This window comes from Chionomys nivalis, chromosome 16 (assembly GCF_950005125.1).
Source record: "Chionomys nivalis chromosome 16, mChiNiv1.1, whole genome shotgun sequence".
In the NCBI taxonomy this organism is placed as follows: domain Eukaryota; kingdom Metazoa; phylum Chordata; class Mammalia; order Rodentia; family Cricetidae; genus Chionomys; species Chionomys nivalis.
In genome coordinates, this window is record NC_080101.1 from 3,221,010 (window position 1) to 3,473,856 (window position 252,847).

Below are 252,847 nucleotides of genomic sequence, written 5' to 3' on the forward strand. Positions count from 1 at the left end.
GAGAGACTCCGCCTCAGGAAGCATGTCCTGGAGGGAATCTCTGGGGGCAGGGAATGACCCTGGCCTCTTCTTCCTCTCACTGTGCTTCTTGGCTGTCAGGAGGCAATTCTTCCACTCACAGAACTGCCACAGTGCCCTCTGCAGCCAGAGGCAACGGGAACAACTGAGCAGGGAACCGGATCTCTGAACCTGTGAGCCAACAGATTTTCTCTGTATTTGCTCACAGTGACAGAAAAGTAACCCAAATGGCATCTGGGTCTGTCTTCAAAACCTCTGTTCTTTTATTTAATTCTGGCGCTTTGGGGGCTACTTTTATTGTATAACTATCTTCATCTACAAATAAGTATCATTTTAAACATGATTTATTCCTGCCACAGAAAATTATAAGCTTGAAGATTTCAAACAGCACATATAGTTATTGAGGTTTTATGTAGGCACATAAAATTTTCTTTAGGATTACTGACAATATTTAATGATATGAATTTTATTGAGATATTGACAAGGCCTAGGAATTTTAAGAATCATACACAGGAAGTTGCAAAGTGGGTTCCTAGGTCTGGCAAGACTTTGTGGGAAGACTGATGTGTGAGCTGTAGACGTGAGGATGATGATGCAAACCCTGAGTGGATACAGAGAGGGAGGGAGTGATTAGACACACAGGTGAACGGATGCAGGGAGAAGAGCCAGAGAGGGAGAGGACAGGAATGATGTGCGGGGCCCCTACTAACTGACCTGGAAGATAGACAAAGGTCTGGCTCTGTAGGTAATGGTGGGCATGTCTACAGATGTGCTTCAGCTTGCTGGGATGGCTATAGATGTGCTTCAGCTTGTCGGCCATGCCTATAGATGTGTCTCAGCTTGTTGGGCATCTACAGATGTGACTCAGCTTGTTTGGTTTGCCTACAGATGTGCTTCAGCTTGTTGGGCATGTCTACAGATGTGCCTCAGCTTGTTGGGCATCTACAGATGTGACTCAGCTTGTGTACATACCTACAGATGTGCTTCAGCTTGTCAGGCATGTTTACAGATGTGCCTCAGCTTGTTGGGCATGTCTACAGATGTGTCTCAGCTGTTGAGCATGTCTACAGATGTGACTCAGCTTCTTGGGCATGTCTACAGATGTGCCTCAGCTTGTTGGGCATGTCTACAGATGTGCCTCAGCTTGTTGGGCATGTCTACAGATGTGCCTGCTCTTCCATGGGGTTGCCCTGACTCCACTTGATGTTTGGCTGTGGGTCTCTGTATCAGTTGCTAGTTGCTGGTGACACTTCTCTGATGGCATTTGGGCTAGGCACAGATCTATGAGTATAGCAAAATATAATTATTTCCAAGTTTTGTTAGGTTCTATTATGGGTCTCTGGGCTGTCCAGCCTCTGGTTCCTTGACAATCAGGAAGTGTCAAGTGTGCTCTCTCTCAGGATGTTGGACCTCAAGTTGGACCAATCATTGGTTGGCCACTCCCACAAGTTCTGTGCTTCCTTTACCCCGGCACATCTTGGAGGCAAGACAGGTTGCAGGTTAAAGGTTTTGTGGCTGGATTGGTGTCCCAGCCCCACTGCTAGAAGTCTTGCTTGGTTATAGAAGACGACCAGTTTAGGCTCCGTATTCCTGATTACTAGAAGTCTTTGCTAAGGACACTCTCAAAGATTCTAGGGAGTTTTCCTGCACCAGGTTTCCATATTGATCCCCAAATGCTCCCCAATTCCAGTCTTCTCTCCCAGTAGTTTCTCCCTCCACCATCACCCCTGCCTGATTCCTCCTGTTCTAATCCCCACCTACCCAAATATTGTCATCCTTCCCAATTTGTCCAAAGGAGAAAGCCAGGACTCATTTTAGACTTTTTCCTCTACCCTTCCTCTGCTCCATTTTACCCGTAATCAGTTCCAAGCATTTTCTTTGGAATCCACCTTCTCCTTTCTACCCAATATTTGGGCCCCTCCTTACTCCTCCTGTGTGCACTCCTAGCTTCCTTTGAGTATATCAGACAACTCTACGGTTCATTCCAGCTAGCTTAGTGTGGACTCTGCCCTAGGCACCAAGGCCCGACGCCATTGGCAGTCTTTGAGTGGCAACACAAATAAATCTCCTTCAACAGGAAAATGATGCTATTTTCAAATGTTCTCAACTCAAAATGTCTAAGAAATATTCACGAGAAGATATGAAGCAGCCAGATAAAAATAAAAATCTACAGTCATCAGCCTATGGACCCATAGAAATTGTAGCATTAGATAATGCCACATATGGATAATATTAGCATATGGGGAAAGAGTGATAATGAGAGGTGAACCAGGGTCATCATTCAGAGAACGGCATTTAGAAGGCAAGAATAACTAGAGAATTCCATGAAGAAGGCTGAGAAAAACAGAATTGTAATTTAAAAACACAGGCCAGCTCAGAGTTCAAGAACGAGGGAGCAACCAGTAGTGTTTAGAATAATAAACAACGCTGTCACACTAGTGGTGACCACTACTGCTTCCTCACCCCAGTGTGCAAGCACTGCGCTGCTAATTTCGTGTGAAGATTCATCGTCCTTTCAAGGTCATTGGTGCTGGCAATGATGGTCTTTGTGGAGCACATTCCTCTTGTCTGAACCTTGTATACATAATACCTCATTACCACTTTTACAAACAAGGAAGCTTGCCCATTCTATTGCTGCCTCCTCACCCCTGTAACAAAACACCTCCCAGCATAACACAGGGAAAGGTTTGTTTTAATTTCAGAAGTTTCACTGTGTGGCAGTTCTGTGGCATGGCAGAGCAACTCGGTCCATGCCGGACCAAGTGGATGGCAGCAGATGCCCACATGGTGGTGAAAACCAGGGGAGCAGGCTAGAATCAGGGACAGTTTAACAGTCAAAGTATGCTTCTGGTGACCTACTCCTTCCTAAAGGTTCCAAGACCACCAGGATAGCCCCACCAGCTGGGGACTGACCATTCAGAGCAACAAGACTTGACTATGGGAGGCATTTCAGCCTCAAACTGCAATACTCATAGATGAGTAGAATGAAGACAGAGTGATCTAAACTTGCAACATAGAGTCAATGCTTAGGGTCCCATGAATGTTATTAAAGTAGAAGCCCATACGTAATAAACCAATAAAATGTGAGCTTAATTTATGCACAAAGTGGCAGAAAAAGAAAAATTGTATCCCCAACAAGAAATGGCTTATAACAAAGTAGCCACCAGTGGTTAATGGTTTAAAAGCCCCAGGCACTTGCAACTCCCTAGTCCTGCTCCTGCTGTTTGGGCGTGGATGTCTGCATAGATCTGCGGTGGGGGGAAGTGCCTTTTCTGCTCCTCTCTCTGCCCTTCCCACAGCCCTCCAGCAGTACTCCTGTATAGTGCATTGCAACTGTCTACTCAAAGGGGTCTCTCTAACTTGTGGGCTTTGATAAGGATCGTTTTTCCACCATTCTTCATCCATAGCTGTCAGCTGCCTGGAAGGAAATGAGCATCAATGTGTATTCAGAGAGAACTTGTTTCCCAGAGCATTTTCCCCCCAATTTGTAGTGTAAGCTGTGGTTCACTTTAGCAGGAAAAATTGAAACAGAGTTTATTATGCAGAGTTTAAAAGCAAAAATACTAAATGATCAATTAAATATCCCCAAAGCATGTATGAAAATATCACAATGAAACTTCTAATTATATCCATCCATTTTGTGTACATGTACATGTTCACATAGGGGTGTGCATGTGTCTATATGTGTAAAGACCAGAGGTTAATTTTATGTGTCTTCCTTATTCACTCTCTGCCTTGGTTTTGTTTGAGGCAGATTCTCTCACTGAACCTGGAGTTCATGCATTTGGCTAAGCTGGTTAGCAGCCAGGGAACTCCAGGGATCGCCTATCTCTGTTCCTCCTTGAAGCTGGAATCACAGACATGCTGCTGTGCGGAGCTTCATTACGTGAATTCTGGGGACCTGAGCAAGGTCCTCCTGCTTGTGTAACAGCCCCTTACTGAGTCATCTCTGTAGCCCAGAAATCTTTCATTTTGCAGAATTAATGTGCTCCAGTAAAAAGGTTGCAAAAAGAACACCTGAGGGGTTGGAGAGAGGCCTCGGAGTTTAAGAGCATGAACTGCTTTTTGCAGAGGAGTAAAATATGGTTTCCAACATCCATGTCAGGAGACTCCCAGTCTCCTGTAACTCCAGATCCAGGGAGTCAGCACCTTCCATGGTCTCCACAGGCACTATGCTCGTGTGTACCCTACATACATGCAACTGAATTCATTTTTCTTTACATTTTTTATTGATATTTATTGAGCTCTACATTTTTCTCTGCTTCCCTCCCTGCCTCTCCCGTTCCCCTTTAACCCTCCCCCAAGGTTCCCCTGCTCCCAATTTACTCAAGAGATCTTGTCTTTTTATATTTTCTACTTCCCATGTAGATTATATCTATGTATGCCTTTCTTAGTGTCCTCATTGTTGTCTAAGTTCTCTGGGATTGTGGTTTGTAGGCTGACTTTCTTTGCTTTATGTTTAAAACCCACCTCTGAGTGAGTACATGTGATAATTGTCTTTCTGTGTCTGGGTTACCTCACTCAAAATTATGTTTTCTAGCTCCATCCATTTTCCTGCAAAATTTAAGCTGTCGTTATTTTTTTAAAAACTAAGGGACAAAAGTCAAATGAAAAGAAAGTTTAGGAAAGAGCTTAGGTTTGTCAGGAAGGCTGTGGGAAGGACTGCTTAGAGAACGGGCTGCTGACTTCGTCTTTCCTATTCTCTCTTTATAACTTACATGAACAACTTCTCTGAATTATTTTTTAAGTTAGAACATAAAGCATTGGGCTTCACCATGCATTTTCTTGCATATGCATCATTATCCTTTGTTGTAATTTGTACTCCTCTCCCTTGCAGTCCTCCAGCTGCTCTGCCTTTCTGTTGGAGTTCCTTCTTCTCTGTACGTGGTGTTCCTCTCGTGTACATGGTCCTCCTCCCCTGTACGTGGTGCTCCTCCCGTGTATGTGATGCTCCTCTCCTGTACATGGTCCTCGCCCCTGTATCTGGAGGAGGTCCTCCTCCCCTGTATGTGGTGCTTCTCCCCTATACATGATGCTCCTCTCCTGTACATTGTCCTCCCCCCTACATGGTGCTCCTCCCCTGTACGTGGTGCTTCTCCCCTGTACATGGTGCTGTTCCCCTGTGCATGGTGCTTCTCCTCTGTACATGGTGCTCCTCCCCTGTAGGTGGTCCTCCTCCCCTCTACGTGGTGCTTCTCCCCTGTATGTGGTCCTCCTCTCCCCTGCACATGGTGCTCCTTTCCTGTACTTGGTCCTCCCCCCTGTACATGGTGCTCCTCCCCTGTATATGGTCGTCTTTCCTGTATGTGGTCCTCCTGCCCTGTACGTGGTCCTCCTGCCCTGTATGTGGTCCTCCTCCCCTGTATGTGGTCCTCCTCCCCTGTACATGGTCCTCCTCCCCTGTATGTGGTCCTTCTCCCCTGTATGTGGTCCTCTTTCCTGTATGTGGTCCTCCTGCCCTGTATGTGGTCCTCCTGCCCTGTATGTGGTCCTCCTCCCCTGTACGTGGTCTTCCTCCCCTGTATGTGGTCCTCTTTCCTGTATGTGGTCCTCCTGCCCTGTATGTGGTCCTCCTGCCCTGTATGTGGTCCTCCTCCCCTGTACGTGATCCTGCTCCCCTGTATGTGATCCTCCGCCCCTGTATATGGTGCTCCTCTTCTGTACATGGTGCTCCTCCCCTGTATGTGATGATCCTCCCATGTATGTAGTCCTCCTCCCCTGTATGTGTTCCTCCGCCCCTGTACGTGGTCCTCTTTTCTCCATCCATGCCACATATAGTCTATTACTCTGTTTTCCTCTTCCCATCTCCCTTAATAGAACTCTGCTTTCCCTCTCATATTCCTGACAATATTCACATTCATGTGCGTGCACCCACACCACATACACTCACACACCACACATATCACATACCACACACACCACACCCATACACACACTCACACATCACACACAATCACACACCACACACACACGCATTCACACACCACATACACACATTCACACACCACACACGCACACACATGAATCCAGACTTGTAGAGAGAAAGGATGTAGCATTAGCCTTTCAGAGTCTGCTTTATTTTGCTCCACATATGATCTCGAGTTACATCCATTCTGCTGCAAGTATCAAGATTCAATTTTTCTTCACAGTTGAATTAAATTCCATTGCGTATTTATATGCACCACATTTTCTTTATCTTATTATTGATTGATAAAAATCCTGTTTCTTAGTTATTTGAATAGTGCATCAATAAACTTGACTTGTATCTCCCTGACATGTTGGCTCCGATTTTTTTAGATACATACTAAAGACTATGCTCACATTGCAATTCTCTTGTTTAGCCTTTTGGAAACCATCATAGCTGTTTCAACATTGGTTGCATGAGTTTGTATTCTCTACAGCAGTGAATAGGTTCATTCCCCCACACCCTCACAAGCACCCCTTATCTCTTGTCTTTGCCATACATGCTCTATTGGGGTGAGGTAGGATCTTACAGTAGTTTTAATTTATTTCTCTGTTGATTAAGGCAGTTGAACACTTTTAAAAAACATTTCTTTGCCATTTGTATAGACAGAGGCTGTTTGTTCATTTCCTGGCCATCAAGATTTGAAATAGTCACACAGAAATTGTATAAATTACAATACTACTTGCCCAATAGCTTAGACTTCTTATGAACTAACTCTTACATCTTACATTAACCTATTTCTATTTTCTATGTATCACCATGAGGCTAGTGCTTTACCAGTAAGGTTCTGGGGTGTCTGTCTCCTTTGGCAGCTACATGACGTCTCCCTCACTCTGCCTTCTTTTCTCCTCTATCTCTGCTTGGAATTCCCACCTTGCTCTATTCTGTGCTGCCATAGGCCTGAAGCAGCTTCTTTACTAATCAATGGTAATAAAACATATTCACAGGATACAGAGGGGAATCCCACATCTCTTTTGCATCTCTCTCCTTGATAACCATCTCTTAAGCTCATCAGTATGTTCACTGGCTGCATGGTTTATTCTGGTATTTAATTTTTCAGTAGTTACAATCAAGATATTAATCCCCTGTTTGCTGTACAGCTGTGAAAGATTTTTACCCACTCTGAAGGCTGCCTCTTCACTCTCATGACTGCTTCCTTTCTTGTGCAGAAGATGTTTAATTTTATGTTGGTGGATACTAAATCAGCGCAGTAAGATCTATGGGTTTTCTAAATACCGGTAATTCAGTTTCCAGGAAATAAATCAGGGGAAAAATCTCATCCATGAAATTCCTTCTTTAAATTGATTGTCTATAGGGTTCTTCCAGCATTATGGCCCCTCCACACTCACATCTGTGTACCCATTGCAATCAACAAATGTCTCTCCCTATATTATATAAGGATTAAGCCAAGCCTACATTTCAATCTCTTCTCTAGATTCTATCAGTGGAATCATCTTCCATTAAGCAGAAGATATGAGCCCTGCCTGTTTTCGGAACCCACACCCTGGGCTCAGGTCTCCAGATAAAATGTGGGTTTAGATCTGAGGTTGCCAAAGCAACAGAATGTCCATTAACCAGACTGGAAGAATCCTGAGCCATTGCTCTGAAGGATCGCATTTAACATATAAATAAAATAGATCCCTGGCATTCTAAAATGGTTTAGATAATAGTTCCTCCGTAAGGCAGAGATGGATTGGAATTCAATACTCTTCCACGTGGCCATCAGCTGCTGAGATGCTCCAAATACCTCCATGTCAGTCTTGCAGCAAGTCTGAGCGCTAGCATCTAAAATTACATTCCTTTCCCCTTTGCTTTCTTTCTTCCTGGCCTTCACCACGGATTAGTTGGGAGGAAGATACATCTCCCTCCCTCCCTTCAGCTGTCTGCAACCTGACACTACGCACAGAGGCACAGAGCCTGTGTTGCAGGAATATGATGTGGGAAACAGTTTTCAAAATGCTCGCTGTCTAGATAAAAAGAAAACTAATAATGTATTTGGTTACTACTTTGTAAAGCCTATTGGATTTGGCTGTGAATGAGAACCTAATTGTCATCCATTTCTAGTGGAGCCTTCCTTGAATATTACACCATCATGAAAATAAGTCATCGATAGCATAATATAATTCATGTGGAAATCATTAAAAGAAACACAGACCAGCAGCTTGTTTAATAATTTACATATCTTCTTTTAAAATTATGTGTGTACAAGAGTGGGTGTGCTTGTGTGCGTGCGTATGTGTGTGTGCGTGTGTGTGTGCATGTCCACGTGTGCATGTGTGTGTGCGTGTGTGGTTTATGTTCAGTCACATGTGCTGTGAACATTCTGTAGATATCAGAGACCAATTGTGGAATCCATTCTTTCCTCCACCTTAACATGGGTTTTGGGAATAAATTCAGCCAGGATTTCATGAAGTCCCTTTACTGGATGAACCCCATCACCAGCCCTACACTTCCTATATGTTTCATTTATTGTTATTTTGTGTGTATGAGTGTTCTGTCTGAACGCATGCATGTGCAACATGTAGGGGACTGGAGTTATGTGCAGTTGTGAGTCAGCTTGTGGATGCTGGGAACTGAACCCAGGTCCTCTCAAGAGCAGTCAGGGCTCTTAGCCACTCAGTCATCACTCCAGCCTGCCTGTGTTCCTTCTTGATTGCCCCTTAGATGAAATAAGGAGAGCCACTGGTACCTAAAATGTCATGTCTTGATAGTAAAGGGGCAGGGATGCTTTTACTCAAGTGGTACAGATAGTTCTCTAATTTCCAACAATAGTGTTGGATTACTTTTTTGTTTTTCATTTATAATGTAAAGAAATTCTTTATCACCCATACTTGGATTAGCATAAGCCTATTATACTCACAGGGCTGAATATAACGGCAGAGAGACCCACATGGGAGAGCCCAGTCTTAGGCTGTACTTACTGACAAAAGAATATATTCCTCCATCAATATGGAGCACAAATAGGACAATTTTTCTGTAAACTCAGTAATATTCATCTCCAGCACATCGCTTGCTGCTGTGTGATTTCAAAGACCAGGATTTCTTTGAAGGGTTGGCTAAAGTTTCTAATGATTTTCAATATCTTTTTGATATGCAACTGCCAAAGGAAAGAATCTATTCCAGTTGTTCAAATAAGGAAATTCACAGTTCATAAGGTATAAATACAGAAAGATGCCATATTAACAGTCCGCAAAGCACAGCTCCAATCAATACCTCCCCTAATCAAGTCTCTCGTGCTTCTGGCCTTAGAATTAATGAAGTTCAGGACTCAATCCCTGGACTTCACAGGTCTGAGTTCACTGCATCTGCCTGGTTACTACAGCTCTTCTTTTTTAGGTCCTTATTAATCTGGAGCTCATCGGGATTGCATGAGAGGCTTCAAATCTCTCTCTCTCTCTCTCTCTTTCTCTCTCTCTCTCTCTCTCTCTCTCTCTCTCTCTCTGTGACTCTTCGGGATTACATGAGAGGCTTCAAATCTCTCTCTCTCTCTCTCTCTCTCTCTCTCTGTGACTCTTCGGGATTACATGAGAGGCTTCAAATCTCTCTCTCTCTCTCTCTCTCTCTCTCTCTCTCTCTCTCTCTCTGTGACTCTTCGGGATTACATGAGAGGCTTTAAATCTCTCTCTCTCTCTCTCTCTCTCTCTCTCTCTCTCTGTGACTCTTTGGGATTGCATGAGAGGCTTTAAATCTCTCTCTCTTTGTCTCTCTTTTTCTCTACACACACACACACTATACACACACACACACACACACAACCACATGCTAGCTGAACTCGAGTCTGAACGTGAAGTATAGGCCTTAATATACATTTTAATTGTGTGTTTGTGTTATTTGGGTTACCTGCTCCAGACTGATTCCAAAACTTATTTGCAAAATGTAGTAACCAGTTTATTGTGCTTTCAAGTTCTGTGGAGAACAGCACATACTGTCTCAGAATTCTTCTGAATATCTGTGATATCTGGGATTTGAGCTGAGACTGCTAGGGGTGTCTCAAGGAACTGAGGGCTGGAGTCATCTGGTGGAGTTCTTCCTGACCATTCTGATATTAATAATTAGATTGGGTTGATGTCAGGGCCCTGCTCAATTGGACCTCAGTCAGACACCTCTTTACTCATCCCTTTCGGTATAACTTGGGTTTTCTTAGAGGATGGTAGCCCAAGATCACCAAGCTTCCTCTGTAGAAGTTTCTAACTCCGGAACAAATAAACACCGTTGGAAAGGCGCCGCTGTAAGACCTTTTCTGCACCGTGCCTAAGGAAGCACAATCTTTGAGGTCCAGGAATAAAGAGAACCTGAAAGAAAAATGACAGTTCACCTGTGGTGACATTTTGAAGTTGACATATACTGACATATACAACCTACAGCCAGAGCTGAGACCAGCCAAACTCATTCTTAGTAACCACTAGAAATAGAGCAGGACTGGAGTTGGGCTATCTCCCTACATTTTGTCTGGGATGTTTCTGGCTTGCCTCACCGTACATCTGATAGTGCCACCGTGTGTAAGCACCAGAACTATGAGCTAAGTACCACCAAGAGGATCATTTTACCGTTTAGGAAAACTGATGTTTAAAGGCTTAGCCACTCACTAGGTCACAAGATAACAAAGTAACTAAGCAGTCTTGGGCAGATCGCCAAACCCAGCGCTTTCAATCCAAACTGAACTATTAATCCCTTCCTATGTGGAATCCAGGAACTGGGGTGGCGGGTGGGGATTGGGGGGTGTTCAAGCAGAATTCTGCTTTCACCACTTAAGGTTCTTTCTTTCTACTTGTGCTCCCCGCCCCAGCTTCTGACCTCGCCCCTTGCCTGTACAGGACAAAGCCTTGACCGGTCTGTCCTGTAAGGTGTCTTGTGGTGGCCATGGTCCCTTTGGCATGAGGCTAAGGGCGTGCCAGAGCCAGGAAATGCTCCCAGGCAAGGGGAGCTGCATCGTTGCTAAGCTAAGTGCAGGGATGAGTCGGATCCCCAGTGAGGCGCAGTCAGCCCGTGGGAAGGGGGCGGCGAGAGCCAGTGTGCTGAAGCCGAGGGGCGGGAGAGGGAGGGGAGTCCGCGCTGAGCAGAGGGCGGTGCGCGCGGAGCGAACACCCACTCGCGTCCGTCCGAGCGCGGGGAGGCAGCAGCTGAGACAGCGCCAGGTCGGAGCCGCTGCATCCCGCCCAGTCGGTCTCTGCCAGTCCACTTCGGGGCTTCAGAGGATGGAGGATTCCCGGGAGACCTCGCCGTCCTCCAACAACTCCTCCGAAGAGCTCAGTTCTGCCCTGCAGCTGTCCAAGGGCATGTCCATCTTTCTCGACGTAAGTATAGATGAAGCAGTTAGGTGGGCGCCTTGGGCATCACCCCTGGGAGAGAGGGAGGGTCGGGAGCAGCCGCTGGCAGCTGGTGTTGTGCGCTCAGACCTCCACACAACTATCTCCTGTCCGTTGTCCCCCAGGGGACCCTAGGCTAATGTCAGAGAAAAGACTGACGCCCAACTTGCAAAAAGAGCTGTCCCAGGCTTGCGGCTTTGATTACAAGCCTTCAGGAGACCAAAAAGTTCAATGTCCCAGCCGCCTGGGCTTCTGCCAGGGATGGAGTGGGAACAGGAATCTCCATTGGTCGGTATAGGACTTGATTCCTGGCTCATTCTGGTTTGCTAATAGGCACCTCCGTTTGTGCTAGCAAGCGCTGATGGAAGCCTTAGAAATTGTGTTGTACTCACCCCCCTCCCGCCCCCCCCCGCCTCTCCCAGCTGCTTCCAAAAACAAATTCATTGAACATATTTGTTTTTCATTTTACAACGGTAGCCAAGGTCTCTTTTATGTGATGATTGTTTTCCTTTTGGTGCCCCCTCCCTTCCCCATCATTCTCTTCCCCTGAGTCTAAATTGTAATGGTTCTCAATGCCTTCTCTTCTGGCTTTGGACTGTTTCCCCTTTGGTCCCACTTGCTTGGGAATTGACTTCCGTCTTCCGAGTCTCTAACAAGACCATATTTTTCTTTCTGTGCTGTTTTTCTACCCTCACGCTGTGATTTCTCTCTCTATGGCAGTTTTAGATCTTATTTGCTCCTGGATTCTGCTCCGATGTGTCCTTTGCTGGTTCAGTTCTCTGTGTTTCTAACCCCGCTGCCTTGTTAGCTTCCCTGGCTCTCCTATCCCCGGGGGGTCACACGCCTTCTGGGCTCTGGCTCTCACCACCCGAGCCGCTCACTTGTCAGATTCACTCTATTCCAGCAGGTAGTAGTGTCAGGCTCAGTGGGGGCAGATCCAGACGCAGCTGGTGAGCATGCTGGGAAATGGGCATAGCTCGCCGCCCAGGAGCCCTGTTGGTCCCTGCCCGTCCCCTCTCCAAACCATCATTTCTTATTGCAGTCCAAGCAAGTAAGAGGTGGGCCAGAAGCCAAATGCACTTGATTGTGAAAAAATGAAAATATGAGGAAATCCAATACTAGTGTCATGATGGCCAGGCAGAGATTTTGACGATAATGGGGAGGGGGCGGGGAAGCAAGGAGTCCTCACTTTGTCTTGAATGATCTAGAAATGCATAACAGTAATTAAATCTTGTATAAGACACTTGATTGAAGCTTCAGTCCCAGTTCCTGGAAACCTCTCTTCATCACCATGCAGTTCCAACGGCAAGATTTGGGGTATGGGGGCCAGACATTTTCTTCCCTCGAAGACACAAATCTGATTTCTACTTTTGGCAGCACCAAATTGTTATAGTTTATTTTTCTTGGGGGGGGGGGATAAAACGGTCTTTACACGGGTTCAGTCGATGCTTTCATTAGATAGTATTGTTTCTTCATGCCCTGCCATTTAGGACATAGCCCTTGAGGAACTAAGCAGGGTGAGTGTGTAAAGAGAAGACATGGGAAGCCAATCACCGCCCCTCCCCATTCCACCCCTCCTTAACCTCCGGACCAGGAGGAAGTCAGGGCCTTGCTCATCCAGAGCTGCAAGGAAGGAAACTTATGTAAGGTATGCATTCTGAGAGCAAGTGCGACGCCCATCAGTCTGGGACTGACTTCTGCTCCGCCCTCCAAGGATATGGAGGGCTACCTTGTGATTTTTATCCTATGCATCTAACAAGTCCTGGTGACACTCTGCTCTGGTGAGGGACATATGGAAACTATGTAAGGAGAGAGGCAGGCAGACAGACCAGACCATCCTCAGCTGAAGTTAACTTCAGTTTTCTAAAAATAAGTAAATAAATAAATAAATAAATAAATGAATAATCTCATCTATTAAATATGCACGGTTGCTCCCCAGTTCTACGAATGGTGCAAGGGCATCTTCGGACAGAGCTCCCCTGGCTTCTTAAGTCCGTTTCTAGAATCGAAGAAAAAGAGAAAAAGCCCCACCTGATTCCACAGGAGACGTGTGAACAAGCTTGTTTTTCAGTGAAATGTAGTCTCAAAAAAAAAAAAAGTTTAACTGCAGCTGAATCTTTTTTTCTTGGATAGAAAAATGTTGTTTACACATTTCTGAGTTATTTTGTGAAAAAATCTAACACTCTGGTGACTGGTGTGACATGAAAAAGGATTGGTTATTTAGGGATCTCTGAATTATTCATCTCTGGATCGTGTTGCTTTTAGCAAAAACAAAATGTGAAACATAAATACATCATTTGATTTGATTAGATTCAGTATATTCTAGTAGCATTGCCAGGAATGGTTGCTGTCTGCTACGATCACAAGGAAAATGTGGTGGACATTACCTGTGCTAGGGCAGCAAAGGATGAAGCCGCCGAGGGACTTTTGCACCTCACAGACTAATTTCCAAGTCTGGGAAGAACCAAATCCTAGCATTTACACTCAAGTGTCAGTAAAACAATCAGTCTTTAGACTTCCTCGAGAAGTTATTTTCATGTCATTTGAGGATCCTGTTGATGACATGATTGGACTCGGCCAGCTGGTTAGAACCAACAGATAAATGGTTGACGTGAGCATGAAAATCAGATTTCATAAGTCATTGCCTTTCATTGAATTTTCTTATTTCATACACAGAAGTAGTCATGAGTCTGACACTTACTACCTAAGATTGTTGTCATTATGGGGTGTGGTCTAGAAAACAAAGGGGTAAAGAGAACACATACAACACACATTTGAAGTATTGTGATATGTCAAGGTTTCATGTTAAATTCATAAACAGCTATAGCTAAATTCACAAACTAATACAGGAACTGCATAAGTATAACCCACATTGTTTCCCCCAGTGTGGCAGAATCACAGATCACTTTATTGTAACTACTGTGAATACCCACCGAGGGTGAATTAGAAGTGCCAGCACCCAGACAGGCTGGCGCACTACGGCTGGGCACATTGACACAGTGCGCGCCTGCCAGTCGTGGGACAGAACCAGAACTGACCCCAGTATATGCAAACACAGGAGAATCAGAAGGCTGACAATTACTTTTCTTTTCTACTGCTGTACCGTACGTCCCCACGTTTCCTCATTCCAGATAACGGGGAATAAAGTCCCACTTAAGATGTGAGTCCCTGAAGCAGTGAGGTGTTCTTTTGGTTAATCCACTCTGCTTCTGTGCAGTGGGAGAACCTCCAGTTCTGCTCCTGACACAGGAGAAATTCCAAAGGAAATGAGCTGCATCTCCACTCATCCAGTGGTGTTGTCCTCTTCAAATAGATGGGTTCCCCTTGATTCTTCTTTCTTTCAGAGCTGGGCATCCGACCCAGGGCCTTGTGTGTGCTAGGCAGGTGTTCTACCTCTGAAGCACAGCTCCAGCCTTTCCTTACTTTTAATTGAGAAGTAAGGGGGCCTTCTCCATTTTACTGGCGAAGTGGGATTGAAGCTGAAAAGAGTTATGGCTCTCCATTGTTTCCCCTCCATCTTGATGTATAAATTCATGCAAGGGACATGGCCTGGAAGGTCAGAACTTGGTGAAAAATTAGCACCAGCTTCCCCTTCTAAACACTGTTTTATCTGATGCTTGGCAAGTACTTGTTTGTGTGAGAGGTGAGATGGGGGGGGGGGGTGTCAGAGCAGTCAAGGTTTTCCGACACCACGATTCTAGGACTGAATTCTGCTATAGCTACACATCTCCTGTCTTTCCCTGTCACCCGTACACACCGGATTACTTGAATGAGATTGTCCATTTTGGAAAATGCTGAAAGTGAAAGACTAGACAATACCGGCTTTTGCTATATTTTTTTCCACAGAGGATTTACCCTGGCAAAGCTGAGAAGAATGGAGTAGGATGTAATAATTGTATTTTAGACCTGATTTCCATGGTCAACTTCCCTGCAGCCTGAGGGCAACCAGTGGTGTGGTACTGAACACCTACTGAGTGCCCAGGCCTGTGCATTGTTACTCATCCTCTAGCTCTTCCCTGTGCATCAGTCTATGCTCTGCATGAGTGCTAGTCTCCTGCTGAACATCCCAGTTTCCCTGGATGCTGCCCAGGGACTGAGAGCCCATCTTATCTTGAATCTTAACGTGCATCCAGGTCTGAGGCACTTGTTAGTTCAGTAAATGGTGACTTCTTTGTGCTTGCAAGATAATATTATGTTTAAAAGTCTGGCCCCAATAACTTAAAGTGAGAAATAAGGAATTCCAGGTATAGCCAAAGAGTATCTTTGAAGGTTAAATAAAAAGAAGACTCTGTACAGTAATCCTTAAGTAGCAAAGTCCAGTATCCCTTGTATTTAAGCTTGTATTTAAGCCTGTATTTATCCCTTGTATTCAAGCCTGAGCATATTTAAATTTATTTACCATGCCTCTAGTGCGGGCAGCTGTTAAGAGTAGCTGACTGAACTCCGTTCTCATTGGCAGAGCATTTTTTACTTATTACTTTGTGAGCTCTGAGGCAAAATTTGCAGAAGAGGCGGTTCTATCCATACTTAATTACAAGAATTTAATACCATGAGCTACTGTCTTAATTTCATCTCACCTAAGTGCCGCCTCTGGTTGTTGTTTATGCAATGAAATGATGGGATTCCCGAGTCCAACTCCTTGGCGTGCAGTTGATTCTATTCCCAACATTTCCCATTCTTGTGGACACAATAAGATTCAAAAGTCAAACCATAGAGCCAATCAAAGTTAAGAGACGGGATGTGCTTGGCTGTAGCTTTTCAATTTTGGAAGACAGGAAGACGCTGTCCACTGGAAGAGTTGATCATTAAAGTCTCCACCAGTAACTACTCCAAGCAATAAAAAGAATATGCACCGGTCGGTCTTACTTTTTATCATGAAGTCATCCTCCTTTACTTGTGAAGTTTATTAAATGGAGGAGCAGTTTATGTCTGACAGGTAGAGTGGCATCTGACCATCTGTTGCTGGGAAAGTTTCATGAGAGAGGTTCGTGAGAAGTAACGTTGGCATTTTATAGTAGAAACCATCTTAGTGAAGATTAGGTTTAGCCATACCTCACATCTGTGCGGTGGGAAGAGTGAAGGGAGGATGCTTTTCCTACAATAGGATGAGGGCAAGTTTAAAAGTGGAGACACAGCTGTAGTAAACAGGAGCTTGTGTTCTTAAACTGCTTGCTAAGAAGTGCCCATCTAAAACTAAGGGTCGCTCCAGTCATTTAACAATAATTTAAACTTACTTGGGAAAAACAAGATTCTCAAGGGCTCTTTCCATATAATTAAACTTTGCATTTGCAATACCGTAGATGGTCATTTTCTGCAGCTGTGTATGAAATAAATTATGTCTTCCAGTTGGTTTTCTGCAGGTACCTACCTCACATGGGGCTCATTTAATTGCTCCTAATAGAGGGAAACAACACCTGTTTAGGGTTTTAGTGTTTATAGTGTATTGATCTCTTACAATGTAGCTGGGGTTGTCTCCTTAGGATCTAGCCAGGGGTACAGAGAGTGCCACTGTTTTTTTTTTTTTTTTTTTGAACCTCACAACACAACTTTCTGGAGTGTTGATTCATTTCAAGTTATAAATTATATTCATTTCAAAAGGGGGCCATAGCAACTCCCACAGATGGGGTGGCTCGCACGTAAGAACTCCTAAGACCTCAGGGTTGTGAGGCCCAGTAGGGTATAGAGAAGTGCCGTAGGAAATGGCTCCTCCCCAGGCTGCAGAGTATAGATCTTCTGTGCCACTCTGTTAGCTTTTCGTGGCAGCTGTGGGCTCCCATCATCTAGAATCCAGGACCTCACTGTCATGAGCCCTCTTCCCCATCTGTGTCTCTGAATCTCTGTCTCTTTATAAGGTCATCCATCAGGGCCCATACCTCATGAAGGACCCAATTCCAAATAAGGTCACATTCACAGGCACGAAGAAGCTAGAACTTCAAAGCCTGTTTTCAGGGGAAGACAGTTCAACCCACAGCATATTTGATAACATTGTCCAAGGGCAGCACCTTGCCTATATCTTTCCAGGTTTAAATCCAAAAGCAATTAAAGAGTGTCTTTCTCCTAACTGCCCATTCATGGACTATTGTTTAGCCCTAAGGTGCGCCACACCCATCAAATGGCATTGGCAGAGAGATATTTAGGCCTGCACATTCTACCCAGCCCTTAAACATAGAAACCAAGAGTAGAGGAAAGACTAGTTTCTCAGGGAATAATTAGAAATCTTTACCACTGAGTATTGGATGCCAGATGGCCAAACAATTGCAGTGCATCCAAACACTTTAGAGAGGGTATAAGATAACACTATCACTATATCCAAGTAAGACACAGTATAGATATGTGGGACTCCTATTTGACAACCATTTGTTACTTTTCTGGTTTTATTTCCCATTTTATTGAGATAACAATTAACTGACATTAATGTATATAATTTAAGATATAAATGTGTTGAGCTTTAACAAATGAAATGTGAATCCCTGTGAGTCCCTGTGAGCATCACGGTTGGCAGCAAAATATTCTGCAGAGAGGCAAGAATGAAAACTTGGTTCAGCATGACTTAGCCAAGCTGGTTTGAACTTCCAGAGCTCATCAGGGCAGTTTATTTTAGACATATTTAAGTGCAGTACAATTTTGGATAAACATTTCCTGGTAACAATATTCCAATCCTACTTACACAATAAAGCTTAAGACGTGACTACATCAAAACTCTTTTGCAAAGCACTTGTGACCTCCCACATGAAGACCTGTAGCCTAAGGGCTTAGGATCTGGTGTGGTCTCCGACAGACATAGCATTAGTGGTGAGCAGCCTGTGAAGAACAGATGATATCTCCTCTAACTATGGGTTCCCTTGACTGAGAAACTAAGCCAAATATACAGGTCTAGAGAGGGAGAGCCTGGGATAAACAGTCTGGGGATTTGGGTGAGGTCTGGCTCTACAGACAGCAAAGATCACCAGGTCATTCATTAACGACATCCACTCCCAACCTTCTGGGTGGAAAACAGGTAGACCTTTCCTTCATTGAGGAAACAACCTGATTAACATTCCTGGTTTCTCTAGTGCTTATCTGTGAGCACTCCTGCTCTCTACAATGAAACAATCACATTTGAGATAATTTAATATTTGTATCCTCAATGGTTTTCTTACATACTTTCATAATCCATAGCTCTCGGCCTTGACTACTGTTAGACAGCTTTTGATCTACTTTATGTTGCTAAGTAATATCATTCATTTAAAAATTGGACTTATACCCAGGCATTATTTTGTGTCTCGGTTTTCTATTCAACATAATTACTTTGAGATTCATCCACATTTTTACATGCAAGATATTTTTGTTAGTGGATTCTTTTTAAATTGCCCACTAGCTCTTTTTTGTACTGACCATACATTTTGGTTCATCAGTTTACCTACAGATGGACGTTTGAGCTGCCTCCAGGTAGGGGAATATTTAAAAATGAAGATCTCAGTTGGAAAATATTCATTAACATTAGAGTTTCATTTGCTTAGTGATAGATTAATTGTGTGTGAATATAGCATGCATTGCAATATTTAGGAACCAAAGATGTTCTTTCTTCCCCCTGCCAATCCTGGGGATTGAATCTAGGTCCTCATATATGCTAGGCAAGTACTTTACCACTGAGTTAGAGTCCCAGCATAAGGGAAAAAAAGATAATAAATGTTTTCTTCTTTTCTTTCCAGATACTGAGGAGAGCAGACAAAAATGGTAAGACCAAATTTATACAATTTCTATTTAATTAATTCATTATATTTCAGACTATCTTATAAAGAAGAAAGATATTGAGAGTCCTTGAAATTGACCTATAAAATATAATTCATCAATAGTTATCATTTTCATCAAGTTATGGCTCCAGATACTCATGAGAAGAGGCAGGTGAATTCAAATTTGACAGCAAGATGGAATTTATGCTTTTGAAGTAAGGAGTCCTGTCATTTATGGGCTGTGATTTTTCCCCTGTAATGCTTGGAAAAAAATAGAGCAATAATATCTTCGATCGACTGAGCGCATTGAGCTGTGTGTTTGTCTATTGTGTCTTAAGAGTTCTAAGCTGGAAAGTGCCTTGGACATAAGTCTGTTTGGTACCAGCATCAAGGCGCACTAATCTCACGGTGGCCTAAGGCGTACCAAGGGCACTGTGGGATGGCTGCCTGGAAACAGTATATAAAAGTCTGCCCTGAAAATCTAGAGGCGGCTCTGCAAGTCCAACTATGAGCTCATAGGTAGATTTTACTCCTTGATTTCACTAGAAGTCTCCTTCCACAGAAGCAGAGCTTGTTAAGTTTGTTCTAGGGAAGTACTTCACTGGAGTTACATTACTGCTAAGAGTGGCTTGATAGTTTTAGGGTACAAAGGCTTCTTTCGCTTTCTGGGAATTTCACTTCTTATCTCGAGGAAAAGAGTGCTGACAGACCTGACTATGAAAACATGTGATCTAGATATCCCTTAAGCATCCAGACCCAGAAGAGCTTTTCTGACACTGTGCACCTTAGTCCTCAGCACCTAATGGTCCATCCAGGGAGCTCTGGGGAAGCACCCTGAGTCTGAGAGCATAAATCACTTTATTCAAGCTATATTGCAGCGATTGTTATGTTCAGGGCATCTTTATTCATTTGTGCGGTCTTATTACTCTTGAACATGGAAATGGGGAGGCTTTCATATCTGACATTTAACCCTCTGCTTAGTACCCAGACCCAGGGGTACCGGGGTCGGGTAGCACACTTGCCTACGTGGCTGCTGTATATTTCAGCACCGGCCTGCTGTTCTGACAGATAGACCTGACCCCTCTCACCGAAGCCCCTTCTTCTTTCATGTTGTGCCTTTGTTTTCTTAGATCTCAAGATTCTGGTAAGGCCTGATAAATATACCTTTGTATCCATCATCCTGCTCTCTATCAAAACTATCATACTCCACAATCATGGTAAAAACCCAGTTACCACAACCCGTATTCATGACATAAACCGTCCGACAAATCAATTCACATGAATGAATTTAGAGGCTGATAGTGCCCCCATATTTTATGGTACACAGAGAAGTCACCTGTTCCACCCGCCCCTCCCCCTAACATGATTCCTTTCTGTTCCCTACTCCTTTCTCATGTTTGCTTTCACCACGTGACCAAACCCCGTTCTCCCTGCTCTTATCTCTCACAGTCTTTGCCTGTGTTTATCCTGCATTCCTCTGAAATATACAGTTTCCTGAGTGTTTCTCCTTACTCCCACCTCCATGACAGGCCTGAGTAATCATGATTATTATGACTTTCCACTCTGGGGACCTTGAGAATGTCCACGTCTTGTATAAGGTCTTGCACAAAAGGCCTCCTATCTAACTCTTCCCTAAACTGCAGGGACCCCACCCTCTCTCTGAGTTCCTAACTCTTCCCTATGCTGCAGGGACCCACTTTCTCTCTGAGTTTCTAACTCTTCCCAATACTTCAGGACCCCACCCTCTCTCTGAGTTCCTAGTTTTTCACTATGCTGCAGGGACCCCACCCTCTCTCTGAGTTCCTAACTTTTCACTATGCTGCAGGGACCCCACCCTCTCTCTGAGTTCCTAACTCTTTCCTATGCTGCAGGGACCCCACCCTCTCTCTGAGTTCCTAACTTTTCACTATGCTGCAGGGACCCCACCCTCTCTCTGAGTTCCTAACTCTTTCCTATGCTGCAGGGACCCCACCCTCTCTCTGAGTTCCTAACTCTTCTGCATATATAGATCATTGTAGTGGAGGGCTAAATTTGATCGAGATTCTAGTTTGCTTAGCCAAACTTGCTTCTCTAGTGCAAAACTCTATCTTCTGCATCAACACCATGCCTAGCACGCACCTTTCCACTAGTTGGTATTTGTTTAATAAGTTACTAGTGAAGATAGTCTGCCAGGATACACTGCTTTGATCCGTCCACTCCTCTCTGCTTTCTCTCTGCCTTATTCTTCACCCTGACTCTTGGTATAAAGTTCTGGGCCTAAATCACAGTTATCCTACTTCATGACTCCATGTATGCCAGGCATCGCTGTCAATAGCACAGGAGACGACGTAAAACCTCTGGGGTGGTGTCTCATACACAGTAGCAACTCAGTTTCCAAGTTGTGAGCTCTGTTGTGTCGCGATGCTTTGGCAGTATGGAGCAACTGGTGACACTGCAGTATTGTCTCCTGTAGCAGGACTTGGTGGGGAGGAAACATAAGGCTCTTTACCAGTCATGCTGAACTGAAAAAGAAAAGTAAATTGGGGGTGGTCTGGTGTAAATAAGAAGATTAAAAAGTAGCCATCTTTTTGTATCATCTCTCGTTGGAAATCAGCAGCTATTCTGAGTATCTACTCTCTTGGTAACAGACTCTCATGTGATGGAGACCCTTGTGGACAGCTTAATTGGTGCTGAGATAATGAAAGGAATGAGAAGCAATAAGCAGAATGAGTCAGCTGCCAGAGGACAGAATTAGCATTTGGACGCCTTCTGACATAAAAGAGAAGTTGCTGGGTAAATGGGAGAAAGTACATGATTAGGGATTAGCTGTAATGATGGTGTCTTGGAGAGAGAGTTTTTGGTCTGGTTGTTTCGAAATCACAGGCTAGGATCCTAAGCAGAGAGATAAACTTGAAAGCAGTGTTGCTTAGGGGAGACACCAGGGCTTTGATCGCTTAAGCCCAAAATTAAACTCGGAAATGCGAAACTCTGGAGGAGCTTCCTCACCCACGGCCTGAATGAAAATGGAAACAGCACACTGACATTTTTCAATCTTGTAAAGAATATTTTACATCTAATTTTTACTTAAGGATATTTAATTAACAAAATAGTCGATTGTGTGTATTAATGGTATATAACATGATGTTGGGCTGTATGCATTCATTGTGCAATAGTTACCACAAATTGATTAACACATTCATCACACAGCAGGTCCCCAGAACTTGCTGGTTTTATGACGGGAAGTTTGTATCCTTCTAAGAACATCACCCCATTTCTCCTACACCCAGCATCTGGCAACTGCCACTCTACTCTCTGTTTTTATGGGTTTGACATTTTTCAGATTCTACATATAACTAAGATCATACGGTGTTTACTGCTCTGTGTCTGGGCCAAGAGATTTTCTTTAGCTTAGTAAAAGGCAAAGCGAAAAGGCTCCTAGTGGTGAGGGGTGACATCCAGTTCCTCTTGTGTAGACACGCACTTGCTCGGATCCATGACTGTGCCCGTCAGCTAATAGGGTAGATAAATAGCATTTGTGACCCCGGTGTGATGCTTGCCTCCGACTGAACAGCCCTGTAGTTCTCTGACTTTTAATTATTCTAGTCTGTGAGGGCAGAGGTGTCTGAGGTCCGAGAGTCTGAGCCAAGTGCCTGCTGTGATATAGGTGCTCAGTAAACTTATAAATATGTGTGAGAAGGGTGTCATCAACAATTTGACCTTGAAGCCTGAATAAGAAATGGAATCCTATGGGTTTATTTAATCAAGATTCACCCTACTTATAGCTATTTTTACCAATTATTAATAGTGGCTAAGATGTATGGTCGACTATTACGGCCTAGGACCAGCCCTAAGTTCTTCATATACATTGTCTTAAACCAGTGTGAAAGTCCACCATAGACTGTTTAAAGTCATAGGAAAACGAGAATTTGAGAAATAGAGATTCAGTGCCTTGCCTCCTACTCTAGCCGCACAATATTGAACAAGGCACTCACGTTCCCTGTGTTTCCTCGTCTGTGAAATGGGTGAATGATAGTATTCTGTCACCAAGCTGCCTTGAGAATTAAATGAGATTATACTTTTGAAGCATTTTACTTTTATCATTACACATTATGTATACACGGTAATGGATTGCATTATATTTCATAATGAATTTCGTATTCACACACACACAACCTTGCCTCCCTCGCTCACCCTTCCTCTCCCTCTTCCCAATCTCCCCTCTTCTTCTTTTGCACCTTTTTCTTTACCTTTGGTGACATAATGAGTTTCATTAGGATTGCTCACAGGAGCATTCATGAAGAAAATGTTTTTCCTCCATCAATTGTTAACTGCCTACACATTCTCAAGGAAATGCAATGCCCCGCCTTCCCAGTTCCACAGCAAGGTATTGGCAGGTCCAATCTTGTGCAGATCTTTTGGGTATCGCCACACCAGCTGCGAGGTCAGGAGTAGACTAGACGTGCAACTCTCAAAAGTCAGAGTTCAGTGTTCCCCCTCCCCCATCTTCCTCTAATTCTTTTCATTCTTTGTTCTTTCCATTTTCTCACTAATGTTCCCTGAGCCTTGGGGAGGAGCAAAGTGGAGGAGGAGCATAATATAAATGTCTCACTTAGGAGTGGGCTTCAAAAGTCATTTATTCTCCGTACTTTGACCTCTTCAGTCACTGCTGACAAAATCAAAGATGCTTTCTCGACCACAGTTGATGGCAGAACTCTTCTATGTGTCTGACATTGTTATTTAGAAGGTAATTTGATAGACATACCTTGTCTCTTCAGCAAACCAGCAGCAGTAGCTTCCTTACTAAGGCCTGTGACTGCCTGTCCCAGCCATGGGCTACCAATCATATCTATAGTACCGTGTGTCAAACCCGATCAGAAAGTGGTAGGTGACCTCCGTGATAGACTTGCCACTGTTTGACCAGTCAGCTAGCAAATCTCCAGAAAATAGCATTAGCTAAGAAAATCCTGGGCAACATTTCACATACTATTTGTATATTCTGATGATTGCATTGGGTTATAGTCAGTGAATATGAAATTGTTTGAGAATTGATTAAAAAATAGCCTTTCAAGTTTATCCTCCAAAGCTTGGTTCATTTGATCCTCTCATGAAAATAAGCTAGGTAGAGACTAAAACAAGGGTTCAGTAGGTGGGGCTTCTTTACAGAGAGGTGAGCTGTTCGCGTACCGCCCTCAGAACCCGAGAGCGGTCTATGTCTTCGGAAAGGTGTGATCTTCCCTGACAGTTATCCTTCAACCCTAAGGAGCCTGCAAACCCTTCCCACTTGTAATCAAGGATGTGGCCCCAAATAAAATGGAGAGATTAAGATGTATGCCCAGAAATTGATATAATTGGTATAAGGTTGATATTTATTTCATAATTTCTTACTCGTTTCTTAAAATGGACATGAAGCAGAGTAAGACAGTTTGGAGGACTCTCAAGTAGCCCTGTGCCACCCTGGAAGCCAAAGCCAGATCTATCAGCAATGAGCCAGTCGGTCTGTGCCCGAAGAAGGACCCTGTTGGGAGCGGCTCGCGCCCAGAGAGTGCGAGAAGAACTCTGGTACAGTTCTGACTCTAATGACTTACTTTTAGCCAAACAAGGGAAAACACATTTTCTATTTCTTTAGTACTTTCTTTCTGATATGCAAAGCAGTTTCACACTCACAAATGTGTTACTTTTCTTGCAGAAGTAGAAAATCATGAAGATTCTGGTTTTTACATAGCAGGGCTTAATGGGTATCACAGAAGGAAATCCAGATTCAAACTTCCGAACCCAATAAATGGCCACTAACTGCTCAGCAGTCAGGCCTGGCTATGACATCAGTACTCCGGGCATAGCATTTACCCCCAAACCTGAACCCAACCTTATATGCATGTGAAATTCACGTTAGCTATTGGCTCTCTTCCTTCTAGAGCCCAGAAGAAGGCGGCATGGTGTTAAGCCCATGACCTGCAGTCAAATGAACTGAATTCCAATCTTTGTTCCACTGTCTTATGTGACCTGGATAGCTTGCTTAGGTTCTTTATCCATAAAATGGAGCAAAGGTTGTGGCTCTGCGCCATGCTCGTGAGAGACAGAGATAACGCACGGAAGCTTGTCAGGATGGTGGCTGACCCTCGGGAAGTCCTTAGTAAATATTGTCAAATGTTAATCTTCATCCTAATCCCTACTCTTAGTCGTGAGCCTGTCCCTCTCAACACCTTACCCCCTCCATCTGATGGGGGCAGTTACCGGCACAGCACCCAGAAGGTCTGTCCAAATGACAGACCCTAGTTTACGTTCTGCATGCTTGGCACCGGTGCTTCACACATAAAAAAGCAGTCTTTCAGATTTCGTGTTACTGTTGCTGTTCCATGTTGAAAACTGAAGAAACTGAATTGACCTTTATTTGTAGCTTTTGAAAGAATCAAGGAATATGGGATGTGTCATATGTGTAGGACTTTTCATTAAAAATTTATGCCATGCAAATTTTATTTTATTTTTTGCTTTTTGAGACAGGGTTTCTCTCTGTAACAGCCCTGGCTGTCCTGGAACTTGCTCTGTAGACCAGGCTGCCTCTGCCTCGCAAGTGCTGGGGTTAAAGGCGTGTATCACCACCAGGTTGCCGTGCAATTTCTTAAATGATACCAAGGTGTGCTGTGATCAATATACTTCTTTAAATATAATGATGCCATCCCACAATATGGTTCTACACAGCCCATATGCAGATCTTTTAAAAACGGTTATTGAGGCTGATGAGAACTATGTGTAGCTAGGGTCCCAGAGTGGAGGTTTTAAGCGCTCGTCTCAGACATCCATCTCTTCTTCCTGTTTACAGGCCTTTATTTATTTATTATTTATTTATTCATTCATTCATTCATCTGCTACTGTGCATTGATCTTGTGTCCCTCCCTATAAAAGGCGCTAAATTCAAGTCAATCTCTCTCTCTCTCTCTCTCTCTCTCTCTCTCTCTCTCTCTCACACACACACACACACACACACACACAGACAGAGACAGAGACAGAGAGAGATACCAGGGAACAGAGCAGAATTTAGTTAAAATAAAAGATTTTTGTTTTGTTCTATTTCATTTTGTTTTATGTTTTGCCAGTAAAGAAAGAATTTATTAAGGCTGAGGAGACACACACATACAGCAGGTAAACAGAAAGAAAGGAAATAAAAGACTTTCTGCAAAACAGAAACAGGGTGGGGGACATTTGGGGAGCTATGTTCAACTTCTCCTTCAGGTCTGGAGCTTTTAAAGTCTCTGAGGGGAGGTTCTTCCCTAATTTAGGGTTGGTCACGTTTGGAGAAAGAAAGGATGGCTCCCAACTGTTATGTAAACATGCCCATTGAAACAGAATCTAGCATTGAACTTGCTGAGCCAGTCCTCAGGCAGGGAGGGGGCTTCATCTCCTGCCCTTTGCTTTAAATCCTTGATTCTTGTCTCAGCTTAGAAGGTTGGGGAAGAAGTCAGCCATCCTGTAAATTCACTGCCTTTATTACTTAGTTGTGTCCACTCTCCTTGTCTGTCTGCCTATCAGAAAATCTAACTCCTGGTCCCTCACCCCCATGCGGCCCAGAAGTCACCCTAACTGCTGCTAGTGAGTTGGGACACAGACCACCCTAACTGCTTTCAAGCTGGCCAAGAGTTGAGGTAGAAAGGGTAGCAATTTGAGCAACTCAGAGGAGGGTCTACGTAAGAGACCATGATAACATTTAGCAGATGGCAAAGATACAGAACATTAAGATGGCCATTTGGTGACTGTGCATCCTCGGAGAATGCTATTCCAGTGAGGTACCCACTTGTCAAACTCTCAGGTTTGGGGAAATTATTCACCAAGTGGTGCTCATGAGACATTGCTAGACAATCCTAGAAAAAACAAACAAAAAACCTGGTGGGATTGTACATATTTCTCCTTTACATTGTTAATTAGATCTTTATATTTTATCATGGTTTCAGCAAATAGACTCTGAATTTTACTCAGGCTTGGCCCATAGTGTCCACTCTCGTTGGACATTACACCTGACCCATGGGCAGAGGCATCTGTTGCTGGAAAGGCGTGGCCAATAAGACAACATCTTCAATTTACTTCTCCAGTCATTTGATCCCTATCAGGGGCTCTGGGGTGACAGACAGCTGATTGCACAGTTAAGGTTCATGTTTTTGAGTTGGAAGTAAATTTGAGTTAGATATGAATTATACATTGTAAAGAATGCCATGATAGAAGTCTTTACTGGGGGCTATCCTGGAGTAATCTTCCTGCTTGTGTGTTGTTCAAAATCCTATGTTTGCTATGTGTTGTCATCAAGATAAAGCACAGGCTCTTTCACAGGGCATTACCTACCTACTACCTCCATTTGTGTCTGTAGGACACTCAGCTCCAGATCACCCATCTCTCTGTATATGAATAAGCAGAGCTCTGTCTGCTTGAAACAACTTTCAAGCCATGGGTTTCCAGTAAAGTTGGTCCCTTCCATTCAGTCATCTCTGAATTCTATTTGGGAGAATATGCTGACTAATTTTACGTCAACTTGACACAAGCTAGGATCATGTGAAAGGAGAGAATGTCCACTGAAAAAAATGCCTCCATAAGATCCAGCTGGAGGGCATTTTCTTAATTAGTGGTTGATGGGGGAGGCCCAGCCCATTATGGGTAGTGCCATCCCTCGGCAGGTGGTCCTGGGTTCTGTAACAAAGCAGGCTGAGCAAGCCATGGGAACAAGCCAGTAAGCAGCTCCTCTACATCAGTTCCTGCCTCCAAATTCCAGTCCTGCTTGAGTTCGTGGCCTGACTTCTGCGAAAGCCTAGCAAAAAGCAAAAAAAAAAAAAAAAAAAAAAAAAAACTAGCAAAAGCCTCATAGTAAGAACTTCATTCTTTGCAATGTTTATATCACTTTTATTTATTGCTACAAACATCTGTGATGTTTCCATGTTTCTTATGACATTCTACATCACATGTGAATGGTTTTATAAACCTCTGAAATATGATAATCTGAAAATTACCAAGTTTTATATAATCTTGAGGATATTAGTTTATGCATGAAATGAAACTGTCATGTTGACAGAGGTTTCTGTCCCACAGACATTCAGTCCCAAAGAAATACACAGAGGTCTATATTAATTATAAACTGGTTGGCCTGTTAGCTCAGGCTTTCTCATTAACTAATTATTACATCTTATATTAGTCCATAATTCTTGTCTGTGTTAGCCACTTGGCTTGGTACTTTTATCAGCAAGGCATTTTCATCTTGAGTCCTCTGTGTCTGGGTGATGATGGCAGACTGAGTCTTTCCTCTTCCTAGAATTTTCTTGCCTGGTTGCCCCCACCTATACTTCCTGCCTGGCTGCTTTTATTAAAGCAATACAAATGACAAATCTGTACAGGGTACAAGACCATTGTCCCACAATATTGTTGTACCTAATAGAACTAACTAACTTAGTAAAACATTTCTTCCTACCACATGCTAGACGGTCTTCCTGAGATTCCACAGACAGGATGGCATCTTTGTTCCATCCACTGTACTTATCCTCGAGTTACCTAAGACAAAACTCAAGAGCACAGAGGTTGTAACTAGAGTGTGTATCTAGAGTCCCTTATAACTAAGGGGCTCAGCACCTAACTAGGGCACCTCGTTTGGTACCGCTCGGCAGAGTGTTGCTCTGCTCAGAGTTTCTACTCATCTTTCTTTCTATTGATCTTCTATAATAAAAAAAAAAACAATACTGACATAGTCAAAGCCATTTGAGAACAAAAGACAGGAAATGTGGAATTATTCTATGATCATGTTTGAAGATGCACAGTATGATGGAGATCTGGAGGCACAGAGGTCAAACGCCAGCCTTGGGTTTTCTAGTTTTTTTTCATTTTCATATAACACCAGATATTTTGATCCATTCTTTGCATGCCAGAGAGCATCCTAGTATTTGAGGATACAAAGAGGAAAGGATATTTTAGGATTCATTTATGAGGCTGTGATGTTGTTGGAGAATTAATCTCCCTGAGCTAATTTCCCTGCTTTTAAGTAAGGATAGAAAATTTGCGGTAATTGGGAAGAATAAGAAAGGTAAATCCCAATGAATGGTGCTTAATATTTTGAATAATCAAAATATGTCAGTTTCCTTCATTAATTCCCTGTAGTTAGGTTCTAAAGATACAATTCTTCAGCTATAGATTCACCACGAAAGGTGGGTTGTACAAACACGGAACTCCTGCCAGACTTCATATTCATAGGGCACACTATGTATCTGTGTGGTGCAATGGATTCCTCTTTAATTTTCTGCATGGATTTGAGAAAACGGAGCTAATCAATAATAAACCTTTAATGATGTGAGAAGGGCTGACTGAGGGTTGATGTGCCCTGTGGGAACTCAGTGTCTCATCGGTGAGTGAGTCATAAGCCTGCAGAAGACTGAAGAACTTTGTCTCCAATAATGCAAAGACATCCAGAACCAAGTGACTAATAAGCCTTTGGTTGTAGAAACCATCAGAGAAGAAAGGTCCCCAGGCACAGAGTGGCCTAAGAAGGCTTATGTAATAATTGTTCTGCATTAATTCTCCGAAGAAGGGTAGAGGTTAGGAAAACAAGAATAGATCTTCAGTTAGGACCAATTCAGTTAAAAAAAATAGTTTAAAAGTTTAAAATTGGGAAATTGCCAGTTTTTAACATGGAAATACCCAGGAGCTGGTATGACCTCAGGCTCAGCCATATCCAAATCTTCAGAAACTATTATGTATCTTTATCTCTGTTTCACAGTTGTGGTTTTCCTCTGGCTGGTCTTCTGGTAGGCAGGCTTTCTTACCAGCAGTGGCAAGCTAGTTCCTGAACCATGTGCCACCAGCTCAGTAGGACAAAAAGGAGAGGACTTTCCCCCGGGATGATTCTGTAAAAATCTGGAAGTTTTCTCTGATTGACCAGCTAGTCACATGACTACATGTGCCACCACCAGCACTGGAGACACACACACACACACACACACACACACACACACAGAGAGAGAGAGAGAGAGAGAGAGAGAGAGAGAGAGAGAGAGGAGAGAGACAGAGACAGAGACAGAGAGAGACAGACAGACAGAGAGAGAGAGACAGAGAGAGAGAGAGAGAGAGAGAGAGAGAGAGAGAGGGAGGGAGGGAGGATGGAGTGGGATGTATAAAGCTACATTCTAGTGAGAGAAGGACTATTGATCTCCCAGGAGAAAACGGACAGCTTTACTTCTCTTGGAGAAAAAGCAGAGACGATCAACTAGGGATGCCGGTGAGGAGGAAGGGAAAGAGAAGCAAGCCAACTGGGGGTTGAATTCTTCTTTCTTATGGCTGTATGAAATTTATTTTTCACTTGTGAAATCTGTAGATAAATAGAGTATGCTTTATGCTGTTAATTTTGAATCTATGTCATCTACGAATGATTAAACGTTCCTCTAACAAATGCTTTTTCTGTCATTATCTGAAAGCCTCAGGAACTGGGGGTGTATCTGGTTTCTTTAACTTCTAATCCCACATAAAATGTTATTGTTAGTTCTCAACAGAAGTAACATTAAAAGTCTTCTTATTTTTTCAGTAATATGCACTCATTCTCTGTTTTTTTTTAATATTCTCAGCACAATCCCAGCATAATAAAAAAAATTCTTATATAACAGATTCATTTCCTGGTAAGTGTCTAAATATTTGGTAGCTTTCCTAATTTGATTTCTGTTACTATGATAAAAAACCAAAAGAAACTTGGGAAGGAAAGAGTTTATTTTATCTCACACTTTCCAGGTTATAATCTATCTTTGAGGAAAGCCAGATAGGAACTCAAGCAGGAACAGAGACAAGAACCATGGCAGAATATGTCTGACTAGCTCACTTCCTTTCTTGGTCTCTGCTACCTTCTCATATAGCCCAGGCCTACCTGCTTAGGGATGGTGCCACCCACAGTGGACTGGTCCTTCCCACATCAGTCATCCATCAAGATAATTCCCACAGACACACCCACAGGCTAATCTGATGGAAGCAATTTCTCAGTTGAGGTTCCCTCAGCTCAGAGGACACACAAGTAGTCAATAAAAACCAGTCAGTATATTGGCCATTCAGGGAAGAAGCAGGGTCTGTCTACAGAGGTGCATGGGCCCTCTGACTTCGCAGCTTTAATGACTTGCCTCCAGGAGTATCCCAGATGTGTCCTGACCTCATGTCAGCCATTTTACCTCCTTATGTTTTCTGGGTTCTTTTTCTTCTTCCTGAAAAGAATATGAAGGAATAACTATTCTATGGACGTATTATAATGAATACAGTCAATAAAGTATGACAAAAAAGAACAAGAATAAAAATTCTTGAAGGCTAGGAGATAGCTCTGCTGATAGAGCTATCAACAAGTTGAGAACCATTACTTTAGTCTGTGCCAAGCTGACATAAAACTAACCAGGAAAGAGATTGTCACAGAAAGCTACACTGGTCAAGTAGCAGAGAATAGGAGATTTCAGAATGTTTTTCTCTAAATGGGATGTCTGTATCGCATTCCCTCGGGCCAACACTCACAGATGATTGTAACGATTGTACAGGACCAGCAGAAAGACTGTGGAGCTAGAGGTGGCAGATGCCTGCAGTAGAGCAGGGTTTCCCCAAACAGCAGGGCAGTTGCATCCACAAGATCTGCACAAGTTCAAGCCAGACAGAAATCTCAGGTGATGAGGAGAGATGGGCATGAATCCCACTCCTAGACAAAAAGCTACAGACAACCAAAAGCTAATAGGACAGGGAGAGTCCATTTAAAAAAAAAATGGTTCCTGTGTGGTTCCTGGTAAGTTGACCATGCTCCCATGGAAAGCCAAAAGTCCAAGAATACATGGGAAGCACAAAACAGAAAAGATGGACTAAAAGGAGAAAAAAATTAGACAAATGTGAACAGGGAAGGGGGATGGATCAGGGAGGAGTTGAGGGAGGTGGTGAAACTGACAACAATACATTGTATGAACTTATCAAAGAACAATTTAAAAAATAAAACAGGAAACAAAAGAACACTCTCAATGAAAAAAAAAAAACCTGTGATGTGAATGGTGATCTAGATGTGGTGTGGCAAAACTCTAATGCCGGATTCAAAGGGTTCAGGCAATGGAAGACAAGGCCAACATTAGCTACACAGGAAGGTGGAGGCCAACCTGAGCTGGAGAGCCAGACACAGCCCCAAGAGTTCAAAAATAAACAGAAACACATATTGCAAACTTACATGAGTAAATACTATAAAATATTTATAGTCTCAATAAAATTGTGAGAAAAAGAATACAGCATAAGAGAGTTGTTAAAGGAAGAAATTAAATAGAAATCTACAAAATTATACAAAATACTGATTAAGACTACAAAATGCATCAAAGGTGAGAAAGAACAACAAAAAATATAGCACAAAGGAGCTAATGAATAAAATAGAGTAACTTAAATGACAATGAAATAAATTGAGTGTCTTTGTATTATAATTTACAGCATATAGTAACATCTTGAAATGACATGATGGTACTGTACCGCGTGGTCCTCTTACCCCAAACAAACACTCCTCATCCAGTCATGGGAGAACATCAGACTAACCCCAATGGAGGGCTTTCTCCAAAGTAGCAGACATGGTGTTCCCTAACTGTTAGGATTACCAATGTGGAGTGGGAGGAGAGGACACAGGGGGAATGGGAATTGGCATGTAATAAATGGAATGAAAAAGATTGTCAGTATCAAGGAAAGTATGATACATTTCCAGCTAAGTGAAGCTTAAGGATATCAGAATGGAATAGTCTACCTTGGGTGGAACCCTGGGGTAGGAAGAAAGCATTAAAAAGAAACTAAAGAAGTCAGAATGAATTACAGCCTTTAGCTAAAAATAATGTATTAATGCTGGTTCATTAATTGAAACAAACATATCATGGTAATGTAAGATAGTAATAGTATCAGAAGTGGGGTGTTGGGTACATGGGAACTTTCTACATAGTATTGGTACCTTGAAATTTTAAATGCATTTAACTGGCTCTGATATAAAGAATCTTGTGGAGGGGAGGAGGGTCCACACGTGTTGGGCGGCAAAGACTGTAGCTATCAGACCCGATGGGTGGCTCCAGAAGCAGGCTGCATGTGTGAGCTCACAGCACTGTGGTAGCACACACAAGAAAGGCACGGACATGAGTCAGATGGGGTCAAGGGGGAAGTAGACGTAGGGTCCTTCCCCTAACCAAGAAGCTATTTGCAAATGATATCGACTGACAGAGGCAAAATGAGTTTTCTCCAATGCAGTATCGCTGAGATGGTCCCCAACAGTTGGTCAACACACACACAAAACAACAACAACAACAACACCCAACAAACAACAACAATGAAAACCTCTACATTTTTGTGAACTTTTTGTTATTGTTTGGCTTTTTTGTTTGTTTTTAATTTTCACTTTTTTCTGGGTTTTTGAGAGAGAGAGCGAAGTCATGTGGGTAGGTAGGGGTAGGGAAGATTGAGAGGAGTTGGGGGAGGAGAAAGTATGATCAAAATAGATTGTATGAGACATGTTAATAAATAAGGAAAGCCCATGTCTTAGAAGTTCATAGATCATATGAAGGAAAGTACTACTGACAGCTAAATAGACAAAGTGTCAATGTGCCTTCAAAATGTCTATTTATACTCCCAGACTAAGGCTACTCACAAGTCTAATAAGAGAAGCTTTTATATGCAGGGAATGGCAGTGAATGCATAGACTTCGTGGCTGCCCAAGATGCTGAAAATAGAAATAGGGCTTGGCCCTAAGCATGCCATTTATCCTAATTCATGCAAGGCTCCTGGAACAGGGCAGAAGAGGGGATGAAAAGAACATAACATAAGAGGCAAAAAGATAGCAGGAGGGCAGCAAAGTCCCATCCTCTAGGCACAGCGCTCACAGTGCGGTCCTAACTCCCAGCAGTTGAGATCACCTGCTCTGGGCCTGCACAAGGCAATTCTCAGCTGTCAGTCACCTACTGGGGAGGGGCTTCCGGGGCCCCGTACTCCTCACTGCTGAATTGTGGGCCACTGATAGCCACTGTCTTCCATTGTGTGACCACGGTGTATTCACCAGACTCCATTGGATAGTTCCAATCCCAAAGTTACACAGATGGCCCTGGCAAAACCCAGAGGGACACGAACAAAATGAGAAGACATAAATGTCAGAAAGAAAGTACCCAGGAAGAGGTAGGGAAGAGGAAAGATGGAAGACAGTAGGAATGAGAAAAATCAGAATTCATTATATGCATGTGGGAAGATGCCAAAGAACAAATTCAATTAAAAATTAAATGAAGCCGAGAAGGTCAAAATGTTCAGGACAAGCTGAGATGAAGAACATAATTCTAAAAGCAAAGTTGAGAAGCCTGTGTGCCCCGATGGTAAAAGTGAAGCCTTGTCGCTGGAGGAAGGTGGCCTCTGAAGGCATGCCTATTTCGTGAGCCAAGCTAATTGGAGCCAAGTTCTTACTGTTTTGCTCCACTTCAAAAGAAGATTTCAGCAGGAATGCTAAAGTTTAAATAAAATATATTAATACAATATAATTGCCTTATTAATACTGAATCACACGGGATTTTTCACCCTTTCTATTAAGCTTTTGTTTAAAGTTTTAGTACTAGTCTAGAACTACTTGAAAGGGATTCTTTGCAGTTGCCTGTTTGACAGTGTGGCAGCCTGTCATGAAGACTTTCAAGAATCCTGCATATGAGAAAAACAGCTTTCAACACATACTTCCACTCTTCACGCCAGGACTGCGATTTAATGCTTACATTCTCTTATTCTTATTCTATATGGTTTTTTGCCAACAGGAGATCTTTCTCTCTCTCTCTCTCTCTCTCTCTCTCTCTCTCTCTCTCTCTCTCTCGCTTTCTTTCTATCAGGACACTTGCTAGACAAAGCGTTTATTTTATAGAAGGTGCATCACTGCTTGAAATCTTTTCCCCGAGTTCTAAAGCATACCTCAGAGGCCGGCCTCACCCATGGGAAGCACAGGAAACCCCAGTTCTAATTGAACTGCTGCACCTGACTCAACCTGCCCGAGAACTATTAAAGGGTCACCATAGGAAATATCCCACAGTCAGTTTACAAGGTCATATTTCTGCACAGCACAGCAACAACAGAGAACATGGCATGTTCACTCTAGTGTTTCTTATCTTCTTGTCTAATTAGTTTGTTTGCTTATAGGCAAGGCCTTACTTTGTAGCATTGGGATCTAGGTTTTTCTGCTTTAACCTCCTGAGTGCTAGCATTTCAGGTGTGAACTTCCGCAGCTGGCTCTAGATCTAGTTTATAAACAGTTTCTCCTTCTACTGGCTTATTTCTTTGTCAAAATAAAAAGATGCACATGCAGTTATACAATAGGCTGTATGGGGCTAAATTCCCATAACTCACTTAGAAATAAGCATGGGTTGGACAACAGGGAAGCCAGTGGGCTGAGCTACTCTGGGGCTGCATGGGGCTGACTGGCCCAGGAGGTCACTCAGGTCAAGGATGCTTTGTAAGCTTGACCCAGACACAGATTCTTATCACCGGGATGACCACATCTGCTCTGCTCTTAGCAAGAGTGAAGCAGAAGCTTTGTATGTTGTGCCTGTTAAATGAGAAAGCAAAATGAAATTAAAATATCTCAAGGATCTGTGTCTCCCAAACCAGGATCTTAAAAATACCCCAGCTGATAGGTCTTTACTGAAGAATTAAGTAATTCCGGCCTGCTGTTTTCTTTAGAATAATACCTCCTCAGAGTGATGCAAGGAGAAGCTGTCCAGGCTGTTACAAACTATCCATCTTGCTGACCTACACTCTGAGCTCTTTGGGAGATTCTGATGCTTGAACAGCATCCAGGAACCAGCATTTAAATAGTACTTCAGGCAGTCTGGGGCCATCTGTTGGGAAAGTGCTCCAAATAATCTTGATGGTGTGGTCCTGTGAAATCATACTTTTTATTTAACGATAGGACTCTATTTTGTTCATTGCAGTATTGTTGGTTTGTCTCAGTGAGGAGTTTTGTGATTCTGGGCAACTTGTTTCTCTGGTCTGAGTTCCTGTTACAAATGCAAAGGCTTATTCCATTGCTTAGAGTCGTTTGGCAGCCTCTCTGAAAAATCTGAGAAATGACCACATAGGGAGGATGCTCCCCCTCCCTTGGGCACCCTTCATTCCTTCAGCTGCTTCTGTGCCCTGCACAGATATTTTACATGTTGATAATGTGGGGTTTTGCATCTATGCTTGTCCAGAGATTTTATTCTAAGTCAGGTGTAAATGGTACTAACCCTGCCCCCTCATTCTTAGAAGTGAAAGGCACCCATCACCCAAATCCCCATATATTTAAAGTGTGTCTGTCTCTTATTGAATTTACTGTTTCCAGCTGTGCAGAAATACTTATGCTTAGGTCTGTACATTTTATCTTCCATTAGACTCTGATTGTGTTTTGTTGTTGTGTCCCAAATAAGAAATATGTGTTTGGCTTTAAAAGAACTCACTAGTTTAATGAACAGAGTTTGTTAAATTGTAGTAACTCATATCTTTTGTAAATGTTCAATCATTTACTTGTTAAGCATCTGGCACCTAACCTGTGGTCTGCTATAGTCTGTGTAGGCTTGGTGTCATGAAAGTAAAATGTCTGCTTGGCCCTTCATGCTGTTGTGTGGATATCATTATCTATGGTGAGGTAAATGTCTTCTTAAAGGTTAAATGTTTGTGATGGCAATAAACCAACCAAGAAGACTCAAAACAGGAAAGACATACATCAATGCATTCATCGGTGTGCTTTGCCCAGTGAAGAGATGTTCAATATTTTTCCTTTTAACACTTCAAGATCTTTTTCCTTCCTCCCTTTCTTCCTTCCTTCCTTCTTTCCTTCCTTCTTTTCATTCCTTCCTTCCTGGGTGTGCATAAATGTTTGTGTGTATATATGTATGTGTGTGTGCATTATGTGTGCCATACATAGATAAACAAGAATGGACACTTGGACTAAATTTGAAACCAGCACATGAGGTTGAAGTGATTTGCTTCTTTTCTGTGTGTTCTTATTTCAGATGACGGAAAGCTGTCCTTTGAGGAATTTAAAGCATATTTTGCAGATGGAGTTCTCAGTGGAGAAGAACTACATGATCTCTTCCACACCATCGACACACACAACACCAAGTAAGGAATATTTCCTATCGGCGGACTCCGTAAATGAGGTGGAGAGGGTGTGGATGAGTCACTCAGAGACACGTCGAGGGTACATTCTGTAGTGTTCAACTCTGAAATAGCCTTTCCTAAAAATGCAAATGCTCTAAAACCCTTCAGAACCTTTCAAATAGTTCTTCTGTATTAATTTTAGATTGCATCCTCTTTATAGAATACAAAACAAAGAGAGCATGATAAATATAGTCCATCACTAATAGAAAAGTGAAATCCATCTGTCCATCTTTGGTATAATCTAAACTTCCTTTGTTTGAAAACTGTCTTCTGGGCATTATACTGGCATGCTGAGATGGAACAACTGCTCCTTGGGAGCTACAGGTAATGTCAGGCACAGGATAGCTCTGGAGAGTTGGTGCATCGGGGGGGGGCATGTGGACCCTTCTTTTGGAGTAGAAAAATTCTATTTGTGTCCCCTCCAGGCTGAAAACATGAGATAATGGGGACTTTAGGAATATAGAAGCAGAGATGTACTGCTTGTTTAAGATTACTGAGCCAAATCATATTATTTTTCACAGTAACAATTAAACAAATCTAAGAGGAAAGAGCATGGACTCAAACGTGCCTGGAGACGCGCCACGTTGCCTACTGCCTGAACGATCTCATTTTGCTGTAGGCAAAGCCCTGACTTGGTTCCAGGCAGTAAGCCAGTCTGCTGAGACAATGCTCCGGAGTCTTTACCTATGAACAGACATTTTTCTTGAGGCAAACGATTAATTAAAAATTAAATTCCCTTTATTCAAGTGGTTGAATATTTTTTAAAGAATAAATATCTAGAATCCAATGAGATTTTAATTTAAATTGGCAATGCCTTAAGTCTTTCATTGTCAGAAATAGGATTAGATTTAGGAACTGATAATTTTAGTATACTATCGAAACTGCTGCGATTGATGTCTTCGCAGGACACTTGGGAATCCCAAAGAAGGGATAGGTCAGTGTGGCTCAGAAACTGAGATAAGAAAAAGTAGAAACTACATAGGCATAGAAGTAGAGGAAAGTGGGGAGAACATTTCAGTAAAGAGAAGGCACGATCCAATGAGCACACGGGAAATACATAATGGGCTTGGTGTGGTTTTCTTGGTCAGGGGAAGGGAGGGCACAAGAGTTGATGGAGTGGGCCTGGGAGGACTGGGAAGCTGTTGAGTTTGGGATGAAATTCCCAAATAATCAATAAAAATACAAAAAAAAAACCCACAGGTAATTCCATTGTGTGAAATTCTAAATAACAAATAAAAATAATATGTTAGAAATAAAATAGATGTTCACAAAATAAAAAAAAGGGACATGGAGAAAGTTCTGGGTGCATGAGATGAGGAAGAGTTAGTTCTGATTCTTAGAGTGTCATTTATATATCTAAAAGGAAGGGAAGGAACAGAGTAAAGAATGGGTTGGATGAGAAATAATGTATATCCTGAGTTTTTAAAAGTACTTCAACTTTATGCAAGGCAAAGGTGAACTAGTCAAGAACTCTAGCAACGTCTTATAGGTCACTGTGATTCCAGTGAGGACCCAGCTAAAGTGATCGGGATGGAGGAAGACAATAGCTCTTAAGTAAACCTTAGATGGATTCTGAGGAAATAGAACATTCGTGCATGGAAGGAAGCCATCGGGAGGAAGGGATTCAGAGGAGGCAGAGGCTCCGTTTGTGTCTTAGGAATCCGTATCCTGTTGGAAGTTGGTACGCTCACACTCCATCAGGATGCTGGTGGGTTCCTCCTTAATATGTCAAGTTTTAAAAGTATCTGGATTTGGAACATTGAGGTTTCTGGCTTTAGAATTTGGTGTCACAAATATCTTTCAATTGCATATTTACTCAAGTTAAGGAGAAAGTTTTCACTTGGTTTTGTTTGTTTGATTTTGCCTTTTATTTACGTTTTTAATAGTTTGTATTACTTTACATACATTTAAGATTACTGAGTACCAAAAACTGAGATGAGTAATGATTTATACAAACCTAAAGAAGTGTATATTTTTATTCCTTGTTCTTACATGCGTTAGCAACAACCATGTTTTCTGGCATAATTTTAATCAATTTAAAATTAAAAATATTAGTTGGGGACCTCTGAATTATATTCATGAAATTCATCCTTAGAAGGGGGGTTGTCAGTGTCAAGCTTTGATCTCTTACAAAGATTAATTCAGTCTTCAGCATAGAAATCCCAGAGCTTTATTTTAAGCAAAAAAAAAAAAAAAAAAAAAACAAAAAACAACTTTCATCTTGCATGAGCCAAGTTTGTGCTCTATATGCCAATTATTTCTCTTTTTCTACTCACTTTCTCAGGACATATGTTATCCTCCCAAATGCTGATGCTACCCGACAACCAAACTGCTCTAATGTAGCCATGTGCACAGCCTGGCCCACCAGAAGCCAATTAACATTGGTGAGGTGGAACCACGCCAATTAACTCTCTTTTCACTTTTCGCAACTCCCTGGTCCTTGTCCCTCCCAATGTCTGCTGGTTGAAATTTTCTTGGCTATAAAACCAGTCTTTTAGAGAAGTTTAATTATGGCGTGTATCTACAATGCAGTAAAATTAATGCACATTAAGTATCAAAGCTAGGCAAATTATTTCTTACAAAATGGGATGCCCTGGTTGAGATAACTTTTTCATTCATTTCCAAGCCAACCTATGAACACTGCCCCTTGTTTTTAAGAAAAATGTCTCACATTCACCGTCCATGATGCAGCAGGAACTTGAGCTCAGTGCTCAGAAAAATCTCTCCCTAAGGTGAATCCCCGCAGCATCTGTTGTTTGATGCTGTGTTAGTCTTTGAGTGTGGTGAATGGTTTTTCAGAAGTTGCATTCCCCACACATCTAACCCCAACATTTTGCTCAACGCAGAGTTTTTAAAAATAAAAAGACCCCTCAGGGGAAGGAGAGAAATTTGAAGGCATCATTTGTTCAACTCTCTATTATTTTTTAAATTAATATTTTAATTGATAGGGGTTTTATTCATTAGGCATGAGCACTCAGAAACTTTTTCTGTAACAATATGATACTTGAATTAGATGGTCTAATGAAGACAAGATTGTAAAATTAGAGACATTGTTCACAAAGAATGGCATTATTAAAGACTAACTTAAATTTAGTAACTGTGAACAAGCTAATATTTCAAAATAAATTGAAAATTTCCCCTTCATCTTATTAATACTTTATAGCTTCAATATCCATATTAATTGTCTTCTTTCTAGGGAAACATGCCTAATCTTTCTTTTTTATGAAGAGAAAAACATGTTAACCTCCCAACGATTTCAGTTAGCCTTCTTTATTGCAATCCTCCCAGCCACAGAGTATGTTTCCTAGACATACATTTGTCTTCCCAACAAAGAAAAGAAAACTTATTCAGAAAAGAATACTCACAATGCTATGAATATTTAAGTTTGGGAAAATAATACTAGGAAAAAAACCCTAAATTTATAGCTAGGTGTTCATAAATGAGGGCCACCACCCTGGAAAAAGTCAAAAATAGACATAAAATTGTTAGGTCAGGGAGAAACTTTCACAGCACACAGAAAGTACTTTCTCTCCCTAGAAAGCCAGCATAGCTACATTTTGCAATCAATTAGATGAAAATAAGAAAATTTAGCAAAAATCCTTATGGTATTAGTCATAGCAGAAGCAGGGGAAAATCTCCCTAGAGACCTAAAGCAATTCTGCCTGTGAGCTGCACTTAGGAGCTCCAGATTGTCAGGCTAGACCAAATGGTAGACCAGATGGAAGTTTTGCTCATGATGCAGAAAGTGAGCATAAAGAAAAGTATCCCAAGACTCTCAGAGAGGGGCTCATGACTAGAGACTCATACGTTCAAATAGAAGATTCTTTGTTCCAGACTAAAATAGTTTTTTTTTTTTTTTTTTTTTTTTTTTTTTTTTGGATACTGAGCACTGATATTTCAACCCTGTGCTTGTCGACTCACTGACGCTCACCAGAGTGACAGAAATATCACCGACTACTAAAACGAGTTAGTTCTGGAATTGAAAATATTCTTTCTTATACTAAACTGATTCTCTCTCTCTCTCTCTCTCTCTCTCTCTCTCTCTCATTTCTACTTAGTCTGCTCCTTGGGGTCATCCAGAATATGAATATTTTATTTCATGTCTCTCCGACATTTAAAAGCAGTTTTTATGCACAAATGATGAGATTAGAATCCCATAATAATTAGAGAGTAATTATATCAAAGGGTTTGTTTCAAATGGCTGAGATATGCTTCATCTGAAATAGAAAAAGGGTTTTAGCCTACATTTATGCATGACCGTTAATTCCTAAAGTATGATAAGTTGGTTGATAATGCTACTGCCTTCCTTGAGTTATTCATCACACTGCTTAAGGGGAGACATAAACGCTGGGGCTCTCTGAGAGGATGTGTGGTAGAGTTGTGCATGGCATTGTGATTAGAAAGCTCATTGCCATTCTAACATTGAGTGAGACAGATCTCCTTCCACTGGCACTGAGGATGTGGGAAGTAAAACCACAAATTTAGTACCTGGAAAAGTAGAGTAGTCCATAATCCCAGTTGTCGGTTACAAATATGGAGTGGGAAGTGATAGAGCTATAGGGCAAAGGAATAATTGACCAGAAAAGTTTATAACAGAGTGGTCAGCCTGGGCAAGCCAGGGTTGAGTTTTAATAGTTAAGGTGAGGAGCCCTGGCAGAAAGGTACTTGCAACTCAAACTGGCCAACAGAAGTCAGCACCAAACACGGTCTGTTTCGACGCATGACTAAAGTTTACATGTAGAAACTAGATAAAGGGTTTGTTGATCCTTTGTCCAACCCCAAAGGCTCCAGTTTTGAGACAGCCGCATATGGAAACTGCTTGTAAGAGACATGGTATTTAGTATGATTTGGATGAAGGATGGAATCAAAGGATTCTCAATACTGCAGAGCTAGGAAAAATCAGTTTTTGAACAGATATTCCTCATTCTCTCCCTGGCTCAACTTGGTAAAAGGTCACAATAAGGAAAATGATACTATAAAAAGAAGGACTTCTTTGTGAGTGGCATAAGCCTAAATTAAGGACAACTTAAAGAAATTATAACCTTGATCACGTGCTAGATGAACCCAGAGGTGACTTTTAAGTGTGTGTGCACACGAGGCACTGGAATGCTGGTCCTCAGACTCCTCCCTGTTTTTGTTTACCTGTTCCTGCAGCTCTATCAGTTCTTATCTCAGAGGGACTGAGAGGTCAGGATGGCTGGAAGACAGCCCGGAAAACTATCAGAGAGACTGCTGTTCCTTAGTACCGCTAAAGCAAATGCCTGGCTTTGAATCATTATCCTACTTTGGTATTATGAGCACACATGAACAATTTATCCCTTTTCCAGGGGAAGGAAAGTTCGAACTGAAACCAGGATGCTGCATCTGAATGAGAAGTATAGGTTCTGGGCAGACACAACTTGAATTTCTCACAGTTTAAAGGATTTCTTACTCTGCCTCAAAAATCTTTATCATCTCATAATTTAAAGAAATATAACCATTTCCTTTTGAAGAACAAAAGAGACTCAGAGAAGCTAAAATTCTAATAATAGGTTCAGCAGAAAAACCTGAAGCTACTTATAGTGAGAAATCCTGAAGTCAGGAAATCTCTGTGCTCTAACAGGCATCCTGGTCTTGCTAAGGTATCACGGTCCTCCCCTTCCCAGTAGCCCCTTTGCCCTTGATTTACCCATCTATTTGTCTGACCATCCCATCCTCCCTACAGTCTTCTAGAACCATACTCATCACACCACTCCTTTGAGCCGTGGGGTCCATCCTGTCCTTTGTGTATTTAGGATGATTGCCAACATTTGGATGTAGTAACATCTGGTATTTATTCACTTACTCCTTCACAATTCCACCTCCTATAGATATTGAACTGTTGATTTCATATCAGTTTAACTCCTTGAGAATTTAGAGAATAGAAAGACTTGTGTCAGCTGGGCGGTGGTGGTGTACGCCTTTAATGCCAGCACTCAGGAGCCGGAGCAGGAAGACCTCTGTGAGTTTGGGGTTAGCTTGGTCTACAGAGCGAGTTCCAGGAAAGACACTAAAGCTACACAGAGAAACCCTGTCTCAAAAAAAGAAAGAAAAGAAGGAAGGGAGGGAGGGAGGGAGGGAGGGAGGGAGGGAGGGAGGGAGGGAGGGAGGGAAAAGAAAGAAAGAAAGAAAGAAAGAAAGAAAGAAAGAAAGAAAGAAAGAAAGAAAGAAAGAAAGATTCATGAAAGAAATACTTCATCATCACATCCTTCATCCTTTGCAGGTATAGTTTTGCCCACAGAAGATGAAAAGCCCTGACTCACTTTAATTTGCTAGCAAATCTCCAGTTATTTGTTCTATTTGTCCTAGAGCTAACCCAGGACCACAGATTTTTTATTATTCATCTATTTTAAGATGTGTTTTCACTTCAGTAATTAGATAAGCCTAATTACTTACTTGGAATATCATTTTCTCTAACAAAGAAGTGAAGAAAAATAAATATATGCATTTTTGAGTATTGGTTTGAAACTCTGTTCTTTCTCATGAAGGAATTTTGTCAACAGCATCTTGATTTCTCCCTAAATCAAGTCACTCCACAACCTCTAGTGTGGGTGGGAACAGAGGTATCCTCAACCCACATGGAAGAGTAGAAAATTAATAAGCCAAATTCAACTTTACAATAAAAAAAAATATCATACCTAAGGAGATACAGAGATAATTGTACAACAGAGATAATTCTAAGGAAATTTTATGGGAAAATGATTTATCCTTAGTTATAATTTAAGAAATAAATAGGTTCTAATTTTCTCTGATAAAGATAGCAGTGAAGCAAAAATTTTACATCACATAAATTTTTCCAAAAGAATAATTTCTAAGGGAAATGTGCAATTAATAACTGAATAGGGAGACTCAGTGATTAGACAGCTACAGTCTGGGCGTTTATTTGTACCACTTTGTGTAATCTTCACAGAGACTTTGTAAGAATGCGCTACAGATTCACAGCCTGCAGTTCATCACTGCCAGTCCACCGCTGTGCTCCATAGCTTGTGCAGAGGCCTAGGATTTCCCAAGGTCTAGTTAAAAACAACATCTAAACTCCCTTCATTTTCGTGCCATCTCAAGAACGTTTCATATTTTTAGCTGTTTTATATACCAAAAATCAAAATATTTCAGGGCCTTTCTTAAAAGCCACATTCAAGTGTCTTATTCTGATGAAAAGATGGCTAGCTCCCCAGCCATAGGATATATTTGAATGTACAGTAGAGAGGCAATTATTTTAATTGCTGCCTTTATCTCCTCTCTTTTTATGTCTATTGTGTTGGGTTCTTAAAGTGGGAGTTGCTACATTGTAGAAAAGTTATTCTTTTTTTCTGTGGACATTAATTCCGTTCTTCTCCCATTTTCCTCCTTCATACCTGGAAGGCAGCTTCTACTTTTAGCCCTCTCACCGCCACCTTTGCTCACTTTGCTTTATTTTCTCACTGTTCTTTGGAAGCCTCCGAGCTTCACTGTTTTCTTAAATCATCTATATTAGAAGCTGCAGTTCAAACGTTTTCGGTCTGATGCTACCTTTGGGTTGCGATCCATTCGTCCCCATGAAGAATGTGAACTTTCCCTTAGCCTTAAGTGAACTCCCTCACTGAAAGCATGAGAAGCCATGGGCATTGCTAAAGGTCTACACTTTATTTTTATTTGAGTAGCAATAAACTGCTACTCAAAATAAAATTTCATAGGGTAAATTATTTATCCATAAGCATCGTCTTCTTTCTAACTTTACTATTATTGACCAAATGAACAAAATAAATCAGTAAAAGTGGAACAGCCATCTCTCTAAAGCACACAATACTCACCTCTCAGACTGTTTCTTCCCACACACCCAACAAACCAGCAAAAATTTGCTCTTAGGAAATTACCATCACAACCATCTCAGTACAAAGTTTCTATTTTTAAAATCACATTATTCTTTTAAAAAAGTTATTAAGGCAGGAGTTATTTCAAAAACCTGATATCATTATTTTTAAAGTAAAGGATTTTCAAAAACAACTTCTCTGAAAATGTTTCCCCAGCTGTCTGTGTCTCCCAGCATTTAAATCTCCCAGGCAATGTCTTGAGGCCGTGAGGGCCTGGAGAGGTGGTTCAGTTGGGATGAGGATGTTTATAGAACACACCCTTGGGAGCTTGTTACCCCTTTCAACCCACTGGCATATTGATCTTGACCATCAAAGCCTCAAGAACTAGGATAATAAATTTTCTGTCATTTATTAATTACTCAGCCCAAAATATTCTTTTAGATCACTCAGAGAGATTAAGTCACCCATGAATAAGAGAATAAAAATAGCATGGTTGTTGTAAAATGAACTGAAATAATACAGAAAGTCCCAGGTCAGAGCATAGAACACCTGGATCCCTGTCACTTTGACATAATCACAGGAGTGTCTGCTTAAAATGGCTTCTAATTATATATTCTAGTTTGATCATGGAAAACTGTTTTCTTTTGTCTTTCTTTTCTTCTACTATTTACCCTTATTCTACCCTGTAGCCAATCTTTACCACCTGAAAAATTGCTTCATGTGTATTGCTCAACAAAGTATGTTATGTGTTTTATTACATACACCTGTTTCTAAGTTTCGCTATTAGATTGCATTTTCTGCATTTTCATGGGAACATAAACTTTTCTCTATAGTAACTATATCAATTGCAATTGTAGATCTGTTGTACTCATTGTTTAAAGCTCTCCTCCCCAAGTCTGAACTTCATGCAGGCAGACATCCTGACTACTTTATTTTTCATTGATTTTTTTCTTCCATTATATCCAGCATATATCATGAGCTTAATAAATATTTGAGAAGGAAAACACATTCCTCCTCTTTTGTATCTCCTGCTGTGCTCTTTGCTTGAATACCCTTGCTTCTGTGTGTGGTAAAGTTGCCAGTCATGAAAGTTTATCAAACTCACTATGCAGCAATGCCGCAATGTATGTGTAAGACTCACAAATTCGGCAGCCTCAGGCTTGAATCCCTTCATAGTCTAGTGTTGGAACATTGAGATTATTCTCTGCATTGAATCTTCATTTCTTTGCTAAAAGAAGGAAGCCAATATAATAAGCCATTTTTACAAAACTTACCAACAGTATATAAATAGCTGCCCCAAACAAGAACAAAACAAAGATGATTAAGATGTATTCATTAACCTTTCCAGCTTCTCTTGATCATCTTTCTTTTAGGTTTTGTAATTATAATCCATGCCTTCTTAAAGCACCATCTAATTATATAATGTCGTTTTAAATAGTTGTTTTATTATCTTGTTAATCTTGTCTCCAGATCTAATTATAATTTCTGAAACAAGAACCGTTGTTTACTTGCGATCACTGTACTAAACTTTAAATAGTTAACTGATTGGTTGACACATAGACATGTATATTGATTAGATGTAAGGTATTTTTGCAGAGGTATATTTATAACAACTTAAGACCCTATAGGTTGCAGAGAAAAAGTAACGCCACTGACAGGATCTATCATATAAATTCTTTAATTGGCTCTTTAATTTGGAACCCAGTAGATGCTTAATTTGGCTTAAGACTGAATGCAAATTAGTATCAAAGGATATTTCTCTTAATATAATACTTTAATCTTGTGAACCAAAACCTGTAAAATGTAATTTAAAGTATAAATGTGAATTAATTCCCTATTTTAACAGACACAGATAGGTACAAATGAGTAATTTATTTTTCCCAATATTAATAGTTCTTCATTTATATGTAAAATGGTTTCTATTGCTTAGGAATAAGTGCTAACTACATAGAATATTATGCTCTTCTCTGACCTTAAAAGGTTTCTCAGTAAGAAGAAGATAGACTAAATAACAAAAGCATTTAGCACTTATCCCAAAATCTAATAGGGTGAGGCTGAGCACCAGCCTCGAGAGAACATTGGTGTTCTTGTCTCATTCACTAACGGCTTTAGGGGTTTCATTTTGTTTTTATGATTTTCAAGGATTCTATCTTTAATCAACTTCAGATTAAGCATAGTGATTCAGCATGATTAGAAACCTACCTCTATTGGACCATGGGCTGAGGATTTGCACAACTGATTTTCTCTATCCTTCCATCCTGGTTGCATGGGGCTGAAAAGCAGAAAGACTCACTTGAAACCACAATGAAGAATTTCTTTCTGCTGAGGTTTTTTTTTTTCTTTTCACTGTGAAAATCCAGACAGTCAATTTTGATAGTGATTATTCTGGCTGAGATCGCAGATCCCATGAAATCAGTCATTTATTCCCTACATATTCGGTTATTTCTCCGTTAATTGCCCATTCGTCACCTGTAACAGATGGAGCACATGCCGTCTCTTAGATATGAATAGTTACTTCATATTCAAGAAAAGCTGACATATTCATGGATGGGAAATTGTTTTCCAAATAACTTATAGAAACAAACTTTTGTTCCAATATACGTGATGTCTTCTATTCCCCATGACTGAGAAGTAAGGCAAGACCCTCACCTCTTGATATTCCCATCCATATTTGACTGTAACCCACAATCTTCACAGTGTTTAATTTTGATGATAAAATATAATTTATCATGGCTGCGAATTACTTTATTATAAATAATTGCTGTGTTCAAATAAACTATCCTTTAAACAACTTTATGTCTGGAAGTTATTTGCAGGCAGCTAACTGTTAAGGCAGCCAGAGGTGCTTGTATAATGCATTGATCTCAGGGAGATCTCCTGCCTTACTGTGTCCAAAGGTCATTGTTGAAGAAAAGACTAGGGACAGGGAAATAGAATACCATTGCTTGAAAAGTATCAAACTCTTTTCTATGGATTAGGAAATAAACAGAGAGAATTACTACTTATTATCATTTTATATTTTTTTCAGAACCATAAATAATAATCTTTAAACTGTGTCTGGTATATTTAATTATCTTTTGTAACACATCCAACCTTTTCCAACTTCATGGCAAGAAATTATATGTGTACTGGATTTGTTTAAGTGAGAAAAGCTGAAAAGCAGTATCCAAAATCAAATTTGTTGCTTGTTATCTTATCTAGTTACTATGCTTTCCCACCTGTATTCTGCATTCTCCATAATTGGATTTTAGGCCAATATATTTTAAGTTTCATTGTTTTCTATTATCCATTAATTGTATTGATACCTTGGATGATTCGTGAAAATGCATAGAAATAATGTATTTTAAAAGATATCTTCAGAGATATATATTCCAATGAAAAAAACTAGGGTATGCCGCCCCACCTTCCCTGAACAATCATGAGCTCACTCATCATTGCCCATGCTTGTAGGGATGCAGGACTGTCTACTGGAGCGTGGATAGAGTCTCAGGAAAGAAACTGAGCTTCCCTCTCCTGTGAGTTATTAATTTTCTCTAGCTTTGGGACTTTGAGCTCGTTTCTCTCCTCTAGCGTTTTGTCTGGCTTGATCTTTCCCTGGTCTTGTGCTGCCACAGCCTTTGAGAACTCACATGTGCAGACACCGCGTTGCCTTGGAAACCTGTGCCACTACAGCAGTTTCTGGGCCTCAGGAGGAGCTGTGACTCAGATAGCAGGTTATGCTTTTAATTTATTTTTTCTGGAATTCATCTTCATTGAATTGTAACTTTTTTTCCTGTGAAGTGAAAAGGGCTATCTTAATTTTAAAGTTTGTGACAGGAATATCTTTTCCACAGGAACAGACCACACAGGAAATGTTTGCCTAATTTATGATTTTTACATCATTAAGACAAATAAAATAAACAAAAATTTAACCTGAGCGACATTGATCCTTGAAATCTAAGATAAAATATAATAAATGTTGCAGTTTTCATTTGACGGGAGCTGAAAAAAGAATGGTTAAATTGCTGTATGAGACACAATCATGAACTCGGTTCTGTCTTGCCCATCCAAACGTCGTTCAGCAAGGAGTTACTGAGCATTTATTAAGTGCTGGGTATTTTGTTTAGTCCTGGGGGTGTAGCTGTGAACTAGAATTTTATCCTTTAGTAGAGAAAGCAGGCATACAGTGTGGTTTCTCCAAGCATGGAGAAGGGACAGTGGACACAAAGTACCATTGCTAACCTAGAAACTATTTGTAATTGATTCCTGCTGGGAAAGAAAAAAACTCAGTTTAGTTTATCAACCACACTTCAGGGAAAGCCCTGTGCCAAGGAACAGTTGGCCAACACAAAGTGGACTCCATGGTTGTTTTTTTTGTTTTGTTTTGTTTTGTTTTGTTTTTCCTGCATTGCTTGTTTTGGTTTGATTTAGTATTCTTGTCTTATTAGCTTTTGTTGGTTTTATTTTCGTTTTTGTTTGAGAAAGAGAGAGGGAGGGAGAACTTGAAGTTGGGTGAATAGAAAGGTAGGGGTGTGTGGGAAGAGTTGGAGAGGGCAAAGAATATGACCAGAATATATTGTATGAAAATATTTTTATTAAAACAAAGCAAAAAAAAATGGTTTCTTATACCAAGGAAATGCAGTGTTTTAGAGGGAGTTGGCACACTGACCTGGTCTAAAGAGCTCCTCAAAATCTCAGGCTGATGGTTGAGTTTTCATGGTATATTAACAAAGAAAGGCAAAGAAATGGATATGGTAGGAAAGGAAAATAGGAGAGGAGGGGAGGGGGAGGGGAGGAGAGGGGAGGAGAGGAGAGGAGAAGGGATGAGGGGAGGGGAGGGGGGAGGGGAGGAGAGGAGAGGAGGGGTAGGAGAGGAGAGAGGAGGGGAGGACAGGGGAGGGGAGGGGAGGAGAGGAGAGGACGGGGAGGAGAGGAGAGGAGGGGGAGGAGAGAGGAGAGAGGAGGAGAGGAGAGGAGAGGAGAGGAGAGGAGAGGAGAGGAGAGGAGAGGAGAGGAGAGGAGAGGAGAGGAGAGGAGAGGAGAGGAGAGGAGGGGGTAGGAGAGGAGAGGGGAGGGGAAGAGAGGAGAGGAGAGGAGAGGGGAGGAGAGGAGGGGGGAGGAGGGGGGAGGAGGGGGAGGAGAGGAGAGGAGGGGGGAGGAGAGGAGAGCTCAATCAGATAGAAGGCATGTGTGAACACCCTTAGGTGAGAGAACACAGCATGTTGGAGTCAGACCTGCCGCATGCCGGAAGCCTCTAGCTGAAACTAAGAGGAGATGCTTGCCAGGCGAGCCTTAGCGTGGACGAGCTTAGAAACCAGCGGGGCATTCAGAGTTCTCCCCTTTGTTCAGGGCAGATACAGGCGAGAGTAGCAAGCGCAGTGCTGACTGGAGTGAAGAGCAGATACACAAACTGAAGAGAACTGACAACAGGTGACAAGTCTAGGGGTAGCGTGCCAATTACGAGGTTCCTACAGCTGTTCTTGACCAAATGCCGTACATAGCACCCTCTTGTAGGTCTGTACCCTTGTCTTCCTGAGTCAGTTAAAACATTTCTGATCTAGAAAGATCTTGATAATTACCCCGGGGTGTAGAAAACTACTAATGGTCAGCATTCATGAACTGTTTACTATGTTCGGGTCTAAGCATACTTTAGTCGTTAATTTGTTTAACCTTGAGAGTCAGGTATGGTGTGATTCAGTCACACCTTTAATCTCAGCACGTGGGGGGCAGAGGTAGGCAGATCTCTGTGAGTTCAAGGCCAGTCTGCTCTACACATGGACCTTCAGGCCAGCAAGAGAAACATGGCGAGAACCTGTGTCAAAAATATTTTACTTCCCCGGGCGGTGGTGGCGCACGCCTTTAATCCCAGCACTCGGGAGGCAGAGGCAGGCGGATCTCTGTGAGTTCGAGACCAGCCTGGTCTACAAGAGCTAGTTCCAAGACAGGCTCCAAAACCACAGAGAAATCCTGTCTCAAAAAACCAAAAAAACAAAAAACAAAAAAAAAAAAAAAAAACTTCATTCTTTAAAGCACACTCCAGGTAGATTCCACTTTGCACATGAGGAAACTGAGTCACAATGAAGTGGAAAACTGTCCCAAAGTCGCATCATATCCTGCCCCACTGCTCAGCGATTTTGCCGTGTTGTCTGGAAGAGCAATCTTCATTCTGTTTTTGGCCAAGAAGACTTTGAGATGCTTTACTCTCTGTGAATATTAAGTGGGGCTAATGATATGTGCTGGAAGGGAGATTGTGAAAGCTCAGAAACAATGTTAAGCAGTTTGTTCTAGCAGCTGAGAAGGTGCTACATAAATAGATGGAGTTTAACTAGAGTCAGTAGTACTTGTGAATACAGAGCCATGCGATACGAGGATTAATTAATTGCTTGGTGCTGCCTCCTGGGTTCGGCAGGGGAAAGTGTGGCGGCTGTGAAGTCAAGCCCTTGACTGACTTCTGCACGCTAGCTCCCCGTTTGCGAATATGCATGATATTTGGGAGTTCACAGCTATGCCCAATCAACAGAAATCTTTTGTTTCAAGAGGTGTTATAAAGGACAACAAAAAGAGACCAATAGCCTAGTTTAGGCAGAGTCCCGTAGGATTAATCTCTTCTTTTCTAAAGACCTTTACAAATGAGAAGCAGATGACAGAAATTGACTCCACCACCACCCCCATTATGTCTTCTAGATGCAACAACACCTTGTAAAATGAGCTTTCTTCCAGGATGTAGATTTGCACAGTAGAGAGGGAGAAGACTGAGACTATGTCACAGAACTCCTCTGGTAGGGGAGCTAAGAGCTGGTTTTCCTGTTTGAGATCCCCTGTCCACTCCTGGTGTTGGGGCAGCGGCGACAACAGCCTGAGACTTATCTCCAAGGACATCAAGGAAGGTAGGAGCTGGGCAGGCAGCTGTCGGACTGTGCAGCCAGCAGTGCCCGTGGCTTCCCTAGAGCTACACTGGGAGTTCTACAAGCTGATTCCAACCCACTAAGAGGTTTATTTAGCTCCAACTTCAAAGGACAACTTTGTCCTGAGCCTTGAAGTTGTATCTAGAACAAAATCTATACGTGTAACAAATAAATGTGATGATGGTTCTTTCTGAACATTTCCTTCTCATGCCTAAGAGGCAAGTGTAGGGCAGAAGGGTGGATTGCTTTAGCTACACCTTAACATCACGGAAATAGAGGAAAACGCTCAGCAGGCCTCAAGGGACCGTGTGGGAGGGCTTATTGGTGCCTGTTCCCTGTTTGTTCTCTGGGGGCTGGAACAGCTTGTCCTTTACAGCTTTTTGCTCATCAAGTAAGTTCTGAGCTTTCTCTTCTCTGTGGACTGTCGCTACTTTTTAACCATAGCTAGAGGCTTTTCTGAAACAGGGCATTTTCCATAACACCAAACAGCGCAAAGACAAGGCTATCATTTAGATGGCCAGAGGACTTTTCATTGTCTGTCTTGATAGATCTTGGGACATTATCTATTTTTTTAATGAAGTGTTTCCTGTGTGAGTTTTATTAAAGTTGATATAGATGGCAGATACAGAAAAGTAGCCTTGGCTGTGGGGAACAGGGGTCAGCACTCACGGAGAGTGTGCCCTGATGATCAGGGTCCCTCCTGTAGCATTTCTTTGATAGATGGGATTATTAATCGCTTTCCTTTTGATATGCAACAGGATTGTGGGCAAATGCTTTCCTTAGCAAAGAGGGGGTCTCTTCATACTTTCTCCTTCTGTCCTCTTTAAGTCCCCAAACAACTCTGATGAGCAAGACCACAAACAAGAGATTTTCAATATTGCTTAGCACGTGGCATAGAAACCTGTTGGATGAGTTCTCACAGGCTCAGTTGTATGTGTTAGAAAACGGGTTGCTTCATGCATCCACACTATGCTGGGGCATGGGGAGATGGTCCGGCCACAGGGACAATGTCCACACTGGAACTGGCTTCATTTCACTTCAGCAATTATCTGTTTAACCCTGGCATCAGCTTTGAGCTAGGAAGGACCAGATGTCCATCACAGCATCAGAGAAGCGGAGCAGGACACTGACAGAGGTCACTAAGGAAAGAGCCCTGCTTGGGAAGGGGATTTCCGTTCCAGCTCTTCTCCGCTATATTAAATAAGCCGAGTTTGAAGGGGTTAGGTGATTTCTGACAATCATGATTGACCGAGCGTTGGCAAGAAACTGTGTCTTCTGACTCTGCCGTGGCTGCTCCTGTACACTGTACTGCTTTACAACAGAGTGTAGAGCAGATCACAGCGCTTGGGTGTAAATGGAACATTTTCCTTCTACAACTTAGCTTGTTTTCTGTTTTGAGCTTTCATTCTACCAGGGAGTGCAAATTTATTACCAGTCAATTCAGGGTCACTCTCATTCTCCCTTGGGGATTTTGTATAAATCTGGGATATATAAATCATAAACTACTTCCTATATACAGTGCAGTTGTGTGTGTGTGTGTGTTCTCAAGAAGGCATTGGTTCATGTTCCACAGATTGCATTATTCTGTACAATTAGACCACACATTCTTTTAATTGAAAAGGTTGATTTTTAGACCAGAAGACACAGCACTACATATCTAAGTCAAAGCCATATAGCCCGAAAGGAGCATTTGACACTTAGTTTTATTTCCTGTTCTCTGTAGTAGAAAACCCTGAAAAGCCACTTGGGAAGAGAAACAGTTTTTTTTCAGATCACAGTTCCAGGTGATAGTCTATTGTGTTAGGAAAGTCGCCGTAGCAGAACCGTGGACGAACTGGTCACAGGATATGGCCGTCAAGAGTAGAGGGCAGGGAATTAACAAATTTATGCTTTATACAGTGAGGATTCTCTGCCCAGGAAATAATGCCACCCAGGGAGTCTTCCCTCTCCAGTCAATGTGATCAAGAGAATCCCCAGCATACAAACCCACAGGTCCGTCTGATCTAGACAATCGTTCATTGTGGTTCTTCATAGGTGATTCTAGATTGCTTCTAGTCGGCAATTAAAGCTAAACGCCACGTGTCAAGAAGACATTGGTCACCAAGTAATCATACCATAGCTATATTCAGAGAATTGGATTTTCAAAAAATTGCCTTTTTTAAAGACTATAATATAATTACATAATTTGTCTATTCTCTTCATTCCCTCCAAGTCTCAAAATATACCTCACCAGCTCTCTCTCAAATCCAGGACCTCTCTTTTTATTAATGGTTCTTACAAATATTAAAAACATTTTTTCTTAAAATTTTTGCCTTTGTACAAAAGTAACAGCTCCTTAATCCGGTGAAAAGTTTCGTAAGTGAGCAATAGGATTTCTCTGAACAGCTGGATGTTTCTGTTTCCTAAGTATCATCTGTTTTCTTAATTTTTGAAGTGGGTTTTTCTTTAAGTAGTTTTTGCAAGCAAGCAAAGCAACGCTTGCATCTTTCTTTGAGTTGCTGCAATACCACGGGGCTTTCCAGAACGGAATGCCACCTGGTCCATCCTAAATTCTGTGAAGCAGAGAGCAAGCTGGGCTAAGTGAATAAAGTGGCATTTCCTTAATTACCACAGAATGGAGCCTAATTGCTTTCCTGCCAGCTTTACCATACCACGGACCAGGGAGATGGCGTTTGATGTTCAAGTGCGTTACATAAGCCAACCTCTCAGGGCTGGGATGACAGACTGCCCCAACGTTGTCAGCCTGCGTTCTGATGGAGATCTTTCGGGCTCATGGGCTCCCAGTGTAGCTGTGTGTGTTTTGACTGCTGGCATGTAGTGTCTTCCCTGGCCTGATGTTCCAATACAGCTGCTCTTAATATTGCAATGGCAGGAGCCACCGTTCCCCAGAGACTGCCCTTAAACTCAATCCTCCAGGAGGAGACAAAAGGTACCAGACTCGGCAATGTCATCAAAATGGAAAGTGAAGCACTTATGTCATAATAGTTTCAATCTGTGAACTCAACTTGATCTCTAGTTTTATTAAAATTCAATAGTTCTACCGGCCTGGAAAACTGCCTCAATAGAGATTTTGAAATTCATTCTTTGTCAAGAAAGGGAGGTTAGCTTCAAATGATTTAGAAATAGGCCTGCACCATGGGAAAGAAACAAGTCATAGGGGTTTTGTTTTATTTTGTTAGTTTTTGCTGTTTTTATTCAATTTTCTCTAAGATGCCAGACTGTAGAGAAAATGACAGACCAAGAGTGAAGATATAGCACTGTTTAAATTATGTCTGTAATTTAGCATTGAAATAGTAGAAGATTGGGACTGAATAAGCATGGGTTGAAACTGGACTCTCTGAACATGGCGGACAATGAAGGCTGATGAGAAGCCAAGGACAATGGCACTAGATTTCGATCCTACTTCATGAACTGGCTTTGTGGGAGCTTAGCCTGTTTGGATGCTCACCTTCCTGGACCTAGATAGAAGTGGGAGGACCTTGATCTTCCCGCAGGGCAGGGAATTTGGACTGCTCTTCAGTATCGAGGGGGAGGGGGAATGGAGTGGGGGGAGGAGAAGAGGAGTGGGGATAGGGGGAGGGGAGTGGGGGGAGGAGAAGAGGAGTGGGGACAGGGGGAGGGGAGTGGGGGGGAGGGGGCAATATGTGGGAGGAGGGGGAGGGAAATGGGAAACGGGGAGCAGGTGGAAATTTTAATTGAAAAAGAATTAAAAATATATTTAAAAAAAGAAAAAAAGAAATAGTAGAAGATTTTAAAACACATATACTTTTATCTTGAAAATTTCCAGAATTACTTCTAGCAGAATCACTAATGAAATCACTATGGTTGATGATTATGTTGAGTTATCTTTTCTGTTTCTATACTACATGAATTTGCTTTTGTACCTGGACTCTCCAAGTTAGAAAGGGAAGGACTATGGAACAGCATTAACTTAATGTGCCAAAATTATCAGAGGCAAGAATAACTAAATATTACCTGTCAGAATGGTAGAATGGTTGCCAATTAACTTTTGAAAACACTTAAACCTCTAGTTCTCTTCATGAAGCAGAGGGAAGAAAATAAAGATAGAGATTTGGTGAATGAAATTAGGTAGAGTCTGTCTCTCTCTCCTTCTCCCTCTCTCTCTCTGTCTCTCTCTGTCTCTCTCTCCTTCTCTGTCTTTGTCTCTGTCTCTGTCTCTCTCTCTCGTGTGTCTGTGTGTTCACTGGAAAAGACAATGGTTTGATTTTAATGTATTATCTCTTGAATATCAAGTAATTCAATAGGATCAGTGAAGTTGCTCTACATGAAGGGAAAAATTGCCTTCTTGGTAGGAATTTCCCTTAGTGTCCAATCCCACAGCTTAGAAATGGCCATAGGCACTGTATTTTTTCACTGGCATTTTGTATAAAGAAACAGTAAAATTAGTGGTGAACAGAAAGATTTTGGCATAGAAGAGCTATCACATAATAGAAAGAGACCCGAGAAACAAACAATCTAAAACAGATAACAAAGCCTGGGGAGAAGCAGGCAAATCCCAGAAGCTGCTTCCATCTCTGTAGAACCTGCTAGAGATGAGAAGCATCATCCAGGGAAAACACAGAAAACACGCTCTTCTGACAGCTGGAAGGGAAAGACTGCACTGGGAAGAGGAAGGGGGAAACTTGGCCTCTTTCTAATTAGTGGGTTCAGATCTCCTCTCTGTGTGTCCACTGAACTCATGTGATATTGTAGAAAAACAAGAAATCCGTATGTGTTCATCATCTGTGGTTCCTGTCCCAGAGCTCCTAAATGTCCTGAGAGGTAGTCTCCAGACTCCTGTCTTCTGTTATTCATAATAAGCCCCTTTCAACCATACTAATAATTATGCAAAAGAATAATTCTTAGTAAACGGGGACCAGAAAGCAAAAGAACCACCCTGTGATGAGATTAGAACTTTTAATTCTGAGACTCTTCATCCAGGTAGGAGAAAGGATTGGATGCTGGATTAATAACTAGTGATCAATGACATCATCTGTCATGTGGATTAGAAACATTAGGCAGAAAAAACAGAGACACCAAAGAAAAGACAGAGACACAGGATAGAGTTTGGAGGGCAACCCAGTGAATTCTGAATCCACTCATGTTTACTTCTCCTAAGTTTTAAATACCCCAGTCCAAAGAGGAGGGGGAAGACATCAAGTAACCACACCCTAGATCAAAACATCCTGTTAGTAGCCACACCCTGGGTCAAACCTCCTGTCAATAACCCTGAAGGAACAAGAATAGGCCTGAATTCTCTGACCTTTAGTCAAGGTCTGTGGCTCCAACACATGCTTAAAGATGACCACCCCCAAAAAAAAATATGAAGAGAACTTCCACGTGGGGATAAAGGCAGACACTACTTATAATTGGTTCCTGAAGTAAAGACATTCATTGGCATTGTGTCCTTATTTCATAGATTCACCCTAGCGTCTCATGGAGTCATAGCTGAGCTGCGGAAATCCAGGTGTATCCAGACTGGAGAATTACTGTGTGGGGCAAAAGTTCCTGGGAATCAGTGCAGAGGAGAGAGGGCCAGAGTAGAGTAGGAGCTAAGTTTTGGGGGTAAAAAGAAGCCCACTAGTATTAAAGAAAAACATTTGCCCTTTAGATTCTCAGGGAGGTTGTCTTGTTATTTTAAGGGTTTCACATAGCCTACTCCAGCCTCAAACTTATGCTGTAGCCGGAATGGGTTCAAACTCTTGATGACTGACTTTCCCGCGGCCCTCCCCAAATGCAGGGAATATCGGTAGGCACCATAGAGCTGGCTTCCTGGAAAACACTCTTTCACTGGCCATCAGAGGGAAATGGTTTTTCCGTCCCAGTCTCAGACTAACTATACATTGCTTTTATAAGCCAGTAAGTGGCATGTTTGGTATTCTTAGAAAGTGTCACTCGTCCATCTGAAGGTTTTTCTCTAGATTCCTTTAGTTTGGTTTAAGTTATAACATTTAATAACAGTCAGATTTCATTTTTATCTTCTTCCTAGATTTGGGGGATATAAAGTTTTAGTCAGAGCTGTTTCTGAAGTCAGAAACACTCACCATGAAGAGCTTAGCTAGTCTAGGGAGGGAAAGCACGGCAAAGTCGCTCCACTGGGATGCTCTGTAAGCAGCAACCCCCGGCCCTTTAGGTAAGCAGCCTTGTGCACACAGTGAGATACAACTCCATCTTCTGCTTGAGCTCCCTGGAAAGGGGAAGGCTTGGAGAATTTTTGCGAGGCAGGATAAAGATATAATGACTATAATCAGCTCATACTTTTATCGTCTTTCCTGTCATATGTATAAATTATCAGTTAGAAATAGAATGGCATAGGCCCTGCCATACCAGCCCCTCCTGATGAGAGGTAGCTGTTCCATAGGGTTAAGAGTAAAGACAAGGCTGCCACATGACAGTTGACTGAGAAGCCTCACCTTCTATGACGGTTAAGGTATAATTTTCTATGTAACCTTTGGAAAACAGCTACCACCCAGAATAGAGAAAGTGGAGAAGCTTGCTTTCCACTGAAGGTGACTTCGTTCCGTGGATATCATGCCCTGCACACCTACTATCTGTTCTGACAGTCGGGCCAACGGCACGATGAACAGAGACAGAAATGGCAATAGAGACCAGAAACTTTAAGTAATAGTCTTAGAAATCTCAGTAACGTAGGACATTTTGAGGGCAAACCAGTGAGTCAGATCCCTCATAAGTTAATAGTGCATAGGTTGTTGAAGGAACATATTGTTTAACATATGTATACAGACATAATTACTTCTGATTTTCTTTGAGGAAGAACTTTTAATATAAAATTACAATCCAAAGCATCTTAAGCAGATAAATTAATTGGTAAAGTAAAATTCTATTTAGAATTATAAAGATAAACATAAAGTCTCAATGTGGAATTTTCTTCAGCCCTTCTCTCTCATCCCACGTACAAAACCCAGTTATCTGAAAATTTGCTAATTAACCCATGAGAAGACAGAAGCAACATATCTTGGTTCCCCGTGATAACTTCCCTCCCATTAATTTATAAATGACATTTTGTGCTTTTTAGCTTAACTTTGTGTTTCAAATTGGTCACTTTGACCTTTCCTAATAACATCAAAGTTTATATAAAATTTCAACCCCTTTGTGTCTTTATCAAAATCTTGAATGAAATTTGATACAAACTTGTTACCAGTTTTATGAAAGATTGAAATGGGAAATTCATTTCTTACTCTTATCCTGTCTTTCTCAGTCATGCTGAACAGTTTTTTTTTTTTCTGGAACATTTCTACTTGACCTTCTTGTACTGTCTGCCTGATGACAAAGACTGCATAATCAAAAGGAAACTGGCATTTTGCGATAAGCCCAGAAATTAGATTTTTGAACTATTAGGAACATTAAAAAAATCAAGCATTTTATGAGGTATTCCAGGCTCAGAATTATGTAGTTCTTTTTATTTTTTGAAAAGCTTTGAACATTCCCAGTGACAGCAAATGAGGACAATTTTCTCAAGCTTTGTGTATATTCACAGAGCTGTGTGTGAGTTTCCTGACATTTAATTCTTAGGCTCACCCATTTTGTTGAACCTTCTTATTAGTGCAACATTTCATGACATCAATACTGATGATACTGTGCAATAATTTATGAATGGTAACAAGGAATGAATATTATTAATACGATAAATACTTTCCTGATTGTTTCTTTGGTCTTTAAGACCTAGAGTTATATACTTTTCACTTTTTTTGTTAAAATTGGACATCTTAAGTATTTATTTAGTTTAGGAAATTAAGCAGGGGAGACGCGACTTATTCATGACAGTCCCCCAAACAGGAACAGGTTTTTATACCACAGTGTGCTAATACAAACCACTTTCTTAAACATAATTTAGAGCAGTATTAAAATCCAGCTGAACTGCTGCAGCTCCTCATATGGGTGCCACCCAAGGCAGAAGCCATGGGCTGATGCCAATTCGCTGACCGTTATTTGTCCACAAGCAGACAGTCTAAGAGTTCTGAGGGCGTCTTGTAGCAGTTTGTCACTCTCATGTCCAAATGCATGATCCAGTTGTTTATTTGTATAGTTTCCTACAAAGATGTCAGTCTGGTGGGAACCGGAAACGTGAGCCTCCCACACCTCACCAGAGAGCATGGGCAGCTCTCCTCTGGTGCTGTGTGTGGCTGCTGAAGACTCCAGGGTGGGAGGATGGTAGTAGATACTCTGGTGAAGAAAGAGAGAAAGGAGACAGACAGAACTTAGACACCAAGCCACAGATAAAGCTAAACTAACAGAAGACCCCAAACTCACATTCCTAGGAAATATTAACTTACCTTCTTGTTGTCTCTAGTGGTTAAGAATTTTCTGTTTAGTCTTCTTTTAGATACAGATGACAGAAGCCCAACTCAGAATAGCTTGGCTAGGACAGAGAGGTATGCGTGAGGGATGGTGGGAAATGACTCCCTGGACTCAACGCTTTTAATGTGAAGCTAATCATAGAGTCAATGAACTTGGAGTTGCCTTGTCACCTTTCTTATGTATCCACTTATACTGGGCCCCTCCTTATCTCAGCTCTCACATGGCTTAGGATCGGTCTACTCACCCACAAAGAGGGCTGTACCATGTGGGGCAGAGGGAGCTTGGCTTTATTCAGTGTGCAGTTAATAACCTACTTTAACTACTTTAATGATTCTCCTCTGACAGTCATACATAATAAAAGCCTAAAGGAGTAGTCAGTAGTAGGAGCAGTCTGGGACCATTTATCACGCCCAGTAGGGATGCTGGGAACATATCCTGAGTTTTTAACACACAGCCTATACTCTTCTTCACTCTCTGCTTCCTGGCTGTAGATGAACAATGACCAGTCAACCCCTCACTTTCATTCCCGTGCTTTTCTACCTACCTCCATGTCTTGATGCTGGGATGGACTGTATCCTTCCGCACCATATTTATGACTGGGTAGATTGTATCCTTCCACACTGTACTGATGCAATAATGGACTGTATCCTTCTGCACTGTATTGATGCAGTGATGGACTGTATCCTTCTTACGATATTGATGCAGTAATGGACTGTATCCTTCCACACTGTACTGATGCAGTAATGGTCTGTATCCTTCCACACTGTATTGATGCAGTAATGGACTGTATCCTTCACACTGCATTGATGCAGTGATGGACTGTATCCTTCCACACTGTATTGATGCAGTAATGGACTGTATCCTTCTGTACGATATTGATGCAGTGATGGACTGTATCCTTCCACACTGTATTGATGGCAGAGTAGACTGTATCCTTCCACACTGTATTGATGCAGTGATGGACTGTATCCTTTCACACTGTATTGATGCAGTGATAGACTGTATCCTTCACACTGTATTGATGCAGTAATAGACTGTATGCTTCTGCACCATATTGATGACAGGGTAGACTGTATCCTTCCACACTGTACTGATGTAGTGATAGACTGTATCCTTCCGCACTGTAAGACAAAGTAAGCCTTTCATCCTTTAAGTTACTTATTGCCAGGTATTTTCTTATTTTTCAACAAGCAAAGTGACTAAGACACACTCTATCCCACAGTGATGGGTGGAAATCTCTAAGCAACACAAATCATCCCTTTTTTTTTCTTCTTTTAATTTTATTTTTAAAAGAATCTTATTTTCTAGTTCCCCATCCCTCCCATCCTTCCATCTCCTCTATCTTATTCCCACCCAATCCCCCATCCACTCCTCAGAGAGGGTAAGGCCTCCCATGGGGAGTCAACAGTCTGTCACATCACTGAGGCAGGACCAAGATCCTCCACCTGTTCTAGGCTGAGCGAGGTATCCCTCCTTAGGAAATAGGATCCAAAAAGCCAGGTCATACACTAGGGATAAATGCTGGTTCCATTGCTAGTGTCCCCACAAAATGCTCAAGCCACACAACTATCACCCACATTCAGAGGGCCTAGTTTGATCTCATGCCGGTTCCTCAGCTGTCAGTCCCAATAGCTCGGGTCAGCTGTTTCTGTGTGTTTCCCCATCGTGGTTTTGGCCCCTTTACTATTAATATCGCTCCTCTCTCTCTATGAGAAGATTGATGACTACCTTAATTGTCATCATAGAACCTTCATCCAGTATCTGAATGAAGCAGATGCAGAGATTCACAGCTAAGCACTGGGCAGAACTTCTGGAGTCCAGCCATAGAGAGGGAGGAGTATTATTACAAGCAAAGGGGTCAAGATATTCCCTTTTTTCAAGTTGCTTATATCAGACATCCTGTCTGTCACAGTAGCAAAAAAGTTAACTAAGGCAGGGTACTAAGACCAGCAGCCCCTTCAGGAATATACAGAGGAGTGCAAGTCCCCCCCACAACGAAGAGGGGGAAGTGTGTTTCAGAATAAATGGGGGAAAGGAGAAGTAGTAAGAGATGTTTGCTGCAGCCTACAGATGGATCTTCCCCACTGAAAACAATGACGTATTGGAAGTGGCAGGAGGTAGAAGAGATAATAAAAGAGACAGTCAGGAAATGGAAAGTCAGAAAGCGGGGCTGAGGTCCCCGGAGAGTCTGGAAGCTGATGCAGCGTGGATGTGGGAGGCGGTGAGCGCCGTCGAAAAAGCAGCGAAACAAAACAGAAGAGAAGTGGAGAGTGGGTGGGGAGCTGCGTGTCTGTCTGCTCTGAAGACATCAGCCAGGGACAGCTTTGTCAGCCTGGAAGGCAATAACTGTCAATCAGCCAATTAGAGCTCAAGCCTCTTCAACCGTTAAGAGTCCAGTGGTGAGCCTTAGCTTGTCAGTTAGTGTATGTTTTGGCATTTGGACAGCACATTTTAGTAAAACTAATGCCTGGCAAATTTTTTCTTGTCTCTTTCCCTCGCTTTCCTCTCCATTTTTGTTAACTTATTGGACAACTGTAAATTCAGACTGTTTTCCATATGACTTTCTGATTGTGGGCTAATATTCCAGGCCCATTATACCATACCCATCCACAACTTTTAAATGACAGTAGAGATGCAGCTTTTAACATTGTGCCTAGGAGGCTGTTCATAGTCTTAAAGAAAAGAGTCTTGAGTTCTTTTCTGATGTTTTAGAGGTAGAGTCTAAAGTCGATCTGTTTGTGAATAATTAAATAAGTTGAAAATACTTGCTCATATGCTGAGAATAAGTTAGTGACACGGAGACCATGCAGTCTGAGAGGTGGCAGTTGTGGTTCAGAGTGCCTGACTCTTTAGAGCATCCCACTTGAACCAGGGGAAGGAGATGCTGAGCTCAAACACACCTATTGACATCAATCACTGCTCCTTAAATTGTGACCCCAGGATCAGCCGCACGATTGTGGGAAGCTTGAGATCAACTTCCCCGTGGGGAAGTTCTGGGCATCGGGCTCAGGGGTTTATATTAACAAGCTCTTCGAGTGACAAGCATTCACTGAAGGTTGAGAAGCAGCGGTATGTGTTGCAGTAGAATATTCAAGTGGAAAGGCCCAGAAGGTGGCTGGCTACACAAACAAAGCCAGAGTCTGAGTGAGAAAACAGAATCCCAGGCCAAGGAAGTAACTTATTACTAACAATGACACCTGAGGAAATGAAGATAATAAGAGCCCTACGCAAAAAAAAAAAAAAAAAAAAAAAAAGATGTGGAGTGAGGGACCTTAACGTCCTCAGTCCTCTAATATCCAGGAAAGCCAGGTTTCTCTGTTAGGCACAGAGATCAGTTTAAGAGACAGCAATGCCAAATGGCCTGTTGACACTTAGGGCGACATTTTAAACAAGCAGGTCTCGCACCCTGCTGGACATAATTGAGTTCTCTATGGCTCCAAACAAAGAGTGACAGACTGTATTGCTGTGTCTATAATTATTGGACTTAGATTAACAGAGTATATAATTATAATAAACTTAAGCCCTGCTTGCAGAGCAAGGAATTGAAGAAGGATGCTTAAAAGAAATCACATACTAGCTCAGAATTGATAATAATAGAAGGTTATTTATTTAGGGGTAGACTCACAAATCAGAATTCTCTGCTAGAATGGGAGAGCAACCGAATCCCGCAGCCAGAAAAGAGGGCCTGGGTGCGGGCTTTTCATCGGCATAAATAGTATAAGAGGCCATGCCCAAGTGGGCCAGTAACTTAAAGGCTACCTGCTGTAGTATTTTCTACAGCAAGGAGTATTCTTTGCAGATTATGTTCAAAGGTTGGCAAATGCTTCATTTACCTTGGGAGAGTTTTGAGAGGTGAAGGCTGGTGCTGAAACGTTACTTTGACAGGCTGCATACCTGTGCATAAGTCCCGGAAGCCCATTGTCTGGGGGCCTGGTCTGGAAATCTGTATTTCTGAAAATTCCTCAGGCAGTTCCTCAGTTCAATCAGATTGAGACTGGAGCCTAAACCAATTAGATATCTGCCCTAAGAAAAACAAAGTCAGAAAGAAAAATGCCTCCCACTCTCCCAAACCAGATCTCCGCCTCTGCTCCTCGCATTCTTTGATCTCTGCTGTGGCCTCTCCTCTCTGCTTGCCTCATTTTTCCAGGTTATAATTCCAGGCTTTCGCAAATATAACTCCTGTCTTTCCTATGCTCCTCCTCCCCCCAGTCTCCTTCCAAAGGCAGGCACCTTTCAGGTCAAACTTTATTAGAGTAACTGCGAAGTACCCTCCTCCTTATTTTCAGATTAACTTTATGTTGCAAGCTGAGTACACCCGGAAACATGCCTGTCCAGGATGTGGGTACACCCAGAAACATGCCTGTCCAGGATGTGGATCTTTGCAAGATGAATTCCATGAATAGTCATGAGCTAATTGTGCCTAGTATCTCTCTATTTAAAATGATGACTTTAAAGTGAACAATCGCAAACTATACTACATGAGTGAGTATAGCATCCCTGAAAAACGAGAGAAGCCTGGGGAGCACATCTTTCTCCACTCCACTCTTTTGTGTTATGTGCCTGTTTGGGCTCTGTGCTCATCTGGACACACAGACACTGTGTTCATTGGTAACGCTCTCATGCCTCATTTCTCAGGGTTTTCGTTATTTCTAAGGCTCCAGATTTAAGAAAAGGATTAAAACTTTTGTTCTGACCATTGCCCAAAGTCCTAAATGTGAATTGAGAACTGGCCCTCTCCATATCTTCCTGTACTTTCTCTTTTGTGTCAGAGTTTAGTGACTCTCCACTCCTTGTTTTCTGAACCATTGGTTCCTCCTGGCTGTTCTTCCAACCATCCTGTTTTTTGCAATCCCTCTCCCTCCATTTGTGTCTGAAATGATGGATTCCACCCAGAAACCATCGTTTAGATCTCTGTAGAGTTACAGAGCAACAAGAGTCTCTGCATAGTGAAAGTTACTCTGTTCAGTATTTGTATATTCAGTGAATGGTGCCTAGTCCTTGCTGTGGAGTAGCATAGAGTCCCACAAGGAAGATAAAAGTGGAGGACTCTCCAGCCTCTCCTTGGGAAGTCTGAAGACTGCTACATTGGCATGAAGCATCTCAGTGCATATTCTCAAAGAGCTCCTGGGATCCTCACCTTTCCTTCCTGTAGCTGAGTACTCTATATGCAGCTGACTCTATCGTGGAGTCTACATTCCTGCATGAGAAGACAAGACTCTCGAGTTAGATGTGCCTGGGTTTGAAGCTGGGCCCCACCCCTAACTAATGAATACGATGGGTATTTGTACAGTGAGAAAGTGATAGGTAAGTCGTAGAGTCCTTACATGGAGTGGAATGCTTCGGGAGATGCTCAGTGGGTGTCCAGCTCATGTCCAACACTCCCTGCAGGTTAGCAGTGGTTAGCCAGCTCTATCTGTTTACAGTTTTCATCATAATGCAGTGTGGTAACTCCTGATTTTGAAGCTAGCTCTTGAGTTCAGAGAGTGCTCAAAGGACCGTGAAGTGACAGAGAGACCAAACCATGATGCTATTTGGTGTGCATGCCTACTTGAGCCTCACACAGGATGTTAGAGCAGGTTTAACCATTTCGAAAAACTACTCTGGAAAATGTCATAAACCGAGTGGCTAAAAGCAACAGGAATTTAGTCTCTCACAGTTCTGAAGACTGGAAGTCCAGTATACAGGCTCAGCAAGACCTTACTCTCTCGAGTCTTAAGTGGGGAAACTTTCTTCATTTCCTTCAGCTTCCCATGGTAGCTGGCAAATTCTATGATTTCGTGGATTGTGGAAGAAGAGTTCCAGTTTCTGCCTATGCTTACCTAGTCTTCCGTCTGTGTCTCAATACTCAAAATTTCCTTCCTTTTCTCATCTGAAGAGGAAATCATTTAGCATACACACTAATGCAACATTACCTCCATTTTAATTTCCTTATATCTACAAAGACATTATTTCTCATGCAGAGTCTAAGACATCAATATTTTGAGTACACAAAGCAGCTCACTGCAAGGCCCAGAGGAAATAATTAGGATATCATGGCTGAGTAAATCAATAACTTGTAGCTGATCTCCCATATATGAAACGTGTTTATGTGTGAAAAACAATCTAATTTTAATTTGCCTCAATATTAGGAGAGTTCAGATTCTTGCATGAACCTGGGGTTTAATGATTGCAACAAAGATACCTAGGATGTGGAAGTTGTAGTTTTGGAAAGGAGGTGAAATGAATATAAACAGAAGCAGCAAAGGAGGAGTTTAGAACAGTGGTCTTTCCATGAGAAAGGCACAATCCTTTGTTAGTATTTTTGAGCTGAAATGCAGGTAAATCTGTAGGAAAATACCTAAGAGAGATAAGAGGTTGAATATAGAATTGTTCTGAGGTGCAAGCTAAGCTGGCAGTTGGGGATCTTGAGTTCCCAGACCACAGAGCTCTGGCGTTCTCTCTTGGGCTGAACAGCAAACATACTTCTCAAGACAGAAACTTGATTTCCTCAGAGTTTAGGGAGCCCAACACAACACAGTAGAATACAACTTCTAGTACCTTCATGGTTGGATGTGAATGCTGTTAAATATTGCTTACTACTTCCCTCTTTCTTATACACAGAATGTCAAATGGTGGAGTTTGCAAACTGGAGTGTCAGGTTCAAATGGACAGACTGAATGCAATCTCTACTAAACATTCTCACGGGCCGTTGCACAGTATATGCAGATAAACCACGAGCCTCTCCTGATTCCTTGATTTTACTGATTTCTGTCAGTCCAACTACAAAATTCATTATTTCCATTCAAGGGGCAATGTAATGATCATAGACAGAGGTGTCTTTGAAAGGAAGAAGCAAACCTTCCTGACATCCTGACACCCAGAAGCCATGTGGGCTCACTAGTGCCATATTCATTCACTGCCTCCAAACCCTTGACCAATACAAATGTACATAGCCAATCCACCTCTGGTTTGACATTTGTGTAATTTTTGAATATGCATTTCTTCCATGATAATGAGAACTCTTCAGGTACATTCAGTGGTCCATGATAGCACGCAGTTCACACAGCAACCCGTCTACTTCATGTTTGTCTTCTTCATCTTTATTTCCATTATTACCAGTCAGGTGGCTATGAATAGCTTTGTGTTTGGTTTCTACCCCTTTCTGGCAGCAAGATGAGAAGGGGTTCTTCTATTAACACCCCTCTCATCTGTTTTTGTAGGAATGTGAGCTGTTTAACCAGCATTCATTCTCTTCACTTGGATTTTTCTCCCTTCCCCTTTATTTTCCTCATTTTAATATGCTGCTATTGGTAAAATACTATTGGGCTTTTTGCTATAAACATGGGGAAAATCACAAAAATCGTACATTATCAGATACACTCTCTTCTGTAATTTATGTGTCCTGTAAAATCTTGCACTGCTACAGGACGTGAAAGATCACAGCATGAAGTGAGTCCTACTGTAACTTATCCAGGGAAGCCTTCTGTAAAGAAAACTATGGCTTCCTGCCCACTACCAACAGCATGGCACAAAAACAACCGAGAACAGGAGCCACAAACACTGCAGCTCTTGACAGGCATCATGTGTAGTGGTGAACAAGCAGGGCTCCTGTGTTCGTCATTCCTAACTGTTCTACTTAATTTCACTTTCAATAGCAGACTGGAGCTATTTATTCTTTTGGAAATTCAAAATAAGTCTCATTATGAACTGTGAACCATTGCAGAAAATAAGTACATAACCTATGCCCTTTAATGGCCTTTTCAAGTCTGAAGTTCTATAAAATCAGTAAGACTCAGAAAAAAAAAAATCTTACATCTTACAGTGGTACAACAAAATGCCTGAGCTAGCTAACCCTGAATCCTATATGTTTAAAAACATTCTGTTGGGCCGGGCGGTGGTGGCACACGCCTTTAATCCCAGCACTTGGGAGGCAGAGGCAGGCGGATCTCTGTGAGTTCGAGACCAGCCTGGTCTACAGAGCTAGTTCCAGGACAGGCTCCAAAGCTACAGAGAAAACCTGTCTCAAAAAACCAAAAAAAAAAAAAAAAAAAAAAAAAAAAAAAAAAAAAAAACATTCTGTTGGTTTCTCCTCAAAACTTTCCACAAGTCAGTTTCTTCCTGCCCATCTCCTCCTCTCTGTCTCTCACTAGCGGACTGAATGCTGCTGACCACACTTACTTATTAATATAGGGAAAGTGGAGGACTGGAGAGTGGAGAGATGTGTCTTAAAGAATACTGTACTGCTAGATTATAAACTAAACGTAGATTTATAGAATATTTGTTTATATGTTAAACAAGTATATACAAAGTAAAGGTTGGTATTAAATGTAAAAACAAGGCTATCCTCTTCCCCACCCCATGGAGACCACATACCCACTGGGTTGTGTGCTCTACCCAGATCCGCGAGCCCCAGCTACTTCAGTAGCCTGGAAATGAAGATCTGTGCCTCGCTTTCCTTCCGCCACTGTCAATCTAATCGAGTCAAGCTACTTACCTTCAGATTTTTTCTGTGATTCCAAACTGACAAGAGAACAAGGAGGAACTTCCTACCATGTTGGGTTGGTTTCTTCAGCCCCATTTCCTCACTGATGACGCACATTCCAGTCAAAGGAATAGCCTTGTTTCCTGAAATTGAATGAATTCCTAGTCTCACTTTTAATTTTTATTTCAAAAATTATTTTTAATAGCATATCCATTGTTCATCTACTTTTTCTATTTGTATTTAACCTTTGGACTTTAGCTTAGCTGTATTACCCTGAGATACACTCTTTGACACCTCAGAAAAGCTCACCAGTTTTCCTACATCAACTGGTTTATTGTCATTTATTGGCTATATGAGTCTTTGTCTGTATGTTTGGGACAAGGTATCACTGTGTAGCCCTGAATGTCCTGGAACTCTTTTAGAGCAGGCTGACCTTGAATGCACAGAGATCTGCCTACCTGTGCCTCCTGAGCGTTGGAGTTAAAGGTATGTGCCACCATGTCTGGCCTCTGAGTCTACTTTTGAACTAAGTTCCAAGAGACTAGAAATCTAATATTCATTTTGATATCTATTGCAGCCTCAGGTATCCATGGCAGTTATAATCATGTCTGATATGTAGCAATACATGTATGTGGAATAAACAGATGAATACTGAGGAGCACATGCCATAACAAAACTATGCATCGAAGTATCAAAATATTCAGATACAAGATAGAATATCCAGTGTTATATAATGACATCTTGAGTTTGATTGCATAACAGAGAATGCCAGGGTTGGTGATGGAAGGCTACAGCAGTGTCTCTCCTGTGACTAAAGGAAGACTCATCTAGGAAGGTGTCATTGAACTCTGGCATGTGACAAGTGCATATTCTAAGATTTTTCAAACTCATATTCCTGGCAGATCCTCATATACTTTAAGTCTTTAGGAGGTATGTTTCTAGTCCTTGTATCTTAATTTTGAAAAGTAGGAATTATAATTGAAATTACTGTTAAATTCTTATTTACCTTTGCTAATATTTTATGCTTCTTCTTTCCGTCATAATGTGGTTAGTTATAATGATTTATTGACTAGAACTGAAGTCTATTTTCATTCCCATACCATACCCTTCTGGCCCCATGCCATGGCATTATTCTTCTGAAAAAAAAATATACTTATTAGCATTTCACCCCAGTATTTTGAATTTATCTTCACAATTGTAATGATTTTCTATTGCTTACCCCTGAATTTTGAGCCATGTCACAATAACATCTTGGAGATCACTTGAAATAAACATCGAATCAAATTTGTCTCACAGGTATGTCAGCTCCAGTTCTGCTAGGTCAGCAGTCACGATGCTTTATTAAATGACTACTTTGTGGTAGTGACCCGAAGTTCTCTGTGCCCAGCCACTCACTTAACACTGAAACAGTACTGAGACAGAGCCACTAAGACCCAGTGAGGTGAAGTATCCAAGATCACAGAGACAATAAATTGTGGAGTTAAGAGTTGGACTCAGCATTCTGGCCCCAGAGCTCATACCCTTTGCTACTGTGTGTTATTTTTCTAGAAGGTTGAAAGGAAAAATACCAATGGGGAATTATTTGTTCATGATGGACTCTAATACAATTACAGTAATGGTTGCTGATGTGCAAGCACTCAACAATGTAGAATGGCTGAAGAACTATCCTAACCACATACATTTATTAAACAGTTATGTGGATTGGAGAGTAACTGGATTTAAATGTTTAGAAACTTAAATGAAGGGCTAAGGATGTAACCGTGGAAGAGCATTTGCATAATGTGTGAGGTTAATTGACTAATACTGAAGTATCTTTTCATTTCTGTACCACAGGGTCCTTGGCATTATTCTTTTAACAGTAATGTATTATATTTATTAACATTTTATCCCAGTATTTTAAATTTACCAGTTCTCAGCCCTGGAAGAATAAAAGATAAACAAATAAACAAACAAAACATTACCAAGGAAATAACATCTTTCTTTCTCTCTTTCAGCAATCTTGACACAGAAGAACTGTGTGGTGAGTATCATTCAAGACCAACCAAACTGCCGCTACTTTGATTCAGAAAAGGGAGACCGTTAGGTGATAAACTTCTCACACGTTGGGGTTAAAAGTCTAGAAGGAAAGCAACGATTGGGCAGAATGGTCTGGGGTTTTCTTGTCTTGGAATTTGTCCCCAGTGTGCATGTTACTTAAACACTTGGGCCTAGTTTGTTTGCTCGAGACAAGAGAACTGGGCTGTGCAGCAGTTTCAGGGAAACAAATTCTGTGTGTGCCGGATGCAGCCTCTGTTTGCCTCCTAGTCACCGTACAGCCTCTCCAACGCTGTGCCCTTGACATGTAAAAATAGTTTAGGTCCATATCTCTACAGCTTTTCTAGAAACTTAAATGTCTTTATGAAGAATATACAAATGGGGAGAGAGAAGTATTTTCAAATGCATAGTCTACCAGCTTTATTTCTGTTGTCTTTGTGGCTGGGAACTGAGGTCATAGATTAAAAATGGGAAAAGTAAAGAATCTGAAAATTATTCTTTGTTATGAAAATGGAACATTATGAAATGACCAGACTTGAAACAGATATATATGTCTCTGCATGCGGGAATGTTTTATATTTTTCATTTTAAGACAAAGGTGTCAAATAATGCTTTTGCTCAAGTATGGTTTTACTGTCTAGGCAGCCTGAAACATTTAAGTAGCTAGAAGAAAGGTTTTAGAAACTTCTCATTGAAATCACAAATATTTCCTAGATACTGTAGTCATTTTACAATTTTAGCGCTCACCACAATCATCCAAGTGGACATTTTCTGTCATTAAAGATTAGTAACCATTCAAAAATCTGACATATCATCACTGAGAGGCTTCACCAGGATAATGTGTCACAGTGCAGTTTCAAGACAGCAACTGAACCAAACAAATGATAACCACTGGCCAGAGCTTTCAGATATTTCAGTGGCCGTTGGACTCTAGGCCTCCTGCATAACACCTGCACAATTTCCCTCCCGGTTCAGGGACAAGAATCCAGCTGAAGAAACAAGATCTGGTGCAGAAGCCAGGCGTTCTGGTAGCACAGGGAGCTAGGTTTTTAGAGTTATGGGGAAACCCTACACAGTCATGGTAGCTTCAGCTACACGTGAGAATTGCTGTGCTGAACAGACAAAGGTGTTCACCCAACCATGACACCAAGATGCATGATGAGCAGCAAAGCCCATGAAGGTTATGTTGTCGTCCATTCTCATGGATATACAACCCCCACCAGAGAGGGGGGAGAAAGGAAGGAGTGAGACATTGGAGACCCGCTTCTCTCCGATGTCTAGGTTCGGCAGGCCAACCGACGATTCTCTCCAATTGTTCACAAAATTCCTTTTATGTTAAACCAACTTGTCTGGGTAAGAAAAGCTCATTGAAAAATGAAATTATTAACATCTTTAAGACTGAAAACACTTAGTGGCTATTGTCTGTCTGCTCTGTTGTCTGTCTGTCCTTAAGGAGTATCTCGCAAATCTGTCTTCTCCTAAAACTACTACATGTTAAAGCATAACTGTGATTCTCCACTCAATCACCCACAAGGAATTTTGTTTGCCTTTCCTTATACTAATGAAACTTGATTAATCATCTACTCTGTATATGCTGGAGGATTTGAATGCTTCCCCCTCCCCCATAGTTTCAGTAAGAAAACTGATTGGACTTTAATTCAACAGAATTTCTTCCTATTTTTGAAATCCAGTGATTATATTCACAATCTTCTTAGAATCCTTTTCTCTGCTGCAGAATACACACTTTATTTCTAGATTGCAGCTTCATTTCACATTACTTTTTGAATTTAAAATAAATATTTAAGTTGAATTTTAATCAGAGCCAGGGTTTCAGTGCCAGCAAGAGAATTATGAGGAGTCACATCTCATACAAATTCCCTGTGGGCGTTAGAGGGGTGGGGTTTGATTGACATAGAACAGAGGTTTCGTGCACTCTCTCCTAGAAACCAATTGCAGATTCTAAGCATCTAGATCTTAGCTTCATTAAACGTTTGCTTAATTCATGAGTTAATTCAATTATGGACCTAAACTCAAAATCTATTAAAATATTACTTTAAAATATTTTTGCAATCTAACTCATGAGAGTAACATATAAATAATATTTTAGTTAATAACATTTTATCATCTGAGGATATAAACTGGAGCAAGATTGGAGAATGTGGGTAGTACCACCAAGATGGACAAGGAAATTTTGATTATGTAAGGTTCTTCATGGTGTATTTTTCCTGTTAAGGTTTTTCTGGGCTGATCACCCACACTTACCAACCCCCTTAGAATAATCTCTACCAGAAATTTCTATCCTACTATGTTGTTCAGACTACAGAGGATAAAGCTCTGTCTTTCATTTCACTTATTTTTTTTTCTGTCTTGTTTACATGCTGAGGAAGTCATTTAGATTTATGAGCCTACTTCCTGGGATTAATTCCTATCTGGCTGTGGGTTCCTTTGTTCTGACTTGGTCTTCTTAAACTAGACCTGAAAGTTCAACTTGGAAGATTGACTTGCAGAATAAAATATCAAGTCCAACACTACTAATTCTGCGCAGTGGGGAAGAGAGAAACCAGCCCCTTGTTGGCATTGTATTAGTGAAGGTGTTGTAAATGAGCACAGGAAGACACGGTGCCTCCTGGAAGCATGGTGCGTGTCATTGTGACTACTGGGATTAAGGGTGTGTGTCATTGTGGCTACTGGGATTAAAGGTGTGTTTCCATAACCTGGTCTGTAGGGATGAGCAGTGGGACTGTTTTGCTCTCAGATATTCAGACAGTCTTTATTTATTTAAATACAATTGAAATATCATGACACTGGACCATAACCCCCAAATTTTGTTTTAGCAGATGAGGCTTTAATAATAATCTGAACTTGTAGCAAATTCCCTAGATTAAGGCTTCCCAAACTCAAATGTGCCCATAAATCATCTGGTGTCCTATTTAAAACTTATTTGTGAATTGACAGTCCCATGGGTCTGAGATGATCTGTTCTAACAAGTTCCAGCTGCTGGTCCAGCGAGAAGCAAAACCAGTGAGGCTCTAGCAGACTCAGACACAGTCAGGTACACTAACCTAAACTTCAGAATGGAAGGCAGAACACTACGTGAGGGATGCTTACGGTTTGCCCAGCTTCCTCTCTCACCAATGGTCATAGGACACTGAACTTCACCACCTCACTTAGCTCAAGCTGTTCTTCAGGGACTGTGTTATAGTTCCCTCCATTCTCAGAACTGGTCAACAACAGAGTGGTTGTTCCCTCTCTAACTATGTGGGGAGCTGAGATGAACAAATGCGTAAATGAGGAAAATGCATAACCAAGACTTAAAATAGCATTTCCTCCTTTGTTATTTCACTGATCCTTCCCTAAAGGGATTTCTATAGAGGATGTGTCCCAGTGTGTTAGAGATGGGGGAATCAATAAGTTTGCTTTTAGGAAAAATATTTGATTTGTTTATCTATGTATGTATAGGCTGCATTTTGGCAAGAATCAAGAATGTTTATAGTTCATTGTTTTTTTTTAATTCTCAGAAAAACTTATACATTGGGTATGAAATCAGTCAACTGTCCAGTATTTTTGAACAAAGTCACATGTATTCCAGGCATGACTTGGACTTCCTATGTACCTTGAGATGACCTTGACTATCTAATCCTACTGTTTCCAACTCCTGAGTGCTGGGATTACAGACATGCACCACGACACATGGCTTATGTGGTACTGTGAATGAAACCCAGGGCTTTGTGCATTTTGAACAAGTGTACTAGCAAACTGATTAACATCTCCAGCCTCCACTTTTGTTAATACCAATGTCAGCTAATGTTCTATCTGTAGAATTAAATAGATTAACAAATCAGTTTTTATCAAACATATTACAATATAGCAAAGAATTAGGTCTGCATGTGAGTTTATAGCATTTTACTGTAATTCTTAAATATGATACATTACAGAAATAAAGTAATAAATAGTAGTATTTATACTACTGTATAAATCATATCTGTATTACATTTCAACTGATTTGAAATTATTTTCTGTTTCATGTTTTCAGTTTAATCATGGTTTTTGAGGCATTACTTATTCCTAGCAATGGAAAAATATGATAAACATTGCTCCACTGAAATAAATGGCTGAAATTATCAAAAACCCCTCCTGACAGAAGCGTATCCATGAGTAGAGCCACAGCAGACCTCCCTGTGGTTGGCAGAACCAAGTGTTTAGGGAAAGCTGTTCTTCAGAAATGTTTCCTAGACGGAGCAATAACGTTTTTACATTTTTTTCTCAAATTGCTGTCCTATTGTGATTGAGAATAGCGTTTTACTGAATCAACCTTGTCATCACGCCCAGATTCATGTTTTCCTGAGGGTTTTTTATGTGAGAAAGAACACTTTTGTGGATAATTATGACCAGCTAGGCTATTTTTCATTTTCTGTTTTACCTTTCTAATGAAATTAGTATGCTGCTACCATAATCTCGTCTGAAAGATTTCTGTTTTTCATTTATAGCCAACATTTTGCTTGCTGAATTTATGAAGTAGATTATCAACTGAGACTTTTGTCTTATGATTATCTAGACTCCAACATAAATTGATTTTAATGCTTTTACTTTACAGAATATTTTTCTCAGCATCTGGGGGAATACGAGAATGTACTGGCTGCACTTGAAGACCTGAATCTCTCCATCCTGAAGGCAATGGGCAAAACCAAGAAAGTAAGGACATGTCAATGATTGCTCTCCAGAACAATATCTTCCTTGAAAAATATTTTTAAATCATATGCATTTCTCAGTGTATATTGAAAATACAGATAGCTTTTATCAGTGATGATTTTTTTATATTGACTGTATTATTAGCTCACAGGACAATTGCAAGCATCCACTAGGAACCAGAGACTATTTTGTACTGAGGATACAAAGATACCCTAAGCTATTCCAGCAATTCTTTTTCTTTTTTTTTTTTTTTTAATTTTTCGAGACAGGGCTTCTCCGTAGCTTTTGGTTCCTGTCCTGGAACTAGCTCTTGTAGACCAGGCTAGCCTCGAACTCACAAAGATCCGCCTGCCTCTGCCTCCCGAGTGCTGGGATTAAAGGCGTGAACCACCACCGCCAAGCTCCAGCAATTCTTAATATGGTGGGAGTACAAGCTGTGTAAACAAATGCATTGTTATGTAACACAGAGGACCCCAAGGTGGAATACTTAATTCTCACAGAAGAAAGTAACACCTGAACATATAGCAATTAAGATAATAGTCATTAGACAAAGAAGAGGAAACAACAGTACAGAAATTCTGTATCAGGAAGGACCCAGGGCACTCGAGGACATAGAAATGAATAGCAAGACTAAGGTTCGGGAACAGGAGGGATTGACACAATATGAGATGAAGCCGAATTAGGGAAGGGCTGCATCTTTCGGGATTGCCATCAAAGCTAAGAACGTAAGCCGACACACGAAATACAAGTAAACAGTATTTCAAGTAGAGATAGGCAATCTTTCAGGAAGAGCATGTGAGAAAGCGAGGCCATGGTTGAGGTAAGCACAGAAGAGAATAGAATCAGGAAGATGGATAAGGAGGCTAGTTAACCAGTTCTGGTGAGAGGCAATGGTATGAGGAGAACCAATTGGTGAGGACTCTGAAGAAAAGAAAATGAAGTGCACTTGGGTTTGGCACAGTGACTGTGGAATTTGGAGAAGTGTGAATCCATGGGGTGAAGTGAGGGTGTATTCGGGATAAATTGAATCATTGGCTTGGATACCTGGGTAGTGACTTCACCTAGACAAAATGTTAAAGAGGACCAGGTGTGAGGATGTAAGAATATAAGCTTTTATTGACTCTAAACTACTTTAGTAGTGTCTAGAAGGAGACAATTGAGCACTGGAGAAAGAAATCTATTTCTCATAAATGCCATCTAGAGCTGGGTTTGCAATAAGGAACCTGAGCGATGTCATCGAGACAGAGGAGAAAACTAAAGTGAGGTGAGAATCCAGCACTCTTCAGTCAGACATTACAGCTCCTGATGGTGTTAGGAGGAGAAGGACCCAGGATTGGGGACTGTGCTCACAAGTTAAAAAGTATTTGAAGGTGTGGAGAGAAGTTCAATGTTGATTGCTATGTAGAAGTTAAGAGGCTAGAATTAAATTTTTCATTCAGTGAATCAAGTGGTACCTTAACATTTAAGATGCTTGACAGGTAAAATGTTTTTGAAGCACATATGGAATTCCTGGGTAAAGACAACAAATTCAAACCAAATCTATACCAGCAAATCTATAGCAAATCCTGATGTCACATGAACAACACTGAAATGAGATCCTTTAAAATGGCAATGTTTACAGCAACACAATTTGGAAACAGCAAAGTAGATGGACATGAGGACAAGGTGCTGGCAGGACAGACACTGCTCTACTTGACCCGCTGTGAAAGGCAGCCTTAGGTTTACGTAGGTAAAGAGAGACTAAAGGATCTGCTGCAGTAGTTGCCACCACAGCGGGGAGGGTGATTCGTGGCAGGGCTGAGGCAGCCACCTGTAGGGAATTCATATAAGAAGCACTTGGTTCTCAGATCACATCCTCTGCACAGCAATGACTTCTTGTCTACAGAGACTGAAAACTGTAGCTATTTCAAGGTTCAGATGCTATCTCTGGTCTGAGGCAGTATTAGACGTAAGTGGGGGATTAAGCAAATGTTTGCATCGTAAGTGAAAGGCATCCAGTTTTCTTCTCACTAAACTCGGGGAGTTTTGGCAATATACCCTCAAGGGCAGACAGGGAGACTCTTCTTTTGAAAATCCCGACAGTACAAAATGTCAAAACTGAAGACTCATGAGAAGGTATAGTCTGGAAAGACCCCCTCTTCTCTAAAGTGGTCAACATGTCCCTAACCTACTAGATACTAAATGTGCAATTTGTCAAGTAGAATCACTAGGCTTCTTATCGAGAGGGCAGAGATACACATAGGAGAGATAGAAAAGAAGAGCACTTGGAGACAGAAAAGAGTTAACATGGGAATTAAACATAAAAATGAAATTTCAAAAACATTATCTTTAACCTCCTTATAAAAAGAGGAGACAATTCTACACTTATGAAGAAATAACAGACAACCCAAAGCAAGAAAGTGAATCAAGAGAACAGAAATAATACTACCAGATTTTTTTTTAGAAAAAGTTTAGAAAGTCTCCCCAAATGCAAAGCAAAGTAGAAATTTGAAGTATCACCCAATGATGTTTTTACCTATAACAAACGGTACAGAAGGCCAACAGCACAAAGAGGACAGAGGTGGAAGCTAAAGCATTTTAACTTGCCTTCCTTGAGAGACTGAGAGCTGCAACCAACTTTAGCTCTTGGTAATTTCTCTCCAGAAGTGGTCATTTAAAAAGCTATGCCGAGCACGTAGTGTGGGCTACTTAAAAGGTAGTAACAAGCAGTTGGCAAGATTGGTTGCCTGGGGTACACACTATACCCACTTGAGCAACATAGCAAGACTCTGTCTCATGAAAACTAAAACAAAAAAGAATAAAAAGGCAACAGTTAGGGTATATCTCTAGAGCACTTCCTTAGTATTCAAGTTCAGTTCCCAGTATTACCGTTAAACGAATAAAAATCTGCTTGGTGAGTTGATTTTGATGTGAAATGTACCCTACAGAGTTATGTGTTTTAACATGTGATTCGCAGCTGGCTTCCCTGCTTTGGGAAGTTGTTGAACTTTTAGGAGGTAAAGCCTCCCTGGAGATGTTGGTTACCAGGTGAACACCTTGAGGTTTTATAGCCCTGTTCCTCTTCCTACCTGCTCTTTATGTCCTGTTCTGCCAAGAGCCAAGGGTCCCTCAGCCCACTTCTGTCACCAAGACATCAAGCACCACTGTGCCTTTTCCTGCATGGCAGACAGTGTCACTTCAAACTGTGAGCCAAGACAGCTCCATCCCTTCTTACATTGCTCCATGTTAGGTAGGTGGAAACAGCAATGAGAAAATCAGCTAGCACAACATGGCTCTCCTCTTCATTCTGTAGGTCTTATCTTTAGTGGCCTCGCACAGAGCTTGTCCTGCTGCTCTGTCTACAAAGTCTCAACTGTTACAAAATCACTTGTTTGTTGCTATTGACAAACTCAGTGAGTAGTTACGAGAAACTATGTAATGACAAAATGTTTCTGTAGGAAATAAAAGCAATGCACTTATTTTATTTATTTTACCTATCACACTTACCCTAAGCCCTGAACAGATCCTTATGATTTAAATTTTATTGCTGTATTAAATAAATGTTTTGGTTAAATGAGCATTTGTACACTACAAAAGAAAAAAATTTAATTCCTTTGAGGAAAAAAAATCTTCTAAATTCTAGAAGCTTTCAAGTTTCGTTGACTAGGAAGGTAAACCAGATACATAATCTTTTGTATGTTCATACAAATACACACTAGAATCCTGTTTTTCCCCTGTGCCAATACAATGAAACTTTGTGACATTTAAACCATGACCAGTTTCAACCCAATGAAGGCTGATGAGAAGCCAAGGACAATGGCACTAGGTTTCGATCCTAATACATGAACTGGCTTTGTGGGAGCTTAGCCTGTTTGGATGCTCACCTTCCTGGGCCTGGATGGAAGTGGGAGGACCTTGGTCTTCCTGTAGGGCAGGGAATTTGGACTGCTCTTCAGTATCGAGAGGGAGGGGGAATGGACTGGGGGGAGGAGAAGAGGAGTGGGGATGGGGGAGGGGAGTGGGGGAGGGGGCAATGTGTGGGAGGAGGGGGAGGAAAATGGGAAACGGGGAGCAGTTGGAAATTTTAATTAAAAAAGAATAAAAAAAAAAACCATGACCAATCTTTTATTTTTATTAAGTTGCATTTTTTTCTTGGCATTGACCCTTAGAATGTGTTTGATTTATGTAATACAGATTAATCTATGAAAGCTTTTTTATAAAATAAAAAGTGAAACAGAAAATAAATTTAGAAGCTATATCTTAGTATGGCAGCTTAAAGACAGATGAAATTCAGGGTCCCAACACCTTTTAAGCCGCTGGTGACCTGTTATCCTCTGTGTGCTGCCAGTATGAGGAAGCCTACTGACAGGCAGCCAGCATTTCTCTTTGAGAAACTTGGTATATTTTTATCCAGATGAAAAGTGCTGTCTCAGTCGGAAGGGCTGACATTCCAGGCTATGTGTGATATCTTGACTGGCAGCGTATCTGTTTCCCATATCAGAGCGAGATAAAGTGGATTCTACCTGTTTAACTCAGACCCCAGGAAGTGACTCTGGACAGTTACAGTGTAGCGTGGAGAGTGCCCTTTTTCTCTCCTTCCCCTGTCTTCACATGGGTCGTTGGGGGCCACATTAATTGACTGAGCTTCCTTATCTGGGACAGAACAAAGAAGCTGAAACCCTACACGGTCATTGACAGGTGTCAAGGTAGGGAAAACTAGAACCCTCATCCAATCTTGACAAACTTTGTCAATTCATTTTTCTTCTTTTCATAGAGCAAGTGATAAGCTACCTTGTAACATCAATTTGTAGTGTGAGTGTAACTCTAAAACGAAAATGTAGAATTCTTATGCAGCCAAAGCTTATTAGCTGTTGTTATGCAAATATGTGATATTCCTGCTTGCTGATTATTAAAGCTTAGAAGATTATCATAAACTAAAATGAAGAATAGTGTTTTTGAAATGATATTTGGGATGTGGCAGTTATCATATTGAATGTTTCTATGGGAATTCCCAAATTTAAAATATGCTTCTATAATATTTAATCTAGAATTCAACTTTAAGCAAGAACATCTTGTGTACGTCTTCAGTGTTTAGGAAAAATGGTCGTTTTCTAGAGCTGTTGGATGTCTGTCGTTCTTAGTTCTACCTGCCTTTGGGGTCCCTGCTGCCTTTTTCTCTGGCAACTCTAGACCCCTTCGTCTCAAACTTTCTGTATCTCAGTATCTCCATTTTCCTAATACTTAGTATCTAAACTTCTGAGGCCTGTATTTCTTGCACTATTTTAATAATACAGTGGTTTCTAAGATTTATTATTAATACAAAATGAATAAATATTCATGATTCTTTTTTCAGTGTGAGGAATATATGATAATTATTACAATGGTGCTAGGATTTCTCATGAAAAAAAATACCTCTCTTTCACTCAAAGTGTGAGCAGTCAAGTGATGTGTCAGATACTGAAGTGCCCGTTTAGGCTCACGGAAGACAGGCATTTCCATCCTTCTTGTTTCATAATTACCCTTTACATGTTCTCTAAAATAAAATGGAAATCAACTCTTGATAAAAATATTTTCCAAACAGCTTATCTACTATTCCATTTGTTCCATGGCACTTGTAAGTGGGTGTGTGTATTGAGTAGGCCACAGATAGCACAGGCCTGGGAAATGTGTGTAGTGAGGGGATACAGATAGCACACACATGGGAAGCACGAGTTTGTATAGTGAGGCTATGGACAACACAGACATGGTGTGTGTGTGTGTGTGTGTGTGTGTGTGTGTGTGTGTAATGAGGAGGCCACTGTTAACACAGACATGGTAAATGGCATACCAGGATCTTGAGGCCACAGACGTAGGTCAGCAGGAGAGAAATTCTGACCCATGTCCTAGCTTTAGAACCTTCTATGCAGACTTCTGTCCAGTACTTGACAAAGGGAAACACGAGGCTCCTAGAGAGATCACTGAATTAAAGCAGAGCACAGTCCTCTCATTGAAGGCCCTTGCAAAGAACTCCACATAATGCTGACTCAGAAGCTAAGCCATCCTAGGCAGAAGACCCCACCACCTCTGCCTGGGCAAAGAGGGACTGAACCCAGGAGAGCAACCAATGAATGTGACTTTTAAGGTGATGTAAAGGTGAGAAGAGTGTTGGGTTTACTGATATTATTCATGAGGTGATGTGGGTATTAATTCATGCAAGGATCATCAGCAAGGTGCTGGCTGAAGGGATCGAGAGCAGACCTCACTGTAAAGGCTAGGCTGACTCAGGACTTGGATTGCTTCTCCCTTGACAACCCTGGCTCCAGGGCTTTCTTGCCATTGCCAAAGCCCACCCTACTCCTGGTAGTTGCTGTGACTTCCTACACCAAGTTACCAGATGAAGGCCACGTGCTCTTCTTTGCTGCCAGCACAGTGCTTGAGAACCTGCGAGAAAATGGAGATGAGGGTGCTGGAGAGATGACTCCAAGGCTAAGAGTACTCGCTACTCTTGCCAAGGACCCAGGTTCAGCTCCCAGCACCCAAGTGAGGCAGCTCACAAATGCTGTCACTCCAGTTCCCAGGGTCCCAGCATCTTCTTCTAGTATCCACAAACAACTGTACAGAGGCAGTGTACAAACAAGCAGTTGCACGTGCACACACTTAAATACACTTAGAAACTAAGATAAGGAATAAAGTCTAGAAAAAACGAAGTTTAGGAATAGTGGTCTATACCAGTGAGCATTTACATAAGTATTAGGAGTTTTTAGTATTCTTTAATGTGCATTAATTTGTTTTCTCTTCTTTATAATTAATATTTTGTTAGCATAAAAGTGATGGAGGAAGGTCCTACGACATAAAAGTAATGATTTTCATATATGTATTGTATTATACTCTATCTTTCATTCATTGGTCCCTGCCTTCCTCATCATTCCTGTTCTAGTCTTGATCTCCATCCTCACCACAAGTAAATGGAGACTGCACGTTTGTTTCCCTGCCACCCAGACCTGAATAATCACACAGAAATTATAATAATTACAACACTGTTTGGCCAATGGCTTAGGTGTATTTCAAGCTAGCTCTTACATATTAAATTATCCCATTTCTATTAATCTTTCTCTATTAATCTATGTATCGTCATGAGTCTCTGATTTATCGGTAATGTTCAGGTATCTTTCTCCTTTGGTGGCTACATAGTTTCTTCTTTCTCCTTGCATTCAGTTTAGTTTTCAGGCCTACCTATATTCTGCCCTGCCATAGGTCAAAGCAGCTTCTTTACTAACCAATGGTAATAAAAAAAAATCATACCTTACAGAGGGAAATCTCACATCATCTCCCATTTTCTGTCTAAATAAAAAGGAAGGCTTTAACTTTAACATTGCATAATTACATACAACAAAACAGGCATCAAACAAGAATTACTATATCACAATTAATAAAAACCCAGAAACCGATATTGGGGTTCAATTTGAAGGTCAGAAAAGCAAAACTGCCAGCCACTAGCTCTTATCTCTACCTCTGTCTGAAATGGTGATCCTGCCTCCAGGAATCCCGGAATGAGACTGTACTTGAGAGCTGTCTCCTCCCACCTAATATTCCTTTCTAGGCCTGTGTTTAAAGTTGTACACCACTCCCACCCAGTTTCTATGACAAACTAGTGTGACTCCTGGGATTAAAGGTGTGTGTCACCACTGCCTGGTCTGTGACCAGTGGGGCTGTTTTACTCTCTGATCTTCAGGCAAGCTTTATTTATTAAAATACAAATGATATACAACTACAAATCACAGTTACAATATTTAGTCTATTTGTGTCTGGCAAAATTAAAGAAAAGTATCATCTATTTTATCTTTTTGAGTCTTAAATTTTATATCTATCTTTTATTATAACCATGGAAAACTGTAACTATCTATCTTTAACTTCATCAAAGACCCCAGAAGGATATAATATTACCTAAAAAAACAGGAAATACATTGTAAGAAACTTCCAAAACCCTAGAATTGATAAAGACATCTTGCTGCCTGAACAGTCACCCTGAGTTCTTCTGTAATGTTGGAGCATCCTTCTTCAGCCTACAGGCCCATAGTAGCTGGCAGACTTTTTCATGAAGCAGGAAATTTGAAAGACTATTTCAACTATATTGGCAGTTTGTCAGTCATTTTCTTCTTTGTCCTGCAGAATGTCTGGCAGACTCTTTGATGAAGCAGGAACCCTGAAGGACTGTCTCATCTTCTTTAAGCAAATTTAGCAGCCATTTTTCTGTGGGTCCTGCATGTACAATTCATACATATTACCATCAAGCAGTACAGGCAAAAGCAGTTTCTTGCCCAAATGGCTAACCTTGTAACATTGAAGGCAAATTGCATAACGAGATTCTTTAGTACCTATTAACCTCTCTGAAGTAATTGGTGCTGCCAGCAGCAGTTATGTCTCACTGTTAAGAAAAATCTAAGTTTTTAAAATTCTTTAAATGCCATATTTTGTAGGTCTTTGAAGTGTTGTAGAGTATCTCTGTAACTGAAATATATCTCTGTATATCTAGAATAGCTAACAGGACTATAAGTTTGACTATTATAAATATATATCTGTTAATCTGTAATTTTAATTTTACATTACATTTCTAAATAAACTGTATAAAATAATACCTTAAACAAGAATAGAAATATACGTAAAACAAAATTGACCTTAAATTTGTATCAATAGACCAAGATCCATACCAATGTAAAATATTCATTTCTATATCATATTTCTCCCCTTATTTAGAAAGAGATTGACTGTAACCATCAACCACTTAAAATCAACCCCTTTTAAATGAAAATAAACATTTATAAACAGTCATTTTAGGAATTTTGATGTTGTTTCTCCAAACCGTGTCCTGCTGTTTATTGGGCAAAGATTTTTAGGGTTCACAGAGACTGTTTGCAAGGTCAAGTTCCATTAGATCACATTAGCCTGGAAGGAATCCGCAGGTTCTCATCTTCTGTGGAAACAAAAGCAGATCTTTTCCAAAGCAACATATCCTTAAAATATGTTGGTTTTTGCTTAGCAGCCCCCAGAATCAAGTGTTTTTCAGCAGATAACTCATTCACAGTGAAAAATTCAAAGAAAACACAATAGTATATATAATCTAGACGCTACATGTATATTCCATCTTTATGTGACTTATTTTTTCAGTCTATTACTTTTTAATATTTATTTTATTATCTTACTCCTTTAATCTATGACTGTTTTGCTTTGGGTGCCAGAATGTAACATAATTAAAGGAGATCCACAAGTAATATGGACTTAGAGTCCTTTACTTGTATACCAAGAGTGGTTATAGACTTGGTCATGTGGTATTTCTATCTTTAGCTTTCTTAGAAACCTCCACAAGGATTTCTATAGTGTCTGTACAAGTTTACATTGCCACCAGCAATGAATAAATGGTTCCTCTTCCCCCACATCCTTGCCAACATTTGTTATCATTCATGTCATTCAATGTCTTGATGTAAGGCCTTCCAAATTGGATAAGACAGGATCTCAAGGCCATTTTAATTTACATTTTCCTGATGGTTAAGGATAATAAATATCTTTTCAAATATTTATTGGTCATTTGCAAATCTTCTTTTAAAAGATGCCTAGGTAGTTCCTTAGCATATTCTTTGATTGGATAATTTACTGACTATTGAGATTCTTTATGTAGTTTACATAGTAATATGTCTGATATACAGTTAGTTAGGAGGATTATTTTCCATTCTTTAGATTGTTTCTTTGCTATGACGAATGTTTCTTTTGTGGTACAGAAGATTCTAATGTCACAGGATCCTATTTGTCAATTCTCATGTTGTTTCCTAAGCTTCTGCAGTCCTTTCCAAAAAGACTGTGGTTATACATATGTCTTGAAGTATTTTTCCAGTTTCAAGGTCTCAGGTCTTATATTAAAGTCATTGACCTATTTTGAATTGATTTTTGTGCAGGGTGATCTGAGAAGATACAACAAGTGTTTTAATGCTTTTGTAGAACATTAATCTACCTCTATGGTCAAGAATATGGCATAGTTTAAAAATCTTCCAGGGGATTCTGAGTTTGTTGGATAGAAAATTCTCTAGAACCTTCCAGTACTAAGAAATGTCAAAAACAAAATTAGATATATGTAAAATGAATAAAACATAAAAATAAGAGCATCTGTTAAATGAATGATCACAAATAAAGTCAATACTATGAAAAACGTGACCAAAAATTTATAAACTGAAAACACATGGGATGGAAAAAAATAGAAGAGAAGAAAGATTACACAATAGTTGGAAAGGCATAAGAAAAATTAGATGTATATACAAGGAGGGGTGAAATATTAAAACAAAAGTTTATGTGGTTAAATTTTAATAGGGTAAAATGCTACTTTTATGCAGCAAAGAAAGAACAAGAGCAGAAGCCTGGGTGGCGGGTGGGGCTGGAAACAGAGAAAGAGGTTGTCAGGTCAGATGGGGACAGGACAGCCTGATGGCGGTCGCTTATCTTTTCCTGTGGTTTATGCTGATATTAAGCCTGGATTGGACACCTCTCCACTGCCTGCCTGAGCTCTCTCTACTTCAGTGATTACCTCCTATGCAAACCAAGGGCCTTGCTGTCTACACTTAGTTTGAAGCCTGTGATTTCTCTACCTTCCTGTAACTCCAGATTGTACCCCCATTGAGTGACTGATATTCTCTCTGGGAAGTGTCTTCCAAGTGCATTGGAAGTAGGAAAAAACAAGCACTACAAACTATACAGGTGAAAGAATTAGTTTTTACTTCTGTGTCTGCTAACTGTTGGTCTTCCTAGTGGAGGGATGCAGCGGTGAGTGTCCAGTTCTCCACTGGAGCCGCAAACGTTTCAGACTACAGTAGTGAGGGACAGTTGGCCCAGGAGCCTATCACTCCACTGACAGCAAATTTAGGCCTATCAAACCCAGAGTTAGTCTCCATTGTTGAGGTCTGAATTCAAGAAAGAATTCCCCTTGCTGCCTCAGTCTAGCTTCCTACCACAGGTGCTTTCAACTGTCTCCTCGACTTCTGCCTCATCCTGGGACTGCAGCAGGGAAAGGTCATACTCTGGAAGGCAAGATCCTTCCACATTGCCGGTCCCCTCCCGAGCAGTTTTCAACAACAGATTCTTTCTCAGCATAGCATGCAGCCACTACCCTGCAAGCCCACAGAGAGATCCTCTCCACTGCTCATTGTTTTCTCTCCATCGTCTGCAGCTTTGCATGTGGTTCCTACTCCATCTTCTCCACTGGGCAACCACGGGCCTAGAGCCGTGTTTGGATTGGTTGTCTTCCTTCAGTGGGTCACTGTAGATGGAGGCTGCTTGTTTTTTCCCAACCACCCAGACCTGAAATAATCACACAAATAATTAACTGTATTAATTACAACACCACTTGGTCTATTAGCTTATGCCTATTTCTAGCTTGCTCTTACATCTTAAACTAATGCATTTGTATTAATCTGTGTATCACCACGTGGCTGTGATCTACCACTAAGTTTCTGTCCAGCATATCTATCTCCTGTGACAGATACATGGTGACTCTCTTACTCCACCTTATTTCTTCCAGCATTCAGTTTAGTTTTCCCGTCTAACTCTATTCTATCCTGTTATAGGCCCAAGCAGCTTCTTTATTCATTTACCAATAAAAGCAAAACATATACAAAAGGACCTCCCATATTGGGTCACCTAGCTTGTCCTCTCTCAACACTTTTCACTGCCTTTGTGGGTTTCTGGAGACTTTCTCGTGGAAATGAGGTCCTTCCTCTTTTACTGACTCTCTTTAACCCAATCACTTGGAGATAACTTCTATTCCCCCACCTTCCTCACAAGTTTTAGTTATTCTTGATTCTATCTTAGTGAGGCACACTACACAAGTGGTAATATTCCCATTTCAGGAATGCGGAAACAGTCATGTATTTTTGTTTGTTTTTATTGTCTTTATTGAGCTATGTATTTTTCTCTACTCTCCTGCCTTCCCTCTCCCATGATCTCCATGCTCCCAATTACTCAGAAGATATTGTCTTTTTCTACTTCCCATGGAGATTAGATCCATGCATGTCTCTCTTAGGGTCCTCATTGTTGTCCAGGTTGGTGGGGTTGTGGACTGTATGTTTGTTTTTCTTTGCTTTATGTTTAAAAGCCATTTATGGATGAGTACATATTATATTTGTCTTTCCTGTCTGAGTTACCTCACTCAATATGTTGTTTTCTAGATCCATCCATTTGCCTGCAAATTTTAAAATGTCATTATTTTTCTGCTGTGTAGTACTCCATTGTGTAAATGTATCACATTTTCTTTATCCATTTTTGGGTTGAGAGGCATTTAGGCTGTTACCAGGTTCTGGCTATTATAAATAATGCTTCTATGAATATAGTCGAGCAAGTGTCTTTGTGGTATGATTGAGTATCCTTTGGATAGATACCCAAATGTGGTATTGATGGGTCTTGAGGAAGGTTGTTTACTAATTTTCAGAGAAATCACCATACTGGTTTCCAAAGTGACGTACAAGTTTGCACTCTACCAGCAGTGGAGGAGAGTTCTCTTTATCCCACATTCTCTCCAACATAAGCTGTCATCAGTGTTTTTGATCTTGGCCTTTCTTACAGGTGTAAGATGGAATCTGAGTTGTTTTGATTTCCATTTCTCTGATGGTTGAGGATGTTGAGCATTTCCTTAAGTGCCTTTCAGCCATTTTAGATTCGTCTGTTGAGAGTTCTCTGTTTAGGTCTGTACCCCATTTTTATTAGATTATTCGTTCTTTTGATGACCAATTTCTTGAGTTCTTTGTATATTTTGGAGATGAGCCCTCTATCCAAGGTGGATAGGCTGCAATTTTGTCTTGTTGACTGTCTCCTTTGCTTTACAGAAGCTTCTTAGTTTCAGGAGGTCCCATTTACTAATCATTGCTCTCAGTGTCTGTGCTACTGGGGTTATATTTAGGAAGTAGTCTTCTGTGCCAATGCGTTTAAGTGTGTGAAACATCACCCTTCACAATAGCCACAAATAACATAAAATGTCTTGGAGTAACGCTAGCCAAACAAGTGGAAGACCTGTATGACAAGAACTTTAAATCTTTGAAGAAAGAAATTGAAAAAAGACACCAGAAAATGGAAAGATCTCCCATAACTTTGGGATAGGTCGAATTAACATAGTAAAAATGGAAATCTTACCAAAAGCAATCTACAAATACAATGCAATGCCCAGCAAAATTCTTCACAAACCTTGAAAGAACTATACTCAGCTTCATATGGAAAGGCAAAAAACTCAGGATAGCCAAAACGATCCTGTATTATAAATACATATAAATACTATAAATAAATATAAAATAGAGGAACTTCTGGAGGCATCACAAACCCTGACTTCAAACTCTACTACAGAGCTACAGTACTGAAAACAGCCTGGTATTGACATAAAAACAGATAGGAGGACCAATGGAACCAAATCAAAAACCCAAATATCAATCCACACTCCTATGAACACCTGATTTTTGACAAAGAAGCAAAAAATATAAAATGACAAAAAAGCATCTTCAACAAATGTTGCTGACATAACTAAATACCAACATGTAGAAGAATGAAAACAGATCCCTATCTATTGCCATGTACAAAACTCAAGTCCAAATGGAACAAAGACCTCAATATAAAACCAACCACACTGAACCTCATAGAAGTCACTTGATTTTTAATAGGTTTATTGAGCCCAAAGGGGTACATTTATCCCAGGAAATTTTCATTTACTTTTTAATATACATTTTTTACATTTGTTTGTTTGTGTGAATATTTTTGTTTTGGGGTGTGGGCACATACATGTGGTGGTGCATGTGTGTGGATCAGTGGACATTTGTACTCCACTGGCTTTCTGTCAGAAGTGACAGTCTTGTTCCCTGACAAACCTGGATCTCCTAAAATTACAGAACAGTATTCTCACTTCCAGATACGTAGCACATTCTGAAATGTAGACTGAGGACCCCCCGTTGATTTTCTATTCCTAAGATTTTCCCCTCTGTTATGCCATTTTTATATAAATTTTCCAGGTTTTTTTTTTACTCTCTACAAATACTTTTCATTAACGTTGTTACATTTTTATTAAATTTTGAGAGAACTATGTAGAGTTTATTCCCCTTGTCTTTAAGGTACATGCATTATTTTTTTATTTAGTCAATCTTCCTTTTATTTCTTAGTAAATTTTTTATAATACTTAATATAGATTCAGACATTTTCTCTTCAATCAACCCAGTGATTTTATGTTTTGGTCTCTGTTATAAATGGTGTTTTTCTCCATCTTTACAGCTTAGCACTGCTGTGATATTGGGAAGTGACTGATTGCAACAGATGTGCCTAGTTCCACCAGCTACTCTGTGGAGTAGCTAGTGATGTGGGCTTTAGCCCTGACATCTGTTGCCACTATAAATCTTGTGCATCTTTCAGGAAAACTGACAAATCTTCCACAAATTATGGTCTTCACTTCTTCTCACGTCTTTTCCCGTGTTTCTAATCAGAAACTTGCAAGTTTACATCATTGTTATTCTATAAGGTGTCAATCCTACTTCAGTGCCAGAAGGCAATCTCTCTCTCTCTCTCTCTCTCTCTCTCTCTCTCTCTCTCTCTCTCTCTCTCTCTCAATGTTGTACAAGCCAGGTATAGTTTTAAGTTACAAAATATTACATATCCACACGTTTAAAACTTCAGTGGGTCCTTTATATACTTTAATTCAAAAGATACAAAATAAGAAAACATAAACAAAATAAAAACATGCATTAAACTAATTAGTAATCATCTATGCAAATAATAAATATAGTTGCTGTTAAATAAAGGGCACCTTTAACAGAGGCGCCTGAGTGGTCATGAATAAGTCTGGCATGAGAACCTAAGAAGGTGTAGAATTTTAATCAAGAAAGGATAGAAGAGCCAGTCAGTGATGACATTTCTTTGACCTTTTGAAGAGACACTTCTCAAGGTTGGTTCTGCTAGAAGCACTCTCTCATGAACAGAAAAGTTGTCACTTTGAGTGGATGGAATCAAAGCACACAAAGGTGCAATTTACCAAGTTCGGTTCTATTTACTGTTTCTTCAATGAGTATATAACAGGCGAGTGGTGAGCTTGCAAGTCATCTTGAGTTGAAATGATTTAGAATAATTCAAGAGTCCTCGCAGTACAGCTCAGCGGTGAGCTTTCTAGCATTCAAAATTTGATCCCTAGCCTGTAAAGACAAAGAGAAACAAATGGCTAACCAATTGCTAGAACTGCGAGAGAAGCCCCACTGGTCTCCCCCAAAGCAGGGGACCCCATTAATTATGTTTTGTGATTGCATTCTATTTGTCGATAGTCTCCCCAGATTTCCCAACCCTTTGCTTCCTCCCTCCACCTCAGTCAGTAACAAGAAACTAAAGAAAATTTTTATTTTATATCATGTACTTATAGTTTTTGAATAACGATTTCCTTTATGTGGATTTTTTAAAACTGTAGCTATCTTAAACCACTAACTAGAACACTTGCTATTGATAGACAGTGAGTGAATTTGTTGCTCAGTAAGTTGATGTGTGCAAAGATGTGGTTTTAATATACAATCTGGGTAATTTTGCCTAAGGCTATAGTTCGGACCTACAGTTACTGGAGTGAATTCCTTTGTCTACAGAACTGATCTTTGAATAAAACGTGAACAGAACCGTCATGGGCCACACAATAAAACATATCATTCCTCTGTCACAATGGTCACAGTTAATGTGACTCGTTTATTTTGCCTGAAGAGGAAAAGTATGGAGGGAGATTCAACATTGCTCAGCGCTGTATTTCTCAGACTTGACAGGCATCAATTATTATTACAAGAAAGATATGCTTTATTAATTTTAGAAAACTGTATTTATTTACTCAGTGTGTGTGTGTACATAAGTAGGTACATTTCTGCTCCTCTCACAGGTCCATATTTGTTTCCTGTCATATCTAAAAGTGAGGGTGTTGACATCAGCCGTAATCCCTTTCTTCTCAGGAAGACTTATTAGCATGATATAGCATATTCTTATGTTTATGGATGTGTTAGTCTAGGTGTTCCTATGAATGCTAGAGAGGTTTGTAGAAAAACTTTAATGAAAACTCTTACTCTTGATATGATTTATTTCAGGTTATTAGAACCCTGAGTCAATCAAGAAGTGTGAAGCCAAGGCTGCAAGACTGTTTCCCTCTTAGAGTGTGTTCTCACATGATCCAGGCTCAGCGTGTAGATAAAACCCAAGAACGCTTGCAGTAAACAAACAGATGGAATTTCATTACATGCTTAGAGAATGTTTGTGGAAAGACCTTTCTTTGTTTATTCAGGAACATCAGCTAAAATATTTTCCCTATCCTTTTCCTCATGTCATCATGTGCTCTTCTGTATTATTTTGGCTGCTGATACTTCAACTACAGGGAATTTAGCTGGGAGGGAGGGTTATGCACATGTGTTTTCTCTGTTGTTTTAGAGAAACATGCTGCCTTCTGCTGTGATTTGACTCTGAAATATTCCTAAGGGCTCATAGCCCTAGCTGGTGTTGCTATGTTGACAAATTCTAGAATCTTTGGATATAGAATCTAGAGGGAGAAGGTCAGTGGGTCTTTGGTGGTATCTATTCATTCTTGTGACATTCTTTAAGCTTCCATCCTGGTCTGGCAGTGATGTGAACTGCTCTGCTTGGCCACGCCATTCCCACCATGATATACAGAAGCTCATGAGCTCTTTTCTCCCATGGAGTTCTATGGTGTGTATTTTTACCAGAGCGGTGCACAAGCTAACTAATATACAGAATTAGCAGCAGAGAAGTGAAGTCATTGCTGTGACTAAACCTGCCTGTGTGATTCTTAGGACTTTAGAATTGGGTTATGGAGGAAACCTGAGGGAGTTTGGAGATGTAAGTCAAAGAAGTCCTAGAATTCTGTACGCCCAGCTTAATAGATGATTTTGATGGGTGCTCCAAAGACTGGAATACTGATAGTGACGCATGTTTGAGGTTTCTGATGGGAATAAATACTGTGTTTAAAATAGGTTATGGGTCCTTCCTTCATCTTACATTCTGTCAAACAGACTATTTGCCTCTTGCCCACTGCCTGAGAATTTAAATGAGGTTGAATTAGAAAGCACTGGGCTAATTCAGAAGGTCCACTGTGTTTCAAGGCAGCATAGCATTCGGGCTGTGTGTGGTGATTGCTGATGGCCTTTATCTAGGGTTGCAGTGAACGCTGCAGGGAGCAAGGTTCAGAGGAGAAAGGCATGAAAAATATGCAGTGGGTGAAAGTTAAGGTAAAAGAGCCTGTGGTTTTTAAATAAACAAACTCTGTGAAAAAAATCCTAGCACTTTGCACTGAAATAATAGGGAAGCTGCCTTTGAGGAGGCTGTCCAGACCCTCCCCTTACAGGCTTTTCAGGGTGAAAAGCATTTTCAATACTTTTTAAATCCTTTAAATATATTTAAAAATATTGTAAATGTTCTAAATATATTTTAAAATATAGAATATTTTAAAGAGCTCTTGAGAAAAGAATGCTTCTTGGGTATCTTGAAACTGTCTGGGCTTTTTTTGGTTGGGGGGCTTTTGATGACTGGTTCTATTTCCTTGGGGGTCATAGTTCTATTTAGTTTGTTTGATCTTGATTTAATTTTTTTTTTGTTTTGTTTTTCAAGACAGGGTTTCTCTGTGGTTTTGGAGCCTGTCCTGGAACTAGCTCTTGTAGACCAGGCTATCTTGATTTAATTTTGATATGTGTTGCCTATCCAGAAAATTTTCCATTTCTTTTAAGCTTTCCAATTTTGGGGAGTACAGTTTTTCGAAGTATGACCTAATATTTTTCTGGACTTCCTCAGTGTCTATTATTATGTCCTTCTTTTCATTTCTGATTTTGTAAATTTGGGTATTCTCTCTCTGCCTTTTGGCTAGTTTGGATAATGGTTTGTGTTTCTTGTTGATTTTCTCAAAGAACCAACTCTTTGTTTAATTGATTCTTTATATTGTTCTGTTTGTTTCTATTTTATTGATTTCAGCCCTTGATTTGGTTATTTACTGTCATCTACTCTTCTTGAGTGAATTTGCTTTTTTTGTTTTAGACCCTTCAATTGTGCCATTAAGTTGCTAATGTGAGATTTCTTCGTGTTCAATTTCCATGAGTTCATAGGCTTTCTACAATTAGTGCTATTGTTGAATTCTAACTTTAAGCCGTGGTGATCTGATAAGACACAGAGAGTTACTCTGATTTTTTTTTTTAATCTATTGAGATTGGCTTTGTTACCAAGTATGTGGGTAATTTTAGAGAAGGTTGCATGAGGTGCTGAAAGAAGGTATATTCTTTTGTGTTTGGGTAAATTTTCTGTAAATGTCTATTAAGTCCATTTGAGTCATAACATGCTGATTTCCTTGTTTCTCTGTTAAATTTTTGTCTGGCAGACCTGTCCATTGGAGAGAGTGGGGTGTTGAAGCCTCCCACTATTAGTGTGTTGGGTTTGATATGTACTTTAAGCTTTAGTAATGTTTCTTTTACAAATGTGGTTGCCCTTGTGTTTGGGGCATAGATGTTTACAATTGAGACTTCCTTTTGATGGTTTTTCCCTGTGATGAATAAGAAATGTCTTTCTCTGTCTCTTTTGATCAATTTTGATTTGAAGTCTACTTTGTTAGATGTTAGGAAAGCTACTCTCACTTGTTTCTTAGGTCCATTTGATTGGAAAATTTTTTCCCAACCCTTTACTCTGAGGTAGTGCCTGTCTCTGAAGTTGAGGTGTAGTACTTGTATGCAGCAGAAGGATGGGTCCTCTTTTTGTATCCATTGCGATAGCCTGTCTCTTTTTATAGGAAAATTGAGACTATTGATATTAAGAGATATTAATGACCAGTGGTTGTTAATTCCTGTTATTTTTTTGTTTTGTTGGTGGTGGTGATAGTGTCTGTATGTTTCCTTTCTTTGGGATTTGCTGGCATGAGGTTATTTGCTGCCTGTGTTTTGGTGGATGCAGCTAACTTCCTTGGGTTGGAGTTTTACTTCTATTACTTTTTGTAGAGCTGGATTTGTGCATAAGAATTGTTTAAGTCTGGTTTTGTAATGGAATATTTTGTTTTCTCTGTCTCCTAAGAGAGAGGCTGTCGTAACAACAATAAAGTCATGGGATCAGGGTTGTTTAAACACAGTAGAAGTCACACTATACCACTGCATGCTCTGGGCGCCAGGATGGAGCTGCACAATTCAGTATTTGTTGCTCTCAGGTCAATTTATTTTTTATTATGTGTCTTCGTTATTTGCCTCCATTCCTCACTTTCGCAATGTATGTGCCATTGTACCTTGGAAATATGTAACTGTTTCTGTTAATCTCATTGTGCTTCCATCAAATAGTTTACCTTGAGTCTCAGAGGAAACTTTGAATTTAGAAGTTTAAATGATGTTGAAACTAATAAGACTTTGGGGGACTTTTGAAGGTAAACTAGGTTAAGGCTTTCTGGGGCTAGGGGCAGACTATTACAATCTAAGTATAAATGTCCACCACAGGCTCAATTCTGAGTGCTTAGTTCCCAGCTGGAAAAACTATTTAAGGTGGTTCTGGAAAATGGAAGTACAGCAGAGCTGGAGAAAGTAAGTCACTGGGGGGGGGGGGGTGGAATATATAGTCTCTCTGTTTCTCTTCCTCCCTCGCTCTCCTTCCCTCCTTCCTTCCCTCCCTCCCTCTCTCCCTCCCTCCCTCTATTCCACCCATACCCCTTTCTGGTCCACTGTGATATAGACTGTATACTATGCTGTACCTTCCCTGTCATGATAAACTGAAACTCTTCTCTCTTTGGCTGATTGTCTTGGGGATTTTGGTCACACCAATGCAAAATCTAACTAAGCACCTTTGGATTCAACTATGGGCAGTAATAACTATCAAGAATAAATATTTGAGATTATGATTTCTATCTTTTTAGAAACATTCAGCCAATAAATAGCCCACTTACCAAATTTTTCTCCATAATCTATTATGGGTGACTTTATAATACAGAATTACTTCAATTCTAGAAATAACTCATGAACAGTGCTCTAATAAAAGGGCCGTTTCCATGTTTATGTTCACTTTGGGTCTTTGTCTTATTTATTTCTTTCTTGACGTTGAATCAACCATTCAGAACTAATGGGTCAGTCTTTTTAAAAAAACACTTCCCCTCCATCCTCTGCCCTCTTAACCTACTACACAGGCTGTGCTTCACAGAACCTGCCCAACTGCCCTTAGATTCCTTGCAGCAGATGTTAATGTTACTTTTCTTCTGGTGCTGTGCGTATACCATTGGAGCTAGAAATCCTTCCCAAGGTAAGGTTTATGTTGATCTGTCTCAGGCCTGCAACGGTTCTTTAGTACTCTCGGGAGAGATTCTTTCTTAGAGCACAGTAGGAACACTCAGTCCTAAGCCTTCCATTGACGTCTGACCCCCGCTTACACGTCGGCCCCACTCTGGCCAATCCGTTCCACGTTATTTCAGCTTCAGTTCCTTTGTACCTCACTGATCCTTCTTTGTGGATGGCACTCCTCTGCCTTCCTCAGAACCTTCCTCACGATTCCACTTGCTTCTCTTCCACCTGGTCCTGTAATAGTCTTGGCAATACTATGAAATAATATAAATATTGATTCCCCAGGTACATTATTCAAGGTTCTATAAAGGAGGAGAATTGATAGAATGGAAGATGTATACATACATACATACATGCAAGCATGCATACGTGTGTGTGTGTGTGTGTGTGTGTGTGTGCATATTACTCATTACAGTGGTTTACAGTTTGTGGGCCAGCTAGTTCAACAATGGCTGTCTACCAATGGAAAGTACAAGAATTTAGTAGTTGATCAGTCCTTGAGGCTGGATGTCTCAGCTGGTGATCAGTATATGCGGGGATCCCAAAGAAGTAGGCTCTAATGCTAGGGAAGAAATGTACTTGGCAGCGACAGTCAGAACAAGCTGGCAAGGAGCTAAAACTTCCTTCTTCCCTGTTCTCTATGTAGGCGACCACCAGAAGGTGGGGTGCAAATTAAAGGCGCTCTTCCCACCTCAAAAGATCCAGGCTAAAAGTAGGTCTTCTCACTTCCAATCACTTAATGAAGAAAACATCCCTCCCAGTCATATCCAGCCACTTAGGTTTTAGTTGGTTCCAGCTGTAGTCGAATCGACAACCAAGAATATCCAGCACATCTGGGAAATATTTCTTCTGAAGGAAGAGTGTTTATTCTTGAAGTTTCTCATATTTTCACTATTGTTTCTTAATCTTTGTCCTTTCAACTGAAGTGTACTATAACTTAGATTTGGAATGACCTCCTAAATGCCTGGATAGTAAAGGTTTGGTACCCAGCCTACTAGAATGTAGTGAACCTTATGAAAGGTCTTTACGTCTTTGGGGTACGACTTTCAGGGAACAGTGGGATCCCAGCCCCTGTCTCTTCCTGTCTTTTGTCTCCAGCCACCAATTTGCTGGCTTTGTTCTTCAGGGTGCTCCTGCCATGATATCCCTCTCTCCTAGAGAGAGATCTGAAAGCATCTGCCCAATCAGACAGGGCCTCTAAAACTATAAGGCAAAATTAACCTTTTCTACTTATTGGCTGATTATCTCAGGTGTGTATTATGTCACTAATACAAACTGTCATATCTCATCGACAATTACTGCTAGGACTAGTAAGGTGATCATCTTAAAAACATGTGTTGGTTCCTACAAGTACAAAGAATGTATTGCAGCTCACTGCTGGTTATAAATAATTTGGAAGGAAAAAGAAGGGTTCCGTGATCATATTCCAATTCTGGGAAGTCTGGGGAGCCAAAGGGGTATGAATTCCAAGAAACTGGTAAAAAGGGAACAAAGTCAAGACTTTTCATCCATGACTGCTTGAAACCTTTGGAATGATTGTTTTCCTGAAGCAACAAATTACTCTTTCTGAATTTAACGATTCAAGAAATAAAAACTGTGTTCGCTGCCATCTGTCTGGATTCCACTGGGGCAGGGCACACAGTTCACCTGCAAGGAAGGGATGAAGTGCATTTTGCAGAGAGCTTCGAGAAGCTGGGAAACAAATTTGGCTTCACCATTTTAATCATAGTGCTCATACAATTTCATATTTTTCTAAAGGATGCTATTTTTAAAAATTGTGGGTCACCATCAAGTTTTCTCACAGTTGGATTTTTTCCCTTAGTCCATTATGTTGAACTTGACTTTGAGCAGATTTTGACTCTGACAGTTTATGATCTTCTGTTCTGACATTTTGAGAGCTGTACTAAGATTGTACTGTGGCAGATTATGGTAGGCACAGGTGAACAATATTTTTAGATTCCTCATTCTCATGCTGATCATCCAAAGAGCGAAAATGAAACGAGAAGTATGTGTAGCATAAAATCGTGCAGTGTGTTTAGTTATATATTCTTAAGAGTTTTGTCGTTTTTTCCCTGATGAAGTTTTTGATAACGATGATGCTAAACAGAGCCTAGTTCTTTTTGTGTGTGAGGAAATGTGTGTCATTATTCAAGATGAGACCTCCTTCTCAGTCCTCTGTTCATCCTTTGAGTTCCACATAGCTTCCTATTCCTGTACAGCAACATATGGAAAAATATTTCCAAACCATCTATATAAATAGTATACAGGACACACGTGTAGTAATGCCTCCAGGAAAAACATTTAAAAATATTCTACATTAAAAAGAAAAAACTTGATTTGATTCCTAGGTCCAATGCTTGTTAATCTACACCTATGCTAAATTCCTAGCCTCCTTTTCTTCCTTTACTATATCTGGACAATTCTACTTCCTTCTCAGAGATACTGGGAAAATAAAAGGAGACAGTGTATGTAAGACGTCTACAACTGCATGCATCCCATGTTAGACCCAACACAGATTATCTTTTTAATGTTAAGATAATTTCCAGCTTCCAAGTTTCGCTACTGAAAACAGTTGGGAAACACAAGCATTGGTGTTTTATAAAGATGGCATTATTTCTTTTTTTATTAACTGAGAATTTCATACAGGTTTATAATATGCCTCAGTCAAGTCTGCCCCTCATTCCCTTCCTTCCCATTCTTCCTCCATCCCCACCACCACTACTCCGTCCCCTTTCGGTCTTCTCTTTATCTTAAAGCTCATGGAACCCATTTGGTGCCACTAGCGTGGCATGGTGTAGGGTCATCCACGGGACAATGAGTAGCCGCTCAGGAACCTCGTCCAGGAAGAAAACTGCCTTCCGCTCCTCCTCAGTCTTCATTTGTCCCGCCCCTCAGCTGGGAGTTGGACTTCCTGTCCTCCTCCCCCCCTTTTGTGCTAGAATTCTGTCCGGCTTGACCATATGCTGGTCTGTACATTCAGCCACAGCCCCTGTCAAGTCATGTGCGACCCTGCTGTGTCTAGGAGAGACTGTTGTTACAGTCACCCAACCCTCTGACTGTTATGGTCTTCCAACCCCTTCTTCTGCAATGAGCCCTGAGCCTTGGGAGGAAAAGGTGCGGCGTCGAAAGGAGCACCCCGCAGTCCCTTATTCTAGGCACTTTGACCAGTTGTGGGTCTCTGTAGTAATCACCATCTAATGCAAACGGAAGCGTCTCTGATAAAGACTGAGAATTTTCCCTGAATGATGGACCAAGCCGTTATCTCCAGGCAGAGATAAAAGAATTGTGTGGAGGCACAGGTGTCTATCAATAACAAAATTATCAAACTCAACAGAAATTAATTCACGAAAATATAGGGAAATTTTGTTGAAAGCACAACTGCTAGGCAGCCACTTTCTTATTAAGGGGATCAAAACAGATCATCTGAATGACAGAACATGCACTCCCACAGCGCTCCGAAACACGAAGGCAGTAGGTGGGACCCAGATACCCAAGCTATACAGAGCTCCTTAAGCAGAACCCTATGTCTCCAAATTCCAAAAAGCAAACAGCCAAACCAGAATCAACCCGGAGGAGGCACAGATATCTTCTGAAGAGCAATAATCAAACAACTGAGTATCTTGTGTGTGGTAACTGAGAACTTCCTTAACCCAAACTGTTTAGCTCACAAGGGAAAATCTTCATGTTCTAGACGGTGCCTGATGCTAGCCATCAATGTAACGGTAAACGAACCTATTTTCTAATCAAGTGTCTATGATAACAAATGTACTTTAAATACCTCTGTCTTCATCATTTGTAGCAGAATTGTTTCAGCTGATATAACAATCGATTACCGATTTGATAAAAAGAAATTTGAGAGGCAGAGGCAGGCGGATCTCTGTGAGTTCGAGACCAGCCTGGTCTACAAGAGCTAGTTCCAGGACAGGCTCCAAAACCACAGAGAAACCCTGTCTCGAAAAACCAAAAAAAAAAAAAAAAAAAAAAAAAAAAAAAAAAAAAAATTTGAGTTGGAGCTTATGGGGCCCTCAGCAGCCCTATAAGATCTGATGCAATATCGCCATTTTAAAGTGCAGGTCTGTGAGGAATAAGGATGTAGCATGATCGAAAGGAGCTGTTTTCTTCCTCTGATTCATATTCTCCACTCCAGGTGTATTTGGCTCCTTCAAATCAGACACACAATTAGATCTCTGTGAGCTAATCTCTCTAGTGGGAGGGTGATTCCCCCACTGCTCATTTTAAACAAAGCTCTCTCAGTTCTAGCTTCTAGAGCCTGAGAGATACTTGGTAGACCGTTTCATCCACATATGTAACAGACAGATAGAGAGCAGCACTGAGAGCCCCCAGCTGTAATTCCAGGCTACATTGTCTGCTTCTCTATCCCCTCATTATCTTAGTAGGGGCTCCCCAAGAGTGTATTTAGAATAGCATTCACTCCAGTCCCAACACTCCCTGTCCAGGACTGCTAAAAACAGAATGCTTTAATTTGGCTGATGCTTGATAAACATAGACTCCAAATCCATTTGGAGGCAAAGCCTATATTAACGTAGAGAATTTCGGTGGGGAAAATATATTGTACTTACATGGTGAGTCTCACATCTTGTATTACAGATCACATGATATGCTTTAGGTATTGCCTCTGCAGAATATGAAAGGTTCTGAACTTTGACATACACTTGGACCCAGTGGGGTTTTGTTAATGGCCATCTCATTATATATGGTGCAGTAATAGGTCTTCTAATAAAATTTTTAGCTATCAGATTATGTTACTCAGTGGTATAGAAAGGCATACTGTCTGATGTTTAAAAAGTAAAACAAATAAAAGAAAACTATTAATTCTTTGGGAATTGTATTGCATTTCAAAGAGCATCAGAATTACATTATGTCCATACAGTCAAGATAAAATTAACCCCTAGGGCTCTGGGGGAAATGTGGATGGGTTCACTAACCTTTCAAAAATGGCACCCTTAGGAAACAACTAATTATGTTTCTGCTAGGCTTACTGACACACTGACAGGTTATGGATTAAAAATGCTTCCATTCGCTGACTTAGTGCACCAAGAGAAATCAGTAGTTGCTTCCCAGAAGTTATGGGTTATAGGTCATTTGGATGGCTTTGGAGATAACCAGATAGTTTAAAGAATAATTTATTTTACGTTTGTTGTTGGATAACTGCATCCCTTTGCAATTTGGGGGGGTCCTTTTGTTTGGTTTGTTGTCATCCCATTACAATTTTGGGGGGTCTTTGGTTTGGTTTGGTTTGATTTGGTTTGGTTTGGTTTTTTCAAGACAGGGTTTCTCTGTGTACCCATGGCTGTCCTGGAACTCACTGTAGACCAGGCTGGCCTTGATCTCAGAGATATACCTGCCTCTACCTCCCAAGTGCTGGAATTAGAGGCATGCAGCCCACTCCTAGCTTTTCATCTCATAACATTAAATTCTTGATCTCCTGTAAATTTCCTAGTTCTAGCCTGTTTCTTCTTGGGTAAACAATGGGTGCTCTGTACAGATAGTTTGTAATCTAATGAAGGGACTCTCATAATCACAACTCACTACATGGGAAAGCTAACTGCCTAGCCAATTATTTCCCTATGAGAATAGCTTTAAATTGGAAGGAACTCAAGGTACCACTCCACAAGGTACAGCCCTGATGACTCTTGCCACACATCTTAATTCGCCCTCACTTGGGCCCCATATACAAGTGAAAAACAGAGCCTATCTTTATAGATGAAGGATATTTATCAATATTCTTCAATTTCACTGAAATTATATTAGCCACTTAAATATCTGTAAAACCACAGAGCCTAAAAAATAAATAAATTCAACACTTGACACCATGTAGGACTGAAAGTTCCCAGAAGTCCTATAACTTCAAAAGAAATGGCAGCTCCCAGAGAGTTCCTGACTGAGCAGGATGAGTGGACCATGCCCCCTGGTCCAAAACTCCTGATCTCTCTTCTTGCCTTATTCTTTGCCTCTACTGTGACCTTCCATACCTCATGCCTCAGTACACATAATCAAATGTACTCAATAAAATAGCTGTTATTTACTGAGTGTTTAAAACACGCACACGTCAACCCAACCCTGCCAAGTCACTTCCTCCGTCAAGGACTGGGTACAGCCTGGTTTCCTCGGCTCTCTTTGGTCACCTGCACAGTATTTCATTCCTCTCATCCTAACTGTGGTCTCTTCAGCTCATGGAGCAACGCGCATGGAGTACCCGGTCTGCCCCAATCTTATGGGAAGGTGAATCCAAGATAGAGTTATGAATGTGTGCGATTTGTAGAAAGAAACGCCTGAACTCCTATGGGAATGAAAGAGGAGAGGAAACGGGAACGGTGGGCAGGGCAGAGGATGCAAGCTGGAGCGCAAGCCCGCCATCTGAGAGTGGAACAGGGATGGGCTGTGCAGGGAGGAAGAGCCTCAGGGAAATCCGGCCAGAGCACAAGAGGAGCACAAGCCAGGCAGCAGTGACCCTGGGCGGAAGCCTCCACCACACCTCAGCTACTGGGAAGAGCTTGCTCTGAGAACGCTTCTGACGTCTCTTGAAGTACGTGGACGGCTGCGCAGTGCCTGTGACGTACCAGAACGTGATTTGAGAGGAGGATTAGTTAGTTATCTTGTTGCTGTGATAAAATACCTTACAAAAGTAACTTAAGGGGAAAAAAAAACAAGTTTATTTTGGCTCGTGGCTTGAGAGTACAGTCCACTAAGCCAGGAGGAAGTTGAAGCAGCAGCTCACATGAAATACAGGATTGGGGGACAGAGAGTGAGAGATGCTGGAATTCGGCTCTCTCTCTCTCTCTCTCTCTCTCTCTCTCTCTCTCTCTCTCTCTCTCTCTCTCTCTCTCTCTCTCTCTCTCCTTTTAATTCAGTGCTGGACCATGAACAGGTGGTGCTCATATTCAGGATGGTTCTTCCCAATCTTGCTGACCCAGTAAAGAATTTCCTGGGAGTCTAAATTCAATCGAACTGACAGCCAAGCTTAGCCATCACAGGGAGCATGGGGGAGCTTAGCCATCACAGAGACCATAAGAAAGACTTGAGAATCCTGGGAACTCACTTTTACAGACTCATCTCTTTTCCTCTAAAAAAAATTTTTTTTTTTTTTTTTTGGATTTTTCAAGACAGGATTTCTCTGTAGCTTTTTGCTTCCTGTCCTGGAACTAGCTCTTGTAGACCAGGCTGGCCTCGAACTCATAGAGATCCGCCTGCCTCTGCCTCCCCAGTGCTGGGATTAAAGGTATGCACCACCACCGCCCGGCCTCCTCTAAAAATTTTTTTAGACCCTAATACTCTCTTTTTCAAGTCCTTAAAGAAATAAATAACCCCCAAAAGAAAAATAACTGAAGTACTGGTTATAGAATGATTTGTCATATTCTCTCTTTGTTTTATGTGACAACATACCCACATTTGAATAACTTTTAAGAACAGAACATTGTTTGGCATGTTCTTTTGAAGACCAGGGCAGCCAAGAGCATGTTGCCCTGTGCCTGACAAGGAAGGGTCTTCTGGCTGTACCATAACATGGCAGAGGGAACTAAATACATGGCAGAATGCATGCTTGCATTTCCTCCAAAGTCACTAATGTTGTCATGAAGGTCTGACCCCTGTAATCCCTTTAATCCTGTTCCTTCCAAAGTCCACACCTCCAAGTCCACTGACATAGGGCTCTGGAAAAAAAATTCCCAACATATGAGCCTCTAGGGAATCCACTGCTAGCATGTCACAGGAGGTGGAGGGAAGCTTGCTAAGTGTGGGAACATGGGATTAATCTGAATTGGAGGAAGGTAAGAAATGCTGAGACAGAAAGGGGCACAGAAAGGGACAGAGCTAGACCCAAACCAAAACCAAGATGTGGGCCTGTGTGGCCGGAGAATCTCAAGTCTTATCCTTGATGTTTATAATCTTATTGAGATGTTTGACTTCTACATAGGTGTCTTGTGCCCTGCTATGATCCAGAAAGTCCCCTTCCTCATCAAGTCAACTCACAATTCAAGTCAGTTTTTATGCTCAATATCAATATTGTGCTAAGGCTAAATGTGAGTGGCCTCAAAAAGTTCTAGAAGTATTCTTGAGCCAATGATGGAAAGTATGTAATTCAGATACACCCCGAGTATGACGGCAAGCATTGCTAATGTTTGGGGGGATAGGCCAGTCGGTATTGCCAAAGAAGTACAAAGACATGGGTTCAGAGTCCCAACACCCACAAAGAAAGCTGAACGCAAAGGCCTATGCCTGTAATTCCAGCTCAGGGGCAGCAGAGGCAGAAGGATCCCTAGGGCTTTCTGGTTATCCAGTCTAGCTAAATCAGTGAGCTATAGGCTTAGTGAAAGACCTCTCCCTACCCCCCCCCCAAAAAAAAATAGAAAAGCAATTGAGGAAAGCACTCAACATCACCCTCTGGCCTTCTTCACATTCAAGCGTGTCTATGCACATACATACACATACATGTATGACTGCACACAAACATGTACACATATACACTTAAGAACATACAAGCACACACACACAAAGTGTTGCTGAAAACACACTGAAGATTCAGGGATGTTGAGTGATGTTTACCATGATGTTCTGAAGCCATCTTTTTCTCTGAGCACCGTAATTAAACCTTGTATCTGTCTTTCTCTAGGAGTTTGTTTGGCATTGCTACATTTTCATTATTAGAATTATTATCTTCATTTCATTAAGCAAATGAGTAGTTCCTCAAACATGGAAATAAGAAGATTCAGACTCATGTAAAATGGCAGTGTGCCACACCCTATGGGATACATCCTTTTGCCGATCTGTTGAGGGTTTGTAACAAGAGAAAATAGACTGGACAAAGATAAGTACATTACGGTGTGGGGTGAAAAGAGAAATGATTCCCGTTTTTCTACTCAGATATAGAGGAACTCATTCTGGTAGGTAAATAAATAAATAAATAACCAAGCCTGATGTTCCCATTTCATAGACTTGAGAAACCAGTGGTCAAGTGTGTCACCCAGCTTGACATTCTATCCCCCACTAATCTCAGAAAATGTTATTCAGGGCTGAGTGAAAAACACTCAGATTAGTTCATTGCAGCCCAATCACTAAGGTGCATCGGGACCTCGTCTATGCATGATGATTATACTGTAACCTTCTGGGTACAGGTTCTCTACCTGTTGCCATGGTAAAAGAGCCAGATGTAAGCCTCTCATTAAAATGACTAATTTTGCGAGAAACAGCCAAGCTACCCATGAGGTTTCCTCGTTGTCTCACAATCTTTCCTATCCTTTATTCTTCTCTGAGCCTGGACCTCAACGTACAAACTTGAAATGTGATTTTTGTTGTTTATATAATAACTGAATTAATTGTGTATCATCAGTTTCTTGAAGTTTTCCCATAGTACAAATGTGCTTTAATAATTCTCAATAATTTTAAAGTTTGATTTCTGTGGTGGAAACACACTTGGAGGCAAGAGTGGCAAGCATTGCGTTTGCCTCTTTTAGAGTCTGAGGTTTGCCTTTAGCAATAAGGTTTTCGGTTGCTTGCTTCAACACAGAAAGCCTGAATCAAATATGAAACTAGGAAGTAAAAATATTAAACAAATGCATGAAGGCCTGGAAACACTTATTATAGGACAGACTTTGATAAACCCTTGCCTAAATCTATGATTTCTAAGAAAAAGAACAAAAATTCCAAGACTGCTATGACTTGAGTCTCACTACAGAAGAGCAGTGTGTTTAGAAAATGATGCTGCCTTCTCGCACCCCTCTGCTTAAATCAAAGTTCCGCTGCAGTCTAGAAAATGCTTCCCTTCCATTTTCATTGCTTGCTTACAGCCTTCAAAAGCCTTCCTTGCAGGGATGCCCTTACTGGTGCTGTGGTGATCACGACCCTTTGGCTTGCATTGACTCCTGTGACTGGAGTCTGCGAAACGTTCACTAAGCTGCTGTGTTTTAAAAGCCCTGTGAATGTAGGCAACAGAAGGCGTGCCCATGCACTCCTGTCCCGAGCAAGCGTCTTCCATCTGTGTGCACGTCGCCTGGGAAATGAAGGGTTTGTATGTAGTTCTCTCGGGCTGGTTACCAGTGGAATATGAAGACTTCCACTTTCTGATTTGAAATCTTATCTTCCATTTCAACAGATTGTATACTACCACTATCTAAACAGACCAAAGTAACACTGCACCTTAGAACTAAGGTTGCTTTGTATTTAAGGTATTGCAGCATTTTGTTTTCTTCAAAGTTCCACTGGGCCAAATTCTTTTTTTCCTTTGAAGAAGCTAATCATTCTTGGGGCTGTTAATTTTGTGAATAAAACTTAGTGGAATACATGAGTATTGTAGCCAGAGATGGGCCACAGGGGCAAATGGGTTTCAAATCTTGGCAGGTGCTCACATGATCAAAATGTATCCACTCTTCCCCATACACCATGGTGTTGGAGAATTTCCACACCATTTTAATATTCAATTATTTGTTCAGTCTCAAAATTTGTTCAAATCAAAGAGAAGGAAATTTATGTAGAAGGCACAAAGCTTAAATACGGTGTTTTGAAAATGCATTTCTGTCTGGGAATTCAGTGACTTGGAGATGCTAACTGGAGACATTATAGCAGCATATTAAAATAGCAGTATCCATCTGACTATTAGCAGGCATCAAATAAGAGGTGGTCGCCCTTGGGGTTGTGTTTGCTTCAGCACTGTCTTAAGCTTGTTCTGTGAGCTTAAAATGATACAAAAAAAAAAAAAAATGTGTGAGCAGTAAGGTAGAAAGCACTGTATTTACCAGAAAAGAAATGGTAATATTTTATAATCAACAATTGTAAGTTGAACATAATTTATGTATGAATGTAGGCCAGCAGTCTTCGCACTGAAAAATGCACCATTTGGTACTGCCTTACACTTCAAAGCAGTGCAGGCCAGCCGTTGAAGGGATAGCGATTGAGGGTGATAGAAATTACCCGTTGGCAAGTGTTTACCCCTTTTTCTGGCCCGACTGCCTGCCAAGGAGTTCCATGTTTTACAGCCTATATCTGTCTATTCCCACAGCTGTTCAAATATATGAAGATAGCTTATCTCTACCAGACTGGTTCTTACGCATGCCTTGACCTTTTTATTGTGGAATGAAGCAACAAGAGGGAAACAGCACTAATAAGTGGAGAGCCTGGTGATTTCAACACAAACACACGGGCAATCACCCCTCCCTTCCCCGGATCAATAAACGAAAAGCAACCAGTGACCTTTTGACATGCGGGCTCTGGTTGAGCCGCGGTCCCGCGTTCCCTGAGCATAATCAGCAAGAGGCTCGCCACAGTCGTCTTTACCTTGCCTTTCCGTGTGGCTTTATCACGCCGGTGTTCAGTCCGAGAACCCAGAACCGTGCTGAATTTTCTACCTGTTACATCACTTTTACATTGCAGGTTGCCCCGGTCTGCTTCTTTTTTTTTTTTTTTTTTTTTTTTTTTTTTTTTTTTTTTGATTTTCGAGACAGGGTTTCTCCATAGGTTTTTGGTTCCTGTCCTGGAACTAGCTCTTGTAGAACAGGCTGACCTCGAACTCACAGAGATCCACCTGCCTCTGCCTCCTGAGTGCTGGGATTAAAGGCGTGCGCCACCACGCTGCTTTCTTTACTTACTTTTCAATGTATCTACAGCAGAGAGCTTACCTTGCCCGCAGCTCAGACATCACAGTCTACCTGCCTGTGGTGGCAAGGTCCTCGGAACTAGCTCAGTGTTTGCTTCAAATTCTCTGCTGAGTTCAGCGTCAACTTGATAAGACTGGGCTTTCAGGTACCTTTTCATTGACACTCACAGACAGAGTTTTAGTAGTGACAACCTTTACACCAAATGCCAGGAATCAGGGTGAGCAAGGTCCAGGCCTGGCCAGATTCTGCCAACTACTCTTTTTATGTGGTTTATGAACACAGCCAGACTTCTCATTTGAAAAGGTCCTATGAATGTTTGCATATTCCAGTAGCAGGAAACATGACCCCTTGTTCACAGAGTCTAAAATCCACACTGCCTAAAACCTGTGCTTACGGTTACCCCCAGTTTGCCTAGACTTGGAACCCGAGTCAGCACTGTTTGGAAATCTCTGTTCATTCTGGCTGTAGATAGGTGTGATCTAGGGATTCCTGAGAACATTCACAGCAATGTCCTTATACCACAGTTCTCAAACGTTGACAATTTGTTGGGCCATGGATCACAGGAAGACTTTCATGATAGAAGTCAAATTTTTCTGAAATTCTTCAATCATTTTATTTTAAAACCAAATATTTGGCTATATTGTTCTGACATAAAAGTATGGCTTTTTGAAAGCCATGATGTTTTTGTTTGATACCCAGTTTACCTTTTAAGCTGCATCTGTGTACACGAAGAAATTTTACTCCTTTTTGGGGTGGGGAGTACAGGTTCTTGCTATGTGGTCAAGTCTGTCTGAGAACTCACTATCCTCCTGCCTCAGCCTCAATGGTATGCACCTCCACACCTGATTTTTGCTTTGTCCTTTCAAGTCAAATACTGTGCTGTTTTAAACTGATAGCCCTTACTTGAAGCATGCAGGTATTTAATAGGAAATATCTTTTATTTCAGGGATGTGTTCTTAAATACTCGATCATGGAGCTCCATTCCTCTGGAAGATTCAGACTTTCTTCTTCTGAATTACATTGTCAGTAGGCTGACTATGCTCTGCCTTCCTGATTAGTCTCTTCCACTCCTAACCCTTTGTTCCTTTTCTTGGCTACTTCTCATTGCTCAAGTATTTCTCTTTCCCTCTTTCACATTCGGGTGTTACATACTGTTATTTGTTTTTATTTCTCCTAACTTAGATTCCCCTTGGTCCCCAGTTCTCACAGTCATTTGCTCTGCTGTTTACACTCCTGTGATACTGAGCAGGTGACAGCCTAGATGCTGAGAGTTAGACCCACACAGGCTTACCAAGGCAGGAAAAAAAGTTTAACTGCACATCTAACAATCTGGAAAGAAATGAAGAAAACAGTAACTTCAGAGACAGAAAGGAATTGTGGAAAGATCCCGGATGATGAGGCATTTGTTGGAAGGAAGTAAGGCGATGTTCAGAGGGATTTTGATGGGGATTGCATTGAATCTATAAATTGCCCTTGGTAGAATTGCCATTTTTACTATGTTGATCCTCCCTATCCAAGAGCAAGGGAGATCCTTCCATTTTCTGGTATCCTCCTCAATTTCTTAGGCGATGTTCAGAGGAAGCAAAAGGAAATACTAGAAGGATGGCTAGACTGGTCAGTTGTGCCCCGTCCTTAGTGAGAAGCAAATCGAGGGTGTAAGACTCTGGCCCTGTTGCAAAGTGCTACACTTTGAGCTTCATCTTCCTCAAGGCAATTACATGAATCATAACTTAAACACAGCACCACAACTGTACATGAAGTGCCTGTATCTTAGAGAAAGCACACACAGTAAAGAAATACACGTGCAGTCCTGAAAACATACGTGCAAGTGATAGTAAACTAATACTATGCAAACTGAATAGGCTTATTTGGAAGTGTGCGTGCATGCATGTGTGTGTGCAAAAACAATCAATTGAAAAAGGCCATGAATTTGAAAGAAAGCAAGAGGGATAAATTCTAGGTTTGGGAGGGAGGAGAGGGGAGGAGGAAATGAAATAATTATATCTCAAAAGATTTTTGAAAATAAAAGTTTTTAAATGAAAATATGGGCATAAATATTTCTAAAAATGTAATTTATGTAGGGAACCCACTGCCCATCAAATGCCAACTGTGCGTTTATCTTGGGTAAATATTTTCTGGTATATTATATTATTGTGGCAGATAAATTTAGGTCTTTTTTATTTTGAGATACTGATTATAATTCATGGCATCCTCCCTCATGACATTCCTAGAGATAACAAACATTTATCAAAATCTCTGAGTTAGAAAACGTACTATGCATTCACATGACTTTCTTCATTTGACCCCTCCAGCAGCTTGGTGATAACTCTCCTTAAGAGTCATGAGAATGCTGCAAGTTCTCACACCTGCCAAATGGCCCAAGCACAGAAGAGCACTCATGTGGACATCGTCAGAGGCTTTTTCAGAAATTTTAATTTTATTATTGAGGTTATAATATAATGACATCATTTCTCACTTCCCTTTCCTCCCTCCAAAGGCATATGGATGACTAGCAATTTCCACTTCAAAATTCAATGTATGTGTCCTTTATCAATGACTTTGGTAAGCATTATTTGGATCTGAGAAACAGTGTCAGCTTTCATTTCTTCTTAACCTTTCTAATAGACAGGAAGATTGAATAATATTTGGAATGACATCTCACACCAGAGAAAGTTTCAGGCAGACAGAAGCAGTAGCCCTGCCAACTGTGGCAGCGTCTGATGTCCCCAGCGAGGAGACGTTGTGACTGGGTTTCACTGACTTGATTCCATCTCCCATACAGCAAAGACGAACAAGCAAACCTGATGCTCTCACGTCCTGATTAACTGAGATGACTTATATTGGGTTAATAACCAAGCTCTCTACTCTTCTAACATGCAGATGTACTGTGCTCACTTGCAGAGAAATGCAATTAAGATGTACAGACAGTTCCCTGAGAAGCACAATTTTCAAGTTAGCATCAAGTGTGGGGCTTTTTTACTTGAATGAAAGCAAGCCCTGTTTCAGATTCACAAAATATTAAATAAACAAACAACAAAAAAAATATCTAGAGTTGAGGCTGAGATGCTGGCGTTTTGACTTTCCAAAGTAAAAAATGAAAATATTAAGGGCATATGGCTAATAATTTCCACCTAATGGTTCGATTACCAATGAGTTGAGTAAACATCATTTGGATCTGAGAAATAGTGCCAGCTCTCGTTTCTCCATCACCTTCCTAATAGAAAGGAAGACTGAACAATGTCTGGAAAAGAAGAATCTAAACACCCAGCACCATCCATGCATTTGCTAGCCAATGCTTTCTAGATTCTTGGAAGTTCTTCCCTCCATGTTCCTAAGCACTGGGCTTTGCTCAAATGAGCATGCGTCAAATACCAACACAGCCGTGTTCCGGGGAGACGGGAACGCAAGATCGCTCTTTGTACTTCTCCATCAATTCATTTGTTGAGGATAAAAGGGCCAGGCTTTGACATTTCCCAGCTTGCTGTCTATTTAATTTTCCATCTGCTTCTCTGCCACTGCCTTCCAAAGGAACATCTGCGTGTGGGGGGAGCAGGGAAGGAGACTGGATCTGTGCCACCTGGGTCTGCCATCTCAGAGCACGGGTCCAGTGGGAAGAAAAGAGACAAGACTAACAAATGGTCCAAGAAAATGAAATGAGGACAAACAGTCTGCTGAGAGCAAAGCTCTGTCCCCTTTGTAGCAGAACCGCACAGCCAGGCAAAGCAGGCAGCGGCATGCACAGACTGTAAGAGCTACACACAGGGCAGCGGGTGACTGCACGTGTCGTGAGCACCCAGGGCTCAGACTCCTGCCCCCATGTCTTCTGTGGTGTCCTGTTCCTCACACTCTTTAATCACTTTGGGGGCAGCTGGTGTGGGCCAGGAGCTATTCTGAACACTCGGGAAACAGAGATGAAAAAGATACAATCTTGACACCTACAGATGTGACCCACGATTACAGTGTGAAATGTCAAATCCTCTTCCCCAAGTAGAGAAAAGATGTTCCAGGAACACAGAGAAGGAAAGGGGCTGTGTGGAAATAAATGATGGTTTCAGGTCAGTAAAGGTTGAGAAGTCTGTGCCCTGAAATCAGCCTGGAAGAATAAACGGGAATGTGAGAATCCAGTCTCCTTTCACGTGGAGTAATGATCTCCTGCTGCATCTATTTTTCCATTTATTTCTCGTGGCTGTATGAAATCCCAGTGTGTGTGTATATTGCATTCTCTACACGTTCATCTTTCGATGAGCACCTCATCCCGTCCTGTTTTCTAACTATTGTCGATAGCGCAGCATCGTGTCAGAACTCAGGATCATTTGGGTAGAAGCCCAGGAGTGGTCACAGGTAGTCCTATTTTAAGTCAAATACTGTATTTATATCCCCATGCAGAGCATATGGGATTTAGCTCTGTGTGTGTGTGTGTGTGTGTGTGTGTGTGTGTGTGTGAGTGTGACTAGAAAGGGAACCATGGAGGAGAGAGCGGAAGAGAAGGTGGAAAAGAGAGGATAATAGAATTCTATGTGACATGAAATCAGAAGGGAGGGTACTGAGGAGGATAGCAGCGGAAGACGGAGTCTGAAAATGCCATCATGAAATGCATGACTTTGTATGCTAACAAAAAATAGTTTAAATTTTTTTAAAAGAAGAAAAGTTATGGGCTGGAAAGATGGCTCAGAGGTTAAGATTCTTCCAAAGGTCCTGAGTTCAATTCTCAGCAACCACATGGTGGCTCACAACCATTTGTAATGAGATCTGATGCCCTCTTCTGGTGGGCAGGTGTACATGCAGGCAGAATACTGTATAGATAATAAATAATAAAGAAAACATTTTAAAAAAAGAAAAAGAGCCGGGCGGTGGTGGCACACACCTTTAATCCCAGCACTCGGGAGGCAGAGGCAGGCGGATTTCTAGGAGTTTGAGGCCAGCCTGGTCTACAAGAGCTACAGAGAAACCCTGTCTCGAAAAACCAAAAAAAAAAAAAAAAAAAGAACAAGAAAAGGTATTTATTCTCCTCATACCTTAGAAACTGATTAAAAACTCTTAGTCTCCCAAAGCCTCATCTCAATTCCCATCCTTCTATCTTCTTCAATGTCAAGCTCTCAACATTTCTGTTCAATTTTCTCTCCCTGCTGGGCAGAGCATTTCATCAACGTTATGACAAACCCTCCAGAATGCCTAGAAGAGTGAGCATAAGACAGCACCTGTGTTGCTATGGGGGAACCAAGACAGAAGAACCAGGCTAATTTTAATTTTCCTTGAATGTCTCACTTCTTGGTCAGAATTAGACAGAACATCCATATTGCACTGTCTCCCCAAGGGTCAGGGAACATCCTGGAAGATGGGCAGAAAGACTGTAAGAACTGAGGAAAAGGGAGAATGTCTCTGAAGCTTTATCTTCTCAGTACAGCATGGCCATTGCGTTCATGATTTATCATCACTGCACGTGCCTGCATGACCCAGTGTGTCCGCATTCTGCTTGGTGGGGGAGGAGCATGCAAGGCTCCATCCCTAGTGGAAGAGACACCATGTTAGCAGTTAATGTTTGGTAGAGGAGAGGGAGTCACTTTTCTTCAGAGAGCACAGCCACTGGCAAGTTGACCGTGATCCAACAAAAACCCCATACCTCTGCACACAAAAGCCAGCTTAGTTAAACTCAATGGAGTGTTTCAAAGGCATGAGAGTAGAAAGCAGATTCGTTGGTCCCATTGCGTGTCGGCAGATAAGTGAGGGAAGTTGGAACTGACAAAGATGCATCATAGCTGTATGAAATTATCAAATAAAATTATTTTTAAAGTATCTAAGTTGGCTAAAGTCTTTACATATAGAAACACAATATCAACATAATAAAATGTTTAGGATAGACATTTATCTGTAAAACAAGGCACTTAAATATCAAGTGAATATTTAACTTGGTCATATACGTTTACGTCTATGTATATGTATATGTAATGTGTCATTCCATGTATCTAAGAAGTTATCATCAAAAAAGCAATGGAAAAATCTCCTTTCTAGTCTGACATCATAGTAACAAATATTTACCATTTAAATGGGAAAAAACTAAAGCCAACACTGTAGTCATTGATCACTGAGTGCACTGTCTGCTCGCTGTGCAATGCCGTCTGCAAGCGGGCACAGGAGTTACCATCCTGTTTGGGATTAGTCATAGTTTATCCTGCAATGCAGATGAGCTGGCAAAATCTCTGGCTGTGCAATTGTGCCTTGTGTTCATCTTAATAAATTTCATTTAAAATGTGTTGGTAAAATGGGGATAACTACAGGGTGAGAATCAGACTCAGCCTTTGTCTGTCAACACTCTCAGGCTCAATGAAAGCTGTCTTTGGTTGTAAAGAAAATGCTGAGAAATAATTCTGGGAAGCTTTGGCTGCCAGAAATTATTAACCTCTGAGATCAATCAAGGGATTTTGTGTGTTTTAACTCGGTTCAATTTATCTAAAATTCTTATACCTACCATAAATAAGCATTGGACTTTGTATTTTATGGTTAATATTTTTAAGTAGAGTTTAAGGACAGTTTTGAATTCTTTTTTTTTAAGTGAATGAACAAACAAATAAATAAAATTATTTATTATATCAACATAATTAATATTATTTTATCAACATAAGAATAGAAGAACTCATAAAATTAAGTGAAGACAGTGCAATCACCACTCTGCCCTCATGTTTATTTTTTTTATTATTTTTATTCTTTTTTAATTAAAATTTCCACCTGTCCCCGTTTCCCACAGTTTTGAATTCTTAGGTAAAGTTGCTAGGCTTGTGGATAAGAAAATTTCCCGGGTTTTCAACTCTAAGGAATGAGCTTTTCTAAAGGCCGATGACTGAAAATTTTGCTAAATGAAATTTTCTATGATGTTATTCTGTGGACAGGGAAAAAAAACTCCATCAGAAGGACACCGGCAAATACTTTATAATTTAGAATTGATAGAAGCACGGAGTTTCTTAGTTTGCAGTGTATGCCAGAGTTACTCAGCCTGATTTGCACATGAGAAGAGTGAGGTCCCCAAAGGCTAGCTCTATTTCGTCTGCTTTGATTTGCAGCTGCGTCTTCTCATTTCCCAGAATGCCATGGCTCATGATGGCTTCTCGGCACTGCCATTTCCTCTGGCTCTGTATTTACCATCATGGAAATACCATTTTGTTGCGGGATAGAAGCAAGTAAATCTTTTCATTGATTGAACTGAGCAATACCCTTCTCGCCGAGTCAGTCACTTCTATGTCACAGTGACCAAACTGTCTGACAGAGAAAATGAAAGGGGGGGGGGAATTTATTTTGGCTCATGACAGAGAAGGGAAGACAAGAAGCAAGCCCACGGCACAGTGAGTGTCTGGCAGAAGCTTCTCATGCCATAGTGACGCATGCAATGAGAACTGATATAGCAGAGTCCATAATCAAATTCAGTCTCTGGCCAGTGGACTGAATCCTACCACACAACACCTCTTTTCTCTCTCTGCTCCACTTCCGAGGATTAGTCTCAAAGTGGGTACGTGGGAAAAAAAAATCTGTTCCTGAGCATTTATTGCTACTGAATTTCTAATTATGTTTGTTTTGTAACCCATAGGACTACCAAGAAGCCTCCAACTTGGAACAATTTGTCACTCGATTTTTGCTGAAGGAGACCTTAAACCAGCTGCAGTCTCTCCAGAACTCTCTGGAATGTGCCATGGAAACGACTGAGGAGCAAACCCGCCAAGAAAGGCAACCAGTGTTTTCTTTATCTCTGATTATGCTATACTTCATTATTATTCTCTCATCTATCACATCTTGACTGCAGCCTCCCCTCTCTTCACTCCTCCCAGTATTCCTCCCTCCCCCAAAATCACTCCTCCTTTCTCTTCAAAAATAGGAATAAAAAAGAACAGGTCTCCCATGGATATCAGCTAAACATAGCATAGCAAGACACAATAAAAATAGGAACAAACCCTCATATCAAAGCTGGGCAAGGCAACCCAGTCGATGGAAATGGATCCCAAAAGCAGGCAAAGGAGTCAGAGACATCTCCACACCCACTGTCAGGAGTCCCACAAGAACCAAGCTACGTAACCATGACACATGCAGAGGTCCTAGTGCAGACCTGTGCAAGCTCCCTAATTGTCTCTTCAGCCTCTGTACCTCCCCTATGAGGCCTGCTTAGTTGCTTCTGTGAACCAAGATCGCAATAACCTCTGGCTCAGACATTCCGTCCTCACCGTCTTCTGCAGGATTAGTCTGGCTTCACCTAGTGTTTGGATGCTATACTTAGGGTAAGGCAGTCGAGGGTTATTCTGCTTATTCTAGAGAAAGCTAATCACATGAACTAATAGGTTTTAAAGCAATGAACGCCAAGGACCTCTCTAGCGAAACTGCTTTGGAAAAAAAACACTTTTTATTGTGTTGTCTGTCTTATATGCAACAAATGTGAATTTAGAATTTAGTAAATAGAGAAGATTTTTAAAAGGCAATATAGATGATATTAATATATATTTAACAAAATATTACTTCTAAAGGGGCTAAAGCCTATTTCATACATAAAACATGGTTACTAAAACTAAACTGTAAGGCACAACAAGATAAATGCAGAGAAAGGAAAATAACTTGTCAATGAGTTTCTGAACAGTGAAATATTAAATATGGCAGAGTGGAATTTAAAGCCATGGTCTGGTCTTCAAAATCAGTATAACCTGAAAATATGGTAATGATAAGAAAGGCCTGACTAGATCAAGTGATCTTGGTTATATTGGAATGATTGAGCATTAATTAAACAGGTTGGATTATTTTTAAGATGCAGAATAGTGAACAATTTAAAAGCTGATGCTACCAGTTTGCACCACTAATAAGAAAATTAACAACATAGTGCTGACAAGGAGCCTGTCTTGTGAAGTGGTGTCAGAATAATTCAAGTCATTGGGTTTGTTACTGAATTGACATTGTGGGTGCCTTGCAAAATGTACAAGGGCAAACTCTCGTTCTTCTGACATACCTTGGTTAATACATAACTTTAAGCCTCTCAATATGACTTCTGTAACATGCACATCTTAGGACCATGCAGTAAGGTTTTAGAACTAGATGGTAATAACTCATTCTGTAAGACCAATTTTTCTAAGCAAATTAACGGGTATATGATTATCAAGACATTTCCATGTATCAATAGATAAATGAGCGCTGCCAAGGTCCAGCAAAAGGAAGTCTATAGCTTTGTTTCAGGAGGCTGGCCACAGGTTCTTTCGGGCCACCCAGCTAGCTTAGCCCCGAAATAACCACACAGAAACTGTATCAATTAATTCACTACTTGGCCTATTAGCTCTAGCTTCTTATTGGCTAACTCTTACATCTTAATTTAACTAATTTCTATTAATCTATGTATGACCACGAGGTTGTGGCCTACCAGCAAAGTTCTGGCATGTCTGACTCTGGCAGCTCCATAGTGTCTCTCTGACTCTGCCCTTCTTTCTCCCAGCATTCAGTTCTGTCTTCCCTGCCTACCTAAGTTCTGCCCTATCAACAGGCCAAGGCACTTTCTTTATTCATTAATGGTAATCACAGAACACAGAGGGGACTCCCACATCATAACTTCAGAATACAGTGAGCCTGTGCCGATAGATGAAAGACTTGGGGTACAGCAGATGAACATTGGAATGCGTCCTTCGCTGGGTCTCTCTTCACACTCACACTTTCTTCTCACTGTGTTGAGTGATTCCACACCAAATAGCAAGGCATAGAAATTCACTTCAGGAAGTCAGCACACCACCTCCTCCAGTGCGAGAAGATAAAGGAATGTACTAAGACACAATAAAGCTGATTCCATGTTCTTGGTGAGAAAATGATGATCCTTATTGTTTTGGTTTGGATCGTGTGGATTCAAAGTCATTCCTCTTAGAACCAGTCAGTTGCCACCTGAAGAGACTTAGAAAGGCCTCAGCACAGCCTCTTCGCCTCCATTCTTTGGGTTTTATTCCCACCCCCTCCTATCGTTATTGCCTACAATCACAGGGCACACATAGCAACACACACACACACACACACACACACACACACACAGCAAATGTTTAACGAACAATTTTGTGGTTTTAGGCCTGCTTTCAACTTGTGCTTGCAACCAGAAGTTGCAAAGCAGCTGTGTTTAATGAGAAGGAACAAAGTAATTCAGAGTTTAAGAGAAAATAGGAGACAGCAAAGATTAATGAACCTTTTACTTCTAGATTTACAGCGCCCAAAACGGCTTGAATAATGGGAACTACCACTGGTCTTTTGTTGTTGTGAGAAGGCTGTGATATGGAATGTGACTAAGCCATACTCTCAGGGGTTTCTGAATACATTAATTTTTAAAATAAGTAGAAAATTACACCACTATAGGCTTGTGTCCTCTATACCCATTATGAAGTTTCTGGTGACTCAGAAGGAAGCATTCATTAGCCTTAACCTGGAAGTTGCATCTCCTTTCCTACATGTTGCTACAAAGGCCAGCATGAACAGAGAACCCCCAGGACCAGGACCAATGACTGACAGTAAGACAAAGCCTGTCCTGTTCCAAAATATCAATTAAAACAGCCTTGGAAAAGCTTCCTAGGTTGAGCATCCTTGAACTGGATCATTGGAAAGACTTCAAGAGGCAGGTTGATATTCTCTCCTGTGCTCTGACCCACCCCAAGCTGGATAACCTGTCATCTGACTAGTTTTCCTAAGTTTATTTTCTCCCTCCACGATTCTCTTTCCATAAAGCCTCATGCCGAACAGGCTCTCCCATCTCCACATCCCGTACCAAGCACTCTAGTTGTGCTGCCTTTTCTCACTTAACTCAGCCTTGTGCATACTCATCCTCTCCATCCATCTTTGCATTTCCAGAGCATGGGGTCTTTGCATTTCTCCCACCTACAGGTTGAGTGAGTGGGAATTGAATGAATGAGAGCGAGCCTTTGAGAAGAGCAGCACGTTAGGGACAGCGAGGAGGACAATCCTTGTGCTATCTGGAAGATCTTAAAAGCTAGACAAATGCATTATAAGTTAATTCTATAGTAGTTTGCTGTTAATGATTACAAAAGAGCAATCTAAAGAAACCACAGAGAAGAAAATTCATCTTGCAACTGTGTATAGTACATATTTGATGGAGAGAAGAAAAGAGTGAGGAGAAGCAAAAAAAAAAATTATAAAACCCCTCAGTTTTTAATATCACAAATGAGGGTTCCGTGATGCTTTACAAAGTCAAGGGTTGTATGCTTCATTTTCATTCACATTCCCTGGGTCATAACAACTCTCTTCCCCTTCAGCACCAACATTACTTTAGGATTTAATAGTTGTGAAACCAAGGGACACAGACTGGTTGGGAAGGAGGAAATCAAGAGAGAACATCTCCTCCTGGCAGCCCCAGGCAGAATCACAGAGCATCACTCATCCTTCAATAATGAGTCAGATGTGCTGGGCTGGGCATAATGTCTGTGCCCATTCATGTGAAAATGGCAATTTCAGAGAAGGGGATATGCACAGCTGGAATGCCACAGAGGTGAGATCCTCAGATGGCATTTCATGCCATCTTTGTGTCTGCTCTGGCTAACTGGCAAAGTGCTAGTCACTTTAATTCCCTGCCTGTTGAAAGAACCGAATAGCCAGTGGCAAGAATAATTACTATATGATATGGAAGCTCCCCTCGAGGGGACCCCTGTTCTGTGGCATAAACCCTCCTCTTCACAAGTTGCATTTCCAGAACACAGTTCAATTAAACGTGGATTTCCTTTGTGTAATGGAATCTCTAAGTTTGAACTGTTTCCCAAATTTCTTCTATAGGCAGGGATACAAATGAGTCCCCCTGGGTTTGGAAGTCATTCTTTAGCCTTTTGAAAGTTGTCTGTTATAGAAGAAAGAAGAGGCTTTAATTTCACTGACAAGTGATTACAAATCCTCCCGTGGCTTATGATTGCCTGTGTCACCAAAGCACGGGGCTCATGCTGTGTGGAGATTCGTAGGAGAAATGGGGCTTACACTGTGTGGAGATCCATAGGGGAAATTCAAGACTAGATGTATGTGAATTCTGGAGACTAGATATATGTGAATTTTTGTTTTTGTTGTTCTTTACCTAAACTTTCCAAATTGACATTAAGAATGTCTGGATAAAATAGCCAGAAAGAGTAAAAAAGAAAGAGCGCGCCCTAAAGCCAAGCCCCAAACTAGAAACTGGAAATAAATCTGAAAAGAAGAATGTCGAGTGATTTCAATGCTCCAGGGAAGCAGCTCACACAAGCTGTGCTAGAGGAAGATGTGTTCACAGCAATGAGCCCGAAGAACCCTGGAGTGCTAAAGAGTTGTCGGAGCCCTGTGGAGCTGACAGTGGGGTCAAAGGAAGCCTGGTGCGTTGTGGAAATTCCCACCATGGACTTTCAGGGTCTGACTCTTCCCAGTCTGGAGAATCTTAGAAGTACAATTGGAGCAGGGCACAAAGCTGAAGATGAGACGCCAGACAGAGGCCTTCATCCTGACCCGCTCGTCCAAGACCCCTTTAGTGTCCGGTGTTTCCAGATCACTGACCTTAGGGCTCGATGTGTCCAGTTACGGTACACTGCAGTGAAAGATCTGGTTAACCTAAGAGAGAGTCCTCGTCAAACCTAAGAAAGGCTTAAAGACTCCGATGGGAAGGCGTGACTTGGCTAATGTGCAGAGCACACACACACACACACACACACACACACACACAAAAATGCCAAACTGCCTTGTGAGTCCTCCGGCTGGATTGGAAAGGGAGGGAGGGGAGGTGCGACAGAAAGAACAAAGCAAACACGATACAAAAAGCAGAAGAAGCAAGGATTGTTACGGATGCGAGAGCCCCGGAAAAAGACCATCAGACTCAGTTCAGATTACAACGAGCCAGGCTTATGAAAACGGCTAGCTGGCCTTACAGTATCTAATCCAAAGCAACGAGAAACAAGCGGTGCAGAGGCAGGAGAATGAAGGACCTCAAGACAGGGTTTCTCTGTGTAGCCCTGACTGTCCTGGAACTCACTCTGTAGGCCAGGCTGGTCTGGAATTTGGAGAACCACCTGCCTCTGCCTGCTGCTGAGTGCTGAGATTAAAGGTATGCACCATCACCTCCTGATGTAAAGGAAGGAGTTTGAAAGCAAAACCACAAGAACTGCTTTGCTCTGAACAGTTAAGTGGTGAAGGTGGCCTCAAAATAGTCCTTGAACAACCACATAAGCTAAATTACAGAATCCAAAATCAGCAGTTAGACATTTCATAGCAAGCAGGTCATCATGACCTTATGTTTTTGTGGGGGGGTCAAGGAGTCAGAGACATAGAGCTCTTAGTACCAAGATGAATCCCTAACACAAAATCGGTTTTCTTTAGCTATCACAAAATGATTCAGAGAGCAGGAAAATATATCTAAAGAACCAAAACCATCAGAAGGTAAAGATGATGCTGAAGGAAAAAGAATCCACAGCCGACAAGGGAGCTCTTGTCTCGTATGCCCAAACATGTTATTATAAAAGTGAAATTCTTTGAGGAATATTTTAATACAAAATTGCAGCAAAATGTCTACAAAGTAGCAAGAAAGGAAAAACATAAGAAGAAAACTAGAGAACAAGTCTAAACGATCTTCTTTTGTGAAATAGAAATCCCAGAAAAAGAACAAGGGAGAATAACTACCAAAAGAATAATTCAAGAAAAGCTTTCAGAACAAGAGTATGAGTTCTCAGCCTGATAGCTTAGACTAAGAACTCACTATAATGTTTTTTTATCTAACACTAAGGCATGCAATTATAACATGGGAGAAGCCAGGACATCTGGAAAGGACAAAGGACTCTGGGAACTGGAAAGAAAGAAATCTCCTACCCCCTCTTGTTTCTCTTTCTCAGTCTCTCTCTGCATCTCTGTTTCTGTCTCTTTCTGTGTCTCTGTCTCTCTCTCACACATACACATACACTAAAATAAAACAAAACAAAAACTAGCACATTGGACAAAAGGGAAGAGCCTACCAGAAGGCACTAGAAACAGAAATCACTTCTTTGTACCTTCAGGAATCCCATAAAAACACTAAACTGGAAGCTATAATATATTCCTATTCCTATCAAGAAAATTATGAACTTCTTTCAGATTTTTCAATTTTGTGAAGTACAGCTTTTTAAAGTATGTCCTTATGATTCTCTGAATTTTCCTAGTGACTATTATTATGTCCTCTTTTTCATTTTTGATTTTGTTAATTTGCGTAGTCTCTTTTTACCTCTCAGTTAATTTGGATAGGGCTTTGCCAATCTTTGGGGGAAATATTATTTTCAGGTGTGTGACTTTTGTTTATGCTGTATTTGTTAAACTCTGTGAAGCTGTTTCTATGCCTGTCTAAAACACCTGATGAGCTGAACAGCCAATAGCAAGGCAGGAGCAAAGATAGGTGGGGCTGGCAGGCAGAGAGAATAATCAGAAGGAGAAATCTGAGAGGAGAAAGAGGAGCAAATGAACGAGGAGAGGGGGACGTCAAGGGCCAAATACCCACACAGCCAGCCGAGGAGTAAGAAGTAAGATAAGAAGCCAAAAGTAAGAAGAAAGACAAAAGCCCAGAGTGAAAAGGTAGACGGGATAATTTAAGAAAAGCTGGTTAAAAACAAGCCGAGCTAAGGGAGCATAAGCCTCCATGTGTGATTTATTTGGGAGCTGGGTGGCGGGCCCCCTCAAAAAGTCAAAGAGTAAAAGCAACACACAATACCAATCTTACTGATTTTCTCAGAACCAACTCCGTTTCACTGATTCTTTGTGTTTTTCTGTTTGTGGCTTGCTTCCAGTTTATTTTAGCCCTGAGTTTTATTATTTCTACTCCTTTTGGCTGTGATTTTTTTTCCTTTTGTTCTAGAGCTTTCAAGTGTGCTGCTAAGTTACCATAAGCGATATCTGCAATTTTTTATGTGTGCTTTTCATGGTATGGAGTTTCCTCTTGGAACTGCCTTCATTATGTCTCATAAATTTGGGTTTGATGTATATTTTTGTCATTTAATTTTAGAAAATCTTTTTATTAATTATCTGTCTAACCCATTTATCATTCAGTACTGAGTTGTTCAGTTTCCATGAGTTTGTAAGCTTTCTGTTGCTTCTGTTTTGTGGATACCCAGTTTTAAAGCATTTCTTGCACATGTTGAAATGTGCTTTGCGCCCAAGTATGTCACCAGTTTTGGAGAAAGTTCCATGAGGTGCTGAAAAAAAGGTATATTATATTCTTTTTGCCACAGTGGAATGTTCTATAAATATCGGATAGGTCTATTTGGTTTATAAGTCAGCTAACTCTGTCATCTCTGTTTAGTTTTGTCTGCATGACCTGTCTGTTGGTGAGTTAGGTATGGAGTTACCCAAGTCAGTATGTGAGGGTCAGTGTGTGGTTGTAGCTGCAGTAGTGTTTCTTTTACTAACTTGAGTGCCCCTTGCATTTGGGGCACAGATGTTAAAATTTGAAATGTTCTCTTGGTGGATTTTTCCTTTGGAGAGTATGTAATCTCCTTATCTCTTTCAGTTGGTTTTGGTTGAAGTCTGTCTTGCTGGATATTGATATGATTACACCAGCTTGCTTCTTAGGTCGATTTACTAGGAATATCTTTTCCCGGTGCAGCATATGCTCTTAATCCCAGCACTCATTAGGTAGAGGCAGGTGGATCTCTGTGAGTTCGAGGTCAGCCTGGTCTATAGCGCAAATTCCAGGACAGACTCTATAGCTACAGAGAAACCTTGTCTCGAAAAAGAAAAATACTAGAGGTTTTTGATTAAACATGCACATTTTGGGTATTTTTCAATTTTTGTGCAGAACGAATGTCCTATAAATGTTTAGATAAATAGATAAAAAGGATTATACCAGCTTGCTTCTTAGGTCTATCTGCTTGGAATATCTTTTCCCATTCTCTTCCCCAGAGATGGTGTCCATTCTTGATTTTAAGGTTTGTTTCTTGGTTGCTGCAGAAGGATGGATTCTGGTTTTTCATCCATTCTGTTCGTCTGTGTCTTTTTATTGGAAAATTGGAACTAGTGATGTTGAGAAATATCAATGATAAATGTTTGGTGATTCCCGTTATTTTGCAGTTGTGTGTGTCTGTGTCCCTTCTTTTGATTTGGTGGTCTGGGATTGTTTGCTTTTTTTCTTGGGTATGACTGGCCTGTTTAGGTTGGAATTTACCTTCTAGTACCTTCTGGAGGGCTGGAGTAGTAGATAGTGCTTAAATTTGGTTTTATCATAGAATCTTTTATTTTTCTCTATGGTTATTGAATGTTTCGTTGAATATAGTAGTCTGGACTAGAGTATGTGGTCTTTAGAGTTTATAGCATATCTTTCCAGGCCCTTCTGGCTTTTAAAGTCTCTATTAAAGTCAGGTGTTATTCTAATATATCTGCCTTTGTATGTTACATGGTCCTTTCCAGCTTTTAATTTTTTCCTTTGCTCTGAATTGTTGGGACCATTTGGAGTCCTGGCCTCCAGCTGCTCTTCCCTGCTAGAGATCTTTACTTTCCTTCTGATTTGAGTTGCTAAAAGCTGTGTCAAAGTTGTTTACCAGCTCTGCTTCACCAGCCCGTGTTGCCTTGGCCTTGAGGATCAGAGGATAAGGTTTTCACCTGTTGGCCCACCTGACTGTTGGGTGTATAAGCCTCCGTGGTGCTATTGAATAAAGGGCTTCTTACCAGAGACTAGAGGTCTGTGTCTCTGTCTGTCTCTGTGTGAGTCTTTGTGTGTTTCTACCTCCAGCCCCTTGCCCGAAGCTCGTAAACTGTATGGTAGCACATAGAGCGCAGACAGGCGTTGTGTGCTGCACTGTATGTTTAGTGTTTTGATTGTCATGTGTCATGTGGACTGTCCTTTCTGGTTCAGTCTCTTTGGTGTTCTGTGTGCTTCTTGTGTCTTGATGGGCATCACATTCCATTGTTTAGGAAAAAATTCTATGATTTTGTTAATTTCTGGGCCTACAACCTTGGTTTCTTCTTCTATTCCAATTATTTTTGGATTGTTCTTTTCATAGTGTCTAAGATTTTCTGTATATTTTGTGCCAGAAATATTTTAAATTTAACATTTTATTTGATAGAAGTATCCATTTCTTCCATTGTGTCCTCAGTGCATGAGAATCTCTCCCTTGTATTCTGCTGCAGAGGCTTGTCTCTAAGGTTCCTGTTTGAGTTCCTAATTTTTTCTCTTCCAGAATCCTTCCATTTGAATTTTCTTTGTGGATTCTGTTTCCACTCTTCGGCTTTCAACTGTTTTATTCATTTCCTTCCACTGTTTGCTTGTGTTTTCATAGATTTCTTTGGGGAATTTATCCATTTCTTCTTTATAGACCTCTATCATTTTCATAAAGGCTATTTTAACGTCTTTTCCTTGTGTTTAAGTGATTTTGCAAAGCTCAGAGCCTGCTGTGAGATTTCTGGGTTGTAGTAGAGACAGTGTCCTGGCTGTTACTAAATTTTTGTGCTGGTATCTTGGCATCTGGGATTGGAAAGATTGTAATTCTTGGTGCCGATATCTGGTCTGGTCTTTGTTGGATGAGGGTTTTGTTCCTTGGTTTCGATTGTTCTCTCTGATGCTTTGAAGAGTCTTGCGGGATCCTCTTCATCTGGGATTCTGATAGATGTGACCCCTGAGGATTCCATGTAAAACGTGTTTCTAAGCATTGAGAGCTGACTCTTAGGAACAGGGCTGGGATAGGAGGGAGAGCTGAGGGTTTCTACAGGAGGGGAAAACAGGTTTTTCCACCATTGAGAGCTGACTCCTAGGAACAGGGTTGGGATAGGAGGGGGAGCTGAGGGTGTCTACAGGAGGGAAGAAAGCAGGTTTCTCCACCAGGATCTGCTTAGTGCCCTGGTAATGGGCCAGAGAGGAAGGACAGGCTGCCTCCAGTGGTTTGCTATAAAACTGGGAGTGAGACTGGGGGAATGGACTTGGAGAAAGGGAGGGAGAGGTTACATTTAGCAGTTAGCCTGACTGTTTGGATGACCTGAGTGGCCTGAGGTTCCCAGGGAGAACCTGAAGGTGCTAAAGCCTGAGATAAAGCCAAGAGTCAGGGGAAGGATGTTTGGAGGAGTAGATCCTGTGTGATCCACTGCAGAGGCACATCAGGCATGGGAGGGGGAGCTTCAATTTGATGAAGAAAGAACTTTAGGATTATTTGGCCTTTTAAAATATATGAAATGTTGGTAGATTGGAGCAAAAATTTAAAACAGTAAGCAAAGAAAATTCCATGGTTGTTCTCAAATTAAGCAAAACACAACAGATCACACACATGAATTTTGTTTTTATTAAAGACTTGGCCAATGATGGAAAGGATTAGGTTACAAATTAAATTTTACTTGGTCTTAATTTTGAGAATAATGAAAGTCTAGAACATTCCCATCCCTGCATCTGTACAGTGTAGTAACAATCAGATCGGCTCTCCAGAGCATGTTTGTACGCAGTATTTCCTCAGCATCTCCACTGAACACCCCAGAAACCCCTGGTGGCTGATGCCTTAGCATCTGATCCTAAAAGAAACACACCGAAGGTCTGACAGGAAAGTTCCGTGTTGGCTCGTGTTTCAGGCAAGGCCCCGCCAAACCAGAGGTTCTGTCTATCCAGTGGCCCGGAAAGCGATCTAGCCGCCGAGTCCAGAGGCACAACAGCTTCTCCCCCAACAGCCCACAGTTCAACGTCAGCAGTCCAGGTAAGGCAGACTTCGATGCTCTGCTTCAACCCGTGGAGAATTTAAAAATAGCAGCCTGTGCCGAGCGGTGGCGCACACCTTTAATCCCAGCACTCGGGAGGCTGAGGCAGGCGGAGCTCTGTGATTTCGAGGCCAGCTTGGTCTCCAAGAGCTAGTTCCAGGACAGCTAGGGCTGTTACACAGAGAAACCCTGTCTCAAAAATAAAACAAACAAAAAATAACCGCCCGGAATGCGATCCTTGTACCAAATGCAAGTGGATCGGAACCGGTCAATGTTAGGAAGTGAGGAGGTGATCGACCGACTGACCGGCCCATCAGATCCTAGGTTGTCTGGAGAACTCTGAGGGGGTGGATGCAAACAAAAACATTCCAGCAGTCAGTTCCCAAGAGACGGACCCTGTGCAGTACCCTAACTCTGAAACTGCTCCTCCACCCAATACCTTCTCCCTCGCCAGGTCCCCTGAAATTCACCCAGGAAAATTTTAGGGTTAGCCATAGCTATCTTATCCTATCCCAGATTCGTACACAGAGGACACGTGTTTCCCCGTTATTCCAGCTCATTCAGAATATGAAATAATTGTGTAAGGTCATCTGAACTACTGGTCCATTTCAAGGAAACCAAAAATTTCTATAATTACAACTACAAATCATTGTTTGTGGTTGGTGGAGATTTGGACAGTGTCAGCCAGATGTGGCTCTAGGCTATAGGCTGAGTTCTCTGCTCCTGGTAGATTTCCTCCAGAATAAATGACAGCCAGAACATTTTTGCCTCCTGTTAAGTGTCAGAAGCATAAGCAGCCAGGCCAAAATCATATAAATAGATTGAAACTATAATGTTATTCTTGCCACCTAACTTTCATTTGCCAAATAAATCACATGTCAAGCCTACCAGTCTTGGAGAAAGACAGTGTGCCCCTCACTGCAGCAAGAGGCTACAAAGTCCGCCAGCGCCCTGGGGCTTCCATCGGAACTATGCCAAAGGAAGAGCAGGAATCAGCAAGCAAACTACAAACTGCTCTCATGGCTGAAAAACAGCAGTGCTGGGTTCCCAAGGCCAAGCATAGATTTCCATTTTAACCATTTAGAAAACGCAGAGCCAGGGAGATATCCCCACAAGTAAAGGAACTTGTTGCCAAGCCTGGCACCCAAACTTGACCCCCAGAACCCTCATGGTAGAAAATCAGACTCCATGACTGAGCCAATTTCCACAGGTTGTCAGCTGAGTGTTACACACATGCCATGGAATGCATGAATTTTCTGTGCACACACACACATACACAAACATACATGTACACACAATAAATAAAATATAAGTGTGATGCATTTGGGGGGAAATATAGAAAATAGTCAGAGTCAGACTGAACCCTAGAAGTGAGGTAGAGGCCTGGCTCGTGCTTTGGTGGGAAGACATAGTCAAAACTACAGATCCTTGTAGGGAACAAACCAGCTTAGGAATATGGTGCCTAATTTGTGAATTAAACATTGAAAATGAATATTGTTTTCTACATTTAAAGTATTTTCTTTGAACACTCATTTCTGATAGCACTTATTTGCTACAATGTTAATATTTGTGTTGACTTTATAATTTGTTGGTACATTTCTTCATGGGTAGTCCTGGAAGAAACCCTCCCCCCTTTGCCAAGGCTTCCAAATAAACGAATAAATAGCAACACCTAAAGATGACATCATCAAATTGGGAAGCTGAGGCAGTCAAATGGAATTTACAGTTGAGCTTTCTCTTCATGGATAAGCTCCCTGAGTCTGAAATTCCGGCTTCTCTCCACAGCTATGAACACTCTTATTCCGTGGGAAAACATTAGTAACACTGGTTGGAGATAGTTTACCTGCTCGCTCCTCTTGGTGGCGTAATGTGTTGACTCTTGAGTTGTCCTGCTGGTCTACCCCTCCCTGCTGTAGAGTCAGAGAGGGAGCTCATGCCCAGATAAGGAGCTTTGGAGGACATAGCTACACACATTTACACGTTTCCACACGTAGTATCTGCTACATCCACATACATACATGAGTGTATTTCATATGTGTGGATACAGTGCAGCAGGCCCCAGTGTGCACACTCTACCTATAGCCATGACTAAGGGGTTCCTAGTCCCGGGTTAGTGGGTGGGAAGGCAGCACAGCTACCTTACCTTACACTTGTCTCATATCACAGCTCCAGACCAAGGATCTGGTTTTGTTCGTTCCTGCCCCTGTCTCATATGCAGGCTAAGAATCAGTGCTCTCCTTCGCTTCAAAAGAAAGCTATGTTATAGGAAAGAAAAACTGGCTCAGCAGGATGTGTTCTCTCGAGCTTCACAGGCCAGTGCAGAAAATATGATTAAAAAAAAAGAAAGAAAACAGGCTTGTGAAAAAAGTCAGTGGTGCAGACATCTCTGTGAATTGGCTACTTAGATGTCAGTCATGGATGCATTTTTAGGAATCTGTTTAAAAGCCAGCAACACTGCATTCTCCCTTCAGGGTGGAAGGAGAGATATCTGAGCATTCTGCATTGCTAAAATTCTAACATTGTCTTTGTGGTTTCCTCCCAAGCACTGTTAGAAGAAGACAACCAGTGGATGACCCAGATAAACAGGCTCCAGAAATTAATTGATAGACTGGAAAAGAAGGTAGGTACTCCTTTTCCTTTTCTCTCCCTCCTCTTTTGCAAGGCCTTCTGCCTCAGCTTCCTCACTGCCTGGATGTCCATCCATGGCTGCCCTGTGAACAGAATAATGCTCAACATTCATGTAGCTCTCTGAATGGCTGGTTAGTAGCTTCGAGGGCATGTTTTCTGTTGTTTGTTAAAGCAAATACGAAAGCTCAAAGTTACATTTAAAATAAGACCCACGGGGCTGAGAATTAAATGAACTTGTAGGTTCTACTTGAATGATATTAATGACATCTCACAGAGAGATACAAGTAAGGTCTTATGAATCTTCTGATTTATTTAGAGGAAAGGGTTATTCTGTGCTCAACTTCTAGAGATTGACATATTAACTGATAATTTTAGTGTTAAACCTGCCTAGTAAGCAGACGAGAAGGAATATGAAGAAGACTTCTTTGGAGCTACATTATATGTTCTTAATTATCATACCTTTTAGGAGCGATTGAGCTTTTCTCAAGTGTCCTAACGGTATACTGGCATTATGCTTATACAGCTTGGACGGTAAAGGTGACCTTTGTCAATCAGTAAGAAAGTTTGTTTGCAGTGACTTCTGGAAAAATAATATTTTTGCTTGACAGAAAACCTAACTTTTGAAGAACCCATGTATAATTGTACAAATAAACAGGGAGGGGTAGGGGAAGAGTTGTTTGTTGCTTAAATGACTGGTAGTCAGAACTGGACTTATAGCTGATGATCAGTAGGTCTGGACATGTGCCCAAAGTTGGACTGTGCAGACATTTCCCGGAAGGAATGGTCTCCATGAGCTCTGGGTACTTGGAAACATTTCACATTCAGAAAGTGTGTAAGTTTTATTAAAACTTATGCCAAGTCAATTAAGAATTTGATTACAAGCAATAGAAATCTTGCTAATTTAATAAAACCAAGAAATTTCTGGAAGGGTATGGCAATGCTCATGAAATCAACAGATATTCCTTCTAAGACATGAATTCAGGAACTCGGGGGATACGGTCACTCCAGGTGTCTAGCTATCAAGAGCCGTCGTCTCTTGAGCTATGTGCACTAGAATTAACGAGTTCAAACAATTTCCAGTCTGTTATGTGCTATTCATCATCCTGTTCCAAAGTGGGAAGACAGGAGGGGTGTTGTGAGGATCGCATGCTGGCTTCTTAGAGTGGGGGAACATTCTAAATCTCAGACCACTGCAGTGCAACGAGAAGCAGAATTCATGGAAAAGAAAATGTGTTGGTGAATGTTGGAGTAAATGCTGACCCCTAGCTAGCACACTGAAGAAGTAAAGCTTTAGAAAACAAAGAAAAAGTTGACTGGAGAGGACAGTGAATGTCTGGAAGTGGAGTGGCTTTGTCTTTCATTTAGGAAAGCCCTGAGGATTAGGCTTACATGGTGAATTGCTACCTGATCATAAAGCCATTTGTAACAGATTAAGAGATTTGGACTTGGTCCTGGGAACAATCAGACACATTTATTATTTTTCTACATAGTCAATTAAAAGCATAAGAAGTTTTGATAGAAAATCAGGTGGTAATATACAAATTGCATTAAATCAAAATAGATTAAAAAATAAAAATACTAGACTGAGAGCTGAAGAAGCCAGCCCCAATGATGGCATCAATTTCCAGTTTGTATACTAGAGCCCAAGATGGGTCCATCCTAAGTGAGTGGAAATGAAAGGCTTCCAAGATTAGAAGTAGAACTAACAGCACCACCAGGTGGGTACGCTGGGAACCCAGGAACAGGCTGAGGATTTCAGCCTATCAGAGTCCGTACAAACTGTCTCATAGAAGTGGGAGAGACAAGTGGTAGCCTACTTTGAGGTGCAGTGAAAAAAACAGGCTTTCAAGGTTCATCAATTTCAGGGTACAATAGGCAAAAGTACCCCTTTAAATGTCAGTAATGAGGTCAGACAAACAGGCTGGGTCTTACACTTATCCCGTCTGAGGTGAAACCTGGAGGCCTGAAGATAGGCAAGGATGCTGAAGACAAGATTCTCTCTGTACAAGCAGAGGAGTCAGAGGGAAGCAACCCTGGATAACTCCAGCCTTTTAGCCAGGGTGTCTTCATTGATGTCTGCTCCTCCTGGAGCAAACACAAGAACTGTAAGATTGTTGCAAATTAACTTTCCCTCTTTCATTCCCTGAGACCTGAATTTCAGCTGGGACTAAAGGAAAAACACTGTCTATGAAAATTAGCTTTCTGATGTTGAAAGGCCGGAATCTGAGACCCTGTTTTGAAAAGAAAACCCAATGGAAACATAAGGGTTCCTGTGATAAGTAAGTTTAGATTCTTTTAAAGAACAAAATATCTCTTTGTGAAGGAGTTGTGACATTGCCAGGGAAAATGTCCCCTCCTGGTGTATGAAATGCATTCAGTTCTTTTTTTTTTCTGAAATGGCTTAAACTTGAGTAACATCTCTCTAACCTGTTTTAAATCAAAGTATTGTCACATCCCTTTCTCTCCTGGACTTTTGTCCCCCACCCCCCCATGAAATGGCTTTCACTGTGAGAGCAGAGCAGCATCAGGCTTGCTGAAAGCACAGGGTGATGGTGTTCAGCCTGGGCTCCAGCAGTGTGGCGCTCAGCATGAGCCGTCTGATGAGCGTGCACAGTGTGGGCTAGGTTTTCCTGTCTGGCTTATTCTGTGCTGTGCTGAATTAGGTTTCCAGAGGAAAATGACACAATGGCCAAACAGTGGCTTGGTGCATGTCGTTTCCCTGCTGACTCCCTTGTTCCCTATAGTTTTTATTAGATTTGATCGCCCTGTTAAAAGAAAGTCTACTTGAGAACATAGATTGGTTTTTTTGTCTATTGAATATTTGTGATAATCTTCCCTAGAGAGTAAACTAAACATGACTCCATTCAAGAGGTTGGTGGTTAAGAACATTCAAGATTCCTATGAGTTTTTCGGGATCTGTTCTTTCCAGTCTCCACGACTAGTAATGGAGGGGTGTACTGAAGTTATGACCGTGCTATAGTGAGTCCGTACAAAACACCTTCAGGGCTGGGGAGATGGCTCCAGGTATGAAATGTTTGCCCTGCAAGCAAGAGAACCTCAGTTCAAATACCCAGAGTCACAGAAAAGCTGGGTGCAGTAGCACCCATCTACAATACTGTGCTTCTCTGGAGAGACACATGGGAGGTAGAGACCAGAGGATTCTCGGAAGCTCACAGCCGTCTATCCTGTTGTGTAAAGTGGCAAGCAATAAAGAGACTCCAGCTCAAGAAGATAGAACATATGAAGCCTGAGGTTCAAGGTTTTCATCTGACCGCCACACATACACTATGGTACATACACACACACACACACACCATACACACACAACTTTTAAAAAATTGAATGGGAATAAAAAGAAAAATCTTTAATATTAAATGAAACAAAGGTGATGATAAAGACCGCCCATTCCCCGGTGTATTATCTGGTCACCAGAGGGATGGATAACTGAGGATGGCACCCTCAAGCTTTCCTTCCCTTCCATCAGACAATGTAGAACTGAAGACTGAGAGAAACACAGAGACCGCTAGTCAGTGCTGTGCTTCTCATATTTCACTCACATCCTAACTCATTATGGAAAAGCCATGGTTTGGTGGGACCTTAATCTAGCCACTCGCCGATTCTGCAATGTCTGTGTGCCTAGCAGCATTCTGGTAATAGCCGTGCAGACATACTTAAAAGATGCAAAATATTTTGTCTCTACAAAGACAGACAAAAATATGAGAAAGAATCTAAGAAAAAACATGAAATCAAATCATGAGCTACAGCTGAGCTCCTGAAGTCAGCAGTGGGAGTAGATGGAGGGATTCCATACTTAAGGGGAGTGGGCTGGGCAGTGTGAGCAGATGGAGGGTTCCATACTTAAGGGGAGTGGGCTGGGCAGTGAGCAGATGAAGGGGTTCCATACTTAAGGGGAGTGGGCTGCGCAGTGAGAGTGGATGGAGGGGTTTTATGTTTAGGGGAGTGGGCTGGAAGACTGTGTAAAGGATGCTGGATTAAAACTGAACGTGAAAGACAAGAAAGGAGCCATCTAGAGGGAGGTCTGCGGGGAAATCTACAGCAGAAGGGACCTGAAAGTTTTGATCCTTCAGAGATGATAAAAAGCTAACTTACCTGGAGCTCTACACGCAGCTGAGCCAGAGCAGACCTGGTCTGCAATGCCCAGTTTCACACTGTGTAGCATAAACTGGACAGCTCTAACTGCTAATTTTTACTTAGTTATTTCAGGAAAATATTTCATGCATTCCTCACTTGGAATGTGTTTCTTCACAAGTATTGAAGGTTTACTCACTTGGTTTTACTGGGTGCATCAGTGTTAACCCCTGATAAGACCTGAAGGTCTTTATAAAAGTCTTTCATTCATGAAGACTGACACTCAGAGGTTCTCATCTGAACTCCACACACACACACACACACACACACAGCAGTTCTAAACATTTGAAAAAAACTTTGTTTTGTTTTTAAAAAAATATTAGTAGTAATTTTCCTTTGTTTTTCGATTCACTAACTTTAGTAAAGCAAGCTCCGTGCTGGAGCACAGAAACATTGTAACAACAGACAGATATCGAGAACGCTGGGGGGGTGGGGGGAAGGAAGGACATGAAAACAAAGGCAATCTGCCTCTGAGTCTGGTCCTCCCAGCCTTGTTCCCCCTCTGACTGCATTTCTAGTGGCCCCTTTGCTCTCTGAGGGCTACAGTGAAGTAAGCAGTAATTTAAACTTATTGTAAACAGGGCCTTAACATTGATTTTTAATAAAGATACAATATCTCTTTGTTGAAACAAATCAATTTTTAAAATTGTTTCATCTCCTTTCAAACAATAAAGTACTTTGGGTTCAAAATTAGCCATGAAAACAAAACTACAATATGGGTTTATGTTGATTAGTTATGTAACTTGGCATCTTTTTCTTTTTGTCTGTCTTTACTTCCTCTGTCTGAAGGATCTGAAACTTGAACCCCTGGAAGAAGAAGTTATTGAAGAGAGTACTAAACCGGTGAGTGATTTCCATATCAAAATTTCAAAAATGCATACTCTGAGGACAAGACTCACTGCCCTCAAAATCTAGTGCCCAAATGATAAGTCAAAAACTTAAGTAATGAATGAATTTATTTCACTCATTTAGATTTACAATGGCATTTGTTATCATATGTATTATTTCTTGCTTTCGACAACAATAAAAATTTCATGGCATGCAAAAAAGCAAGATAAGTCCATCATACAAGTTATTAGTTTATAAGGCCAGGAATACAGTATATAGAGAGATTTCAGAAAAAAATCACAATTTCATCAATTTTCCAAATTATTTTGTTCTTTGTTTAAAGGTGTCTATGCCCAGCTCTGAATAAGCTTAGCTGGTATTGGCCAAGCCTGCCATACATATTAGAAGCTCAGAACTTCTCTTTGTGGGGTTAATTCACACTCTACCACAGATTTTTTTTGCACAAAGTTGTATTGAAATTGGGCCCTCCCCATTTGTTTATGTAGTGCCTGGGGTCACTCAGTAACAGAGCTGAGGAGTTGCTGTGAAACCAAGTAGCACACAAAGCCTGAACTATCTGCTGTCTGTTTACAGAAACCCCTTGTTGACCCTGCTCCATCAGGTCTTGTTCACATGACAATCTTGGGGACCTGAGTGGGGGTGGGGAGTAAGAGTCCCTCGGGCCCTTATTGGAAATACACATGATCACTTCTGCAGCATTCAGAGATTCAAAGCCGGTTAGAAAGCTAACCCAGGTCCCAGGTGAGGGAAACAGAAATGGGGACCTTGTAGGAGGAACAGAAAAGGTAAATTCCAAGGGACCTGTCACTTGTGGGGTCGTGAAGGCCTCTGGCCCTTTTCAGTGTTCATCCTCCTGAATCATGGAAGGGTTGCTTTCAAATGAGAGTGATAGGGAAACAGGTGTAGAGAGCTAGGGCTCACACATCTAGGCCTAAGATCTCTCATCATGTTGTTGGAAATCAGTTCTCTTTGGTTGTCCGTACTGCACCAAGTTCCTGAGAGAATCCCACAAAGACCTGATAGACCACACAGAGCCTTGGGAGCTAGTCCCAGGTTTGCATCATTTGATTCTTCATCTCTGACCCTGAGAGGGAATAAAGCTAGGGTCAATTGGGTTGTTGAACTCAAGGTGGCTATTTATGTAAATAAATGGGTCAGATTTATAGAATGCTTCCAATACTATTTTAAAATGTTTTTGTTTTTTTTTCCCCAGTAAAAAGCCCACACAGTGATTCAGGGGCACATAGTCCTCTCTTTTCGAATCTCTCTTATTCCCAAGATAGGCTTCCTCCTATCAACAGAAAAGAAACAAAGGATGGCTCGTGTCCTTCATATTAGGCTCAAATGTGTTATTTGGAGCTCTTGTTTGAATATTTTTGTTAAAATAAATCAAGCGATTGTGCCTAAATGCAAGGGAAGAGAGTCCCAAGAGTACCTGGGAAATGAGGAATGACATTGTGGGGTCTGACCATCTATCTAATCCCCACAGGAATCCCTTGTGTGACACACATAGACCCCTCTACAAGGGACCACCCAAAACTCTCTATAGTGACTGCTTTAGCTCAAAATCTGGGATCTACGGATATTACTAAATTCTACTTGTTAGGAATTTGTCTCTGGAGGTCTGAAAAACATGAATTTTAGATAAACAGATAGATAGATAGATAGATAGATAGATAGATAGATAGATAGATTGATAGATGATAGATAGATAGATAGATAGATAGATAGATAGATAGATAGATAGATAGAACAGTGAAGCTAGGACGTAAAGCATAAATGGGGTGAGTAGATGAGAAACACGCAGCCCTCACTGCTTGATTACAACAATGAATTCAAGCTGAGACATTTTTCAGCTAGGAAATTCTATGATTAGACACTGTGTCTCAATTCTTGGAAGAGCCTTGCCACCCAATTGTTTTTGTGAAAAATTTTTTCCTGGTCCATTAACCTCTGTGATCGTCTGTAAAAGCCAACTGAAGAGTATCCTTCTGGGGAGTGGGGGAAGATCATACACTATTCATAGCCTGCTGAGTGCTCGTGTGTGGACACACACAGTTCTGACGGCTGAACGGCTGAGGAATTTGTTACGGGGCTTTGTATTACAGTGGCAATGCAACGCCGTTTCCTCAGAAAACTGATCCTTATGATCAGCTTACATACAGTCAGCTTCATGTGTGAGCTGATATCACTGCCTGGACACAGATTTAAGCCCTTTGAAAACAAAGAACCTGTGTGTGTGCGCGTGCGCGTGCATGTAGTCCTAGGAATTGAGCTAGGACTCGTGCATGCTAGGCAGGTGCTCTGCCACTGGAATCAGTCCCCAGCCCTAGAGATCTGTCTTTATCACTGCATGCCCAGAGCCCTGCATGTGGTATTTACTGTGATAAAATAAAAAGTCATTTATTGGCATCCTGGTCACTGTTCTACTGCTAAGAAGAGACCCCATGACCAAGCCAACTTTTATAAAAGAAAGCATTTAATGGGGGGATGGGGGCTTGCTTACAATTTCAAAGTCCTAGTCTATTTTGACAGGGAGCATGGGCACAAGCATGGTGGCACAAATGGTGTTGAAGCAGTGAAATCTATATCCTGATCTGCAGGCAGAGAAAGAAGCAGGGGAGAGAGGGAGAGAGGGAGGAAGGAAGGAAGGAAGGGAAGAAGGGAGGATGAGACAGACTGGGTCTGGCTTGGACCTTTGAAACTTCAAAGCCTACCTACCACCAGTGACACACTTCTACCCAAAAGGTCACACCTACTTCAACAATGACAGACTTCCTAGTCCTTCTATTCCTTTCAAATAGTGCTACTCCCTTGGCGACTCCAAATGAGCCTACAGGGGCAATGCGTATTCAAACCACCACAGCTGTATGTGTTTATGTGTTTAGTGTCTCTTGTGGTTCCTGCAACGCAGTCGGTGTTTGACAGTAACAGCTATTTAACAAGCACTGAGAAACCGGGCAGTACAGGGAACAGAAGCTCAGGGTTAACCGTAGCCTCTATGCTACCGGGCAAGCAATCCTGGGCAAGTTTTGTTTGTGTTCCATACAATCCCTGTGAGTGTGTCTTAAATTTACTCTTGAATTTTTATGAGGCTTATTTTCATACTTTTAAAGTTTTCCCTCAATCCTTGCAGAAGAAGATAGGCTTAATATTGAGATTACACAGGCAGGTCTCCAGGCAATTCTCTGGGGAGTATAAATGACAATTGTTATAATTGTAATAATATTTTTTAGGAAAAACAGTAGCCAACCTACTGTGAGGCATTAAATCGGGTATAGTAGCAACTTTTCTCTCATTGCTTATGGCAAAATATTGTACAAAAGCAACTTAATGAGGGTCTTTTTATTTGACCTTAATGTTTTGAGGGTACACTCTATCATGACAGAGAAGTAACAGGAGGCAGCTGGCTCTATTATGTCCACAGTCCGGAAGCAAACACACATGAAGGCTGGTGCCCAGCTTCTACTTTCCTTACTCAGTCCAGCACCCAGCTCAGGGGATGGGGCACCCCAGTTAAGCTGGATCTTACCAGCTAAATGAGCGTAATAATAGAACCCCCCTCACAGACCATACCCAGAGCTTTATCCCTTAGATGATTCTAGATCTGTCCAAACTGACAGTATGGAGCATCCCATGGGGTTAAGGCATTCTGAACATCACATGTTGCAAATGGGCAATCTATGATAGCCCTTTGGTCACAGACACAGCATTGGAAACGCATCAGTAAGCCCACGTTTTTAAAAGCAAACTTGATTGTAATGATTGTCACAGTATCTGATATCAGAAAATAGCCAAGAAACTGAAGCAATGCAGATTCCGATAGAACTTCTCTTTAAACCTTGGTATCTCTAGGGTGGTGGCCATGACTCAGTGGCGCATCAGAGGCGCTTCGGGAAGTTTTTAAGATGCCAGTGCCTGGGTCAGCCACCTCCGCCCAACTGAGACTTTCTCTGGAAAGTTCCTCCATGATTCTAATTGTATCTCTTGCTTAATTTTAAAGAGGAAACGTTTCGGTGCAGAGGGCACTTTCTTTAGCTTCTGCTATAAATTTCTGGGCTTTTGTGTATCTCGCGTGATAGAATAGTCTCGGCTTTTCCGGGCCGGTTTCTGGCTGGCAGTCGTGTGTGACGGCAAGCTCCCTTTCTTCCGCAGCACATCATGCTCGTGCAGCGCCAGATGTCCGTGACAGAAGACGATCTGGAAGAGTTCCAGCTTGCTCTGAAACACTACGTGGAGAGCGCCTCAGCGCAAAGCGGGTGCCTGCGGTAAGTGCTTGCGTACCAGCCCCCACATCTACACAGATGGTGAGCGTGGGAGTTTAGGTGACGGCGCAGGGGGTGCCAGAGCACAGGCATCTCCAGATCCTCATGTTCAATTCTGTAGAGCAGTCCAGCCCTCTGGGGTATGGCATTTGCAGAGTTTAGCAGGATATTTTCTGTTTGATCTCTGAACCCGAGTTGATTTAATCATTAGGCATACCGAGGGAAATAAAGTGGAAAGCCATCGAATAAGAAGGTTTTCAAATAGATTGCAATCTCCCCTTTTGCACACAGGCCGCCAGCACCCAATAGAAATCATCTGTGTGGACAAGACTCCCACTCGTGGATGTCTTACCTCAATTACCCTGTGGACTAATGATCATTCCACTATTATGAGAACAGTGGGGCTCCCCAAAATGAAGATTTCAGACCTTGATTGCTTCCTAAAAGCAGTGGCAGCATCTCCTCCCTACATTCCATGGCCTCCTCTCCACTGACATGCTATACTTCATCCGTAGTTTTTCAGCACATCCCGTCCAATAAGCCAGTGCTAGGACAGTGGTCCCCAAACAGTGGTCCCCTAACAGTGGTCGGGTTCCAGATATCACGAGGACTCTGCGGTACCTCTCCCAGGAGCATCCTGTCGAATGCTGGGCACATTTGTCTAGACTTTGAGTATGCTGGCTTCAGACAGAAGCCCATAGGCACAGCCATCTACAAGGAGCACTATCTGTTCCTTCTTACCGTGCCTCAGACCTGACCAGGCTCTTCCACAGATACACACCCAGGCAGTCTCTCACGCCATCCCAGAAGGTCCACAGCACAGACAAACTTACCTGTGTTCAGAGAACGTCCACAGCCATGTCCTGTGACATGGCTACCTGTGAGCTTGTTTTACTGCATACCCTAATGCTATTTCAACGTTCAGGGAAAGGGATTTAGCTAATGGATGTCTGTGGTGTGTGTGTGTGTGTGTGTGTGTGTGTGTGTGTGTGTGTGTGTGTGTGTGTGAGAGAGAGAGAGAAAGCATGTGCATGTGTCTTTGTTTTGCTCTTCTGTCTGGAGGTTAATTGATTTTTATTTATGATCGAGCCTACCTTTCAGGTCTTTGAAGTAAACCAGGATTAAACTTGCATTAGAGCTAGGATTGCATAGCTTTGTGTCTTAGGAATTCTCACTTTTCACCATCAAGAACTCATGGAGACAGCCCTGCTCACACAGGCCCGAGATCCCAGCTACTTAGAGGCAGGAAGATAACTAGTTCAGGGATTCCTAGGTGACAAAATGAGTTGAAGTTCAACCTGGCAACTGTAGTGAGGACCTTGTCCCAAGCACAGAAGCGTATTAAGAATGTACTTCAGAAGTAGAGCAGTTGCCTAGCGCGTATAAGGCCCTGGGTTCAATCCCTAGTCACACACAATCTTATGGAATTTTTTTTTAATATTTATTTAGTATACAATATTCTGTGTGTATGTCTGCAGGCCAGAAGAGGGCACCAGACCTCATTACAGATGGTTGTGAGCCACCATGTGGTTGCTGGGAATTGAACTCAGGACCTTTGGAAGAGCAGGCAATGCTCTTAATGACTGAGCCATCTCTCCAGCCCCTCTTATGGAATGTTTATGTGTGAACCGAAGACCATGAAACCTGAGCTAAATTCACCAATTCTTTCTCCTTAGCTGACCTGGAATCTCTGCAGTATGAGTATCAGCGACTCCTCTCCTCCCAGTGCAGCCTTTGTAAGAGACACTAGGAAATGTCTGCCATTCTACTTCATAGCAGGATCAGAAGAGCACAGATAAAAGCATTTTCACCCTTGGAAGAATTAGAGATTTGCCCGAGGCAGGGACATATGTAGTTTCTAAAAACCCACTTATTTAAAAATAAAACTACTTGGAAAACACAAAAGGAACCCATGCAATTGCAGAACATTGAACTCAGTAAACTTTTTGAAATAGCAAGGATAGAAAGAAGAAAAGTCTGCCAAATTCCAAGGGATTTGTTAGATGTTTTATATTTACTAAAAGTTTTTAAATTTCTGAAACCACTTCGGGCAGCAAAATAGCCCCAGAGAGGAGGACCATGCTGTGGGCAGGTCAGAGAGGCAGTATGTGTGATGGGAGCAGAGGTGAGGAGAGGACCATTTGCTGGGGGAAACTCCCAGTCTTGCCTTTTCCTCTGCAGCACTGGTCTGTTAATGGCTCTTCATCCACTTGATGCCGATTCTTCAGCTCATTTCCAGGGCAGGAATTGTCAGAATGTAGATCTTACCAGATGTAAGGAGTATCAGAAAATGACCACACAGGCAGAACACCCTGTGCAGGAGACATCTCCCGTCTAAATTCAATGTTTCTAATGTGTTAGTCCCAACTCTCTCCTTGTTGACGAATCATCAAATGCCACTCACGTCAGCTGTTGTCATCTTGGGTACCTTCCACAGCTGCCTAGTGCTGGGCTGATGAAGTTATGAATTAGCAAAGGTTTTATATGTTTCCCATGATGCTTAGATAGCCTCCCCATGTAAGACACAGAGTGCTGCCATGGGTGATACCTTACAAGACTAGCAACTTTCATCCATTTTCTTATTTAGCTTTCATGGGAATTGCTGCAGGCATGTATTACATCCAGCTTAGAAAAAACGCAGACTCCGGTGTGTTACAAACTTTCTCATGTTTAATCTTCCTTGTCTGGACTTAATCACAGTTGAATTTCCTAAACTTTTTATGGCTAAGTAGGGGTGGAACTGAATTAGAACTATTACTCTGAGTATTCACTAAGACATTTGGAAGTTTGAGGACTGACAGGTTTGGTTATAGAATTCTGTCAATGATGTTTAAAGACTTTGTGGGGGGCTGACAAGATGTCTGAGGAGGTAAAGATGCTTGCCACCAAGGCCAATGATCTCAGTTTGATCTTTTGAGTTCTCCATGCTGGAGAAAACTGGCTTCTACTGCTTATCTCTGACCTCCATATACCCACCCTGGTGTACACACACACACACAATATATATACACACACACACACACACACACATATATCTTTCATGCAAATGGATATATCATGATATATGCAGCTCATTACTTTCTCTGCTATTACAAGTCCCCAGCTCCTGGGAGAGAATCACCAGCTGAGTAAATGGCATACACAGTGTGCTAGTAGAATCAGCCTTGACACCAGACAGGAAGTAGCTTCTGCCTTTGGTGATTCTGAGCTCTAACTTTGGAAACAGGATCCTTAAACAGGATCCTTACTCATAAAGGTAGAAAGCAATTCCAATCATATTCTTATTCCAAAATTCTACAGTTTTTAAATAGAACTAAGTGATCTCTGAAGCTACTTAGCTACAAAACTCTAGAAATTGATATGTTCATATTTCCAATGTCAAGGGCCCAGGAAACGTTGCTGTCAATTATATTGCAGAAACCACTCTTGAGACCCCCTTAAGAATTAATGATGCGCACTGGAGCATCAACCATCAATCTGTATGGATAAAATATGGTGGCCAAACCGAGAGAAATGTGTGGAGTATGTCCCTCCTGTTTCATCTATTCATTAGATTGGCCCTGTGGGCGAGGCAGAACAGGCTCCAGGAGAAGAAAGCAAACCGAGAGTAAGAAGGTGTCCTCTACAGTCCTCAGAACCATTTCACAGAGGGGGAAACTGAGGTTGAGTAATGGGCCAAAGGGGCCCCCTTAACGAGCAGCAGTTCCATCGGACATTCTTTAGCCCATTGTCCCATCACACAACGATATCCTTCCTCTTTAATCCTCTACCACAGTCTTTCCCGAGCTAGGGCGTTGTGCTGACAGGTGAGTCTCATTGGGAGGGCAATGCTGGAGATCACACGCAAGGTCTCTCACCCGCTACACAGGTGCTCCACCAATGAGTACATCTCCGAGGCTTGAGGGCTATCCCACCACACAGCCAAAGCTGGCCTCAAACTCCAGACCCTCCTGCATCTGTCTTCCAAATGCTGGAGTTATAGGTTTACAGGCCTTTCTGTGCTAGTCCAGAAAATGTAATGTTCTCACAGTACAATAGCTGAGTGATATTAATAACTCGTCTGCAGGAGGCCATTAATAGGGGCCTGAAATGCTAGGCTGTGTGGTTTAATCTTTATCCTAAGGAAAATAGAGTTGAAATTTGCAATATATTTGTGCATTAGTGACACCTTCAAGATACTAAATTGCTGTAGATTCTCTTCCCAGGAAAAAGTATATTTGCACATTAATTTGCAGGTCACTTTGGAGGATCTGAAGAAAGTAACAGCTTACCCAGGAACTTCTGGGGTAGGAAACACAAAACCATGATTGTATTATCATGCAGCTAATACTTAAAAGAATTTTAAGTTGAGCTAGTATATTAGTACACCATACCTAATAAAGAAAATTATATTTTTAAAATTATGGAAATACCATATTACAAAAATAAAATGTTCTTTATTCATGCTCCACACTGCCATGAGCAGGATCTTTTAAAACAAAAATATATTAAAATTCCTTTGTGTAGTTACTGCCACCTGCTGGCCATCAATAGATAAACACTAAATATTTCACTGATAAATCATTTTTTGATCCTTCATTTTGCTTCCTAATTTAAATATATTATGAAACATGAGACTAAAAAGAGATCCTTTAAGAATTCAACTTTTAGATGTATCGCACTTTCTTTTCTTGCATAAATCCGTGAGCTTCGCGAGCGTGCCCCTCCGTTCTGCCTCAGCGTTGGGTTGGCTCTTCTTCATCTATTCTGTTACTTGTTCAATTCTCCCCTGTTTTACACAACTGTCCTCTACTGTGCTCCACACTGCTGTGAGAAGAATATTTTAAAACAATTTTTAATACATTTTGGTACAAAAGATGCTTAGTAAAACTTTTGAATGGCGACTGGGGAGATGGCTCAGTGGTTAAAAGCACGGGCTGCTCTTCCAGAGGACCCAGGTTTGACTCACAACTGCAGCCCATTTCAGGAGACCACGATACCCTTCCTGGCCTCCATGGCACAAGACATGTAAGTGGTACACAAACATACGTACAAGCAAAACACAAATAATAAGCTAAGGATTTTTAAATAAAAGTGTGCAAAGATAATATCAACCTAAAAATTATATAACAAAATTGATGCAGTGGGCTACTCAGTTATTGATAAATCCACTTGATATTCTGCCCGGCCTAAGTTACTATGTTTCCTATGCATACATGTAACATTGCTGCATGCTCCATACAGAGATTAGAAAATTTGGTTCACTTTTGTCCATGTGTGCACTCAGAGTGGTTATGGATATGTGTGTCGATGTATGTGCACAGGTACACAGCTGGAGGCAGACTTTGCATTGAGGACTGTGCAACTTGTCATTTTTGCTTTGCCTGAGCCATTTCGCCCACCCTTCCTTTGCTTTTAATTTCCAGGGACCAATCATGCCTTTTCTATTACAGTATTTCTATACAGAAGCTTGCAAATGAGTCTCGCTACATGATTTATGAGTTCTGGGAGAACAGCAGCGTGTGGAACCGGTAAGTTGCAAGGAAAAAATGACATGGCGGTCACATGGAGACACGTCCACTGTTGGCCCAGTCGTTTTTGCTTATTTTTGTGGTGCTACAGACTGAACCAAGGGCTCTGAGCATGCGCGGCAAGCACTCAGTCACCGGTGCATCCCAGTTTCCCTTTAAGTTTATGCTTTGAAATCAGGTGGAAAAGTTGTCCAGAATGATCTTGCACTTACTCTGTAGCCCAGGCAGGCCTTGAATTTAAAATGCTTTTGCTTTAGCCTCGAGCATCTGGGATTCAGGCTTGTGCCACCACATCTGAGGTATATTTACTTCCTCTTAAATCGTGCCTACCCTGTTCCACTGAATCCTGCAATCTTTGGAATTTATGTTATACCTTTGGATGATGATCCCACTCTGAGATTTTGCATTTTACTGATTGTCTTGGTAAAGCAGAATTAAACAGGGTCACAGGTATCTCAGGAAGAAGTGATGAGTGGGTATGAGATTTTATAAAATGAGTTCTGTGGACATCATTGTGTTTACATTTAAAACAGTGATTAATACAACTTTTCAAAGTGTCCTTATATTTGTAATCTTTAAGAAGAAAGGACATTGGAAAATCTTACTGGAAAAGCTTACAAGTCAGCTTTGAAAGTAAAAATGATTACCACACTATCAATGGAGCTTGCTTTACTGTTTATTTAAAATTTGGGGGGGAAGAAATATACAATTTTAAAATATGTGATGAAGGAACTTTTTCTATCACATAAAGAGTTCCTGATGGTTTTAGTTAGCACAGAAAATATAGCTCTCCAATAATCAGTATTTTAGGGGGCTAAATATGGAATCAAAAGAGAATGCTGGGAAATTAGACTGATTCATATTTCACCTCAAATTGTTATTTTTGTGGCTTCAAGAAGCAGTCTTGGTGTGCAGTTCAATGGCAGAATGCTTGTCCAGTAATAAATAATTGAAGCGCTTTGTGCTATAATAAAGACACAATGGCAACAATATTATTTCAGGCAGAGTCTGGAAGGCAACTTAGCTCCAATCACATTGGCCATTTTAAGGATGAGAATTGTATTCTCTACTGCTAGAAAATTTACAGTTCCTGTTCTTAGAATTTTAATATTTGCTTGAACAGGCTATCTGTCATTTCTCCTGGAACTCAGCCTACATCCTGTTGTTGCATGTTTGTATGCTTATCTTAAATGGCCCTTTCTTCTAAATTTCTGATAATTATTACTCTTCAGGTTGTGCTAAAGTTAAATAAGCATTAACAACAGACTGTGTCTGGTCATTTAGTTCAAACCACCCCAAATCTTGCCATCTTGGTTGAATTTGGTCTCTGCTGTACTCTACTTGGGAAGGCTTTAAACAAAGATGCACGGCTTTAACCTACAATCACTTCACAGCCACCTCCAGACAAATTACAGCAAGACCTTCCAAAGAAGCAACGTGGATTTCCTGGAAACTCCGGAACTCACATCTACGATGCTAGTTCCAGGTAAGCACTCTTGTGCATGCCCCTGCTTCCCTATGCTTTTCTACCACACTTTCCTTTAAGGTAGCAGGGTCTCCCGCACTACCAATGGAACATTCTTTATGGCTTATTTAAAATTTGGGGTGGGGGAGGGAATAAATATTGTCCTCTGTCCTTAATGACATTTGTTTCTAGCTGCATTAAACCTAGTACTGGTAGTTGCTTGGTTATCACAATTTTAGAAAAATTTAAGTCAACTCATACTTTAAAAAATTCATGTTCTTTACTATTTTACAACTAGTACATTGAATGCAATTTGAAATAAGTGATCACAAGATGTTAGAATGTTGGAAAAGTTCATTAGTTTCTAAAGTTCTTATAGCTGGAAGAAATAACAGGAGGAGAGAGATTTGGGATTGTCTAAGAAGTCTGAAGAAAAGTTAATGTTACTGAGAATTCACTCGCTGTCCACCCATATACCCAGTTATTACTTGTGCATATATTCACTGAGTCATAATGTGTGTGTGGCACTGGAGTTCCTGGGATACTTTTAGCCATTTCCTGCATTGGGAGTCTGTTCTGACCAAGTATTTTGCTAGGAGCTAACTGATGTACAAAATAAAAAGTCTCTAAGTAAGGGTAAAGTGCTGTCCACCCAGTATGACAAAAAGCTGTTTACAAAGGGTACATATTTACATAAAAACAAAACACAGATCAAGGCACAAAGTAGTTATCCCTGGAGACAACATGGGCTTTGTAGACTTACTCCAAGTTAAGATGGAGAATCTCAATTAGGTAGATGAACAACAGTTTAGAGACCTTGATGACATGGATGACCACATGGTCCAATCAGTAACAACTGGCAGGGTGGACAGGAGCAGTCAGCATGAGTGCAGACTGAGTAGGACAATGACCTACACCAGGAGCCTGCTGGGATTCCAGCTGCACAACAGCAGCGAGATCAACTCTGAGCGAGGACATGTGCAGACAAGATGGGGCATCTGTGAGAGGCCGGGGAGGAAACGTCTTTCTGTAAAAGATCTGGAGAGGAACAAGGGCCTCGTTTTACTCTGGAGAACCAGGACAGGCAGGATAAGACAGTATCAGAGTGAATGAATGCATGGAGGCCACACACCTTGGGGCATTCATTCGTGGTGAAGTGATTGGGGAAAACTGACTCTGACAAGACCACTACTGAAGAGAAGAGTCTTAATGGAGTGGTGGGGATCTGATGCTCTGGGGACCAGGTGGGAGGTGGTGCTGCGGCTGGGGGAGAGAGCTTCCAGTTTAACTGACCCCCACAGTCTAAGGCAGAGCTTGGTGTGCCAGTAGAGCATCTGGGGACACGAGTACAGAATCTCTCACTGCATAGCTGGTTTAATCCTCAAACAAAAAAAGTCATGAACACGGCTGGGCTCATGGGATTTGCAGTTTGACTCGGTTGGTATCTCAAGGTGCCAGAAAAGTGTAATTGACAGGCTATGGAGGAAGAAACTAAGGAGGCCTCATTCTGTTTCTCTAGCAAGGCTTTAGCTTCACTATTATAGCAAGCTTGAACTTGCTCTTCTAATAGGTTCAGCCTATGACACAAACGAAGTAAATATGACTGACTACAGCCTTTGTCAATAGAATGCACAAGAACGGGGCTAGCATTTGTCTGCTCGTCTTTTCTTTAAGGCTGCACTGGTGCTATATGGCACAAAACAGTGAAACACTGGTATTAGACATGCAGATCTCCAAGGGCTGATATTAATACTTTTGTGTTGCTGTCAGATCTATTTTCAATTCTCCCAAAACTAAGCTTGTTGGTTTAAAAGGGTGAAAGTACTGTTTGTTCTTATAGGTTTTCTGACCTGGATAGACCCCAGTAAGTGAAGGTCATGAGTTAGCAAGAAGGGCAGGAGAAATGGTATAGTAAGCACTGTAAACATAAAATAACCTAATGAGTTTTCTGACCCAGCATCACCATTATTTTGGATGTAATGTCATGAACTCTTCCATCACTATACATGCATTACTCTGCTCCATTGTCTCAGTGGTCCCTAAATCAGAGAAAACATGGCACAAATAAAACTGGATCAACTTTCATCCGCAGAGGCTGAAGTTCATGCAGTTTATGTCCAGCTTTGCCTTCATTTCTATATCATACCTAATCTCGACAATGATAAATAGAACTTAACATAAGGAAAAAGTTAGTCTTGGCTTCTAACACAAATGGGAGCTCCTTTAAATCCTTTAATCTCAGCACTCAGATCTGAGTTCGAAGCCAGCCTGCTCTACAGAGCAAGTTCCTGGACAGGCTCCAAAACTACATAGAGAAAGCCTAGAGAGAGAGAGAGAGAGAGAGAGAGAGAGAGAGAGAGAGAGAGAGAGAGAGAGAGAGAGAGAGAGAGAGAAAGAAAGAAACTTACCTCAAATAAAATTTTAATATCCATTCGTCCATTGGAACAGCTCAACCTATTTTAAAGTTTCCCAGCTGTGGTTGCAGGAACACAACCCTGAACAGCAATCTGGAACCTAGACATTAGTTAAGAGTTTTAACATTGGACCAGATTTGTGCATTTTGTATCTTATACCACAATTAAGGTTAGAAATGAAAACAAAACCATAGTCACTGCACAAATTTAAGTCTAAAAACAAAGCAGGACCTATGATGCTTAGAAACACAGAAGACGATGCATCCCAAATAAGCTGAACACCATAGTATGTTCCCAAAGTATATCCCTATAAGCAATTAAATACAAAAGTCAATCGAAGCATACTGAAATACAGCGCTGCAGGCCCACTAATCATAAACCATGCAGACACCAGGAGCTGGGGACTCAGCTCAGGAGCCAGAGTATCCTTTCCACAAAGGGAAGACGGCACAAGAAAGTAAGGTCTGAGGGCAAGCGAGACAATGGCTTTAAACGACGCCTACCCCTGTCCATTTGCCTAGGTCTGAGGGCAAGCGAGACAATGGCTTTAAACGTCATCTACCTTTATCACGGCGTGCCAGCAGCTGTACTTCTTTGTCATAGGTTGTGTTTAGAGGTTTATAGTCATTGGGGAACACATTAGTGATGGAATATAAACATATTAAAAACATTGCTTATATTACATCTATTCAGACTGAAACTGAATGAGGCATGTATGTAGTACCAAATGTTAGTGCCTAACAGCTGCTAGTGTTAATACAGTTAACACTAAATGATGAGTAACACGGTTCATCAGGGTGTTGGTAACCGTCCTATGACAAGTGTTACTCATCTATAAAGTCTTCAGCCACAAGGTACAAAAACCTACAGTATAATTACACAGGAATAAGTCAATATCCCAAAGAGTCTAGAATTGAAAACTAGAAAAGCAATTGTGCAGACTGAAGAAGGGAATGATCTCTTTACAGTTTGGATTTATTTTCGTTTTTTTCTTCTTTCAGCTTCATGGTGGATCCTGAACAACAATTAGATGTCTCTACACATTATGGTCCCGAGTCTTATCTAAAATGCAAACTGGAAAGTTCTCTGTGGTTGACAATTGGCTCACTTTTGTTCAATGTGTTTACTGTAAGTACGCTATTCTGAAGTGTATTCTGGAACTATTTTCAAAGTTTATTGTTACTCTTGATAACCGATGCTAATTGATTTGCTACATTGTCATCGATTATAGCAAAATGGTACATAGATAAAGCCATGAAACTGAGCTATGGTAAAATCTAGCCGAGACCTTCCAGAGCATCATAGCATGTGCAGGATTGTACGCTGGAGCATCATAACATGACAGGTTTGTACACTGTCACATGCTCTAAATGATTACATTTGTGGTTCATGACTTTTTCAGTAACACATTGTTCTGTGAGAGAGACATTCCTCAGTAAGGTTCACATGTCCATCACATGGTCCTCCAAATATTCCCTTTAATATTAACATAAACAGAAAACAAACCTGGCTGTAGCCTGAAGAAGCTCTGCCCATGTGTCGTGTTGTAATCTGGTATTTTGCGAGTGAACATTCCGTAGTAACTTAGAGCATTTACTTACGTGTCACCTTGTTTGTTAGTATCATGATTCTTATATATAAGCTAAACATTACTGATCAAACTTTGGGGAAATTAAAGTTTATGGCAGAAGGCTTTGGTATATAATCAAAATAGCTGATTATGAAAAATGAACACTTGCATTTAGATGAAGATTTTAAAAATACATACTTTAAATCAAATTTCAAATCAAATTTCAACTCAACAGTAGAGAAATTTAAAACAAGCACAAAACTTTAGTACTAAATATACCTATTTTATAGACTTTCCTGGGTGTGTAAGAGTATGAAAATGCATACATATACAGACTGGATCCTCTGACAAAAAGGAAACTCATAGGCGACACACAACAATGATGCCGTAGCATAAACATCTCATTCTTAAAAAGCAATACATTTATGCTTAATGAACGAGTTTGGGGTTTTGTTTCTGTCTTTCTAGTTTAAAAAAAAAAATCCTTTCTGAGGTGAAAAGCAATGAAAACAAAGCTACTTTGTCCCCAGACCAAGCTGGGAATCTACAGTGGCAGAAGCTGGTTTAGCCCTTCATGCTCAGGAGAAACAAGGCTGCGCTACTCCTGGAGCGGGTTCATTCACACCTTTCTGACACATCACATGCACTTCAGTGCACTAAATTCCTAGGAATCAAAAGTTTAATCCTCAGTTCTTTATCCATCTATATTCGTATTATGAGAAATTACAAAGCAGAAACGTAACGTACCTCAGTTTATCTGCTAATGCCTGAATTTGTCCTCCTTTGGAAACAACCTCAATTTTACTTTCCGACGGTGACTCTGGGTCATACAGTCTGATGAGCGATATTAAGTATCAGCTACTTTTCCACTTCGGTTTCACTACCCCTGTTTTCAAAATGTTTATCTCGTAGTTATGGGTCTAAGACCATGTTATTATTAACAACCTAGGTATAATCAATCACGTGTTTGAAATGTCTATCAATGCTTTGAACGCCTGAATCATTGCAGGAGACGAACAGGTCACTGTGTTAAGTACTGGTGGGAGATCAGTGGGAGAGAGAATAAGTGACACTAACTTTAAAGGGCAACAAAATTATGCACCATGAATACATTGTAGCAAATAGTTTATATCTGAGAATCTTTACAGCTTACATTTCCATTCCATTATTACAAGCGGTGAAAAACAAGAGCTGCAAGTAGCATGCAAATTAGTCGTTTCCCACCTCACCCACGGCATCCCCACTTTCCAGTGCCACCTCCCAATTTCTGCAGGAACTGCCTGCAAAGCTGAAATTGATTAGAAAAATTCTTTATAGTTTACAATATCTCTTCCTCATTTTATGAGAAGCCAAATAGCCAACCATCAAAAGTAAAAATAAATTGAATCGTCACAGTCCATCAGTTATTGTTACTAGGTTCACTTCATTTGCAGGTGTCCAAAATATAATATAATTCTTTATCTTCAAATTCATCTGTTCTTAAAATGCTACTTAAAACTTTGGTTGTGTTCCTGTAATATAGAAGAAAGATAATTTATCAATTAGACTAACTAGTTTTCACAAATTAGCTTATCAACCAAATACTATGAATCTACTTACATGTAAATGCATGTTACTATAGAAACTATTAAAGTAACCATCAAATACATTTGTTTCACTAAACCTATGTAATCCATTTTTAAATATAGTAAATTGTATTCTAAATCTGTTATGTTTCTGTGGTACCTAGTTTTATAAATGTTGCTAATGCATAAAGCAAAAGTATACAATTTTCATGTATATTTATCCAAAATAAGTTTGTCAGGCTTTTATTAACAAAATAAAATGTTAATGAATCATTTAAGCCTGGAAATAAGTGATTGTGTTTTATGTAAAACTGAAATTTATATTCTTACAAACCAAGAAATTCTTCAAACAAGTGAGAAAATTCAAGTATTTAATAACACTTTTAAGAAAGAAATATTTGAAAAAGGTATTAAAAATTTACTTCCTGCCGGGCGGTGGTGGCGCACACCTTTAATCCCAGCACTCGGGAGGCAGAGCCAGGCGGATCTCTGAGTTCGAGACCAGCCTGGTCTACAAGAGCTAGTTCCAGGATAGGCTCCAAAACCACAGAGAAACCCTGTCTCGAAAAACCAAAAAAAAAAAAAAAAAAAAAAAAATTCCTGATTTAATTTGAAAAAGAAATGGCTACCAAGCTAGTGAAGAGGTCAAGTGACTACAGGGCCTGCCGCTAACCTTGACAACCTGGGTGTGATCCCTGGGACCTCTGAGGTGGGAGAATAGTGACTCCTGCAAAGTTACTGTGACTTCTGAACATATGCAGTGTCAGGCACACACACATACATACACAACAGCCAAAGTAAAAACCCACTAAAGGTGTCTAACTGATGGAGGCACCTAAGTTGTTAGGAAGCTTCAATTGTGAAATGTATTTATAGAAACAATGAATATAAACAATTTTAACGTCTGACCAAGGAAATATATTTATAATGTATATGTGCGCCAACTGAAGCACAGATAACACATGCATGGAGGCCAAGTAGGAATGTCACGTTTCTTGCTCTATGACTTTCACATATTCTCTTGAGATAGGGCGCATCATTGAACTTGGAACTCAGATGACGGTCAGAGAGCCCCAGTGACCCTCCTGTTTCCTTAAGTACCCACACCCAACTTTTTATATGGGTTCTGGGGATTCAAACTCAGGTCCTTATACCTCTGTGCCAAGCGCTCCTGCCCAGTGAAACATTATCTCAGCCCCATGACTGTGGAAATTGTATAGATTTTTCAAGACTTAAAATTCCAAAAAGAGGAAAAGGAGATTGTATTCTATACCCATAGTGGAGCTTTGCTCAGCAAACTTACAGTGCTGAGTCTCATCTTAAAATTATAAGATATCTGAAGGATTAAGAGGATACAAATTAGAAAGAAGTCAAAATATCACTATTTGAAGATGACATGATAGTGTACATAAGTGATCCCAAAAACTACCAGAGAACTCCTACAGCTGATAAACACTTTTCATGAACGGGTTGGATACAATTTTAAAAAAAAAAAAATATATACAAACAGGCTGAGAAAGAAATCAGAGAAACGCCACCCTTCACAAAAGCCCAAATATAAGCTACCTTGGGGTAGCTCTACCCATAGAAGTGAAAGACTTGTATGACAAAAACTTAGTCTTTGATGAAAGAAATTGAAAATATTAGATCTCCCATGTTCATGGATCAGTAGGATTAACATAGTAAAAATGACCATCTTACCAAAAGCAATCTACAGATCTAATACAAACCCAATTAAAATTCCAACACAATTCTTTACAGACCTTGGAAGGACAATACTCAATATGGAAAAACAAAAAATCCCAGGATAGCTAAAACAATCCTGTACAATAAATAGAACTTACAGAGGTATCACCAGCCCTTATTTAAAGCTATACTACAGAGCTTTAGTAATAAAAACCACATGGTATTGGCATAAAAACATATAGGCTTATCAGTGGAATCAAAAAAACCCACACAAATCTATATACCTAAGATTCTTTTTTATAAAGAAGCTATAAATACACAATGGAAAAAAGAAAACATCTTCAACAAATGGTGCTAACTAGCTGCCAGCACTTAGAATAGTGAAACTAGATCCTAATCACCCTTCTCAAAACTGAAGTCCAGCCGGGCGGTGGTGGCGCACGCCTTTAATCCCAGCACTTGGGAGGCAGAGGCAGGCGGATCTCTGTGAGTTCGAGACCAGCCTGGTCTACAAGAGCTAGTTCCAGGATAGGCTCCAAAACCACAGAGAAACCCTGTCTTGAAAAACCAAAAAAAAAAAAAAAAAAAAAAACTGAAGTCCAAGTAGATCAAAGACCTCAACATAAAACCAGATACACCGAACCTAATAAAAGAGAAAGTGGGGAATAGCCCTGAATGTGCACAGGAGACAACTTCCTGAACAGAACACCAATCGTGCAGACACTAAGACCAACAATCATGAAACTGAAAAGCTCCCATAAGGCAAAGGACAACATCAACTGGGTAAAATGGCAGCCTATATAGAAAAGGATTCCAGCAACTGCACATCTGACAGCTAATATCCAAAATTATATAAAGAAGTCAACTAGACATCAACAAATCAAGTAATCCAATTAAAAGGTAGGGTGCAGACCTAAATAAAGATTTCTCAAAAGAGGAGCTGGAGAGATGGCTCAGTGGTTAAGAGCATTGCCTGCTCTTCCAAAGGTCCTGAGGTCAATTCCCGGCAACCACATGGTGGCTCACAACCATCTGTAATGAGGTCTGGTGCCCTCTTCTGGCCTACAGACATACACACAGACAAAATATTGTATACATAATAAATAAAATATTTAAAAAAAAAGATTTCTCAAAAGAATCTCAAGTGGCTGATAAATGCTTTAAAAAATGCTCAACATCCTTAGCCATCAGGGAAATGCAAATCAACTCTGAGATCCCATCTTATACCAGTTAGAAAGACTAAGATCAAAAGCACAAGTGACAGTTCATAGTGGCGAAGATGTGGTTTATGGGGAACACTCCTCCATTGCTAGTGGGAGTAAAACTTGTAAAACCACTATGGAAATCAATTTGGTGGTTCCTCAAAAAACAGAATTCATCCACCTCAAGACCCAAATATGCATATACCAAAAGGACTCTCCATCCTCCAAGGACACTTGCCTAGTGTTCTGGTGGGCCAGCTAAGGAAGTGTCTCTGACTCTGGGGATCCTTTTCTTCCTATTTAGTTCCCTCATCCAGTCTTGATATGAGGGTTTGTACCTATTTTTTTATTATGTATACAATATTCTGTGTGTATACCTGCAGGCCAGAAGAGGGCACCAGACCCCATTACAGATGGTTGTGAGCCACCATGTGGTTGCTGGGAATTGAACTCAGGACCTTTGGAAGAGCAGGCAATGCTCTTAACCTCTGAGCCATCTCTCCAGCCCCTACCTAATCTTATTGTAACTTGCTATGCCGTGTTCAGTTGGTATTCCTGGGAGCCTGCTCTATTTTTGTAAGGGAAGTGGAGGAGGGGAAGAGTTGCTGGGGGCTGGCAGGAGTGGGTGGAGGGAAACTGTAGTTGGGATGTAATGTGTGAAAAAAACTTTAAAAAATGAAAAAAGAAAAAATACTTTTACCTAAATAAAATAGTGGTTTGAGAACAAAAAAGTCAAGTAGAGACCAAAAAGAGGAGAAAAAAGCGAATGCAAAGTCAGTGACGGGAAGGCACGTTACTTGTATTCCTATGTTATCTCATCCTACCCACACAGAAGTCCTCATCTTCAATGCAAAAGTGGGGTTCAAGGTAAGTTAGTGCCCAAGTTTGAACTAGCAATATACAGAGAGAAACAAGAATTTAAGTGTCTATCACAGGTGTAGTAGGAAATCCATGGCCTTTCCTGTAAGCATCGAGCAGGGTGCATCGTACACTACTATGTATATTTTCATACATTTGGTGGTTTGTAAGGAGCTAAGTAGCAAAGTAAAGATTAACATGAGTGGTCTGTATAAAAGAAGACACTGAACAGAATATAATAAGCCTACAAATAAGCCAGGTACACATTACCACAAGGTGTCAGGGCACTATCTGTTCTTTAGATATTGCTAGGATGACTAGATATCCACACAAGGAAAAAAAATGAAAGCAACTCCTACTTTATATTGCTATAAAGTAAATTTCAGGCAGATTATAGAACGTAGTTGAAAACTAAGCTAGGACTTTTTGGCTGCGAGGTGAAGTGTGTTTTAGCATACGGAATTATTTTGTTATAACCCCTAAGTAGAATAATGAACATTTTATGATTGTTTATATGAGTACATGTAGAATTTTGTGCTCTTTGTACCACCATTACCTTATGATACAGAATGTTAAAATTCTTATAAAAATCAAATAAAATGTTAAAAACAAACACCTGAACACAATTGTGCAATAAAAGATCAGCAAATGACTCACTGGGTTTTGAAGTACAATAGGATGATCAGGCAGAAAGTCTGGTTTTTTTCTGCAGATGGAAACACTTGAAAGCTTCAACAAGAAATCTCTGCTGTATTTAATTCTCTCTGTAGATAGTAAGATTTAAACATAATTATAAAAATACTATCCTAGATAACTTTTTGACTCTACTTTGGAGGTCTCTAAATTGCCCACTATTTTGAATGGCATGCAGTATCTGCTGAAAAGATGGGGGAAGCTCATCAAATCTTCCTTTCACATGGAAAGACAAGAAAGGAAAAAAGAACTGTATGAAAAAATGGGTAATACAGGGCTTACTCGGGTATAGCAAGATGACCTAACATTATAAAGTATAACAGCAACAATATATATTGATTATGCCAACAGATATTAATACCTATTGTAATATTCAGATCACGATAAAATGGAACCACAGTAGGCATATCTAATCTTAGTACTGTGATTTTAATACAATCAAACAAATTCAAAAACATATGCCTGTTGTATATCAAGAACTGTATACACGAGGTGATTGTAAAGAGTTCCAAGATGGGATCCCTATCTTCAGGCAACCACCTATTCAGATATCTGCCAATTTCTCACCAGGAATCATCCAGAAACTATCATCAATCCTGACTATATGCTGATGTTGAAAGCAATGGCCATAATATTCTAAAAGAACTAAAAGAAAATAACTGACAAATTTCTTATCAGTATGGGGAGAAAATCCCACAAGAATTCTAATACTCTCTCAAAGGAAAGCTAAAAGAATTCACTATCAGACCTAATGAACAAGAAATGCTAAAAAGGTCATTCAAGTTGAAGTGAAATGACCCTAGATGGAAACTTTCTTCAAAATCAAAGAGCTGGCTAGGAATAACAGACTCCTGCTCTTTCCTCTAAATTGTATTAAAACGTGTCACTGTTAAAAGCTAAAGTTCCAATGTGGTCTGGTGTGTTTCTAGGGTACAGATGTATAGAGTAGCCTGCAAATATGCCCAGAAATGTATCATCACCATAGGCTTGAAATAGTACAATACTAGGAACCCTGGAAAACAGATTGCTCCAATACTGAGGGAACTGGGAGGTAAGTCAACAGCCACAGGCTGAACAGTCGGATGCCCCACTCTCTAGGACCTCTCCAGTGGGACAAAAACCAGGGGCCCTGCCACAACCCCTCAGCTTTTTTTTTTTTTTTTTTTTTTGGATTTTCGAGACAGGGTTTCTCCATAGCTTTTTGGTTCCTGCCCTTGAACTAGCTCTTGTAGACCAGCCTGGCCTCGAACTCAGAGATTCGCCTGTCTCTGCCTCCTGAGTGCTGGGATTAAAGGCGTGTGCCACCACCGCCTGGCTCCCTCAGCTTTTCTAGACAGCCAGCAGGGAGTATTCCTGTGGCTGGGCTATTCCCCAACCTACCCCACTCCCACCTGTTCACTTGCAAGCTCAGAGGAACCCTGGAACACAGCTTACTCCAATACTGAGGAGATCTAAGAGACAGCCACAGCAAGGATTGGACCAAGATGCCAAGACATTTGTTGGCCTCATTTGAAGGAAGAGCTCAGTAGGTGCCAATGCAAGAATTCCTCCAACATCCTAAAAAGCAACACGGTAACACCAAAACCCAGAGGACACACAAAAGGAAGACTTGATCATTCTAACCCAGAAGTAAAAGAAAACGACTTTAAATGTAACTTTATGAAAATGATGGAGACCTTTAAAGAGGAAGTAAAAAAAAAAATACTCCCTTAAAGAAATGGAGGAAGAGAAGACAAAAAGTTGGAAGGAATTAATAAATCCCTGAAAGAAACCCAAGAAAACCAAGAAAAAAAAAACAGTTGAAGGCAACAGTTCAAGATTTGAAAACTGAAACAGAGGTAATAAAACACAAACTGAGGGAATTCTAGATATGGAAAATCTGGGTAAGTGAACAGAAACTACAGAGACAAGTATAGCCAACAGAATATAAGAGATAAAAGAATCTCAGGCACTGAAAATACTAGAGGAAATAGACTCATTGGTCAAAGAAAACATTAAATCTAACAAGTTTTAACACAAAACATTCAGGAAGTCTGGAAAATTATGAAAAGACCAAACTTGAGAATAATAGGGGTAGAAGAAGAATTACAGTTCAAAGGCCCAGAAAATATATTCAACAAAATTATAGAAGAAAACTTTCTCAAACTAAAGAATATCCCTAAGAAGGTACAAGAAGCATATAGAACACCAAACAGACTGGATCAAAAAAAAATCTCACCATATAATAATCAAAATATAAAACACAGAATAAAGAATATTAAGAGCTGCAAAGGAAAAAGGTCAAGTAACATATAAAGGTAAACCTATCAGAATTACACCTGACTTCTCAATGGAAAAACCATGAAAGCCAGAAGGTCTTGGATAGATGTGCTGCAGACACTAAGAGACCATGGATGCAAGCCCAGACTACTATACCAAGCAAAGCTTGCATTCACCATCAATGGAGAAAACAAGATATTCCAGGACAAAAACAGATTTAAACAATACATTGCCACAAACCCAGCATTACAGAAAATACTAAAACGAAAATCACAAACCAAGGAAGCCAACAACACCCATAATAACAACACAAGCATCTGACAACCCTCCACCAGCACAACTCAAAGAAGGGAAACACACAAACTCTACCACCAGAAAAATAACCAGAGTTAACAACCACTGGTCATTAATATCGCTTAATATCAATGGACTCAATTCACCTATAAAAAGGCACAGGTTAAGAGAATGGATACAAAAACAGGATCCAACCTTCTGCTGTTTACAAAAAACATACCTCAACCTCAAAGACAGACACTACCCTCAGAGTAAAGGGTTGGTAAAAGGTTTTCCAATCAAATGGACCTAAGAAACAAGTGGGTGTGGCTATCCTAATATCTAACAAAATTGATTTCAAACTAAAATCAATCAGAAGAAATAGAGAAGGACACTTTATACTCATGATAGGAACAATTCATCAGGATAAAGTCTCAACTCTGAACATCTATGCCCCTAATACAAGAGCACCCACATATGTAAAAGAAACATTACAAAAACTTAAATCACACATCAAACCCCACACACTAATAGTAGATTTAAACACTCCTCTCTTGCCAATGGACAGGTCAACCAGACAGAAACTTAACAGAGAAACAAGAGAACTAACAGATGTAATGAATCAAATGGACTTAACAGACATATCTATAGAACATTCCACCCAAAGAATATACCTCTTTCTTAGCACTCATGGAACCTTCTCTAAAACTGATCACATACTCAGTAACAAAGCAAACATCAACAGATACAAAAAAATTGGAGTAACTCCTGTGTCTTATCAGATCACCATGGAGTAGTTAGAATTTAACACCAATACTACTCCCAGAAGGCCTACAAACTTGTGGAAACTGAACAGTCAACTACTGAACCACACCTGAGTCAAGAAAGAAAGTCTTCCTTGAATTTAATGAAAATGAAGGCACAACACAGCCAACTTATGGGACACTATGAAAGCAGTGCTAAGAGGAAAGTTCATAGCACTAAGTGCCCACATAAAGAAATCAGAGAAAGCTCACATTAGCGAATTAACAGCACACCTGAAAGTTCTAGAAAAAAAAAAAAAAGATGCAGACTCACCCAGGAGTAGAAGATAGGAAATAATCAAATTGAGGGCTGAAATCAACAAAATAGAAACACAGAAAAGAATACAAAGGAATCAATGAAACAAAGAGCTGATTCTTTGAGAAAATCAACAAGATTGACAAACCTTTATCCAAACTAATCAAAATACAGAGAGAGAACATCCAAATTAACAAAATCAGAAATGAAAAGGGGGACATAACAGACATTGAGGAAATTCAGAGACTCATTAGGTCTTACTACAAAAACCTGTACTCCACAAAATTGGAAAATTAAAAAGAATTGGACAGTTTTTTAGATAGATACCATATACCAAAATTAAATCAAGACTAGGTGAGCAATTCAGATAGACCTATAAACTGCCAGGAAATAGAAGCTGTCATCAAGAACTTCCCAAACAAAAAAACGCCCAGGGCTGGATGATTTTAGTGTAAAATTCTACCAGAACTTTCAAGAAGAGCTAATACCTATACTCTTCAAAGTGTTCCACACAATAGAAACAAACTCTTTATGAGGCTGCAGTTACCCTGATATAAAAACCACACAAAGACTCAACCAAGAAAGAATTACAGACCAAGCTCACTCATGAACATCGATGTAAAAAGTCTGAATAAAATACTGGCAAACTGAATCCAAGAACACATTAAAAAAAATCATCATGATTAAGTAGGCTTCATCCCAGAGATGGAGGGCTGGTTCAACATATGAAAATCTATGAATGTAATCCATCATATAAATAAACTGAAGGAAAGAACTGCATGATCATCTCATTAGATGCTGAAAAAGCCTTTGACAAAATCCAACACCCCTTCATGATAAAGGTCTTAGATTAGGGACACAAGGATCGTATCTAAATATAATAAAAGCAATATACAGCAAGCCAACAGCTAACATCAAATTAAATGGAGAGAAACTCAAAGTGATTCCACTAAAATCAGGAATTAGACAAGGCTGTCCACATCTTCTTGTCTCCACAGGCATCAGGCACACATTTGGGGCACAAAATACACATACACAAATTTAAAACACATGAATCTTTCTCAAATATGTAGCTTCATTTCAACCATTCTTATTTCGTCAAATTTTCAGCAACACTATGGCTGATTACATCACATATTTGAGTCATAGACCATGGAGAAATCTAGCTGGTGCTGACCTGCAAGCTTCCCCTACTGGCTAGCTTGATGTGGGATTCCCCTCTGTGTGCTGTGAATTTTATTGGTTAATAAAAATGACTGGTTTGGCCTGATAGGGTAGAACAGAACTAGGCAGGAAAAACTAAATTGAATGCTGGGAGAATGAAGGCAAAGTCAGAAAGAAGCCATGGAGTGGCTGCCAGAGACCGACACATTGAAACCTTGCTGGTAGGCCATGAACCTCATGGTAAAATATAAAATAAGAGAGATGGGTAAATTCTAGATGTAAGAGCTAACTAGCAATACACTTAATTGGCCAAGTGATGGAGGAGGGTCATCTTTTTATCTGTTGTTTTTATTGGTTAATTAATAAAGAAACTGCTTGGCCTCTGATAGGGTAAAATTTAGATAGGCAGAGTAAACAGAACAAAATGCTGGGAGAAAGAAGCCAAGTCAGGAGTCGCCATGATTCTCCCACTCCAGACAGATGCAGGTTAAGATCTTTCCTGGTAAGCCAGCTCGTGGTGCTACACAGATCATTAGAAATGGGTTAGATCAAAATGTAAGAGCTAGCCAATAAGAGGCTGGAACTAATGGGCCAGGCAGTGTTTAAAAGAATACAGTTTCCGTGTAATTATTTAGGGTAAAGCCATGCGGATGGCTGGGTACCTGGGACACAGCCCACCGCTCCAAATTTCAACAGCCAAGCAGTGATTTAATTAATATAGCTTCTGTGTGGTTATTTTGGGAGTCTGAACAGCCAGGAAATGAACAGCAGACTCCTTACTACACTAGGTGCTAAGAACAATACCAGAGAAGAAAAGCAACCATCAATTTTACCACACTAATCTCGAACCTCGGGAGTTACAGCAATGACTAGGCTGGTAAGCCACGCCCGCTGTAGCAGTAGTACCATAAACATAGCAGATACTGTCAGTTGCTTTAATTTGGATTTAAGGCCAGTTCCACAACATGAAACCCACACTTGCACCACTATCGGGCAAGTGGACAAGTCATGAGCTACAGGGGAGAAATTACTACTTAAAAAAAAATGTTTATGTGTATTTTACTTATTTTATTTAAATAAAATATTTCTGTTGATACATAAAAAAAATGTTTTGAAGAAAAATACCCAGAGACATGCTATACTAGCAAAAGAAAGCGCACAAGGCTTTGACTCTAGACAAAGAACATGCTGAGAACTGGAGTCATCTTCCCAGAGAAGAACATGTCAATTGGTTGTGCGAAACCAAGTAGCCACCCCTAAAAGTTACTACTTTTACTCTGTTAAGTAAACAAAGTATTAAAGGGACTGCTAATGACTAAGATTAATGCATCTCTCACTTTTATCCAAGAAGCTTCCATTGGCAGTAAAGATGAACAAAGAGACTCACAACTGATCATGGTTCAGAAAATAAGACACTGCAGAGTAACCAACCCTAAATGGAACAGACATACTCTACCCCTCCTCCAGAGGCTCAGAGATCATTGAAGAAGTAACAGAAGAGTAAAAGCCAGAGGTTTAGCGGACTATTAGGAAAGTGTCTCCTTGTCACGGAAGGGCAGAGGCTTGTATGAACCCACAGAGACTATGACAGCATGCACAAGACCAATACAAGCCCCAGTCACACAAATCGCAATATGGAGAGGGGACTTGTGCATGAAGTCCCTTCCCTAGCAAAGGAGCTGTCGGCAACTGTCAGCTGCTAGGAGAGGGAAGGTCAGTGTTCTCCAAGATTACAGCTCTTGATAATTGACCACAATCCAGTGGAACGCCACACATCTAAGAACAACTGAGTAGCAGAAATTTGTCTTGATGGATTTCACAAAGTAAAAGACACAGAACTGGATTGGTGGGGAAGCGGGGGTCTGGAAGGAGCTGTGAGGGGAAGAATTGCATGATCGAAGCACACTGTGCAGAATTCTCACTAATAAAATGTGCATAGAAGGAAATGTGTTGTTCTGTTTGTGTTCTTAGAACAGTATTCCAGCTCATATAGAAAGAAAAGTTTATAACTCTGGTGACTGGAAAATCCAAACACCACGGCATCTGGGAAGTAAAGAACCCTGACTTCATCTTAACATGCCAGGACACATTTTAGCACAGGAGGCATGAACACGTTAGAGTCTGGCTTTAACCTAGTGTAAAGACTTAGTCTCTACTGCTGCCATTATAACGCGGGAATTGAGCATCAATAAGGTTTGTGGAGACAAATCATATGACTCTTATCATGAACCATATGAATAATAAAATATATACAAGCAATAACCGAATAAGCTATACTAAAATGCTGGGGTCGGGCGGCAAACTAAACCCAAAGAAAAAGGAATTTACAATCACCAAAGACAAAACAAAGACAAAGCTGGTTCTCTGAAGAATAAAAACAAAACTTACTATTATCTAAGTAAATTGATTAATCAACACAAAACAACCCAAATGACCATTCTCTGGAAGAATAGTGGAGTTCTTATCAGACATTAGTTATAAAATAAGATAGAATGAGCAACTTCTTGCCAACATTCAACATGGATGAAATGGCTACACAAATATTTGAACACAGATTTTAAATTTCTTTGATATGGCAATTTGAAAATTAGAGTCTATACTATAGAATTACTATAACTGAATAATAATGATGAACTTTGAATTCCAAGTTCTATCAAACAATAGATTAACAGATACATCTACCTACAAGGTTACTCTAAAACAGTATGATGGAATCATACATTTACCTAGTGTATGGTACAACAATCCAACTTCTACTACAGAGAAATAAAAAGATCCGAACAATAACTTCTTATATGAATAATCAATATCAACCATAATCAAAAGTTATAATGCAAAAGGATAAATAAAATGTATATAACCATACAGTGGAATTCCTATCAACCACTTACCAAGAAAAAAAAGTAATTCACAAGAAAGTGATTAACTGCTTGATTGGGAGAATAGGCAAGTGGGAAAGAAGTGAGTGTTTTGTGATGGAAATGTGGCAATGCTCACACAGTTCTGCAGTTAGCAAGAGGACAAGCCACACACCCACAAAGATGATCTCTGTAATAAATACATTGTGTCTCTCGGTGAAGCTCCTAAGGAATAGATCTATCCTGTCTGAGAGGAGAGGAAGAAAGTAACAGCTTCTGCTGTAAACAGCTGTGTAGAAAGAAGCAGCTAATAAGATGGTCTAATCTCCCTGATGGGAAGGGCTGAAAACTAAGGAATTCTAACTTCAGATTGGACCACGCTGTTACAGGATAGATAGATAGATAGATAGATAGATAGATAGATAGATAGATAGATAGATAGATAGATAAATTTTTAAAAAGATATTAACAAAATGAGCCCGAGCACACAGAGGGGTGAGAGGCTGTTCAGAGGGTAAAGAATGACCATGGAAATATAAAAAACTAGTGAGCCAATGTTTTCAATAACAGATTCAAATAGGGGCTTTAGAAAAGGAACAGAGATAAAAATAAAGGAGAGAAAACTACCAAAGAAATGCACAAAAGCTTTCCACATTGAAGGCCCTACAGCTCCATGTTGAGGAAGCTCACTGTCGTCTGTCTGATCTACAGCCTTGTCCTAACTGTTTCGTGGACATGAGAATTTAAAATAGCTCAGGTTTTGTGTCTTCCTTATTTAAAGCATGCATGTTTGAAAGCTAATCTTCAGCTGAAATTTTCTGTCTGGCCAGACTATCAGTCAAGTGTGAATGTGGAAGAACGCCATTTTCAAACTGATAGGCTTGAAAAAGTCACTGATCCAACACCCTTCTTCCTAAGTTTCTGGAGACTCTGCTTGAGCAAAGACAGGCAGTGAGTGAGGACAAGGTGACCATCTGGAGGAGCCTGAGTGACATCATGGGAAAGAGCCAAGTTGGGACCTGGAAGTTTTCGTCCCATCAGAATGGCAAGCTGGTGAACAACTGGAAGCATCAACGTTCTCTGAACTCTGGAATTTCATATAAGCTTAATCTGTTTGACAAACACTCCCAGGACAAGAGCTGGCATTTCCAACAAGCATGTGCCTGTTCACTGATTACAAGACATGATATTTCAACATGGTAATATTCCTCCCGAATAATACATAGATTCAATGCCATAACTATCAAAATTTTAATATCCTCTATTACATAAATGGAAAATCCTAAAATATGAAATTTCCATGAACCCCAAATATCTTAAACTATCTTGAAAGTGAATAGCATTAGAGAGTTTATGCTTCCAAATATCAAAACTTTCTACAAGCTACAGTTCTCAGAGTGATACCAGCATAAAGGGTTAGAACTCAGTGTTCATAGATAAATACCAGTGTCCACATCACCTAACTCCCAGTAAATCTTCCAAGGACCTTCAGTGAGGAAAAGGTGTCTTTCTTTAATAATAGCTACATTATAAAAGAATGAAGCTGTACATCTCAAAATCTCCAAATATATCCATAGATTAACTCAAATTGCATCAAAAGACCAAAACTTATAAAAGTATGGAGCCCTGAAGGGAACAAGGGCAAATACTCATAAAAGCTGACACTCATTTTTTATATCTAATCCTAAAATACAGCAACAAAAGAGAAACACACAATTCCAGAGTCATCCAATTAAAATGCTGAGCACAGAAAGAATAAATGTGTTCCAGCACTGGGGCAAACAATTGAAAATCAGATATCTGGTATCTGATAGGGGTCAAATATTCAAAATGAGAAGGAGGGGGAAGGGGAGGAAAGGAGACAGAGGGAGGGAACGAGAATGAGTATGTAGTATGTATGGTGTATGTATGTATTAGGATGTATGTATGTATGTACAATACAAGTCAGTCAAACAGCCCAATGGAAAATTTGATAAAATGTGCACCCTTCCATCTCACTGAAATCATTGTTCTTCTGGTGTCTCCACGAGAGCAGAGAAACCAGCATAATGACTGACACAAACAAATCACCCTTGAGGCAAACAACAAAGAGCGCTCCCCTCCTGTGAGTACTGGGCTACTGTGATGACGCTGGGTACCTTTCTTAACTGGAGACTGGTGCTGCTGCTGCTCGTTCAGACCTTGAGAAAAGGCTTGCATTCCATTCGTCTTGCACTGTTGAGTAAGGAAACAAACTTTTAAACTTGGGTCTCAAATGTCTATGTAACTTTTTCTTAACATTCAGAAGTATTTTTGTAAGGTCTGAAATATTAATCAAAGAATACTTGGAGCTAACCGATAAACCCTGAGAAGTCTGCTTCTTAAAGTGATCAGCAGAACATGGTATTCTGCTGTATTACTGCCCCAACACTCAGGCAGCAGGGGTAGGGAGGGCTGTGAATTCAAGGTCAGCCTGGGCTATACAGGGAGACAGCATTCCAAGTCTATCTCAGCTCACACCTCCCTATGAGCACTGCATGGGGGTTGGGGGGCAGAATTTCCCCAAATAAATATTTATTGCCATTGCCCTTGGTTACCCAACGTGACTAGAAGGTAAGGTTGTAGGATACCAAGACATCAAACTGGAACTAACCTGAAAATTTCCTCCCTCTGGCTGGTTTTTATAGTGTCAAAAGATGCTATACAGGCCACCGTGGAGCAAAGCATCAGTGATCTTACCCATTGATAAACACTGTATGCTGTACAATAGTACCTGCCACTCAAGGTGGGACCAGCAGTGACTCAGTGGCATGCATGCTACACAGCTAAGTAATCACATTCTATTGAGAATTCAAGCCCATTTCACAGAAGGGAATTCAGGCCTGGTGCTGTAAACCTAGTCAAAGCCCATGGTTTGTGAGGTAATAAATTCTAAGAATGATTTACTACTGTTGCCTTGCTAAATGGATATATCTACGTGATTTCTAAATATGTATGCCTACACTCCATCCTTGGTCACAGAAGTGTTGCTTCTACCCTGGTGACACAATGAAAACCCCTGTGTGTTACGTGGTGCTAACTTGCTAATCAAGGTGTGACCAGTAGTGAAACAGAGACATGTATGTCATGCCATTAATCAGCCATATTCTGTTAGGGTGGGGAGTAGTTAATTCAAAGGTTCACAATGGTCAAAGTAAACGTTGACTTCTCAACCCTAAATGGAACACCAGTCTCTCTCCCCTCTGGACTCGGGGAATAGCCCCAAAGTGGGGGCAAAAAGAGTATAAGGTAGGGGAATTGCTCTGAAATTCTTTCTTCTGGACACAGCATGGGCATTGAACACATGAACTCACAGAGGCTAAGATTACCTGCCCAAGACCTGCATACCACTGAGCCCTTCAACATGCTAGCATGGTGGCAGTAGGGAATATGCCAGATGGGGACTATTGGCATTAATAGGAGCTGGAAGAGGAGTTCTTTTCCGTCAGAGGCGCAGACACTGGTACAGTGTTCATGATCCACTAAGCAACCCCACAAACACACATGCAAGCAACGCTAACTACACTCAGGGAGTTGTAAAACACACACACACTTTGCACAATTAAATACATGTAAAAAGTGTATTTCTCACATCTAAAATTGCAGTAGATGATTAACCTGAAAACCACTACTTCAAAGCAAGGCCTAACATCAAAGGTAAAGTTATACGTTTTCATGCCTTTTTATATTAAAATAACCATTATCTAAAATATTTCATACATGCAAAAATTACCCTGAGGAGTAGGGAGAGGGTAAGGGAAAGGTGGGGGAGCAGGAGGGAGGGGGTTGGTATGTAAAATGAGAAAAGATTGTTTTTAAATAAAAATAAAATGATAATGACAGAAAAATACGCTAAAAGTTTTGCAAAGTGATTATATGTTCTGTGACTTAACTGTCATAATCATACAAAGGTAAGCGTGATCGTCATGTTTACAGTCAGAGTACAGACCAGAGTTTTGTGACTAAGCCAAATGTGCAGAGCAGAGTCGGCTGGGTTGAGACTGAGGTTTGCTGCTGCCGTAACAGCTATGAAGGATGTGCACCTAACAGAGAGCCTTCTGTAATTTTTCAATAATTTTTGGTTTTCTTCTAATTCTAACAAAGATACTAGTTAGTTAGCAGTGGTCCTGATGAACACAGACACTTAAGAAACACAGGGTTACCCACAAAACAGAAGTATTGTGGTTTGAATTGGAAATACAAAGAAAAATATGATATCTCTTCTTGGAAACTTGCAAATTCCCAAATATGAAGCAACTCTCATAGACCATATTCTTAAAATATTTGCTATGTATTTAAGAAAACCAAAACCCAAAATATATTTCAAAGGAACATTTTTTAAAAAAGAGGGCAACATAAGAGAAAACGGGCAATGGTGTGAATTGGCAATTCTCTCTATACATATAAAACCACATCAAACTAAACACATGAAAGATACCAATTCTCAAGTCACAGAGAACAAAAACTAAACGCAATACAAGAATTTACAACCACTTAGTAAGAAACTAATGTGACACCTGATAATAACAAGGAAGGAAGGCCTTGGTGGGGCACAGAGTCTCATGCTCTACTTAGAGAGCTCACCTCAGTGCGTGACCTGAGCAGCAACAGATCTGAGGGGGAGAACATTGCTTTCGGCTTTGTTTTGATTTGTTTTTTTGTTTTTTGAGATAGGGTTTCTTTGCATAGCCCTGGCTGTCCTGAAACTTGCTCTGTGGACCAGGCTGACCTCAAACACACAGAGATCCACCTGCCTCTGCCTCCCGAGTGCTAGGGTTAAAGATGTGCACCACCACCGCCTGTAAGAACATTGTTCACGGCAGTTCCTGTCCTGGTGTCGTTTGTTTGTTGTTTTTATCACAGAAAGCCTTTCAATCTTGAAAAAGTGAAAAATGCCCTGGACAGTCGCAGCTACATTGTTATGTGCTGTCTCCACCGGCGCCCACAGAGCTGCTCCGTTTGTTAACCAGCTGCCTCGTATTCCAGTCATGTTAATGCTTGTGTCTCACAGCTCGATTCCGGAAGGATCTGACCAGAATATCTACTTATGTTACTAGGAAAGGACTCGGGCCAGAAGGAAACCTTCACTAAGTACTTTTTAACATCAACATTAATGTGAAAGAAAATTTTAAAAATAAAGTAATTAAAATAATTCTATTATATCAAAATTCAAAATACATCCAAGGAAAAAATAACTAGGATAATTAGTTCTTGGGAAAGCAGCAAGAAAAGAGAATTTTAGAAAGATATACACAAGGTTTTGAATTGTCAGACTTTTTAAATTTTTTAAACAAATATAGAAAAAATTACATTTTAAAATGCTGAGTGAGAAGAACACAGGTGGCGTGCAGTCTTTAACGTATGTATGAAATACACCTTAACATTTTAAAAAACAAAGCATACAGCCACTTAGCAATTTCATTTACAGTCTATAATGTGTATATACATCTTACATAGACACACACACAAGCTAACAGAAACCCTGGATAAGCACGTGCTGTGCCTTGAGCTACTCCCCAGCCCCGTCTGTTATTATGACTTACTCTGCCAACTCCACTTTGTAAGCACTGAGTGTTACATGGATATTCATTCTGAAAGTTAAAAGGGAACACTGGTCCTGTAAGAAGAGGGAAAAACTATTCTAAATATTCACATGTTCAATAAATGATATACCATAGTCTAACAAGCAAGCATGTCTGTGACATCTTTGGCATTGTTACAAAATATTTATGATAGTTCATTATCCAACAAATATTTGGTCCACCCTCTGACGCCATAGCTTGTTAGGAGATGGGTAGGTAACGAGCATCGAGAAGATGTCAAAGTCTAAAAACAAGCTCATAAATAGTATAATTTCATATACAGTAAACTACTCTCTCACTGTGAGCTTGAGAGAAATCATGGGGTTGCCATAATTGATTGAAGGTACCAGGAAGGCTTCACAAAAGAAGTAATTTAATCTGCATTTGAAGGAAAAGAAAATTCTTCTGAGGACCTTGAGCTGGCCAAGACTGGAAACGTGTTGAGAAAGCCCCAGACTGCTTTATATTTTAATTTGGCGTTCTCTCTAACAAGCTCTACTTCACTGTATCTTCAATGTATTATACTTCAGTTAGACCAGGATCACCCAGCATTCCTTCCATCCACCTATGTCACGGCCCTAAAGGGAAGGCCTACAGAATTGCAATGGGAAAGAGTTCTGGCAAAAGCCAATCACAGGGACAAGGTCAATGCATGTGAATCGAAGACCCAGATGTAAACCCACACACCTATGGACATTCGATTGTTGAAAAAGAAGCCAAAATTATACAATGGAAAAAAGAAAACATCTTCAACAAATGATGCTGGCATAGCTGAATGTTGGCATATAGAAGAATAAAAATAGATCCATATCTATCACCCTGCATAAAACTCAAGACCAAGTCTGTCAATGATCTCAACATAAATCCAGTTACATTGAACCTGATAGGAGAGAAAGTGGGGAATGGCCTTGAATGCATGGACACAGGAGACAGCTTCCTGAACAGAACACCAGTAGCACAGACACTGAAAGCAACAATTGATAAACGGCACCTCATGAAAATGAAAAGTTTATGTAAGGCAAAGGACACAGTTAATAGAACAAAACAGCAGCCAATAGAATGGGAAAAGATGTGGGGGAAAGCCCCACATCTGACAGAAGGATGATCTCCAAAATATATATCTCCAAAATATATAAAGAACTAAAGAAACTAGACATCAAAAATAAAATAAGAATATTTAAAATGGAGTACTTATTCAAATGGCAGAAGAATCTCAAATAACAGATAATCACTTAAATGTTTGACATCCTTTGCCATTAGGGAAATGTAAGCCAAAACAACCATAAGATTTCATCTTACACTTATCAGAATGGCTAAGATCAAAAACACAAATGACAGCTCATGGTGGAGAGGATTTGAAGCCAAGGGATCACTCCTCCATTTCTGGTGGGAATGCAAACTCATACAGTCACTTTGGAAATCAATATGGCAGCTCCTTAGAAAATTAGGAATCAATCTACCTCAAGACCCAGCCATACCACTCTTGGGCATATACCTAAAGGATGCTAAATCATAACACAAGCACCCTTGCTCATCTATGTTCATAGCAGCTTTATTTGTAATAGTCAGAACCTGAAGCAAGATAGATGCCCCTCAATCAAAGAATTGACAAAGAAAATGGAGTGTTACTCAGCTGTTAAAAACAATGATATCAGGAAATCTGAAGACAAATGGGTGGAACTAGAAAAAAATCATGCTGAGTAAGATAACCCAGACCAGAAAGACAAATGTACTCAATCATAAGTAATATATAATATATACCATATTTATGTATCATATATATTTACCACATATATGTGATTATATCATATAGATGATATTAGCTATAAAGTAAAAGATAACCATGCTACAATCCACAGACCTAGAGAGGCTAGGTAATAAAGATGCTCAAAGGGGTGGGGGTGGGGGAAACACATGGACTTCCCTGGGAAGAAAATAGAAGAGATTTTTCCCCTGGGTGCACTGGGGACAGGTGGAAATGGGAACTTGAAGGATTGGAGTGGTGGGTGGATAGGGAAGAATACTAAAAGCGATGTCATGATGGAAGCAGGGGGGAGGGGCCATTGTGGGATCAGGTAGAAATTTGATGCAAGGGAGACTCCCAGGAATCTACAAAAATGACCCCAGCTAAGACTCCTAGCAATAGTAGATACATAGCCTGAACTGGCCATCTTCTATGACCAGGTTGGTGACTACCCCAATAGTCACCAGAGAATTTTCATCCAGTAACTGACGGAAACACAGAGAAGCATTAGGCCAAGCTTGGAGAATCCAGCAGGAGAGCAAGGAAGGATTTTTAGGAGTCAGAGGGGTTCAAGAACATCACAAGAAAACCCACAGCAACAACTAGTCTGGCTCAAGGAACTCAGAGTCTGAGCCAACAGCCAGGGAGCCTGCAAGGGAGAGACCTAAACCCTCTACATATGTGACAGTTGTGTAGCTTGGTTTACTTGTAGGACCCCTGGCAATAGGAGCAGAACTGTCCCTAATGCATTGGCTGACTCTTGGGAATCAGTCCTCATACTGGATTGCCTTACACAGCCTTAATACAAGGGGAGGTGCTTAGTTTTACTCCAACTTGATATACCATGCTTTGTTAACATCGATGGGAGGCCTGCCCCTTTCTGAACAGAAACACAGGAGAAGAGGATTGAGGAGGTGGGGAGGGGGAGAGAGGAGGGAAGGAAAACTGCAGTCGGGATGTAAAATAAATAATTTTAAAAAAAAAGCTGATCACAGAGGGGAAGAGCTGCCACTCACTCTATGATGAACTGAACATCTATTCTATTCAACAGCTTCCAGAACAGAACACGGGATCCACACTCTGGTGCTATGTTCCAGGAGATCCACTCAGTTACCTGTCTGTGCTAAGGCACAGCTCTCTTGAAGGGGAGCATGACTTGGAGGAGCCAAGGATGGGAGCAGTCTGTTGCATGTCTACATCTCCTGCTTCACTTTTATACAAATAAAAGGGGTATTCTTTCCTTTATTAAACAGTCCATGGAGTCAGTGGGACAAATTCGACGAAGGAAATGTTGGTGTGGTTTATACATGTGCCACATAATTTAGACCACAGAAGCCAGTCTATCAGCAAGGAGTCACAGGTTTCAAAACTGAGTCCAAAGAACATTTTTATGGACAGAAAGAAAAAGATGTGTGTGGGGGGGGAGGGGGGTGTTACCAGGGATTAAACCCAGGACCTTGCATATTCCAGGCAAGCATTTTATGAATGAGTTATATCTCTAGCCAGTTTTGTTTTTATTAAATGCATTTATGTATTCCATGTGTTCCCACACACATGTGCCACAGTACACATGTATAGGTCAGAATAACTTGCAGGAGCCACTTCTCCCTTCTGCCATGTTGGGCCCAGGACCAAAGCTGGGCACTCAGGCTTGGGGGCAGCACCTTGACCTTTGCACCATTTGGCAGTCCCGTGTTTTTATTTTGAAATAGGTTATCACTAAGCTGTCCAGTCAGACCTGTATTGTCTCTGTGGCCCAAATAAGCCTTGGCTTTGCTATCTTATTGCCTTAACCACTAGGATAGTTGGAGTACATGCCTGAGCTACGAGGCCTGGCTTACTTTGACATCTTTATTGTTGTCTGACTTCCAAACGTAGATACGTGACAGCTCAAGCATGTCCCCAGCTCCTGTTGGCATCACATGCACACTGTTTGCTACAACGGTCATTCTCTCACGGGTTTGTAAAAGACATCCTACAACATGACTACTCTGCACGGACAATCATCACAAGGACAAACTATTTATATGGAGGGTGTCTTTCTGACCAGAGACCAATTAACTATACAATGAGGCATTTTTAAAAAACACACAAAAAATAAAAATATAACAACTACTTTCGAGGAAAGGGCATATTCTCCCTTCCCTGACTGATATGGAAGACTCAGGGCCAGTAGATTGTGAAAGTCTCTTTACCTTTAGATAGCATTTGTAAACTCTACCAACAAAAGGGATCATTAATTTTTATTCTTTTAAATCCACCTCAAGTAATTATAAATGATTAAATCTCCCAAGTACTAATTATCCATTAATAAATTAATACTTTAAAGAATTAAATAACTCCATTACTTACCTGGAGGAGAAGAGAGATGACGAACAGGTCTTGCTGGTTGAAGCGGTTTGCCAATCAACTTTTTTGTTTCCATTGTCATAAAGACCTTGAGGTTCCATACTTTAATGGGGAAAAACACATTTTCATCTTTTAGACAAAATAAAGACCATTTAGACCCTTTCTATGTATGCAAACAACCACAATACTCATTTGAAAGCATTAAAGTGAAGACACACTTGAAACCCATTTAAAATATTCAACAATTGGGCCTCTGTATAGCCTTCACCACAGAGGTTACACAATGCTTCTTTCAGAAATTTTCCTCCTTCAGTTTATGTGCCTCTGTTATCGTGTATTGTTCCTGTGTCTTTGGCTGCCTCTTCTAACTACATTAACTGATCCCTCTTCTGTTCTTCAATTACAAATTTCAGGATGACTAACTTTAGCTCTAGTTCTTTTAGCTAGCACATCAATGTTCATGTCTACAGCTATCCACATACACATGAAAATACAATGTAATGTATATGTTAGCCTAGATAACCAGACCCATGAAAATACGATGTAATGTGTACCTTAGCCCAGCTAGCCACAGACACATGAAAATACAAAGTAATGTATACCTTAGCCTAGCTATCCAGACACATGAAAATACGATGTAATGTGTACTTAGCCTTTGTGTACTAAGTGCTAGCCCCACTTTTCTTATTGTCTACTGTTATTTCCAGTTCTGTGTTATCATTGGATGTCAATTAAACATCTCCAAAATGGAATTAAAAGCTGTGGTATCAAAAATGTTCTTCCCCTGAATTCTTTAATCACCAACTCTCTTAAAACTCACCTTTACTAAACACACCTTCAATTCGGTGGCTTTAGTCACCCTGATTGCTGCCTATTTTTCTGCCAAACAATACCTCATGTATTTTCATTAACTCTCCAATACTCTCTCTCTCTTTTTTTTTTTTCCAATACTCTCTTAACTTCATAGCTCTGGCTATCCTTGAACTCTCTCTGTGGACCAGGATGACCTCAAACTGCCTCTGCTTTCTGAGTGCTGGGACTTAAAGGTATGTGCCACCACTATCTGGCCATAGAACATCTTAATTCCTCTCTCTGATCACTTTTGGAAATAGACATAAATGATCCCTACATCTGACCTTTTGATGTCAAGAATATGTCTACATTATGACATTTAGAGGACATTATACTTTTTCTATACTAGAAAGTGGAAAACAGGTTCTTCTTAATGAAGAAAACTTTATTCACCTGATATCTCCTGAAAAATATAAAATATGGATAAAGCAAGACATTCCTTGAGCAACTGGATACATATGGTCATCTTTTGAACCATGCTCCTTTTGTATACACCTAAACTTTAAACATGTGACTAGCGGTACAGGCCCGAAGGCTATAATCACTACAGGAAAATTGCAAGGCCAGAAGGCCAGCCGAAGTTACTTAACAAGATCCTGTCTGAAAAAAACATTAGAAATACCTTGGAATATATCTCAAGGTTAGACATATTGCCTACCATGTGCAAGGATCAAGATTAATTCCCCAACATGATCAAAACAAATAAAAAATACTGCCCACCAGTTCAAAATCTTCTGCACTAATCATAATAGAAGCAGGTTACACCCGTGGCATAACCAACTTATGTATGTATGTATTATTATAGATAACTCTTTACCATTCGTAGAACTCAGGTGCACCCTGTAATACCACCACTCCAGAAAATTGAGGCAGGCGGATTGCAAGGAGGTCACACTGGGCCACCTAGATGAATCCAAAGCCATGTCTCAAAATTAATCAGTTTTATGTAAGCATGCTTGGGTTCCTATCACGCTTCCAACAACTACCTACATGACGGTAGATAACAGCCATCTTACTCCCTAGGCTTGATGCAAACACCAAATTGTATAACTTACATAAACCATCTAGGAACACTTCTGTTACATAAGTCAGTAGAAGTTAATGTGTGTTCTCATTTTATATTTCAGGTATAGAAAGATAATGTTCACCAAAGTTCAGCTGATCAGGAAGTGATGGCTAGACTTTGCCCATGCAGGGGACAACCTTGTATCCTTCCCACACTTAGGCTAAACTGTTCCAGTTATCAATAAGAAGCCTTTTACTGTTTTTACAAAACACTTCTGCAATCTTTTTCAATCCAGTACTTATTACACACATTGCAACTACCTACTAATTAGTGTTTAAATTTGAGATTTTCATAGACATCGTCAATGTCTTTGATCATATCAACTCTCTACTCCCCTTCCACTCCCAGCCCCCCACCAGCTACTAGATTCCAGTTCTCCTCCAGGAGCGCTCTGCTGGGAGCAGCCCCTCGGTGACGGTGGATATCCACCAAGCTGCTGAATGAACACTACTGTTTCACATGAGAGAAATACAGTTACGTCTCAGACTTTCTACACTACCTGCTACTCTTAAACCAAATGGTTATTCATCTTTCTGGGTCAAAGGCAAGGTGTTGCTATTTTCTTACAGAATATCTTCAAGTCTCAGAACATACCTTATAGCAAAGCAGTTTTCATTAAGTAGTCAGAAGTAAAATCATAACAATCTCCTTTCCTTACCTTCTCCATCGGTTCCCACTGATTTCATCTACTCTTTTTTTTTATAAAGTATAGCATGTAAATATATTATTACATGCTAATTTGAATGTACCATTAATTGGCTGAGGCCACAGAAACTAGAATTTAATTATCTTTTCATCCTATTGTCTACAGCATAATTAGTTTTAGTAAGTAAGCCAAAAAGGCTTTCTCAGTGTTACTAAAGTCTCCTGACATCTTCATGGTGCACAGCTCCTAAATTCCTGTGTGCAGCTCTTGCTTAGCTTTATACCAATCACCAAAAGGTAACTATGATCATAAGTAAATGGCAATATTTCCTCAGTAGAAGGTATGGTTACCAATTACTGTTTTGTTCTAAGAGATGCTTTCTTATTTAAAGGTCTGGAGATAATTCAGAATTACAATAATAAGTACACTTCCTCTGTGTTAGCCATGCTAACTCACCTCAGAGTTGATTTTTCCTGACGTGTGGGGATGAGCCAACCAGCACCCGTGTCAGTGCCCGCCTTGCTTCCTTATATTAACTGGTGCTGACTTAACACAGCAAGTAGCTTTCTAAACAAACCAATGCTATATTTGTTCATGATACAACACTAATATACCAGGAAGCAAAAAAAAAAGCCCTCAAATATTTGACTGTTTTCTATATGGAATATTTAAAATAAAGGAAAAGTCATCTAATGTGTAATATGAATTATTAACTATAATACACATTTCTATACTTAATGGTTATCCTAACAATTTTTGATGAGGACCCCAATACCACACAGCAACTGTCCTCCCTGTTTCCATATGAAACTAGTGAATTGGGACACAAAAGAACAGAAAACCTTGGCACACAGCTCCTTGTTTTCCATTGCTCAGCTGAAACTGAGGGACAGTCTCCTCCAGCTGCTGAGCAAGGCAAATCCAAGAGTTGGAGTTACATTTGCAAAACAATAAACAGAAGACGAAAGCTCTTTTGGTGCCACCTACCTTCCAGTGGGCAGCAGGAAGAGAATACCCAGGACTACCCATTTGTAAATTCACATCAGTCAAGAAATTAGAAAATGCAGCTGCCCACAGACAATTTATATGTTTCCTTTTAAAACCAAACTCTGCTTGCATAAAAACCCTGACACGATAGTGGATGAGCTAGAAATCAGGGCGCACAGTTCACACCACCACCATTTACTAGAGGACTGCGTATTCACGCGATAACACATCTGAGCTACAGACGCTAATCAAGGGAGACCACCACAAACCGTAATCCAAATCTCCATTTAGTTAAAAATAACAGAAGGTTAGCTGAACTACTAAGTTGCTGCATTCAATAACTTCAGTTTTTTATGCCTGTTTCATCGGAGAGCCTGACCATTTCCCGGATGCTGCCGTGCACTCATTAGCTTTCACAAAGGACAGAAGTTGCAAAAGGAACGGCCTCACTGTTATCAATGAGGAGCACAGAGCAGGCCCATAGCAGAGTTCTCTCTTAAAATGCAAATGTACAGTTTATGACCAAGACCTTATTTGGCATAATACCTAAAAATATTCATTCTATTAACACAGTCCTTAGAAAGTTTGCTGAACAAAGTTTCAAGTTTTGAAAACGTATCATCCTGAAGGACAAGTTCAGGTGAATGAAATGAGTAGATTACTCTCAGGGCCGTCTGTCAGGAACCTGCAGCTGCTATCCCACTATTCCACGTGTGCCGAGACTAACCACATCCTCGGTGTGTTTTGCTGAAGCTGTTCTCATTCTGAAATTACAAATTAACTAGAATTTTCTAATAGATACGCACATAAACTGATAAATGTGGTTGCAATCTGTATCGACTATAGATTTTTAAATTAGAACACCATTTCTTTAGATGTTATGATGTCCTAAACACCTTACAAATGTTACTTCATTTAACATTGAGCTATACACTAACTTTTGAAATGATTAGTCCTGCACTACAGGTGGGAAACATGAGGTTCAGAAACCCCATCTACATAGTGTAAATTTGACCACAAAGTTCATCCGTCTCTAAACTTGCTTACTTGTTCAGACATCTGACTCCACTGTTATAAGCAAGTATTCTATGTGTTGATGAAAACCTTAACGGGAGAAGGCACATTTATGTATGAAGCCTTGGTGAATTGTAGACGCTACACTTTCCATTTCCTCAATTTACAATTTTTTTAGAATAATTATGACATGTTTTTCATAGTAATGATAATTTAGTGTTTAAGATATATAGGGCTGGGTAGGTAGCCCTATCACGTACGAAGCACTGGGTTTGGTCCCCAGCCCTGCATAAAGCCTGGTATGATGGCTCGCACCTGTACGGGGATCAGGAATTTAAGCCCACCCTCGGCTTCTAAGTGAATTAGAGGTCAGCCAGGGCTAAACAGGCTAAGTACTAAAATTAAAATCTCCCTTTTAAATTCTGGGCTTCTTGGGGCTAAGGATGTAACCCGGTGGAAAAGCGCGACCCTAGGCTGTGTGAGGTCTTGGGTTCTATTCTCAGCACCGCCAAAATACAGATGCAGAGTTCTAGTATAATTTAAAAACATCACTTTAATTTACTTTCCGTATATTTCCCACGTGAAAACTCGTTAAGATTTAAACTCAACTTCCTGCTTCAAAATTCTACACTTCAAAGTATTCCTTTGAACGCTTAACAAACGCTGCTTGTTAAGAAGACAACTAGTCCTGATAATAATAAACGAAAAGTAACAAAATAAATACGAACGGGAGATAGAGTCTATTACTAGGTAGTCAAAAGAATTTCATATTCCATACATCTACTTGGCCTGTTCTGTTTTTCAAAACTCAAAAAATGTATCCAACAGCATCAACACGTAGCATATTTTTCTCACCTTGTGTAAAAATTCCGGGGAGTGGGGGCCTAGAAAGAGGTTTTGTTGTTGTTTTTTGGTTTTATCTGTTTTAACATCTTTCGGACAAAGACACAGTTTAACGATTCTCTGAGAGAAGCTGCCCAGGCAACAGGTGGGTAGCGAGCAGTCTGGACCTTCTCCCTAGCTGGTCCCAGCGGGCGAGCGGGGAGCCGCCAGGGGTTTCGGTGCCTCCGCTCGCCCTGCCCGCTCGCTCCGCGGTGCCCGCCGCCCACCCGGCGCCGGCCGCCCCTCACCTACCGCCTCAAGACCCGGGAGGGTTTCCGGCGCGGCGTCGCGGCGCTCAGCCCAGACACAGCGGCCACGGCCGAGCGCCCGGCTGCCGTCAGGGAACGGCTCCCGCCGCGCGTCGCCTCGCGGCTTAAGTCGGCGGCGCAGCGAGCGGGGGGCGGGGCGGGGGCGGGGGCGGGGGCGGGGTCCGGGCGGGCGGGGCCCCAGGGCCGGGACCGTTAAACCGGCGGCGCGCGGCGGGCCAGGGCCTGGGGGCGGCGCGCGATCGGTGCGCGCAGGGCGAGCGGCGACCCCGGGCAGGTGCTGGCCCCCGGCGGGGCGCGCCCTCTTGGGCACCCGGGGACGCGGTACGCGCTGCGCGGAGCCCCAGGGTGTGACCCGAGCTCTGCAGCCGGCACCCAAAGCCTTTTTTCTGACCTGGTAGGTCTTCTGGATTCCAACTGTCCGCCCGGAGAACTGGTGTCCATCCAGCCGGAATACAAATGCTCACCGTATTCCTTTTCTGTTGCTGTGACCCTCAAAAAGTGACAAAAAGTAAAGGACGGGTCTCTTTGAACTCCCAGCTTGAGGGTATAGTCTGTCATGGCGAAGACGGTGTGGCGGGAGCATGAGGTGGCTGCTCATATTCCATCTATTGTCAAAAGCAGCGGTGACTTGCGGTGCCCAGCGCTCTTCGCCCCACCCATTCAGTCCTACAAGCCCAATGCACTTACAGCTCCTTTACCTCAACCCAGTCTAGAAACTCCCTCACGGCGTGCTGTGAGGTTTGTTGCCTAGACGATTGTAGATCTAATAGAGGTGACAATATCACCCTCAGCAGATTACAGTCCTGAAAATGATCAGGATTAGTTCAGGAAACTCTGTTGACTCCAAATCCAATATTTCCCACCTTCGTTTTCATTCTCTTGTGAAATATTTCTCATTGTCGTCTCAGGCTGTTCCATAGGCCTGCGCTGATGAACACAGTGTGTGTGTCTGTGTGTGTGTGCCCGCGCCCTCACAGGACTTGACACAAAGCAACACCTGAGAGGAGCCAGGTAAGTCCTGGAATAGTTAGGTCGGGAGTATAGGACAGCGATGCCTGAGTTCTACAGGCATCTATTTGAAATGGCTTTTCAAATGGCTTACTATTTGAAAAGATAAATTCTGTGACACTTCTGTTTTGGATATTATTTTTCTACCTTTTTTTCTTTTTTAAAACAAGCTTTTCTCATTTTACATAACAATACCAGTTCCCTCTCCCTCCCCTTCTTCCACTCCCCCCACTTTTCTCCTACCCCCCCCACTCCTCAGAGAGGGTTAGGCTTCCCATGGGGAGTCAATAAAGTCTAGCACATTGCTTTGAGGCAGAACCAAGGCCCTCCCTACTATATCTAGGCTGAGAAAGGTATCCCTTCATAGGCAATGGGCTATTCCGGCCCAGTCCCTGCTCAAGCACTAGGTGTCGGGGAAAGGGCCTGCCAAAGAAACCCACCCTGGCTCTGAGACCATGGCCAGTGAAAGAAATACTTTAGCCCCAAACCCACTTTGGCCCAAGAATTCGAGACAGTAAAAGAATATGCCCTGTTCCCAAAACTAGAGCCAAAAAGCTCGTGAAAGAAACACAGTCTGGCCCTGAAGTCAGCCATCTCTGCCCCTGACCAACCAAACTAACCTCCTAGACTCCATGGAAAAACTCTGCCCCTAAGAAGCCCTGTATAAGTCTTGTGCCTGTTCTGTTTGCTGCTGTCTTCCGCCCTGAGAGAGGCAGCCACTCTCCTGGATTCTTCCCTCCCAATAAATCTCTCTCGAATGAGGTTTGGGTGAAGACCTCCTTTGGCCTGAACAGAGCAGAGCCGTGCAGGGCTGTAGACACTTCCTCTGGGGAAATCTAGCCATGCGAATTGTCACAACTTTGCTGGGGAAGCCAGAGATAGAGGATTGGAGCGCCGCGGGGCTATAACTTCGGCTGGGGAAATCTTCCCCTAGTAGAACGGAGTGGTTAGGCTCCTGGGGCCCCAGAGCCGAACTGTAACAACTTCGTTAGGGAACCAAGCAGAGCTGTGACTTTGAGGGCTGTAAGCTGCTGTGCTTACTGTGACCTGTGCTGATTACTGCCTCCCAACTGCCAGAATACTTTTCTATTTGAACTGCAAAGCTTATACTAGGGATAAATCCTGGTCCCTCTGCCAGTGGCCCCACAGACTGCCCCAGCCACACAATTGTCACCCACATTTACAGGGACTAGCTTGGACCTATGCAGGTTCTCCTGCTGTCAGTGCAGAGTCAGCGCCCACGAGCACAGGTCAGGTGTTTCTGTGGGTTCCCCATCATGGTCTTGAACCCTTTGCTCATATTATCACTCCTCTGTTTTGTAAATTACTTTAACTATGTAAAGATGTGTTGCATTTGTTTACGCTGTGGAATATTGCTTTAACTGTGTAAAGATGTGTTGCATTTGTTTATGCTGTGGAATATTACTTTAACTGTGTAAAGGTGTGTTGCATTTGTTTATGCTATGGAATATTTAACTGTGTAAAGATGTGTTGTATTTGTTTATGCTGTGGACTATTTAACTATGCAAAGATGTGTTGCATTTGTTTATGCTGTGGAATATTACTTTAACTGTGTAAAGATGTGTTGCATTTGTTTATGCTGCGGAATATTATTTTAACTGCAAACATGTGCTACATTTTTATGCTGCATTTGTTTAACAGCATAAGATTTGTTTATACTGTATTTGTTTAATGTTGAAAAGATGTATTGCTGTTTTACCTTGCTTGCCTAAGACACCAGACTGGCCTAATACAGAGCTGAATGTCCACTGGCTGGGCAGAGAAAGGACAGGCGGGGCTGACAGGCAGAAAGAACAAGTAGGAGAAATCTAGGCTCAAGGGAAGAAGACGAAGAAGAGAACAAGAAAAATGAAGGTGCCTGGGGACAGCCAGACAGCTGCCAGACACAAGTAGAAACAGCAGGAAAGTAAGACATAAAGAAAGGTAAAGAGTCCTGAGGAAAAACATAAATAAGGAGAAACAGGTTAAGTTATAAGAGCTAACAAGAAATGAGAGCGAAGATAAGGCTAAGCTTTTATAACCAATACCAAGTCGTCCTCTCAGGATTTGAGAGCTGGTTGATGGCCCCAAAAGAAAAAGTCTGGTACACACTTCTATGTAGAACCGATGTATTGCTAGTTATCTTGATGTGTAAATAGCTTTGAGACACTCTTTACCAGCCACTGACATGACTCACTTGGCATCAAAGGTCAAAGTTCAGGTCAGGTGACGTTTACAATGATAAAGTGTGACTTGTGACTGACAGCACAAGAAGCTGTGGGCAGCGCAGTCAGAACACCTCCAAGCCGCATGTAGAAAGCTAGCTTGTCGACCTTCAGCATCCGCTCAAGGCATGTTTTCATGGGTACAGTGAACAACACTTCACATTAAAATTATTTTAGTTATACTGCATAAAATCCATAGAAATTATTATGACAAAAATGTTAATTGGAAACCATTTTCATGTAAAACTAAGATCAGTAATTTATGGAAAGATTAATTTTTAAATGCCACTAAGAGACTCCTGAATTTTTTATAATTAATAAAAATGAGCCATGCAATGCTGCGGACCCTTAAAAACTCTTATTGCTTAAGCACAAGAGATAAACATCTATAGTCTAACATTCAAATATCCACCATGAAACTTAGACAATAAACAGATGCCTCCAACTAAATGAGCAAAGTTTAGTTTTATCCTGAATTTGAACGAGCCGGGCATGGAAGCACAGACCTATAAGCTGAACATTTAGGAGGCTGAAGCAAGATGACCCTGAGTTTGAGCCCAGCTGGGACTGCGAAGTGAGATTCTGCCTCCAACAGAAACCATAGAATTGCATTGCCCTGAAATCTCAGAGCTCAAAAACTCCTAACAGGTTTCACCAAATGTAGCAGTAGTAAAAATTAAATTACAGTAAGCAGCTGTAGAACTGAAATGAAATTCCAATAATTTTAAAATATGATTGCAAGAGCTATCAAATTTTGTTCATATTAAAATAATGTTACCAGAATATTGTTGCAAATGATAAATATGTATACATATGATAAAGGGTAAAGCATTGTGAGAGTTAATTAAAATTATTCTGAATTTTTGTCTAGTATCTTCTATCCTTTAACCAAGAAGCCATTTACAATCAATCGTTGCTGGGAGATGGAAAATAAGAATGTGAACTTACATGGGTAGAGAGTTGAGAAGACTTTGGAGAGGAAAGAATTTGATCAAAATATATAGTACTAAAAGTTTTTTTTTAATATTTATTATGTATACAATATTCTGCATGTGTGTATGTATGCAGGCCAGAAGAGGGCACCAGACCTCATTACAGATGGTTGTGAGCCACCATATGGTTGCCGGGAATTGAACTCAGGACCTTGGAAGAGCAGGTAATGCTCTTAACCACTGAGCCATCTCTCCAGCCCGTACTAAAAGTTTTAAATGCAAAAATTAATTTTTAAAAATATGTAAAAAGGTATTACCCAGACTGTTCCAGAAGTCATTTAAGAGGTTTAAATTGTATATTCTGGGTAATTTGATGAATTCTTGCACTGCTGATTCCTTTGTCCATTGTATTTATTTAGTATATATTAGATGCCCTTTATTTCACAGCTATCTCAGTTGCCAGATTGAGGAGATTTAGCTGCCTTTTTTATTCAAGTGAGTATTATTTTACCAATAATATTCCAAAAACCCAGGTCCAGTGATTCTGGAATTTTTATAACAGCATATCTTTCCATTCTGTTTTCTAAATAGTTGTCACTAGTAACTTCTTAGTGTGTAGTTACTGTCATAGGTATGTATTCATAAGAAAGGCACAGTGTGTACATAAGAGTTCAGCATGATCCACAGTTTCAAGCATCCACAAGAACTCTAGGGCAGACCCTCTACAGGTATGGGGTGTTATTGTATCTATGTATTAAATGCTTGACTCCATCAACTTAGGTGAAAGGGTTTGACGGCTGATGAATATTCAGTGCTAGGAATTAAGAATACAAACTGAGTGGGTGGGGCTTGGATTGTGAAGGCACATTCAACAAGAAGAGAAATGGCAGCCATTAGTAAGAGTGTCCATGGGCCAACACAGTAGAGTGTGGTAGATGTACTGGAAGTGTTCACATGGAAAGTATTACAAAGAAAGACATTGCTGAAGGGTCAGAGGAATAAAAGGCCCAGGGAAGGGCTCATAGGGCCAATAAGGCCTAAGGAGACTTTTCAAGCAAAAAATGTTTTCTCCATTAGAAAGCTATACTTGGCAATAACAAGACAAAGACAAAGGGATATGTATATATCATTTAATGATTATATGGTATATTATAATAGATTATTACATATTAATGATATATATTTAATGATTATATATGTTACTTATGCATACACATATATAAATGAAACAGGAATCAATACAAATAACAGCAATTCCGTCCTACAGAAGCATAAAATCAAAGTGATTGCTTTGTAGTGGTGTATTAAGCTAAATAAAGACAAAAGATCTTCTATTCTTTTGTGAGGATTCCAAAAGGCAGGACTTTAGGGTCGATGTGAGAGTTTGGAAAGTGGCAATGTGGGAAAGAAATTGGGATAATGGCAGGAAGGACACAGAGTAAGAGAGTAAGACGCTTGTACAGTCATCCAAGTGACATATGAAAGAGCTTTGCATAAGCAGTAGTGTTCGTGAAGAAAGCCAAGTGCATGTGGCTGAGAGGAAAAGCATTGGCAGACTGCAGATGGTCTGAGAATGAGGCACGGACAGTTGGTAAAGTCCACTGATGTGGGCACTCTGGTAACACAGAAATCAAGTTCTGTGGTTTCTCTCAGGGGCACAAAGAATTGGCTATAAAGGAAAAAACCAAGAATGGAAGGGAATAAGATTGCGGTTCCAACAGAAGCAAAGACCTGTGAGTCTAGAGCCAGAGGCTCAAGCCATGGGCTGGGGACCCACACAGTCTCAGACTTGAAAACAAATGACAGCAACAGGCCATTACGAGTTAATAATCGTCAGGCGTCGTGCGCACACCTTTAATCCCAGCACTCGGGAGGCAGAGGCAGGCTATCTGAGTTCAACACCAGCCTGCTTTAGAGTGAGTTCCAGGAAAGCCAAGAATGTTACACAGAGAAACCCTGTCTCAAAAACACAAAACAACGCTTTTTTTGTTTAACCACCAAGCATTCCTTCGAATTCTTTTTATAGTTTAAATCCAAACACACAAATAGCAATAGACCTCTAGGAATTGCTCAAAAACTCAACATAAGCTGATTCTGTTTAGAAAGCTACCCAGCAAACCTCGACAAATCAAGGCTCCAGGAGATGAAACCGCTGGCCTGCAGGGGGCGAGCTGCCCAACCTTCATGGTCTTCAGATGCATCTGACACAGTACAGAGAGGCAGCCTTCAACAGTAGACTTGGTTTTTGTTTTTGCACATTTTTAAAGAGTATTTCACTTCATGTCATTCACATTTAGCAAAACATAAAGGATAAAATGTAAATTGAGAACTTTTTACAGACTCATTTTTAAGCATTTTGTACTATTCTATAACCATTTTAGCTAGCATTACTAGAATAAAACTTAGTTATATTATTTAAGACTCAATCCACACCAGTTTTCTAAGGTTTCGACTCAGTCTTTCCATTATTTATGTTATTTATTAAAATGAAAATATATTATAAATTAAATAATTTTAAATTGATGTTGTATATTTCAAATTCATAGATTTTTAACTATTATTCTGGTATAACTACCTCCATTAAACACGACTATTAATTGTGATAAAAAGGACAGAGCCCAAACGTCTTTAGCTGAAAAGGGAAGCACAGTAAAATCTCATTCAGTAACTGGGTGGTGGTGGCGCACGCCTTTAATGCCAGCACTGGGGATGAGGCAGGCAGATGTCTGAGTTTGAGGCCAGCCTGGTCTAATGAGAGAGATCCAGGACAGCTAAGGCTCTGCAGAGAAACCATGTCTTGAAACCCACTGACCCCCAAAAAAGAAATCTAGGGTAGAAAACAGGTGTGCTTTGAAAGCAGCCCGACCAATGCCAGCTGGGATTATCAACAACTCAACCCCTTCCCCTTCAGAGTCATGGGTATGGTGGGCATCTAATGTGTGTATACATACACACACATACACATGCGTATGTAACACTCAACACTAGGCCTTTCTTCATTGCTTCTTACACATATAGCTATGCACATGCCAGAGCTTACATACAGTAACTGAAAATGTCGATGTTTTTAGAGCAATTATGTGAATTATGATTATGAAAATGGCCATAGCATTTCATGATGGTCTAGGCAGTCAAGAACAGCCATGCCAAAACTAAGGATATTATATTAGTTACTCAAATGCAATTAGAAGTTTTTACTTATTAGGAAATTGGGAGGGGGTTCAATCTGGTGTACAGTATTTTAAACAGAGTAATCTGGAAACATATCAGAACTACCTAGCAATGATTCTTTTGAATGTAGATTATCTGACAAAATCAGTCTCTGAAGGACTCTGGAAGAGCATGCCCCTGTTCTGTGTGAAACAGAAGCTCGGTCCCCTCCTTGGCGCCTGTAAACACACAACAAGTTCTGTGACAGTAGCACAGCACCTGGCCCGAGTCGTTGTTAGATTCCTTTCTTCCAAAATAACAGGGACGGTCACAAATGATGGTCAGAAATACCCAATCAGGGATGGTGAGATGGCTCCGTGGGTAGAAACGCTTGCTGCACAAACCAGATCACCTGACCCGATCCACAGAATAACGAAGGCAAGAATCGACTCCCAAAAGTTGTTCTCTGACACATGAACTAACACACATACACACACACACACACATAGAGCATACACACAACAATGATAAAATACTTTGTAAGAGAAAGTATCTAATCATAGGCTCATTTCCCCCTCTGAAACATAAGTGGAATTTTTAGCACTTTGGGCACCAGGAGACGAACAATTAAAAAAAAAGAAATGACATTTTAAAAAGATGTTAATGTTTAGTTTAATATTTTTTTCCTTTTCTCCCCAGCAAGTTGTCATCACGAAGCTCTGGCTGGCTGGATTTGCTCTGTAGACCAGGTTGGCAGCAACTCATAGAGATCCACCTATCTCTGCTTCCTGAGTGCTGGGATTAAAGGTGTGTACCACCATGCTTGGCTTTATTTCTCCTCTTATAAACTGCTTCTTCCTGGCTTTAGTGCCTTTCCATATTTCAGAAACTGATTCAACTATTTTGAAAATATCTTCACCAAATTGTCTTTTGCCTTTATTTGTAAATTTAAATTTTTTTTCCATGTTAGCTCTTGAAGTGTCTCTCCTGGCTTTCATCACTTACTATACCAATCTTTTACACGTTTTCCTTCTGGGTAGTACTTTTTTTCTTTAGCCTAACATTATAATGTTTTCATAACGATTGTAGCTCAGAATACTAAGTACTGACTCAAGTACACATAAGGACTAAGAATAACCCGGTCACTTATCTCTCCCCACCTTCATTCTTTCATTTAGACAGAGCACACATGCACCAGGAGCAGGATCTAAATGGGGGTGAACAAACCGTCACGCATCTCCCAGAGCTGTATTTCAGAAGGATATTGTCAAATAGCATACAACACAATGTGAGAGGTCCCACCAATGGGGACAATCACCACCCAGGGCTCCTACAAAACTGCCACAGGCAAGACAAAGGAGATTATTTTGTACTGCATGTCAAGGGAGCTACCAACACCATGGCGTGCAAATGAGTCTTGGAAAACATAGTTATGAAAATAGCACCAATAAAAGAATATTATAAAAGTTACATGTCTTCTTTTATATGAGTATTTCAGAGCAAGATCTCAAAGTAAATTTTAGAAATTAAATCTTATTTTTTAAGATGAAGTAGAACAAGGCCATTCTTGAATAATCATCTTTATTAGTGTATTTTCAAAGATACATATAATCCTGAGCTACTTCATTTATACATTTATCATTTTCTCTTTGAGGTTTACATGTATTTCACTTCAAATTTCACGGTAAGTGCATTTGTATATTAATCAGGAACATAAATAACTTAAAATATTAGTCATGTCCCTAAGAATCACCTACTAATTTACTCAGGTCACTCAATTGTCTGATCAACAATTTGAAAGAGTTTAAGCCATTAACTCTCAAATAATTACTTCGAGGCTGCAGACTTGGGCAGTGCACGCGCTGACTCCACAGACCCCGGGCAAATCTTAGAAGGCTGTGAAGCTCATTACCTCTGATCCATTTCCTGGAGTAAGCTGACTCATTCTTTATCTGGTCAGCTGAGAGACAGTAAGAGAATCTTTAACTTTAGTGTTTCAGCTAAGGCAAAATGCCATAGGTTCTCTGCACAAAGAAACAGGCACACAGGGATCTCACGAAGAAAAGTTTGTCATGATCTAAGGAGAGGGAACGCAGCCCAGTGTAAATGTGTCTGTGATGAGATGATGAAGCCTTATAAAGCATGTTTTTTGCAATACCTCCTCCAGTCTAAAACGGAATACATCCAGCAGACTAACACTAAGTTCCACAAACCAGACTTTTGTAAATGCAAAATAAAAAGACAAAAATGAAAGGCAAAAGGTTCTGTAATCTTAGAGAAAAGACATTTATCCAACATATCCAACTGTGGACAAACATGTTCATCCTAAGTATTTTAATTTACTACCAAAATATTGTATCTTTCTACAAACAACAAAAAACACAAGCATATAATACCTAGAAATGTTTCTCTGACAAGAATGTCAAGTTTTTGAAAGTACACTCAATTTTTTTTCCTGAATAAGGTAACTATAATCTTAGGTTAAAATTACAGTAAGCAGTTCAAGCAAAAATGCATATTGCTTAGATTTTTAAAGCAAGCGATTCTGTTGAAAATGTAAGTATAAACGTGAACCTATTGTAGAAACATTTATAAACACTTCTTGGGAATAGCCACAGATCAGCGAGTAATGACATTACTGGTTTAAACATAATAAAAGGTGTTAGATGTAACATGTGATGACAAACACAAAAATACCTCTAAATGATTTAAAAGGACAAAGACGCACTTTATTTTTCCAAGTCTGATAACCTAGCAGCAAAATGAACTTGCGTATACTGTACTGTAGTGAGCATCTGTTCAGAAAAGACTCAAAGTCTTGAAACTACTATATAAATCAGGATGGAATCCATGAGGATAAATGATTTGAAGGCGTCCAAAAGAGCTTATCAAGAACTACTGGACACTCTCACCTGCGTCAATGATTCAGGGGTAGATTTAAGCAAAACTATGTTCTGGATAACTGACTCTTATTGCACCCCAGTAACAAGCTCGGATAAGGCAAATCAAACCTAAGAGATAAGCAATTGCCCAAGACACGTAGGTTGCATGAAATCGCCTTGAAAAGTCTTGTGTGCCAACCTGAAACAAAAAACAAAAACAAGAGATTAGAAACTTTAAGGAAATGTCTGCTGGGAAAACTTGGGTTGGCCCTCCCTCTTTGGAATTATATGAAACACGTCTGCAAACTGAAGCCAATTAGGCCTTTTCTAAGATTACACGTGGCTCTTGACTGATTAACATACAACAATGCTACTTATATTAACTACACATTTTATGAAGTAAATAGAAAAGCACACTGCCCGGCATAGTGGTGAGAACCTGTGCATCCTAGGGCGCAGTACCAAAAGAGGGAAAAAGTAACAATGAAGAAGAAAATTGACATTGTCATCTCTTACTTAATGGCACAGTAAACTTTGCCCCTAAGATGGGACCAGGTGCACTGAACAAAGAACACAGCACGGAAAGCAAACAGATCAACTCCCTGCTCCCTTCTCCTGGTGTAATCCCAGTGCCAACCATTCAACTTCAGTCTCTCTGAAATCAACACATCCTCATAGCAAACGTAAATCTCTGCTTGGCATGGATAAAGAGATTGATTCTTCAAATCTCTGTAAATGAGCAAGTGTTGATTTGGATATAAGATACTCCGTGATCATGCAAAGTTGGTTCTGCCCACTCAACAAAAGTAAAAAAGGCTTTTGAAAAATGAATAACGAATTTCTCAATGCTAAAGACTTTCGGATTGGCACAATCATAGCCTTTTCCTGGGTAGGCAGACTCCATCAAAAACAGTTCAGGCACAATGAAATCTTGACTCTATGTAATTAATATAATGCCATGAAATCTTTTTCAATGGGCTGGAGAAATGGCTCAGAGGTTAGGAGCACTGACTGTTCATCTAGAGGACCTAGATTAGACTTCCACCTCCCACACCAGGGCTCATAACCATCTGTAACCCCAGTTCCAAATTCTATGGAACCTCCTGCTGGCCTCCCTGGGCATCAGCCATTCAAGTAGTGCACAAACAGGCATGCAGACAAAACACCTGTGCACATAAAATAAAATTAAAAAGTTTTTTTAAATATCTTTAAAAAAATTAACTACTTAAAAAAATACATATGCAAGGATTGGACATCTGATTGACCATAGTCCTTCAGAAGCTCTAGAACCTGTCAGGCTGAGTGGTCACCATCTTGGGGATCTCTGATAACTGTCCCAAATCTCAAAACAGACTAAAGATGCAGAAAAAACATCTAATAGTAGTTTTCAGTCTCTTGGCGTGGTAGGTTACACCTGTAATCCCAGGGTTTGGGATTACAGTAGACAAGAGGATCACAAGCTCAAAGGCCACCCTCTGCTACGTGAGACCCTTCAAAGCAATAAACAAAGGCAGTACTCACAGTTAGTCCAACTCCAATGAAAATACATATCATTCCGATGGTGATATAGGCACAGCAGCGTCTCCGGGGAAGTGCACTACCAACCGAAGAGCTATAAGGGGCAGAGAAGAGGGACACATTAATATTTATGCCAAGACTTTTCGTCACATCTTCATGACTTGTTATGTCCGGCTTCACTAACATACTGGCTTCATTTGTTTCTTCACAATGACAGACAGTATGCATAAAATGACATTTTTTTTTCAACAAATGACAAAGGTAAATGGTGCCCTGCTCACTGACAATATACATTTATAAATAAATAAAAAACAACAACAACAAATCACTTGGTCCTTGATCATGCTTCAGATAATGTCCATATCCAAAGATCTTTTTTTTTGTTTGTTTGTTTTTTTTTTTGTTTTTCGAGACAGGGTTTCTCTGTGGTTTTGGAGCCTGTCCTGGAACTAGCTCTTGTAGACCAGGCTGGTCTCGAACTCACAGAGATCCGCCTGCCTCTGCCTCCCAAGTGCTGGGATTAAAGGCATATCCAAAGATCTTATCCAGAACAGAAATACCAGATTAAAAGCAGCCTTTGGCTTGCTTATGGTTTATGTTTTCTGTGAAAAATTTGGAAAACGGAGAAATGAATGAAAAAAGAAAGCACGTGTGATTCTCCTGCCCTAAAAGTCTCCCAGGGACCTTGCTTACTCTCTTCCTGCCAGTCTTTACCCTGACCCAAAGGCAGCATGAATATTTCCCTGTTACCAAGCATTCTCAAAATGGAGCTCTATGGCGTAATCAAAAGACTCAACCACCTCCCCTCATTCACACTTGAGAGTTTTCATCGTTCCAAACACTGGCAACTAAGCGTCACTTAAAGCACTGTGCTTATTTCTCATCTTTGTCTTAAGCTTTTTAGAATTAGAAGTATGACACTGTAAGGATTAAAGTATCAAGGTTTCTCAGCACTGTCGAAAGCCTGCAGGAAATTCATCAGAGCATATATTGTGACTGGTTTCTCAAGTGAAACCCAAAATCCGATATTTACTTCTCTCCACTTCCAATTCTGGTAATTTTCTAAATGAAGCAAGTATAGCAGAGAGCAAGAAACCCAAGGCCAGCGGGCAGCGTTTGCTAATATATGCATATTTATTACATACACCATATGCAAGGCACCGTTAGTGAGATGACAGAGGTGTCACCGTGGCATGGCCAGTATCGAGATCACGTGTACTCTTTCAATGACTGGCTACTGAATGAGTGAAATAGAGGAACAGGCCACTTATTAGACATAATTTATAAGCATGCTACCCTAAAGAGGTTAATTCTGCATAATAATTTCCTTCAGTGCCCAAATCTTCCCATGAGTTAATGAATTTTGCTGCAAATATAGGTATCATTGATTTTCCTGAACTAAACATTAACAAACATCCCGGTGCGTTGAGGACAACAATAGACACCGCATTGTGCCATTGTGCAGATGGCTGTCTGCAGTGTCTAGGACATGTGTAGTCCAATGCCTTAATGCTTTGTTTTGCCTCTGTTTTCTTGGTTTTAGCTCTTATATAACCTGTTATAGGTGTCCTGCTGTAGAGCTCACAGCTGGTTCTTGTTTCTCATTACCACCTGTATAGCAATCTGGTGGTTTCTGACTCACCATGCATTAGAAACCAAGCAATGTTCTTTATAACTTCAGAAGAGGCAATGGGGGAATGGAAGTGCTATGGTCTGAACACTGCTTCTTCCCTCTGAAACTCACGTTGGAGTACAGTCTTCACAGTGAAGTCTTAACAGGATGGGGATTTAGCTGGAAGAGTGTAGAGATGTGTGGCTGTTGCCAGGTAATTCGGACAAGATATGGTCACCAGGGCAATACCCCACGAGTGAATCTTATGCAGGCAGAAAACCAGAGAATGAAAGACGTGTATACATTCCTCGTCACTAGCCATGTAAAACTCTGTACCACCTCAAAATCCAGTCAGCAAGAAGGCCACATACAGGCTTCTGGATCATAGGAGCTGTGATAAGCCTTATTTGATTTTTTTTTTATAATGCTGAAGTCTTTAATATTTCATTATTGCAATACAAAATGAACCAATACAGAGAGGTTTGAAGGCAGGCAGGATGTAAACAGGTAGAAGGCTGGGCCATTCTAGTTTATAATAGAAGTGTGGCTCAAGAATGAGAGAAACAATACTCTAGCCATTCTCCCACAGGAAGTTTGCACAAGCAAACAAGAGAAGCAAAAGAGATTTCAGCTAGTTTGAGGGGTTTACTGGGTGTTTCAGAGGCAGCCAGGAGAGAGGACATGAAGCAGACAGGCCACCCCACGGCTCACACACAAGGATACAAGAAAGAATCAAGGAACCGTAGAGGGTGCTTATAGAAGTAAAGAATGTGTTGTTGTAGCACATAGGGGTTGTTCGTAGGTACAGGAGGAAACAAAGTTCAGGAAGGTAGGTAGAGACTTAAATCTAGGAACCATATAAAGTTTCCTACAAACTTAGTAAGCTTAGTGGTTAAAAGAAACCTTGTCTCCAAAACAAAACAAAAACAAACAAACAAACAAAAAAAAGAAGAAGAAGAAGAAGAAAGTAAGAGAAGAAGGGCCATGGCATCTTCTTGAGACACACAGCAGGTAACTCACGTATTTGCATGCTCTGGAAACTACTGGAGACCTGAATTCAGACTATAAAATCATATGGCCATGTTTTTCTAGGAAGCTGGTTGAAAACTTTAAGGCTGAGGCCAAAGGGTAAATCAGAAGGCCTCCGCCACAGCACTAACACAGGGTGCTGAATGGGTAGAGTAAAGGTGAAATAGGAAGAACAGGGAGCAGAAAGTAAAATGACAAGGGGCATAATCGGTACAATATCAGCATCCATATATGGATTAGAGAGAAAAGATACAATCAGAATTTTGGCTGCACTAGAGAGATGGGGTAAGACTCATTGACACACGCATCCTCCATAAGGAATACTGGTGTGCAGAATGGGGTCAGGAAGTTGTTCAAGGTGTATGTGATGTCATCTAGATGCTAGAATGAAATAAGTGTAGATGAAATCATGAACAGAGATTATCTATCTACAGCTGAAGTTTCTGAGAAATGGTACATGGACGAGAGTGCAACTCATAAAAGTCACAGAAAATACACAGCAATGCCTGCTTTAGGGAGCACCAATAGGAAACAACTCAGAAAAGGAAAAGAGACCAAGAAAATTAATCACAAAGGAGTGCTCTCATAAGTGGAAAAACTCAGAAGAAAGCAGTTTCTAACAACCAAGAGCAGAGCAAATTTTAAAAAGAAAGAAGAAAACAGGATGATCAGACTTGCTCTGAGGACACAATGGGTAGGGGAAACGGCTGAGTGACGGGAACTTGTAACTAGACATGAATATCCCCAGAGCAAAGCCAGCAGCTCACTGGAGAGTAATAGCTAGTGGTGGCTTACTCCAGCAGGAATGAGGTGTACCTTGCACAAAAGAGACCTCCCTCCTTTAAGAGAAGGAGAGGTGGCCATAGACAAAGACAGGCTTATAGACAGAGCGTAAGGCTGAAGGGTTTCACAGTCAGCTTCAGTCACCTCAGAGAGATGGAAAGCAACACGTCAGCAGAGACAGGGAAAGTGTGGAGGCTGAATTAGAGTGTATAAGAGGGACAAAAAGACCTGGACATAAGGGTTTGGGGACAGTGGTCATAGAAATTAAGGAAGGACACTCAGAAGGGAGCAAAGAGCCAAGCTTTGGTTAAAAGGTAATGTAATTAGCAGAAGGCTAATCAATATCAAAATTCTCAGCTTTCAGTTCTCCTGGTGAAGGGACGGGAAAGTCACCAACTGCCATGTTGATCCACGTGAACTTCTATGCACACTATTCCCTAAGGTATTGATACAAATGCTTCTTCGTATCAATACAGCTTTATGGTCAGAAACTTGACATTCTTACCAGAAAAATAGAGCCATTGTTCTAAAGTAGTTAAACAAGTTCCTTAAGCACAACCCTTACCCCCTCACAGCGGTTTCTAACTTGTAAAACTATCCCAACAATCTCTGCATTCTCAGGTTCCTGCAAAAGCTGTGGCTAACGTGCACCGGGGTCTACAGGACCACTCGTAGCTGTGCTCAGAGTATCTAACCCTCTGCTTCCTATTTTCTGTGACTTTTTAATACTACTTGATGTCCTTGGCAAAAGTATTTCCCACATAATTTCGTGTATATTGTGATGCATGCACAGACATGTATGAACAGCATGCACATTCATGTTTTGAGAGTTGTTGCCTCCCCAACATACGCTTTTTTTCTGTGTATGTATTTGGGGTTGTCAACTTTTCTTCTCCATGCATGGATTTCCACAAGATTCAATGAAACAAAGGGCTTAGGTGAATTATTTCATATGAAAATTTTTTTTTTGATTTTTCGAGACAGGGTTTCTCCGTGGCTTTTGGTTCCTGTCCTGGAACTAGCTCTTCTAGACCAGGCTGGCCTCGAACTCACAGAGATTCGCCTGCCTCTGCCTCCCGAGTGCTGGGATTAAAGGCATGCACCACCACCGCCCGGCGTTATTTCATGAATTTTAAGTATCTCTTCTTTTAAAGTTAAAAATGAATGATAAAGAAAATTATCCCGGGATTATACTTAATTGAAATCATTTAGCAGTAAGGAGTGGAGACATTTCATTATGTATTTTCAATTTTACAGGTACTTTTTAATTATTTTCTCTGAGAAACCATTCAGGGGATTCTCCTATTTTCAAAATAGACGAAGTTAATTAGATCACACTAAAAATCATATTAAATATGAATCCATATTTTCTGTCTTAAAAATCAAATTGTCAAAACATTCCAGTCCAGTTACTTTACTTACATTACAATTCACACATGTAAGTGGATGATAATTTTTAACTAAATTTTCATTGTCAAAGTTAATGTTGTGCAGAAAGGCTAACGCTTCAACCTAAGACTACTCTAATTAAAAAGCCCTTCTCATGAGATTGGTCCTCAGCTGCTCTCTGGACACTCTGGTTTTTAAAACGTTGCTAGCATTCCATGAGCACTAAGAGTATATAAAAAATTCTCTCTGTAAGTGAAAAGTTTACACCAAATACGAAGTGTCCTGCTGGGCACCTGGAATGTGGGTATGTGCTGGCAATAGGTGCCTATGACCCCACCAGACACACTTTGCAGATGCACTAACAATTCTCTCACAGAGGACTGCAGTGGGAAAGGCCTCTTTGAAGCTGTTCTCCACATCTTCAAGGTCTGCTCCCATTTGTCTTCCCCCTTTGCTGAGTATTTAATATTCCTCAGCTAGAATACATTCTTATCTGTAGTATGACTGATTCCTAGTATGCTCCTCGGGACAGAATCTTGGTCCTCAGAACCCCCAACACGTAAGCCATAAAATATATTTTTTAATCAAAATATCTTTGTGGTTTCCCATGGTTATATTGCTTTTTACCCTTTCCCTAGGCAAACCAGTTAGAAACATAAATAAACAGACTTTACAGTTAAAACAGACAGTTCCATAAATTTTGTCACAGTAATAATCTCATTAGGAAGGGAGTGGAAAAACTAACCATCAACTAATTACAGACTCACCAACAATAGGGTTTTCTCCTTGATTACAAGATTTCTTACAAAGTGTAGATTAGTTGCAAGAGATTATAACCTTTATAACACTGGAAAACTCTCCAGGTAACTGACAATCTATTAATTTTACTCTCCTAGAAATGGATTTCTCTTTAAAGAACAACAACCAAACCCAATCATTTTAGTTTAGAAATCGACTATATTAGCCTAAAGATAACTTGGCTTTGTCTTGAAAATGATAAATATATTAGGCAATTCACTCTCTTCACAGCACATATTAAAATTCAAATCTACTTAAGTGAGAATTCCAAACTCTGTAGATTTCTCCATGGTATTTCCAGCAGTAGAGAACTTACATTTTTTTGCAGTGTGGACATTTTGCCAGAGTGTTGAACCTCAGTTCCATCCACTGTAAAATAAATAAAGAGAGGGATTTGAAAAGAAAAACAACTAAAAATCAGCCAATCTGAGAGAATGTTTATTTTAGTCTAAATGTCACCAGGAATCACGACAGCAGCCATCACTTGCCTTCTCGTGGCTCCACAGTTTTTCACCTCGAGTTTTCCCATCCCTTGAGAATGCATTTTGGGATCCCAGTCTGAACCGGTTCCCATGACTCTCTCAAGGCTCTGACGCCAGCTAGATCTGCCTCACAAGGAAAACAGAAGGCAATCCTGTACTCTTGCCAGCTCTTTTCCTCTGTGCTCTTGGTTCACGGATGAAGTCTATTGGGTACCTTCAAGCTTTATTTTCCTTTAAGCCCCGAGGACCAACTTGTAAATACTTGGATATTTTGATTGATAACTTCCTTCGCCTTTCTTTTTACTTGTGTGAGAGACCATGGCATACATAATAAACTAACCAAAGGAGACCCTAACAGAAATGCAGCCAGGAAACTATCCTCCTCCCTCACTGTGTGTGAAATGTGACAAAAACACAGTAATGCAGTGGTTCAATTTTCTCCTCCATCAACCGGTAAATGGCGTAAGAGAATGTGTAACTTTTCTCGTAAAACCATCATTCAGACACTGAAAAAAACACACAGATCTTAAGACAAAGTCTTTCACGGAAAGTTGCCGTACATTTAAGCTAAAACCTTTACTGCTTGAAAGTCTTTTCAGATGGCTTTCTCAAGGGGTGTGGCCATTGCTCTGGCTTTCTGTGAATGCTGAAGAGGCGTGGGGCCCGGGGTTCTCTGTGATACCCCAACAAAGCTTTCCAGTGGTTCCTCTTGCTGTAAGATAACAGTATATTTCTTTCATAATTTTACATAAATATGTCACTAATTTTTGTCCAAACAAGTTTCCCATATAAAAAAAATAATTTTTTTTTTTTTTTGGGTTTTTCGAGACAGGGTTTCTCTGTGGTTTTGGAGCCTGTCCTGGAACTAGCTTTTGTAGACCAGGCTGGTCTTGAACTCACAGAGATCCGCCTGCCTCTGCCTCCCGAGTGCTGGGATTAAAGGCGTGCGCCACCACCGCCCGGCAAAAAAAATAATTTTTGTTTAGTATTCTAGGCATCCAATTTCCAATTGTTGTGAGTTTTCAATAACTTGTGCATATTCCAATGTTTTCCTGAGAACAACAGGTAATTCTAACAAAGTATCTTATGGTTTCCTTTCTGCATTTTCTCTCATCCCTAGGTTTAAGGAATGAGTGAAGGGGTGTGTGGACTTCCTGTGCTGCGCTTCTTCATTTTAACTCAAACTTCATGAAGCCCTGCAAACCTATCAGAACCTCCACATACTCATCCCTCACCGTAGGGCACACAGCCCCGAGGGAAATAAACTCGGAATGACGCCACAAGAATGTTCAGGATTTTTGGAGAGATTATTTTCCACGTCTAAAAACGTCAACCAAACACGTCATTTTCAAGCAGCAACCAACTTCCTCTAATTTCTTACACTTTGTCACATGTTAGTTTATTTCCATTATTCTTATCTGTAAAAGATTCTTGTATTAATGTGCCAAACAGACATTTACACAGATTTACACCGAAGCCAGAACAGAACACAAAATTAAGTGTTCTTTTGTATTTTCATAGCAAAGTTAGATGAGTTGCTGAACTTGCAAAATCATTTCAGATGTTATTTATAAACAACTTCTCATAAATGATTTCTATAAATGAAACAAGACAGAGGCCTGAGACAGCAATTTAAAAACCCTTCCGTCAAGGCCAAGCCCACGACTTGAGATTGACACATTGCAGAACATGAATTGTAGGTGACGAGCCAAAGAGGATCATCTATCTCAGCATCATTATCTTAAAGTGTACATTTCAGTGTAGAGTAACCTTGGCAAATTCATTTATAACCAACGCCTAAGACTGTAAACTGTGTGGTCAACAGCCTGACATGAGAGGTGTTGTCTCCGAGTATGGTCTCTCAGATGCAGCAAATTCAAACAAGAAAAGACTTCAGAGCTGGGGTTGATTTTGTGTTATTTTTTTTTTTTTTGCAAAAATTAGACTTTCTGCAATCTCACTATCTAAATATGTGTCTGTATTCTTCAAATGGCTAAACCTTGAAGTCCTGATAGAAAACAAACAAACAGGCAAACTTTTGTTACGGTATCTTGGTCACTTCTTCCCTAGTTAAGGTAAGACACCTGCAAGAGACCCCAAAATCTAAAAACTAGCATGTCTACCTCCTTCATGAATGCCTAGCCCTGCTCTGACTTGACTCCTTTGTGCTCCTAGGTGGAGAAGAGAACGTCTTTCCTGATGACGAATAGTGTTTGTGCAATGTAAGAAGCAAAGTCTGGTGTGCCTGCCAACCATCATGGTTTCCTATAGGTGCAGCACTGCTGCAGCTAAGCCATCATGGGTACCATCCATGAGCTGGGGAAACAGCACAGAAGCCAGAAGACAAGTACCTACAAGGGCGCCCTTAAGCCATATACTGCGTTTCTCCTCATCTCAGCTTGCTTGATGCTACCTCTTCATTAATTAAAACAAGATGTATGGTAACTGGATCAGGATCAAGCAATGCTTTACTCAAAGCTCATCCTCAGTTCCTCGAATTCCCTACCACCGAGGTCTCATGCTGGAATTCATGACTCCATCTTTAGAAAAGCTACAGCTTGGCACCTATGCCCACATGGTACAGCCCTTCCTATCATCCTCATCTACATGGTGCTGGGCGTCTTGTATAGTGCCCAGTCCCAGCATTGCCGTGGTGGATGGGAAAGTGATGTGGTAGACTTTGACTCCGAGTTTGATGTAATCAATTTGTCAGGAGAAAACACTATAGCAACACAGATATATCTGGGATCAAAGTCCTGCAACCTCAATCACTCTACTCTGTGAGGGCTCTCAAGTGCTGCTCCCGTGAGAGTTTGAGATCATCAATTTGGTGGACGAGGTTCACAGTCTGGTGAGGGACATGGTCAAGAGAACTCTCTGTCTGACATGTGACAGGCATGCACAGACAGAGAGATGCTCAGCTCCCTACCTGATGGAAGCTGAGGGAATTATGAAATTCTGAGGGAACTTCATATGCTCCCAAGCAGGAGCCCCCAATCCACAATATAGAAGCTAAAAGAGACATGTAGGAAAGAGAAGAAAGGACTTTTAGCAGCCCTTACTCTCAAACTTAAAACACTTAAACACTTGATAAAAACTTTCAGCCTAGCCAGTCCATGCCCTGGCCTCTTTGGATGTAATCACCTTTGTGATGGCAACCATGGGCTCTGTGTTAATCCTGAGAGATGCTCAGACTGTCCCCTGCACTTGCTTCATCCTCTGGCCTGACCGTACCCTAAGGTAACAACACAGCCAAAGTCTCTATAAAGGGATGCTTATTTGTTCTCTTTTGTACAGCACAGAAGAGTTCATTTAATAGCATTTCTTCCCATGATTCAAGTGGGGAATACGGTAGGGAGTCTGATTCTTCAGCTCCTATGCTGTTTATACAACAAGGGGAATGGTAAGTAAAAGTTATGGCTTTTCCAGGGCAAAGCCAGTCAAATAACAAGTTCTCGTTTAAAAAAAAAAATCACTTCTGTCAAACAGTCAAAAGTAACTCTAAAACGTCATCATTTGTAGACACCTTTCAATTATTGCATTTGTTTCTAACCCATTCTACTGATCAGATAAACACAGTGGCCCCATGGTACGTTTTTCTAAGAAAGCTCATAAACACGGCTTTATTGCTTAAAATCAATCACTTACTTATTTCCCCACTGGGATATATTTTAGTGGATACAATAGAAAATGAGAAGCACCTGGAAATAGGTTTACATTGAAACTATCATTTCCTGCTGAAAGCTGCCATGGGGGTATACAGTAGGTGATAACTAGTGTTCAACAGGCCGACCCACCAGATGGGTGAGTCTCTGCTGGGGAGGCCCACTAGGCAAAGTCTGTGGGGTTACTGGCTGTGGAAACTGCTTGTTCATTTCTTCCCTATGAACTGTTATGGTTGTGTATTTATCCTACTGCTTCTGTATTTATCACACGTATATATCCAACCTCCTGCACACACACAGCTGTGGATGGTCAGGAAGATGGCTTCTGCTTAAGCTGTATAATTCTGATGAATACTAGAATATTTTTCATAACTGAGACTGATATAGGAGAATTCTCAGTCACAAAGACAGTCTTTTACACAGACAGCTAATTTTAGACTCCAGAACAAATTCAAGCAGGCTGGTTTAACCCTGCTTATTCACTTTATTCTTCTAGGAAATTGTTATCTGAAGATGCTCCTCAAAATAATCACTATTCTCTGACCACAGGATTCTCTCAAAATAGTTTGGATGACCAATAATATTTGGACATGCAACATAAAAACTCCATTTCAGATGTTAACAGCAATGCACATGAAACATACTAAAGAATACACTAAAGAATACAAAAACTTCTGCTCAATTTTTCTAACCTATAGTTATAAAGGTATTTATGGACTAATAACTGATGGTCCATTACATAAATATGGCATTAAATATACTTTGCAAACACAACTCTCATTTTCCTAAACTGTGTCAATGAGTCCAGGCGGGTCTTGAAGCAGTGTCAAATAGTAAACTCCTAAGCAAGTTAACCTAGGAACTATAACCCTATTAAAACATGGCACTATAAACAGAAGGATGCTGTCTAACAGACTCATCGTACCGAAATTTAATCCACAAAGGGGATGGGCCCTCTGGCCTCAGGAGGCCAAAACCAGCATTTTTTTCATTGTTGTTATTATCTTTTGGCTTAAAAGGTCATAGCTGTCTTCTAAGGTAATATTTTTTTCTTTTTCTTTCGTCTCTAGAAAACACAACTACAGGTCAGCCTAGCTTTTCATCTCTACAGGATTAAACATCTGCAAATTTTATTTCTAAACATGACTTCACGTTCTTGCCTGACACATTTTTCTTCTCTTGATTTTCTCCACTCAGGACAAAGAATGAGTAGAAAAAAGTCAAGATTATTCATGTCTAGCACAATAATGATGAGGCCACAAGCAGGAAGGAGAGTTAGGAAGTCCATGTTCTCTTATGAACACTGAGCGATCTTCCTCCCCAATCCCTGATGTGCTGGGGATGGAACTCAAGGCTCCTAACTTTCAGGCAAGGCCCCACGACTGCAGAAAGCCCCAGTAAGGGAATATAACAAATTGTCTCTCAGCTCTCCGCCCCCTGGCTTCTCTTATTAACCTGAAACTATCAAAATCAACTCCCATCCTTTAAATGCCAATAATGTCCTCCCATATCACCAAAAATAACTTTCCAGAAATTCTGAAATCATCTTTACATTCTGTACTTTAAAGTTTCTAATTATTGTTATTGTCCAAGATATGCTAATTTGGTCATCTGACTCAGGTGCCTAGCCTAAGTATTAAGGAGAAGACTTAGCCGTAGATAGAGTCTATGACAGCCAAATACCTAAATGCATAAATTATGTTTTAAGATTATAAAGACTCCCCTCCTACACATATATTTAAATTCTCAATTTGGATCACTTCTCTAGAATTCACTGTCAGATGATCACCTTGGTGCTAAATTGAGGACATTAAGAAGGAAAAGAATAAAGATTAGAGGGAGGGGAGTCACTGGTAGGGGCAGGAGAAACAGGGAGATGGAGAGATGACAGAAGAACCACAAAGGTTTTCAAACAAAAACATAGCTAACATATTACATCATGATTTAAATTTAAATATCTATATCTATATATCTATTCTTAACACTTAAATTCTTAACACTTTTCTAATCAACATCATTACCTTTCTGAATAATGAAAATTGAACATCTGTTCACCCCTGTACAGCCTGCTCTATGCGTGACATCCATAGATCTAAAGTGTAAAGCACTTTTTTTATTAGTATTTCACATTTTTAAAAATTGTTTTACTGTGTGTGTGTGTGTGTGTGTGTTTGCATGTGTGTGTGTTCCTGTGAACTGACATTGTAGAGGTCAGAAGACAACTTGTGGGAATCGATCCTTTCCTTCTACTGTGTGGCTTCCTAGGACTGAACCTGGGTTTTCTGACTTAGCAGCAGCGTCTTTCCCTGCTCAGCCACCTTGTCACCTGACAGAAAGCATTTCTCTAGTTCTGCATTCCTCCTGGAGTAGGGCCATGCCTTCTAGGCTAGGTACATCTCTGCACTCAAACAAGGCATTCCCACACTCTATGCCACATGATACTTTTTCTTTCTTTTCTTTCCTTTTTCTCCTTTTTCTCCCAGACAGGGTTTCTCTGTGTAACAGCTCTGGCTGTCCTGGTACTCACTTTGAGGACAAGGGTAGCCTTGAAGTCACAGAGATCTGCCTGCCTCTACCTCCCAAGTGCTGGGATTAAAGCCATACACCATCACACCCCACTTTTCATTTGATTTTTAATTATCTTTCCCTTCCTAATAGGTTAGAAAACTTTATGAAAATAGAGATGGCTTTCTTGTTTGCCACGATTTCCAGAGGATTAATATCGTTAATAAATTATACTGTGGGATGTCTTTCAGTACATTGTGAATATGCGTTGCTCTCAGTTGATGAATGAAGCCGGTTTGGCCTATAGTCAAGCAGAATAAGGCTGGGCGGAAAAGTCAAACGGAGATACAGTGAGGAGGGTGGAGTCGAGGAGACACCAGCAGTCACTGAAGGAGCAAGATGTCAGAGCACCCAGCAAGCCACGGGCCACACAGTGATACACAAATTAATAAAAATGGGTGAATTTAAATGTAAGAGCTAGTCAATAATAAGTCTAAGCCACTGCCCAAACATTTATAATTAATATAAGCCTGAAAGTGATTATTTGGGAACTGGTGGGCCGGAGAGAGCCTTCAGGTTACAAAATCACATTAGCTCTTTTGTAGGGTAGCTGCAAAGATAATCCATGGAATGATCAGGAATAGAAAATATAAGGAATGCAAGGAGATTCCTGAATGATTTGGAACAAAGTCTGTTCTGCAGAGCTTTAAATGTATTACATTCAAAAAGTTTCTTCATGTGAGACAAAGAGCAATAAATGTGTTTAATATACATTTGGCCAAGTCAATTTATTTTATATCTGTTGACATCTGTAAAGTATACTAATCTGTACTAAGTCAATATGAAGTGACTGTAAACAGAAATCTGTGTCTTATCCCAAGTATATTCCATAATTTATGGAAGCATTGTTCTTATTAATAAAATATAATGTAAAGAAAGAAATTTATATTTCATCCTAGATCAGAAATATCCAAGTGATTATGATATAATACACATACTTAGATGAGTGAAGAAATTTCCATTTTCTTCTCCAACCATGACTCTAGTAACAGTATGTGAAATTTACAGATGTAAGATACATGGGGCTGGAGAGTAGTCTCTCTCTCAACGCTTAAGAGCACTGGCTGCTCTTCTACAGGACCTGGGTTCAATTCCCAGCACCCATATGTCAGTTTACAACTGTCTGTAACTCCAGTTCCAGAGGATCTGAAGCCCTCACACCAATGTACATAAAATAAAATTAATATTAAAAAATGCAAGACACTGTAAGAAAAAATAACAACAAAAGCAGAAGGAAAATGGCTTCCCATATGTGTACAGTAGAAACCAAAGTCTTAGCAAGTGACTTGGTGAACCGGATGCTGAAAGAGGGAATTGCCAGAGAAAGCAGGTGGGTTCCCACTGAAGAATCCTTTCTCAGTTCAGGTACTTGAACTACTTTCGAAGTCAGATGTTAGAGGGTGTGGTAAAAGCAACGAGCATCACTTTCATGCTTGCTGAAGTCACCGTAGCCAAAATGCAGAAGCCACTCGTCAACTGACTGACAGACCAAGATAAGGTTGTACACACATGCAATGAAATAATTCAGACTTAAGAAGGAAGGAACTGTGGCACATTATAACAACGTAAGTGAACGTGGAGGATGTTAAACACAAGCTGGATGCAGAGAGAGGAACACTGCGTGATGATGGCTACATCCAAAACCAAAAACAGCAAAACCCGTAGAGGTAGAGAAGACAAGCATTGTTCCAGTAGCTCAAGAAGGACGAGCAAGAATTGGGAACAGTCTGCTGTGGAACTACAGCTAATGGTACTTTCCTGTCTTCTTGGAATTATGAAGAAAGCAGATATGAAGTGCTGAAGTGTTGTTTTTAAGATACTTACACTAATCAGGGGGATATACCAGGTGATCTAAACGTTCACTTGTTTGAGTGTGATGATTTTAGTGTACACTAAATATATGCTTTCTTGTCACTTATACCGCAGACTGAAAACCAAATACCCAAGTGTTTCTGGCATGCTCTCTCTCCATGCTACAAAGCCAGGAGCACTCCTCCCTCACCACAGGCAAGAGCTGAGTGATTTCTTCTGAAAAGGCATTGAGCTGTCAAGTTTATGAACCTAGGAAAGCCACGATGTTCTAAAAACAAAGCAGTTACAGTCTGCAGCCCAAGCAGGAGGCGAGCACCTTACTATCAGTGCCTAGAATGGTGGAGCCCAGATCCAGCTTCCCCAGGAAATCAGAGAGTCTTCCCCAGAGAAACTGGCCCCTCGGTAGATTTACAAGCATTAATGAAGGACAAGTTTTCAGAGAAAATGGAAAAGAAATCACCTAGCCTCTATCTAAATGTAGTCTAATGGGGGGAGGAGAGGACTTAAATAAACACTTGAGTAAAATTTCTGCGATGAAAGAAATGCAAATAGAAAAATGAAGAAGAAGCAGAAAGAAGTCATTGAGAAAATAACACCTCATAGAAACCATGATTAGCATTCTCTGGACAAAGTCATGGGGGAGAGATTACAATCAAAAGGAAACAGGATTTGAAAAGCTCTGAAGTTAGATCATCTGAAATAACTCCAAAGGCCCATGAAATACTCTCCCTGGGACATGTCCTCATGAAATTTCAGATCAATGAAGAAAATGAAAGAAAAGGAAGGAAAACACTAATCTACAGGGGAAGTAGGAAAAGACAAGATCTCCTGAGTAAATTGGGAGCATGGGGATCATGGGAGAGAGCAGAAGGGGAGGGGGGAGGAAGAGGAGAGGAGAAAAATAAATAGCTCAATAAAAGCAATAAAAAAAGAAGGAAAAACAAGGAGAAATAGAAAAGAATAGGTCAAATAGGAAGGACCTGGAATTAAACCAGTAAACATCTCATTATCAATGAGAAATCTGCAATTTTCTGAAAGAACAATTGGAAACTTCAAATTCAATATCTAAAGAAATCATTATGCAAATTTAATGTTAGATTAAAAAGCACCTAAGAAATAAATGCTACTCCTTGTCTCTTCTCAGGACAAAGTCAACAGTCTCAAAGGCAGCATGAAATGCAAATCTGAAGTCTGAAAAACACCTTTCGGATGGCGGTAAAGGAGGTCCCAAGGTGACAGCCACAGAGCAGAGAGCTAAAATAGGAGATGTTAGCCGCATCTGACTAGATACAGAAATTACATAGACACAAAACACCCTGTAAAGAACTGAGAATGTATACATAGAAAAATAAAGAAACCAAAGCAGAGGGGCAAATATTTACACAGTAAACAAAATGCTGAGAGCTGTGTGAGGAAAATGTACTGCATCACGTGGTTCAGCCATGAACACCACTGCCCTAATCCTTTAAAGTATCAAACACTAAGTTATACAATAAGTCCGCTAGGAAGAAGGAAAGGAATTGAAATGCTAAGAAGGTGTATCTTACATCTACTACAGAATAATGTCCAAAACTGACAAGTCAAACGGAAATAGGAAAAGAAACAATTTGAACACAGAAAACCATTGTCAGTCAAGTAGCTGGCTGGTTAAAGCATTTGAGGGACACTAGCTGGTAATTAGGTAGATGAGGAGGTCCCAAGCCTGATTTGATATTTAGAACATATGCATAAAATTGCTTTACTACAATAAACCAAAGGAAAAGAGCCAATTACACTTCTAAAGCTTGTTCCTGCTTTATGTCTATGGCGGCATTCATAGACGTCCTTGCTATGCTAAGACTCTGGAAAGTATCGAATACTAAGGACATAAAATAACTGTATTCTCCTAGGTGTTGAATAACAATAGAAATCCTCTCTTACCTTTCTAGATGGAGTGAGTATTTATGAAATTAATTTTTAAAAAAATCAACTGTGAGGTGAAGTTAGAAGTATTGAAACTAAGTCTATAGATTTGCTCACGTCGAATCCTTCTATTTTAGATTTTGTCCAATGGTTTGTTGCTATGGTATAATTTTTTTCTTTACACTGTACAAATACATGTTGCTATGATTGGTTTAATAAACCAGCTGACTGGCCAATAGCTGAATGAGATAAAGTTAGGCGGGAAAACCAAACTGAGGATGATGGGATGAGGAAGGGAAGACTGAGAGAGGTAGAATGGAGATGAAGGGAGAAGCAAGATGGACATACTATACTGAGAAAAGGTACCAAGCCACATGGCAGAGAATAGACAAGAAATATGGGCTAATTGAAATGTAAGAGTAAGCTAGTAATAAGCCTGAGCTATTGGCTGAGCATTCATAATTTATATTAAGTCTCTGAGTTGGTTATTTGCAAAAAGGTTGCTGGATGGAAAAACTTTCACTATCAGTTTGTCTAATCATGGGTATCAGAATTAATTTCCTTAACTCCAAATATACTTTTTGTTGTTATTGTATGGTTTTGTTTTATTTTCCAAGACAGAGTTTCTCTGTGTGTAGCTGTGGCTGTCCTGAAACTCACTCTGTAGACCAGGCTTGTCTCAAACCCACAGAGATCCACCTGCCTCTGCCTCCCAATTGCTAGGATTAAAGGTGTATACCATTACTGCATGGCATCAAGTATACTTTTTAAGGTCAGAAAGTTTTTTATAAATCATAATATGAATTGTTCTTAAATATAGAAGCCATAAACTGGGTTTGAACACGTGCACTTTGCCACTAAGTAAGGTGAGAGAGCTAAGATTTATTTGCTCACCGATACCCACAGAGCTAAAAGTGGATGCATTTTTTGTCTAATGTACAAAGGATGTTATATATCCCTGATATACACTGAACTCATTAGCTTCACAAATAAGATTCTATTTTAACCAATGTACACTTGGATTAAAACTATACAATTACAAACAGTTCTCAAATCCATGAGATCATGACCTAGACTTACAGATTCGTGTCCAATGACCACAGTAGAGCTACTTACCAGGAATGTGTTTCCACAGTGCCCACACACCACCCTTGTACCCTCTGGCTGGACTGGCAATGCAGGCTGAGTTGGCTGCTCCTCACAAATGAGCATTACTGGGCCAAGGTTAATAATGCGTCGACTGTGGAAAGAGAAGGCAAGCAAACCCATGAACTCACAGGCAGACTGAGAGCCAACTGGAACACGTGGTCAGAAACAGACTACAGTAAGGTCAACGAACTGAATCAAGCATCAAACCCTGGGCCCCAAATCACGGAAAGTATCAATAATCATTCAAAGGTAAAGCAAAAAGTATGTTTTTCAGGTATAATTCATATTATGGCATCAGTTCTGATCAGTGACCTTGGAAACCACTGAACTGCCATTTTCAAATTTTTATAATTTCAAATCACAAAGGTTGTTTCTTTTCTTAATCTACACAGGCAACTTGAATTTGGTAGGAGTCGGAATGCACAAAATATTTTCCACACTAATAAATATGTCTGTCGTGAAAATACCAAGTGCTGAGGTGAAACCAAATTTCTCTGAAAGCCTAATATTCCTTGATAATTATTCATTCGGAGATGGAACAAAGGTAAAGTGGGGTCCATGTTTCCTTTTTGTTCTCCAGCCAATCATCAGATGATGTATTTGATGGTTAAACAGCCAGAGACGTTGCAGGAAAAAGGAAACAGTAAAGGTGTTTCTATCCTCGCATGTCGGCACACGCATAATAGCATCTGGTATAGGCAATCAACCCCAGGCATTATCATAAATACACAGATATTCGTGTAGCATGCAAGGAGATTCACAATAAGCCTCCTGGGTTAAAATGAATTAAATCAAAGGTAAATAAGTAATTACTCTTACAGTTCATTAAATAAGAAAAAGAAAATAACCACTGTCCATTCAAAACATTATATCCTACAAATCTACCAAAACTCCTGACTGCCAAGTTCTAAGTCTATAAGCTTAATAACAAGAAAATCTATGCTGTGTAGTGACTGAGGACAAAGACTGTCTGGAGCAAAGCCTAGCACGCAATGATTCTTGATAAACACTTGTTGAATGAACAAATGAATGAAGGAAGGAATCTTCAGGTCTTACCAGTTGGGTCTCGGGCATCCTATTCGCCGAGATGTGTCCTTACATATGAGGAGACAATTACAAGGGCATCTAACATATTTCTTCCCTGTCGGGGGGGTTTTGATTGGCTAGATAATAGAAGAAAATGCAAACATAGGATGTCAACCAAAATACAAACTGTCAAAATTGTTTATGCTTAAGGAGGAAACGATGAGTTGAAACCAGAAGCCCCCACCGTGCTATCAAGGTTCAGCCCGAGAACAAGTGCACACAAGTGCACACACACGGCTCCAAAGGTTGAGGACGCTGACTGGCGAGCACTCAGAATTTCAGGGACTGTGAGGATTTGATAGTAAAGAACTGATTTCAAAGTGTGTTTGTACTTTCATAGGGTGGGAATAGTTATTGCAAGCCTGTTGTTTTCTCCTTAAAGTTCACAAAATAAGGCCATATACCTGACCACTTATGTAGAAGCATACACGGGACTCTCAGACCTGGCCCAAGCTCAACAGAAGCAACATTAGAGAAGAGTGGGCTCCTTTGACCTTCAACTATTCAATAGCATAGAAGTGACTCATTTTAATGGTATATGTAACTTAAACATTTGCAATCATACCAATACTAGTATATATTTCTTAATTTACAGTAAATTTAAAGTGAGAATAGATAACACTCCTTGCAATATGAGAACATAAGCCTGCCAAACTAGATAGTCACACTGAAAAGAACAGAGCTCATCTGTGGCACTCCTTCCAAAACACATGATTTGAGACCAAGCATGGGGAAACAGGGGACAGCTTGAAGTGGGAGACAGTCTACAAAATATCTTGTCTATACTGACCAGAACATAAAAGCAACAGAAAGACAAAAAGGAGCAAATCACAGATAAAAGAATGTTAAAACAATACGGCAACCTTAGGCAACATGTGATTCTGGCTTTACTTCTGCAGTTGAAGTTTTTCTTTCCTACAGACAATGAGACAGTTGGGAAACATGAATTTGGACATAAGATTAGACGCAAGGGTCAGGGAGATGCTCAGTACTTAGGAGCAATAACTACTCGTCCAAAGAACTCTGTGTGTGTGTGTGTGTGTGTGTGAGAGAGAGAGAGAGAGAGAGAGAGAGAGAGAGAGAGAGAGAGAGAGAGAGAGAGGGAGGGAGAAAACTCCAGTTCTAGAGGATCTGACTCCCGCTTTTATCCTGTACAGGCACTGTACATATGACCCAAGAAGGCAAAATTCTCACACGCATTTAAAAAAAAATAAGGAAGAAAGAAAAAGAAAAGTAAATAAATAAAATTCAAAAAATTAAAAAGATTAGACACCAGTAGGATGTCAACATTAACTTTCTGCATTTGGTAAATTTATACTAGCAAAATTTATTTATAAAAGAAAGCATCTATATTAACATGGAAGGATGACAGGCATTTGGGAATGCTTCATATTTATCTGAAGGGAGTCCTTAAATTACAATAGCCCCACTTGCAGTTTTTCAGTTACTGGGTGATGAGAAGAAAGACATCTGTGTTCAGTAGAAAGCATACTTAGAATGTTGGGTTTTTTTTTTCTTCTTCAGGGCTAGCAATATGAAGTATGCGAGTCTCTGAAGGAGTTCTTGGGCATCAGCAGCAAGCCACAACTCTCAGCTTCTTGATCTGCAGGGAAAATGTACTACACTGCACAGTAAGCCTACTGGGCTGGCCACCTGGGATGCTCAGTACGCTAGGCGCGCTAAATGTTTCTTAAGGGCATTTTGTTACATAACCCATGGAAATTGAGAAGCATCCATGCATAATATTTTAACACTTATTCTTTAAAAGACAAAAAAGAATTCCAAATATATTAAGTAAATATCTGTGCTAGAAATACATAAATGTTAATAAAAATCTATAATTTATCAAATTATATTGGAAGTAACTAAATCTGAATGTTCAAAATCCCAAGCGTCAAGGGTATATAGCTATAGTATAAAAAGCACCCAGAAAAACAGAATTGGGCCTTATTTATGTTTGTTACTGATTTATGTAATTCAAAATTTACCATGAAATAAATATCTGTTTGACAATGGCTAAGATCTTCCACACACATTTATTCCTTTCTCACTTCTGGACGTCAGTCCCTTCACTCATAACACGAGGCAACTAAGCCAGATTCTGAGCACCGCTCCTCAGTGCTATCCTCTTCAAGGCAGGGGAAGAGACAATCCCGGGAGCCTGTTTTTTATGTGTTGTTTTAAGACCTATTCATTTTTACTTTATGTATATGGCTCATTTGCCTGCGGGTCTGTCTGTGCACCACACGTCTGCAGTGCCTGTGGCCAGAGACAGCGATGGGTCCTGTGGAACTGCAGTTATAACAGAGTATTAGTAACTGCCAAACGGGTGCTGGGAACTGAACCCAGGTCCTCTGCTAAGCAACAAGTGCTCTTAACCTTTGAGCCACTTCTCCAGCCCAAGCACATGTTTTAAAATCATTATTTGGCAAAACAAAGTTGCCTAGCTGGGTGATGCATGCCTCTAATCCCAGCACTCAGAAGCCAAAAGCAGGTGAATCTCTACGGTCATCCTGGTCAACAGAATTAGTTCCCTGACAGCCAGAGCTACACAGTGAGATTCTATCTCAAATAACAACAATAATAATAGTAAAAGTTGCTTTGCCAATAACTACACTGGGTATTTTATTTCTGTCTCCCATAACAATTATATAAATTGGTATTATTTTATCACGAAGAGATCGCAGTTTAAGATATGAAGTCCCCCAAGATACAGTTACTGAAAAGAAAACAGAGACTCACATCCCTGTCTATGAACCTCTGAATCTTCAGCTCTGGACCATTTAATTGACAGACAGACCAGGTTCCTACCAGAGAACAGACACTGAGGCTCCATGTCAGGTGCTTGGGGAAGGATCACCATAGGGGACAGACAGTGGGTGTAGGGAATCTCCTGTTGGACTGAGTCCATTTCATTCATTATCTCCAACATTTTCAACCTAGAATTCTCTGATGTGACTCCCAGGTGCCTTAAAACAATTTACTTAAAAGTTTGTGATCAATTTGCAGCTGAGATATTATCAAGTCACATGTCACAACACTCCTCAAAATTTCCTTTTCATGGCTTTACTCCTTTGTAATGTTAGAGCTAGGATACAAGGCAATCTGAGTACATGCTATCAGCTAGTCTAGTGTCTCCACAATTATTTAGGTTTCTTTACTCTATGGGGAAAAGAACCATGAACAGAATTGCCATAATTTCCTTTAGGTCCCAAAGTTGTTTTCTTATAGCAAACTGCACTGGTCCTGTACAAATGAATTACTGACTGACTGACCCTGTTTGCTGGAACTTCAGAAGCTTTGTTTCAGCATAAATGACCTACTTTGTTCTGTATACTTCCAAAGAGTAAACACAAAGCCTAAAAAGTGTGTGTGTGTGTGTGTGTGTGTGTGTGTGTGTGTGTGTTCCTATTCATTAACAGAAGCCAGGCTTGGTGATACATCTTGCAATCCCAGCACTCCCAGGAGCTGAGGCAGAAGAGTCATGACCTTGAGGGCAGCCTGGACTATGCAATAAGATGATGTGCCTAAAGGGACAGGGGAGATGGCTCATGGGAAGTACTTGTAGTGCAAGAATTCGAACCTGAGTTCAAATTCCCAACGTCTATATCAAAAGATAGGTGTGACTGCATACACCTGTAACCCCAGCATTGCGGGGTGTAGGGACAGACAGCAGCGGTAAAGGGTTCTCTAGACAGTCAGCCTAGCTGAAAGTTTGGCTGAGCTTCTGCTTCAGTGAGAGATACTGTCTTAAAGAAATAAGACCAAAAGAAATAGAGGAAGACATCTTAAATCCCCCTCTGGCTTCCACATGTACACGTGCCCCCTTCCCACTACACACCCACAAAGACACTGTGGTGGTTTGAAAGAAAACAGCTCCCAAATGGAGTGCTACTATTAGGAGGTGTGGCCCGGTTGGAGGAAGTGCGTCACCGTGGGGGTGGGCTTTGGGGTCTCTTTTACTCAAGCTTCCTTCAGTATGACCACCAGTTAACTTCCTGTTGCCAGCAATGTGTAGGACACTCTATTTCTTCAATACCATGTCTGCCTGCATGACTGCTTGCTCCATATCATGATGATAATGGACTGAATCTCTGAAACAGTAAGTGAGCCACCCCAATTAAATAATTGAAGAGTTGCTGTGGTCATGGTGTCTCTCCCAACAATAAAAACCCAAACTAAGGCAGACACCATCTCAAATATACATGAATAGATACAGCAGAATGGGAGAAGATATTATTAAATCAAAGGAAAGTTTCAAAACTCTGCCTCTTAAAATCAGAGCTTATGCCTTACTGTCTACAAAGAGCCCAACAGAAGACTATCGTAATTAAATCACGAGTCATTGATCAACTTACATGCTAGCCAGATCATAGTTATGACTGTGCATCACGACAGACTTATCTAAACAATGGGCTATCCCTTGCAGGGAAAAAATTGCTTTATGAATTAGAGTTTTATTTTACAACACTCCTTCAGACATAGGAAGCCCAGTATCTATGACTTGTGGTTCTTATAGACAATGATAACTATCAGACTTCTTTACCATTTTCCAAAATGAGAGGAAATAGAAACACCAATATTGGATTCATATTTAATTGTAGATTTCAAAAAAGACTGAAAAAATTTAAAGTCTAACTATACAAGTAGGAACAGATATCAACTAAGCAGTACATTTCTTAACAAGTATTATTTCAAACTGTGAAAATCTTGCTTAGATTTATTCTTCCCAAAAATCAGTTTATTAAAAGTGCCCTTCAACTATTTAAAATTTTCATTGCATAATATCTAACAAGCATATTAAATGCTACGCTATTTGAAAATAAGCAGCTTGAAACTTTATGATATTTATCCTGGTTATATTTTTTTCTCTTCATTTTAAAAGTTGCATTCTAAACAACAGTTGCAAGTTCATATATATGGGGCTCAACATTACTGTTATTATTGTGTGTGCATGTGCATGCGTGTGTGTGTGTGTGTGTATGCATTCTAGAGATCAGAGGACAACTGGGTCATTGGTGGGAATTCAGGGATTGGACTCAGGTCTTCAGTTTTGTACAGCAAGTGCTTTATCTACACTTTTCTGGCATGTGTCTAGTCATTCTTAAAATAAAAGGAAAGAGCATGAGCACAATATATGGCATGAAATAATTTAAATAAAAATAAGTATAAAATAAAATTTTCATTGTATATCTAACAAGCATATTAAATGCTAAGCTATTTGAAAATAAGCAGTTCGACACAGAAAGCAATAATAAGTTTATAATCAAAGAAAAGGAATGCTGACATTATATGGATATTAAATAGTTTTCTACATAATAAAGACCACCTTTGCAGTAAAGTCCAGTAAAATAATAATGGACAGATACTAAAGAGAAATATAAATACCTACCATATGAAAAGGACATTATAGTTAAGCTAACCAAGAAAAATTTGTAATGGGGTTATTCTAGACATGTAGAGGTATCCTTAGATAATAATAGAAAGATAGGCAGAAGAAAAATTGAAAAGAATCATCATAATCGTACAGAGTCTACATTAGCACTTAATAACACCATTAAAGACTTCCTTTAGAAACAAGACCTCCATTAGTGAGCTCCGCTTTTTAATGGGAAACTGCAACTTACCGTAGCTTCATTGCAAACCGTGCACTTAACCACATGCTGGTGAAGTTTACCGTCCAAGTTGATTAGCGATTGGCACACGCGACAGTTGATCACAGGAACACCACTGGCTCCTGGACTGGCGATGGCGGTGTACGGAGGCGGGAGTTCAGCTGAAAAGATTTTACACTGAGTCAGTCTTCAGAATCACTGTGGTTAGTCTGGCACAGAAGCATCAGACATGCAGGAGAACCTGTGAAAACATTTCCTCCATGTTTCAGATATAACACGAGCTGGCTCGTCCTAGCTGCGGAGAGTAAATGTTGGGAAATATTATTTTAAGGTGTGTGACTTTTGTTTATTCTACATTTGCTTAACTGTGAAGCTGTGGTTCTTTGCCTGTCTAAAACACCTGATGGTCTAACAAAGACCTGAATGGTCAATAGGGAGGCAGGAGCAAGGATAGGTGGGACTGGGCAGGCAGAGAGAATAAATAGAAGGAGAACCGAGGGAAGAGGAGCAAGAGAACAAGGAGAGGAGGACACCAGGGCCAGCCACACAGCCACACAGCAAGCCATGGAAAAGAAGTAAAGAAAGGTCTACAGAAATAGAGAATGATAAAAGCCCAGAGGCAAAAGGTAGTCTGGATAATTTAAGAAAAGTTGGCAAGAAAAAAAGCCATGCTAAGGCCGGCATTCATAACTAATAATAAGCCTTTATATATGATTTATTTGAGAGCTGGGTGGTGGGTCCCTCAATAAATCAAAAGAGTAAAATATCACACAACAAGTAAACATGCATGTGACTGTGTTGTCAAAAAAATAATTCTTAACTCCATTTAAACCCAAAGTTTGATGGATTAGGTCTCTTGCAGTGAGAAATTTCCTTTACTCAAAATATTTACCCCATTCCTTTGCGCTCATTTGTAGAGCTGTGTAGCACGATTCACAAAAAAAACAGAGACAGAAATTGGGGTTCAACATGAAGGCCAGAAAAGCAAAACAGCCAGCCACTGGCTCTTACCTCTACCTCAGTCTGAAATGGCGATCCTGCCTCCAGGAATCTCAGAATGAGACTGTGTCTGAGAGCTGTCTCCTCCCGCTTTAGATTCCTCTCTAGGGATGAGATTAAAGGCCTGCACCACTACCACTTGGTTTCTATGGCAAACCAGTGTGGCTACTGGGATTAAAGGTGTGTGTCACCACTGCCTGGTCTGTAAGGCTGATTGGTGTGGCTACTTTATTCTCTGAACGTCAGGCAAGCTTTATAAATGAAATGCCACTACACCGCTGGTAGAAGCAGCTTGTGTCTAATGGAAAATTATATACTAGTGCACGTGTGGAACCTGGTAAGCTGAGACAGGAGGATTGCAAAACAAGGCCAACCTCTACTACTACATGGATGAAGGGACAAAAGGCTCAAGATTCCCATTCTTTAACAACTGGGCTGTGACCTACTTGGAATCTAATCACAGTGACTTACGGCATTACAGCTTGACACCCAACACTATAAATCACCAGAGAGACAGCACTGTAAAATGCACTCCATAGGACAAGAGGAAGCCCACCTATTTATCCCCTCGTGGACGCCTACAAATGACTCACAAGGTGAGACCAAGTAACTTCTCTGCTATTACACTGTTATCAAAATATCACTGTTCCCTCCTAGAGCCAAGATCCCCTCTGCTACACCCTCTCTAAGAACTTGACTATCCTGATTTTGTTTCGACCAGTTTCCACTCTGTCTGTTTGGACCCTTGGTAAATCCTTTATTACCTGCTCATGTCACCAGCCCTCAAGACATTTTTTCATATGGCAATAAAAGACTCTGTCAGAGAATAACAAATAAATAAAAGTTCTTACTACTAGAAAATAAAAATAGTCAACCATCTCATGTTTAATCGCTTACACAAGCGTAAGTTGAATACTGGTCCAAGTGGTGAGCCCTGTAACCATACACATACAAGCAACACTAAATGAACTTAGCAGTCCATGTATATGTGTGTGTGTATATATGAATATATGTAACAAAGAACAAAGAAAAAGAGGTCATGAATTTAAACAGAGGTTGGGAGTGAGAGGGTGTATATGGAAGGGGTTGAAGGGAGGAAGGAGAATAATGCGATTGTATTTTAATTTAAAACAATCGAAATATACATCACTTTTAAAAAATCAGCTGCAGAAGGGGTCCTGAAACAGCAGTCTAAGAAAGGGGCTCCAAAGGGAGCACCTGGCCCCATTCTGTGTGTTTTCTGTTTGCGCCTTAGCATGTTTGTTAGACCCAACGAGTCAACTCATTATTTAGCCCAAGTTGGCCTTGAACTCAGGACTCTCTTTCCTTAGCCTTTCAAATTCTGGGATTACAATACCATCAAATTGGTTCTAACTACATAATTACCTTTTAACAGTGCTGGAGATCAAAGCCTTGCACAAGCTAGGCCAGCACTCTGTCACTGAGTTACTCTCCTCTAGGATTGAAAGCCCTTTTGATGTCAGAGACTATCTTAGGACTTCTACAAAGATTCACCCAACACATGACCAGAGTGCCAGCACAGAGAACTGGCATGCACACAGAAAACAACGACAGCTGATCATGACATGAGCTAGTTCTGAAATTCCTATTCAGAATCACGTGACACTCTTCAAAGTCTCAAGAGGACAACACAGTCGGCACATTTAAAATCTACACGTGGTCTCTTTATTACACAGCCTTATTACTCTGAATTTTCCAGACATTTAGCAGCAAGTGCCATGCAGTCCAGTGATTCATGAGCTAGATTCCTGACGCAGCCACGGTTCTAAGCAAGTGGCCATTTCGAAATGACACTACTGCTTACGTTTCTGGGAAGCTGGTAAGAGACCATTGCCAACACTAAGCATGAAAGGGAACTGTACATGTCTTAAAACATAAAAATAGCTTGAAATCCTTGAAAGAACATTAAGGTTGGTCTCAAGTGACCCATCAAGCTTGAAGAAGACAAAGCAGGGTAAAGCAGCAGTAAGTGTAGAAGACACTTAAGGCCTTGTAATTTCCAGGTGGTTTTGTGAGATCTGAAGGAAGGAGACATTGGTCTAAGGAAAAGAATACACACTTGCCTACAAATTCAAGATGCACAGCCTGTTTTAATGGGCATTAGAGGAGCAATAGTAAAAGCAGATTTCTGCTTTTGCCTTCCCTTGAGTTATAAAGTTACAGAAAGCAATTCTCCCATAAACTCGGGTCTCCTTCTACACAGAAATATAAGGATGTTGGGAGCAGTGAGAGCCCAGATCCTGAATTTCTTGTAAGCAACTTGTTTCCCCTGATCTGAGTGCCTACAGCTGCTCTGAGCACGAGACCTTCAGGAGTTCCTGATGGCAGGAGAGTGGTTTCTGGTGGGTTTGGCTGGAGCGTGGCTATCCCTATGTAAGCTGCCCCTGGACACAATAAAGGGGGCATTCTTGGGGAATTCAAGGATAACCCGTGTTTCTGTCTCTCTGTGTGTTTGTGTATTTTAACCTTCAGCCCCCTTGCCCGAAGCTCACGAACTGGGTAATAGCACACAGAGCGCAGACACGGGGGCACGCTGCGCGGCATAAGAAACTTTTAACAATGTCATTAAACACACATGTACTAAGTATGCTTGTTTTGTTGAAAAGTTGAAAAGTCTATGTAAGTTTTCTTGCAAGCATAGAGCTGAGACAAAAATGGCCTGGTTAACTAATTGTTTAAAAGTATATTTCCGGGCTGGAGAGATGGCTCAGAGGTTAAGAGCACTGCCTGCTCTTCCAAAGGTCCTGAGTTCAATTCCCAGCAACCACATGGTGGCTCACAACCATCTGTAATGGGGTCTGGTGCCCTCTGCTGGCCTGCCGGCGTACAGACAGAATATTGTATACATAATAAATAAATAAATAAATATTAAAAAAAAAAAAAGTATATTTCCTTGGGGCTGGAGAGATGGCTCAGCGGTTAAGAGCACTGACTGTTCTTCTCAAGGACCTGGGTTCAATTCCCAGCACCCACATGGCAGCTCACAACTGTCTGAAAATCCAGGGAATCTGAGACCTTCAAACCAATGCACATAAAATAAAGTTAAATAAACCATAAAATTAAAAAAAAAAAGTATATTTCCTTGTTTAAGGTCTATTCAGGCTTAAAAATGTATGTTTAGCCTCCTTGTCTTTGATAACTTTGTTGGGTTTAAGCTATTTGGATAAACTGTCATAATTTGTTGTATTGATACTAAGAGTTTTGGACCTCCTCCTCTGGGGGAAAGAATGTTGTTTCTGTGTCAATCGCTCTGGGGTAATTAGAGATTCAATGACCTTGCTAAAGACAGAAAACAAAACACTCACACAAAAGCTGGATAAAAACTTGTTCAACTGGTCTCCTTGGTTAACAACCTTACTTTCAGCTCTAACAGGCCCCTAATGATCTTGCTTTTTCTTATTGACAGACTGATGGCTTTTGTTCGAAAACGGGCCAATACTGTTCGACTGATGGTATTGAGGTTCCAGTATCACCCCCTTGAGCCCCTGGACAGACAGGACCCTTGATTGAGTTCTGTCATCGGCAATTGTGAAGGGGGGGAAATGTAGAGCCCAGGGCAGCTTTCCCAGGGCAACTTGGTACACGCCTGCCAAGATGGGTTCTATAGATCAGCAGGAAGGTAGGCTGAGTCTCAGTTTGCCCTAAGGCAATGCTAGCTCGACTCCCTCCTGTTCCCATTTCACCCTGGGACCCATTCCTTGCCTTTGCAGGAGACAGCATTCACAGCTAGATATGAACTTGTTCTATGTTTTCTCTCAGAATGATTAATTCAGTTTCTTTATTAGCTTTAATTCAACATTATTACAGAGTATGGAGTTCTAGTCTTGTGAAAGCTGCTAACTTATTATGGACTGTTAGGAAATAGGAGTCAGTCATCCTTAAAGTACTGATATGATTAGTTACAGGAATAAGCCTTACTTAGTTTCCTGTATATGTTTTCAAAGTCAAACTTAAAACAAGTAATGAGAAACAAAGTTTGTCTAATCAGACATATCTATGCACCCCTCATACTTCAGAAATCTGCAGTATATGGCATTTAAAATAATGATTTTAAAGCTTATTAGACAGAGACTCCAAGATCCTAGCAGTAACCCAAGGTCCCCAAAGAAGATTACGTGACACAATGATGTCCCCACCTGGATTACGAAGGCGCTGACCACTGGGCGAGATGCCCCAGTGCAACACCTGCTGCCAGGACCTAGTCCATACCGTGGAAAAACAGCAGGACCTTGGAGAATGGATTGCACCACTTTTTCCTAGACAAAATAAGGTCAGTCTTTTCCATGTCCCTCTTCCATAGAAAAAGAAAAATTCACCTTATGGGCCTGGCTTAGATAGTAAGAATGCTGTTCTAAATATTTCTGCCTCCAATGCTATGGAAAGCTGGGTATGACTAACTGTATATGGACTCATTTTTAATAGATTCAGAAACTACTTGGTCTGTACTCAGATACACTTTATTTATCCTTCTGGGGTTCTGATAGTATTGATGGCTAGGGCAGTTATAATGTCAGTTTAACAGCAAAAGGTATCCAGATTTTTCCACAAAGCTATAGCCAACTTGTTAGTTCATTCTAAAGCTACCATACATACACTTCTCGGCCTTTCATTCCAATTGTCTGCCCATCATTCTAGTCCTAAGGCCATTTAGAACACTTCTTGTACTCTTAGAGGCTCTCACTCAGAATTTACCCCCGAGGAAAACTTCACCCACTGCTCTCCCGTAAGAGACCTGCAGTTTTGGAAATTTAGACAGTTATTCCCACAATAATTATGATTTAGATTTCTCACATCATCTATTATCACTGTTTAATAAACAGCCAAGAAACCACTCGTAGCTCAGGGAAATTTCTAGACAAAAGCTACAGTGATCTCAGAATTGCTGCTCATTATTAAGTCAAAAACTATTTTTAAGAGTATTGGTAGACACTTGAACAATGAGTATTTCCTCTGTAAGGTTATATTAGATGAAAGAGTATTTCTTGCTATGTATGTATCCTTAATTCTAGACAGCCCTGTCAAATCTTCAGGACTACGCCATATCAGAATTGAAATCAATCTATGAAGTCTAAGGTTTCCTCTTAAAAGAAGCCAAAGCCTAGAGATGCTGACCACTGCAGGATGTGGAGATCCTCCACTCTCGGAACACAGTCACGGTTCAATAGGCAAAGACTGTATGTGGGGGAAAGATGTAAAGAAAAGGGGGTGATGGAAGCAGGCAAGAACCTATGAGTGAAGGCTTCTGAAGAATCAGAGCTGAGCTTCACTGGATAAATAAAAAGATGAAAGAGCTGCTGAAAATCGAACAGTATGGAGCAATCATTTCATGGCAATAAAAACTTCATAGCAAAACCGGGATTCCTGGGATCAAAGGACAGACACGAATCGTGCTGCTCCTGAAACAGGCAGGAGGAAGCGGAACCACCCTGCAGACCCACGGGTGATCAGATTACAGTTTCCCGTCACGGGCATCAGCGTCGTTCATCGATTCTCTGCCAGCTAATTCATCCCAGCGTATTAATCCGCACTCTCTGTTTAGAGCTTCATCTCTCTGCATTTTAAAGGTTGGCTTTGTCTCGCTGTCTGTCTGACCTGCAGCGTCTCAACCGCTCCTCTGCAGGCCTCCTCAGAGCCTGCCCACCGAACTCACTGACTTCACTCAGACGCTTGCTGTAACCAACCCTCCAGGCCCCTGACGAAAATGCAGCATTAACAGAAAAAGGACATCAGAGTAAAATCTTTGGGCTAGGATCCCACTATAGAAGGAGCTGCCTGAGCGGGAGGCCTGCGCTATTCTCCCCGGCATTCCTCGCAGTCCTCGGGAGAATGTGGGTTAAAGAGAGTCACTCAGCTGTTGTGGGACGTCTGCTTGTGGTGGCAACTCTTTCCAACACGGCTCAGTGCAGAGAAGAGGAACGGCCACTCCTGTTCCTCCCCTTCTCAGAAACCAAAGAAACTGTGTCATTTCAACGGATTCCTGGGGCTGGGCGGTGGTGGCGCACACCTTCAAGTCTAGCACTTGGGAGGCAGAGGCGGGTGGCTGGTTCTCTGAGTTCAAGACCAGTCTGGTCTACAGAATGAATTCCAGGACAGGCAGGGCAACAGAGAGAAACCCTGTCTCAAATAAAAATAAATAAATAAATAAATAAATAAATAAATAAATAAATAAATAAAGAAAGAAAGAAAGAAAGAAAGAAAGAAAATAAAGAAAACAAGCAAGCAAGTTTGAAGTTGTTATTAGAAACCAAACACAGGGGCTGGAGAGATGGCTCAGAGGTTAAGAGCATTGCCTGCTCTTCCAAAGGCCTGAGTTCAATTCCCAGCAACCACATGGTGGCTCACAACCATCTGTATTGAGGTCCGGTGCCCTCTTCTGGCCTTCAGGCATACACACAGACAGAATATTGTATACATAATAAATAAATATTTAAAAAAAGAAAAGAAAAGAAAAAAAAGAAACCAAACACAGAATTTAGCTGTGGTGATGGAAGACCACGTCAGCCTGAATCTGCCACAGATGGCCAGGAAGAGTGCTGGTTACAAGGGAGTGGGATTCTGGGACTTGGAATGTATGCAAGCAGAGCTGAGATTACAACCCTTACCCTAAGACTCTCACAAGTACAAAATAGCTTTCTCCTTATCTGTGTAGACAGCCTTCCCTTTATAAATTCCTTCCTTGAGGCAGTAGCCTACAAAGACGTGGCTGGACATTTTCCCTGTGATCAACCACTAAGACCCCTTATTGCCTCAGGATCCAGGATGAGGGCAAAATCTCAGGATGCTTTGAAAGAACGAAATCAGGGCTGGAGCGGTGTCTCTTACTGAGAGCACTGCTGCTCTTGCAGATGGACCACCAGGTTTAGTTTTCAGCATCAACACAGTGGCTCACAAGCATTTGTTACTCAAGTTCTGGGGATGACACCTTCTTCTGGCCTCCAGAGGCAACACACACACACACACACGAGTACACACACATATATGTATGTACATATTGCAAAACATTGATGTACATACAATAAAATTAAATGAGTCTTAAAAATAATTTAATAAACAAATACAAACTCTGAAACAGAATTGACTTATGCATTAAAAGAACTGCAAGATTTCGGATAATATGTATCACCTCAAGCCTAAAAATATTTTTTGAATAGCTCTTCAAGGAATAAGCAAAAGATAAAACATAATGCTGAACTGAGCCAGATTTTCTAGGCTAGCTCCTTGCTTTAAAGTTAGAATTAGTGAGATACATATGAGCTCACAGAGACTGTGGCAGCATGTACAGGGCCTGCGTAAGTTCAACCCAGATGGGTTCCCAGAACTGAGAGGGGGAAGCAGATATAACTCCCACCCCTCACCGAGAAGTTCTCTCCAACTGACAACCACCTGCAAAGAAAAATTTAGTTTACTCCAATGGAGTTTCACTGAGTAAATTAACCACACTCAAAGGCAGGCCCCAGCAGTAGCTGGCCAATACAAAATAAACTCAATATTATTTCTGTAGACTTTTGGTCTCATGTGATTTTGTTTGGGTATTTTATTGTCTTCTTGGCCTTTTGTTTGTACCTTCTGGTTTCCAAATTTGTGCTTTTACGGTGCGCACACATGTGTGTGTTCACTCATTTGTTGTCCTTTGTTTTGGTTGTTTTTTATTCTGGTATGTTTGGTTTTTATTTGTTTTGCTGCCTGTTTTCTAAAGAGAGAAAGATACATTGTGGAGTTGAGTGGTGGAGAAGTGGAGAGGATCTGGGATGAGGGAAAACTGTGATCAGAACATACTGTAAGAAAAAGAATTTATTTTCAATTTTAAATATATATATTTATGTATGTGTATCACTAGAATTGGCTCTAAGAGTTTACTTTGCTGTTGATATGATTCCAAAATATTCCTACTATGATTCTGAAGAAGCAACCACAGATTTGGAGAGTTGAGGACATTAGAGTGGATTTCTCACAGGAAAGCTGTACACGTAAGTATTCTTAAAGCTGTGCATTGGGCTGGAGAGATGGCTCAGTGGTTAAGAGCATTGCCTGCTCTTCCAAAGGTCCTGAGTTCAATTCCCAGCAACCACATGGTGGCTCACAACCATCTGTAAAGAGGTCTGGCGCCCTCTTCTGGCCTTCAGGCATACACACAGACAGAATATTGTATACATAATAAATAAATAAATATTAAAAAAAAAAGAAACATTGTCTTAAAAAAAAAAAAAGCTGTGCATCACTACATCTCCTAAGAGGGCTCACAGCATGCTCCCTTCACTATAACATCAAAAATCATTTGCCAGGCAGTGGTGGCATGTGTCTTAAAACCCAGCACTCCGGAGGCAGAGGCAGGTGGATCTCTGTGAGTCCGAGGCTGGCCTGATCCACAGAGCAAGTTCTGGGACAGCCAGGGCTGCTACACAGAGAAACCCTACATTGAATAGACAGACAGACAGATAGATAGGTAGGTAGGTAGATAAATAAATATAGATGATAGATAGACAGATAGACAGATAGACAGATAGACAGATAGATAGACAGACAGACAGACAGACAGACAGACAGATAGATAGATAGATGATAGACAGGCAGACAGATAGCTAAATATAGATGATAGATAGATGAAGATAGATAAGACAGATAAACAAACAAATATAACATTATTTATAAAGATCAAGCATCCTCCTGCATTTGCTCTTCAATACAGAAAAACATTCAAACATTACATGGTACAATGCACCTAGAATATGTCTTAGCTCTGTGCTGTGGTGAAAGCACCGTAAGAGGAAAAGGGTTATTATTCTGACTGTAAGTTCAAGAATAGCAACAGCTGTGGAAGGGAAGAACCGACAGCAGGCGTTGAAGCAGCTGGTTACATAGCATCAACATCAGGAATCAGAGAACAATGAATCAGTCCTGCAGCTCAGTTCCTTTTCCCCATGGAGAAAGTCAGGGTCTATCCAGACCACGGTGCCACCCACAGTGGGTGGGTCTTCCTACTTTAATTCACGATAGCAAAATAATCCCCTGGGCCATGTCCAGAGTGTTAGAGGTGATTCTAGATTTCATAAAGTTGACAGTTAACAGTAACCCTCGGAAATGGGATGTCTGGTTCAGTAGGGAGACCGGACTGTTAGAGTAACTAGTACACTAGCAGAACTCAACGCTATTCCTACGCCATTGCGTTCTCAAATACTGACTCACAGGGACCTTTGGCAATGAGTAACTGAGATTAGGCTTGGGTTGAACAGGCTAGGTAACCTGCAAAAATTTTGCTTGGCTGTATAGAAAAGGAAGTCTAGGTATTTTAACCAGCAATGTAACCTGAGTGGCCACCGCAGAACCACAGTCCTTCAGCCAGTGTCCAGTAAGAGCGGGTTCACAGAACCAGAGCATCTGCGTGGGCAGGGAGACGCGAGCTTGAGAGGGAGCACCGGCCTTCGTCTATACGCTGTGAGTCTCCCTACAAACTTCTGCAAAGAAAGCTAAAGTAACCAGTCTGTTTACTGAGGAAAGAAAATGCAATTAATCTCACTTTTAGATAATGTTCACTGTGAACAGACTCAAAATGGCCTTCAAGTGATAGTGGAGCCTTTATTGGACACAGATCACAGGGGCTCCAACTTTGGCACCCATTCTAAAGGTATTTTACTAATTCTTGAAAACAAAATTTAATCAAACATCTTGACAACCACTTAATTGTCAACGTTTTTCTCTGGCTCATGAAGAAGGCTTAATGGAAATTTCTGGAATTTTCACAGAAAGCAATACCGCATTTTTGTAAGAATAGAAGGCGTGAAAACCATTACAGTAGGCTTGAAAGTTGAAAGGTGGTGATGAAATAAAAATATGAAAGAAAGGAAAGAAGGAAGGGGGGAGGGAGGGAGGGAGCTAGGGAGGGAGGGAGGGAGGGAGGGAGGGAGGGAGGAAGGAAGGAAGGAAGGAAGGAAGGAAGGAAGGAAGGAAGGAAGGAAGGAAGGAAGCAAAGAACAGCAAGGCTGGTGAGGATCTGGAGAAAGAGAAACCTCGTTCACTGTTGGTGGGAATATCACTAACGGGTGCAGCCACTGTGGAAATCAGTTTGGTTCTTAAAAACTAAAACTAAAATGGCTGTATGGCCCAGCTACTCAGCTCCTGGGTATGTACCTGACGATCCTAAGTCAGCTTAGTACCAAGAGGTACTTGGATATCCATGTTTACGGCTGTAATGTTCACAGTATCCCGGATATGATACAGAATCAGTCTAGATGTCCTTGAATAGAAGAATGAATAAAGAAAATGCACATGTACAAAACAAAATTTTTGTAGCCATAAAGCAAATGAAATTATGGCATTTGCAAAATGATGGGTTGTATTAGAGATCATTATGTTGAGTGACATAAAGCAGATTCAGAAAGACAAATGTCATGTTCTCTCAGTTACAGAATCTAGCTTTTAAATATATGTGTGTCTATACATATATAACTACACACACACATGAGCTGGGGACAGAAACAGGCCTACGGAAGAGGTAGAGGAGGTCTAAATGGAGAAGGTAAGAGATCAAGAGAAGCTAATAGAACGTATGTGTCATTAAAGCACTTGGGGAATCCCAGCACTTGGGAGGCAGAGGCAGGCGGATATCTGTGAGTTCGAGACCAGCCTGGTCTACAAGAGCTAGTTCCAGGACTGGCTCCAAAACCACAGAGAAACCCTGTCTCGAAAAACCAAAAAAAAAAGCACTTGGGGAAAGAAGGCTGGCTGAAGGCAGTAAGAAAACAAACAAGAGCAAAGCATGATTATATATGTGTAACGATGCCACAATGACAAACATTACTTTGTATGATAACAGAAATATAATTTTTTTAACAAAGAAAACTCTGATGAAGGCAGAGTATGTGCCAGGGTTATAAGTGAAGGGGGAAAGGATGTGGGTCCAATCCTTGAGCAAAACTTATTTATTTCTTTAACTGCTGTAACACTTCCATATAATTTTACCATCAATGTCTTCCTCCAATCAACATCTCTAGAAAAACAGCCACACCTTATGTGTGACCGCAATATCAGCTTGAGACCCACAGTTTACATGCCAGTGCTTAGTCCTCCGTACAGGTGCTCACACAATGCCAGGGTAGACCACGAGGCACCAACAAGTCAGGTATTTCCATCAGTCAACAATGAATATCAAATTTCTCTATCAACCCTTATCATCTGTCTAGCACAGGGCCTCAGACCGATATACAGACTATGTCAAAGAACGGCCACATAACTGGAGATCCTGGCAAGAAACAGTTAATGACCTGCAATGACCAACTCCTAGAGGACAGGCTTCTTCTCTGACCTCTCCTTCCCTTGTAAGGCCAGCAAGGCCTGCCCTGAGTAAGGCCTTTCACCTGGGCACTGCTACTGCTTCCAGGGTGTAATGGCGTATGGTTTATTTTTATCTTACTTTTCAATGATTTCCAGATACAAAATTTTCTGGCATTGATTAATACAAAATCACAGTGATTATTTGTATGACTCCATTCTCGGTTTGACATTTGTAATATTGCTTTCAGATACAGGTCTCAAAAAAATCCAAAGATGCTCCTTTTTTGTACATAACAAATAATTACTTCCGTGACCAACAAAAGAAATTTCTCTTACAGCCTAAGCAGGTGAAGGCTCCTCTGCTGTTGTTTTTCTCACCGACTGCATTTCACTGAAGATCACAAACTGCATTTTCCAAGAGAAAGTATGACAGGCCTTTGTATATAACTGGACGAGGTCGTTCTAAAGAGAACGGGTCCCAAAGGGAGTGGCACTCTGAGAAGGTGCGGCCTTGTTGGAGTAGGGAATTTGTCACTGTGTGGGTGGGAGACCTCAAAGGTCTCCTTGGCTCAAGCTACACCCAGTGTGGACAGACCACTTCCTGTTGCCTGCAGATCAAGATTAGAACTCTTGGCTCCTTCTACAGCACCATGTCTGCCTGCAAGCTATCGTGTCCTGCCATGATGACAATGGACTAAGCCTCTGAACTGAAAGACACCACAATTAAATGTTTTCCTTTATAAGAGCTAACATGGTAATGGTCTCTTCACAGCAGTAGAAACCTGCCACACTAGGTATATATATTAACTAACCACAGGCGTTCACAAGTCACTACTAATAAAGTCTACTTATCCCAGGTTTGTTTACAGACTTGTTAGACCAAGAGAGGATATGGGGAGGGGGAGATATAAAGTAAGTATGTAAGAAAAGGAAACAGCCAAACTGGTTTTGCTTGCTTAAAGATGGCATTCTATTAGGATCTCATGGTATTAGAAAGTATGAATATATAAACTAATATATTACTCTGCATTTTTCTAATTATGAATTATTACCTTTCATGAATTTTAAGTGAATCAATGGTTAACCAGTTTTAGATTTTAAAAAAATCAATAATTAGATAACTTTAGAATTTGAGACATCTTAGAAAAATCAGATGGACACATGAGAGCTGATAAGACCCTCAGGATCAATATTTATTGTTTAGGCATACGGTAATTGCAAAAACATATTAGTGAGCAAATCTCATGTTTAGCTAATGGATTAACTAAATTTCATTTCCAAATATAAAAATTGCCAAAGAAATGAAGCAATTAAAGTGGCAGTTCTTCACTACTGACGGTAGCAGTGACAGCCTCGGAGTGCCTTCCTCCGCCCTGTGGACATTTCTGGGGAAGCAACCAATGTGACCACAGGTTCCACTGGATCACACTGCCTTTTGCTCTCACACTCCTCTCACTCCCTATAGCTTCACTGCCCTAGAGAAGCCAGTGTCAACACAACACCTCAGTCTGGCATCCATTTATTCACACGACGATACACGTTAGGGATGGAGACTGGTGGCTGAGTGTCTCGATGGGAAGATGTAGGTCACATGCAGGAGATGGCAGACACAGGGCTCCTGCGTCCCTGCCTTGTCTCTGTAGGATCACACCCACGTGTTATAATACAAACTGGACACACACTGCCGAGGGGACACGTATCCTCTGAACATGTATTCACAAAACAGAAACCTGGGAAGCTGCAGGTTTAGTTTTAATAGTTCCAAAGTTGCCTTCCCATTTGTCTATCTGCAGGAAGGAAAATGTAAATCTCAACCTGGAGAAGACGAGAAGGGAAAACTTCATGAGCTTCTGAACTTGTTATAATTCATATGATGGGGGAATAGTGCAAAAACCTTAAAGTTAATGTCTGTTAAGTTACAGTGATGAAGTTTCCCTCTGATGCTGAGAGTCAGTATTATCATGTATTATCATGTGCTTATAAGTGATGATGGGTTTTTCTTGCCATGAAAATTTTTATATTTTTATAATTTTTATATTGCCATAACTTTTATTTTGAGAAAAAGAAAACTGTATGAAATCATATCAATGTTATTTATTATACTGGTATGAGAGGCTTCTCATGGAGATCACAGGGGCCACACCTCTTAAACCCTTCCCTTGTTTCCCTAGGCTATTGTATAGAATATGCCTTACATTTTCTTCATCATGTGTTTTTTGACCTTACAGTATATTCTGGCAATCTTTCCCCACTAGTATTCTAATGGTATATACACATGCCTCATTTACACATCCAGCTGCAAGCCAGGTGTGGTGATCCCAGCACAGAAGGCAGAGGCAGGGAGGGGGATCTCGGAGTTGGAGGCCAGCCTGGTCTACGAAGCATGGTCCAGGACAGGGAGGGATGTTAGACAGAGAAATCCTGTCTTGAAAAACAAAACAAAAATGTCTTCATTTTCCAGTTGCTTAACATTCCGTTCTGCATGTATGTCATGGGGGTTTGGTAACAAGGCTATGAGTTACCCGTCACTCTTAGCATGAAAAGATGAAGCTCCTCCAGTTTGAACCCAGGTGATTTATAATTGCTTCAACAATAAGTTGGCAGATAGGACGATCATTTGACTTTTGGACTCAATCATACAAACTCTCTGGCTTCCACTTGGAGCATCCTATATTGAAGCATGTCTTAGAGATTTTATGACATTTGTCCTCATTAGAGATTGGTCACAAATCCAACTTATGCTGAGCTTAGCAAAGTGTCTATACCGAGAACTAAGAATGTTCTATAAGACACTCTCAGTGATTATGAAAAAGAGCAAAAGAGCTAAGCCCAAGTCTTCTCCAGAACTGCCTACGCTCCCAGAGTAGGATCACAGTTTTCATATGGAGAAGTTCCCTGATCAATTCCCAGGAACGACTACCCCAGAAGACAGTCACGACCTTCTACTGTGCTAGCTCTCTTCCGCAGCACCACTCTCCATCGGCTCCATCCACTGACACCTTTACCAAGTGCCAGCGCCCGGGGCTCGATAGCTCCTGAGGCAGGTGTGGAGGCTGAGGCAGGAAAAGGAGGAGCTCCAAGATAGCCTGCACTATCTAGTGAGACCTGTCTCCAACGAAACATGAGTTAATAATGGATACTGAATTCAACCTCATTTCAGTATTTTCAATTTTCCTCACTCCCGCCGCAGTTCATAAAATCACTCCACAACTGATAACATCTTATTAGTTTCTTCTCATCTTCTCTAAGTACTCATTTTTCATATGCAAATAGGGACAGTCTTTAAAAGTGAAAGTTTTAGGTCTCTCCTTTACTCTCATTAGCTTCATTGTGTAATTCTCTGGACCGTAACCCATGCAGTCTCCTGCCTCCTGGTCTCTCTCAGCCTATAGCTGTAATCTCTTCTATTGCTCTTCCCCAATCTCCACGCTCTAGCCTATAGTATCCCCAGCTCTGCAAAACTGCAGCTATTACATTTGCTGTCCCACTGGGTAGAAAACTCTTCATGACCCTAAAATTTCAAGGGCTGATTCTGACTCATTTTTCAGGACTCTGATTGTTACCTCTGAAATGTCTTTCCTGATCGCCCATCTGAAATACTTTCCATCTTTTGTTCCTTCCTTATTATTCTGAAATTACAGGGCTTGCAGTACATAGCTCAAATGAATGGAAGTTCTTCCGCATATGAATAGCAAAATAGGCACTTAAATATTTGAAAGGAAGGCGGAATGGACAGGAGCAGGAGGGGGCCATGATTTAACATTTTAAAGACGCTGAAAAGAACCTGAGTGAAATGCGAGAATTATTAAAAAAAAAAAAAAAAAACAGAATAAAAGAACCTTGAAGGCCAGTGCTTAGAGAACAAGGGGAAAGGATTCCAACAGGAAATGGGCTTGGCATTCCACTGGAGTGACAGAAGCAGAGACACTTCATCCTTAAGGAAGATTTGACCTCAGTGAAGCAAAGTATGACGTAAGGGACAATATGGAAGACATTCCTTAAATGGAGTAAGTTGATCATACTAACACTAAAATCAAGCTTTCATGTTCATCCAGACCCTATCAGTTCAGCACCACAGGTATGTGCCCTGCCAGAACACTGAAGAAGCATCCTGGTACCTCTCTACAGTACATGTCACACTTCCTGCTCATCACGACAATGTGACTTCTGGTGGGTCTCAGAATCATTGGCTAATAACATGGACATTTAAATAAACTTCACCAGGGTTGTGTGCAGAAAAGATCCTTGTGTCGAAATCATTTCTTCTTACCAACACATAACCAGTCTCGGCTCCTCGAGTGCAGGGATATTCAGAAATCTACGACTGACAAAAACATCTAAAGACTATCACTCAGTCTACTGAAATACGGGAAAATGCAGTGCAGAAAGGACCAAGATTACACATCCAGTTTTAACTAAGGCACAATCTCCAAATTCAGATGTCTCTGAGGATAAGCCATAAGAGGGTTACTAAAGACATAGTTCTAAACCAAGCAGTATTTCCAAAAGATCACAGTAGTGCATAAAAAATGACAACTTGTGAGAGCTACAGACTCATAACCCAAAAATGTCTCTAACCAGTGAGCTTGCCCAAGGATGGTACTTCCTGAGATGATGGGAGCTATTTTACATAAGACAACCAATCACATGTTTTCAATCCCCTAAACAAGTTTGTTTGACCCAACTACACCAGACATGCTTGATCGCATGTAGACAGGAGGTATTCAGCAGGAAGTATGACAGGCATATGCTTGCCCTCATTGGATCTGGTGGGAGATATATGCCTTACGTGCTTGTCTTTCCAAGCCTCTGAAATGTGACTCTTCGCCATTTTCTGGGAACCCTGGAGTGGACACGGCCAGAGTCCACCATCCTGGTCAGTATTTAATGAAAACTAGCTTCAAACTTGGTTCAAGACGGTGCTCGTGGTCTTATCTCACTAGAGAGATTAATAAACCTTCCATTGTATCACTGAAACCATGGCCTCAACTGTCAGACCTCAGCTCAGGAATGGCGCCTGTGAGGGAAAATCTGAGCACTTGTGAGAAGGCTCCAAGAGAAAAAAAAAAGTCTTGTGATCTCAGTTTCTTCAGTTCTTGGAATGTGCTTTTGGGCCCCTCCCAGGGTATCAGATAGGAGTGAGCTGACTGCAGCTGTTGTTATTCATATGTCTCTACAGAAAAACATGTTTTGCCATGTGTGGGCTATTCTTGCCATTGAACGCTTTACTTGTGTGATTTTTGTTGTTGTTGTTGTTGTTTTCTGTTTGTTTGTTCTTTGATACAGGGTTTCTCTGTGTAAGAGCCCTGGCTGTCCTGAACTCAATCTGAAGACCGTGCTAGTCTCAGACTCCAAGATCCTCCTGCCTTTGCCTCCCCAGTGCTGAGATCAAGGCGAGCATCACCATTTCCCTTCATCCCCAGAGTATAGATTGCTGGATGCTCTGGATAAAGCTGACTATCGCTGGAGACTTCAGTATGCCTCATTTTTAGGTCCCCACACACCACCAACTAGAGTTGTAAACATTCAAGTTTTAAGGTTCATAGATCCTGTAGATAAAGTCATCTCATCTCTTTTTAGATAATTGGAAGCATCCAAAATACCTCACATCTAAAGCCAAGTTTGGGATCTGTCTTCTCCAAAGAATGGCCTCTGGTGTTCTCTGTTTTAGTGCAAGCAATAAACCATAGAGTTGTAGAAGCAGAATTCTTGGAAATCTTTGCCATCACCCCCATGAGCTATCCATCAACAAGTTTGATTCAATATAGTCTTTGATTTGCTTTGGCCTTTGACAGGCCTGGGAATTAAACCTATGGACTTTTGTCTGCTACTCAAATGCTCTGCCACTGGGCTTGATTTCCATCTCTTTTTCACTGTTGATATTTTTTTAAATTATTTTGAGACAATATATTTTTGAGACAAAATATTTTGAGACAAATCAGTCTAATTTGATTTAACTGATTTGGGTAGCCCCAATGTTGCAATTCTCCTGAGTGGCTGGGATAACAGGTCTGTGCCCCAATGCTTGGCTCTAGCCTCCCTCCTAAACCTCATTGCCGGGCTTTCTATTTCTAAAACAACCAAAATCAAATTTGCCTGAATTACTGCTGCAGTTCAGTAAGGCAGTTATCCTTATGTGCTCTGGTAGATCATTTAATTCATTTCTTCTGTAGAGTGATTTATAATAATGATTGACACAGTTGCTTTTTGTTTAAACAAAATTTCTTTCCCATGACCTATATTGCCCTGGAATCAACTCATATCCTTTGTAAGGTCCCTTGGTGCAGAAAAACAGATCACTCAAAATTATAGCATCTTAAACAAGAACAAAAAAGATTAGTGCCAACAATTCTGTGACTTGGTCAGCATCACGTTGGGTTGCTGTTTCTTACCATCTCTTAGGTGGATTGATAATTTGGCTTGGGTTGGTGGCATTTGAAGACCCATCTCTTTGGTGTATCCAAGATACTCGCTTGCATGTCTAAGGGCTGTTCAGACATATTTCTTCTATGCAGCCTTTCTACATGGTTTCAGCTCTCTACTCATGACTATCTCTAGACATTCCATTTCTTTTTTTTTTCTTTTTTTTCTTTTTTTTTTTTTTTTTTTTTTTTTGGTTTTTTCGAGACAGGGTTTCTCTGTGGTTTTGGAGCCTGTCCTGGAACTAGCTCTTGTAGACCAGGCTGGTCTCGAACTCACAGAGATCCTCCTGCCTCTGCCTCCCAAGTGCTGGGATTAAAGGCGTGTACCACCACCGCCCGGTTTAGATATCCCATTTCTTACATGACAAGTTACTTTTCCCCATGGTATATTTCTGCAATATCCAAAGCAAAAACTGTATAATCTCTTCTCATTTAACATCTAAACTCATTCAGCAAATCTTCTACCTTATTCTGGAGGTCAAAAACAAGTCAGAGGGTCAGCCCACAGCGAAGCAGAGAGACTCTACAGGGCTTGGATATTTGAAAACAAAGTTAAAAGGAGGAGAGAGAGTCTATGGAAAATGTCAACCACACCTTCCTCTCTAAGCTCATTTTACAGCATGTGCCCTACATCTATCTCCACTTCCAACACTGAACTTCCTTCCCCACTTGGATTTGCCCTCCCCAGTTCTGCTTTTCATCTAGATTACCTCTGTTCCACCTTTAGATCCCAAGCAAGGTTCAGGAAAGCCTTTCCAAGTCTCCCTTAACCAAGCTAAAGCACAACACATGTGGTAAAGGACCTAGACATGTTTCTAACACGGTCTATGTCCCCATTGCATTTTGTGTTTCTGTGAACGATTTGCGATTTATCCTCCATCACATCATAAGAGAAAAGGAAACTCTAGTCCGTTTTCCCTTTCATACCACAGCTTGGGTAGCATGGCAGGATTTGTTCAGGAATAAAGGAAAGAAGCAGACCTACTGAACCTGTCCCTCTGTACAGAACCAACTATCGCCTCCCTTTCTGAACCCTCAAGCCATAAGTCCCCTTCCCATTGTCCATACCCTACACAACTAGACAACCTGGAATTGAAAACATTTTCACAGATTTTGCAAAGTGAACTGATTCATTTCTGCCAGCTTGACCTGGCAGAGGGAACCTCAGCTGAGGAACTGCCTCCCCAAGACTGGCCTATGGCCAGGTTTGTTGGGCATTTCCCTAATTAATAACTGATATGGGAAGTAGCAGCCCACTGATGTGGAATTTCCCTTTGCTGTGAATGTGTTTATTACCTTTGGGTAATAAAAGAGCTTCTTCGGTAGAAAATGGCAGGAATTCCAAACAGAGATAGAGGAGAAAAGAAGGCAGAGTAAGAGAGATGCCATGTAGCTACCAAAGGAGACAAATCCTGTAAACCACAAGCCTTGTGGTGATACACAGAATAATTGAAATCGGTTAGTTCATAAGAAGCCCAAGTTATTGGCCAAACAGTGTTGTAATTAGTACAATTTCTGTGTAATTATTTAGGGTCTGGGCAGCCGGGAAATGAACGAGCGGCCTCCGCCTTCAGCCCACTGCAGGCATTGCGGCCTTTGGGCAGGTGGTTCTGGGTTGTAAAAGGAAGCAAGCTGAGCAAGCCATGAAAAGTCAATGAGCAACATTCCTCCATGGCCTCTGCTTCAGACTCTGCCTCCTGGTTCCTACCTCAAGCTGCACCTTGTAAACTAGAAATATCCCTTTTCTCCCAAATTTCTTTCGGTCGTGGTGTTTTATTCCATCAACAGAGAAGCAAACTAGGATGCAAACGTAAACGTTATTCCATTCTCCCATCTAGTGTCTGAAATATTAGATCTGTAGGAGAATCAATTAATCTATCCAAACTATTCAAGTTTGTGGTATTTTTTTCCTTCTGTATTTTTTTTTCTTTTTCTTTCTTTCTTTTTTTTTTTTTTTTGGATTTTCGAGACAGGTTTTTTCTGTAGCTTTTGGTTCCTGTCCTGGAACTAGCTCTTGTAGACCAGGCTAGACTCAAACTCACAGAGATCCGCCTGCCTCTGCCTCCCGAGTGCTGGGATTAAAGGCGTGCGCCACAACCGCCCGGCGCTCCTTCTGTCTTTTCAAATGAGACTAAGGTTGCCTTTGACTTGAGTTTCTATGCATGAGCAAAAGCTGGCGAATATGCAAGGAATATTGTAGACAGGAGAGGAGTCACACTCTGTGACTATCCAGTACTGACCCTGGAGGCCACCAGCTTTCTGCTCAGAAACCGAGGTGCATAGTTTCAAGAACTACATGTGATTTTTCTTATTGGGCAAAACCTAATTTAACCTAATGATGAATGCCCTCCTCTGCATTATCAACAGCCTACCTAGAAACAAACACACCATAATTTTCAACCCCAAACGCACTATTTTTTGAACATAGGAACTAAAATATATGTCCCTTAGAAAGTGAGGAAGGGCTGGAGAGATGGCTCAGAGGTCAAGAGCACTGGCTGCTCTTCCAGAGGTCCTGAGCACAATTCCCAGCAACCACATGGTGGCTCTCAACCATCTGTAATGAGATCTGATGTTCTCTTCTGTCATGCAGGCTTACAGGCAGATAGAACATTGTATACATAATAAACAAATCTTAAAAAAGAAGAGGAAGAAGAAGAGGAAGAAGAGAAGGAAAGAAAGTGATGAAAGGAAGAGCTGAGGAAGTGGCCCAGTGGCCAAGAGCACATCCTGTTCGTGCAGAGGACCCAAGTTTCGTTACTTCCACCCACACACAATCAACTGGAATTCCAGTTCCAGGGCATCCACCACTCTATTCTGGCATTGTCAACTGATGGGGGAGGTCCTTCTTATATGTGCTGTTCTTATTGGTTAATGAATAAAGCTACTTTGGCCTATGGCAGGACAGAATATAGCCAGGCTGGAAGAGATATAGAGAGAGAGTAGGTGGAGTCAAGGAGACGTCATGTAGCTGCTGAAGGAGGATGCTGAAACCTTACCAGTAGGCCATAGCCTCGTGGCAATACACAGATTAATAGAAACAGGTTAATTTAAGATGTAAGAGATAGCTAGAAATACACCTGAGTCATTGGCCAAACAATGTTGTAATTAATATAGTTTCTGTGTTATTATTCAGGTCTGGGTGGCCGGGAAATGAACAAGCAGTGTCCGTCTACAACCAACCACTTGCACAGATATGGTGCACATACACTCACACACACATACACATAAGAACACATAAAACAAAAATAAATAAATCTTTAAAAGGAAGTGACAAAAAGCAAGGGATTAGAAAATATTAGAAATCCTTATAAAGATTTTTCTTCTTCCTCCTCCTCCTCCTCCTTTTTCTATTTCTTAGCCTACTATACGGCTGAGTAGTTAGGGTGGGAAGACAGTAAATCTGGTAAAGAGGCCCTGAAACTGGATCCCTAGGACCCACACATAAAGCAGGGGGGAGGAGTGCACACTGTAACCCCAGTCAAGAGGAGTCAGAAGCAAGAGCACTCTTTGCCTTTGTTAGTCGGCTAGTCTTCCTTAACCAATGAGCTCCAGGCTCAGTGAGAGCTCTGTCTCCGAAACTGACGAGCAGAGTGTCAGAACCACATGACATGGACTGTGGATGTGCGGCACTTACACACACAAACACATACCGCACACACGCGCAGTCTGAATAACTATAAATGCTATCGTAAAGTGAATCATCAAAACGTGCATTCAATTTTTAGTCTCTGGATTCCAACTAAGAATTTTACTGTTTGCAACTCTTTTTTTTTTTTTTTTTTTGGTTTTTCGAGACAGGGTTTCTCTGTGGTTTTGGAGCCTGTCCTGGACCTAGCTCTTATAGACCAGGCTGGTCTCGAACTCACAGAGATTCCTCCTGCCTCTGCCTCCCGAGTGCTGGGATTAAAGGTGTGCGCCACCACTGCCCGGCTCTGTTTGCAACTCTTAACAGAATCTGGTGATAACAGAAGTCTTAAAACTCTGAATTGCCACAGCCAGAAGTTGATGTGTTTTTTTCTCCCACTGTATGAGCTCCATGAAGGCACACTCTGGGTCAGCCTTACTCAGAGCCATATAGCATGGAGCGCACTGTGGTACCCAATGAAGCTGTGGAATGAATGAATGCCGATGGTGTTCAAGATTTAGAATGTGTGCAAATAATTATTTGTTACTAATCAAGAAAAAATACAGTCAAGATGCAAACAAAATGACTTCATTTCTTACTTATGTTCCTCGCTTCATAAGAATTACACATATGATATTAGTGTTTTAAATATCCTACCTGTCTCCTTCATGAGCACCAAAATCATTATTCTACTATAAGACCAAATGAGCTTTTTAATTAAACCTACCCTTAAAAGTGCTTGCCAAGGCTAGGCGCTGGTGGTGCACACCTTTAATCCCAGCACTCGGGAGGCAGAGGCCAGCCTGGTCTACAGAAAGAGTTCTAGGACAGGCTCCAAAGCTACAGAGAAACCCTGCCTCGAACAACCAAAATAAATAAATAATTTTTTTAAAAAAAAGTGGTTGTTAAAAAGTTCTCCAGAGTGAAATTATTTCTTTTCATTGGTTGATTTATAAGTATGAGAAAACTGATCAATGAAGGAAATCTATAGAAATCAATGACAGTCTATGCAGGTCTGTGCGTATAAGTATCAATCCTGTGTTTGTTGTAACCACGAACTGACTAAAAGTAGGAAAAGTTGACTCCATGAAAGTGTGAAAACATGTTCTCCCTTAGTTATTTAAGTCCAAACTCAGACCCCTAACAAACTGTCAAATATTTTGTCTTAAATGACTAAGTTAATGAAATTGAAACATTGATTAAGGAACCAATGGATGAATGCTGGATAGTACAATATTAATACTGAGCTGGCCCACTAAGGGAATCCCCCAACTTGGGGTCTGGTGAATTCTGACCAACAAGTATACCACGTAGGTTTCCTGTGGGGAGTTCTGTAGTGGTAAAGCAGACATTTCCATATCACAAACACAGGACAGGTCATTACAAGTTCTGATGGACTTCGCCACCTTCCTCGCAAGCAAGCTGACAATCACGGTGAATCACCTCCAGCTAGCCATAGTTTTCCTTTGTCCTGCTTCTGTTTACCGGTGGACTGCGACCCACACAGCTGATATTCTAGTTATAAAGTGTTAAACAGAAACGCCAGACAACTCCAAACTGCTCAGTGTCTCTCCAGTTTCAGACGTGAACTTAGGGAAAGTTGTGTGGCAAGACCTATGACCTGCTGATGCTTTCAAAAGCGTTAACTTCTGCCTCCTTGTGTTTTTAGATTGCATTCACATTCAGCCAAAAGAGGAAGAGGAAGTAAGCTACGCTTGCACGTGCCATATTTGATGACCTCTGCAAGGGTTGCCTTCCAGACTGCTGTAGCAATCACCCAAAAGGCTTTGAACAAAGGCAGATATTTGAAAAAAAAAATCGAATCCTTTGGTAAACAGACTTCTTTTCCTTCACCATACCATTTACTCAAATTCTTGTTTATTCTACACTGAAAACAAAAATAAAAATATAGACAGTATAAACTTGGGTAACTTTTTAGAAGTTAATTTCAACCTCAGCCACATATGCATAACAAATATGCCACCTCCCCTTTATCTGCAAGTTCTTCATTCAGCACTGAGGCTGTGACACACACTCCTAACACTTAGAGGCAGGACTATTACCCAAAGCTTAGGGATTTCAGACATATTACGAATATTGATTAACTCTGTCCCTCCTGGTTAGGCACTTCCCTGATTGCACTGGGCTCTGGGGTGAGTGTAGGAGACAAAGATGTTTGGTGCTCTAGTCCTCTCAAGGACGGATGCCAAGGTGAGCAGTACCCCGGGTTTTTCAGCCACCCAAAGCAGTTGTGAATGACTGAAGATCTGAACCACCGCCCAGCTACACTTAGGGGCTGCTTTGGAAAGAGCAGCACAGAGCTTGGGAAATTCACGTCAGATCCTAAACCCGGTAAGAAGTGCTCAAACACACTCTCCACAGCAGCAGTAGCGAAGCCCTGCAGAGGGGCTCTCGGGCACGCAGGCACCGCCTGGGAAGGCAGCAGGCAACATCCTTCTCCCCCGGCCCAAGTGAGAGGCTCTCCTCCGCCTCGGCGCTAGGGCTCCCCGGCATTCCTCCTTCCAGACATTTCCGTGAGAAGCAGAAAGCTCTATGCGGGCCTTACCTCTTGGGCTGCTTTCTTGCAAGTACGGCGGGGCTGTGGGAGTGACATTTCCCGAGTGGGATGCTGACAGCAGAGGCGAACGCTCGTCCACTCCGTCAGCAGCCATGACTGCAGCAGCTGCAGCAGCAAAAGCAGGGCCGCCGCAGGTTGAGCTGGGCTGCGGCTTGGGAGGAGGTGGTGGTGGCCCGCGCTGCCGCCGCCGAGCCGCGGGCTACGGCCTCCGGGAGGGCCCAGGATGTGTCACAAGGCAGGAGGCGGGGGAGGGGAGGGTGCGGGACCGAGAGGCGGGGTGGGGGGGAAGGGCAGCACGCCGGGAAGCAAGCTGGGGGAGGGGAGGGGAGAGAAGAGAAAGAGCCCAGGAGGAGGAGGAGGAGGAGGAGGAAGGGAAGGGGTGGAGGGGCACCCAGCTAGTCTGAGAAAAGGGGGAATAGATTAGGACTGTTTAGGAAATGGGGGAGGGGAAGAGGTCAAGTGAGCACGAGGAGGGGCCAATGGCAAAAGAGAGTGAGGAATCTTTTAAACTAAGAGAAAGGATAAAGAGCAGCTTTGAAAGGCACCAGAAGAAAAGGCCTGTACTTGATTACAGGGAAATTAGAGCTATCAAGTTCTGCTCCTCCAGGAAGGAGGAAGGCCTAACTTTGCAGATAAACTTTGCAGTTGGGTAAAGAAAGTTTATTCTTGGGTACCAATTCCTCCTTGGACGTTTCTTCTTTGTTATGAATCACGGTCCAGTTGGCTAAGGACGATTTGTGCGCACGCATTGGGATTTCCTCTTTTCCTTGATGAGTTTTTAGCAGTGTGAGTGCTGGCATTTGATTTTGGCACTTTAATCATCGGTGTTGACTTTCACAACTTCCGTTTTACAAAATAGACTGTGATTTTATTTTTTACAATAATGAGGCTTATGTATAATGTAAGACAAGTCGATCTTTTTCTCACGAAAGATAATTTTTTAAAGCCATTGGGCCGAAGACATGGCTCGATGGTTAAGGTGCCCACTCGTCTTGCTTAGAACAGAAATCCAGTTCTCAGCACCTACATGAAGTGGCTCACAAACACCTGTAACTCCAGCGCACGGAATACGCACGGAATCCCTATGGGCGTAGATGGGTCACTAGTAGCCTAGGATGTGAACACTCAAGACGTAGCACTCCCTGAAAAAAAATATCCCTTGCAATGAGTGGTAGTACTTCATAGTTGGAGTCTGAAGACTACTGAGTTGAAGAAAATTACAAAACTAATCCACAGGACCCTACCTTTACCCTAGTGTGGATTGTCCTAGCAAGGCTCCTATGTAAATGCCGGGTTCCCCACAGTAGCAGTATTGGGAGGTGGGGTCTTTGCATGTACCCTTTAAAGAAATTGCCTTGCTGAGTTATAAATTACTGGTCTCCACACTCTGATTCCTGTGTGATGATAGACAATTACTCTCAAAGAGCGTTTTTCACCAGAGGACGATTAATGCCTTGTATTTGAATTTCCAGAATGAGCGAAATACACTTAAGTGTATTTTGTAAGTTAATTGTCGCAGGTATTCGGTTGCAGTGGAACAAAGATGACCAAAAAGTCTAATGTTCTGTCATGTCGTTTCTCAAACACCATTTTTTGTTTTGTTTTGATTTTTTGAAATAGGGTTTCTCTGTGTAACAGCTCTGGCTGTCCTGGATCTTACTCTGTAGACCAGGTTGGCCTCAAACACACAGAGATCCCCCTGCCTCTGCCTCCTGAGAGCTGGGAATAAAGGCATGCACCACCTCCACCCACCTCAAACTCCATTTTAATCGTATATTCGCATTTATATTGTCCTCCTACTCTATCCCCAGCTGACAAATGCAGTCAGAAGACGTATATCTTTTTGTGAGGGTCCTTTTTTTTTTTTTTTTTTTTGGTTTTTCGAGACAGGGTTTCTCTGTAGCTTTGGTGCCTGTCCTGGAACTAGCTCTTGTAGACCAGGCTGGCCTTGAACCACCACCGCCCGGCTGTGAGGGTCCTTTTTAAAATGGTAATGACACCATTTCCTCTCTCTTTCCTTCAAGTCCCTCCCACACTCTCCGTCTCTTCATCTCAAATCCATGGCCCCTTTTTCTTTTATTATTATTACTGCATATAAGCATAACTTATAAATACAACTAGCTGAGTCTGTTTACTGTTTGAATGTACATGATTTGGGGGCCAACCAATTGGTATTATATAGTCAGTGGCTCATCCCTGGGGAAGACTAATTCTCCCTCTCAGAATTGACTGTGGTTCTTTGTCTAGGAATAAGGCCCCCTGGGGTTTACCCTTCCATGTTAATATATCTATTAGTGTCATTGATTGGATCTTGTTTAGACAGACATATTGCTGAAGTATCATGGGTGTAGGTTCTCTGTCATTTCTAAGATGTATAATCTCACTGGTCCTCTGGGTCTTGCACTCTGCCTACCTCCTCTTCTGAGATGTTCCCTGAGCCCAGGGTACAGGAGTTATGTTGTAGTTGTATCCCTCAGGGCTGGGCACCCACCATCAGTTCTCTGTATTGTGACCGTTGGTGATTTGCTGTGGTGGTCGGTCTCTGTAGGCTGTAAGGGAAGCTTCTTTGATGAGGACTGAAAATTCCTTTCATATGTGTTATTAAGGATTACTATTTGGAATGAAGCTTGAAATCATACTGGTCTAATAAAGTGGAGATGTACGATCTCCACTAAGGTCCATGAACTCGCTAGCCTCAGGTAGTAGGGTAGTTTCCAGTACCGAGCCTTATTTCCCTCTTGTTGAGTATACCTTAAGTCCAGTCCGACTTCTACTGCTTACCACCAAGATATGAGCACTACAGTTGCACTTTTAGAATCATGCTGGTCATTGTTGTAGGTCTGAGATGTCCTCTCTGAGTATTGCTATTGATTGTCCCCACCCCACCCCCACCTTGGCAGCTTGCATAGCGAGCACTACTTAGTACTACGAAAGCTAGTCCTTGAGGAGGAAGAAGCTGTGTATCTTTTATTCACAATATATCTCCGATGACCAACACAATGCCTAACATATAAACTATCATATGCTTCTTACCAAATAAGTGAGAAAATGATTGAATAAACAAATACTGTATAATCCCAGAATCTTAAAAGAATTCTTCAACATGAAAGAGTCAAGAACAGAGAGATCTGGGGACGTAGCTTAGTTGGTGGAGTTCTTGCTCACCGTGTGCAAGGCTCTGGGTTCAATCCACAGAACCACATAAACTGGGTGCAGTTGTACAGGGCTGTAATCCCAGCACTTAGGAGGTTCAAGGCCAGCCTCAAGTACGTAACAAGTTGCAGGCCAACCTGAACTATGTGATGAGATTCTGTCTCAGAGTAAGGGTTAAGGCATCCCCTGTGCAAAAGTGGTTGAGAGGTCTTAGGATCCAGCAATCCTTCTATATCCTGACTCAACTTTTGAAGTATCTGAAACTACACGTGTGTACCACTGTGCCCAGCTCATGACTTAAAAAATTCTGTATCGGGGGCTGGAGAGATGGCTCAGTGGTTAAGAGCATTGTCTGCTCTTCCAAAGGTCCTGAGTTCAATTCCCGGCAACCACATGGTGGCTCACAACCATCTGTAATGAGGTCTGGTGCCTTCCTCTGGCCTACAGACATACACACAGACAGAATATTGTATGCATAATAAATAAATATTTAAAAAAAAAATTCTGTATCGGGGCTGGAGAGATGGCTCAGTGGTTAAGAGCATTGCCTGCTCTTCCAAAGGTCCTGAGTTCAATTCCCGGCAACCACATGGTGGCTCATAACCATCTGTAATGAGGTCTGGTGCCCTCTTCTGGCCTGCAGACATACACACAGACAGAATATTGTATGCATAATAAATAAATATTTAAAAAAAAAATTCTGTATCTACATGGGCATATGTGCATGCAGGCAAGTGCTGGAAGAGTCCAGAAGCATCGGATCCCCTGGAGTGGGAGTTATCAATATGCCTGTCAGAGAATGGAGCTTGAGTCCTTTGCAAGAGTAGTATGGGCTCTTAAAATGCTGAGCTATCTTCGCAGGTCCTTCATGGCTCTTTAATGAAGATGACAGTGTTGTCACTTGACTGTGTACTTCCTATTGTTACAATATGCCTCTACAACTATAGTTGTACCTAGAAGAGTGATGTCTGAAGAATGTTTCCCCTTTTACTTCATCATAAATCAATCCAAATGGTTACTTTTCTTTACTTTGTCATACAGTTTCCCCATTAAACTCATTTGAAGCTAATGGCAGTTACTCTTTTTTAAAGATTTTTTTAAACATTTATTTATTTATTATGTATATAATATTCTGTTTGTGTGCATGTCTGCAGGCCAGAAGAGGGCACCAGACCTCATTACAGATGGTTGTGAGCCACCATGTGGTTGCCGGGAATTGAACTCAGGACCTTTGGAAGAGCAGGCAATGCTGTCAACCACTGAGCCATCTCTCCAGCTCCCTGGCAGTTACTCTTACACTGTAAAAGTTAGTAGATACATAGAGGTTGGATTTACGGTAATGCCAAATCAGACACCAAAAGATTTCTGAGATGTGTATCACTTCATTCTGGTTTCAAGATAACATTGTGGTTTATGGTTACTCAACAAAGGTTAAATAACTCACGAATTCATGGTATTTCTTTTTTTTTTTTTTTTTGGTTTTTTTGGTTTTTTTCGAGACAGGGTTTCTCTGTGATTTTGGAGCCTGTCCTGGAACTAGCTCTTGTAGACCAGGCTGGTCTCGAACTCACAGAGATCCGCCTGCCTCTGCCTCCCAAGTGCTGGGATTAAAGGCGTGCGCCACCACCGCCCGGCTATGGTATTTCATTTTTATGACATGTGTTATCTTAGTTCATAAGAAAAGTTAATCTATCTGTCAGGATAAAAGGTTTTGTCCACATGTGAGATGTTATGGCACGAGGCTACTACCCTAATTATTTGTTGCATAATAACTGTATCAAAAGCTGGTGACTTTAGACAACAGGACTTGTTTTCATGACTTTCTGTAGTGTCATTGGTGGTTATCTGGTCAGACTTGCCTGAACCTAGACAGCTGATCAGAGCCTGCCAGTTTGCTGGTGGCTGGTTTCACTGGGCTCTCTGAGGCTGTTGGGAATCTCCACATAACTCTCGTCCCAGACTTTCTCATGTGCCTGTTGGTATTCCAAGAGGAAGCCAAAGAGCATGGAAAATCAAGATAATGTCGCTTCTGTAACATGCCTCCAAAATCAGTTGCTTTCTCAGCTTGCCTTGGGCTTACCGTTGGACACCAGGAGGTCTCTCCTCGCCTTCGAAGCTACAATGTGGAGGAATTGACACTGTTTCTTCATGGGAGGACCAACAACCACATGGCAAAGGGGCGTGGAATATAAGAAGACATGATTGTTTGAAGCCATTGTGCAGTTTGTTCTCTTTTCCAAAGGTCTACATCCTCTTCAGGAAAAGGCAACTAGATTCCAACTTATAAAATTTTGTTGTACCCCTACTATGTTTTGCAAGACATTACAGAAATTAATGTGGAGATTTAATCAGTCCCCATTGTGAGGTAGAGAGGTATAAGGAGTTCAATATTTATGAGCCTATGCAGGAATCCACTTATGAATTTAAGGTTAGTGCCATTCCAGATTTGATCTAGTATACAAGCAGTTTAGCTTAGGCCTCTGTAAGTTCCCACAGGCAAGGTTATCTTTACCAAACCTCAACTTTGGACTTTCCAGCCTCGGAAACATGAGCCAAAATAAACTTTGTTTTGTTTTGTTTTGGTATTTATTTTTGTTTACTTGTTTGTTGCCAATGTTTCATTCCTCAGTATTCTGTTATAGAAACAGAAAATAAACTAAGAAAATAACCCAAATCAACTTCGTGTATCTTGCCTCCTGTGTCAAGTCTAGGTTCGCACAAAGCTCTTTGATATGATTCTGCATGTTCAGCCCCTTGGGGTAGAGCAGAATTCTGAAATGTACTGGGGAGCGTGTTCCTGGTCACTTGTGTGGATCAGAACAGGATTCTCCTTCATTAGCACACAACTCTGCTACCTCTGCTGTTCTGTTTTCTGTCTGCTGCTCATCATCTCTTTTGGCCTCTCACTGAATCCATTCTTTTCTTTAAGATATGCCCTGCGGACAACTGAGTGGCCTTTTCAGCCTGCCTACTGCCAAAAGAGAATTGTACTCAAAAAGGACTGTTTTCATTTGATACTGTCTCTTTAAATAATTCCCTGTTGAATGTGAAATACCCTCAATAAGCTCATGTGTTTAAACATGGTCCCCAGCTGGTGGTGCTTTTGGAGAATGCTGTTGAACATTTACGGGGTGGTGCCGACTTGGAGGAAGGGGGTCACTGGGGGTAGAACGTGATATTTTAAAAACTTATCCTACTTCCTGTTCATCCTGCTGTTGGGTGCATGAAGGTCCTTGAGCCCACAGATCACCAAGGAAACCAGGAATGTTAGGTATGTAGGATTGTCCTTTCAAAGAAAAAGATGTATAACTGGTTTTTCCATCCAGAAGGCTGGGAATTGGGGGTGATTAGTTGCCTAGTAATGTACTTTATCTGTAGGGCCAGGCCATACCAAGCTCCTACAACCAGGAACAGAGGTGGCTAGTAGCCAAATGATCTTACGTTATCTGGATAGCCAGTGACGTCCTCAAGCTCTCACAACCAGGACTAATCGCCCAAATGACCTCTGTCTATCGTATCACTGAGACCACACCAGATCCTTCCCTAGAACCTTAAGCTAATACAGGCACTCTATCTTTAGAACCCATCTTCTTGGAAGACATAAAATATACCCTGAGTGGAATTCCAATTTAATTATATCTTCTTGAGCACCAGAGATTCTATTACGTAAGGAATTTTTTCCCCAAATTTTACTGTATTTAAATATGCTGCTAATAAACTGCCTGGCATCAGACTCCCAAAGTTCACACCCTTTGACTTCCATGCCTTATGACCAGAAGCCTCCTGCCCCTGCCGGCATGCTTTGCTGTTCAGATAGACTGTATCCCTTTGAACTGTCAGTCTAAGTAATCCCTCCCTCTCTTAAGCTGCTTCTTGTCAGACATTTTTGTCAGACTAATGAGAAAAGTAGCTGAGTACAGAAAGTGTTACCAAGAGTGGGGTTATTGTTGTGATAGACCTAAATATCTGGTCTTCGGGTTTTGGAACCAGTTTTAGAGAGAAATGTAGAAGAGTTTTGAACTTATTGCTAAAAAAGAAAAATGCTGTCAGCTAAGTTTAATGGGATGTCATCACTGGAATTTGAAAGGCCTGAATGCTGTCGAATAATCCTCTTGTACACTGTAAAGATTTGTCACACGAATTGGTTTAATAAAACCAATTTCCTGCCAGTGGCCAGGCAGGAAATATAGGTGGGGCAACCAAACTAAGGATGACGGGAAGGAGATGAACAGAGTCTGAGTAGACACAAGCCAGCCACCAAGCAAGCAAGACATGTAAAAAGTAAGGTAATGAGCCGTGAGCCACACCACAAAGTATAGGTAGAAAAATGGGTTAATTTAAGTTGTAAGAACTAGTTAGTAATAGGCTTAAGCTAACAAGTCAAACAGTTTATAATTCATATTAAGCTTCTGTGTGATTATTTCGGGACTGGGTGGCTGGGAAGAGAAAGTGCCCCTTCTGTTTATGCCTGAAGGCCGCAAAGGATGAATGTAGAACAGGAACAGAGACTCGATCAGGAAGTCACATAGACCATCCCTCTGCAGTGTCACGAGAGCAGGAGTGAGGCTGATGTTCAGGAGGAAGGGACTGAGTTGCATGGCAGAGGAAATCTCAAAGCAAGACATCTTTCAAACTGTGGAATGGTTATTGCTCAATGCTATAGATCCAGGAAATGGGCAACAAAAAGAAATTTAAAATGTGCAGATTTATTTGAAAGGAAAGGACCCTAAACTCAGAATGCAGGTGAAGTTTCCTGATTCTGGAAAGCAATTGCCTAGAGGATTGTTTCCCCAGGATCAGCATACAGAAGCTGATGAAACTGTGGCCCAAGGGAACCAGATTCCATCTTAAGGTAGCAGAAGAACTTGGTGATTTGTGTGTGTGTGTGTGTGTGTGTGTGTGTGTGTGGTACAGGTTCTGCAGGAATAAAAGACACAATGATACAATATTGAAGGGGTTGAGGCCAAGAGAGGCCGCCGTGTGACACTGGGAGTGAACTCTTAATCTTCACTGGAGACTACAGATGTTTGAGATAGCAGACTCATGGTCTATCTCCTAAAGAGAGCTCTAAACATGCAGTGGAAGCAACCCAAGAAGAGGAGCTTTGTGTCCACAGGAAGCAGGGTTGGAAAGGCAGGGCCACCCAAGCCTTTTGAAACTGAAATGATTGTCTTATGACCACCAGATGCCAGACGAGAACGTGCGGGATTTGGTCTTGTTATGATCCAGATTCATTTTTGTACCCATTCTTCCCTCTAGGAACAATAAGGTATGCTCTGCTTCATTGTGTGTTGAAAATGTGTAAATTTTTAAAAGGGGATCAGAGTTAAGAGATTGTCTTGCATTTCAGAAGAGAATAGACTTTTAAACCGTGTTGGGACTGTGAAAAACTGTGAGGACTTTTGATGCAGAGCTATATATGGTTTTCTTCAAGAGGTGGCTGTGATGAGCTCTCACCATGGGAGAAGGTGCTTTGCAGAGGGCTGGGGGAGAAATAACATGAGCAGTGTTAATCTTGTGAGCTACCGTGACTGGCTTGGCAAGATATGCCCATTGGCTTAGCAGAGGCCCGGTTGGTATGGGAAGAACAAAGCTTTCTGATTGGTTGCTAGGCTCACACCCCAAGAGGAAATGGATGCCTACTATTGTAAAAACTTGACTAAGATCCTGTGGATAGAGGAGGGATCATAGGCCCTAACACTATTATCTTGCTAATAAAGGAGACACTGTCAAACCGCTTTCTCAATATTCACCTTTCTACTCATAGGCTATTTTATAGGCCAATACTGAAACCAAATCATTTCTTCTCATCACGGAGATCACTATAGTGGCAACAAGAGCCTGGGGAAACTGCCTCCACGACTTTGAGTAGGAATAAACCATTTTCCCCTTAGGTTGCTTCTGCCAGATATTTGTCACTCCAAGAAGATCAACAGCCAGAGCTAAGGAATTAAGGTAACAAAATAATTTGCCTTCTTATGAGGAACAAAACTTCAACACAATAGCACCGTGGTGTCTTAATTGACAGTGATGTTTCAATGTTGTAGAATATTATTTCAAGGTGTGTTATTTTTGTTTACACTCTGGAACATTTGTTTAATGATGCAAAGATGTGGGTTTTTTTTGTTTTTTTTTTTTGTTTTTTTTTTTTTTTTTTTTGGTTTTCCGAGACAGGGTTTCTCTGTGGCTTTGGAGCCTGTCCTGGAACTAGCTCTGTAGACCAGGCTGGTCTCAAACTCACAGAGATCCGCCTGCCTCTGCCTCCAAGTGCTGGGATTAAAGGCGTGCACCACCATCGTCCGGCGCAAAGATGTGTTTGATTAAATAACAGTCACCTGCGGTCAGAAGGTCACCAGCTAGTTGACAGTGGGGAGCCAGGTGGGGAAGGGTTTTTCAAGGAGAGACGAGGAAAAGCATGAGGGTTTCTGGAGAGACAGGTGATCTACTTGCTATTAGCCCTTCTGAGGATGATTCCACCTCACCTTTGGATCTTTGGTTTTTTAGGAGAATAAGAGAAGTTCTCTTTGTAGCTTTGAAAGAGTCAGTGCCTGAGGGAACAGAATTCCTTGTGGCATAACCACTGCTGGTAGTAGCGGAATTGCAGTTGCTGATCTGATAGCCATGGCTTAAAAGGCAGCCACAGTTCAGAGAAAAGGACCCCATTTCAAGAACATGAGGGGCTAGTTCAGTATGGTGGCATACATTTCTAATTCCAGGGCTTGGGAGGTGAAGACAGAAAATTAAGGAGGTTAAGGTCTACAGTGGATTCACAATAAGTTGAAGGCCCAGCCTGGGCTACATCATAGGATGTTATGTCAAAAACCAAAACCAAAAAGCAATTATACTACAATTTCATATGTAATTAAGTATTATGACTATAACTCTTGGCTTGAAAGATTTCTTTCTTTTTCTCTTTCTTTCTTTCTGGCTTCATGGATTTCTATCAGCTTCCCTCTCAAATATGTTTCTCTGAGAAATTTGTGTTTATGATTTATAATTATAAGGATTTTTGTTTGAGGTTTCAAGTTGTTTGTTGTTTGAGGTTTATTTCACTGCTTTTTTATTTCTATTGCTTCTTTTTCTTTAGAGAATCCCAATTAGCACATGGTATATCTGTGGCTGTTTCTGATAGTTAAATGCTAGGATTGTAGACATGAATCACCATACCTACCTTAAAAGAATCGGTAGGAAGAAATGTTTTTATTTATGGAAGTATTTAACTTTCTGAACAGTAGATTTTTCTTATTCACAAATTGCTTTTGATGTTTATTTGTTAACCATTTGGCCTCTTGTTAGTGTCTCCAAATAAATGCTCTCAATTTGAATAGCATTCTTGTTGAGTATTAGTTTATTGTGTTCTTAAAATCTTTAGAAATACTTGTGAATTAAGCTAAGAAAAAGTGCAATCCTAGTCAAGAAGATAGAAATACATTTCTTTACTTTTAACCCACCCAAATACACTACTAAAAACCTGTACTATTTTGACATTAAACAAAACATATACTGTTCTGTGCCTATAATCTCAGCACTGGAGAGGCAGAGGGAGGTAGATTAGGAGTTTAAGGTCATCCTTAGCCACATAGAGAATCCAATGCCAGTTGAGTTATATGAGACCCTGTCAACAAACAAAAAACCCAAAGCCAGAAATAACAAAGCCCATAAAACTGGTACTTTACCTTGACTGCATCGTGCATACCATCCGAGTGACTGTGATAATGCGTTTCATGTTAATGCAGAGTTTGATTTGAATTTTCACGTGTGTAGTAGGTTTTCTTGTCATATGGAGTTGACTGATGTTGAAAACCTAACAAAAAAAAAGCTTTTTAAAACTTCCCCTGGACACCATTAAAAACAGGTTTTATTTTTGTATAAAAAAGAATGAGCTAATGTAGCTATGACTGAATAATGCTTTCTCCTCCAAATTGCCTCAACCCCATGGTGCATATATTCAGAAAAAGGACCTTTAGGATGTGGTGAGGCTGATGAGTTGATAAGTTGAAGCCCTAATTGAACAAAATTCATGTATGTGTGTGTGCGTGTGTATGTGTTTTTGTATGTGTGTGTGCGTGTGTGTGGTGAAGGGTTAGTTACTTCTACCTATTTGTGGGTACGCATGTGTGTAAGAGGACACCGTTCAGGAATCAATTCTCTCTGTCCACCGTGAGAGGTTTAGGAATCAAACTTGGGTCCTCAGCCTCCTAGCCTCCTGTCTTAACTGCTGGGCCTTCACTCTGTCTTGAATTAGTGATCTTTAAGAAGAGGCATGGGGGCACTAATTAGCTTACTCTCTCATCAAGTATGCCAGGGGAATGCCCCTTAAAGACATGGTAACGTAACTGGGATCACGTTCAAGTCAGGAAGAGAGCTTTTACCTACCCACAAACCTGCTGCCCTTTATCTTGGAACTTTCTACATTCTGAATTGTGTTGTATTTTTTTTTATGGCAGCTCAAAATGAACAACAAATACTCAAAGGTAAGATTAACATTACAAATATTTTTTTCCAAGTCCTGGGGATCAAACCCAAAACCTTATGTATTCTAGGCAAGTCTAACATTAACCTCCATCCCTAGCCCCAATATGACTTTAAAAATAAAATTCCCTTAACTCCTTGAGACATATACATATATATGCATATATATGGCATATATAATCACACACAAATTCATTAACAATTTATTACATTATCTATTATTACACAATTCTTTATTTTTGTATTTCAATATTTGGACAATGAAAAAACTTGACATATCAACACTGGAGGCAACATATTAGATATATTGATAGAATGTGACACAGATCCAAAGAGAATGACACTGACCATCATATGCTGATATTGAAAACCTCCACAATAATTAGGAAAAACATGATACAGAAAAACGTGATAGAATTATCCAATTTATGTAAAATTAAATATACACAAACCTTGTTGATTTGTTTGACACAGACTACAGTAAAAAATTTCTTCAAGAGCTTTTAAAGAGTTTTATGATCTGAGTACCACAAACATAAGAGTTAGACCCAGAAATTGCACTCTTTTAAAAAAAATATTTATTTCATGTGCATTTTTCTTTTAAGATTTATTTATTTATTACATATATAGTGTTTTGTCTGCATATTTGCCTGCATGGCAGAAAAGGGCGTCAGATCTCATTATGGATGAGCCTCCATGTGGGTGCTGAGAATTGAACTCAGGACCTCTAGAAGAGCAGTCAATGTGCTCAACCTCTAAGTCATCTCTCCAGCTCCTGTGCATTGGTGTTTTGCCTGTATGCATGTCTGTGTGACTATGTTGGATCTCCTGGAATTGGAGTTTTGCAGACAGTTGCAAGCTGCCATGTGGGTGTTGGGAATCGAACCCCAGTCCTCTGGAATAGTAGCTACTGCTCTTAACTGCTGAGTCATAACTCCAGCCCCAAGATTTTACTTTCTTCATAGAAATTATATACCCCAAATTACATTTTATATAATTACTGCAACATAATCCTTGCAACCTCTTAATAGCAGAATGTTTGAAATAGTCCTAGTTTCTAACATGATGAAATTAGGTCAATAAATCACATACAGCTATTAAAGTTATTTTTTCTAAATATAACAATATGAAAAATAGAACAAATTTTTAAATAACAAAAACAGATCCTATAGCTAATTAGACAGAAGGATCTTCCCAGCCCTTGTTAAATCTGAGACAGAGCAATCTGAAGCAATATGAGAGAAATGAGTGCCTTATGGACCGCCTCATAAAAGCTGTCAGGGACACTCAGTCACTGCTGGCTAAAGTCTCCACGAATATAAGGTGCTGATATTAGAGGAAGAACAGAGAATCGGGCATGCAAGAGGTGGCATCTGATGGCCAGTTCCCTAGACCAGACAGAATCGTCCACAGGCGACTTAGGAAAGAGATTGCTTTAGCGCTGAGTTCAGAAGGGGTACAGTTGAGCCCCAGCCTGTGACAAGATCCTGATTAGGTAGGAGAGATTCTGATAGACCTGAATGAATTAGACTGGCACGTAATCAAGTTTATAAAGTGCTAACATCATCAGGAGGCGACAAGCATGAGAAAGTGCAGATAAAATGTCCTGTGTAGGTCACGTGAAAGCAAAGTCAGAAACACTTCCAACTTTCTCAGGGAAAAACTGGCAGAAAGCAAATTCAGTATGTCAGCCTCGGGAAGGCTTCAGTCCTGAGCCAATTTTATCGAAGGTGCAAGTGCTAACATAGAGCATGGAGCATGGGAAAAACTAAGCGCATTCCAGGGCCGGGCAGAGATGCCCAGCTCCTCCTCTCCCCTCCCACTACCCCAGCCAGGAAACTGTGTACATTTCTCTCCGTCAGGAAAGTGGGCTGCATGTGGAAATTGTTTGCCTAGCCCAGGGTCCTCTGAGAGGGCAGATAATCAATGGAGGCCTGGGCTTTCAGACATAAATCACTACATCCAGCTTTTTAGTGTGTTCTAGGGATTGAATACAGGTCACCAAGCTTGTGTGGTAAACGCTTTTGTTTGCTAAACCATCTCACTGTCACCAAGAATGGTTTCATCTCATAGATGACACTGGACTGTAGTGGGAAGGACGCTTGTGTGTTCCTGACTGCTCAGACCCAAAATAAGCACACAGAAGCTATATTATTTGCAACACTGTTTGACCAATAGCGTAAGTGTATTTCTGGCTACCTCTTATATCCTAAACTAACCCTTCTCCATTCATCTGTGTATCACCATGTGCCTGTGCCTTACTGGCAAAGTTTTGGCACATCTGTCTCTGGTAGCAGCTCCATGGCTTCTGCAAACTCTGCCTTCCTTCTCCCAGCATTCAGTTTATTTTTCTCCTCCTAGCTCTACTCTTTTGCCCTATCACAGGCCAGGACAGTTTATTAATCAATGGTATTCACAGCATAAAGAGGAGAATCCCACATCTCTGAACTCTGAGTGTTTTGTGGACTTAGAGAAGTATCTGAAAGGAAGTGAAATCCAGGCACACAGGCTGTAAGGACCAGGCATAGCTGCAGAATCCTTGGGAACTTTGTGGTTGAATAAGGCACAGAGCATATGCAATAAGGTGAGTCAGAAAAGCCATCCAATGGCCTGAGACTGAAAATATTGAACCAATGGTTAAAGAGCAGAAAGAAGGTACTTTGTGTGGATAGAAAAAAGATGCTGTCAGAAACTACAAGGTTATTACTAAAAGTACCAGTGCCAAGGGTGGGCTACCTTCTTAAGAGGTTTTGGCCACAGAGGATGCTATAACTCCCGAAACAATACAGGCTCTTGTCACTTGTGTGGGCTACCCAACAGAACTAGGCATGAAGACCCCACTGCTGAAGATACTCCATGTTCTGGTTACAGAACACGAAGAAATCAAGCTGGGATTTGGCTGGACTCTTACTTCCTATTGGCCTGCCTTCATAGTGCCAGAAAATGTGTATAGTCAGATGTGGAAAATTGCCATCAATAACCCTACTCACC

At 40.9% G+C, this 252,847-nt stretch overlaps 3 protein-coding genes across 4 annotated transcripts; 1 reads left to right on the plus strand and 2 right to left on the minus strand.

Moving 5' to 3' along the window:
* The first annotated feature begins 11,009 nt into the window (after positions 1-11,009).
* Positions 11,010-150,524, plus strand: Necab1 (N-terminal EF-hand calcium binding protein 1). The gene is made up of 13 exons (XM_057790417.1): positions 11,010-11,277; positions 18,981-19,005; positions 36,971-37,079; positions 70,585-70,610; positions 75,219-75,316; positions 114,778-114,914; positions 125,715-125,836; positions 128,381-128,457; positions 133,404-133,457; positions 137,619-137,731; positions 143,161-143,238; positions 144,633-144,724; positions 148,119-150,524. The coding sequence occupies exons 1-13, from the start codon at positions 11,179-11,181 to the stop codon at positions 148,145-148,147; spliced, it is 1,059 nt and encodes a 352-aa protein (XP_057646400.1). The 5' UTR covers positions 11,010-11,178; the 3' UTR covers positions 148,148-150,524.
* C16H8orf88 (chromosome 16 C8orf88 homolog) lies at positions 150,135-177,788 on the minus strand. 2 transcript variants are annotated; one of them, XM_057790418.1, is made up of 6 exons: positions 177,697-177,788; positions 172,001-172,099; positions 167,866-167,939; positions 164,443-164,518; positions 154,656-154,762; positions 150,135-150,198 (listed from the first exon to the last, which is right to left on the minus strand). In XM_057790418.1, exons 2-6 carry the CDS (start codon positions 172,077-172,079, stop codon positions 150,175-150,177), a joined length of 360 nt encoding a protein of 119 aa, XP_057646401.1. In that variant the 5' UTR covers positions 172,080-172,099; positions 177,697-177,788; the 3' UTR covers positions 150,135-150,174. The 2 variants fall into 2 exon arrangements, with proteins under 2 accessions (XP_057646401.1, XP_057646402.1); XM_057790419.1 differs by lacking the exon at positions 177,697-177,788 and adding an exon at positions 177,418-177,468.
* An 8,812-nt stretch (positions 177,789-186,600) lies between these two features.
* Pip4p2 (phosphatidylinositol-4,5-bisphosphate 4-phosphatase 2) lies at positions 186,601-238,522 on the minus strand. Its single transcript, XM_057791109.1, has 7 exons — positions 238,220-238,522; positions 213,328-213,476; positions 207,671-207,777; positions 206,582-206,705; positions 195,356-195,408; positions 189,432-189,522; positions 186,601-188,109 (listed from the first exon to the last, which is right to left on the minus strand). Exons 1-7 carry the CDS (start codon positions 238,323-238,325, stop codon positions 187,966-187,968), a joined length of 774 nt encoding a protein of 257 aa, XP_057647092.1. The 5' UTR covers positions 238,326-238,522; the 3' UTR covers positions 186,601-187,965.
* Positions 238,523-252,847: the final 14,325 nt, after the last annotated feature.

Excerpts from the sequence above, each read along its gene's own strand:
- Necab1 (XM_057790417.1), top strand. The coding sequence starts at position 11,179 with ATGGAGGATTCCCGGGAGACCTCGCCGTCCTCCAACAACTCCTCCGAA. Across the intron at positions 19,006-36,970 it reads GAGGAGAGCAGACAAAAATG|ATGACGGAAAGCTGTCCTTT; the intron begins GTAAGACCAAAT and ends TTCTTATTTCAG. Across the intron at positions 128,458-133,403 it reads TTGATAGACTGGAAAAGAAG|GATCTGAAACTTGAACCCCT; the intron begins GTAGGTACTCCT and ends CTCTGTCTGAAG.
- C16H8orf88 (XM_057790418.1), bottom strand. The coding sequence starts at position 172,079 with ATGACAATGGAAACAAAAAAGTTGATTGGCAAACCGCTTCAACCAGCA. Across the intron at positions 164,519-167,865 it reads TACAAAGTGGAGTTGGCAGA|TGCAAGACGAATGGAATGCA; the intron begins GTAAGTCATAAT and ends CTTACTCAACAG. Across the intron at positions 154,763-164,442 it reads CCAGTCTCCAGTTAAGAAAG|AGAGAATTAAATACAGCAGA; the intron begins GTACCCAGCGTC and ends TACTATCTACAG.
- Pip4p2 (XM_057791109.1), bottom strand. The coding sequence starts at position 238,325 with ATGGCTGCTGACGGAGTGGACGAGCGTTCGCCTCTGCTGTCAGCATCC. Across the intron at positions 213,477-238,219 it reads GCAAGAAAGCAGCCCAAGAG|CTGAACTCCCGCCTCCGTAC; the intron begins GTAAGGCCCGCA and ends AAATCTTTTCAG. Across the intron at positions 195,409-206,581 it reads ACTGTGGAAACACATTCCTG|TGGATGGAACTGAGGTTCAA; the intron begins GTAAGTAGCTCT and ends TTTATTTTACAG.